The 288358-nt window shown below is 43.3% G+C and overlaps 3 protein-coding genes and 1 long non-coding RNA gene across 4 annotated transcripts; 2 read left to right on the top strand and 2 right to left on the bottom strand.

Moving 5' to 3' along the window:
- The first annotated feature begins 52734 nt into the window (after positions 1-52734).
- LOC137425387 (fish-egg lectin-like) lies at positions 52735-127613 on the top strand. The gene is made up of 5 exons (XM_078776616.1): positions 52735-52812; positions 67613-67688; positions 85823-85977; positions 113750-114074; positions 127048-127613. Exons 1-5 carry the CDS (start codon positions 52755-52757, stop codon positions 127178-127180), a joined length of 747 nt encoding a protein of 248 aa, XP_078632742.1. The 5' UTR covers positions 52735-52754; the 3' UTR covers positions 127181-127613.
- On the bottom strand, positions 127259-167503 carry LOC137425394 (uncharacterized). The gene is made up of 3 exons (XR_013623232.1): positions 167355-167503; positions 129251-129458; positions 127259-128528 (listed from the first exon to the last, which is right to left on the bottom strand). It is a non-coding gene; the product is annotated as an uncharacterized LOC137425394 (long non-coding RNA).
- On the top strand, positions 156576-269302 carry LOC144891835 (uncharacterized). Its single transcript, XM_078776613.1, has 2 exons — positions 156576-158688; positions 268284-269302. The coding sequence occupies exons 1-2, from the start codon at positions 156748-156750 to the stop codon at positions 268284-268286; spliced, it is 1944 nt and encodes a 647-aa protein (XP_078632739.1). The 5' UTR covers positions 156576-156747; the 3' UTR covers positions 268287-269302.
- LOC137425395 (uncharacterized) lies at positions 256336-258613 on the bottom strand. The gene is made up of 2 exons (XM_068113797.2): positions 258328-258613; positions 256336-257605 (listed from the first exon to the last, which is right to left on the bottom strand). Exons 1-2 carry the CDS (start codon positions 258611-258613, stop codon positions 256899-256901), a joined length of 993 nt encoding a protein of 330 aa, XP_067969898.2. The 3' UTR covers positions 256336-256898.
- Positions 269303-288358: the final 19056 nt, after the last annotated feature.

Here is a 288358-nt window from a genome sequence, read left to right as displayed (position 1 = left end):
ATGAACAGCACACAAGCTGGTTGAAGTCCAGTTCTTTCTTGGAGTTGTGGTACTGCTCCCATCGATATTCATCGAAAGTGGAACAGTCGGTCTTCTTTAACCCAGACACAAGGAACTTTTCAGCATTGCTTGTCATCTGTGGTGACAGTTCTTCTACATCAAACCCTTCCAGTAGGGAGAGATCCATGGATGCTTTCAGGCCAGACAGCTTTGGACCCACCTTGCTGGTACTGTCACAACCGCTGAGAGCATGAATGGCTGGGAGACACGACACCAAACCGTTGTCCAGTTGATCAACCAACAGGTGGACTGGTACAGTTTTCTTTGTTTTCCGGTTACCAAGCTTCACGTACAGCTTTTGTAGTTGCCAGGTTTTGTTGAAGTGGAAGATGAGGTTGATAAAGACATCTGTGTCAGGTGAGTCAACCAAGACTGATTGAACCCCGTGTTTCACAACACCCGAACCCCGAACTTAACCAATAATGCATAAACTGAAACAGCGTGTCAAAGTTCAGGAGCCATTCATCTGTGTTGGTGTTGCTGGTGTTTGGGAACATGTACTTCATGAACTGCATCCACTGTTGGGGGCGGTGTGATCTGTAGCGGTCCATTGAAAGTTTAACATCCTCACTTGTGCAGTACGTTGCATCCAGACCAAACTCGTAATTCTTGCATTCATGGAGTAGCTCCAGTGCACACTTCTGTGGGCCTGACTTCTCAGATGATCGCAGGGTCTCTATGACGTTACCCTGCAGGAGGGAGCTAGAATAAACCATCTGTGATTTTTGTCTGTCATCAGGATAAGTGAAGCAGATTGTGTCCCGGAAGTACTTGATCAGAAGAACCTTGGTCCGTCTGTTATCTATTTGCTGATCTGTCTCCAAGTTAGCATTGACGAGATCACGAATGTGGGTAACACTGTAGCTGCTAGTTTTGAAATCGAGACTATCAAACGCACGTTTGCCGTTTAAGTCAATTGTGGCTGCCTGGTTTGATCGCTCGATATTTTCAAACAATGCATCAACTTGTCTTTTATACTTCAGCAAGTACTGTCGCAAGCAGTTCCCATGATAGAAGATATCTGCAGCAAACACATCACCAGCTGTATCCAGAAAAACACATCTTGTCTTAACTTCATCCTTATAAAAGTTTAAAGCATCTACGAACAATGCTGCTCGGTCAGACTCCGAGATGCGATACAACACCCGATTCCCATCACCACTACTCTATCTTGCTCTGTCACAGATTACACACTTCCTTTCTAGGGCTTTGCTACTGGAACTAGTACTCTTCTTCCATCTTTTGGGGACCTCATATCTGTCACTGCTTTCTCCCTCTTCAACCTCCATTTGAACAAGTTCTGGCTCACTATTAGTTTTCATTGATCTCTTCGACTTCAGAATGTAAGTGGAATAACAGGCTTTTGGCTTTTGATGGTACTTGAATGTGTTGCGGCACATGTTTATTCTTGAGATGACGAAAGAATCATCCAATTGTTCTGCTGCCATCCGGATTTTGGCACGACCATCATCAGTTCCTGAAAAAAAGTTTCAGCATGAGTAAAATCTATATGGCCAACTGCTCTTGTAGCAGTTCATGTTATACATACAATTCACATAAAACTTGTAACTATATAATAAAAATGGAGATGATGGTAAAATTTACCTGTTAACGTTTTCCCTGATGCAGTGTTGCATATAACGCATGCAGTCCCATCATAAACTCCTTCGGCTGCTGACCTTGAGAACACTACAGTTTCCTGTAAAAAAGATTTTTTTGCATAATTTCTGATGATAAACACTACAGTTTCCTGTAAAAAAGATTTTTTTGCATAATTTCTGATGATAAACACTACAGTTTCCTGTAAAAAAGATTTTTTGCATAATTTCTGATGATAGAACAAATATTGTTTCAGATGGATTGTGAAGCAATGTGCATAATACAACTATTTCTTAAAAACTTACCATGTTTTAGTCACAGCAAGCAGGGATCGAAAGTAGAATTACTTGCCATCAGAGAACACTTTAACGGCTACTGAAACAAAAAATAAACATCTAAATTAGGGTTCATTGTAGTTTTTTATGCAGATTGTTGCTAGACTTTTCTATTCACGAATCAAGTAATTGAACAATAGGAACAGGAGCAATAGGAATAATTGTGGTGCGTAACATGCTGAAATCGGTTTTTGGTAATTATCTTAAAAACCATTGACTTTTGGATATGACAATGTATTACTGACCCCCGATAATGTGGCCATTCCACACATTTTGAGTGGTCAGGCAACCTCCTATGTCCAACGGTTCTGGAGATACAGTCGCGGCGGATGGTAGTACTTCGCGCAAAAAGGGCGTGGTCATTTCACCCATTTCGCCCGCAATGGGAAATGTGTTACCAACCAAATATTGTTCCTGGACCTTCAATTAGTGGATTCCTGAAGAGTTTAGCTCTGGACATACAATTGCATACAACACCACCATGAGCTACTAGAGGATAAGTAGTTAGGGATTAAAGATAACGCCCCTGTGAGTCCAACCTGGTCATCAAACCTTTGTCCATTATGGCACTGCAGACCACATAAACATTAGTTAGGACCTTTAGTACAACACTAAATGACGCCCTTCTCCCCTGACATGACTGAGGAAGAAATCAAGCTGGAACACCGCCACAATTGGCCGCCACCATTTACACCTCCGAGAGGCCGATCCGCCTCGCATAGCACGTGCTATGACCGAGGAGCAGGAGTGGGGAGAGTTGGAGTGACGCAGAGGGAGTGACCTGGACGAGCCGGCGAGTCATGGGAGGCTCTGATTGGCAGAGCAGTGTGCCAATGTGACGTCATCGGCCGGAGATATTAGCGAGGGTCGGTCGCCATTTTCGGGAGTTCAGATGAGATCAGAGCCCCGACCCGAGTTGGAGTCCCGGTGCGAGCGAGTCGAGTTCAGTACGAGTGCGGCGGCGAGGGCGTTGGCGAGGGCCTAGCGGGGCGTGCGAGGCGGACGGAGGATTCGTCCAGGCCGGGAAGAAGACGACGAGACAGATAAGCCCAAGCTCCGCGTACATTGTGAACAAAATACGTGTTTATTTTTGTATTCATATTCCCCCATTTTGTATTTGAGGTCTGGTGTGCGGGATCCCGATTAGGATATTTATTACCGGCGCGTGCTTTTCCTGTCTTGTTCTTCCCAATAAACCCTTATATTATTTTTCTTGCACATAATACCTGAACGCAGTTTCCTGTTTGGTTTTAATAGATAAGGCTGTGGGGCTCTTGCCGTTTCCCTCCATTCCGCGGGGTTAGATTTTGGAATCCGCTATTGAGCTTCCGCCTCGGGAGTTAAAGCCTCGTAATCGGCAATCCGCAACGCTGATGTTAATTGGAGTTGCGTGACAATATATTTCCCAAACATGAGCACGTGGTGCTCAGGGGGTGTCGTATATGCACTCCAGACATCAAATGTCATGCAGGGTTCGAATTCCGCTCCCGACACCAAATGTCATGTTCACTGTGGTTAACACTGACACCCGTGAATGGATTGGCCGAAACAGACTTTAACTCTGAGGCGTTCCGAATTATGGCGATATAAGCTTGCGCGCGCGCCTCAGGAGAATCATGGCGATCTTGTAGCTTTTATAAAACCAAACTGCTTTACAAACAAACAACAAGGGGAAATTAAATCAATTATCACTATCTATAATGAGGTGAACAAGGGTGAAATGAATCCGATTATTTAAAACTAAAGCGCCCTACACACTCAGTCACGAGCACAGACGGGGTGAGGGACACAAAAGCGGGTGACTTATCTCTGGTGTGGCAGCAGGGGAGCGGGAAGATGGGGCAAGGAGCTGGTGTTGACGAAATGGGCAGGACGATCTCAGGAAATCGGGGAGGATGAAGACAACCCCAGGGCCAAAGCAGGTAGGCAGGACGATCTCCTTAAATTCTGCCCAGAACTCCCTCAGTTCTCTTCAGGAACTCACATCCAGCACCACCATTTTTCTATCTTTCCTCTCATCTTCTCAGTCTCAGAGCTCCTCTGCACCGTTCCCGCTCGTCCTGGCTCCTCTCTTTCTCCTCAAGCTCTCTTCGAACATGCAAGCTCCAAGGCACCCTGTTCCCGCCTAATGCTCTTCATAGAACTCATTGCTCTTTGCTTCTCCCTCGTCTCCCTTGACAACGCTTGCCCCTCCTCCAGGCGTTGAGCTCCACCCCAGTCCAGGGGTGAGATTATAGCTCCACCCCCTCTCTCCTCCCCTTTTTCCTCACAGAATGCCATGGCTTTCTGCATCGAATTTTTGGGCTTATGTGAACATTGTTCAACAGAGATGTCACCCGGCATGCCGGGTGGATGTTTACATGAGGTTTTATACACGTTTCCTTAACTTTAATCCCTCTCTATCTTGTCACAAGCATGATCCTCGCATCGTGCACATTCAAACACAATCCCTAAGCTAACCTAACAAATCCCTACTTCCTTTACATCAAGATTGGCTTTCTAATTGCATGCGGTCCATGCTATTCCCACAAAGTCCTATCTCTTCTAAGGTAATCTCTATCCTCCCCCACAAACGTAACAATCTATATATATATTCTACTGAGGTGATTCTGTCTGTCTGTGAGTCTGACCGGGGGTGTGGCCTCCCCCGTTGAGGGAGTAGCTCCACCCATTCTGGAAGAGGCTTCAAAAACAAATCACCACCATTTTCTTTCCTCACATAGCTTTGAGGCCTCTTTTGTCAGGCCCGCGGTGGCTTGCTCTCTCTCACAGTTTTATTTCAACTCTAATTCGATATCTCATTTCATTTTTCACAGTCGCTAACATGGTTTTAGACTCGGTTGCAAAAAACGGGAATAAAATTTGTTTAAGGTTACTGTTTACAGAACGAAATGCATTTTCAAAGGCCTGTAACATAAAGGCCAATGAGACTTCCTCACGGTTTATCTCGACCCTAATTCACCATCACAGTCGCTGGGATGGTTCAAGTCTCAGTTTCAGCTAAAGTTGAGAAAATCGGCAACATATATTCCAACAGCCGTTTTGAATGTGTTGACTGGTTGGATGACATGTAGGCATGGGGAAAGAGAGATGAGAAGGAGAGAGGAGAAGGAGAGGAGAAGGAGAGAGTGGATGAGAGAGGGGAATGAGAGAGACGAAGGAGAGAGGGGAAGGAGAGGCGAGAACGTTCCCAGGACTTCGTTATTTATATTATTACTTCATAAAAGTACAGCAACTGAATACTGAAGTTCAGGATTGAACTGAAGTCTAATTATATTTTTACATATTCCTGGGGTGTATATACAGAGTTTGTTTAAAGCGAGTCAGCTCTTTTCCAGCCATGGAATTAAACAATACAGTACTTCAAAAATGAACATAATAATGGAAACTAACTATACAACAACAACAACAGGCATTTTAAAGGCCATTTTCCCTGCAAGAGCGGGGGTTAGCCCTGCGGTCCCCATGACAATCTTCTCCATTTGGCCCTATTTTCTGCATCTCCCCTTGTTAACCTTGCCCGCATTTCTTCTTCGACCATCTTTAGCCAAGTCTTTCTCGGTCTTCCCCGTCCTCTACTTCCTTCCACATTCATTTCCATCACTCTTCTCAACCAGTCACTTTCATCCTTCCTCAACACATGACCAAACCATCTCAAACTGTGTATGACCCACTCCCCAGTGCAGTGTACGTGATGTGGGATGGATGGGGGCGGGGAGGGAGAGTATTTGAGCTCTTGAAGTCACATTTTACATGAGATGAATGGAAACTAACTATGGAATACAATATTTATTAATAACGTTTGGTTTTAATCTATTTTTACTTTGTAAAGCGAAAAGTTTTCAGGACATTCAAGTTAAAAAATGCAGAAGAGTGATGGGCTCCATTGGCCTTCGATCGGCCTCTGATGTGCATTTTAAGACGGAATCAACATGTTTTCGATCATAAATTATTTTTTGAAGAAATAAAGGTACATTTTGATTTCAACCCAGGCAAAGGAAACCAGGTAATGCCTGTTTCATTCCAACAATGTGGGGAGAGGGGCGGAGCTTCGTTCACTTATTGCCACAGACAGGAAAATGCAGAGATATATGAAAGATTCGCAGCTGAATATATGAAAAATTTGCGTGAACTCTCCCCCGTGTGTGCATGACCCACTCCCCTGTGTGTTTCTGTGACCCACTCCCCCGTGTGTGTGTGTGTGTGACCCACTCCCCCGTGTGTGTGTGACCCACTCCCCCATGTGTGTGTATGACCCACTCCCCTGTGTGTGTGTGACCCACTCCCGTGTGTGTGTGTGTGTGTGTGACCCACTCCCCCGTGTGTGTGTGCGTGACCCACTCCCCCGTGAGTGTGTGTGACCCACTCCCCCGTGTGTGTGTGACCCACTCCCCCATGTGTGTGTGTGACCCACTCCCCCATGTGTGTGTGTGACCCACTCCCCCATGTGTGTGTGTGACCCACTCCCCCATTTGTGTGTGTGACCCACTCTCCCGTGTGTGTGTGTGACCCACTCCCCCGTGTGTGTGTGACCCACTCCCCCCATGTGTGTGTGATCCACTCCCCCGTGAGTGTGTGTGTGACCCACTCCCCCATGTGTGTGTATGTGTGACCCACTCCCATGTGTGTGTGTGTGACCCACTCCCATGTGTGTGTATGTGTGTGACCCACTCCCCCGTGTGTGTGTGTGTGTGTGACCCACTCCCCCGTGTGTGTGTGTGTGTGTGTGTGACCCTCTCCCCTGTGTGTGTGTGTGTGTGTATGTGACCCACTCCCCCGTGTGTGTGTGACCCACTCCCCCATGTGTGTGTGACCCACTCCCCCATGTGTGTGTGACCCACTCCCCCATGTGTGTGTGACCCACTCCCCCATGTGTGTGTGACCCACTCCCACATATGTGTGTGTGACCTACTCCCCCGTGTGTGTGTGTGTGACCCACTCCCCCATGTGTGTGTAACCCACTTCCCCGTGTGTGTGTGTGACCCACTCCCCCATGTGTGTATGACCCACTCCCCCCCCCCCGTGTGTGTGTGAACCACTCCCCCGTGTGTGTGTGTGACCCACTCCCCGGTGTGTGTGTGTGTGTGTGTGTGTGTGACCCACTCCCCGCGTGTGTGTGTGTGTGTGACCCACTCCCCCGTGTGTGTGTGACCCACTCCCACATGTGTGTGTGTGACCCACTCCCCCGTGTGTGTGTGTGTGTGACCCACTCCCCCGTGTGTGTGTGACCCACTTCCCCGTGTGTGTGTGACCCACTCCCCCATGTGTGTGTGACCCACACCCCCATGTGTGTGTGACCCACTCCCACATGTGTGTGTGTGACCCACTCCCCCGTGTGTGTGTGTGTGTGTGTGTGACCCACTCCCCCATGTGTGTGTGACCCACTCCCCCGTGTGTATGTGACCCACTCCCCCGTGTGTGTGTGACCCACTCCCCCATGTGTGTGTGACCCACTCCCCCGTGTGTGTATGACCCACTCCCCAGTGCAGTGTACGTGATGTGGGATGGATGGGGGCGGGGAGGGAGAGTATTTGAGCTCTTGAAGTCACATTTTACATGAGATGAAATTACACATTTCAAACTGTATTTCCCATGTGCACACACATGCAATCACATGTTATCAGAAGTAAATACATTGTGTACATGACATCATTTGTGGATCTGATAAATTGCCAGTAACCATTTTGTAAAACTGTGCAGCATCAAAATGAAGATGTCCAAATGTCACACACATCCATCCATGACAGTGGGATTCCCAAGGGCGACCCCACTAGTCTATATATATATATTCTCCATAGGTGATTCTGTGATTCTGTCTGTCTGTCCGGGGGAGTGGCTACACCCGGTCTGGAAGAGGCTTCAAAAACAAATCACCACCATTTTCTTTCCTCACATAGCTTTGAGGCCTCTTTTGTAAGGCCCGCGGTGGCTTGCTCTCTCTCACAGTTATATTTCAACTCTAATTCGATATCTCATTTCATTTTTCACAGTCGCTAACATGGTTTTAGACTCGGTTGAAAAAAAAGGAAGAAAAAAAAATTGATGAAAGTTACCGTTTTAGAACAAAATGCATTTTCAAAGGCCTGTAACATAAACACCATTGAGACTCTCTCACGGCTTTATCCCGACTCTAATTCACCATCTGATTTCATTTATATCGATGGTTTTAGACTCAGTTTCAGCAATAATTGAGAAAATCCACGCACACACAGGAAATTGCTGAGACATTTTAGAAATTCGCCGCTCGATATATCTCACACCGCCCAAATAACACAGACAGGAAATTGCCGAGATTTATGAAGAATTCACAGCGGACTTTTCCAATGTTACGATGAAATCTTTAACTTATACGTAATCACAATAAAAAGTCAACAATGTGGGGAAAGGGGCGATGCTTCATTCACATATCGCCACAGACGGCAAATTGCCAAGATATATTAAATAATCACAGCTTTTCGCGGCTCAATATATCTTACACCACCCAAATAACACAGACAGGAAATTGCCAAGAGATATTTCTTCATTCTTATTTGATAAGTTATGTGCACGTACACTTTAAATAAGTTTAATTGAAATCTTTAATTTAAAAAATGTCATTTACTTGCCATTTGATGATTATGTGGCGACACTTCCTCTTCCTTTTGGGGATCGTGAAAATTAATGCATTGTGTGGAAACTCCCATTTCCGAAATGAACGAGACGGTCGATGAATGGCTTGATGGACATCAACGCAGACTTGAACAGGATGCAGCAAGAAAAAGAATGCGACGGGAGAACGAGACCATCGAGGAACGTCAACACAGACTTGCACAGGATGCTGCTGCACAAACGATGAGGTGTGAGAACGAGACCGTTGATGAACATCAACACAGACTCGCACAGTATGCGGCAGCAGTAACAATAAGCCGGGAGAATGAGACCGTCGACGAACGTCAACACAGATTCGCACAGCATGCGGCAGCAGTAACAATGAGCTGGGAGAACGAGACCGTTGAGGAACGTCAAAACAGACTCGCACAGGATGCGGCTGCAACAACGATGAGGTGCGAGAATGAGACAGTCGACGAACGTCAACACAGACTCGCACAGGATGCTGCTGCAACAACGATGAGGTGCGAGAACAAGAACGTCGATGAACGTCAACACAGACTCGCACAGGATTCTGCTGCAACAATGATGAGGTGTGAGAAGCAGACTGTCGATGAACGTCAACACAGACTCGCACAGGATGCGGCTGCAACAACGATGAGGTGCGAGAACGAGACCGTCGATGAACGTCAACACAGACTTGCACGGCATGTTGAGCAACAAAGACGTTGGAGTGCTCAGCAAACATACATTAACATAATTTGTGGATCTGATAAATTGCCAGTAACCATTAGGTAAAACTGAATGTGCAGGTACAGCATCAAACTCAAGATGTCCAAATGTCACACACGTCCATGCCCGTGGGATTCCCACGGGTGACCCCACTAGTCTATATAATATTCTCCAAAGGTGATCACGTCTGTCTGTCTGTCTGTCTGTGATATGTCTGTCCAGGGAAGTGGCTACACCCGATCTGGGAGGGGCTTCAAAAACAAATATCCACCATTTTGTTTACTCGCATAGCTTTGAGACCTCTTTTGTTAGGCCTGCGGTGTCTTGATCTCTCTCACAGTTTTGTTTCAACTCCAATTCGATATCTCATTTTATTTTTCACAGTCGCTAACATGGCTTTAGACTCGGTTGAAAAAAACGGGAATAAAATTCGATGCAAGTTACTGTTTATAAAACAAAATGCATTTTCAAAGGCCTGTAACATAAAGGCCATTGAGACTCTCTCACGGCTTTATCTCGACTTTAATTCACCATCTGATTTCATTTTTATCGATGGTTTTAGACTCGGTTTCAGCAATAATTGAGAAAATTCATGCACACACGGAAATTTGCTGACATTTTAGAAATTTGCGGCATGATATATCATACACCACCTAAAATAACAGATGGGAAAATGCCGAAATATATTGAAAATTTACGGCAGACTTTTCCATTTGATGACAGTCGTCATGACAAAAAATTTAATCTAGATGTAGTCACAATAAAAAGTCAACAATGTGGGGAGAGGGCATAGCTTCGTTCACGTATCGCCACAGACGGGAAATTGCCGACAGATATTTCTACGTTCTAATTTCATTCATCATTATGATACGGAGGTAAAGGTAATCCTGTTTAAACACTCCATTCATTCCATCGATGTTTTTTTTTTGTTTTCACACGGGTTTTCAAGGCTGAATCGTGTTCACATCCAGGATTAAGAAACAAACTCCATTTTATGTGTGCATGGACAGGTAATTCACAAATAAATTCACAATAAAAAAATTAACACAGACAGGAAATTGCCGAGAGATCTTTTTTCATTTTAATTTATCAGCTATGTGCACGTACACTTTGAAGAAGTTTATTTGAAATCTTTAATTTAAAATTTTTTGTATGCTGTAACAAAAAGAGTAACTTTGGTTTTTGCGAGACAGAAAGGTGCAATGTAATATTCTTACACACCGCCCAAAAGACTTCCCAGGGACTTTTCCATTTGAGCTGTATTCTTTATATCGTCGGAATGTTTCATTCTTTCGACGTAGTCACAATAAAAAGTTGCAATTAGGTACTCTGCATGTGGGGAGAAGGGCAGAGCATCGTTTACGTGTCGCCACTCGCGTTTGTAAATGCTATCTCCAAAATGAATAAAATAATGAGGGAACAGAAGGAGACAGCCAATGAATGTTAACACAGACTTACACGGGATGCTGATCAACAAAGACATTGGAAGGTAATGTGTGCTCAGCAAACCTATACAAGAGCAGCTGTAAAGAATCCGGATGAAGTATCGGATAATATTGTTGAAGATCATCATTGCGGTGCGAGTCCGATGACGTCACCATGCGTGTACTGTTCTGCGAAACATTTCACGAATGAATGGCAGGACAAGGGGGTGGATTTACACTGTGTTGCTCCAAGAGAAAAGTCCAATTACCTCCAATATTTGCCGTACCTGCTCGATTGTACCAACTGCCGGAGTGAGGGGGGGAGAGAAGACTGAGGGAGGGGGAGAGGAGACTGTGGGAGGGGAGAGGAGACGGGGGATGGGGAGAGGAGACTGGGGGTGGGGCGGAGGAGACTGGGGGAGGGGGAGAGGCGACTGGGAGAGGGGGAGAGGAGACTGGGGATGGGGAGAGGAGACTGGGGGTGGGGCAGTGAAGACTGGGGGAGGGGGAGAGGAGACTGGGAGAGGGGGAGAGGAGACTGGGGGAGGGGGAGAGAAGACTGGTGGAGGGGGAAAGGAGTGAGGAGGAGTTGGAAAAGAATGATGGGAGAGGAGTAAAGTGACCCCCACTCTCCCCCGTGTGTGACCCACTCTCCCCCGTGTGTGACCCACTCTCCCCCGTGTGCGTGATGTGGGAGGGAGAGGATTTGAGCTCTTAAAGTCACATGTTAAATGAGATGTAATAACACATTTCAAACTGTATTTCCCATGTGCACGCACATACATTCACATGTTATCACATTGTGTAGATTACATTATTTGTGGATCTGATAAATTGGCAGTAACCATTTTGTGAAACTGAATGTGCAGGTGCAACATCTAACTCAATATGTCGAAATGTCACACACGTCCATGCCCGTGGGATTCCCACGGGTGACCCCACTAGTATTGATTATAATACACAGATGAGAACAAAGGCAAATAATGATTCTGAAAAGGATTTTTACAAGTTGATGGATAATGCTCTATTTGGGAAAATATGGAGAATGTGAGAAATAAACAAGATGTAAGATTGGCTACAACAAGAGAGAAAGCAGAGAAACTGATAAACAAACCTAGTTTTTAAAGAATTGAAATATTCACTGAAAACTTTTGTGCAGTTCATCGAGTTGTTTTTTTTTGTTGTTTGTTTTTTGTATACAAGATCGAGGCTCGTGAAAGAGCAAACATTAATCACACAAAAAGACAAACCGACACACAAAACACAAAAAACAAGGGGAGCGGCAGACAAGATGGGGAGAGAGGGGGGAGGACACAAAAGAGAGGGGGAAGAAGGGGAAGGACACAAACACAACATTTGAGAGCAGGGACATCGGGAGGACTTGGGGGGAGGTGGGAGAGGATTAAAACATATGAACACTGCAAGGACTCTGGGGTGAATTACCGGGGGTAGAAAAGATCAAGGTTTTCGATGGGGGAAGATAAGAGATGGTGGTGAACAGCTGTTTTAAAGACCTGGAGGGAGGAGTGGGATTGAAGGGAGTGGGGGAGTTTGTTCCAGAGGCGGGAGAAAAGGGGAATGAAAGAGTGAAGGTGAGCAGAGAGCCTAGACTTTGGCAGTTTAACCATAAGAGGGTTGCAGGCAGATCTTGTGCGACCTGAAGGAATATTGGGGGGACAGAGCACAGAGAGAGCTGGGGGAGCAAGGCCGGAGAGGAGTCGGTAGAAGACAGAAAGACCACCAACCTGCCTGCGGTGAGTGAGTGAAAGGCCCTCGGCGTTGACTACATCGCAGGAGATTCCAATGATTCTGAAAGCTTTGGCCTCAACAGCGTGAAGCCGAGCAAGCTGTGAGGCAGGAGCACCAGCCCAGAGGGGGGAACAGTATTCCATTGAGCTGCGGATGAAAGCCTTGTATGTGGTGAGGAGCTCAGGTGTGCCAAGGAAGGACTTTGCACGACGGAGGATGCCCAGTCGGCGACTGGCTTTGGAGGCCAGCTTGGAAATGTGGTTTTCCCAAGAAAGATCATGGCAGATAGTGAGACCCAAAAGCTTGAGCGACATAACTTCTTGGAGAGGATTGTTGAGAAAGTAGATGGGAGGGTTGTCCAGTCGGTCCTTTCGGAGAGACATTGTAAGAGTGTGAGATTTGTCAGGATTGAAAGACATGTTCCACTTGTTTGACCAGTCTGTGATTTTGTCCAGGTCTGCAGAGAGTGAGGAGGCTGCAGACTGCCGATCTGAGGGATGAGGAATGGAGCGACAGAGAGTAGAGTCGTCAGCAAAGAGATAGAGAGGATTTTCAAGAGAGTCAGAGAGATCATTGATGAAGACCAGAAAAAGCACAGGGCCCAGAACACTACCTTGGGGAACTCCAGCCTGAACAGGAAGAGGAGATGAGAGAAACCCATTCAGGGCCACACGTTGACTACGACCAGAGAGGAAGTCCGCCAGCCATGCGTGGAGATTTCCATGGATACCAAAGGAGGAGAGTTTGGAGAGCAGAGCAGGGTGCCAGACCGTATCGCAGGCACGTGAAATGTCAAGGGAGACAGCTCTAATTTCCTGTTTGGCGTTGAGGACCTCCATCCATTGTTGAGAAAGCAGAAGCAGCATGTCCAGAGTAGAGTGACCAGGTCTGAAACCAAATTGATGATCAGAGATCAAGCCATTGGAGAAGAGGAAAGATTTAATATCTGAAGCAATGATGGATTCCATGACTTTGCTGATAATTGGGAGAAGGCTGATTGGTCTGTAGTTGCTGGGATCTGTTTTTGCACCTTTTTTGTGCAAAGCGGTGATGTTGGCTGATTTCCAAGCAGATGGCAGATGACCTTGAGCAAAAGAGAGGGTGAAGAGAACAGAAAGAGGGAGTGAAAGAGCATAAGAACATGATTTTAGGACCCGTGGGCTGATGCCGTCAGGACCAGTTGCAGAATCAGAGTCGAGGGTTGACAGAAACTTTTCCACCTTGTCAGGAGGAAAGGACACAGAGTCCAGGAGCAGCTGGGTACGACTGGGTACGGTGGGTACAGAGAGGGATGGGTTTGGGACACAAGATTTAGAGGCAAACACAGAGTTGAGGCATTCAGCTTTTTCACGTGCGGAGTCAGCCGTTCAGCCGTTTGAGGTGAGGGATGGGATGGAGGGGGAACAAACACCAGAAACAGATTTGACCAGACGCCACCAGGATTTGGAAGAGGGAGACAGATAAGAGAGTTCGGTCTTGAGAATGGTGAGATATTGTTTCCTGGCTCTCCTGAGGGTGGACACACACTTGTTTCGGGCTTTGTGAAAGGAAATGAGATTTCCTTCCGTTGGATTTGCTTTCCAGGAGACGAAAGCAAGTTGTTTCAGGGCAACAGCCTCACCACAAGATTCCGTGTACCATGGACGGGAGGAAGGGTATGACAACTGAAGACGAGATGGTATAAATCTGTGCATGAGAGAGAGCAATTTACTTTGAAAGAATTCCCAGGATGAGTTGATGTCAGAGGCGGTAGAGATGGGAGACCAGTCCAGATGATTGATGGCTGCTTGAAGACCGTGCCAGTTGGCCTGAGTGAAATGCCAGACTCGTCGACGCTGAGGAGGCTCTCTGAGAATGGTCAGAGAGATGTCCACTTTGACAAGCACATGATCAGATGAGCCGATTGGAGCAGAAGAAGACAAGCAGACATTTTCAGGGAAGTTTGTCATAACCAAATCCAGAAGAGAAGATGCTCCGTTGACTGAGATCCGGGTCGGGAAATTGACAGATTGTGTCAGTCCCAGTGAGTCGCAGAAGTCCTTTGCTGAAGAGCCATGGCTGGTGAGAGAGGTACCCACACCCAGCCAACTGGCATGGTGACAATTGAAATCACCACATATGAGGAAGAGAGAGTTGGGATGGGTAGATAGAAGTTGGTCCATATTATCAGACAGTGAGATGTAGATGGAGTCATCGCTGATTGGTGGACGGTACAACACACATATGAACAAAAGGTGGGAGCGAAGGGGAAGCCGTAGCCAAAGGTATTCCTGGGGGTGAGGTGGAGAGAGGGCAGTGGAGGGCGAGTGAGGAAGAGAGTTTTTTATAAAGATAGCAACCCCACCTCCGGGACGAGGCTCAGGTCTATCATACCGGAGGAGGGAGTAACCTGGGAGAGATACCAAGGCATCAGAGACATCATGAAGGAGGAAAGTTTCTGTTAAGCAGATCACATCTGGTTTGTCAGAAGCAACCTGTATGGAGAGGTCAGTCAAGTTTGAGCGAAGGCCCACCGGATGTTTGAGGTCCATACCGTTAATGAAGAGGAAGGGGGAGCATCGGGTCCAGAACAGGGGGGGGGGGAGGGGTAGGGTAAGATGTGGAAGAGGAGGAAGAGGTAGGGAGAGCTGTTGAAGGTGTGTCAGAGATTTCAGAATAGCTTGGAGAAAGGGAAGAATGGGGCAGACAAAAGGTTTGATGGAGATTGGGTGAGGCACAGTGAGGTGTTATTTGAGGAGGGGGAAGAGCAAGGCAGGAGGTTTGGGGAGATGAAGGTGAAAGTTGGAAGGAGGAAGAAGCAGGGAGGATGCTTTGAGGAGGAGGGGTGAGAGGGGAGTCTAGGAGGGGAGGAGCGAGGGAGAGTCTCGGAGGGGAGGGGTGTGGGGGGAGTTTAGGAGGGAGGGGAGGGAAGGGGCAAGGGGGGAGATTTGAAAGGGATGGGTGATGGGGAGGATTTGGAGGGGAGGGGTGAGATTGGATTTTGAAAAGTGTACGATTCATGGGAAACGAACATTTTTTGCAAAATGAGTTTGAGACCTTCGAGTCAAAAATACGTTTGAGGACACTGGAGGAGGGATGGAGTTCTGGATAGTTTAGGGAATGTAGAAAGGAGGAACTGTAAGAGATGGTATTATATATATTTTTTGGAATGAATAGATTTGGTGAGCAAGACGAAAGCATCCTTTTGTAGGAAAAGAAGAAAAGGGTGTTATAATATATGAGAGAAAATAGTTGTTCAGGGGAGAGATTATACATTTCTAACCGCGTGATCGCGAACGAAGAACGAACGAACAAAAAGAACAACAAATAAACGAATAAGACCTGGGAAGGAAAAAAAATTTTTGGGTTTTTTTTTTTTTTGTGAGTACAGATATTAAACAAGGAGGTACGGGGTGAACGACTGGTACGAAACAGAGAACGAAAATAATTTCAGCGCATTCGACGAATCGCTGAGAGAAAAACAAACCACAAGGTCTGACAAGGTACGGTAGTCTAAGCCTACGAGTACTAGGCCGCAGAATACTCGATACCATTAACGGACGATTGTGTATACATGAACGAAAAATTAGCACCGAAAATTTTCCAAAAGATACGCTGTAGGTACATACACCGAAAGATAGATACAGTCTCGACAAAAACACAATTGAGAAATATCACTTAGCTTCGAAAGCGTGAGCGCATGGAGCAGCTTCGAAAAGACGTGACCTCGCTGTGATCTCGCGAGATCGAGATCGAGAGTTAAAGAGTGTATGCCAATGGATAAACCAATTTATGTTGGAACAACGGTATTGGATTTTTCAAAATATCTTATGTATGATTATCTGTATAATAATATAAAGAGAAGGTATGATGATGAAGCATGTTTGCTATATATGGACACTGACAGTTTTATACTGGAGATAAAAATTGATGGTATTTATAAAGATCTTAAAGAAGATATAGATTCCTATGACATGAGTAATTATAGTCCTAATAATGATTTATACTCATTAAAGAATAAGAAGGTTATTGGTAAATTTAAAGATGAGCTTGGAGGAAATATTATAAGTGAATTTGTTGGGGTTAGATAAAAAGCATATGCTTATAAATATTTGGATGGAGATAAATACAAGACTGATAAAAAAAACTAAAGGGTATTAAAAAGGGAATATTGAAGGAAATAATAAACTTTGATCATTACTACGATTGTACACATAAAGATGATGTAATCTTTGGAGAGATGAGCCTTATTAGAAGTTAAGGTCATGAGATTTTACAGACTGTCAATAAGAAAGCTCTTTCTTCATTTGATGATAAAAGGTATATAAAAGATGATAAAATAAATGCACTTCCATACGGGTTTAAATCTATATAAATGAATCAAACTAAAGAATTGAGGAATAATTCAGATTGGTATATTAATGGTAAACATTCTGAGTATGAAAAATACCAAGCTAATTTAATTGTAGGACAAACTGGGGTTAAGCTGTACAAAACAAATAAGAGAATAAACATTGACACAACTAAATTATGTTATATTTCTAAATGTTCCAACATCTTCAAATGGACTGACAATTTTGATTATTGTCAATACTTTAAGGGAAAAATTATGTATTATAATCTTAGGATGGTGTGTGGTTTGGGAGGAGTGCAAAATAGAACTCGAAGAGAAGTATATAATTTTATTAATCTTCAAAAGAAATATCTTGAACAAGGAGGAGATGAAAATGTTTTATTTATAAATATTTTTGATGGTGATTCCTGTGCTAAAAGGATGGATCTTATCAGGGAGATAAAACATGATCAAATCATTATAGGTTCTATGAGTGAGTTTTTAAAATTCAATAAACGACTTTAATACCATATAAATAAATAAAAAAATTTTTATCTACTCGAAAGAACGAAGCCAGCCCCACGCAGTGGAGTAGGGCCCAAAAGAAGGGACTGGACTGTGATTTTGGTATCGGAGACTAAAAATGAATAATACTGAAATGAGTTGAGCTATTATTCATTTTTAGGCTACTACCCAGCAACATCCCCACAACCCCGCGTCCCAAATATCGGCGCCAGCACCCCCGTAGCCAGTTGGAGGCTGTCCTGCTACTCTATTCATTTTTATCCCAGCCTCCAACCCTTTGGTCTAACACACGTCGATCAATAATGGTGCCACTGTGCAGTGTCCAGCATGGTCTCACAAAATTCACCCATAAATTTTCATATAACCCTCAGATTACCCATGTCAAATATTTTTCATAATTCGCTATCTTCACCAAAGAAGGGTGCTTCTCCATACACCTGCCAGCCGAGCATGGCCCCGTATGCTCGGCTCGTTACAATTTCCCGATTCAATCCCATGGCTCTCTTCCCAAGCCGAGAGTCCACAAATCACAACAGAATATCTGTGGAAGATCATGCTCTTACCATTATGTTCCACAGATGCCCCAATGGTTGTCAGGTGGGCTATAATCAATCTTGTCCATGCGGTTCGACCCACGTCCATAGACCAGTACAGCATGGCAGGTCATCACATGCTGGCTGTCCCAGGTCTCAGGAAGAGGCCGCCAGGCCGCATATCCGGGCGGTCACCACATCAGGCCCTGGTTGGCCGTCAGTGGTGCCACTACCAAAGCGCGACCTATAACACATCCCCTTAGTGGTCCTCATAATACGCCATCCCAGGTACCTGTGAGAAACCACCTCAGACCCCCGGAGGTCTTAACCCCCACCAGGGTCCGGTGACCCTGCCAAACCGAGACGCACGCTCTGGTGGCGCCTCGATGGACAAGGGACGTCACACTCCAACAGACCCACCGTGGAGCCCAGGCCGTCTTAGGCTCTATCTCCCAACTCTTCCATATTCGAATCCAGCTCGGAGCCAAAACACCCCCCCCCCCCCCCCCCCACCCTGCTGGGTATCCAGTTTCGGAGCCTCTTGTATCAAATTGTTGTTCGTAGTGAGGGTCCCCTCGGTCACCTTAATATGTGACGGACCGACTCACCTCATTCCCCAGTCTCTCTTGGACTCGATAAATCCCTTCCTCGAAGGTATTGTCACAGGTGTCCAGCCGCTGTGTCAAATCATTCACATTACCATCCCCAATCACTTCTGGCCCCAACAGGTCTACATCTATACACACCCAGTCCGGTTCCGTCACAGGGACCTTGAATATTCTTACCCCCTGTTGCTCTACACAACTGCAATGGTGCTGCACAAGTCCCAATTCCTCTACCTGTTGTCGCATTCTGGCATCCACACCAGTCCGATAACTGTCCAGGTCTTTTTCAGCCAAACATTCCCAATTTAAATTTGAGTTTCCCCCATTTACCTCGACACTCCCCATTTAGATTTCCCCTACTTACTTCCCGTTTTGAATCAAATTATGTTGCCCATGGCTTCTCCTGTGCCCCATGTGTATCAGCTTGGGTTGCACACTCTTCCATTCCCAATGTCCATACCTGGTCCTGTGCCCCATGTTCATTATTTTGTTCTTTCTTTATTTCATTCGTTTGTTCTCTTTGGGTTTTCGTTTTTCTTTTCAGCTTCTATTTCTTTATTTCGGGCATCCATTCGTTCATTACTTCCCCTTATTATCCTTATCATTTCTTCAGTATGGGCTTCCATATCACTTCTCTGATTATTTTCCATTCATTCCTCCATTCCCCTCAATAAATATAACATGGCCTGGAAAGACATCGGACCCGTTTCCTGGCTCGATCGCTCCGGAGTGGGAGAGGTTTCAATCCTATTCTCGAATAAATCTATCCCCGGCCCGCTTCCATATTCTTCGGGCTCCCCAACCCGCTCGGCCATCTCACACATGTCCGCCATTACGTGCTGACAAAGCGGTTTTCCCTCGCGCGTATTTTACCTCAGACAAAGAAAAAAAAAAGTAAAATTGTTCGAAAATGCGATGTTGCACTACGCTCACCAATTACAACAAAATTTGGACACCCCGGTACTACGATTAATTTTTATTCCGAATGCTGAGCGCAATTTGCCCTCAGCGTATGTCGAACTTGCAACCTTCAAACACCGAGTGTCCGAGGTTCGAATCCCAAACTCCTGACACCAAATGTCGCATTCCTGGTGATTAAAATCTTCCAAGGAAACGGAATTTCCAAACGAGCTTTACACTTGGAGGCATTCAATCAAAATATAATGGAGAATTTGCGTGGGGGGGGGGGGGGGGGGGGGGGGAGGAGGGAGACCGAAGACCGCTTACCTTCATGGATCCCACTGGCAGTCTTCACGCATGGATAAATTAACTCAAACAACACGAAAGTAAACTGTACAGAAATACCGGTTAAATTAAAGAAAATGTCGGTAACAGATTAAAACACTGCAAAATAAAACTATGATTCCTAAATGGAGCGCTCCCACACCGACCTGAATACAGACAAAGGGAAAAATAATTGGAAAATAAATATGTGTTCTTTGTGTGGCACTTAGCTCAAATCGGCTGGGGTGTCTCGTCAGGAATAGTCAGGATCATTTGAGGGAAAAGTCCGCCGCTTCAACTCTTTTGTGTGCACACTCTGACGTCATCAGTGCCTGCTTCACCAATCCCATAGTCCCTTCTTACCAATCAAATCCCTGTCAAATCACTGCTCTTTGGGCGTGTCTCCATGGAGCGTTTGTGCCTCTGCGCTCACCAAGTCGGTGTTTTCCACGGTAATGCTTCATGCCTGGTTTCCGGTTGGTTTTTACTTAGTGTGGTTAAAGGGCGAATTCTTATTAGGTGTCTGTAGTGCGGTGTCATAAGGAATATAGGAAAAGATTACAGAGGCAATTACATACAGGGGATTCTTGGAGAATTATTAACAATTACTGGTGTTATGTTACTAAAACTTCAAGAGACTCGGTTTAGCAAAATCAATGTTTTATTCACTTTTGAGAATTTGTTGTATACTTGAGAATTTGTTGTATACTAAGCCGAGATCTTTAATGAGTCTTTGTTCCAGTCTTTGTTGAAGCTTGTTTGGTAGGTCTTGGTTGAAGCTCGGTCTGTAGGTCTTTTGAAGCTCGTTCAGTTGCTGACCAGTCTCCAGTTGTTCCCCGTCCACTCTGCTCCCTTGCTCGCAACTTTCTCCTGGTTTTAAAGCCCCAAACTCCTTTGATGTTGCAGAGCATGCAGGGTGTCCCTTATCCAAAACCTTATTTGGCTCTCTCTTGGCCAGCTAGTACTTATTTCTGTTCAAGAGGTCAAATGCTCTGACCTGCTGAGGAAGAATTTGCAGCCTGTGTGCAGTGGACTGAACATAGGCTATTTTTGATAGACAGGTGGCGGTCCAAGAGCGTTACACATTTTGTCTGAAATTAACTCTCCTGACCACCTGTTAACTCTATGCACTTTACTCATTCGTAAAGTAAAACATATACTACTTTACACACGATCACATTGAGATATATATATTTTAGCAATACTGTCAATATGAATATTTATTCCCTGACAATCCCCAGTTTTTCATTTATGTTTATATTAACCATTAATCTAAACATTACCACATTAAATATTCAAACCACTAATCTGGTAATTCAATTTCCTAAGGCATACACCGTCATTCTGGAAGAATTTTGATCACAATACATTTCCTTGTTCTTTGACTCTTTCTATGTTGATAATTCAATTCAACTCATTTGCATAAAGATCACAAAACATTTCACCTTCACCAAAACGCAATAATTTCAGTTCATCATTAAAATAATAAAGCATCTGCAACATTTGGCAAAATATTTGCCTTTAATCAAATATTGACTTTCTTTGTTTGAAAAAAGGGGCGGATCACTTGTGTTTGGAATTTCAGCATAAAACATTTTTCTCCTGTTGTCTTCATCACACCTTCACTATTTGCATAGGATTTTCCGCTGTTGTGATAGCTGGGCAGAGTCAAAGACTGACCCTGCTCTCCATGCAGCATCCTTGCCACTCTTGCTGTGTGCCCTAGTAAATTTGAACAAGGCCTCCATCCAGTTGTAGTCGACTTGCCTCCTCACTCATCGTGAGCATGGAGCAAGTATTGATGTGATGTTGATTTGTCAACAAGATGTGGAGCAGGGATGCCGGATGCATCCGCAATTATGATGTTGGGACCATGGTACTCAGTTGTCCATGGTCCATACCAGGAGCACACAGCAGAATCGTGCACAGCTGTTGTGAAGGAAAAGACGCAGACGTTCGCTTGCAGCTCCATGCTGGCTCCCCGGAAGTTGGTGAAGTAATGACACACGTCACCGTATCCCGTAAACGTTGCAGGTAAAATGTCGTCGTCCTGCAATTGCTGATGTGATGAATGTTCGAGGTATTTGAACACAAGTAAGTGATCGCCCTTTTCCATATGTTGCAGTGTGACCCAGACAAATGGTCACATAATTTTCCCTTGGTGAAGGTAAACATCCATCTTCCAAAGGAGCATTTCTTCATCATTCTTTGAGAAAGAGGGTGTATGCCAAGATTAACTTCATTTTCACAAATTTTCCTTTTTCAAACTTCTTCCCAGATGTTGTTATCACTCCATTTGGGATGTGGTCTTGTCTTTCCTTTACTTAGCCACATTTATATCTGCTCTCCACACAGATTGAATCAGATGGGGTACATTGTAACATGAAATCACTATATTTTATAACAACTTCACACGAATAATATTCAACTCAGACATGTGTTTTACACTACTAAAACTAAGAATAGCATCCACAATTGCTTTCAGGTTCATATAATTCAAAAAATTAAACACATGCAGGTGTTGTAACTCAACTCAAAGAAAATAAATGCATTAATAAAATGATTATATATGATTTAAATCACAAACAGGAATATCTAATTCCCAACAATTCTTGCAAACAAGCAAACTATGCCTAATGTGTTATTAGCATAGTCCTCCCCGCTTTTTGTTTTTCTTTAACAGTGTTACTTGTGGTTATATGAGTTCATCGATCGTGTAAAACGGACATAGTGCACAACAAGTTGTTATGCCCTCATTTATGTCAATGACATTCAACATTATATACCAAACTAACAAACTTCTTAAAATGTGACTAAAGAAAAATCCCTTAATATGTAACATAAATCTGATTATTTGCCTTATTCTGATGCCCCTATCTCCCGGGATCCATATTTGTTTCTATTGTTATCAACTTCCTATGATCTGTGAATTCGTTCCAAAATACCACAACCATAGGTTTTAACAAAGCTCTACCATACTATTTCCAAGTTGAACTCAAAATACTAGTAAAACAATCAATTTCAAAGAATTAACTTCAAAGGGTCAGCAAATTCATTCTATAACCAGATCTAATTTGCCCATCCAATAGTGTGCCTTGACACATGTCATATTATAACATTTTAATAAACCTTCAGAAATGTTTCCCATCGCAACAACTTCCCTTTTACAAATAGCCATGTGTAAATTACGTATTGAACGACAATTTTCTCTCAATGTGTTTGGCCTAAATGGCCGCAAAAGTGGCTGCCAACATGCAGTACCATTTTTATCTACCAAGTAAGTGCTCGTCGACATAAGACGTCTACCAAATGTTGTTTGTAAAAACAAATCTGGGATTTCTAATTACATGGATGCACACTCTCAGGACATTGCAGGCTGCTGTTATCAATCCATTACGATAAAATAATTTCTTTACCCACAATCAAATAAGTAACACAAATTGAGGATATTATCCCTATCACATTCATTTATAGATTCATTTGGTTCTAATTCTCGCTTTTCCCACTGCTATAAGGAAGAACAGTAGCTCTTATAAGTCTTTGTAATATCTCATTAAATTTACCCAGCATTGAAGAATTTATTTACTATCCATTTCCCTTCTGTTTACCAGTAACTTTGTTTAAACTGCATAACTTAATTTGATAAATCCCATGTGTACAGCTACCACTTATTGAAACCCCTACTTTTGTAGAAAATAGCCAAATAAGTGGTTGTATACTCCCTTAAAAGTTGTTCCTCCATTTTCTATGCAACTTAGTGAATACTACTGACACCAGTATGCCAATATAGGTGTGGCAGATTAACAAAATATGTTGCAGGTACACGTAACATCGTGTTCTGAGTGTAAAAAACATAACAGCGCGTTCACGTCTGCCCCTTGGTTTTAAGATTCACAATGCATTTCGTTTTAAAACTCACAATAGTTCAATTCAACAAAATTGTCTTTACTATCTGCCCATATCATCTATGCCTAAGACACATCCATACATACAGCACAATTTATATGCTGATAAAGGTCAAGTTTATATATGTAAAAATCCATGAGCAGAGTACTCTGGAAAGTCAGTGTAAGACCACTTCCAAATTTGGCTAATTTTGTACTCATTTTGTTTATGAAGCTCCTATCCATAAATAGCTGTTATTCTCATATAAATTCTATCAAAAATGGAATCCCAAAATTACTCACAATTCTACTATTAATTAATGGCTGCTCATAACCTAGCACATCAAATCTGTATATTCCATCTCCCTTGACAAAAGAGATAATGTACATAATCAAATTATATTCCTATTTTATTTTACGAATTTTCTGGATATTCTTGTAAGATTGACACACAAAACAAAAACATTGACACACAAACATACACAAACCCAAGCATTATGTATATTTGTTTGCATTTGAACCATCATTAACAGATCAAGATGGGTGTCAATTTTCATTTCAATTTCGTAAAATTTATCCTTTAATGTTAGAAACGCTAATACACAAATAGACAAAAAGTTTTTTATTTTTATTTTTTAGAAAACCCCTATAATGTCACATTGAAATTACCCTTTTTGGTCCCACAATAATTTATCCAAATTGTACAAATTTACAAATTGTACAAATTTTACAACACCTCTATTTACATGTCAGTCGACCACTGACCTATGAGCATGCCAAAAAAAATAGTCCAAAATGCCCACCTGCTGATCATGTGATGCTCGTCACTTGGTTTCCAAAAAATTTTGCAAAGCAATGTTCCACACTTTGGTAATTGTTTTGTTGTAAAAAATTGTTTCGCCCAAAATACTCCCTAAAACGACATTTATAATTGGCAAATATGAGGCTTCCAGAATGAACTCTAATTCTGGATCTTTTAATTCATGTTCCAAAAAAAAAATCCAATTTTGGCATTTAATCAATTAATTATTAATTCGCTAATAAGCAAAAGTAAAATTCATTCTTGCTCCGAAAATTTTTGAGACAAGAAGCATCAACAGTTATTCATGTTGGTCTGATGATTTAATCTGTTGAGGCCTGTCGTCATTTGGGATCTGCAGCAATGAAAGCCTAATCGTTATCTGAGGTACCGGTAAGCACTGGTACCCTTGATCTTGGTTCGTCCTATGAACTCGTCTTCCTATTTGAATATGGACAACATCGTTTCCAGTGTCCAATATTTCCACAATTAAAACATCGATGTCTGTCATTGGCTGGTTTGTCCACCTGTTCACTTGTATCGCTGGGCTGCCTCTCCAGATCCCTGAGTTGCCACCCCACTCCCTGGTTATCTCCTACTGCATTGTTGCGTTGTTGCCCAGAAAACCTATTGCGTTGATTCGTAGTCATCAGGGCTTGAGTCTGTAGTTGCATCAATTTCTCGGCATTTACAGCACTATTTCTGGCTTGAATCCGCTGATGATGCAAGGCGTAATTCAATATTTCTTGCATTGGCTTGCCTTCCCAAGCAATACATTGTCTTTCCACTTCACTCTTCAATTTGGGCAATAGACCATTAATAAAAAGGGGTTTTAAGGCATTGTCAATTTGTGCCCGGTCTATGCCTGAATATAGTCGGAAAACTTCTCGCAATCTGTCCAAATAATCGCTAGCATCTTCGCCTGTTTTCTGCTTGCATGTAACCACTTTGTTCCAATCCATCACTGGTGGCAATTTTGTATGGCCTCTATCAATTTATTGATCTGTGCCGTTCTAGCCTCCGTGGGCATGTCTACCTGTCCATCTTCCGTATTTACCCAGTTGGCCTCACGCATTAAGTTCCTCAAAGTGGTGGTATTAGGAATTAACCACTTTAAAAGTATTTCCATGTCTCTTGCAGTGGGCAACTGAGTTTCCACAATTAACCGCAGTTCCTCCGCAAATTGAAGTGGATCTGTTTTGATTGATGGCATACTACTCTGCAATGCCTTCACTTGATGTACCTGCCATGGTCTATACATCAGATCTGGTTGTTGCTGATTTGCCCCTGGAAATTGCCGCTGAGGAAAATTCATAACACCACATTGCTCAAACCCTCCTTGTGAGAGAGTCAACTTTTGATCATTCATTAGCCAATCACATTGATCGTTAGATTGATTGGCATTCATCACACGACCCTTACTCCTTGTATGGTGAAATGGAGAGCATGATAAAGGTATAGCAGCTGGTTGCATCGTTTGCCCACTTTGAGTCGGTTCCTGTGCCCCAATTGCACCCTCTTGGGTAGTTACCTCAAATGGGTCACGTCTTTCACCTGTCCTCTGTTGACTAGAACCAATCGCTGCACTCTGTTCTGGTCTTTCGGCAGGTACAGGTACAGGCACTACCTGTGGCTGATATACAATATTTCTCCGATAAGGTGGAGGAGTTTCGTCTTCCAGTTCATTTGTCTCGTATGATCTGGCTTCTGGATACAATTTGGGTTGGGATTGCTCTCCATTGCTGACTCGAAGAGGCATCTGATTTGCTACCTTACACAACCTATGCTGTATCTGTTTCACCTCTTTCTTCAAGCCCCCCATCTTTGCTTTGGTCTCCCTGTCCCTAGATTCAGCGTCCCAGTAATAGAATGGTTGCCAATCCACTTTGAACTTCTGTCGCCCTCTTGCTTCCAATTCTTTTCTGAGTGTTGCCAATACGTTTCTATCAAAAGTGCCCTCCTGTGGGAATCCACTTTTTCGACCTTTCGTCCATTCATACCAGGATTCCACATCTTTAAGTGATCTGCCCCATATTTCTGATACATGGAGCTGATACAAACACCTCTTTGACTCAAATCCAATTGACCTTGTTTAATCTTGCAGAATCCACTTCCCATTTTGCCTGTGTGTGAGTACCTCTTTATACTCACTCAATATATCAAATAACTACAAGGACTACACATCGGACTACACCTGTATCCACTATCAAATGTGTGTACTGCAAAAATCGCAGAAGTTTGTTCCACTTTATACAAAGTAGCGTTGAATACGTTGTTGTCTAGCTTATTCCGATAAGCTCTACTCTGTGGTCTTCCAGGAAGTATCTCTCCACCTGTCCACTTGATGACTTCAGGTGATTTCCAGAGAGTCCCCCTGCCCTGTGGCTTTTCCCACACCCCAATCTCACTGATCAGTGTTGCAGATGAGTCTGGATCAGTAAGTCCTGTTAAGGGGGGGTCAAACAAAAATAACCACATAATATAACAAATAACCACTAGACTCACCACCTCGCTCATCGTCCCAGGTTGTCTGCACATTGATGTTTTGCAAATGTCTCAAAGCTTCTTTCTTGAGACCGCACTTTTTATTCATCCATCAATTGACTTGTTTAAATTAAATTTAAATAAAATCAGATCAGATTAAATTAATCAGATCAAAATCAATCAGATCAATCGGATCAGAATCAGAATCAATTCAATTATGCAATTTAAATCAATTTATCAATATTCATCAATAAAATTCTAATAATAATATATAATAAAATAATATAAATGATAATATCCAAATTCACATTTATCAGTCTGATACCGAATTGAAACCAATGTCTGATACTGAACTATGATATGGGATCAACATTACTCTATACCTAAACCTTTTCCCAATGTTGCCAAAACAGTTCCATCCACTGACGGGGAATATGAGCATCGGTCGTCACCGTTTGACCCATATCTGCCGTCAGTTGACAAATCACCGTTCTGCCCCGTGATCATATCTGACATATTTTTTTTTTTTTTTTTTTTTTTTTCAATCTTGTCTGGTCATTATATCACAAATTCAAATACATTACTGTCTTACATGGGAAAAATGAATTGATGGTGCACCTCATCAAATCATTCCCCATCAGAACATCATAAGGTTACATCATAAGGTTACATCATAAGGAACATCATAAGGAACATCATAAGGAACATCATAAGGAACATCATAAGGTTACATCATAAGGTTACAGTTTTTTGTGCTCTTAAGCAATTAAAATGGTGTAAGATTCCTGAAATGTGTACCAATGAATGGCAATTCATAATCATAGTCATACCATAATCATCCATTGCAGAAGACAAACATTTCCTGTATCAACACATCCACATGGTATAATCAACAATGAAACAGTTATCATTAACAAAATTTGAGAATGAACATCAATAATAATCAACAATATGACAATCATGATGACAATGATGAATCTCATCAACAATGAGAGAAAACAATGAGAACTATGAAAGGTGAAAACAGGTAAAAGACAGGTAAAAAAGGAGTAAAAAGAGGAGGAAAGAGGGGAGGAAAAAGGGTGGGGCAAGGGAGTAGGAGGAGTGGCAGGATGCACTGAAAGAGGAGAAAGCAAACAAGGGAGGAATGAGGCTGGGGGGGGGGGGGGTGGGGGGCTCCCTTAGGGGTATTAATACTATGCGAAATACGACACTCATTGTTCAGTTAACCTAAAGATAGCTGTGTATCATTGGCCGCACTCATGACTCCCTTACAAGGCTGTGAGAGATTATATGGTAAATACTGTCTCCCTCTCGAACTTCTGTGCGAGCCATTACACTCATCTGTGTATTATTTAACCATTCCAACTGTGTCGTATCATGGCACTCATCACTTTAACACTATGGGGCCATATTTTTTAGGGAGAGGGAGAAATTTAAAAAATGAGAATGAAAAACACATACCCACACACACAAAAACACATAAAGCCACATAATGAGGTGATATGCTAAATCAACATGGGATCCAATGGGATATGGGATCAACAATCCTATACATGCCTCATACAATCAGTAATATAACATGATTTGGAGGGGATGGATAATGGTAGAATGAAGTTAGGGTTAGGATTGGGTTGGGGTCAACAAATTCATGTACATGTAAATTCATTCATGTATAAACAGATCACAATATATTTCATCATTGGTTTCCCTCCATTTAATTGCCTTGCCAAATGTCATAGTATCTTATATCAATAAATTCCCTTTTTAAAATATTAAAAAGACAGATGAAATATAAAATGATCAAATGTACATTCCACGGTTCTATTTTTTTTGAGAGATTCCGGATCACAGTAGCATGGGATTGGCTCTCATTAAATTTCATCTTGATTGAAGGATTTTTAGCTGTGGTCCAAGATGGCCGCCGCCATAAAAAATCCTAAAAATATATATTTTTTTTCTAATCAGGATGTAAATATACAGGTAAAAAGTAAGTTTGGAGAGAAAAAAGGAAGGGGAAAGGGATGCAGAAGGGAAGAAAAATGGGGGGGGGTTGGATAATAGTTAGATGGGGTAAGGGTAAGGAGTTAGGAAGGAGGGGGGGGGAACGGAAGGAGGGAGGGGGAAAGGGCGGGGGAAGGTTGGGGGGTGTAGGGCAAGAAAAAGTGAAAGAGGTTACATTAAAAAAAATCGCTTCTGATCCCATATGTAAAAGTGGACGGGACCAAACCGCAACACCAAGCGTTGCCATGGGCAACCTGCCTGCACGCATTTTACAACGTGCCCGGCTGGACGTGGAAAAGAATGCCTATTTTTGGACTGTCTGTCGACTCGTGCAGACAAATTGGCCTGGCGCGCACGCTAACACGTGTCAGATGAATTTTTTATGACAATGCTTTTGTGACAATGCTCACAATGCTCACTGTTGTTACCACACTGGGAATGCATGTTTGAAAATCGAATCCAGCCGATTGTCCCTAGCAATGTATGCTGTATAAAATGCAGTTTTTTTACAAAAATCGCTAATTATTAAAAAATCCTCAAATAATCGTGTTTAAAAAATCGCTTTTTCGCTTTAAAATCGCTTTAAAATCGCTTTTAAAAATCGCTTTAATCGCTTTAAAAAAATTTTTTTTTTTAAATCGCTGTTCAACTTGTGCGAGAGCATATCGACTCGTCCCTCGTGACCACATCAAAGAAGAGGCTCACCACAGGAAAAATATTATATAAGTCTCAACCGTAGGAACCCAACAAATTTGAATCATCATACAAAAGGAATGGGGAGATATGTGACACAGACCATTGAACTGGAATCACGTATGAAATCAAATGAATACACAAAAAGCATATTCATACACACAAAATATTTTCATGACTGGACGAATGCAGCACCGTTTTCGCTAACGTCCCGGGATTCGTTAGTGGCTCTTTGCACTCGTAGAATGTACCGAAAAAAAATTCAAATTACAGAAAAAAACAAAAAAAACAATTTATTATTTTTATTTAAAAAAAATTTAATCGTCATGACTTCTGAAAATTTTTTTTTTTTTTTTAAATCGTACAATAATTATACAGTATATACCATATCAGTGGTCCTTCATGAAAGCACAGCACCTTTTCTAAAGACAAAAGGCTTTAGTGGATATTTGTGACGGTCCATGGCACCATCCCTGAAAAATGCGTATACATAAATTTTGGAAGAAAAAGAGAAAAGAAAAAATTGTCATGATTTCTGAAACCTGTTAAAGGCCTCGTGTTTTTTTTTTTCCTCCCACATATCAACAAACATACACAAAACTCAAACACTGAACTATTTTGCGCAGATTAACATCAGACTACACAGATAACAAACAAAAGCTTACCTTGTTCTGTGGAGTTGACTTCCTTACGGGCCACCACTTCTTGGAGAATTATTAACAATTACTGGTGTTATGTTACTAAAACTTCAAGAGACTCGGTTTAGCAAAATCAATGTTTTATTCACTTTTGAGAATTTGTTGTATACTTGAGAATTTGTTGTATACTAAGCCGAGATCTTTAATGAGTCTTTGTTCCAGTCTTTGTTGAAGCTTGTTTGGTAGGTCTTGGTTGAAGCTCGGTCTGTAGGTCTTTTGAAGCTCGTTCAGTTGCTGACCAGTCTCCAGTTGTTCCCCGTCCACTCTGCTCCCTTGCTCGCAACTTTCTCCTGGTTTTAAAGCCCCAAACTCCTTTGATGTTGCAGAGCATGCAGGGTGTCCCTTATCCAAAACCTTATTTGGCTCTCTCTTGGCCAGCTAGTACTTATTTCTGTTCAAGAGGTCAAATGCTCTGACCTGCTGAGGAAGAATTTGCAGCCTGTGTGCAGTGGACTGAACATAGGCTATTTTTGATAGACAGGTGGCGGTCCAAGAGCGTTACACATTTTGTCTGAAATTAACTCTCCTGACCACCTGTTAACTCTATGCACTTTACTCATTCGTAAAGTAAAACATATACTACTTTACACACGATCACATTGAGATATATATATTTTAGCAATACTGTCAATATGAATATTTATTCCCTGACAGGATTAAGGACCCATGATCCCTCACTAATTAACAAGCCCCACCCCTCTGATGGGGACAAAGATACAACCTCACCTGACATCTGGTTTGCACAAATTTCCCACTTATGATACATCGAGGTTTCTTCTTCTTCACGACAGTCTCAGCACACTAAACTATACACTCTACCTGAACGAAGGTATCCCTACCCCCATAAACGTAACAATATATATATATATATATTGTTACGGTCCGCGGATAAGGATGTTGTTTGCCGAGCGGAGGCACCGCGGCCGAACAGTTTCCCCGATTCACCCGATCCCCCGAACGTTGGCCAGATCGCGCCACAGATATTCAATATGGAAAACTCTAAAGCGACCGAATGTAAAGAGGAAGAAGAAGACGTACAGAAGAGTAACGGGATTTATTATTTACACACACAAGGAAAAGGAGCAGTCACAGTTATTTACAGGGAACGTGGAAAAAGCAGGTGACACAGTGAAAATTACTAGCTTATCTAAACAGGCTTAACTTATACCCTTGACAGAACAAACAGAGACGGACTCACACGAATGGGGAATGGAGGCAGGAACGATTGGCTGGACCGGGAGGAAGGTTCAGCTCGGACCACAAGCTGGAAGGCTTTGCAGGGCGCACAGCCAACCGGGCCTCGTCAGGCTGGGAGCGAGCAGGGTGACATCGTGCACTTCTCTCAAGGCTTCCCCGCGCTTCTCTCGCGCACTTGTGTTAAAGGCTTCCTTCTCGCTTCTCTTCCCTCCTTGCGCACTTCTCTCTGAAGCTTGTCTCTTTTCAGAACTCAGAACTCATTTCCTTGGGGAGCGTCCCGCGGCGGGTTATATAGGCCCCGCCCCTCAACCTTCGCGAACCTCCTCGATCGCTCTTCCTCCGCCCTCTCAAACCAAACCCCTCGTGCTTGGTTGGTTGTTCGTGGCTGGCTCACTCCTCCCCTCTATGACGAGGTGGAGACACGCCCTTCTTCTCCGAGCCTACCTCGTGACGAATGGAGTCGCGGAGGGAACAGTTGGCAATTGCGGTTTTTGGGAATGGGAATGAAAGGGGATCTATCTATTTCACTTGGTGCAATGGAGTGTCATTTTAATGGAAGACAAGGCCTTACCCTGATACACATAATAAGGAAAGAAACTACTGAACAAGGGTATTATAGTGTCCTTCAATGTATGCTTTATGGAATTAACTAGCGGAACGCCCTTTGACCTTTATACACACTGGAGCAAGGAGGGCTCAGAATCAAGCAATATTACACAACAATTTACCATACAATACAACACAATAAAAAAAACATAATCCTCATCCCCGCAACACTGCACCCTCCTCCTCTTAGGCACGTCCCAGGCCTATAACTTTAATTTAGTGTGACACGTAGGTGCAGTTCCCTCTACTTTTAACCTGACCCTGAGTGCGACAGTTTTAAAACATAAATAAATATGTCCCGCTGCTCCATTGCACCCTGCCTAACAGACTCACGCCCACAGCTAACCGAATTGCGGAATGGTCTTCAAACTATACACTGATGGTGGGGAGCATTATTTACAATGACGCTACTTTTATTTACAAAACGCAACCCAGGACCTGTGATTGTTCTTTCTGGGGGGGGGGGGGGGGGGGGGGAGACAGTCTGCTCTGCATCGACGCACCATGAAAGCACCCAAAATGCACCAACACACCCTCAAGCACCAATCGGTGCACAGTCATTACTGTTCATCAATGAAAATAAAAACAACAACCCCTAACCCTGCAGGTGGTCTCTTGCTCTTCGGCTCCCTCTGCTGGCTATTTGCTTTCTTCCAGATGTTGTCATTTTCTTTTGCTGGCGGCCTATTTGTATTAAAACTTGCACCCAACGTGTCCATTTCTTTTTATTTTATTTATGGCCCACAGGGGCCGACTATGTATGGTTCACCTGTGGGGCATCGGTGCCCTGTGGCCAAGGTCCGCCAGCAAGATTTCGGGCCCTCATGGCCGGTTCCAGCAGAGGGGCCATGCCCCAAACCATGGGGTCCATCAGTGGTGCCCGCCACAGACATGTGGTCCATAATGTGGTGCATCGATGCAGACAGCTGGTTCTGGGAGTTCCGGGCGCACAATGGCGGACTCACGCACGCTCCCCTCGGCGCCCAGTGGTGCTCAGGTCCTCATGTGGGAGACAAAGGGGGGAAGACAGATGAGCGAGGGGTAAGGTCACAAGGGTACACATCAACCAAGGCAATGCAAGGCAAAGTGCGTACGGAGAGCGAAGTGAGAAAACTCGTCCCTACCGTACGTCACCCCCCCTGTCACCTACTCTACCCTTGCCCTTACCCCATATTTACAAAATCTACACATTTACAAATCCGTCGCTACCGTCACATCTTCCCCCTATACCAAATTCGTCTTCACTCCCTCTAACCAAAATTTGCCATCACCCAATTCATCATCAATCCTCAAAAGGAGGGAGAGATGGAACAACAAGCACAATGTCACACCCACGTCATGATGCGTCTCACAATCCAAACATTTGCACAATAAAAATAATAAAACAACCTGGCATGGTGTGGAGTACCTGTCACCTCAGGTGAGTGGATGCAGATGGTGCAAGGAGATTTTCATCCTAACTACTTTCTAAATGACATTAACACACTTCACACTACCCGGGGTCTTTCCCTGCCAATCCATTGGCCAACTTACACTATGGGTTCTAAAAACCAATTCCCATTGACCAAACTGTGGTGCTTCTCAATTTGGGGTCTCACTCCCCCGATTCATCTCCCGGTGCCCTTGCACAATTTCCAGGCTGGGTCGTGTAGCTCTCCCAGCAGGTCTACCCACCTGCACACCTCCACCACTGCAGTTGCCACCCGAGCTTACCTAGCTCCTCACCCTAACCTATCTAACTGGGGAAGGCCCCTCCTGGCTCTGTCACCCCTCGGTGCCCTCTGGCACTGGGCTACCCGGGTCCGTCCTCCGGATCCTCGGGCCCCATCCCCAACAACTGTACCGGCTCCCAGAGCCCACCTGCGGCCTCACCTGGCCGACATCCTCACAGTGGTGGAGTGCCCAAACCAACTACACACACTAACAGGCTACACGCCCAGTCATTTCCACAACACTAATGCACCCATCCATGTACCATTCTTTCTCCCGCACCACAGATGCCAATATCCAACCACAATTTACCTATACCCTCTACCTAACACTTACACTACCCTCCCCGGGTATTCGTGATGGGGGTCCATCCTTCCCCCATTCACACCTTCGCACCATCCACTCCACTCCATAGTTTCCACCATACTCACTCCACGACCATCCATTCCAATACTCCTTATATTCCACACTCCATGTATTCCACACAACCATTCTCCATACACCTGTCGTTGCACACTTGTGCAATCTCACCTGGTGCCACCTGCACCCTCCTTCCTTCCTGGACCATTTGGTCAGCACAACTCACAATCACCTTCTCTCACTCATACACTGCTCCACACACCTGTTCAGTTGCACACCTGTGCAATCACACCTTTTAACCATACACACGGCATCATCTAATCTACCTGTTGCCCTGCTAACTTAGTGCTCCCCGTCTTCCCTTTAAACTAAGCACATACCACGTCATTATCATCCACTCTAATCTACCTGCGTTCCCACTACAGGTATCATTGTTACTAACTAATCTTAACGTTACCTATTGTCAATCTTTTCTAGATCCCCACACACGATATCCTAACCCACCCGGGCTAGTTTTCACTGCCATAAACCCCATAAATCTAGTGCTCCTTTGCCCCCTGTGTGAAGGATGACAGAGTTGCCATCCCACCACATCGGGCATCTCCCACTACCAATTTTGCACATCAAATTTCAGCCAATCAAAAATTTGCCAATCACTACCAATCCTCTGCCAATCATCACTCTGCCAATCCTTTGCCAATCATCAAATTTCGCTTTTTCTAATTTCGGGGCCAAAACACTATTACTATTATCATCATCACAGTCCGCTATATCCTAGCCTCGGTGCGTCATGACATCATTAAACTCGGCTTCGTAAAGCCGAGCAATGAATTCGGGTGGTTTGGTCGCCTGCAGGTTGAATCCGTCCGGCTTTCGGTTCAAGGGAGGTGGTTTGGTCGGGCCGAGATTCCACGCACCATCTCGGCGCGGTACCTTGCGGTCCCGGGCCCGATGACCGAGGCTCGCTCGTTTGGAACCCCGTCCCCGCGAGGGGGCACCGTTCCGCTTCCTCCCTCTCACCCTTGAACCGGACCGGACGCCTCGCCCGACAAGGCCCGGACTCGACCGTGCAGGGTGGGGCCAAGCCCGAATCGGCAACGACGCTTCGAAGAGAAGCGACGCCGCATCGATCCGCGCCGGGCCTCGCATCCAACAAAGCACACCGCGCCCCGAGTGCTCGCATCGGCTATCCGTCGCCCTAAACGCTAACCCGTCCAACGTCGATGCTTTACTCGCATGCCCACATGCACATGCGACCCTTTTGACACTCACCGAGCTCGGTGCTTCAACGCCGTCCGTACATTCCACCAATGCTCTCCCTGTTACACACCGCACCTCTCGCGCACACCCGCCGTTCGCACACTCCCTTAACACACCTCGCGCACCGTCTTGTGCACTCTCCCCCGGTACGTACTCCGTACCACTCACCATGGGCGTGCACCCTTGCATCCACCCACTAATGTGCTCAGGTGGGCTCTCTCGCACTCGCGCTACTACCAACTCAGGTGTGCTTCCTCGCACACGTTCCACCACCACCTTACTCTCTGTGTCACACTCACTCTCGCACGTACACTCCGTATTGCTCTCACTCGCTGTGTCACACTCCGTACACCCCGACGTGCATTCTCGCTCGCACTCGGTATCACACTCGCGCTTCGTAACACGCTCACCCCTTGACGCATACTTTTTTTTCACACGCGTGCCATTTCCACTCACACGGGACCCTTCACCAACGTCCGGGTGCCATATCGATCCCAATCGCGTGACAATTCTCTTCGCGCCAAACCCCCTCTTAAAAAATCTCCCGGCACCACATGCAGCCCGTCTCACCTTCGGGGTTCTTCTTCCTCCCTGCACCAAAACCTGCAAATCTTTATTGGTGTTATTAAGCACAGCATCATGATGTGAGCAGGGACTTTGCACATTTTCCATTTCTCCCTGCAATTCCCGGGCTACCTCCGTCATCTTTTCAATTTTAATTCCCAGCACTTCATTTTCTTTATTCACCTCAACGACCGCTGGCTTTAATAAAATTCCCTCTTCTACCTCAGCGGTCGCCGGCTTTTCCACACCCAGGGTCGCGATCTCTACACCCGTCATTTTACCCGCGCTTTCCTCCGCTTCGCTCAACCAGCGCTTCTCGACCCGCGTTACCTCGTCGTGCACCCCTGGGACCTTTTCGCCCAACCTGCGGTCTCTGTCCCTCTCCGCTTCCCTTACTTCATATGCGACTCTGTCCCTCGCCCGTCCCTCATTATCGGCCCTCATTTCGTTCGTTATTGCTTCAATTTGGTTTCCCAATCGCTCACCCCTAGCATCCATCTTATCATTTAGCTTCTCCAATCTCTTCATGATTTGCGCCATGAGGGCTTGCATGTCGAAGCCCGCCGGTACAGTGGGCTCGGCCGCCGCGGCTACGTGCGCGGCGCAATTTGGTGCTGCTACAACCACGTGCGCGAGGACGCCATTTTGCGCGCCTGAAACCTCCTCAACCACATTGCCATTTTTCTCCTCCTCCCTTTCCTCCACATACATTTCCCCGAGGTCCTGGGTCGATTCCACCCCGTCTATCTCTCCCACCGGCATCCCGTCGCCTTGACCAGCCATGGCGCGATTTCAAAATTCGGGTTTTTCTTTAAAACAACACAAATTTTGGCAGCTCGTAATTTTGAGCACGTTAAGCGCGCTTCGGGTCCGACCCCGCTCCTGACACCAATTGTTACGCCAATAGTACAATTGGTGTTCCAAAATTTGGGCTAAATAAATTTAGTCCCAGGTCCGAATCTGACATACCTGACACCAATTGTTACGGTCCGCGGATAAGGATGTTGTTTGCCGAGCGGAGGCACCGCGGCCGAACAGTTTCCCCGATTCACCCGATCCCCCGAACGTTGGCCAGATCGCGCCACAGATATTCAATATGGAAAACTCTAAAGCGACCGAATGTAAAGAGGAAGAAGAAGACGTACAGAAGAGTAACGGGATTTATTATTTACACACACAAGCAAAAGGAGCAGTCACAGTTATTTACAGGGAACGTGGAAAAAGCAGGTGACACAGTGAAAATTACTAGCTTATCTAAACAGGCTTAACTTATACCCTTGACAGAACAAACAGAGATGGACTCACGCGAATGGGGAATGGAGGCAGGAACGATTGGCTGGACTGGGAGGAAGGTTCAGCTCGGACCACAAGCTGGAAGGCTTTGCAGGGCGCACAGCCAACCGGGCCTCGTCAGGCTGGGAGCGAGCAGGGTGACGTCGTGCACTTCTCTCAAGGCTTCCCCGTGCTTCTCTCGCGCACTTGTGTTAAAGGCTTCCTTCTCGCTTCTCTTCCCTCCTTGCGCACTTCTCTCTGAAGCTCGTCTCTTTTCAGAACTCAGAACTCATCTCCTTGGGGAACGTCCCGCGGCGGGTTATATAGGCCCCGCCCCTCAACCTTCACGAACCTCCTCGATCGCTTTTCCTCCACCCTCTCAAACCAAACCCCTCGTGCTTGGTTGGTTGTTCAGGGCTGGCTCAATCCTCCCTTCTATGACGAGGTGGAGACACGCCCTTCTTCTCCGAGCCTACCCCGTGGCGAATGGAGTCGCGGAGGGAACAGTTGGCAATTGCGGTTTTTGGGAATGGGAATGAAAGGGGATCTATCTATTTCACTTGGTGCAATGGAGTGTCATTTTAATGGAAGACAAGGCCTTACCCTGATACTCATAATAAGGAAATAAACTACTGAACAAGGGTATTATAGTGTCCTTCAATGTATGCTTTATGGAATTAAATACCGGAACGCCCTTTGACCTTTATACACACTGGAGCAAGGAGGGCTCAGAATCAAGCAATATTACACAACAATTTACCATACAATACAACACAATAAAAAAAACATAATCCTCATATCCGCAACAATATATATATATATATATATATAATTATATATATATATATATATATATATATATATATATATATATATATATATACAGTCACGTGAAAAAGTAAGTACACCCCATGTAAAGTTTTGACTTTTTCAACATATTTCAACATACAGCTATTTGATCTTCATTTCAACAATATTGACAGATAAAGGTGATATAATAAAACAAATATCATGAGACATTTACATTTTGTAGTCCATTCTATAATTTAAATAAACATAAATGAAAATTCCGCATGTGGAAAAAGTAAGTACACCCCGACATTTATCACAACTTCAAATCCCTAAAATTATAATCAGGTGCACCAGCTCAGGTGCAAATGATTAGAACATTGTAAGAGAGGATCTTGGAGGAACCTGTTATTTAAACCTTAGACATTTAGTTTGGTTTGCTCTTTGTTGTTGAAGTGTGCGGCGTCACCATGCCGAGATCAAAAGAGCTCTCTGAGGCCTTCAGAAAGAAGGTTATAGATGCCTACGAGTCTGGGAAGGGATTTAAAAAGATCTCCAAACAATTTGAAATCAATCATTCGACTGTCCAGAAGATCATCTACAAGTGGAGAAGATTCCAAACAACTGCCAACGTGTTCAGGCCAGGCCACCCCAGCAAGTTCAGCCCAAGAGCAGACCGCAAGATGCTGAAAGAAGTCTCTAAGAACCACAGAATGTCATCATGGGACCTTCAGGTAGCTCTTGCCACTGTTGATGTCAAAGTGCACGAGTCTACCATTAGAAAGAGGCTGCACAAATTTGATCTACATGGGAGGTGTGCCAGGAGGAAACCTTTGCTGTCTAGAAAGAACATCAGGGCAAGACTAAAGTTTGCCAGTGAACACCGAGGCAAAGACCAGCACTTCTGGAACAATGTGCTCTGGACAGAGGAGTCAAAGGTAGAGCTATTTGGCCACAGTACCAGAAGACATGTTTGGCGAAAACCAAAGACAGCATTTGACCACAATAACCTGACACAAACTGTAAAGCATGGTGGTGGAAATATTATGGTTTGGGGCAGCTTTGCTGCATCAGAGCCTGGGCATCTCACCATCATAGAATCCACTATGAATTCTTCATTGTACCAGAGGGTGCTTGAGGATAATGTGAGGCCATCTGTCAGAAGGTTGAAGCTCAACCGAAGGTGGACCTTGCAACATGACAATGACCCTATACCAGTAAATCCACCAAGGAATGGCTGAAAAGAAAGAAATGGAGGGTTCTGGAATGGCCAAGTCAAAGCCCGGATATAAATCCCATCGAGATGTTGTGGGGGGATTTGAAACGAGCTGTGCATGCAATAAACCCCTCAAACGAACCCAACTGCTCCTGGACTCTGTGTCCTTCTCTCCTGACAAGGTGGAGAAGTTTTTATCAAACCTCGACTCTGATTCTGCAACTGGACCAGATGGCATCAGCCCTCGGGTCCTAAAATCCTGCTCTGCCGCTCTATCTCACCCTCTCTCTGTTCTTTTCACCCTCTCTTTTGCTCAAGGTCATCTGCCAGCATCTTGGATATCAGCAAACATTACTGCTTTACACAAAAGGTGCAAAAACAGATCCTTGCAACTACAGACCAATCTGCCTGCTCCCAATTATCAGCAAAGTCATGGAATCCATCATTGCTTCAGATATCAAATCCTTCCTCTTCTCCAATGGCTTGATTTCTGATCATCAATTTGGATTCAGACCAGGTCATTCTACTCTGGACATGTTGCTTCTGCTGTCTCAACAATGTATGGAGGTCCTCAATGCCAAACAGGAAATCAGAGCTGTCTCACTTGACATATCACGTGCCTTCGATACGGTCTGGCACCCAGCTCTGCTCACCAAACTCACCTCGTATGGTATTCAGGGAAATCTCCACTCATGGCTTGCAGATTTCCTCTCTGGTCGTAGGCAACGTGTGGCCCTGAATGGGTTTCTCTCATCTTCCCTTCCTGTTCTGGCTGGAGTTCCCCAAGGTAGTGTTCTGGGCCCTGTGCTATTTCTGGTCTTCATCAATGACCTCTCCGACTCTCTGGAAAATCCTCTCTCTCTCCTTGCTGATGACTCCACTATCTGCCGCTCCATTCCTCATCCCTCAGATCGGCAGTCTGCAGCCTCCTCACTCTCTGCAGACCTGGACAAAATCACAGACTGGTCAAACAAGTGGAACATGTCTTTCAATCCTGACAATTCTCACACTCTTACAATGTCTCTCCGAAAGGACCGACTGGACAACCCTCCCATCTACTTTCTCAACAATCCTCTCCAAGAAGTTCTGTCGCTCAAGCTTTTGGGTCTCCCTATCTGCCATGATCTTTCTTGGGAAAAACCACATTTCCAAGCTGGCCTCCAAAGCCAGTCGCCGACTGGGCATCCTCCGTCGTGCGAAGTCGTTCCTTGGCACACCTGAGCTCCTCACCACATACAAGGCTTTCATCCGCAGCTCAATGGAATACTGTTCCCCCCTCTGGGCCGGTGCTCCTGCCTCTCACCGAGCTTGGCTTCACGCTGTTGAAACCAAAGCTTTCAGAATCATTGGAATCTCCTGCAATGAAGCTAACTCCGAGGGCCTTTCACTCACTCACCGCAGGCAGGTTGGTGGTCTTCTTTCTTCTACCGACTCCTCTCCGGCCTTGCTCCCCCAGCTCTCTCTGTGTTCTGTCCCCCAAATATTCCGTAAGGTCGCACAAGATCTGCCTGCAACCCTCTTATGGTTAAACTGCCAAAGTCTAGGCTCTCTGATCACCTTCACTCTTTCATTCCCCTTTTCTCCCGCCTCTGGAACAAACTCCCCCACTCCCTTCAATCCCACTCCTCCCTCCAGGTCTTTAAAACAGCTGTTCACCACCATCTCTTATCTTCCCCCATCGAAAACCTTGATCTTTTCTACCCCCGGTAATTCACCCCAGAGTCCTTGCAGTGTTCATATGTTTTATTCCTCTCCCACCTCCCTCCAAGTCCTCCCGATGTCCCTGCTCTCAAATGTTGTGTTTGTGTCCTTCCCCCTCTCTCCCCATCTTGTCTGCCGCTCCCGATGTTTTTTGTGTTTTGTGTGTCGGTTTGTGTTTTTGTGTGATTAATGTTAGCTCTTTCACGAGCCTCGATCTTGTATACAAAAAAAACAAAACATCGCACAGCTGAAAGAATTCTGCATGGAGGAGTGGGCAAAAATTTCTCCCAGTCGATGTCAGAGACTGGTAGACAGTTATAAGAAACGCCTACTTGAGGTTGTTTCTGCCAAAGGGGGCAATACCACCTATTGGAGCCAAGGGTGTACTTACTTTTTGCACATGCGAAATTTGCATTTATGTTTATTTAAATTATACAATGGACTATAAAATGTAAATGTTTCATGATATTTGTTATATTATATCACCTTTATCTATCAATATTGTTGAAATGAAGATCAAATAGCTGTATGTTGAAATATGTTGAAAAAGCCAAAACTTTACATGAGGTGTACTTACTTTTTCACGTGACTGTACATCACTGATTAAATCCAAACCTGTTTTGTCAATTTTAACATTGCACTCCAAGCCAATCCAGGGGCAGTGTAATTGTGGGTGGGGTCTAATCCATAGGAATTTTTATTATGGCAGACGGTTCTAAAAGTCAGCCAATAGCAATACATCAGTTTAAGATACAAATCATGATACTCTCCTAGGCTCTTTGTTTTAAACTTTTTCCAAACATTTTGTGCTTTAGTATAATCTTTATCAGTTATATGACTTTTATTTAATTCGTTATAGAAATTTTATTTTGAGGGAAGTTGTGTTTCTTTAAATCTCTCAAATGAATCCATATAGTCATACGGATATATTCCCTTTTGTGATAAGAGTTCAATCTCTTCTTGGTTTATGAAATACTCTGAAAGACACGGAAAGATTTTAATATTTGATACCAAGTCAGATAATGGGCTTGCCAATAATTTAAATGTGTCAAGAAACCTGATGTGATTCACAGGCGATGTATGAATTGTTTTTGTGAATGAAATGTATAAATTTCTGATCTGTGTTCGGAATTGCTGAAATGTATCCAGATGTCTTTGAAAGTTCATTAATAAATAGATTCGTATCATCATGAGCATTGTTATGAAGAAAGACAGGAATGAAAGTGGGAAGTTTAAAATTAAGATTACAACTTTGATGAGCTGGACCTCTATATTTACCAGTGAGATGACAAGACCTTCACCAATTTTCTCCGTACAAATATGACATATATTATCTCGCCTAAACTTGTTTTTCTCTTTCTTGGTCAGATTCATCGGTTTATTGGTTTCTCTCATTTATATCTTGGTTAATCGAACACAGTCTCTTTCTGGTCGTTTCACAAACTCCTCTGGGGCATCTTCTCCTCTGTAAAGTTCTAACTTGTTGTAGTCATCACCAACGGATGATTTGACATATTAACAGAAACCACAAGGAGTATGTTTTTGATATTTACTCGTGTAAGACCCTTTAGGATCTGGTGAAGCAGGATCTATTTTTTCAAGGATACTTTCAAAATCAGCGTATAGTATCACAAATCGATGTTTTATAGTCTTGTTGAAATCTTTAAATGATATGTTTGACCCTACTTTTGGCATATTAATTACGGTTGATTTATGATCACTACAGTATTTTGAATGTTGGTTTAATCTTTCTTTAGTATGAAAGAAGTTAAGACAACGCTTACAGGGGTATGTTTTATTAGCTCTATTACACGTTTGAGAAGTAGTCAATCGAGACAAATTTTTGATGTAAGCATAATGTGAATTTTCTTCTAAACGAAAACAAATAAGGTCAATATGAGTTTCTTCATTTTTATAGTTATCAGAAATTTTTAAAATCTGAACTTTGTTTATTTTTGTTAGTCCATAAACATTAACAGATAGATTATTCATTTTCTCAAATTTTAGAATATCAATCAATGACATAGGAAACTTCAAACCGTTAACATTTAACGTATTCTCATATTTCTTATAATTTGATACTCTCTCAGGTTTTGAATGTGGGGGATGAAGGTGAGCGAGAACAGACCATAGGAAACATTTATTATCTTTGCTTTGAATATTAACAACCGATTTTTAAAGTTTTATTACCCTCGGTAAATCAATGTGAGAACAAACTTTAAGAGGGTCTGATTTCAGAATGTGTATATCTTGGAAAATTATGTTACTAATACTATATCCACTACCTACAATTGTATTATCTACATCCTGCTCCTGTTCTACAAGTTCACCATGAACACCTGATGATAAGAAATCTTGGAATGATGTGATAAAGTGAGAGTCTGTTCTCATATAGGGAGTTTCTTCAACGTCATCTTTTACCATACCCATTTTTACTCCCATATAAAACTTTAAAGTATTCATCTCAGTCAGTGTATCTTTTACAAGTGTTTCAATAACAGGTTTAACCATCTCAATTGCCTCAGCTATTGATTCTGGTCCAGGAGTTCCAAACTAAAAAACCCTTATCTCACCATGTCCCTTAAATACTCCATCAGAGTTTTTAATTTTAATAGAGTATACAACTGGCGCTTCATTCTTCTTGTGTTTTTGTGATTGAAGGTGTTTCTTATAACTCCCTTTCAAGACATATTTAGAACAGACATCACAGTGTATAACATTAGATGCCGGAGGAAGTTCTCCAGTATTTCGTCTATGCTTTTTTGTTGGAGGGTGTTTGTTATACCAGACCTTTCGGACATCCTTAGAGCGGACATCACAGTGTTTTTACATTAGACACAGGAGGTAGTTCTCCGCATTTCGTCTATGCCTTTTTGATTTTAGATGACGTGTCAAAACACGCTTATGATATTCACGATTACAAACGTTGCAATACATTGTATTCATCATATTTATATCGTAAAAAAACTTGATGAAAATCTCGTAATTTATAGATACTTTTTCACTCCAAATAAAATTTTCTTGATGAAAATCTCGTGATTTATAGATACCTTTTCACTTAAAATAAAATTTTCTTGATGAAAATCTCGTAATTTATATATACTTTTTCGCTTGAAATAAAATTTTCTTGATGAAAATATCGTGGTAATTTATAGATACTTTTTTGCATAAAATAAAATTTTCTTGATGAAAATCTCATTGTAATTTATAGATACTTTTTCGCTTAAAATAAAAATCAGTTCTTGGCACAGATCTTAGTATTGATCCTTGAGGGATATTGTTTAAGTATTAGAACCTTATTTTTCAAAAAAAAATCACATTTTTTGGAGGAGACTTTAATATTTTAGACCTTATTTTTCAATTTTTTATTATCTTTGTCTTTTTTAATTCCTGTGAATAAAATGATCCCAAGATTTCTTCTCCATTTAAATCATATAATTTGTAAATATCATAACAAAGGACATAAACTCTCAGGATCATAACTGTCTTCTGTTCCAACAGAGCAGGAGCTATCATAATCCTCAAAATCTTTACTTGAATAATGACTCATATTTAATTAGCAGAAAAAACATTACCATCTATATCCATATACTTTTTTTCATTAACAGATTCAACTACAATATTTCTAATATTAAAGGTAATTTTAAAATGGTTCTTAACTACTATTGAGCGAAATGACATTTCTCCTGTTCTATTAACATCTTTCATTTCATCAAGATTAACATCTTTAGGGTTATTAAAGATTATAGAAATTTCACCATGTTTACAACTAATAGTTTTATCCTCCTTTTCGGTAGCTTCAGTAAAAAGAGTTTTGTTTTTTGATACTTTAACATCTTTCATTACCTCCTCTAGTTTGCTATAGATCTCCATAAACATTGGTGAAACTCTTGTTATAATTACTTTAATGGACGACTTCCCAAAGACAGAGAATGCTCCTCCTTTAAAAGAGATTGAGTAGCTCATATTATCCTTCATAATAGGTTTAATCCAAAAGTTATTATAATCATCTTTGTTCAATTTTACATCAGTGCAATATATTTCAGTATTCATTTTAAATGAGGAGATTGATTGAAATTTGTCTTTTGTTTTGAAACATTGTATTTATTAGGTAAAAAAGTGGTTGTCAAATGATTGAGGGGAAAATAATCTATCTATATATATATAAAAGAAAGTTTTTGTTTGTTTGTTTGTTTGTTTGTTTGTTTGTCCGCACGCGCTAATCTCCTGAACGGTGAAAGATAGGAGAAAACCTCTGAAACAAAAAATGTCGGGACGGGCCCCGGGAAGGTTATAGGGTAGGTGGCGAGGCCGGTCGAGGCCGCCTCGGACGGGCAGGGCCCATTTCGCAATTAAAAGCTGAGCTGAATTATAGTAGTCAATCTTCTATGGCCACGAGTAAAAGCTGAATTATAGTAGTAAATTCATTCAAAAAGAACTAAAAGTGTCAGCACGGGCCCCGGAAAGGTTATAGGCTAGGTGGCGAGGCCAGTCGAGGCCACCTCGGCTGGGCTGGGCCCATTTCACAATTAAAAGCTGAGCTGAATTATATCAGTCAATCTTCTACGGCCGTGAGTAAAAGCTGAATTATAGTAGTAAATTCATTCAAAAAGAACGCGGGCAACGCCGGGTGCTTTCGGCAAGTTTACTATAATCTAAAAATTATATGTGGTTTGGGAGGGGATCAGATGAGATCATTTAGAGAGGTCTATCATTTCATCTTAGCTCAACAGCGATACCTAAACCGAGAGACAAATTCGAATGCAATATTTATCAATATTCTAGATGGTGATTGTTCTTTTAAGAGAATTAAATTATTACCTAAAAAAAAAAAACAAATATTCGTTGGGTCTCTGTATGAGTATCTATCTATAATTCCAGTAATCTCTGTATGTGTGTTTGTTTGTTTGTTTGTTTGTCTGTGACCGCTGTTTCTCGACAACCACGGGTCCGATATACTTTAAACTTGCCAGGTATATTGCTGGGGACCCGAGGATGTGCCTTTTCAAGGTTTCATATTAATCGGACAATTACTTACCGAGCTATGTCCAAAAAACGATTCAACCAATCAGAGAGCAGCGAGCTATCGCGTGTGCCGAACGTGGCGAACACACTCTGCCTCGGACGGCACATTTGAGAGCGTATTCATTTATTTCACGTTGGCAAACTATGTTGCCGCTATGTTGGCGTTAAACTATGTTTTAAAACTAATTAAAACCATTTCATGTAAATAGAGGGGGGGGGGGGATTGTCACTGTACTCGCAAGCCGTTCGCCGTTCGCTTTGGCGTTGCGAATGGACCAAAACATTTCATGGACCAAACCATTTCATGTAAAGCGTTCGCCGTTCGCTTTGGCGTTGCGAATGAACCAAAACATTTCATGAACCAAACCATTTCATGTAAATAGAGGGGGGGGGATATAATTTTAGATATATATATAGTACGGGCATGCCCTAGTAATGAAAAATTGGGAGAGTTAATGAGTCAAATGTAGGGAGAAAGGGGTGCAATTTTTTGCGAAAAATGGTGTAATTTTTTGAGAGAAAAATGGTGTAATTTTTTGAGAGAAAAATGGTGTAATTTTTGAGAGAAAAATAGTGTCATTTTTTGAGGGAAAAATGGTGTAATTTTTTGAGAGAAAAATTGTGTAGGGGAGAGGCAGGTTATTTGATACACTTTTCAGTTATGTTGGCCTATAATGAAGACTTATAATGAAGCTCGACAGGATTCATGAATTGTCCAAAAGAAATATCAGGGTCTTGTACATATCTGTGAAGCATGCCAGATCTGCTGCATTATCAAACTTGGAATGGTGGCTCACAAAAAAACTGTTTGTCAAACGTATCATCTGACCTGACCAAGTGGGTTAGTTGATACACCTTGGAAGGCGTGAATGGGTTAGATGATACATTGATTTCCATGGTATTTCTGCCAATGGTAACAAATTAGCATGCACATAATTACAGATACACATCAAACTAGGCTACATACCATCATTTATGTTTAATATTTGTACTAATGGTATTTTCAGAGTCAATGAGCACTGTTAATTGTACACCGCACCTTTCCTATGCCATCTCCAGGCGCTGCATAACGTCATTGCTAGGCACCGAAAAGGGCTCGGCAATGACGCACGCTGAAAGGGAGTACTCAGTTTTCACACTGGTTGTTTGGTTGTTTGTTTGTTTGTTTTTTCTTGTCCGGGCAATATCTCAGCCATCCTTTGAGCAAGGAAGCTGAAATTTCGGCACAATAGTGAGCAAGTACTTTGTCAAAAACAGTATTTTTTGTTTTTTGATTAATCAATTAATTGATGAGTTATTTAATTATTAGCGATTAATTAAGTACATATGCATTTCCTTTCTCTTCTGGCCATTATCTCAGGCACCTTTTGAGTTAGGAAGCTGATATTTGGACATGCCAATGACCAAGTGATTTGGCTTTAAAAGATATTTTTGATTTATTGATTAATCAATTAATTGATTAGTTATTTAATTATTAGCAATTAATTAAGTACTTATACATTTCCTTTCTCTTCTGGCCATTATCTCAGGCACCTTTTGAGTTAGGAAGCTGATATTTGGACATGCCAATGACCAAGTGATTTGGCTTTAAAAGATATTTTTGATTTATTGATTAATCAATTAATTGATTAGTTATTTAATTATTAGCAATTAATTAAGTACTTATACATTTCCTTTCTCTTCTGGCCATTATCTCAGGCACCTTTTGAGTTAGGAAGCTGATATTTGGACATGCCAATGACCAAGTGATTTGGCTGCAAAGGCTATTTTTGATTTATTGATTAATCAATTTATCAATTAATCGATTAATTATTTAATTATTTGATTAATGACAAAAAAGAAATTCAGTTACAGATTCTGATGAAATGGTGGTGGTTTATGTGTTATATGAGCGAATTGATTAAATATTTAATTTTTTATAATTATTATTTATTTATCTTCATTATTAATTATTTATTTATTTTATTTCTCATCTGGGCAATATCTCAGGCACCTTTTGACCTCAGAAGCTGATATTTGGACATGACAATGACCAAGCGATCTGGTTGTAAAGGTTATTTTTAATTTATTGATTAATTAATTAATCGATTACTTATTTAATTATTCAATGAATGACTTATTAATTAATTTTTTCAAAGTTACAGATTCGGATGAAATGGTGGTGGTTTATGTATTATATTAGCCAATTGATTAACTATTTAATTTTTTAAATGATTATTATTTATTTATTTTCATTATTAATCATTTATTTTTTTTCTTTCTCATCTGGGCAATATCTCAGGCACTTTTTGAACTGGGAAGCTAATATTTGGACATGACAGTGACCAGGTGATGTGGCCGGCCATGAAGGATATTTTTGATTCATTGATTTAACCATTAATCGATTAATTATTTATTGATTCTAAAGGATACATCTTCGGATGAAGAACGAGTGGTTTAGTTGTGGTATTAGCCAATTGATTACGAAAATATTTTATGATAATTTTTTATTGATTTTAATTATACAATTAATCAATCAATTATTGTACACCTCCCCCTCCCAATGGACTCTCTATGAGCTGCACTGCGGTATTGCCGGGCGCCCAAGGTGCCCCGGCAATGCCGCGCTGTAGGATATTTAATTATTTGGCATATGGGGGTTGTGTACTTTGAATGTATCTTTACTTGTTAAAGCTGTTTGTTTGTTATTTATTCAGTTGTATACCTGCTATGTATATTGTATACATAGGTAATGTAAAGTATATCTAACAATGGGGCTAAAGGTTAAGTTAGAGAGAAAAAAAAGAACTGCCAAGCAAATGAATCGGCAAGCATCAAATATCAGCAAAGGAACCAGATTCACAACTCAGATGGACACAACTCTTATATTCTAAAGATGTACAGTGTAGGCTATATAGGCCTACATATATTATGATGTATGAAGCCCAGTTACAAATGGCTACAGCATTGTCTTGTAAAAAAAAAAATGAATGGGTTAGTTGATACAGGTCGGTAGGGTTAGTTGACACGCGTATCAACTAACCTACTCAGACTGTATCATCTAACCCATCCATGGGTTTTTTGCAACACATGTTGCCCACATGCTTATGTGTAATATCCTGGCAATAAAAGCAGCGTAGGCTGAAAGCCACTTTCACAAGGTATAATCAACCAATGAGAACTCCTGTGAAATCTATGTAGTATTATCACAATAAATGATCTTACCTTTTGTTGGCGTTTTTACTCAGGATGACACAAATCAGGTTTTTTGGAGAATCACACCCTTTCTTTGTCTGTAACTTCTTGACCTACTTATCAATGATATGTGATGCAACTAGCTAACAACAGAAGGCAGCATTTACACAAGTTTCATTTCTGATGGCTAGGAGGAAGGTTGCATCAACTAACCTACTGTATCAACTAACCTGCCTCTCCCCTAATTTTTTGAGAGAAAAATGGTGTAATTTTTTGAGAGAAAAAGGGCGTAATTTTTTTTTGGGGTGCTTCAGAGTGAGTGGTCAATAAGTTTCCTTAATTTTCCCCATTGACTTCAATGTTAAATTTTAAGGTGAGCCAGAACCCAAGCCAAGTTAATGGGGAAGACTCAGTAAAGGTCATCTCCAGGTCATCCAGTTTAATCCAGTTTATTCAAGTTTAATGCAGTTTCGTCCAGGTCATCTCCAGGTCATCCAGTTTAATCCAGTTTAATTTTATGTGCCCCAGAACCAACATTTATCCCCTACTCATGTCCAATCATTTGAAGTGGTGACAGGTGGACTCGAATCAAGTTGCAAAGACATCTCAAGGATGATCAAAGGAAATGGGATGCGCTTGAGCTCAATTTGGAGTGTCATAGCAAAGGGATTGAATACTTATTATTGACTCGAGACATTTCAGCTTTTTATTACCCTCGCCAGAGGAGAGGCTATTGTATTTGGGACTGTTTGTCGGTCTGTCCGCACAGAACGAGTATGCTTTTCTCTGTAACTGTTGGTCCAATTGGCAAGAAATTCTCACCATAGGAGCCCCTCCTCCTGTAGGATTTTAAAATATTTATGACATCATAGGTAAAGTGAGTGGTATGGGCGCCATCTTGGAAAAACCGAAAAAAATTCACCTCTATATCTCCGAAACTGCTCCATGGGAAACAAGAAAGAGCAGAGATTGCAGACGCTCACCAGGACATGTTAGTGGTTTTTAAGAATTTTGTGTTAAAACAAATATGGTGGCTGAACCACGTGACCGATGCCATCATTTGTTTTTCTCCACGAATTTATCCCTAGATGATGCTCAAGAAATTTAATCTTGATCGGATGAAGTTTTGTACTCGTCGAATTATGATGTCATAATGGAGGCACCGATGGCATAATCATTAAAAACCACCTTTAGAGGCCATTTTTCCCCGCAAAGCAGGGGTTGGCCTTTTTCGGGAACCGTGGTTGTTGTTGTTTTTCGGTCCCCTTTTTGAAGCAATGTTTTACGGCCGGATGCCCTTCCTGACGCCAACCCTTTTTGCCACCTGTAACGACAAACAGGGAATTACCAGTGAACTGGTACTCAATTAGCCGACCTCGGAAGGTATGATCAGGCTGAGTCAACCCCCCCACCCCCACTCCGTTCCATAATTTGTTCCTTTAAGTCCCCCCTACCATGCCTCTTCCCCCCAAGTCCTCTCCCTCCCACAGATCTCCAGATGTCCCTGTTCTCTGCTGTTGTACTTGTGTGCTTCCAGCTCTCTCTCCCCATCTTGTCTCCCGCTCCCTTTATTGTACGTTTTGTGTGTCTGTTTGTTTTTTTGTGATTAATGTTAGCTCTTACACAATCCCTGATCTTGTATACAAAAAAAAAAAAAAAAATTAGACAAGTAGAACGCTTGAACCGATCAGTTTGAAATTTATTGTGCATGATCTCCACAAAAATTGTATGGCAGAATTAAATTAATGACGTCATGTCATCAATAAACTATACAAACACAGCAGCTAATAAACACCACACAAACTACAAACACATCCTGGCAAGGGTCTGCAATCTGATTGCTCTCTGATGTTTTAAATTGTTTTATAAAAATTTATGTTGAAAAATTTTCACTTAGACATTATGGGGTATTATGTGTGGATCAGTGCAAAAAAATGTCAATTCAATCCATTTTAAATTCAGGCTGTAACAACAAAATGTGAAAAAAGTTAAGGGGTGTGAATACTTTCTGAAGACACTATATGTGTATCATTTTGGCCCCATCTATCAATGGGGAAAATTACTTTAAACATTTTAAAATCCTCATATCCGGATTCATATCTTCACCAAAATCCAATAATTTCGTCATTCTCATATATCCAAACTGCCCACCAAATTTCGTCCGAATCCGTCCACAATGTTCTGAGATATCCTGTTCACAAACAGACAAACAGATGGACAGGCGTGAAAGAAAACCTCCATCCACTTTTGGTGGCGGAGTAATTATATCTGACATGAAGTTCACTTTCCCACGTTAATGTGAACCCCGAACCGCCATCACACAAACATACACAGGTATTATTTTGTTGGTGCAATATGGTGGAAAGTAGTGGAGACAATAGGTGTGAGATCATAGAAATAGGTATAATAGGCATTTCCCTGATGAGACCAAAGAAAAGGATATGTTGCTCTCCCTCGGGCAAGTAAGTGACGACTGTCTCTAATTTCCACCTCCATTCTGGTCTTGCTCCCTCTGCCCTCTGACCCTCCAGCAACTGCAAAACACAAGCTACGTTATCTTCCAATAATAAAATCACTCCAGATGAAACATTCAAAACCCGCACACCGACTGCACATCTCAACTTATTTGTTCCTCTTTTCCCGTGTTTGTGGAACCATCTTCCTGTTAAATCCCACTCTTCTTTCTCAGTTATTAAAAGCTAGCAGTGCACGGATATCTCATGCCATTGCCGATCCTTCAATACACATTTTTACCTCCGCCACCGAAGGTTTTCACCCCTGTCGATGTGTTTGTCTGTTCATGAACAAGATATCTCAAAAGGTTGTGGACGGATTCAGACGAAATTTGGTGGAGAGGTTGGATATGTGACAAGGATGAACTGATTAACTTTTGGTGAAGGTCCAAATCCAGATCCGGATTAGAATTTCTTTTTAAGTGACTTCACCATGGAGCGAGAGGGCAAAAACGAGATGAAGCACGATATCTGAAAAAAGATGTGGATGAGTTGGGTAGGTGCCAAGAACAAGCTGATGGGATTTTGGTTCAGATCCGAGTCCAGATCTGGACTATCAGTGGATACAAAACGCAAACAGTTCAACCTGGCAGATGTATGAGCTCCACCAAGTGCCGTTCTAGTTTTTTTTTACTTTTTTATCCCCACCCCATTGACCTTGCCTCGCTCAGCCATATTATTCCTTGGGGGTTGCTGTTGCTTCCCCTAATCTCTCTCCTACTTTCCTGTTTGTTTAGTTCCTTGCTCTGTGTCCAACCGTTCTCCCCACTACCCCAATGTCTGACCATACCCTCCAATATTTTCATGACAAATACTGCAGTGGGTGGTTGAAGTAGGGGGGGAGGACATATTATAATAAATAATTGCCCTTCTTAATTATATTGTTAATTTAAGTCCCTTTTGTCTTTCTCTTACATCAAAATGACACCGAACAAACAATGTGCAGAGATGAAAGAATATAACCGTGAGTAAACAAGTTGTCATCCCTTCATGCTCATTGTGATATGTTACTCATTATCGATGAAGGTCAAATTACAAATGTTAATACACAATAAAAACTTGTAGCCGCACACCTGTCAACATCATTCATCGAATTTCGTGACCTGGAGTGCAGCCAACATGTTGCTTCCCAAACTGGCTGCAATTTATTTGTCTCTGACTCTCTCCGGAGTGCGAGGTAAATGAGGGCATTTTGCTTTTTAAAGTTGAACCTGGGATGCATTGGCAAGTTATTGGCAAATTATTGAGTTGTTTGAATAGGTATGGTAATTGTGTTTTGGTTGTATTTGTAATATGGCATTATAAATATAAATACCTTGGTTCATTGTGATATGTTACATGATTCCAAATTGTTACATTACATCAAAATTGTGATATGTTCATATGTGATACTAGTACCCGACTGCAAAGCCGCAATGAGCCGGCGAAGCCAAAGCCTCTTGCCACTATTTTACCCATCACGATGGCATCAGTAGGTTGGGTAGTTGGTAGTAGGTAGGTGTAGTAGGTACCGTACCTAGTTCAAAATGACACCATTTGCATTCTGGATGAGATGAAAATTTATAAAATCTCCTTCTTGATTAATTTGGTGAATTCCGTCTCAACTTCGGATATTTCCGGCCGTGAAAAACTTTCCCCTACGGCCGCGAGATTTCTAAAAAATAATTCTTCGTCAATGTTAGAATATTTGACGCCGTTTTCACCCTCCGAAGTCCGAAACGCGGTAATAAGCTTTTTTGAAATATTTTTTCAAATTCTCGAATCTCATTGGTTCCGGTGTTTGGTGACGATTTTCGTTGAAGATAACCAGGGCCCGTGCGGGCCCGGGGAACGAGGTTGGTCTTAAAGTATTTTAATTACAAATTAGAGGTGCATAAGATTGTGAATCAAACAAAAGCGGGTGAAACAAACTCCTATTGAACTTTTTCGCAATTGTTTATGCATACTTCCGCATCCGCATGATGGCGGCCTCCATGGAGCGATTTGGTGCGTCAAAGCTTCGAAATTCTCAAAGGATTCAGCAAAATCTGGCTTCACAATACGTACGCGTTCATTCACAACACCGGCTTCGCCGGCTATTACCAAAGGAAAGGGGAAGTTGTGAAGTAGCTGGGGTAAAATGGAAGGAGGTTAGTGGAGTCAACTGTGAAAGAATACTGAGAAAATATAAGGTTAAAATCTATAAGACATTGATTAGACCGGTTATAATGTATTGTGCAGAAATATGGCTTTGGAAAAAATGGAAGAGGAGTTGCTGGAGAGGACAGAGATGTGAATGCTTCAGTGGATTCTTAGAATATCACTAAGATAATGGATCAGGAATAAGGAGACATGCAAGAGAGCAAGAGTTTGTAAGTATCGCAGAAAGGATTAGAGAGACTAGTTTGTGGTGGTTTGGACACGTGATTAAGAACAAGAATGACCGCACTGACTGCATTGATCACAACCTGCGACAAAATCTGGAAAAAAAAATCGCATTTAAAGCAATCTTAAAAGATGAACAGCAGGATTGTGAAACGCACATTTATTGAGCTATTGAATAATTAGCCCAACGTGATGCTCGATTACCGTGTGTTCTCATGTACCGTGTGTTCTGACCGGCTTGATTAAACCTTAATGTGACGGGAGAACTAAGTGAAGACACTGGATGATCAACCAACAAGAACACACCAATTGCGATGCCTTAGAAGTTCCTTCTCACAGGTTGTTGTGCATATGCCCCTGAGCAAAAGACAAACAATACAGTGGGTCAGTCATGACATTTTCAAGGTTACATGTATCAACCACACAATAATAATAATACATTTATTTTATATAGCGCTTTTAAAGAAGCCCAAAGGCGCTTTGACAGAATACAAAAAACAAGTGCAAAAAGACAAAAATCAATAGGTAAATAATCAAAGCAAAAGGAAGGAGAAGGAGAAGAGATAGTCAGGGGTTAAATGCTGTGGGTTAAATGTTGAATGCAGTGTTGAACAGGTGGGTCTTGAGTGATGTTTTGAATGTGGTGAGTGAGGAGGAGTCTCTGATGGTGTGAGGTAGTGAGTTCCAGAGGGTGGGAGCAGCGATGGAGAAGGCCCTGTCCCCCCAGGATCTGAATTTGGTCCGTATGGGGGGGGGGGGGGGTCAGGAGGTTGGTACCAGCAGAGCGGAGGTTGTGGGTGGGAGTGTGTCTGGAGAGGAGGTCAGTCAGGTAGGATGGGGCCAGGTTATGGAGGGCTTTGTATGTCAAGAGGAGGATTTTGTACTGGATTCTCTGGGGGATGGGGAGCCAGTGAAGCTTATAAAGGACGGGGGTGATGTGGTCACGGGTCCGGGAATGGGTGATTAGCCGGGCAGTGGAGTTCTGAATGTATTGGAGTTTATTGGTGATTATTCAGGGTGAACCATAGAGGAGGCTGTTGCAGTAGTCCAGACGGGAGGTGATGAAGGCGTGCATGAGGGTTTCTGCAGCCGTGGAGGAGAGGGATGGACGGAGACGGGCGATGTTTTTCAGGTGAAAGAAGGCTGTCTTTGTGATCTGTTTGGTGTATTTGTCGAAGGAGAGGGTTTGGTCAAAGATGATGCCAAGATTCCGGATGTGAGGGGAGGTGGATACTGGGAAACCGTCGATGTTGAGGGCAAAGTTATGGGTGGATTTGGTGAGCGTTTTTGGGCCAATGATGATTATTTCAGATTTATCATAGTTAAGTTTGAGGAAGTTGATTTGAAGCCAGGATTTTATTTCAGTGATGCAGTTTGTCAGGATAGAGTGGGTGGCGGTGGAGATGGACTTGGTGGAGATGAAAAGCTGGATGTCATCGGCGAAGCAGTGGAATTGGAGACCATGACGGTGGATTAAGTAACCAAGGGGGGACAGGTACAGGATGAAGAGAAGGGGGCCGAGAACTGAACCTTGGGGGACACCTTGGGGGAAGGGAGCAGTGGGGGATTTGCAGTTGTTGATGGAGATGAATTGGCGTCTGTCAGAGAGGTATGATTTGATCCAGGAGAGGGCAGTGCCGGTAATGTTAAAGGTGATGTCTTTGTTAAAGGTGATGTCAAGTCAGGTGAGGAGGATGGTGTGATTGATGGTGTCAAAGGCGGCGCTGAGGTCGAGGAGGATGAGAATGTTGAGGTTGCCGGCGTCAGAGGAGAGGAGATGGTCGTTGGTGATTTTGAGGAGAGCAGTTTCAGTACTGTGGTTGGAGCAGAATCCGGATTGGAATGTTTCATACAGGTTATTGGCAGAGAGGTAATGTTTGAGTTGAGTGGCTACAGCGCATTCCAAAACTTTTGACAGAAACGGTAGGTTGGAGATGGGTCTGAAGTTGTTTAGGGTGTCAGGGTTTAGTCCAGGTTTTTTCAGTATGGGGGTAACAGCAGCACTTTTGAGGGATGGTGTGACGATGCCTGTAGACAGGGAGGAGTTTATTGTTGCAGTGATAAGTGGAGAGAGAGCAGGAAGGGAGGCCTTGACAAAGCTGGAGGGGATGGGGTCAAGAGTGCAGGTGGCAGTTTTCATTCCTATGAGGAGTTCAGAGAGGTCAGTAGGGGAGACTGGGGAGAACTGAGACAGGGGTTGGCAGGATAATGGGGGGGGGGGGCAGGTGGTTTGAGGGGGAGCGGGTGCGGTGGTGGTTAAGCTGTGGCAGATGTTGTCAATTTTGCTTTGGAAGAATGAAAGGAAGGAGATGCAGTTTTCTACTGTGAATGACTGGGTGGTGGTGTTCAGGGGGCTGAGGAGTTTGTTTATTGTCGAGAAGAGTGCTTTTGGGTTTCCAGAGCCAGAGTGGTTAATTTGAGAGTAGTAGGCGGAGCGGGCGCGGGAGAGGGCATCTTTGTAGTGCTGTAGGTGGTCCTTGTAGGCTTGGGAGTGAATTGTGAGACCTGTTTTATTGCAATAAGACAATAAACATCATTTCTCAAGCGATTTACATCCATTACATTAAAGTAGTACAAGCGTTACGCCTAGGTCCCCCGTCGGTGAAGTGATGTGAGTTGACAAAGTGGAAGACGCAAGGCGGCCATCTTGGATTTTGACGTGGCGAACCAATTTTCAATAGCGTTCTTCCTTATGCGTAGATACACCCACACACCAGATTGGACGTTAGTAGTTCGTTTATTTCTCAGGCTATTTCGCTCACAGTGTTCAGACATATCTATGGTGGCGGCCATCTTGGATTTTGACGTGGCGACCCAATTTTCAATAGCGTTCTTCCTTATGCTGAGATACACCCACACACCGGATTAGAAGTTGGCAGTTCGTTTCTTTTTCAAGATATTCCGCTCACAAGGTTCAGACATGCATGGCGGCGGCCATCTTGGATTTTGACGTGGCGACTCAATTTTCAATAGCGTTCTTCCTTATGCGTAGATACACCCACACACCAGGTTAGAAGTTGGCAGTTCGTTTCTTTTTCAAGATATTTCGCTCACAATGTTCGGACATTTACTTTTCAAGATATCGTGCTCACAAGGTTTAGATATGGTGACAGCCATCTTGGATTTTGACGTGGCGACCTCATTTTCAATAGGGTTCTTCCATTTGCCTAGTTGCACCCACATATGCAAGTAAAAATTTGAGAATTTGTGCTTATATAAAATGTTGGAAGCATTTCGTGTTAAAAGTGGTTAAACAAGTTTTTTAGGATAATTCGAGGGTGCTGAATTCAAAAATGCTGTTTAACTGGTTCAATTTTGGAGTCTTAACCTTCAAATTGTAAAAAAAAAAATGCCCGCCATTTTCAGCATATTATTTGCCATAACTTGAATTTTAAGCAACATAGAAGGCTCAAAATAGTGGCAATACCCATGTTTGTGATACTGAGGATTCCAAATTTACTGTTACCTAAGTTGTAACTAGTTTGGTTTCGCCGCCATGTTGAATTCCAAGATGGCCGCCATATTGATCATCAAGATGGCCACAATGTTGGATTTAAATACAAAGAAACAAATTGAAATATAGTACGCCTGGAGTCTTTTGCAAAGTGTGCTTTGGATTATTTTGAAAAGCGAGTAAAATGAGACAATGAAGGAATTGTGGTCTTGTGGTTGAGTTACATACACCTTCTGTACTGCAGAATATTGCTGCCAAGGATTTGGCATCGGAGAGCATTCAACATTCTTTGCTTAATGCAGAAAAACTTGGACAGGTGCAGCTGGATGAGTTTGTTGATCAGCGCCTTCTTCAGCCTCCTGATGGCACATGTCATATCAATTTCAATGCCGCTTTACATAGGAACAAAGCACAGACTTTCTCGTCTCTGTATGCTGTAGACTGCAAAGAAAGCAAAGGCAAAGAAACGACCATCAAGGCAGATAGAAACATTCTACAGCGACTTGTGACAGCTCCCAAAGCAGGGCGTGTGATAAACCTGGACCTGATTCTGCAGCATGAGCTTATGCCTGTGCCAATTTCACTTGCTGCCATGAATGGGAGTCTACATACAGGCAGTAGCGGTAAATCTCGACTGGCAAATGAGTTGATTCAAGATGTCTCAACCCCAGAACAAGTGACATTAACTGGAAGTACTTGCTTAGTAATTGATGGTCAAGCACTGGTGATGGCTCTTGGAAAGCCCAGCGGAATAACCACATTTGGTGAATATGCAGATGCGTTTGTGAATTCAGTGTTTGCCATGGGGAAAAAATTTGAGAGAGTTGACGTAACTTTCGACCGATACCAGCAGGATTCCATCAAGACTGGAACCAGAATGAAACGTACCCGGGCCTCTCGACCAATACGTCGGGTAATAGAAAACCAAAACGTTCCTCTACCAGACAAATGGACCAACTTTCTCTCACTTGGAGAGAATAAGGCAAATCTAGCAGAGTTTCTTTCTCAGCAGCTCATGACAAATGCGGTGTCTATTGCACCCACAACACTTGTAGTGGCTGGAGGATTTGCACAGATCACAGACGTGAAATCTTCAGATCCAGAGATGGACACATCATCCCTACAGGCCAACCATGAGGAGGCGGACACACGACTTGTTCTTCATTGCGTCGACACAAATGCTGAAACAGTGGTGGTTTTAGTGCGTGACACTGACGTGCTGGTCTTGTTAGCTGCTCATTTTGATAAGATGCCATGCACTCAGCTGTGGATGAAGGCAGGAACTCTTAAGAAGCCAAAATACATTCCCATCCACAAACTCCAACAGAAACTGCCACCTTGCCAAGTGGAAGCGTTGCTGCCATTCCATGCAATTACTGGTTGTGACAGTGTGTCACAGCTTGCTGGCCACGGCAAAAAGACAGCCTGGAAGGTGTTTCAAACACACAGCCAATTGTTGACAGATCTAGGCACAGAAGATATCACTGAAGAAGTAATCAACGATGCAGAAAAATTCATATGCCGTCTTTACAAGGTACCCGATGATGTGGACAGATGCGACAAGGCACGTGTAATACTCTTCTCTAAGGGTTGTCCACAGGAGACTCTGCCACCAACATAAGATGCAGTGAGACTACACATAAGGCGCGCACATTACCAGGCTTTTATTTGGAAGCGCGCAACCATCGCTACTCCAGTACTCTCCCAAGTAACAGACATGGGATGGACATACATCGATGGGAACTTGGTGCCGAAGTTGATGACGCTATCTCCAATTCCTAAGGCGTGTCGCGAGATAGTAACATGCGGATGTACCAAAGGATGTATAAATGGCCGTTGCAGCTGCAGAAAAGCTGGGCTAACATGCACAGGAGGATGTGCATGTGCATACAACAGACAACTAGAATGCAGAAACAGAACAGACTAAGATAGACAGGTAAACATTTGAAAATGCCAATATTGAGCTATACGGTATTTATAAAGTATAATTACAAAAGGGCAGCCATTTTGGAACTTTACCCCTTTTTTAAATGCACTTTAGAAATGATTTAATATCATTTTTTTTGTTCTAAAGAAATTAAAAGCGCATTTGACCAGTGAAAGTGATGTACATAAAAAAATACACCCCAGAAATTACCAAAAATATGGCGGTCATCTTGGAATTCAACATGGCGGCGAAGCCAAACTAGTTACAACTTAGGTAACAGTAAATTTGGAATCCTCAGTATCACAAACATGGGTATTGCCACTATTTTGAGCCTTCTATGTTGCTTAAAATTCAAGTTATGGCAAAAAATATGCTGAAAATGGCGGGCATTTTTTTTTTTACAATTTGAAGGTTAAGACTCCAAAATTGAACCGGTTAAACAGCATTTTTGAATTCAGCACCCTCGAATTATCCTAAAAAACTTGTTTAATCACTTTTAACACAAAATGCCTACACTATTCGAAAATTCTCAAATTTTTACTTGTCTAACACACCAAATTAGAATTCGGTCCTTCGCTTACGCACGCACGTCCGCACGCACGCACACACGCTCGCACGGACGGACGGACGGACGCACACACGGACGGAGGGAAAATCCATCGTCCCCCTTTCGCTCCGCGGTGCGACGGAGGACAAAAACTTCCATCCCTCCAATACCAAATAAAAAGGGATTTTACGGTAGTGAGCCCGGAAGTAAGTTCACCTCATTCACAAGACAATGAATGCAGTTGGAATTTCTTATTCAAGTATGTATTTACCACATACTGTTCTGGTATTTACCATAGCTACAACAATTGTATCTTAATTAACGCAATAATTATGAGGACATTGCATTAGGCACAGCTTACTTTTAAGAAGTCACCTCTAACAGGAGGCTGGACAGCTCGAATCGGTGTTCTGAATTATTCAGCGAGTGTTACACCACAGGGTCGCATCTTAGAGTCAGAACTCAAGGTACGGAGCCGCAACAATGTCTGGATAACGAATAAGGGCCGACCCAGAAGAGCGGGTGGACACTCGAAGCCAGAATAACTGTTCCTTCAATCCAGCTCGACCATAACGACGAACGATCGAAATAAATCCTGAATACCAGCACGTCAGGACGTCAGTTACTCTCCATCACGTTCAAGTTTACGGTATAAGAGATACAGTACATTCAGAAAGTATTCAGACCCCTTCACTTTTTTCACATTTTGTTATGTTGCAGCCTTATGCTGAAATCGTTCAAATTCATTTTTTCCCTCATCAATCTACACTCAATACCCCATAATGAAAAAGAGAAAACAGGATTTTAGAAAGCTTTGCAAATTTATTAAAAAGAAAAAACGGAAATATCACATTGACATAAGTATTCATACCCTTTGCTATGACACTTGAAATTTAGCTCAGGTGCCTCCCATTTCTCTTGATCATCTTTGAGATGTTTCTTCACCTTGATTGGAGTCCACATGTGGTAAATTCAATTGATGGGACATGATTTGGAAAGGCACACACCTGTCTATATAAGGTCTCACAGCTGACAATGCATATCAGAGCAAAAACCAAGCCATGTGGTCGAAGGAACTGCCTGCAGAGCTCAGAGACAGGATTGTGTCGAAGCACAGATCTGGGGAAGCCTACAATGGCAGAGTTGGCCAGACGGAAGCCTCTCCTCAGTGAAAGACACATGAAAGCCCGCTTGGCGTTTGCAAAAAAGCACCTAAAGGACTCTCAGACTGTGATGAACAAGATTCTGTGGTCTGATGAAACCAAGATTGAACTGTTTGGCTTCTGTCTGGCCACTCTGCCATAAAGCCAGATCGGTGGAGTGTTGCAGTGATTGTTGTCCTTCTGGAAGTTTCTCCCATCTCCACACAGGATCTCTGGAGCTCAGCCAGAGTGACCATCGGGTTCTTGGTCACCTCTCTTACCAAGGCCCTTCTCCCCCGATTGCTCAGTTTGGCCGGGCGGCCAGCTCCAGGAAGAGTCCTGGTTGTTCCAAACTTCTTCCATTTAAGAATTATGGAGGCCACTGTGCTCTTGGGAACCTTCAATGCAGCAGAATTTTTTTTGTAGGCTTCCCCAGATCTGTTCCTCGACACAATCCTGTCTCTGAGCTCTGCAGGCAATTCCTTCGACCTCATGGCTTGGTTTTTGCTCTGATATGCATTGTCAGCTGTGACACCTTATATAGACAGGTGTGTGCCTTTCCAAATCATGTCCAATCAATTGAATTTACCACAGGTGGACTCCAATCAAGGTGTAGAAACATCTCAAAGATGATCAAGAGAAATGGGAGGCACCTGAGCTAAATTTCAAGTGTCACAGCAAAGGGTATGAATACTTATGTCAATGTGATATTTCAGTTTTTTCTTTTTAATAAATTTGCAAAACTTTCTAAAATCCTGTTTTCTCTTTGTCATTTTGGGGTATTGAGTGCAGATTGATGAGGGAAAAAATGAATTTAAACGATTTCAGCATAAGGCTGCAACATAACAAAATGTGAAAAAAGTGAAGGGGTCTGAATACTTTCTGAAAGCACTGTATAACGCGGAATTTTACCTTGAAGCTGTCTCAGTCTGACGGGAGCCTTGATCATTGGCAGGAAGGCGGTAATGGTGGCGACAACATCTAGCAGTGTATAATCAGCAGAGACTCACTGGCCTAATTTGTTAGGCCCACCAGAAAACCAACATGGCAGCCATATCATTTCATCTGGGCGCTACAGCGGGTGGAGTCGAGCAACAGATGTGGGTGTGGTCAGACAGCTGTCCAACCAATGGGTGCACATTAAAAAAAAAATCGACCCCCAAATATAACCTCAAAAACATCAATGCAAAGCTCTTGTAGACCTGCTACATGTCGCAGGTAAAGAATATAAATAACCAATAAAGAAAGCATATAATGAGCCAAATAGAGGGAAAAGGTCAAGAATACAACAGAGATTAACGTGGAGGGCGGTCGCGGAAAGAGACTTGAAGAGCGTGCGATTGAGCGAGGATGATGCGGAGGACAGAAAATAATTGAGAAGACATAATTGCAGTTGACACCGGAACTTGATTGCAGAGCTGCGCTCCTCACAATCATCTGGGATAGTGGACACAACTGGAAAACATTTAGATTCTGGAAATTTGAATCGTTTAGTTTAGTCGATTGCTTTATCACTTGCAAGATAAGTGGGTTGTGCACCCACCCTTCCCTTTCCTCTCTACGATCAATACCCCCATTGATAGTCTACTTTTATTTTATTTTTCTATACTCAGTCGAGGCTCGTGTAAGAGCTAACACATGGAACATACAATGAAGGGAGCGGGAGACAAGAGGGGGAGAGAAAGGGAAACAACAACAGTGGAGAACAAGGACACAGGGAGATTTGTGGAAGGGAGAGGGCTGTGGCAGGGTACACGGGATAAACAAGATGGATACGAGAACGACTTTCAGCAAAGAAATCAGAATTTGAAGGAGATGGATTAACGGGGGTATAAAATATCAAGGTTTTGGATGGGGAAAGACAAGAGATGGTGGTGAACAGCTGTTTTGAAGACCTGGAGGGAGGAGTGGGATCGAAGAGAGTGAGGGAGTTTGGTTCAGAGGCGGGAGAAAAGAGAATGAAAGAGTGAAGGTGAACAGAGAGTCTTTCTTTTGGCAGTTACACAAGAAGAAGATTGCTGGCAGATCTTGTGTCCTGCAGGAATATTTTGGGGACAGAGCACAGACAGAGCAGGGGGTGCAAGGCCGGAGAGGAGTCGGTAGGAGATAGAAAGACCACCAACCTGCCTGCGGTGAGTGAGTGAAAGGCCCTCGTAGTTAACTTCATCGCAGGAGATTCCAATGATTCTGAAAGCTTTGGCCTCAACAGCGTGAAGACGAGCTAGGTGTGAGGCAGGAGCACCAGCCCAGAGAGGGGAACAGTATTCCATTGAGCTGCGGATGAAAGCCTTGTATGTGATGAGGAGCTCAGGTGTGCCTAGGAAGGACTTCGCACGAGGGAGGATGCCCAGTCGGCGACTGGCTTTGGAGGCCAGATTGGAAATGTGGTTTTATACTCTTGTGTATAACATTATGTTGTTCTTCGGTTACAACACTGTTCCATGAGCCTCGATGAGGTAAAGCAAAAATCAAACAGACCTCATTCAAGTGTGTGGCGGAGTTGCGCACCATTACAATCGTGTACACCAATGCAATGATCTTTACCTTGCCTCTGAATAATACATACGAGGTACAATTTAGTGCAAGGACAACCAAAAGGATGATCATTAATAGGAAGAATGAAACAACAGCAATGACATTAAATGGTGAACTAGTGGAGAAACTGAGAATTCCCCTACTTTGGAGCAACGTTTCAAGACATGATGGATCATTTGCGTCCTGATCCGTTCAGTGTTCTAGCTTTTCCACGAGCCTTGACTCTGTATACAAAAAAATAATTAAATAAAAAGGAAAGGAAATCTGAATATTGGCAATTACTTGGACAAAAAAACTCATCAGGTTGTCTAATACCGTTTGATCCGTTCAGCGGAACACAAAAAGCATTGAAGATGAAATTGCAAATCACGAGAAAAAGTTTCCGTATGGATGTGAAAATGTGAACAATGATGAAGACCGATGACAGCAAGCCATCGTTTTGAAATGTGGTGCGAAAACGGAACTTGAGCATCTCATGGACTAACAACCAAGGCAATGACTGAAATTTGAGAATAAACACTGAGCTTTCACTGCACGAAATTGAAAATTGAGCCACACACCATTGGAAGTTACAAGCTACCCGAGGCCCCTATTACCATGTGAAGAATGTTTGGGTCATACACTCTCATGGGGTCTGTAGTTATTAGGTAAACGATTTGGTCCACAAAAATGAAGTGATGCTTTGTTTCCACCTGCAAGTTTTGATCTCGTTCAGGTTGCCTTTAAGGATCTGCACGCTATTTGCTAATTATTCTTTTTTGTTCTTCTTCAAGCAGACATTCATTGGACTCCAAGGCCTTCAGTGGCAGTTTCTGATCCAGGCATGCCCATGGCAGATCGAGTTTATACACCAAGACCTTTGTAGGGTGTGACCACTTCACAGTGCAGTACTTCATTGAAGATCGCGCTAAAGGAATGTGGTGATAGGCGTTGGGCAGGTCTGTTGTAATGATGGGTTCCCAATGGGCAATCTTGTGTAGTGTTGAGTCAACATCTGGCATAAGTGAAGGTTGAGGCTTACTGTCGCGCCCGACGTCGGCAAATGTCGCGCCCGACAAGCCGGAACCCCCCATTTGGTTTCTTCACGAGAAATGATGGGTTAACGTACTCCACAGTGACTCCCACATCTTCAAGTCGAACGAAGGCTCTCAATTGCGTTTGTTTCATTGAAATCTGAACATCCCAACCCACAGGAAGAGCTACAGTTGAGATGGTTAGACACAGGAAGAGCTGCAGTTGAGATGGATAGACACAGGAAGAGCTACAGTTGAGATGGTTAGACACAGGAAGAGCTGCAGTTGAGATGGATAGACACAGGAAGAGCTACAGTTGAGATGGTTAGACACAGGAAGAGCTGCAGTTGAGATGGATAGACACAGGAAGAGCTACAGTTGAGATGGTTAGACACAGGAAGAGCTGCAGTTGAGATGGTTAGACACAGGAAGAACTGCAGTTGAGATGGATGGACACAGGAAGAACTGCAGTTGAGATGGATGGACACAGGAAGAACTGCAGTTGAGATGGATGGACACAGAAAAAACTGCAATTGATATGGATCGACACAGGAAGAACTGCAGTTAAGATGGATAGACACAGAAAGAACTGCAATTGATATGGATAGACACAGGAGGAACTGAGGTTGATATGGATCGACACAGAAAGAACTGCAGTTGAGATGGATAGACACAGAAAGAACTGCAATTGATATGGATAGACACAGGAGGAACTGAGGTTGATATGGATCGACACAGGAAGAACTGCAGTTGAGATGGATAGACACAGGAGGAACTGAGGTTGATATGGATAGACACAGAAATAACTGCAGTTGAGATGGTGTTACGGATTCGGCACTTATTATTATTATTGTTATTGTGGGTTCTAATTATTATGGGTATTGTTGTTTAAGGGAAATGGTTATTGTGGTTAAAAGGTTAAAAGCGCTCATGGTAAAAATGAGACAGGAAATCGGATCGTGACCCGGAAGAAAAAGGCGTTGGAGAAGAAGAAGTCGTGAGGAGTGAAAGGCGTTCTGAAAAAGCTCCGTACCTAGCCTGGTCGAGCGTACATGGCGAGTGAACTTTGAGTCCTTGAAAGGAATCTCGGGCCATCGGTGTTATCGCTGGAGTTGTGGAAAAGCCTGCGAAGCCAGGTACAACGGTGAAATTCCAGAGAATCTTCGCCTCAAGGCCGCGGCTCGAGTGAGAGCCGTCCGCCATTTCGTCCAGTGCGCTACCTTCATCGGAAAAGGTTTTTGTCGTGTCGGTTGGGCTTATCCTCCGGTGGTTTGCCGGTGGAAGGCTGTGCAATACAGCGGCGTCTGAAGATTGACCCGCGGTTCGCTGATTGACCGGCAAATGTGTACGCGCGCGTCTTTGGAGATTTCCCTTTCTACCACGAGTGCTGGGTGTTGGACCACGTGACTTCTGTGTCGCTTCGACTGTCTACGCCTCGGTTGCTCTTGATCGGACATTGTTCCAACGATCGCCGGAGCGCATCAACTTCGCCTTGGAGGGTTATAGAGACATTGAGGAGGGCTCGGTTCCATTTCTTGGGAGTGCCGTGAGTTTGGGGTTACGTGACTAGATAAGATGGTACCATCTTAAGATTTGATTGTAGGGTTGATTGCCCCCATTGTTGTATGGTTCTTTTTGTGTGCTTTTAATATAATATTTGTTCATTGACAACCAAGGGTGTGGTTTCCTTATTGATTTGGATTGTTTCCTTTGATTGTTTCATGGATGGTGTCATTAGTGATTGATTGCGACACGGAATAACATATATATCTTTCTGCCGGGGTTCCTCTCGGGGTTCGGAGGTTACCGAGACCAGGAGATTGCAGAGGACCCCGTAACAGATGGACAGACACAGGAGGAACTGAGGTTGATATGGATAGACACAGAAATAACTGCAGTTGAGATGAATGGATACAGGAAGAACTGCAGTTGAGATGGATGGACACAGGAATAACTGCAGTTGATATGGATAGACACAGGAAGAACTGCAGTTGAGACGAAGCAGCACAGGAAGAACTGCATTTGAGAAGGATGGACACAAGAAGAACTGCAGTTGAGATGGATGGACACAGGAAGAACTGCAATTGATATGGATAGACACATGAAGAACTGCAATTGATATGGATAGACACAGGAGGAACTGCAATTGATATGGATAGACACAGGAGGAACTGAGGTTGATATGGATAGACACAGGAGGAACTGAGGTTGATATGGATAGACACAGGAAGAACTGCAATTGATATGGATAGACACAGGAAGAACTGCAATTATTATGGATAGACACAGGAGGAACTGAGGTTGATATGGATAGACACAGGAAGAACTGCAATTGATATGGATAGACACAGGAGGAACTGAGGTTGAGACGAAGCAGCACAGGATGAACTGCATTTGAGACGAAGCAGCACAGGAAGAACTGCATTTGAGATGGAGAGGTACAGGCAGGGCAACAACAGTGGAGTCGCTCATGAAAGTTAATGCATGAAATGGTATCCCTTAAAAGGTAGAGGCAGCAGAAACAATACCTCGGTTTAAATTGGCAGGACTGGTTCGATGCTTCGGTATGGATGGGTGATTGCATACGTGTGCCGTCATTGTGATGTCTGTGAGAGGGTCTTGCCATAAAGTGAAACTGCTGCTGAAGTGTATTTTCCTCACCCAACACTCCTCATCCACCCCCACCCCGAAGCCCCCTCTCCACCCCAACCTCCCCATAAAAATAAATTAGCATCGACTCTTCACAAAGGACACTGTTGGATTTTCAATGTTCACCAATTGATGCAAGCAGATTTGACACCAGGCTTAATGACATCTCATTTCTAAGGAATGGCACACAGTGTGGTGCAGTGTCTTGTCTGTGAAATACCAATTTGATCGTTTGTATAGTTGAGTCGGGAATTGAAACCAGACTGATGAAGAGAAATCTATCTCTACGTCATCAGACCATGATGGAAGAATGCTTGCAAACATACTTCCCCAATGCTGTGTGCAGCCCTGCAGTGTTCTCCAGAACATGGATCCGATTTCACATTTGTGGATGCAGGCGGTGGACAAGCCTTCGTCAAGAGGTAACGAATGGTGTTAAGAAAATGGCGATTTTTGTGCACAGTATACAGTTGGTTACATGGCGTGTATTGCTTGTGTTATAATAACCAGCATGTAAGACCTGTCGCTTCACTGACGGGAATACCAATCTTTGCGTAATTGCTAAAAAAAAAAATCGGTTGTTGTTAATGGGAAAAATAAAATGAGACTGTGTAGTGTGTATCGATACCGACCAAGCTACACACTCGCTTTGCTGATGGGAATATTAAGAGAGGGAAACAGGGGTTGGGGGGTAGAAAGGAGGGAGAGGGAGGGAGGCCCATTTTATTGATTATCTGATTTATCGAGGAATTCTTGGAGGAGCATGACGAGAGAAAAATTCAGTGAAGTGCCAGGGACAGTGAGAGTTGATTTGGAGAGAGCCGGCAGCTGAAGAGCATAGAGGAAGAGCTGCAGTTGAGATGGAGAGGTGAGGAAGAGCTGCAGTTGAGATGGAGAGGTACAGAAGAGCTGCAGTATAGATGGAGAGGTACAGAAGAGCTGCAGTTGAGATGGAGAGGTACAGGAAGAGCTGCAGTTGAGATGGAGAGGTACAGAAAGAGCTGCAGTTGAGATGGAGAGGTACAGGAAGAGCTGCAGTTGAGATGGAGAGGTACAGGAAGAGCTGCAGTTGAGATGGAGAGGTACAGTAGAGCTGCAGTTAAGATGGAGAGGTACAGGAAGAGCTGCAGTTGCGATGGAGATGTACAGGAAGAGCTGCAGTTGAGATGGAGAGGTACAGGAAGAGCTGCAGTTGAGATGGAGAGGTACAGAAGAGGTGCAATTGAGATGGAGAGGTACAGAAGAGCTGCAGTTGAGATTGAGAGGTACAGAAAGAGCTGCAATTGAGATGGAGAGGTGCAGAAAGAGCTACAGTTGAGATGGAGAGGTACAGGAATAGCTGCAGTTGAGATGGAGAGGTACAGGAAGAGCTGCAGTTGAGATGGAGAGGTACAGAAAGAGCTGCAGTTGAGATGGAGAGGTACAGGAAGAGCTGCAGTTGAGATGGAGAGGTACAGCAAGAGCTGCAGTTGAGATGGAGAGGTACAGAAGAGCTGCAGTTGAGATGGAGAGGTACAGGAAGAGCTGCACTTGAGATGGAGAGGTACAGGAAGAGCTGCAGTTGAGATGGAGAGGTACAGAAGAGCTGCAATTGAGATGGAGAGGTACAGAAGAGCTGCAGTTGAGACTGAGAGGTACAGAAGAGCTGCAATTGAGATGGAGAGGTGCAGAAAGAGCTACAGTTGAGATGGAGAGGTACAGGAACAGCTGCAGTTGAGATGGAGAGGTACAGGAAGAGCTGCAGTTGAGATGGAGAGGTACAGAAAGAGCTGCAGTTGAGATGGAGAGGTACAGGAAGAGCTGCAGTTGAGATGGAGAGGTACAGCAAGAGCTGCAGTTGAGATGGAGAGGTACAGAAGAGCTGCAGTTGAGATGGAGAGGTACAGGAAGAGCTGCAGTTGAGATGGAGAGGTACAGGAAGAGCTGCAGTTGAGATGGAGAGGTACAGGAAGAGCTGCAGTTGAGATGGAGAGGTACAGCAAGACCTGCAGTTGAGATGGAGAGGTACACCAAGACCTGCAGTTGAGATGGAGAGGTACAGAAGAGCTGCAGTTGAGATGGAGAGGTACAGGAAGAGCTGCAGTTGAGATGGGGGTACAGGAGGTGCTGCAGTGAGATATAGAGGTACAGGAAGAGCTGCAATTGAAATGGATAGACACAGGAAGAGCTGCAGTTGAAATGGAGAGGCACAGGAAGAGTTGCATTTGAGATGGAGAGGTACTGGAGGAGCTGCAGTGAGATATAGAGGTACAGGAAGAGCTGCAGTGAAATCAAGAGCTACAGGAAGAGCTGCAGTGAGATCGAGAGCTACAGGAAGAGGTGCAATGAAATAGAGGAGGTACAGGCAGGGCAGCAATTGAGATGGAGCGATAAAGGCAGAGCAGGGTTGAGATGGAAAGGTACAACAGAGTAGCAATTGAGATGGAGCGATAAAGATAGAGCAGGAGTAGAAACGGAGCGATATAGGTGGAGCAGTGGAATCTGTATTCTGGTGTAAGAAGGAACTGACTCGGCATGTGGGATCTTCACATTCAGGTGCATTGCATCTTGCAATGTCTGATGGGATATTTACAGTTCCAGCCAGTTGTCTGACAGAGGCATGGTGGCGACTGACTGTGGAAAAGAAGGTAGTGGCATGTGGACTGGCAGACAACTCTTCAATGCGTAGTTTCTCAGAGGCCTGTGCACAAGATTTTCTGTCTGTCAGTACACAAGGTTCCTGCCTGTGAGTACACAAGGTTTGCTGTCTGTGAGTACATAATGTTTGTCCGGTGAGTACACAAGGTTTACACTCTGTGAGTACACAAGGTTTTCTGGCCGTGAGTACACAAGGTTTTTCTGTCTGTGAGTACACAAGGTTTTCTGTCTGTGTAGTGAAATCGTATTCCTACTGAACCCGGGGTGATGCTCGCTGCTCGTTGACACCGCTAGGGGCGTGACTATAAGACCCGCTGCTGCGGACGGTGCTCCGAGACTTCTCCTGTGACACGTTACATCTGGTAGACTCGCTAACGGTACGCCTGCATAGAATATCCAGCTTGCTTGCATTGAATGTTATGAATGGTCCCATGTGATGTCACATCGTATGCTTATTGTATTGCCTGCTTTCCAGGATGATGTTATGATCTAAAATGGAATTAAACCACCCGTTGGACTAAAGTTGTGTGGACCTGATTGGTTTTCCACAACACTTAATTCCATTTTATATCTACCGACATGGCTGGCAACAAGACGCTGGCGGTTGCCGTATTCTGCGCCGACCCGCAAGCCCCGGATGGTGGCTTGCAACTGAAGCACTGGCTCAGAACATTGGAGAATCATTTTGACGAGCCTGAGACCGCGCCGACGGCTGCCGCGAAGCTAGCAACTCTTCATTCAAAAATCGACTACCGGGTGTACAACTCCATCGCGCAATGCGCAACGTATGACCTCTCGATAGCGGAGCTAAAATGGCTGTACATAAAGGGAAAAAGCCCGGTGTATGCACGATATTTGCTGCAAACGCGACGTCAGCAACCCAACGAGGCGATGGACCACTACGCCCAGGAGCTCCGGCAGCTCTTGCTGGACAGCACCAGGGAGCCACGGACTCCCGCGCAGGCTCAGGATGATCTTCTTTTAGATGCCTTCATTGCAGGGGTCTCCTCCCAGGAACTAAGGCTCAAGCTCTTAGAGAAGACCGACCTGACCTTCGCTACGGCACTCGAGCAAGGGAAAGTATACACCGAAGCGCGGATGCAATCGAACACCTATGATCGCACGCGCCTCTTGGCGGGCACTACACTACACGCCCGGCCGGAGAGTGCTACCGCCGAGGACGCGGACCCGCTCGCGGAACTCCGGGATGCTCCGGAGGAAGACCCAGTCCTGACGGCTGCCGTTACGACCAGACCCAAAGCCTTACGCGGGGCCGCATGCTTTTTCTGTGGGGGGCCACGCCATGCCCGGCCCGTGTGTCCGGCACGAGACGCTATATGCCATTTGTGCTCGCAAAAAGGACATTACGCGAGAGTGTGCAGGAAAACGGCACGCGGCTCGCGGCTCATTGAATCGCGCGGTCGCGGTCGCGCGGGCGCGGCGACCTTGAATGGGCTCATTGCGGAGCCCGCGAGCTGAGCCCGCAACCCGGCGCCTTACCCGACTTCGAAGGGGAGGGCCCCTCTCTGCGGGCCCCTGGGCGCTCAGACGTCCTTGGCGGGCGTCACCGGACAGCCACCACCGTCTCATCCTCCTTCGGGCACGAAGTACGTGTCCTTGACCAAACTCCGGGCCACGCAAGGGGCTTTGAAGCCTCGCCAAGCCCCAGCGGAACGTTCTCCTCGTGTCGTCCACGAGCTAACGGTGGCCCTCACCCCGGAAAAGGCGATTTCGAATACTACGGAGGCCTTTTTCTGCCAAAAGTGTCAAAAGGCGATTTCGAATACTACGGAGGCCTTTTTCTGCCAAAAGTGTCAAAAGGCGATTTCAAATACTACGGAGGCCTTTTCCCGTCAGAATTGTCAGATTTTGAATCGCGAAACACCGGAATGCTTGGGAAAGCCCTCTGATGGCGTTAATGGATTCCCCATGGTCAACGCAGACTCCGGCCACGACCGCAAAACTGCTGCTGGCATAGGATCCACCCGCGAGGCTTGTCCGACCCATTCGGGGGGCTCAGTCCCGCTCCCAGCAGCCTCGTCTGGCCTGGCTCAAGCCCTTATTCCCCTCATGGTCGAAGGCCATTGTGTTCGGGCCTTGGTGGATACAGGGTCTACGGATAGTTTTATCGACCAGCGACTTGTGCTCAGGCATGGATGGCGGATCTGGAGGTCTACGAGACGGATCTTCATGGCTTCCCAGGGGCTTCGACTCAGCACGAAGGGGGAATGCCGATTGAAACTCGTGCTAAAGGGACGGGTTTTCCCTGATGTACACCTTATGGTTTTACCCGCATTATGTGCTGATATTCTGTTAGGACATGATTTTCTTAAGCTGCATGGACGTCTGGTAATGGAGTTTGGTGGGCCTGACACGCTTGTTGTGGGGGCGGATGACGCGCTTGCGGTGTGCGCCCTAGCGCAAATGGACGTCCAGCCGCTTTCGCTGTTCCCCAATCTAACCTCCGACTGCACCCCTGTCGCGGTGAAATCACGGCGCTACTCTCGCGCAGACATGCAATTCATTGCGGACGAAACGGCTCAGCTCTTGAAAGACGGCATCATAGAACCTAGTAGGTCGCCGTGGCGCGCCCAGGTCTTGGTGGTGCGCAGCGAGGCCCATCGCAGATGCATGGTAATCGACTATTCCCAAACGATTAACCGCTTTACACAGCTGGATGCCTACCCCCTTCCGGGGATGGACGCGCTGGTGCAACAGGTGTCCCAGTATTCGGTCTATAGCACTCTCGATCTCCGTAGTGCGTACCACCAGATCCCTATCTCTAGGGCGGATCGTATCTATACCGCATTTGAGTCGGGGCAGCGGTTGTACCAATTTACGCGATTGCCTTTTGGGGTAACGAACGGGGTCACTTGTTTCCAGAGGGCCATGGATGACCTTGTTGCGCGGGAGCACTTAACCGATGTTTTCGTCTACCTCGATAATCTTACGGTTTGTGGATATGACCAAGGGCACCATGATGCTAATCTGAAGCGCTTCCTTGAGGTCGCGCAGAGGTATCACTTAACTATGAACGAGGATAAGTGCCAATACTCCCTACGCACGATAGATCTTCTGGGGTACACCGTGACCCATGGCTCTGTCGCTCCGGATAAGGAGCGTCTGCGACCTTTGCTCGACATGGCCCCTCCCTGTGATCGGGCGTCCCTGAAGCGCGCCCTTGGGCTGTTCGCCCATTACTCCAAATGGGTGCAAAGTTTCTCCGCAAAACTTCGCCCCCTCGTGGCCTGCGACACCTTCCCCCTGAGTCCGGCCGCATTGGCGGCCTTTGAAGGCCTTAAGGCCGACATCGCCCGAGCCGCCGTGGCGACAATCGACGAGAGCGGCTCTTTCGTCCTCGAAAGTGACGCCTCGGATCAGGCCATCGCGGCGACCCTCTCCCAAGGGGGGCGTCCCGTGGCTTTCTTTTCACGGACTCTTACCACCGCTGAGCGGCGACACTCGTCCGTTGAAAAGGAAGCGTATGCGATCGTCGAGTCTATTCGGCGATGGCGCCCGTACTTACTCGGGCGGAGCTTCCAAATCATCACGGACCAGCAAAGCGTTGCGTTCATGTACGACACCTTACACGCCCAGCGCATTAAGAATGAGAAAATCACTCGCTGGCGTATCGAACTCGCCGACTTCTGTTACACTATCAAATATCGCCCGGGGAAGGATAACCGGGCCGCCGATGCCTTATCACGACCGGCTACATGCGCGGGTATCACCCCTTTGGAGGGCCTACGGGTGCTGCATGCCACTGCGGGCCATCCCGGCGTAACGCGTTTCGGTCATTTTGTGCGGTGTGGCAATCTCCCATACTCGATTGACGATATCCGCCGTATCTGTCGTGACTGCGCTATCTGCGCGGAAATCAAACCGCGTTTCTATAACCCTCCCATGGGGACTCTGGTTAAGGCTACGCGCACGTGGGAACGTTTGGCGATGGATTTCAAGGGCCCATTGCCGGTGTCGAGCGGCTCTCGCTATCTGCTCACTATCGTCGATGAGTACTCGCGATTCCCCTTTGCTTATACGTGCGCGGACATGACTGCTGCCACAGTGATGCGATGCTTACAGAACTTGTTCTCAATGTTCGGTTACCCGGCCTATGTCCATACCGACCAGGGTGCGGTCTTCTTGTCTCAGGAGGTGCGCGGCTATCTGCTCCAAAATAACATTGCTTCTAGTTACACCACGCCGTACAGACCCCAGGCTAATGGGCAGATCGAACGCTTCAACAGGATTATCTGGAGGGCCGTCATGCTCAACCTACGGACCCTCGGCCGGGGCCTCGATAAATGGGCTTGGTCGCTACCTGCGGCGTTGAACTCGATCAGGGCTTTCCTGTGTACGGCAACCAACCAAACTCCCCACGAGCGACTTTTCCACCACCCCAGGAGCACGGGGTGTATACGGTCTTTGCCCAGTTGGCTCGCTGGGCCCGGGCCGGCCTACCTTAAACGGGCGGTTCGCGCGAGCAAGTACGACCCCCTAGTGGACAAAGTGCAGATTCTCCAGGCTAATCCTGAGCATGCTCGTGTGATGACGACTGATGGCCGTGAGACTACTGTCTCCGTCCGTCACCTTGCCCCTTGCGGGGTCGCCGACCTGAGTAGGGAATCGGACGAACCGATCGAACCCATCTATGAGACTATGGCCTCTCCCGACGCTCCCATCGCCGAAAGTCTACCGACCCTTCCCTCACCGCGTCTACCTGGGCCCGACGACTTGGTTCGTCACCCGACCCTGATGGCGCCTCCGACGCCGGGGACACAGGGATACGTGATGCCGTACCCGGGGAATTTCGGACGCGTGCTGGCAGAGAAATTCGCCGCCCGGCCCGATACGGTTGGGTCGACTGATGTTCCGCACCCTGTTCATGCTGACGCTCACTCGCTTTTAGCCGCACTGCCGTATAATTCTGACGGGGGGGAGAATGTAGTGAAATCGTATTCGTACTGAACCCGGGGTGATGCTCGCTGCTCGTTGACACCGCTAGGGGCGTGACTATAAGACCCGCTGCTGCGGACGGTGCTCCGAGACTTCTCCTGTGACACGTTACATCTGGTAGACTTGCTAACGGTACGCCTGCATAGAATATCCAGCTTGCTTGCATTGAATGTTATGAATGGTCCCATGTGATGTCACATCGTATGCTTATTGTATTGCCTGCTTTACAGGATGATGTTATGATCTAAAATGGAATTAAACCACCCGTTGGACTAAAGTTGTGTGGACCTGATTGGTTTTCCACAACAGTCTGAGTACACAATAATGATCTGTGAGACTGAACAATATATGGGCTGAAGTGCTTGATAGAAGCCACGATGGAGAGAGCTTCAATTTCACAGGGCAACCATGTGATTTGGCGACCACGCAGTGTGGCAATGAAAAAACCCAGCAAGTTTTAGTTTGTTGCTACGGGTCACATGCAGGGTGGAGGTGATGCCATGCTTCTTAACAGCACTGTCTGTGACAACCCAGAGTTGATTGTCTGGTAGTGAGAGGGTAATGATTTCAGTGGTTGCAAGAGCAGATTGCTCCATTTGGAAGCTAGTGTTGAGGTCATCTGTCCACTTGATCCTTTCACTGGACTCACACCCAGCAGTGACAGCGTCCAAGGGGGTTGTGTACAAAGCGCATTGTGGAAGGACTCTCGTAAGCATCTTGTAGGCTCTGATGAATGATTTCATGCCTGAAACCTTTTCTGGTGGAAAGCAGGTAAAGAGAGTGGTGGTCATACGTGTGGGCTAGCTTGAAAGGTGCCCTGAGACCAAATTCATCCCAGAATAGTTGTCTTTGGACAGATGAATCTTTAGGGCAGATATGTGTGGGAAAAGGCATGTAGTACACGTTTCCAGTTGTGAAGGGGCTCTTCAGGACTGTTACCACTGCAGTAGAAATCATCTGCAAGCTTGACGACTACATCGTGACAGGGCATGTACTACACGTTGCCAGTTGTGAAGGAGTTCTTCAGGACTATTACCACTGCAGTTGTTTTTTTAACATATGCGTTTCCTGTTTTCATGTAAATTTTCATTTACGGACACTTTCCAATGGTTCAGTGATCTTCCCCGGTGTACCGGCTTCAAGGTCCGTCAGCATGCCAAATTTCAGCTGTCGGCACCTGGAAGGGACCGAACATTAATATTGATAAGTTTTTGGGGTAGGGATGAAATAAAATATCTTAGTCGAGATGGGATCATGTATGTTTAGAATGTTCCGAGTGTCACAAAGAAGAAGAACTCACCTCAATGTAGGTAGGGCTTAAGGGATGGAGCGACGCTAATTAGGTAGGGCTTAAGGATAAACCCCAGTGTGTAATTGCCATGTGATTTTTTTTCCCTTCGTTGTTGTTGCATCACAAAGGGCCGCCTTTGCACTGTAAATGGACTCATTAGCTCACAATGCCGCCGGGACTAACCAACACCCAGCACATTTGCCGATCGGCACGCAAGCCCTGACTCACGGCCTTCAACGTCATCCGAACATCCCCTAACGGAGATTAGACTACGACCCTCCGCCCCCCCCCCCCCCCCCACCACTTGTGACAGGAAGGCCATGCCTCTACCTTCGTCATTGGGCGTCGTGAGGCCTCGCCCTGAAGATGATGATTGGTCGTGGCCATGGACTGAAGTGGTGGGGCTTGGGGATTGGTTGGAGTGTGACGTCATCGTCGAAGATTCGAGTGTAGGAAAAAGATGCAGTTATGCCATCGAGCTCATCTTCTGATCCTGGATTTGATAGTGGAAGGTCGCGTTTTATATCGCTCTCCCTGCGCCTTCGGCGAAGGCCACTGCACTTTGAGCGGTGCGCACTGGCAAGGCGAGTGTTTGGAGCCCGGTGGATCGTGACGATCGGAGGAGGAAGAATTTTGGCCACCGCTCCACGGGTCGGTGGATGCTGCGGGCGCGACTGCACTCCATCTTGTGCGCTTCCTGTGCGATGACTCCCGTTCGACGACCACCAGGCCTTTGAGGGCCGTTTGGGGACACCAGGCTGAGTACCGGCCAACGCACCACACAAACACATTTTCTTTTATTTGTCTTCACTTGTCGTGTCTATGTGTCCGTGTGGAGGGTCCCTCAATTAGAATTTAGTTTTACCTCACCATTTACACTGCATGACCAAAAGTATGTGGACACCCAAACATCGAACATCTCATTCCAAAATCATGGGCATTAATATAGATAGTCAGGTTCACTATGTCAATAAATTATATTTCGTTCAAAATCATGGTAGATTAGCAAACCTATACATTTTTGGAAAGGTTATAACATAAGGAAACTAAAAATCAATGTTTACATTTGGAGAGATACCTGTATGGCGGCCATTTTGGATTTTCAAAATGGCCACTGTAAAATACATATTTTGTTCTATTTCTGCCTCTAATTACCCTAACAACTTTAAAAATATATACTAAACCTATATTTTCAGGGACAAGGAATCCAATGAAAGTATCAAATTAGTGCTATGGGGAATGGTAAGACACGAATCAAAGGTTTTGAATTGCAAAATACTGTCTATATTCGCGATAAGTTGCATAATCAAATACATGTTATCATTTTGTACAGGCAGTTAATAACATTGTTAATACAGTTAATACATAACAGTTAATAACAGTGTCACAATAATTCATATCACCAAACATACACAGGCAGTCAGCAAAATCATATATACACATGCAGTCAGTATAACTTCACATCTACACAGGCAGTCAATGACAAAATATACACAGGCAGTCAATGGCATCAAACATACACGATTACAGAATATGCTATTTAGAGTTCGTCATAACTGTCCTGTGTGTCGTATCCGACAATATAGTCCGCATCGTTTTCACAGTCCGTTCCACACAAGCAAAGGTCGGTCAAATTGATTGGCAAATCGAATTGGTCGAATGGTCGATCGAATCGAATTCGATGAATCGAATCGAATTGGTCGAATGGTCGATCGAAGCGATTGGTCAAATGGTCGAATTGGTCGAATGGAATTGGTCGATTGGTCGAATTGGTCAAATTGAATTGGTCGGAATTGGCAAATGTAAACATTGATTTTCAGATTTTCCATGTAATAACGTTTCCAAAAATGTATAGGTTTGCTAATCTACCATGATTTTGAACGAAAAAACATAGTGAACCTGACTAAGAGTTGGTCCCCCCCTTTACTGCCAGAACAGCCTCCACTATTCTGGGAAGGCTTTCCACTAGATGTTGGAACATTGCTGCAAGGATTTGCTTCCATTCAGCCAAAAGAGCTTCAGTGCGATCGGGCACTGATGCTGGGCGATTAGGCCTGGCTAACAGTTGGCGTTCCAATTCATCCCAAAGGTGTTCGATGGGGTTGAGGTCAGGGCTCTGTGCAGCCCAGTCAAGTTCTTCCACACCGATCTCGACAAACCATTTCTGTATGTCATGAAATTTCTGTATGCATTGTCAGGCTGAAACAGGAAAGGGCCTTCCCCAAACTGTTGCCACAAAGTTGGAAGCAGACAATCGTCTAGAATGTCATTGTATGCTGGAGCATTAAGGTTTCCCTTCACTGGAACTAAGGGGCCTAGCCTGAACCATGAAAAACAGCACCAGACCATTATTCCTCCTCCACCAAACTTTACAGTTGGCACTATGCATTTGGGCAGGTAATGTTCTCCTGGCATCCGCCAAACCCAGCTTAGTCCTTTGGACTTCTAGATAGGGAAGCGTGATTCATTACTCAAGAGAACGTGTTTCCACTGCTCCAGAGTCCAATGGTGGTGAGCTTTATACCACTCCAGCCGACGCTTGGCATTGCGCATGGTGATCATCGGCTTGTGTGCGGCTGCTCAGCCATGGAAACCCATTTCATGAAGCTTCCAATGAACAGTTGTTGTGCTGACATTGCTTCCAGAGGCAGTTTGGAACTCAGTAGTGAGTGTTGCAACCAAGGACAGATGAGTTTTACGCACCACATGCTTCAGCACTCGGCGGTCACGTTCTGTGAGCTTGTGCGGCCTACCACTTTGCGGCTGAGCTGTTGTTGCTCCTAGACGATTCCACTTCACAATAAAAACACTTACAGTTGACCGGGGCAGCTCTAGCAGGGCAGAAATTTGACAAACTGACTTGTTGGAAAGGTGGCATCCGATGACAGTGCCACGTTGAAAGTCACCGAGCTCTTCAGTATGGCCCGGCCCATTCCACTGCCAATGTTTGTCTATGGAGATTGCATGGCTGTGTGCTTGATTATATATACGTACCTGTCAGCAATGGGTGTGGCTGAAACAGCCGAATCCACCAATTAGAAGAGGCGTCCGCATACTTTTGGTCATGTAGTGTATTTCGTTTGTATTACTCTTGCATTTGTTTTCATTAAATCATTATTTGTCGAATCTTACTTTTCTGGTATTATGGATTTCGCTGTCCCATCTCTACGTCTGAATCGAATAACACCTGCGTCCGTAGGAGTGATGACAGTGCCACGTTGAAAGTCACCGAGCTCTTCAGTATGGCCTGGCCCATTCCACTGCCAATGTTTGTCTATGGAGATTGCATGGCTGTGTGCTTGATTATATATACGTACCTGTCAGCAATGGGTGTGGCTGAAACAGCCGAATCCACCAATTAGAAGAGGCGTCCGCATACTTTTGGTCATGTAGTGTATTTCGTTTGTATTACTCTTGCATTTGTTTTCATTAAATCATTATTTGTCGAATCTTACTTTTCTGGTATAATGCATTTTGCTGTCCCATCTCTACGTCTGAATCGAATAACACCTGCGTGTGTTCCCGATCAGCTAAGGCCTCAAACCTTCCCATGTCCTTTGCTACCGCCAAGTTGGATATACGCCTCGGAGTTAAAGCTCGTTTTAGTCATTCGTCCTCTTGGTGTCTTAACCCGGGGACACGACAATATATCAGTCGGTCAGTCAGTGGTCAGAAAGAGCGTTATATCTATATAAATAAAGGAGGAGTGTCTGTGTGTGTGTGTGTGTCTGTCTGGATGTCCGCTTATAACTCAAGAACTACATATCGGAGAAAAGTTTTAGACACAGATTCGGAATCAGCATAAAATTCTGGTGGTTATAGGCTACTTTTTATTTTAATATCAATGGTTTAAAAAACCGGGCCAGCTGCAATTCCATGGTGTAGTTTGTGGCGGCGCTATTGCCCCTTTCCGATCCCATGACGCATTGCGGTTCCGATTCGCGATAAGGTCTATGCGCTATCACCGACACTTTTCCACCTTTTCCATACCTTTTAATCGGATTTCCCTTATCGTCCATCGTAACCACATTACGCTTGGAAACACTAGCAGTATCCTTTTTCGGACCCATGGCTAACACAGACACAGTAAAGGAATACTGTACGTCGCCTCTGTTTTGAATGAGAATCAGCAGTTGCGCGTACGTACAGTATACTGTACGTACATATTTATATATTTTTAATGTGCTTTTTATTGTATTTTAAATTGTTTTTTAGCTTCTTTTATTGTTAATTTATGTACTATTTTATTTATTTTAAATATATTTTTAAGGAAAACAAATGTTTTCACGTCCGTAGGAGTGACGTAATGTCGCACATAATGACGTTCGCTGCCCGGTCATGAAAGAAATTATGATTCTCTTGACAAAGTGACATGAAGATCAGGCAGTAAACCTCCCAACTGAGTTTCTCAGCAGTCGTCAGCCTCAAGGACTCCCAACACACAGGTTGATTCTCAAGGTGGGAGCACCAATCATGCTTCTAAGGAATCTTGATCCACCAAAGCTGTGTAATGGAACACGATTGACAATCCAGCAAATGATGCCGCATGTCCTAGAGGCAACCATCCTCTCAGGACAATACAGAGGAGAGAAAGTATTCATTCCAAGGATACCACTTATTCCACCTGACCTTCCATTCTCCTTCAAGAGGATTCGGTTCCCCATCCGGCTATGTTTTGCTATTTCCATCAACAGGGCGCAGGGGCAATCAATGAAGGTTGTAGGCCTGAACTTCACAGAACAAGTGTTTGCCCATGGCCAGCTGTACGTGGGCTGCTCGAGGGTTGGAAAAACCAAGCAATCTTTATGTCTTGGCACCAAGTAAGAAAACCAGAAATGTTGTATACCCAGAGGTTTTGAGAAATTGAAAATTGAAAAAACGTCATGTAGGAAATATACTGTGATATTGCTCTAAAATATACATGTTCTTTTCATCATATATTTGTATTATTCTTATTCAACCCGGGCGAAGCCGGGTACCTCAGCTAGTATTAGATATGGGTGCATATAATCATGTGTATAATCATGATTAATGTGCATGTGTAATCATGACCGTGCATGAGTGTGAATGTATAACAACGGTGTGTGCATGTACTGTGTGTATAATATGTAGAATCACGTACAACACAATCTCGCATAATTACGCGTGCAATCACGTACAATATACATGCATACGTGTGCTTGCACAATCATAACGTGTGCGTGCGTGCATGCGTGTGTGTGTGTGTGTGTGTGTTTAATATTTATTTGTTCAAATTCATACATGGACGCAATCGACATACAACACACACTGTCATTGCAAATGGATGCAGGGATGGATACTGGATAGGGAACTACCGTGATTCAAAGAAAGATATAGGAATGGTTTCACATAATCATTTATTGTGACCAACCCTACCTTGTTTACATACTTTTTGATATATCATCCTCACATCCTTTTACATTAAAAAATGTTTTGATTACCTGTTAAAATATACAGTCACGTGAAAAAGTAAGTACACCCCATGTAAACTTTTGACTTTTTCAACATATTTCAACATACAGCTATTTGATCTTCATTTCAACAATATTGATAGATAAAGGTGATATAATATAACAAATATCATGAAACATTTACATTTTGTAGTCCATTGTATAATTTAAATAAACATAAATGCAAATTTCGCATGTGGAAAAAGTAAGTACACCCTTGGCTCTAATAGGTGGTATTGCCCCCTTTGGCAGAAACAACCTCAAGTCGGCGTTTCTTATAACTGTCTACCAGTCTCTGACATCGACTGGGAGAAATTTTTGCCCACTCCTCCATGCAGAATTCTTTCAGCTGTGCGATGTTTGAGGGGTTTCTTGCATGCACAGCTTGTTTTAAATCCCCCCACAACATCTCGATGTGATTTAGATCCGGGCTTTGACTTGGCCCTTCCAGAACCCTCCATTTCTTTATTTTCAGCCATTCCTTGGTGGATTTACTGGTATGTTTTGGGTCATTGTCATGTTGCAAGGTCCACCTTCGGTTGAGCTTCAATTTTCCGAAAGATGGCCTCACATTATCCTCAAGCACCCTCTGGTACAATGAAGAATTCATAGTGGATTCTATGATGGTAAGCTGCCCAGGCTCTGATGCAGCAAAGCTGCCCCAAACCATAATATTTCCACCACCATGCTTTACAGTTGGTATCAGGTTAAAAATATATATAACCACCTTTAGAGGCCATTTTTCCCCGCAAGGCGGGGGTTGGCCTTTTTCGGGAACCATGGTTGTTGTTGTTTTTTGGTCCACTTTTTGAAGCAATGTTTTACGGCCGGATGCCCTTCCTGACGCCAACCCTTTTCGCCGCCTTTAACGACAAACAGGGAATTACCAGTGAACTGGTACTCAATTAGCGGACCTCGGAAGGATGACAGGCTGAGTCAACCCCCCTGGCGTTAATTCAGCGATCGACCGGGATTCGAACCCAGGATCCTAGGATCATAAGCCGGCACCCTAGCCGCTAGCCCAACACCAGGGTCCCATTGTTACGGAACCGGAGAGGGCTTCCCTCGTTGCCCTGCGGAGATTAACCCGCCGTTCCTTCTACTAACCACTCTCCGTTCCTGGTCGTCCCAACGCTCCCTCCCGCCCGCAGCGCCGCCAGGGTATTCGGGCCAGAAAGTCGGAATGGCCTTCCCGGGACCTGAGTGCAATGCTCGGTCGTGAGACAGGGAAGAGACGGCCGTTCGAGCTACGGTTTTAGGTTACCGAGCGGGTTTAGTAACCCGTAGTTCGAACCATTAACAAACTACACCCGATTCTAACGTTGGCCAAATCGCACTATGCTAAATCAACGATGGAAAGGACACGACGACTGGGAAAGATGAAACGATGCAAGGGGGTACAGTTCTCAAGACCTCCGGAGGAGGGTGTAATTACAGTGGTGGAGAAAAGGGGTAGATTACAAGGCAGAGTGAGGTAAAGACACAGAAAAGATGGGCACTCAAATACAGGCTTATTTAAGCCCAGACAGACCACGGACAAACGGACAAGGTAGACTCACACAGGGATTGATGGCAGGAATGGACAGGTAGGTCGATGGCACAAGGTGCACCTTGGCTCGGGGACAGGATAAGGCACGGTCCAAAGATGCAGGGAGGTCTCACAGCGCTCGGAGGGTACGTCTTGCTTGCTCCAAGCTCAGCGCGCATCTTGTGGTCAGGTTCTTTTTTTTTTTTCTTTTTTTTTTGTATACAAGATCGAGGCTCGTGAAAGAGCGGTCAAATGTGGTCAAATATCAGGTTCTTGTGGTCAAATGCTGTCTTTGGTTTTCGCCAAACATGTCTTCTGGTACTGTTGCCAAATCGCTCTACCTTTGAATCACCTGTCCAGAGCACATTGTTCCAAAAGTGCTGGTCTTTGCCTAGGTGTTCATTGGCAAACTTTAGTCTTGCCCTGATGTTCTTTCTGGACAGCAAAGGTTTCCCCCTGGCACACCTCCCATGTAGATCAAATTTGTGCAGCCTCTTTCTAATGGTAGACTCGTGCACTTTGACATCAACAGTGGCAAGAGCTACCTGTAGGTCCCGTGATGACATTCTGGGGTTCTTAGAGACTTCTTTCAGCATCTTGCGGTCTGCTCTCGGGCTGAACTTGCTGGGTCGGCCTGGCCTGAACAAGTTGACAGTTGTTTGGAATCTTCTCCACTTGTACATAATTTTCCGGACAGTCGAATGATTGATTTCAAATTGTTTACGATCTTTTCAAATCCCTTCCCAGACTCGTAGGCATCTATAACCTTCTTTCTGAAGGCCTCAGAGAGCTCTTTTGATCTCGGCATGGTGACGCCGCACACTTCAACAACAAAGAGCAAACCAAACTAAATGTCTGAGGTTCAAATAAGACAGGTTCCTCCAAGATCCTCTCCAAGGATGTTCTAATCATTTGCACCTGAGCTGGTGCACCTGATTCTAATTTTAGGTATTTGAAGTAGTGATAAATGTAGGGGTGTACTTACTTTTTCCACATGCGAAATTTGCATTTATGTTTATTTAAATTATACAATGGACTACAAAATGTAAATGTTTCATGATATTTGTTATATTGTATCACCTTTATCAATCAATATTGTTGAAATGAAGATCAAATAGCTGTATGTTGAAATATGTTGAAAAAGTCAAAACTTTACATGGGGTGTACTTACTTTTTCACGACACTGTACATCTTTCCACATTTCACCCTAAAGTCTTTCCATTAAGCTCATGGGTTAGTTTGCATGGGCAGCTAACCTCCCTTATTGAGCAGTGTCTTGGCATGTTCAAAGAGAGACTCAAAGACATCGAAGGTCTTCATGATCACTTCAATGTCTCACCTTTTTATCAAGATCTTTATTGTAAGGTCAGTCTTATCTGCCACTGGTAACATGTAACCCAATGCTATGTACCTGCCGCATGGTCTGGTTGTCTGCGACTAAACCGACACCCCTTACTGTCTTTGCTAGTGGGGAGGATGACTATGACACCCTTCCAGGACCAAAAACAACACCTGGCAATGAGCAGATGAGTTTCTGTGCAGAGCCAACGGCCATCCAGTCAGGAGATGGTGTTGAAGGAACTGCGCTCCAACGCGAGTCGAAAGAATTGACGCGACCAAAGACGGAATTCGTCCGAGTTGCTTTATTGAAACAAAACAGCTCAGGTATTCTGACAAGCCCGTTTATCGGGCAGCAATATATATACACATTTATGTCGGGAAGTTTGCCCGGCAAAAGCTATACCGGGCATGCCCGGGTGTCAAGGGCGAGCCTTGGAAAGGCGAGTCTGGACCTGCCCGGGCGTGTTTGGCTGCGGCCTGGCAAGTCGAAGCTGGGCGTGCCCGGGCGCTCTGGACGAGCACTGGAAAAGCGAGAGCGGGCATGCCCGGACGCTCTGGGCGAGCCCTGGAAAGGCGATAGCGGGCATGCCCGGACGCTCTGGGCGAGCCCTGGAAAGGCGATAGCGGGCATGCCCGGACGCTCTGGGCGAGCCCTGGAAAGGCGAGAGCGGGCATGCCCGGGAAAGACGAGACCGGGCGTGCCCGGGAGGTTCGGGCGTGCCCGGGAACAGTGAGTCCGGGCATGCCCGGGAGAGGCGCGTCTGGCCGTGTTCTGGCCGGTGCAAGGCGATTGTGTGCATCCAGCGGTAACCGCTACAGTGTCTCCTAAAAAACACCCATCTGGTTTGGACCGGTTCACATCATACCAAAGACTTTAAAATGGGACATGCCGCTTCTTTGCTTGACGTTCTGCATTTAAAAGGATAGAGCACGGACAATCCCCATCAGTTCGCATCCATGGGGAGGAGGGCAAAACCCTCCTGAGAAAAAAACAAACATTCCTGAGTGGGTGCGAAAAGCGGCGCCACTGTTATGACGTCACTGGTACCCAGAGTATCCAAGGAAGTGACGGCACTTCCCCCAAGCTCAGTGGCTGTGTTTAGCGTTTGTCTCGGCATATATGTCCATGTGTGTCTGTCAGCTCCATTATGAGCCTTTGACCATGTATTAAAAAAAAAAGATCCTAGAGAAATATGTAATACCGTTTGTGGCTGCTTGGTAAGATCAATGCAGTTTGGTTTGTTTGTTGATGGTAAAACAGGTCTGTACATTCATAGCATGACATGGTGATGCTGCAGCAAATACATCACGTGATGTTCTTTTGCCGTGTAGGACTGGGGACTTGGTGTATCGCTGGTGTAACTACAGGTGGATTCCAGTGATGGGAGCTCTGAAGCAAATCAGTGTGAATGGATCTACTGTGTATGGTGTTGACAACACAGGGAACGTTTACCGCTATATCCACGGGAGCTGGTTCATGACTACCGGTAATATTACTAATAGTAGCGTGTTTTATACATACCCCGCCCTCATTGTTACCTATTTATTATAACTAGAAGCACCCGCTCCCTGTGGTAGCCGCCAGGGGGATCATGTTATTATCTTTATGATTATTAATACTATACAGAGTACCCCCAATACGGGCAATTTTTGTCCAACCATGCAACACGTTCTTCTGACACGTCCCTTTATTTGGGCAGTGTATAGGCAACAGACTGCTGCCTCGATCGCTCCCAATAATGAAAATTAACCCTGGTTATATATGAAGCGAAAACATGCGACTGCTTACGTGCATAAATAATACATTGTGGTTATTTTGCTCAGATAATTCAAATTGCACCCACCCTCCCCCCAAAGGAAGAAAATGCCGAGAATGAAGAAAAATAACAAGTCGGGAGACGACGATGGTTCACGAACGAACGGTATTCAATGACAAAGGACAGACTATAACCGAAACAGGCCCGGACAGGCCAGGCCCGGAAATGTCAAAACAAAGGTTACTAACCTTGAAATGAGATAGAAAATAATGTATAATCAGTTGTGAGGTTAGTTTTTTTTTTTGTTTTTTTTTTGTACACAGAATCGAGGCTCGTGAAAGAGCTTACATTTATCACAAAAAAAAAATCAAACAGACAAACAAAATATATAAAAAGAGGGAGCGGTAGACAAGATGGGAAGAGAAGGGGAAGCACACAAACACAACATTTGAGAGCAGGGACATCGGGAGATGTGTGGGAGGGAGAGGGCTTGGGGGGGAGGAGGCGTGGGAAGGGGGTGGGGGGGGGGGGGTGGGAGAAGTATAAAACACAAGGACACCAAGGATTTCCAGGAAAGAAGTTGGTATTTCAAAAAAGTGGATTTGGGATGAAATTAGCGGGGGTAGAAAAGATCAAGGTTTTGGATGGGGGAAGATCAGAGATAGTGTTGAACAGCTGTTTTAAAGACCTGGAGGGAGGAGTGGGATTGAAGAGAGTGAGGGAGTTTGTTCCAGAGGCGGGAGAAAAGAGGAATGAAGGAGTGAAGGTGAGCAGAGAGTCTTGATTTTGGCAGTTTAACCGTAAGAGGATTGCAGGCAGATCTTGTGCGACCTGTAGGAATATTTGGGGGACAGAGCCCAGAGAGAGCTGGGGGGGGCAAGGCCGGAGAGGAGTCGGGAGAAGACGGAAAGACCACCAACCTGCCTGCGGTGAGTGAGTGAAAGCCCCTCGGAGTTAGCTTCATCGCGGGAGATTCCAATGATTCTGAACGCTTTGGTTTCAACAGCGTGAAGACGAGCTAGGTGGGAGGCAGGAGCACCAGCCCAGAGCGGAGAGCAGTATTCCATTGAGCTGCGGATGAAAGCCTTGTATGTGGTGAGGAGCTCAGGTGTGCCAAGGAAGGACTTCGCACGACGGAGGATGCCCAGTCGGCGACTGGCTTTGGAGGCCAGATTTGAAATGTGGTTTTCCCAGGAAAGATCATGGCAGATAGTGAGAGCCAAAAGCTTGAGTGACAGAACTTCTTGGAGAGGATTATTCAGAAAGTGGATGGGAGGGTTGTCCAGTCGGTCTTTTCGGAGAGACATCGTAAGAGTGTGAGATTTGTCAGGATTGAAAGACATGTTCCACTTGTTTGCCCAGTCTGTGATTTTGTCCAGGTCTGCAGAGAGTGAGGAGGCTGCAGACTGCCGATCTGAGGGATGAGGAATGGAGCGACAGAGAGTAGAGTCATCAGCAAAGAGATAGAGAGGATTTTCAAAAGAGTCAGAGAAATCATTGATGAAGACCAGAAAAAGCACAGGGCCCAGAACACTGCCTTGGGGAACTCCAGCCTGAACAGGAAGAAGAGATGAGAGAAACCCATTCAGGGCTACACGTTGACTACGACTAGAGAGGAAGTCCGCCAGCCATGCGTGGAGATTTCCATGGATACCAAAGGAGGAGAGTTTGGTGAGCAGAGCAGGGTGCCAGACCGTATCAAAGGCACGTGATATGTCAAGGGAGACAGCTCTAATTTCCTGTTTGGCATTGAGGACCTCCATCCATTGTTGAGAAAGCAGAAGCAGCATGTCCAGAGTTGAGTGACCTGGTCTGAAACCAAATTGATGATCAGAGATCAAGCCATTGGAGAAGAGGAAAGATTTCATATCCGAAGCAATGATGGATTCCATGACTTTGCTGATAATTGGGAGAAGGCTGATTGGTCTCTACTTGCTAGGATCTGTTTTTGCACCTTTTTTGTGCAAAGCGGTGATGTTGGCTGATTTCCAAGCAGATGGCAGATGACCTTGAGCAAAAGAGAGGGTGAAGAGAACAGAGAGAGGGAGTGAAAGAGCGGACGAACAGGATTTTAGGACACGTGGGCTGATGCCGTCAGGTCCAGTTGCAGAATCAGAGTCGAGGGTTGACAGAAACTTTTCCACCTTGTCAGGAGGAAAGGACACAGAGTCCAGGCGCAGCTGGGTACGACTGGGTACGACTGGGTACGGTGGGTACAGAGAGGGATGGGTTTGGGACACAAGATTTAGAGGAAAACACAGAGTTGAGGCATTCAGCTTTTTCACGTGCGAAGTCAGCTGTGTCGCCGTTTGAGGTGAGGGAGGGGATGGAGGGGGAACAAACACCAGAAACAGATTTGACCAGACGCCACCAGGATTTGAAAGAGGGAGACAGATAAGACAGTTCGGTCTTGAGAACGGAGAGATATCGTTTCCTGGCTCTCCTGAGGGTGGACACACACTTGTTTCTGGCTTTGTGAAAGGAAATGAGATTTCCTTCCGTTGGATTTGCTTTCCAGGAGACGAAGGCAAGTTGTTTCTGGGCAACAGCCTCACCACAAGATTCCGTGTACCATGGACGGGAGGAAGGGTATGACAACTGAAGACGAGATGGGATAAATCTGTGCATGAGAGAGAGCAATTTACTTTGGAAGAATTCCCAGGATGAGTTGATGTCAGAGGCGGTAGAGATGGGAGACCAGTCCAGATGATTGTTGGCTGCTTGAAGACCGTGCCAGTTGGCCTGAGTGAAATGCCAGACTCGTCGACGCTGAGGAGGCTCTCTGAGGATGGTCAGAGAGATGTCCACTTTAACAAGCACATGATCAGATGAGCCGATTGGAGCAGAAGAAGAGCAGCAGACATTTTCAGGGAAGTTAGTCATAACCAAGTCCAGAAAAGAAGATGCTCCGTTGACTGAGATCTGGGTCGGGAAATTGACAGATTGTGTCAGTCCCAGTGAGTCGCAGAAGTCCTTTGTTGAGGACCCATGGCTGGTGAGAGAGGTACCCACACCCAGCCAACTGGCATGGTGACAATTGAAATAACCACATATGAGGAAGAGAGAGTTGGGATGGGTCGATAGAAGTTGGTCCATATTATCAGACAGCGAGATGTCGATGGAGTCATCACTGTTTGGTGGGCGGTACAACACACATATGAACAAGAGGTGGGAGCGAAGGGGAAGCCGTAGCCAGAGGCATTCCTGGGGGTGAGGTGGAGAGAGGGCAGTGCAGGGCGAGTGAGGAAGAGAGTTTTTTTAATAAAGATAGCAACCCCACCTCCAGGACGAGGCTCAGGTCTATCATACCGGAGGAGGCAGTAACCTGGGAGAGATACCAAGGAATCAGAGACATCATGAAGGAGGAAAGTTTCTGTTAAGCAGATCGCGTCTGGTTTGTCAGAAGCAACCTGTATGGAGAGATCAGTCAAGTTTGAGCGAAGGCCCCGGATGGTTGAGGTCCATACCGTTAATGAAGAGGAAGGGGGAGCATCGGATACAGAACAGGGGGGGGGGGGGAGGGCAGGGTAAGATGTGGAAGAGGAGGAAGAGGTAGGGAGAGCTGTTGAAGGTGTGTCAGAGATTTCAGAATAGCTCGGAGAAAGGGAAGGATGGGGCGGACAAAAGGTTTGATGGTGATTGGGTGAGGCACAGTGAGGTGTTATTTGGGGAGCGGGAAGAGCGAGGCAGAAGCTTGGGGGAGATGAAGGTGAAAGTTGGAAGGGGGAAGAAGCGGGGAGGACGCTTTGAGGAGGGGTGAGAGGGGAGTCTAGGAGGGTTGGGGCGAGGGAGAGTCTCGGAGGGGAGGGGTGTGGGGGGAGTTTAGGAGAGAAGGGGCAAGGGGGGAGATTTGAAAGGGATGGGTGATGGGAAGGATTTGGAGGGTAGGGGCAAGGGGGAAGATTTGAAAGGGATGGGTGATGGGGAAGATTTGGAGGGGAGGGGCAAGGGGGAAGGTTTGAAAGAGATGGGTGATGGGGAAGATTTGGAGGGGAGGGGCAAATGGGTAGATTTGGAGGGGAGGGGTGATGGGGGAGATTTGGAGGGGAGGGGTGAGATTGGATTTTAGAAAGTGTACGATTAATGGAAAACGAAAATTTCTTGCAAAATAAGTTTCTTGTGACCTTCGAGTCAAAAATACGTTTGAGGACGCTGGAGGAGGGGTGGAGTCTAGGAGAGTTTCGGGAATGTCGAAAAGAGGAACTGTAAGAGATGGATTTTTTTTTTGGAATGAATAGATTTGGTTTGCAAGTCGAAAGCATCCTTTTATAGAAGAAGAACAAAAAGGTGTTATAATATATGACAGAATACAGTACTTCAGGTGAAAGTTTAAACATTTTAAAATTGAGCAGTGAAAACTATCTGGGGAAATGGAAAATGGAAATGGGGGTGAAACACGAGATCGAAGAACGAACGAACAAATGAGAAAAACGAATAAACGAATGAAACAGAGAAGGGAAAAAAATTTTGGGTTTTGTTTTTTGTTTGAGTTGAGATCTTAAACAAAGAAGTATGGGGTGAAAGACTGGGACAAAAACAGAGAACGAAAGTAATTGCAGCACAATCGACAGACCGCTGAGAGAAAAACAAAGCCTCAAGGTCAGACACGGTAGCCCACTAAGCCTCAAAATACGCGACACGAATTAACTGACGATTTTGTATAAAGGTATGAAAAATTAACACCGAGAATCTTACTAAGGACACACTGTAGGTACACACACCGAACGATAAATACAGTTTCGACAAAAACACAATTGTGAAAAAATTACTTAACTTCGAAAGCGTGAGCGCATGGACAGCTTCGAAAAGACGTGACCTCGCCGACAAAGATCTCGCGAGATCTCCAAGTTAGCTACACAATACCGAAAATTAGGTGAAAATGAAATGAAAAAAAAATAAAATGAAAAAAAAATGAAACATCAGGGCTTGCTTGACACATGTCATTGGCCTAACCAAATATCGAAACCCCTGTCAGATTCCACCAAACCCCTCGGAGAAGATGTAGCTTGAACTTGATTACCCCCTAAAAAGACATTTTTCGGGCATGGCTCCGCCCACAATGGCCGCAATACGCGCACTTTAGGCAGGACACAACTAGATCATGATATCAACCTCCCACCCAAGTTTCATCAAGATCGGATGATATCATCGGGTAGTTATGCTGCGGACAGACAGACACACACACAGACAGACAGACGCACACACATGACGAATATAGTGGTCACTTGATAACTCGTGAACCAATAATTCAAAACTTGATGGAATCAAATGAAACGTGCACATGCACAACTTTAGGATTCCCTCACTAATCCCTGACAGTTTCAGCTTCCTACGTCAAATCCCCTCGGAGAGGTAGATGATATATACATACATGCATACATATTCTCCATTACCGGTAAATATATATATATATAGATATACATATATAACAAGGAAAGGTACACGGCGTTGCAGGGTAACACTGAGCCACTTCATGTGTATGAGAAGAGGGGGGGGGGGGGGGGGGAGGAGGGAGTGACAGGGGGGAAGGACCCCGAAGTAGAGGTCAGAGGGAGATGGGAATGGAAGGATAAGGAGAGGAGAGAGGGAAGGGGCGGGGGGGAAGGGGAAGAGAGAGGAGGGAAGGTGAAGGGGAGAGAGAAAGGAGGGAGGAGAGAAGAAGGAAGAGTGGAGGGGGAGAGTGGAAGGAAGGGCAAGGAGGAGTGGGGAAGCAAGGAGGGGGAGGAGTGGGGAAGCAAGGAGGGGGAGGAGCAGGGAGGAGAAAGAGAAGGGCAAGGGGGTGGTGCGGGCGTTTGAGGGGGGTAGAGTGATGCCTCACCACATGTCGCTATGCTGTAAACTCCAGTAGGGAGGAGTGAGGAGAAGGGTGGGAGCGAGAGGTGTGTGGAAGGAATGCGCGGCACTTTATTAGAAGGGAAGAACGAAGAGGAGACAGAGGGAGAGAGTGGGGTGGGTAGAAAAGGTGACGGCGAGAGGGGGAGTTAGCAAAGAGAATGATATGCAATGAGACTGATAGGTTATGATGGCCGGAGACTCTTAACCTGATAGTCAGGGCCCTTAGGGATATTTTGGGGCCGTTTGGTTCAAATTCTTCCAAAAGCACCAAATTTGGCCCAGATGTTGCCCATGCCATACTCTTTCGATTTTTGACGGGCGCCAAGACGGGCGTCCTCCCCCCGGGGGGCCCCATATTGGCGAAATACTAAATGGCCGCCACCCGGATTAGAGGAAAATCAGTTAAATAACCAAAAGGGTTGGAATCATGTATGATACCACTTTTCAGGGGTTTTCGAGGTCGAGGAATCCAATTATGATGTTATTTTGATGATTCGAGGTCAAGGTCAATCCTCAAGGTCATCTTAAAGGTCATTTTTGAGCCAAACATGTCGGTTTTTGAGTTTTTTGTCAAGATTTACACGAGGTTCACCATTTTATGTTTCTGGGTTGGGTAATCGAACTCTGACCTTATTTTTGACAATTAGAGGAAATATTTACATGTCTATTTCCTAATTTTCAGGCATATGCAGTTCATCAGTCTAATTACAAAGGTACGGATTTTGATGTTTTATGAACTGTATGCCATATCCTTGTGTTTAATTTTTGTGCGATCATGATCCGGGTTCATGTATACATGATTGTATACATGTCATAAATATGACGTCATAGGTCATGTGACCTGGCGGCCATATTGGATTTTATGAAAACCTTAAAAATGGATCCCTGCCTTCATTTTTCGATCGATTCATTTTGAACTTTGACCACTTATAGTACGCCATGTGATTGGATGCATATCCTAATTATGACGTCATAGGTCAGGTGACATGGCGGGATGGACCGGTATGGTCCCCGGATCATACCGCCCTTGGCGCCCGTCAAAAATCGAAAGAGTATGGCATGGGCAACATCTGCGCCAAATTTGATGCTTTTGGAAGAATTTGAACCAAAATATCCCTAAGGGCCCTGACTATGAGCCAGATTTAAAATTTTAAGCTGCGGAATTGAACTTAGCAGCAGTTCTGACTGCTAAAAAGTGTTAATTTGTTCTCCGGGTGTCTACGGGCGTCTCCAGGTGGACAGCTCAGATGGAGTACACCAAACACAAAAACGGAAACCACAAATATTTACTTTTAAATAGTTTTCTCCAAATGGGAAAATCAAGCAGCAAATCAGCAAAATGTGAAAACCACTGAGAGCAGACAAAATGTCGACTTTGCACTTGCAATGATACAGTTCGACATGGTGGACGTTTGATTTGAGTTCCAAACACGTTTGATTTGTTGTTGTTTTCATAAGTATATTTTAGAGGTATATTAATATAACTATGAATTAATACAATGAAATATATCGCACAAAAATGTCAGTCAATAAAAAAATGGGTACATAAAAACAAAAAGGGACATCTGTCTTCTGTAACGCCATTGCTTGCAAAAGCAGCCTGAATCTTCAAAAAATGTGAAATCAAGCAGGAAATCAGAGAAATGTGCAAATCACAGCGAGCAAACAAAATGTTAGAATTTCACTTGCAAAGCTAGAGTTGAACACGGTGGAGTTCCAAACACGATGTTTTTTTTTTAAAATAAGTGTATTTTTATAGTAGATATTTAAATAGAACTATATACAACTATATTAACCTATAATGGAATTAAATCGCTCAAAAATGTGAATGGATGCAATCTGGTATAAAAAAAACTGAGGGCGTAAAAACCATAAACAAATCTTTGGGAGACCACCTCTTTAATACTATACAAGTAAAAATTTGAGAATTTGTGCTTATATAAAATGTTGGAAGCATTTCGTGTTAAAAGTGGTTAAACAAGTTTTTTAGGATAATTCGAGGGTGCTGAATTCAAAAATGCTGTTTAACCGGTTCAATTTTGGAGTCTTAAAGTTCAAATTGTAAAAAACAAAATGCCCGCCATTTTCAGCATATTTTTTGCCATAACTTGAATTTTAAGCAACGTAGAAGGCTCAAAATATCGCTGTCGATCGATCGGTCGATCGCTGAATTAACGCCAGGGGGGTTGACTCAGCCTGTCATCCTTCCGAGGTCGGCTAATTGAGTACCAGTTCACTGGTAATTCCCTGCTTGTCGTTAAAGGCGGCAAAAAGGGTTGGCGTCAGGAAGGGCATCCGGCCGTAAAACATTGCTTCAAAAAGGGGACCGAAAAACAACAACTACCACGGTTCCCGAAAAAGGCCAACCCCCGCTTGCGGGGAAAAATGGCCTCTAAAGGTGGTTTTATAGAAGGCTCAAAATAGTGGCAATACCCATGTTTGTGATACTGAGGATTCCAAATTTACTGTTACCTAAGTTGTAACTAGTTTGGTTTCGCCGCCATGTTGAATTCCAAGATGGCATTTGGCATCGGAGAGCATTCAACATTCTTTGCTTAATGCAGAAAAACCTGGACAGGTGCAGCTGGATGAGTTTGTTGATCAGCGCCTTCTTCAGCCTCCTGATGGCACATGTCATATCAATTTCAATGCCGCTTTACATAGGAACAAAGCACAGACTTTCTCGTCTCTGTATGCTGTAGACTGCAAAGAAAGCAAAGGCAAAGAAACGACCATCAAGGCAGATAGAAACATTCTACAGCGACTTGTGACAGCTTCCAAAGCAGGGCGTGTGATAAACCTGGACCTGATTCTGCAGCATGAGCTTATGCCTGTGCCAATTTCACTTGCTGCCATGAATGGGAGTCTACATACAGGCAGTAGCGGTAAATCTCGACTGGCAAATGAGTTGATTCAAGATGTCTCAACCCCAGAACAAGTGACATTAACTGGAAGTACTTGCTTAGTAATTGATGGTCAAGCACTGGTGATGGCTCTTGGAAAGCCAAGCGGAATAACCACATTTGGTGAATATGCAGATGCGTTTGTGAATTCAGTGTTTGCCATGGGGAAAAAATTTGACAGAGTTGACGTAACTTTCGACCGATACCAGCAGGATTCCATCAAGACTGGAACCAGAATGAAACGTACCCGGGCCTCTCGACCAATACGTCGGGTAATAGAAAACCAAAACGTTCCTCTACCAGACAAATGGACCAACTTTCTCTCACTTGGAGAGAATAAGGCAAATCTAGCAGAGTTTCTTTCTCAGCAGCTCATGACAAATGCGGTGTCTATTGCACCCACAACACTTGTAATGGCTGGAGGATTTGCACAGATCACAGACGTGAAATCTTCAGATCCAGAGATGGACACATCATCCCTACAGGCCAACCATGAGGAGGCGGACACACGACTTGTTCTTCATTGCGTCGACACAAATGCTGAAACAGTGGTGGTTTTAGTGCGTGACACTGATGTGCTGGTCTTGTTAGCTGCTCATTTTGATAAGATGCCATGCACTCAGCTGTGGATGAAGGCAGGAACTCTTAAGAAGCCAAAATACATTCCCATCCACAAACTCCACCAGAAACTGCCACCTTGCCAAGTGGAAGCGTTGCTGCCATTCCATGCAATTACTGGTTGTGACAGTGTGTCACAGCTTGCTGGCCACGGCAAAAAGACAGCCTGGAAGGTGTTTCAAACACACAGCCAATTGTTGACAGATCTAGGCACAGAAGATATCACTGAAGAAGTAATCAACGATGCAGAAAAGTTCATATGCCGTCTTTACAAGGTACCCGATGATGTGGACAGATGCGACAAGGCACGTGTAATACTCTTTTCTAAGGGTTGTCCACAGGAGACTCTGCCACCAACATAAGATGCAGTGAGACTACACATAAGGCGCGCACATTACCAGGCTTTTATTTGGAAGCGCGCAACCATCGCTACTCCAGTACTCTCCCAAGTAACAGACATGGGATGGACATACATCGATGGGAACTTGGTGCCGAAGTTGATGACGCTATCTCCAATTCCTAAGGCGTGTCGCGAGATAGTAACATGCGGATGTACCAAAGGATGTATAAATGGCCGTTGCAGCTGCAGAAAAGCTGGGCTAACATGCACAGGAGGATGTGCATGTGCATACAACAGACAACTAGAATGCAGGAACAGAACAGACTAAGATAGACAGGTAAACATTTGAGAATGCCAATATTGAGCTATACAGTATTTATAAAGTACTAGGACGTGCCCGTACGTGGGTGCCCGTTCCTTGCCCAAAAAAAATAAAAAAATTTTTTTCCAAATTTAAATCAAGTTTACCTCCCTGTCTTTGCTAGCCATGACATTCGATGCCATTGACCATTGCCACTCCTTCGCCACGGTGAGGCGACAGGGTAGGATTTGTAGGAGACCTGAAAGTGCAGTGTCAGTATGTATTCCATGTTCGAATTGTTTTAGTTTTAAAATAGTTTAAAAAAAAAAAGGTTTGCAAAGCATATCACCAAATTGAAACAGAATTGAAACAGAGCAGAATTCGTTATTATTATTATATTACTACAAATTATTACAAATTATTACATTACAAATTTTATTCGTTAATGTTAATTCCCTGCCATCACCCTCTGCCATCACCCTCTGCCATCACCCTCCCATCACCCTCCCATCACCCTGCCATCACCCTCCCATCACCCTGCCCCATCACCCTGCCCCATCACCCTGCCCCATCACCCTCCCATCTCCTCCCCATCACCCTCCCATCACCCTCCCATCACCCTGCCATCTCCCTCCCACCACCCTCTGCCATCACCCTCTGCCATCACCCTCTGCCATCACCCTGCCATCACCCTGCCATCACCCTCTGCCATCACCCTCTGCCATCACCCTCTGCCATCACCCTCTGCCATCACCCTCCCATCACCCTGCCATCACCCTCCCATCACCCTGCCATCACCCTCCCATCACCCTGCCCCATCACCCTGCCCCATCACCCTGCCCCATCACCCTGCCCCATCACCCTCCCATCTCCCTCCCAAACAAAGAATAATAAAAATTGTCTACATGTACATTGTACACACCTTTATGTCGTTAGCACCTCTTCATAAACAACATTGCAGAGGAAACGGCGCTTCTTCTTTGTTTCCTCGTCCTGGGCAAGAATGCGGAGGCTGCTGGATCTGCCAACCCTACAGGCCGCCACGTAGAACTGACAATGGCTGAAGAAGTCTCTTGGGCAGAAGATCCCAACATGGTGTAGCGACTGCCAAAAGAAGTTGTGCACTTATTTTGATGAATTCTTTTCGTAACAATTTTTCTTCAATCAATAAATAAATAATAAGAATTGTCCACATGTACACACCTGTATGTCGTTAGCAGCTCTTCATAAACAACATTGCTGAGGAAACGGCACTTCTCCAGGAGATCCTAACATGGTGTACGACTGCCAAAAGAAGTTGTGCACTTTTTTTGATGAATTCGTTTCGAAACAATTTTTCTTCAATAAATAAATAATAATAAAAATTGTCTACATGTACATTGTACACACCTTTATCTCGTTAGCACCTCTTCATAAACAGCATTGCAGAGGAAACGGCGCTTCTTCTTTGTTTCCTCGTCCTGGGCAAGAATGCGGAGGCTGCTGGATCTGCCAACCCTACAGGCCGCCACGTAGAACTGACAATGGCTGAAGAAGTCTCTTGGGCAGAAGATCCCAACATGGTGTAGCGACTGCCAAAAGAAGTTGTGCACTTATTTTGATGAATTCTTTTCGTAACAATTTTTCTTCAATCAATAAATAAATAATAAGAATTGTCCACATGTACACACCTGTATGTCGTTAGCAGCTCTTCATAAACAACATTGCTGAGGAAACGGCACTTCTCCAGGAGATCCTAACATGGTGTACGACTGCCAAAAGAAGTTGTGCACTTTTTTTGATGAATTCGTTTCGAAACAATTTTTCTTCAATAAATAAATAATAATAAAAATTGTCTACATGTACATTGTACACACCTTTATCTCGTTAGCACCTCTTCATAAACAGCATTGCAGAGGAAACGGCGCTTCTTCTTTGTTTCCTCGTCCTGGGCAAGAATGCGGAGGCTGCTGGATCTGCCAACCCTACAGGCCGCCACGTAGAACTGACAATGGCTGAAGAAGTCTCTTGGGCAGAAGATCCCAACATGGTGTAGCGACTGCCAAAAGAAGTTGTGCACTTATTTTGATGAATTCTTTTCGAAACAATGTTTCTTCAATCAATAAATAAATAATAAGAATTGTCCACATGTACACACCTGTATGTCGTTAGCAGCTCTTCAGAAACAACATTGCTGAGGAAACGGCACTTCTCCAGGAGATCCTAACATGGTGTACGACTGCCAAAAAAAGTTGTGCATTTTTTTTGATGAATTCTTTTCGAAACAATTGTTCTTCAATAAATAAATAATAATAAAAATTGTCTACATGTACATTGTACACACCTTTATCTCGTTAGCACCTCTTCATAAACAACGTTGCTGAGGAAACGGCGCTTCTTCTTTGTTTCCTCGTCCAGGGCAAGAATGCGGAGGCTGCTGGATCTGCCAACCCTACTGGCCGCCACGTAGAACTGACCATGGCTGAAGAAGTCTCGTGTGCAGAAGATCCCAACATGGTGTAGCGACTGTCCTTGGGATTTATTCACAGTCATGGCAAAGCAGGGTCGTACCGGAAACTGCCGACGCCGCAGAGTGAACGGGAACATGTTGTCAGATGGACTCAAGGTTATGCGTGGAATGAGCAATGTGCGTCCAGAATTGACACCCATCACAGATTGTGCAACCAACAGATTTGGAAGGATCTGAAGTATGATGTACCTTGAGCCATTGCAGTGCCCGCTTTGCTGGTCGAAGTTTCGCAGCAGCATGATTACCATACCCACCTTGAGAGAGATTCGATGTGGCGGCATACCAGATGGACAGATGGTGTTCAGGAACTCAGGCGGATACAAATGATCACCCTCAGATTCCGCTGTATCGACGCTACAGCAAACATGTTCCTCCCCTGGAAATATGGTCGTCATGTAGGCATTTACCTGATCGACTTCGGAATTGGTCGGACATAGTATAACACGCTCGCATAGCCACTTGGGGTTGCTAATGTTGTTATGCAAGTCTTCGTACACCCAAGTGACAATATCCAGAAGTTTTTCACCTGGAAGAATGAGCGGTTCCCTGAGCTCAATAGCAAATTCACCCTCTTCTGGATTGACAGGAATCTTCCCTTCACCCAGATCCAGCAGGAATTTTGCAAAATCAGATTCGTCCTGTTGTTCTCCAGCACCCTGCATGATCCTCATGTTTACTCTGAGACGAAGTATCTGCACTTTTCTCCACAGGTATGAGCTCTTGAAGCACCTTCCAACTATGTCAATACGGCTACCGTGTGGCACAACAGTAAGGATCTGCCTCCAGTCACCACTGAAAACCATTGCGATGCCGCCAAATGGTTCCTCTGAGCCCCGAAGCCACTGGAATGTTCGATCTGCTGCCTCCAATGCGCGACGATCCATCATTGAAACCTCATCCACCACCATTAGATTAGTCATGCGTATGAGTGCTGCAGTGGTGTCATTTTCACTGATGTTGCAAGTGGACTCATCAGTGAGAATGAGAGGACACTTGGTCCTACTATGGAAGGTGGCCCCTTTAGGCAGCAGCGTAGCTGCAATACCACTTGCAGCAGTTGCAAGAGCCACTTTGCCCATTGCTCGCACTTTGTTGAGTATATGAGACAATGTGAATGTTTTCCCAGTCCCACCACTTGCATCAACTGCAAGCATGCAGCCATGTCCGTGTTCCACACTCCGCAACACTTTATCGACAACAACGCGCTGCTCGTCATTAAGAAGGCACTCTGTTTGAGCGATGTGAGCCTCAAGTTCTCCTATATTGTGCACTGTTTCGTGCTCGATGACGCGCGGAATGCGAGACTGGAAATGAACTGGTTCAGGCTCAGGAAGGCCAAAGGTCTTACTGAGCGAAAAGCCGTGGCACTCAACTTTGTTCCTCAGCTCTAGTAGCACTGCACTCACAATGCGTCCATTTGGTTCATTCACACCTGCTGCACGCATGAAGTCCTCGCACAGCACATACTTGTGCCTTTCCCAGAACTGCACGTGGTTGCCTCTGAGAACGAATATGAGCATGTTGGCAAATACTTCGCGGACTGCAGGGCCAAATGCAATATTTGCAGCCTCTTCCATAACAGAATCCACCTCCTGGTCATTGTCAACGATGCCATATGCAATGCAGGCTGCCAGATAGGTCCCCATGACCCTACCACCAACACGACGGAGATCCTGAAAGCATGTGGGGCCAGGCACGCGGTACAGTAGCATGCGGAGATAGTACAACTCGGCAGTATGTGAGTTGACGGGAATAATGGGGAGCCGCCCAACTGTATCAGCCTTACGGTTATCCTGGAAACTCAGCCTTCTCTTCCGCAATTGAAACCTTTTCCTCAAGTAGGTGAAGTGTTGGAATACATCTGGATATAGAACATGACGCATGTGTGGATGGAGATTCATGGCTTCGAAAAAGGCGGTGAGGATTGTTGCAGGGGGTCCTGACTCTGCCACGTTCTGTACGGCACCTTCGTCATTGAATGTGATCACCTGCTCATCCTGTAGATGGAGTGCCAGCATCTCGACTGGTGGGTACTTGCGTTGAATGGGGAAATCGTATATGCGCCAGTATCCCTCAGATGCGGTGATGTAACGCCCTAGTTCGTAGCGTGCCACTTCATCATGTCGTAATGCCTCTCGCATCCTCTCATGAGGCTCTAGTCTGACCAGGCACTGGTCCGGGCCCTTTTCAAGGTATTTGTACAGGTACTTGACACAGGTGACAGCACAGACGATCTCAAGGTTGATGTGAGCATCGTACCTGAGGACAATATATGGATTGTAAGGCACAACCCATGCATTGTTAACTAATACGTTAGCACCGCCTCGTATTGTCTTCATGATGGGATCACCAGGTGCTGCTTCTGCCCGTCTTCTGTACAGGGGATAGGAGTCATCAGAGAAGCTTGTCGTTTGGCGTAGGGCTTTGGGATAGTCCTTTGTGCACTTCCGGTCTGCCATGCAAGGGCTCAAGATGTTCCATTCCCCACATGGGCCGTGAATCATGTGTGATGTCACGATACGGTGTAGTTCCGGATTTGTGAGTCTGTCAGGAATCTCAGCAGAGACCACGCGATCGACATCTGCTGGTGTTCTGGGCTTGTCGCGAGGTACCACGGTCAGGAGCATGTGTATATGGGGAAGGTGACGCTTTTGCGTTTCCTTCACCATCACGTAAGCGTCCACATGCCCCAAGATGTCATGCTTGAGGATGTCTGCGAGGAGTGCTTCCACCTTCATATGAAACACCCGGGCGATGATATCAGGTCTTGCATTGGGTGGCTGACCCTCAAAAACCGATTCTTTAATTTCTGGCCACTTTGGGTTGCAGGTGAATGTTAGGAAAAAGTCTGGTTTTCCCTTGACTCGGACTAAAGCCATTGCATCCTGAAACTCTTTGGCATACCAACGTGGCGACCCATAAATTGACGGTGGCAGAATGGTGAGGCGTCCAGGTAGCACCTCAGCATCACTGTTCAACGCATCATCGATGATCTTATACTTTTCTGCCTTAATTGACTTCTGGTTGCAGCGAATCCAATTGAGACGGTGTGACTCAATTTTTGCCATCATGTCGCATACGTACTGCTGTGTCAACCTTCCACCACGAAGCAGTAGATTGAAGTGATGAGTAGGATCACGTACTTGTAGATGGTAGCGGTAGAAAGTTGTTGGCGTTGTCCCTGCCAACTCAGTGTGGTACCCCTGAGAGCCGCAGGGTAGCAGAAGTATGTATGATAGTGGGTCATACGCTGGATGCATGGCGTCTATTGTCTGTAAACCTCCTCCTCTGAGGTGAACAGCGACTGCCAGCCTTCCAAACTGCTCTGTTGTCATTGCCCCTGGAGCAATGACAGCCACATCGCTGTCTGGTGAGGGAAGGTTGACGGTACCATGATGAAGGTCTCGGCGCCGCGTGCGACCTGTTAACACAATATTCAGTTCATTGGCGCTATCATTATGAACCACATACTCAATGGCTGATTTGAATTGCTGGACGTATGGGTTGCACTCATGAATGGCCTGTTGTGCTCTTAGCAAAAACTGCTCATTCAGGCCACTGTTCGAGGTGTGGGCACGACGATAATCCAGCTCATGGGCTGGATCGTGAAAGTAGATCTGAGCAAAGCGTGGGGTACAACCCAGATCGGCAAGAGGAGCACCAATGTAATGGTAAACCTTACCTTGTATGCGCACTCCAGGATTGAAGCCAGGCATACGTATCTCTCGGACACCGATACTTGCCATTGCCAGCGCGTTGTTGTACTGTTTCGCGTGCTTCACAAAGTCCTGGTTAAGGAAAAGGTTTTTAATAGCATCTGGAGGTTGTGATGGAATTGAACCGGGTTTTGGATTCGTAGGATCATGCATAAGATCGACCTTGCCGTGGTTGCAGCAAAATCCTCTTCTCTCCTCATTCCACACCAAAGCAGCACAATGCGAGCATTTAGTGCATTGAAATATTGAGGTCCTGCTCAACGCGTGCCTGTACTCACCATGAAGTACCTCTCGGAAGAAATCGGTATCATCGTATCGAGCAAGGTTGCGATTGTCATGGTGAGCCTGCTCTAGTCTCACACGGTGTACATCCTGATGGCGCAGGGCATCCCTTACTTGCCGGTCTTCTCGCTGGTGAGGGATTTCTTCTGCACGCCGCCTTGCCTCGCGTTCAGTGTTGTCTGCCAAGCGAGCAGTCCGTTCTTCATCCGTTTCTTCTGCACGACGCCTTGTCATGCGTCCAGTGTTGTCTGCCAAGCGAGCAGTCCGTTCGTCATCCGTTTCTTCTGCACGACGCCTTGCCTCGCGTTCAGTGTTGTCTGCCAAGCGAGCAGTCCGTTCTTCATCCGTTTCTTCTGCACGACGCCTTGCCTCACGTTCAGTGTTGTCTGCCAAGCGAGCAGTCCGTTCTTCATCCGTTTCTTCTGCACGACGCCTTGCCTCGCGTTCAGTGTTGTCTGCCAAGCGAGCAGTCCGTTCTTCATCCGTTTCTTCTGCACGACGCCTTGCCTCGCGTTCAGTGTTGTCTGCCAAGCGAGCAGTCCGTTCTTCATCCGTTTATTCTGCACGACACCTTGTCATGCGTCCAGTGTTGTCTGCCAAGCGAGCAGTCCGTTCCTCATCCGTTTCTTCTGCACGACGCCTTGTCATGCGTCCAGTGTTGTCTGCCAAGCGAGCAGTCCGTTCGTCATCCGTTTCTTCTGCACGCCGCCTTGTCACGCGTCCAGTGTTGTCTGCCAAGCGAGCAGTCCGTTCCTCATCCGTTTCTTCTGCACGACGACTTGTCACGCGCGTAACGTCGCGTGTCAAGCGAGCAGCGCGTTCTTCATCCGTTTCTTCTGCACGACGCCTTGTCATGCGTCCAGTGTTGTCTGCCAAGCGAGCAGTCCGTTCGTCATCCGTTTCAGCTGCACGACGACTTGTCACGCGTCCAGTGTTGTCTGCCAAACGAGCAGTCCGTTCTTCATCCCTTTCAGCTGCACGACGCCTTGTCACGCGCGTAACGTCGCGTGCCAGGCGAGCAGCTCGTTCTTCGTCAGATTCCATTGCGCGTGCACTACGTGCAGCTTCGTTCCTTCGTTCTCGTAAACGACGACTCGATTGGGGCATTGTCTTTATCTACAATCTATCTATAAGATAGACAGTAAGTATATAGACGGTAAGTATAGATAAGATAGAATAGATAGATCTAACAATAAGACAGTGGGAAGATACAATCGAGACAGTAAGTCGGCACTTTCGTAAGGCCGGAAGTGAAGTCTTCACTGTCCGGAAGTTCGCAAATCGCAGTTACGATTATTCGCCATTTAGTGTTAATATTCAATTAGCGCCAACGCATTTTGGCTTTTTGCAATTTAATCGCAAGGAAAAGTAGAAAGAGAAGAGGAAAAAAAATGAAAAGGAAAAACATTCCAAACTGCGAGGGAAAACAACACGGCACGTCGACACAACAACGTGTCCTGTGATTGGCCGTACGTGGCTGCCAGTAGCTGCCCCCCAAAAAAAACTTTCACCGTCCGGCGACTGAATTTTAGGGGAAAAATAAAACGCTCTTCGCTTAAAACAACGCCCTTCGCTCTGACTGAATTGGGACAATGTTTTTATGTTTTTAATTGAATTACTATCCGTAATGGCGCACGCTCTCACAGGAGCTCCGGAAGGTCGCATATCGCAGTTACGATGAATCGCAAATTAGTTTTAATTAGTTTTAAAACATAGTTTAACGCCAACATAGTTTGCCAACGTGAAATAAATGAATACGCTCTCAAATGTGCCGTCCGAGGCAGAGTCTGTTCGCCATGTTCGGCACACGTGATAGCTCGCTGCTCTCTGATTGGTTGAATCGTTTTTTGGACATAGCTCGGTAACTACTTGTCCGATTAATATGAAACCTTGAAAAGGCACATCCTCAGGTCCCCAGCAATATACCTGGCAAGTTTCAAGTATATCGGACCCGTGGTCGTCGAGAAACAGCGGTCACAGACAAACACACAGACATACACACATACACACACACACACACACACACACACACACACACACACACACACACACACACACACAGAGATTACTGGAATTATAGATAGATAATTACTAAAAGGCAGCCATTTTGGAACTTTACCCCTTTTTAAAATGCACTTTAGAAATGATTTAATATCATTTTTTTTGTTCTAAAGAAATTAAAAGCGCATTTGACCAGTGAAAGTGATGTACATAAAAAAATACACCCCAGAAATTACCAAAAATATGGCGGCCATCTTGGAATTCAACATGGCGGCGAAACCAAACTAGTTACAACTTAGGTAACAGTAAATTTGGAATCCTCAGTATCACAAACATGGGTATTGCCACTATTTTGAGCCTTCTATGTTGCTTAAAATTCAAGTTATGGCAAAAAATATGCTGAAAATGGCGGGCATTTTGTTTTTTACAATTTGAAGGTTAAGACTCCAAAATTGAACCGGTTAAACAGCATTTTTTAATTCAGCACCCTCGAATTATCCTAAAAAACTTGTTTAATCACTTTTAACACAAAATGCCTACACTATTCGAAAATTCTCAAATTTTTACTTGTCTATACTTTAAAATATACGCAATCTGGGTCCATCGTCTAGAGGGAATTTTAAAAACAGATCGTAGGTACAGTGGAGTGACACCCTATCCCATGGAAGTATGAATTAAGTTAGAAATTTTTATTAAGTTTAATTTAAAAAAAAAAAAAAACCCCCCAGAAGGCGAATGACAGCCTCGCTTAAATAAATGCATATATAAACTTCGTTTTAAGAATCGTTACATATGGTAAATATTGTCAGATTTCACTCCAGATTTGGACATTTATTTAGTCTACAGGATCTAATCCTCATATCCGAATCCGGATTTTTATGATATGCTTCAATTATGTAATGATAATAATCGATCGTGTTTCCAAGGCAAGGCACGTTTGAGTAGGCCGAAACAAAATGGGGGCTTAAGAACCCAGTGAGTGGCAGTGGGCTGACCAATATGGCCGGCCGCCATATTGGTAAGGCTTTTTCAGGGTTTTTTGTTATGAGCACCTCGTTAATCATCTTCAAAAAGGGTGTTATAACACACCCAAACACCCAGTTTTCATCATCGCAATCTGTTGGAGACCCAGGTCCAGGAATGCATGCAACGTTTGGGACCTCAAGGTCTCATGGTTTTGGAGTTATGGAGGAGACAGACGGACAGACGGACGGACGGACGGACACTGCCTTTTATTATTATAGACTAGCCGAAAGCACCCGGCGTTGCCAGGGTTCTTTTTGAATGAATTTACTACTATAATTCAGCTTTTACTCGTGGCCGTAGAAGATTGACTACTATAATTCAGTTCAGCTTTTAATTGTGAAATGGGCCCAGCTCGGACGAAGCGGCCTCGGCCGGCCTCACCACCGAGCCTATAACCTTCCCGGGGCCCGTCCCGACATTTCTGGTTCTTTTTGAATGAATTTACTACCATAATTCAGCTTTTACTCGCAGCTGTAGAAGATTGACTACTGTAATTCAGCTCAGCTTTTAATTGCGAAATGGGCCTAGCCCGGGTGAGGTGGGCCTCGACCGGTCTCGCCACCTAGCCTATAACCTTCCTGGGGGCCCATCCCGACATTTTTTGTATTGGAGGTTTACTCCTATCTTTCACCGTTCAGGAGATTAGCTTGCGCAGACAAACAAACAAACAAACAAAAACTTTCTTTTATATATACAGTCACGTGAAAAAGTAAGTACACCCCATGTAAAGTTTTGACTTTTTCAACATATTTTAACATACAGCTATTTGATCTTCATTTCAACAATATTGATAGATAAAGGTGATATAATATAACAAATATCATGAAACATTTACATTTTGTAGTCCATTGTATAATTTAAATAAACATAAATGCAAATTTCGCATGTGGAAAAAGTAAGTACACTCCTACATTTATCACTACTTCAAATACCTAAAATTAGAATCAGGTGCACCAGCTCAGGTGCAAATGATTAGAACATCGTTAGAGAGGATCTTGGAGGAACCTGTCTTATTTAAACCTCAGACTTTTAGTTTGATTTGCTCTTTGTTGTTGAAGTGTGCGGCATCATCATGCCTAGATCAAAAGAGCTCTCTGAGGCCTTCAGAAAGAAGGTTATAGATGCCTACGAGTCTGGGAAGGGATTTAAAAAGATCTCCAAACAATTTGAAATCAATCATTCGACTGTCCGGAAGATCATCTACAAGTGGAGAAGATTCCAAACAACTGCCAACTTGTTCAGGCCGGGCCGCCCCAGCAGGTTCAGCCCGAGAGCAGACCGCAAGATGCTGAAAGAAGTCTCTAAGATCCCCAGAATGTCATCACGGGACCTACAGGTAGCTCTTGCCACTGTTGATGTCAAAGTGCACGAGTCTACCATTAGAAAGAGGCTGCACAAATTTGATCGACATGGGAGGTGTGCCAGGAGGAAACCATTGCTGTCCAGAAAGAACATCAGGGCAAGACTAAAGTTTGCCAATGAACACCTAGGCAAAGACCAGCACTTCTGGAACAATGTGCTCTGGACAGATGAGTCAAAGGTAGAGCTATTTGGCCACAGTACCAGAAGACATATTTGGCGAAAACCAAAGACAGCATTTGACCACAAGAACCTGATACCAACTGTAAAGCATGGTGGTGGAAATATTATGGTTTGGGGCAGCTCTGCTGCATCAGGGCCTGGGCAGCTCACCATCATAGAATCCACTATGAATTTTTCATTGTACCAGAGGGTGCTTGAGGATAATGTGAGGCCATCTGTCGGAAAGTTGAAGCTCAACCGAGGGTGGACCTTGCAACATGACAATGACCCTAAACATACCAGTAAATCCACCAAGGAATGGCTGAAAAGAAAGAATGGAGGGTTCTGGAATGGCCAAGTCAAAGCCCAGATATAAATCCCATCGAGATGTTGTGGGGGGATTTGAAACGAGCTGTGCATGCAAGAAACCCCTCAAACATCGCACAGCTGAAATAATTCTGCATGGAGGAGTGGGCAAAAATTTCTCCCAGTCGATGTCAGAGACTAGCATACAGTTATAAGAAATGCCTACTTGAGGTTGTTTCTGCCAAAGGGGGGCAATACCACCTATTAGAGCCAAGGGTGTACTTACTTTTTCCGCATGTGAAATTTGCATTTATGCTTATTTAAATTATACAATGGACTACAAAATGTAAATGTTTCATGATATTTGTTATATAATATCACCTTTATCTATCAATATTGTTGAAATGAAGATCAAATAGCTGTATGTTGAAATATGTTGAAAAACTCAAAACTTTACATGGAATGGGTGTACTGTTACGGATTCGTCACTTCCGTTGTTGTGGTTTTCATCCACTGTAAACATTTTTGATTCCATGTACTATTATTGTTGTCGTTTGAGGGAAATAGATATTGCTATTTTCAAAAGGTAAAAAAGTTAATGTTTTAAATGAAACCGGAACCGGACGACGAAGAAGAAAAGGAAGAGAGGAAAAAGAAGGCGGAGCGAGTGAGTCGGAGAAGAAGCATAGTTGCTTTGTGGTCTGGAGAAAACGTTGGCGAGCAAGAGTCACAAGTGAACTTTGGGTTTCCCAGGAAAGTGATTCCTGCGACAGAGTTGTTATCGCTGTGACAGATCAACCTGCGTGTCAGGTTTGGCGGTGGATTCCGAGGAGAATCATCGTCGTGCCGTTACGCCTCGAGAACGGGCCGTCGGCCATTTTGACTCGCGCGCTTTGCACATCGCGCAAGGTCTTTGCTTCGCTTCAACCGTTTTCACCGCATTCAGACGTTTATCTGGTGTGGGTGTGTATAACGTGGACTTTGAAGGTAAATCGGCGGTTCGCCGATTTGGAGCCGTGAAACGTCCATACACGTGGGTGTGATTTCCCAGTCGCCTGGAGGGCACCTTTGGATTTCCCAGTCGCCTTGAGGGCGCCTTTGCGCAGCTTTGGCGGGCGTGACTGTAACAGTAAACCCAACGGGATTCTGGTCTCGATTAGATATCGTTCTGACGATCGCTGGAGCGGATCGACTTTGGCTTGAAGCCAGGATCGACTTTGGCTTGAAACCAGAATCAACTTTGGTTTGAAGCTGGGAAAGAGACATTGGGAATGTTCTTGTTTCACTCACTTGGAGCACAGTGAGTTATATATTACGAAACTGATGGTACCATCATAGGATATATATTGATTGTACTTTTGATTAATATTATTGTTGTACTGTTATTCTTGTGTGATCTTGATACAATATTTGTTTGTTGGTAACAATTGGTGTGGCTTCACCATTGATCTTTGACATACAGAATAACACATTTTTCTGCCGTGACTCCTCTCTGGGCTCGGAGGTACACCGTGACCAGGGGTTTGGGGAGGAGCACGTAACAGTACTTACTTTTTCACGTGACTGTATATAGAAGAAGATATAGATTAGCAGAAGCTCGTGGTACGTCATACATCAAATGTTTGACGTCATACATAAAATTGCACGTGATACGTGGAGGGGTGAGATTCCAAAAATATCGAAATGATCCAAGGAAGGAGGAATGCACCAACAGGAATCTTGCACCTTGAAATGACATGGCTAAAGGTCAGAACGTTTCACTTCATCCCCACCCCACCCTGAACAAAGGAATGTGCTTCTCGGTTAAATTTATGACAGCAATCGAGCCAAATTCATTTTTACCCTGCGCTCGCAAAGCGAAAATCAGGGTTAGGCATTCAGTTGCGTATGCGCGTACATGTGGCATATGTGCGTGTCTGAATTTTTAAAATCTATTTTCTCGGCAACCGTTGATCCGATTGACACAAAATTTTAACATCGGAGCGCCTCCGCCTGTAGAATTTTTAATGATAATTCTGACGTCATAAGTCACGTGGTGCAGGCGCCATCTTGGAAAAACTTTGCACCTCTACATCACTGAAACCGCACGATGGAAAAAATTGAAACATGGTGCGTTGTCAAGTACTCCCCATTGGGAATAAGACATGTTAATGATGATGTCATCGGTGCCTTTGTTAGGACGTCATAATTCGACAAGTATAACTCTTCATCCGATCAGTATGATTTTTTTTTTCTTTGCAATTGTTGGTCTGATGGAGACAAAATTTTCACCATAGGGGCGCATTCTCCTGTAGAATATTTTAATTATTATGATGTCATAGGTCACGTGGTACAAGCGCCACCTGAGAAAAACCGAAAAACATTGCACCTCTATATCTCCAAAACCGCTCATGGAAAAAATTGAAGCGTGGCTCTTTGTAAAGAACTCAATATGAGGAATGTGTTGTTAATGACGTCATTGGTGCCTTAATTATGACGTCATAATTCGACAGGGACAACGCTTAGTCTGATCAGTTTGAAATTTATTGAACGTGATCTATGAAACAATTATTTTAGAGAATATAAATTTATTATGTAATCCCTCACGAGGTCTGGCAGCCACATTGGATCAAAGAGAAAAACCCTTCCAAAACAGAAGAGTTGGCTCGCACCTTGGTGACTGCGCAGGGTAGGTATTCTACAAGTACCATCTAGTTTTCACAAGGAGCAAAGCTCATGGAGAAGCAAAACCACAAAAGGCAGCAAGCTTATATTAGACGACCAAAGGGTATGTAGGGAAGAGGGCGACAGAGGGTGAGAAATGGGGGGTGGGTATATATACAAAGAGGAAAGGAAGAACAACACAAAAACGAGTGTCAATAACCTAGAAAGGAACAGAATGCAAAAAGTAACGAGAAAGCATCTGAAAATGCAAAGCTCGCCCGCGTCCATTTGTATTCATACGTCTTCTTCGTCTTCCATATGCTTAAAATAACGAAAAGTAAAAAAAAAAAAAAACTAGAAGGGCACTCGGTCGAGAGCATCCCTCCGCCAGGCTGAACAGTTTATGTTTTTTATCCCACTGATAGGCCAGATCTGGATTCGGACCTGAACCAAAATCTAACAAGCTTGTTCTTGTCACCTAACCAACTCGTCCACCAAGTTTAGCCATAACTCGTCCATAACCTTTTTAAATATCATGTTATATGTCGGTTTTAGCCCGATCTCTCAATAGTGAAGAATCACTTTCAGATTAAATATTTCTCGTATCCGAATCCATATTCAGATCTTCACCAAAATTGAATCGATTCTTCCTTGTCACACAAACAACCTGTCCATCAAGTTTCGTCCAAATCCGTCCACAACTTTTTGAGATATCCTGCTATGTATCGATTTTGGCCCAATCTCCCAATGGTGAAGAATCACTTTAAAAATTCTAGTAGCCGGATCCGAATCTGGATCTTCACCAAAATCTAATCATTTCGTCCTTGTCACATGCACTACCTCTCCGCCAAATTTCGTCCGAATCCATCCACAACCTTTTGAGATATCTTGTTCACAGATAGACAGACAGACAAACAGACAGGGGTGAAAACATAACCTCCATCCACCTTTGGTGGCGGAGGTAAAAATACAAAACAAAAATTGATAATGTTATGCAGCCTTGACCTTTGAGCTTTAGGTCTAAAAAAAAAAAATCAGCTTCTACTTTCTGATTGGTGAACCAATTCAGTGTCCCAATATGCAAATTCTTTAATTTCAGGTCAATTGGATGAAAATTGACGATTTTATGCAACCTTGACCTTTTGATGTAAAAAAAAAAAAAAAAAATCAATTGACTCCTACCTTTTAAATAGTGAACCAACTCGGTGATCCAAAACGCCAATTGTTTAAATTTCAGGTCAATCGGGTGAAATTGGCAATTTTACGCAACCATGACCTTTTGATCTAAAAAAATAAACAATCAGCTTCTAGTTTTTGATTGGTAAACCAATTCAGTGACCCAATATGCAAATTCTTCAAATTTCAGGTGAATCGGATGAAAATTGATGATTTTGTGCAATGCTGACCTTTTGACCAAATTATAAATTTGCCTTCTCCATATTCTCATCATAAAGCTTTATGGAAAATCTGATGACAAAACGTTACACCTCTCTATCTCTGAAACCACACAATGGAAAAAATTGAAACATGGGGCATTGTCAAGAACTCCCCATGGGGAATAAGATATGTTGATGGTGATGTCATCAGTACCTTCATTATGACATCATAATTGGCCAAGTACAATGCTTGATCCGATCAGTATGATTTTTTTTTTTCACAGAAAAAAAAAAAATCAACCCCCCACAGGCTAGGCGGTTGGTCTGTCTTGGCCAATCCAGCGACCTGGAAAGTTTTCATTCAGGACGGCTTGAATGACTAAGGTCCAATGAGGGGAAGCGCCATCCTGTTGGAAAATGATATCGGGTTGCAGGTCTTCAATTTGTGGGAAGGCGAATCCATCCAACATGTTCATGTAAATTGTTGAGGTCACTGTATCTTCCACAAAGAAAAACGGACCCACCAATCGGTCATGGAGAAGGCCACACCACACATTGACCTTTGGACTGTCGCAAATTTGTTCAAGTTTCAGAGCCCCAGATCCTCACATTGTGCTGGTTGATCTTCCACGATACATGAAAGCAAGCTTCATCTGTGAACATGACCTTTTCCAGGAAATCTTCATCATCCTATATGAAACTGAGCATTTCCACAGCAAGCACCATTCATTTGGGTCCATCACTTGGTTTGAGTTTCTGCAGAATCTGCACATAAAGCTTCAGTCATTTATACAAAATCCTGTGAACAGTGGTGGTTGGTAGTCCAAGTTCTCTGGACGCGTGGCGGATTGATTTTTTTGAGACTTTCGTGAAATTATTCATGCACTCGTCCAACGTCCGCTGCACTTGTGCTTGGTCGACTGGTACTTTTCTGTTTATGACATCTTCCAGTCTCCTCAAACCTCTTGTACCACTCTCCGATACTAGTCCGTGATGGCGGATTCCTTCCATACCTCGTACAGAGATTACGTTGAGCTTGCATGTCGGATCTCGTCTCAATGAACCATTCGACGCACTAAGCTTTTTCCTGTGTTTTGACAATTTTTCAGAGTTATGCCTTTTTTGGACTTGTAACATATCACATCATTAGGGGTCATGTATTGCACAACAATTCTCGCTCTTGTTTTAAATCATTGTCATTGTCGATTTCGTTTAAAAATGTAATGTTTTTTTAATTAAAGTTTTTTTCTTACCCTCGCCAAAGGAGAGGGTATTTATTGCATTTGGGTCAGTTTGTTTGGTTGGTTGTGTTTGTCATCATGGAAGGCATCAAATGCCAACATAGAAACACAAAGAAAAAGTAGAAATTAAATTGAAAAGTTTGTTGTTTGACAATGGAATGAGAAGGAAGACATGAATACGAGGACTGCATGGTGAGCAAGTATTGACAGTGTGCAATGACCCTCAACTGACATACTTGAAGGAAAACACTTGCAATCCTCACACCTTTGAACGATAACACAATCGATAACGATTCGACACATCGAATAATATTCGACACACAACGATACCACGAGATGTTGAGAAAATGCGATCATTTGGATCAAGCCATTGTGTCTTTGTGGTCTGTGGGGCGAAATCAGGCCTTTCATCCTTCATTGTCTTAATGACCTGTGATTTCTAGTCGTGTGGGTCTAGCATCGCTGAAGACCATTTCACCACCTTGGCTGTGTCAGCTAATTCGATTCTTTTTCTTCACTGAATCTCAGTGCCAGTAACCAATAGTGTGCAGTTCCCCAAATATGTCACATTAAAGATCCCATTGATATTTGTAATCCTGTCACTGACCAGTGGAGGTAAGTATGGTGCTCAATAAATGAAAGGTTAAGAAAAGGAAAGTTAAGATTAAGGTTTTGTTCTTGTGACACCGTTTTCTTTAAGAAACCTTTTAATAAACCACTTATAGAGAGAAAATCGTTGCCTTTTCCATACATTTTACGATTTGCTGGAATAAGTGATTGCTGCTGAATTCAAACAAAATACTTTTTGTGATCAAATCAACATTTCTTGTAAGAAGAATGCAGTGCCATTGTTTTGTAAACTTTATCATTATCTTTTCCCTTAGGACAAGCCCGTCAAGTAATTGCCAAACGTAAAGATATGAGCTACGTCCTTGGGTGGGGCTGGGACATTTACTGTATTCCGCTGGATAAAAACAATCCCCTGTACACTCCCTGGAAACCATCGTACATTTATATGTCTGTGATGGCTTGTGGCCTGCACGACTGCTGGGGCATCGATTCAAATGGAAACCTCAGATACCTAATAACACCAAGTACATGTGCCGTCCAATTGTCCTCCGTCTCAATCTCTGGAAACTTTGTGACACTGGACGTGAGCGACAATGGCGTTGTTTATGCAATTGACTCAAATTGGAAGCTTCATCAAAGGTTTGTATCCATTTGATAAAAGTTCAGTTTCACTTGCTGCACTTCACCTCCTTCCTTATCCTGGTTTAAATGCCCACGAACCTCACTCACCCTCTTACGATGCAAGTTGCTCTTTCTTCTTCTTCTCCCTCCTGTCTTTGTTCATTCATTCCATTGCTGTTGTATCCCAATGCCAGTGCATTTTTTGTATATACAGTCACGTGAAAAAGTAAGTGCACCCCATGTAAAGTTTTGACTTTTTCAACATATTTCAACATACAGCTATTTGATCTTCATCTCAACAATATTGATAGATAAAGGTGGTATAATATAACAAATATCATGAAACATTTACATTTTGTAGTCCATTGTATAATTTAAATAAACATAAATGCAAATTTCGCATGTGGAAAAAGTAAGTACACCCTTGGCTCGAATAGGTGGTATTGCCCCCTTTGGCAGAAACAACCTCAAGTAGGCGTTTCTTATAACTGTCTACCAGTCTCTGACATCGACTGGGAGAAATTTTTGCCCACTCCTCCATGCAGAATTATTTCAGCTGTGCAATGTTTGAGGGGTTTCTTGCATGCACAGCTCGTTTCAAATCCCCCCACAACACCTCGATGGGATTTAGATCCGGGCTTTGACTTGGCCATTCCAGAACCCTCCATTTCTTTCTTTTCAGCCATTCCTTGGTGGATTTACTGGTATGTTTAGGGTCATTGTCATGTTTCAAGGTCCACCTTCGGTTGAGCTTCAACTTTCCGACAGATGGCCTCACATTATCCTCAAACACCCTCTGGTACAATGAAGAATTCATAGTGGATTATATGATGGTGAACTGCCCAGACCATGATGCAGCAAAGCTGCCCCAAACCATAATATTTCCACCACTATGCTTTACAGTTGGTATCAGGTTCTTGTGGCCAAATTCTGTCTTTGGTTTTCGCCAAACATGTCTTCTGGTACTGTGGCCAAACAGCTCTACCTTTGACTCATCTGTCCAGAGCACATTGTTCCAGAAGTGCTGGTCTTTGCCGGGGTGTTCATTGGCAAACTTTAGTCTTGCCCTGATGTTCTTTCTTGACAGCAAAGGTTTCCTCCTGGCACACCTCCCATGTAGATCAAATCTGTGCAGCCTCTTTCTAATGGTAGACTCGTGCACTTTGACATCAAAGTGGCAAGAGCTACCTGTAGGTCCCGTGATGACATTCTCGGGTTCTTAGAGACTTCTTTCAGCATCTTGCGGTCTGCACTCGGGCTGAACTTGCTGAGGCGGCCTGGACTGAACAAGTTGGCAGTTGTTTGGAATCTTCTCCACTTGTAGATGATCTTCCGGACAGTCGAATGATTGATTTCAAATTGTTTGTAGATCTTTTTAAAATCCCTTCCCAGACGAGTAGGCATCTATAACCTTCTTTCTGAAGGCCTCAGAGAGCTCTTTTGATCTAGGCATGGGGATGCCGCACACTTCAACAACAAAGAGCAAACCAAACTAAATGTCTGAGGTTTAAATAAGACAGGTTCCTCCAAGATCCTCTCTGACGATGTTCTAATCATTTGCACCTCAGCTGGTGCACCTGATTCTAATTTTAGGTATTTGAAGTAGTGATAAATGTAGGGGTGTACTTACTTTTTCCACATGTGAAATTTGCATTTATGTTTATTTGAATTATACAATGGACTACAAAATGTAAATGTTTCATGATATCTATATTATAATAGCCGTAGATGATTCTGTCTGTCTGTCTGTCTATCTGTTGGGTGTCTGTCCGGGGTGTGGCTTACTCGGTTTGCAGAGTAGCTCCACCCATAGCTCCACCCATTCTGGGAGTGGCTATAAACAAATATCCACCATTTTATTAACTCGCATAGCTTTGAGTCCTGTTTTGTAGGCCCGTGGTGTCTTGCTCTCTCTCCCAGTTTTATTTCAAATCAAATTCGATAAATCATTTCATTTTTCACAGTCGCTAACATAGTTTTAGACTCGGTTGAAAAAAAACGGGAAGAAAATCCGATGAAAGTTGCCGTTTATAGAACGAAATGAATTCTCAAACGCCTGTAACTTCAAGGCCATTGAGTCTCTCTCACGCCTTTATCTCCAATCTAACTCACCATATGATTTCATTTTTATCGATGGTTTTACTTTTAGACTCGGTGTCAGCAATAATTGAGAACAATCCACACACGCGGGAAAATGCAGAGATATATTTTTTAAAATCGCGTCATGGTGTATCATACACCGCCCAACATGACACCGCCGGCAATGTGTCGATATATATTAAAAATTCGCTTTTGCTTTTCCGTTATGATATATTACTATTTCGTTTGATGATAGTCGTCACAAAAACGTCAACAATGATGCCGACATATATTTCTTCGTTTTTATTTCATTCAACATATTAGCCGGAAGTAAAATATGTTTCAGGAAATTACCGAGAGATATTTCTTCGTTTTTTTTATTAGTTATGTGCGCATACACTTTAAATAGGTTTATTTGAAATCTTTAATTTTCCACAATATAATTTACTTGCCATTTATCATTTGATGATTACGAGACAAATTCCTCTTGAGGATCGTGACAATTCATGCGTTGCATGGAAACTTCCATTTCCAAAATGAATGAGACGATCGATGAAGAACGACTCGGTGTCACCAACGCGGGAAAATGCAGAGATATATTTTTTAAAATACACCATATCACCGCACAACACCGCCCAACAGCCAACAAGTATCATACACCGCCCAACAGCCAACGAGTATCATACACCGCCCAACATGACACAGACAGCAACATGTCGACATTATCGCTTTTTCTTTAAACCGAGTGAACCGAGCCGAACCGAATACACCGCGTGAATTCACCGAGCGAATTTCAGCCAATTCCACCTATTTCTTCGTTTTTATTTTATTCGTTACCAGCAGAAGTACCCAGCGTTGCCGGGCGGGGGAGGGGGGAAGGGCACGTACACTTTAAACATGTATATACATGTGGGACATGTGTACGTGTGTGTACGTGTGTGTGTGTGTGTGTGTGTGTGTGTGTGTGCGCGTGAATATGTGTGTGTGTGTATATATGTGTGTGTATGTAGGCTAACCCCCGCTCTAGCAGGGAAAATGGCCTTAAAATGCATGTTGTTGTTGTATGTGTATATACATGTCTGTGTGTGTGTGTTTGTGTGTATATGTGTCTGTACGTGTGTGTGTGTGTGTCTGTTTTTGTGTGTGTGTGTGTGTGTGTGTGTGTGTGTGTGTGTGTGTGTGTGTGTGTGTGTGTGTGTGGAGATGTATATATGTGTATATATGTGTATATGTGGATACATATGTGTATACATATTTGCATATGTGCATATGTGTGTGTGTGTGTGTGTGTGTGTGTGTGTGTGTGTGTGTGTGTGTGTGTGTGTGTGTGTGTGTGTGCATGTGTGTCGATGTACGTGTGTGTGTATGTGTATATGTGTGTGGGTGTATATGTGTGTGTGTGTGTGTATATGTAAACATGGGCCGGTGTGTGTGTAAAGTGTGAGGAGGTATTGGAGAGGAAAATGCAGAGATATATTTTTTTAAATCGCGCCATGATGATAAACGAAAATACACCGCCTAAAATAACAGTCGACATATATTTAAAATTCGCCATACACATCCATGCGGGAATCCCACGGGCATGGATGTGTGACATTTCGACATATTGAGTTACATGCTGCGCCTGCACATTCAGTTATATAAGATGGTTACTGGCAATTGATCACATCCACAAATGATGTAATCCACACAATTTATGTACTTTACATAACGTTAATAGGAATACATGCCCGTGTAGATGGGAATGACATATAATTCACCGAAAACGTTGAAGCAACCGCATAATATTGCGGTGATGTTTAACTCTGAGAATAGTTCTAAATTTAAAAAACTTTCTTCTGATATTTGTGATTTATTTCAAACAAACTGTATTTCCCAGCTACACGGGCATGTATTCCTATTAACGTTATGTAAAGTACATACATTGTGTGGATTACATCATTTGTGGATGTGATCAATTGCCAGTAACCATTTTATATAACTGAATGTGCAGGTGCAGCATCTAACTCAATATGTCGAAATGTCACACACGTCCATGCCCGTGGGATTCCCACGGGTGACCCCGCTAGTTTGTTATATTATATCACCTTTATCTATCAATATTGTTGAAATGAAGATCAAATAGCTGCATATTGAAATATGTTGAAAAAGTCAAAACTTTACATGGGGTGTACTTACTTTTTCACGTGACTGTAGAGTCGAGGCACGTGGATGAGCTCGAACACAGAACAGACCAGGACGTAAAAGAATGAATATAAGTGGAAAAAAGGGGTGGGGAACACACCAACAGCAGGGTAGAGGGGCAAGATAGGAGACCTGGAGGAAGAAACAACACAGGAAGTAACGAGTGCGAAGCCAGGAGTACACAAGAAGTGAACAAGCTGGATACAGGTGCAAACTCTCAATCAAATAAGTGGAAGGAAAACTGGAGAAGAAGCAGAAATGGAAAATAAGAAATAAAAAAAGAGGGTGAGCGAGCAGAGTGAAACTTGGTAATCTGGAAACAGGTGAGCAATTTGGAGAAAAGATCATTGGCACAGATGGGGGACGGTGGTGGACAGCTGTCTTGAAACATTGTCTTCATGTACTGTCACCTCACTCTTCCATGAGGCTAGGTTTTGTATCATGAAGTCGCTGGACTTCCTCTGTTGGGATGGTACGGACATTCCAGATGTTTAATAAAATACACATCCTCTAAAAACCGGTTGAAGGCTGTGTCCTGCTAACCTGTCAATTTCATCACAGCCTCCAACACTTTGGTCTAACACACCTGGATCTACCAATAACACACCTGGATCAAACACAAAATCTACCAATATACAAACTAATAAACCTACATTAAACTTTTGGACAGCATCGCTGAACTATAAAACTGGCCGACTCAAAATAGCCAAAGTGTAATTAGGATTGGTATCCTTCATATTAAATTTGCTTATATCCACATTGAATTTAAGCTAAAACCTTTTAAAATCCACTGTCAAACCGCTAAACCAATCAATGCAAAATGTTAAGTACATCAGAGTAGTGCTGTTAGCTAGATTCAAAATCCCGTCTCGGAACCGTCTCGATAAATTTTCAATTTTCATAACGGGATCTCGGGTCGGCTCGGTTCCTGACAAAGTAAAAAAAATAAAATAAAAAATAATAATAATAATAATAATAATAAATAATAAGGCTTCAAAAATAATGGAATTTCATTACAATATATAAACAACAATGAAAAAAATTCATTTCTGATGTTGAGTACTTAAATTCCGACTTAGCTTCCATTTACCGGGATGAAATAAAATACACCGCCTACATGCAGATGATCGGCCACCGACGGGACCGGGTTATCTCATTACAGTTTGTATTGTCGTGTAATTTCTTGCTCGGAATGTCAGAGAGAGGGAGAAAATGTTTCTGCCCAGGCATATTCGAGTCCCGGTTGGAGTTTCATTATCATTTTGTGAGTTGTGATCGCCAAGGGGCTCGCTCCACCCCCCCCCCCCGTTCCCCTCCCCTCCCCCGCCCGGCAATGCCGGGTACTTCTGCTAGTATTCTAGTAAATTATAAAGCAAGCGGTGTAGTGATCACCCCACCCCCTCCTTATTTTGACTCTGTGACTAAAGTAAACGTAATCAACTTATCAGGCCTAAAGTGGAGATAAGATAACCAAAATACTTTCACATTCAAACCGTCACACCAAACCCCGAGGGATTCTTACAATTTATAGATTTAGCGTTGCAATTAAACATAAACGTTCATCAAAAACTCATTTCATAAAACTACATAATGTATTGTACTTGTATTAATACATTGTGTGTAGAATAATCCGTTATAAACGTGTTTTTAATCTAAATAAACATCGTCCCTCCAATCACGGGGCTCGAGCGAGTCCCTCGATATTAATGTGCAAAAGACCATAGCAACCACATTCCGTAACTCGTCTCCAAGGACGGACACGTGACCGCAGCGGGGCGAGGCGGAGTGATACAGCGGAAGGATTCAACGGTTTAAATGAAGCCGCGATGCGGGGTTTTCATTGTGACCTTCATCCTGATGTCGTTACCTCCGCCACCAAAGGTCGATGCAGGTTATGTTTTCACTCCTGTCTGTTTGTCCGTTTGTTTGTGAACACAATATCTCAAAAAGTTGTGGACGGATTCGGACGAAATTTTGTGGAGATGCAGCGTGTGTGACAAGGACGACATGATTAGATGTTGGTGAAGATCCGGATTCGTTTGCAGTGCATTGTTTGTTGACGAGGGGAAAATCCTGGAACAGTGAGTTTACTTTATCTATCATCGTTTGTGTCAGTTCAGCTGCACTTGCGAAAAATGATGCTTGTGCAGAAGCAGAGTAATGAAAGCAAGGCTCAATAAATGCCTCTATTATGGAAAATATCTGCAAGAAGTTGGAATTTTAACCGGGATTTTTTTACCGAGAAATTGCGTTAATCAATTTATCTCGGGACCGTCTCGAAAGCCGAAACCGCCGGGATTTCGTCCCGGTCTCGGATCGGTTGACAGCCCTACATCAGAGAGTATCCATGGCGATAAAAGTTTAACATCTAAAACATGCAATACGCCCAATACGACAACCAAATCGTTCTATCGGCACGATTCGGATCCTCGCTTGTGGGGGTATTACTCCATTGCCACCCCAGCTGTTGAAGAGCTCCTTCAACATTCTGTGTCGCTCTGTCCAAGTTAAGCTGTCCTCGAACGAGGACGATCTCGTCTTGTCGAATATCCTCCTCCAGCCCCCTTCGGTCGTCGGCCTATCGCGTCTTGTGGAATCCCTCTAGTGTCGTGAACATACCATCCTCCTCCCTTTTCGTTTTTAACTCCCTGTACGCTAAGTCATTCGGAATGGTGCATTACTACCGTCTGGAATCCGCTAAACTACCGGTCTGGAATTGCAAATGCAAATTATTTGATACTTTGTTTGCACAGCACCTCTAGTTTTCTGCACTAGCGGATTGTCGGAACATCAACCAGGTGTCGCTATCGGGGTGCCTTGGGTCCTAAACCGTGGTCCCACCCATCGCGGATATTCGTCTGCGACTATCAGCCTTGTGCCATGTCGACCTGCATGCGACCTTGCCGAGCAGCCAAAGTCCTGCATTCAGTGAAACCACACAATCAATCAAACTCAAGCTCTTTATCTTTTTCACTCACAATTGTTATCTTTTCAAATTCTCTACTCTCTTGATGGCGTGCACATCTGGCGTGGATGGTGTGCCTCGTGTCTATATTTCACTTTCCTTTTTCCAATTCTTTTCAAATTTCTGAATTCTGTCACAACCTATGTGTTTCTCCTACTCGTTCGCGCTGCACATCTCAAATTAGGCACTCATCAGTGTGAACCTTTACTCACGTGCTACATTTCATTTGACACTAATAATCTATTTTAAGGTAAATCTTATTCTGATGCATTGGAGCAGTGTTTCCCAACCTGTGGTACACGTACCACTAGTGGTACGCGAGGGCCTTCCAGGTGGTTCGCGACAACCTTTTTAAAAAATGATTTGGCCTGATAATTTTTTTATTTCTGATTTCTGATATATTTCATGATTTCCGATGTGCTGTGAGCAAAGTTATGCCCCGCATCGACCAGCTGGTGGAGAAGAAACAGATGCAGCCCTCACATTAAATTGAAATAAGCCTGATATCTTATCGAATTGAGTTTTTCTGGAACCAGGTGGTACGCGGATTGAGTTTTTCTGAAACCAGGTGGTACGCGGCGACGGTACGGGACCTCCAAGTGGTACTCGATCAGAAAACGGTTGGGAAACACTGCATTGGAGGAACAAAACAAAAAATAGGAGCAGTACCCCCTGGGCACTAACCTGGGAGATAAAAGCAGTATACTCCACCGACGAAAGGTATTTTAAACTATCACGGTATTTTAAACCAATTTCAATGGTTACTCCAAGACAGGGCAGCATCTAGAATCATAATACGTAATAATAAGACTTAAACAAACAAACAAAAAATCATATTTTGGGGGATCGACCAAGACCCACTTTGACCCCTGGTAGGCCGCCTTAGACCCTGATTTTTTTTAATGCCGTGAACACAACATACTGTCCTGTGGTTGGCTCAATTAAAACCGAGCGTCCACCATGGATGGAATCTAGCTTTAATGGAGGCGTTTATTCAATCCAATTGATGGCGGATCATATGCGAGACGGAATGAACAGTGCCGACTTACCTTCACGGCCTGATGTCTTCGACCTGAAAACAATTGAACTCACACGAACACGGGATTTTGGATAGAACAGAAAATAATAAAAGGGTTTATTTAAAATAACTATTGGGACAGGGAAACGCGATGATAAAACTAAAACCTAGGTTGGGATCCAGCACACCTCACCTCACATACAAGACAAGACAAGGGAAATAATTAAATAAAAGAATCGTCGTGTTTGGGGTTTGTGTGGTGCTTCTTAACTGTCTGCTGTCATCCAGGCCCAAACTCGTGACCGGACGCGGCTCCGTGCCTGGCGGAAAGTAGGCCTCAGTCCGCCTCGTCTGCGCACTCCGCTAGTCACGCCGCCCGGCAAGCCCCGCTCGCACGATCGTCGCTCCACCGTCTCTCCAACGTCCAGAGGCAAGAACATGTCCAATCAGGAATGAAAGGCGAACAGGGAGGAGGTCCAAATGGAGACGAAAATCACGGGCAGAAGGGAGGTCCAGGCAGGAAGAATCCAGGAACAAGAAGGCCAAGGGAAGAGAGCAAAATGCCGGCGAGCAACCGGTTTTACTGGCGGTCTTCTGACGTCAGCTCGCTTCCCCTCCAACCAGTGCGTCGCTCACTTGTCGCCTTTCGCGCCCTTTTTCGTCACCGGCGCTTGCCCCCCAACCAGTGCGTAGCTTGCTGGTTGTTTGTTCGCGCCTTCCGCACTGATTGGCCGTGGTCTCATTGGTTGGTGGCCAATCAGTGTGTCGCTCCTTTACCTTTCTCACCCTCAATCACAGAGAAGCTCTCTGCCCTTCCTTTGACCAATCGTACGTCCTCCCCTACTCTGCCAATCTGTGTGGTGTTTGTTGCTCGCCCCACCCCCTGGCCAATCAAGAGCCCCTCTGGGCGTGGCTATTGCCCGCCTACACAATGTTTGTCTTCCATGGCTCTTGATTGGCTCTTCCATGTCTAAACCGCATTTTCCCATCCCTGTACTATCCTTCCCTCTCCTGATCCCCAGGAGTACCTTTGGCTGCATTTCCCCTCTGTAATTCAACCATGTGTTTCTCTATTTGCTGTACTGTCCTAACAGAGATAACCGACTATTTACATCTCCGTCTCTGCCAACATGGATGATCTTATAATCAACCATCCCAACTCTATTCCTCGTTGGCGGTGACTTCAACTGTCACGATGCCGTTCGGCTGGGTGTTGGAACCTCTTCAACCAGTCATGGCATTGCAGAAGAGGACTCCTGTGACTAAATGGGCCTTACCCAATCAGTGAACTTTCCAACCTTACCCAATCAGTCCCGGCCCCTCTCCTCACCGCCTGTGTGTCCCGGCCCCTCCCCTCACCGCCTGTGTGTCCAAGCACCTCTCCTCACCGCCTGTGTGTCCCGCCCCTCCCCTCACTGCCTGTCTGTCCCAGCCCCTCTCCTCACCTGCTGCGTCCCGGCACCTCACCGCCGTTTGTACGCGGCCGCCTCCTGCCTGTCTCTTCCGGTCAGTTTTTATGGTCAGTCATTGTAAGGGGGGGATTTAATTAATGTGGTGCACTAATGGACCTATCTATTGTCTACAAGAGTGCATTGCCATAAGGGACACAGGTATGATCACCAGGTCTGACGCACAGGGGAATTATCTTAGTCCCTAGAACTATTTATCACACGATCATCCTTGTATGATCACAGGCACATGCCTGATCCGACAAACCGGGCTAAACACAGAAATTACAGGTGAGGTTTCCTATCACGACAGCCGGACACCTACCTATGCAGATCCACCTAAATCTAGATATTCCCCTACCCCAAAATTCATAACAATACCATATATCATTTTAGCCAAGTTTGGTCACAATCCCATCAGCAGTTTCAGAGAGAAAGTTGTAAGTGTTTACGGACTGATGATGCGGCATCCATAAGCTCCCTGGAACTACATTCCCATTGAGCGAAAAAAAAAAAGCATGACAGTAATATAATCTTCCTTTTGGGCACAGAGAAAGGAAGCTTGATGAAAAAACTAACACATTACACTTCAGCACAATGGGCGGAGGCACTCGATGGAAACACAATGGCTTAAAATTAAGTTGTCATTATTCCTCAAATATAGCGACTCTACTCCTGGCTCTGCCACCCCCACCTATGCTCAGAATCCCCCGAGCACATGTCCATTCACCCCGTGCCCTTCCCCCTTCTTACTTCCTCGATGCCCTACCCACTCCTTGCTTCCTTCACACCCTAACCCCTCTTTGCTTTCCCCACACCCATTCTCTCTCCTTCCCCAGTGTCCCGGCCCCTCTCCTCACTACCTGTGTCCCGCCCCTCCCCTCACTGCCTATGTGTCCGGGCCCCTCACCCCACCACCTGTGTCCGGGCCCCTCTCCTCACCACCTGTGTCCCGGCCCCTCTCCTCACCGCCTGTATGTCCCGGCCCCTCCCCTCACCGCCTGTATGTCCCGGCCCCTCCCCTCACCGCCTGTATGTCCCAGCCCCTCCCCTCACCGCCTGTGTGTCTCAGCCCCTCTCCTCACCCGCTGCATCCCAGCACCTCTCTTCACCCCCTGCTTCCCCACTCCCATCTTTTCCCCATGCGTGCCGCCCCCTCTCTGCTTCCACAACGTCCCGCCCCCTCTCCGCTTCCACAACGTCCCGCCCCTTACCGCTTCCACTACGTCCCACCCCCTCTCCGCTTCCTCAACGTCCCGCCCCCTCTCCACTTCCACAACGTCCCGCCCCCTCTCCACTTCCACAACGTCCCGCCCCCTCTCCGCTTCCACAACGTCCCGCCCCCTCTCCGCTTCCACAACGTCCCGCCCCTCTCCGCTTCCATAATGTCCCGCCCCTCACCGCTTCCACAATGTCCCGCCCCTCTCCGCTTCCACAAAGTCCCACCCCCTCTCCGCTTCCTCAACGTCCCGCCCCTCTCCGCTTCCACAACATCCCACCCCCTCTCTGCTTCTTATCCTCTCTATGCTCACTCCACGTTCCATTCCACATACTCCCGCCTCCCCTCTCTTTCCCACTCCCTACCAACATCACCTTCTTCCCCAACCATAAACTCTGTGAACCTACAACATGCAAGATCTTCACTCCAATTTGACAGATCTCTCAATGAAAGCTGCAACTGGTAAACCCGGCATTATCTGCGTAACAGAATCCTTCTTCCCACAGGATGTCTGTGATTCCTCAGTGTCTCCTCCAGCGTTTCATCTTTTCTGTCTCGATAGGCCTAAACCCCGTTTCGGTGGCGGAGTTGCAGTTTATGTCTAAACCCCATTTTCCCATCCCTGTACTATCCTTCCCTGTCCTGATCCCCAGGAGTACCTTTGGCTGCATTTCCCCTCCGTAATTCAACCACGTGTTTCTCATTTTTGCTGTACTGTCCTAACAGGGATAACTGACTCTATTTACATCTCCATCTCTGCCAACATGGATGATCTTATAATCAACCATCCCAACTCTATTCCTCATTGGCAGTGACTTCAACTGTCACTATGCCAATCGGCTGGGTGTTGGAACCTCTTCAACCAGCCATGGCATTGCAGAAGAGGACTTCTGTGACTAAATGGACCTTACCCAATCAGTGAATTTTTCAACCTGTATTGCTCCCAATGGCAAATCCTCCCTTCCAGCCTTGGAAATGACAAATTTTCCAACTCGTGTCTCCTGTTCCAATAGGTTAATTTGATCATGTGCTGGTGAGAGTCAATATCTCTCTGCGGCACTGAGGCAGCTCTCCGGCACTAGCCAGAGTCTGGCAATTGAATCGAGCTGACTGGCAGGGACTACAAGCTGTCCTCTCATGTCAAGACTGGTCCTTCATTTCCACCTCTCCTCCTATTAATACTGCCTGGGAATCCTTCCACACAAGCTTGCTTTCGCTTATGTATGGATTTATACCATGTCATCTGCAGTTATCATTCCTGTCCTCTCAACCCTGGTACACACAATCCTGTGGTGAGGCAGTTGCTTTCAAATAACTTGCCTTCTCTTCCGCGAAGGCAAATCTGACTGAAGGCAACCTCAGATCAATTGACAAAGCCTAAAACAAGTGTGTCCACCTGTGATCTTGACAATTTAGATATTGACCTCAAAACAATAGGTTGCAAAGCTTGTGACTACCTCTATTAGGTGGTTAAGTTTTGTGAAGATAGGAGTACATTAGTAGGCGGTGATTAACATACATACAGACAGACAGACAAATCGGATAACAGACCAGACCAACCAATATACTTGTGAATCTTCGATTTCGCAACAAACAGGAGTGGAAACATAATCCCCGTCCAATTTCGGTGGTGGAGGTAACCATAACTCCTCCAGCTGCAGTGCTTCAGAAAGTATTCACACCCCGAGACGTTTTTCACATTTTGTTGTGTTACAGCCTGAATTTTAAATGGATTAAATTGACTTTTTTTGGCCACTTAATCAACAGATAATACCCCATAATGTCAAAGTGGAATTTTTGGTTTTAGAATTTTTTTTTCTTTCAGCTCCAGATTGAAAATGGTTTCCCCAGCATGTTTTTTCTTTGATTAAGCACTGGGGATGTTTCTTTTTAACCCCACAATTTCCAACTCGATTATTTACCAAAATTAGAACATTACATTTTCTGATGTAATACATGTCTTCCCATTAAAAGGATAATTAAATCACGTGACATTAATATGACTATGAGAGATAGATAATTATATGTGAAACTTCCACCACCTCCCTTTACTTGTTGCATTTTTTTCTTCCTCTCAGCATTGGAGTAAGGACGAGCATCCCAACATTGGAACCTCTTCTCCCGGAAAAGAAAATCACATCAGTGTCGGTGGATGGCGATCTTCTGTGGCTCGTAACTGTCGAAGGCACAATTATGCTCTGCAATGTCTAGCATCATGTTGTTTCTTGTCTAATTACCCTTCTCAACAATGTTTAACAGACACTTGCAATGATCTTATAATCAATAGCATGCTTTATGAACTCGGTTTTATTTGTTTTGAAAAGCTCAGAAGATTGACTTGTTTGATTATTTTTAACACATTTGCATTATACATCTTTCTCCATTTCTAAAGAATGTTTTCAATACTCCTTATCTATGAGCCAATTCTTGATGACAATCACCAAAGGTGAAATACTCTTTGGCAATGAGAACATGTCAGAAGAGTTCGCAAAAATGAAATGCTGGATTCTCAAAAGAATTGTGTTTGAGGAAAAGAAAAAAATGTACAAGTTATGTTCTCCAAAACAGGAAGCATTGCAAAAAACTCTGAAGACTGAGTTCCTGAGACGGATATCTCAGATTAATAAATTAATGCATAATCTTTGCTCAAAATGTCGAAATTGTATCTGGAACAATGTACATCTTCATCTGAGTTGTGTTGAGCCAGACCGGTCCAACAAGGCAACCATGGCTCAAAACACCATTCATTTAGGCCATCCAAAAATGATCTTTGTCTTGGCTATGCTAAAGAAACTACAGCAGTGATCCCATTCTATCACTTTCACCACATCAATTCAATGGCAGTGTACAGGTTACTCTCTTCTACTTACCTTTTCCTTCTCTCTGACCCAAATATGGGTTTTCTCCACCTCTCGATGCTTTTCCCTTGTGACATCTCTTCCAACATCTCTCTGATAATGTTCATCACTATATCTGAACATTTTCAACGCCTGCTCCGTGCCTTGATCCCTGTTCCAAACTCTCTTCTCGTCTCTTTCGACATGTGTACGCCTCTCCCTACTTCTGCTAAACTCTCTCTCTCACAAATCCTCCATTCTTCTTGTAAATTTCTCTTTCACCCTCTCTTTTGACCTGTAACTCTCCCAAACTTCCTCTCGGATACCCCCCTTTCCTCTTGAATTCTCACCTCTACTGTTCTCCCGCCCTTTTCTACCCTCCGTATCACGAGCCCTCTCCGTAAAATCCTTTCTACATATTGCCCGACTGTTCTTTCCACTTCCTCTGTCCATCTCCATTTTTATCCTCTCTTCTTCCTGGAATCTCCTCTCCTCCCCCTCTCGTCCTAGCTCTTTACGTCCCAGATGCTGACTGTGATCCGGATCGACTTTTTCATTTTTCATCTCAACAGGTTGCCAAACTGTACAACGTTCTTCTACATTCATAGATATCTGACCGCTTCGTTTATTCATTCTGTCGGTTTCCTCCTCCTCTTTCATTTTCTTATTTTTCTTTTCTTTTTTCTCTTTTTTGTGCTTTTCCTTCTTCAGTTTTTTCTTCTCTGCAAAAGAATAACAATAAAAAGCTCATGTTGCAAAATGAATGAGGTATTGGGCTTGGTATATGATTCATTGGATCAGAGAGGAAGTTAATAAGATAGTAAAACCTCACTTAGCCTGACTTCAGATCTCACATATTTGTAGCAAGTTGAAAAGCGTCCAATAAAAGTGTGCTGGAAAAGTTTGGAAGAATACACACGAGTGTGGAATAACAAAGTGGTTTGCATGTAATAGTCCAGTACACTGTGTTTCTTTGGTCGCCCTATTTGCCATAGTATTGCTCTTATTGTGTTTAGCGTAATACTTGCAGGATTCAGTGTGCACTGTTATGTCGTAACTATCAGATTGCTGGATGTGACTCATCTTTTCCCTGCTGTGCTCCTGTTTTGACTCAAAATGCCCCCCTCATTGCATTTCTTAAGCTGCAACTCAAAGCATTGCATGAGGAGTGAAAGGAGGTTCAGTTTGTGAAAATGATGAATCAGCACATCTCCGATATTTTCACGCTCAAATCCCACCCCAGCCAACCACAGCCTTCCTCATTGGGTGAACTGCAGCAGTACACATCAAATTTCGGACTTAAGGCATGTCGGCGTTATTTCTGCAGCAAGCCGGCAATGTGTACATCAGGAATAGGTCAATTGCCATATAATCTAGCTGAGTGAGGTTTTACTGTACAATGCAAAGAAAAGAAAGGCTAAAATGTAAATAACAAAGAAGAAACCTTTCTTGCTTTCCTTGGAAGTGGACGCCAATGAATCTGAGCTTTGTGGATTCTGGAGGATGTTGTGAACAGACGACCTAGAAGCTTGAATAACTGGGGGTCCACAACCCAACTCGTGAAGAGCATTTGTGACAGCATCTGTAGCTTCTGTGTCCTTCAGTGGCCGGTAGTTCGAAACGTGATCGACTCGCAGGGTACGACCTTTTATCTGAAGTGCAAGGAAAATTGGAAGAAGCCAAAAGTTAAAAGTACATTCAGGAAAAAGACGACACTGAAAGGAATCCATGTTCGGGGCAGGGGTGAGAGGGGCGGGGGTGGCGGGGGTGGAGAGTGGAGGAAAGAAAGGGAATATAAATGGGGAAAGCAAAGGAAAATGGCAAACAACATAACACAGCAAAGGTTTCTATAATCCACAAGCTGGGTGGTCATGTGATTAACATCATTGGGATTATGGAATAAGAATTGGAGAATGCATACAATGGTCCATTATATATAAACAAATCTCTGTTGATTGAATGATATGTCAGCTGTTTGTCCAAAGGAAATGAACGAATTAACAACAGGAAAAAAGGGTTACCTTTCTGTTGGTTTTGCCTGTGTTGGAGCTGATGGTTGCTTTATCAAACCTTTTCTCATTAGTCTGCTGAGGATGCATATGTCATGCTCTGTGATCTTTTTGTATCTTGCATTTGTTGTTCTGACCACAAAGCTGGTCTGTGTTTCTCTCTGCTTATCTGAAGATTTTAAAACACATTGTGGGGTTTTCAGGAGAACAGGCCATTCCGTGTTGGAATCTGGCCTTCAAGATTGTATGCATGGAAATATGGGTGCGTGGCGTACTCTTGGAGGAAAAACACTTACAATATTGTTCTTGCCTGCTCATAAATCAAGCTCACTGGAAAATATATTTTGAGAAAGGACGGCCAGTTTCGTGCCCTCCCATCTCCCGCACGTGTGTAACGGCTCCGTAATAAAAACGGCTCATATTCTCAAGGCGTTTGTCCTACGTTCTTATTGAACAGCGGACAACGAATCCCGACATTTTGGTGCCGTGACTCGGATTCGACCATGGCTGTGGACAAGGGGACAGATGACATCTTGAGGTGGCAGCAATTGTCTCAAGGGTACCGTACCCACGACTTAGCAAAAGGTGAGAGACCTTTTAATTTCTCTCAGGAACAACGTGCTGTCATTTCCAGGCAAACACGAACCCTTTCCATTGTTTTGCGCGGATCTGAACTGGGATTGAGCCGTTTTATGCGGAGCAGGACAAATTTTAAAAAACTAAGATGGGATCTTAGGTATGAAGGTGCAAAAGGAAATCAAGGTTTGTACGTTGAAGGAAAGAGAAACCTGTGACTAAGGACTACAGTGAATAAGGGAGGTGCGACCTCAGGTGTAAAAAAAAAGAAATCAAGGTGGGACCTTGAAGGAAAGAGAAAACTTGTGACTAAGGACTACAGTAAATATTCTGTAGTGACCTCACAAAAAGGAAAATAAGGTTTATTTTCTGTAGCGACGTCACTAAAAGGGAAATAAGGTTTAAAAAAAAAAGGGAAACCAGAATGGGCAACCCAGGATACCCGGTCGTTCATCTTCAGGTACTCCGGTGGGATATATGTTGGAGACTTTTGCGGAAGTTTGTGTACAATACGTACATGAGTGGGTCAGACTGACCGTGGGACAAAGGGCCGCGTTTCCCACTGAAGGGACATTCCAAAGATCACAGTTGACTAATCTAAGGAAAGCAGTAGTGTAATAATGTTGCTTCTGGGACACCTCCGTTTAACATGGGAAATCCCTATCTAATGTCATTTACCCCCTTGTCTTTTTCAAAAATCATAAACACCTCTATTTCTCCCACCCTCATCTTTATGAACCTTTTGTCTGTAGTACCTATCCTTAATGTTGTTCATTAGACCACTCAAACACTACAAATATTTGTTTTCTCTTATAGACCTATCATCCTTCTTCTACATATCATCTGGCAGATTAATCTTTGACCCACTCAAACATTGACCCATTCACTTCCATATTAATTCTTTCCCTCCCTCATTGCCCCTAAAGACCTCTATTTCTCTCACCCTGTTCTTTACGAACCTTCTAACCTTTTGACATGCTATCCTTATTCATTAGACCACTTAAACACCTGTGATCCTTCTGACCTTATGAACCTTTTAACCTTTTACTCTTAATATCATCTGGTGAATATAACCCACTCAAACAACGACCCTACAAATATTTGTTTATGCGTGGGAAATAATTTAATTCTCTTGCCACTCTCTTCACCATCTAATATATTAACAAAAAATATGTTTGAGTTTGGTTCTTTATTAAGATATTTTAACTGAGCTAAGATAAAATGGTAAACCTCCCTCAATGTTCTTGTTTGAGCACCTCCAGTGCCACATACCATTTTAAAATTAAAGTATATATTTTCCTGACAACCATCAAAGTTTTCCGTCCACTCAAAAATATTTCCATCTTTTTTACCCAATTCACCGGTATTTAAATTAATTCTCTTATTTGTTTTGTGAATTTTTTTACCAGTTGCCTTTTCAATTATACCTATTTGATATTTTTCACATTCATTATGTTTTCCATTTATATACCAAGGTTGATTACACCTCCACTCTTTAGTCTGGTTGATACTTGGTTCTATCATTTATATAATAGTAAAAAAGGCGGCGGTAGCCCGTTAAAATCCCCAACCCCCCCCCCCCCCCTTTTTAACTTATCACTTATATATATCTTATCACTTATATATATCTTATCACTTATGTTTCTCTTATCACTTATATATATCTTATCACTTATATATATATCTTATCACTTATATACTTATATAACCATAAGGGAGACTATCAATTCCATTTTCTAAAATAAACCTCTTATCATCAAAAGCCCCCAATGCTTTCTTATTTATCTCTTCTGAATATAATTGATGTTTATAACTTCTTATTCCATTAATCTTTCTAAACTCTTCTTTCTTTGTTGTTAAACAGTTATAATAATCCTTAAAGTTTATTGTTTCTTTAATAACATTTTTCTTTACACCTTTTAACTTCTTATCAGTCTTTTCAACGTTATTCACAATGTATTTATAAGCATAAGCCTTTGACCTCAATCCCACAAATTCACTCATAACATTTCCTCCTAATTCATCCTTGAACTTTCCAATCACCTTTTTATTTTTAGAAGAGAACAACTCACTCTCTGGACTGTAATTACTCGTGTCATAGATATTAATGTCTCTTTTCATGTCTGAATAAACATCGTTGGTATTAATTTTCAAAATAAAACTATCTGTATCCATATAAAGTAGATTAACATCATTTTGATATTTCTTCCTCAAGTTATTATAAAAGTAATCATACATTAATGACTTTGATAAATCAAGAATTGTTGTTCCAATATAAATAGGTTTGTTCATTTCAATACTCTCTTTAATCAAATGGATCGCACAAAAGTTCTCAGTAAAGACCTCAGCTCGAGTAAAACTCGGTCTATTAATTAATTTTGATGCTTGTTCCCAAGATGTTGATAGTCTGATATTTTGTCTTTTCCTCACATTCTCCATAGTCTTACCAAAGACCGCATTATTCATCAATTTATAAAAGTCTTTCTCAAAATCTGTTTTTGACTCTGTTCTTCTTTGTGTATTAAAATCAATGTACCCCTTTAACCAATGACTTTGATTGAACTTTAGAACCCTATGGATCTTCTCTACTCTTAGACCTTTTGATAAATATTGTCGCAAATTTCTTTGGTGTAGAACATAATTTTTCTTGTTATATAATGTAGTAAGTAATTTTTCTGTTGATTCACCTATATCAAACGATCGTTGATAATCACTCAACCATTCTTTCTTTGGACTTTCTTTCTCACAAGCAAATGGGAGATCTTTGTGTAGGTTATGGAGTTCCTCTGGATATTTTAAATCAATTTCAAAATAATAACCAACTTTTTCTTCATCCAATTCTTTTTGTGTAGAGATACATACATCTTGTAAAACGTTTTTGTAGTCTTTTTCCTTTACCCATCTAAGTTTTCCATAAGGAAGAGCCTGAGACATTGCCCAGCCATACAGGTTGTTCGCGTCATAGTACATCAAGTAAGAACTCTCTTTCGTTGGATCATAATTTGGAAGATATTTGTTATTTGCTTTTGCGTATCTACTCGAGCAGACTTGTGAAATTCCACCTCTTTTTGCCTTTTCAATCATCAAAAGCATATCAACATCGGTTATCAAATCCAAATCTTGTTTTGTCATTTTCAACATCGCACTCCAGGCCAATCCAGGTGCTGTGTAGTAGTGAGCAGGATCCAATCCATATCCAGTGCGACAAACAGATCTAAAGGCTTCAAATACATCGGCCAATAAAAGCACATCAGTTTTGAGATACAAATCGTGATACTCGCCAAGATTCTTGATGTTATATTTTTCCCAAACATTTTGTGCGTGTACATAATCTTTATCAGATATATGACTATTATTTAATTTGTTATAGAAATTTTCTTTTGAAGGAAGTTGTGTTTCATTGAATCTCTCAAATGAGTCCATATAGTCATAGGGGTAAATTCCCTTTTGTGTTAGAAAATCTTTATCTAAAAAATACTCTGAAAGACATGGAAACTCTTTTAGATTTTGAACCAAGTTAACCAATGGACTTGCCATGAATTTAAATGTATCAAGAAATCTGATATGAGTAATAGGAGATGTGTGAATTGTTTTTGTGAATGAAATGTATTTCTGATCCGTGTTTGGAATTGCTGAGATACTTCCAGAAGTCTTTGAGAGTTCCTTGATAAATAGATGTGTATCATAATGAGCGTTGTTATGAAGAAAGACAGGAATGAAAGAGGGGAGTTGATAATTAATATTACAACTTTGATGAGCCGGACCTCTATATTTACCAGTGAGATGACAATGGTCTCTAACCTTTAGACCTTTACCAATTTTCTCCTCACAAATATGACAGACATTGTTTTTTATAAATTCCCTTTTTTCTTTACTTGTTAAGGACATTGGTTTATTGGTTTCTCTCATTATCTTGGTTAATCGAACACAGTCTTTTTCTAGTCGTTTCACAAACTCCTCTGGGGTATTTGAGCCTCTATACATCTCTAACTTGTTATATTTATCACCAACGGATGATTTGATATAATAACAAAAACCACAAGGAGTATGTTTTTGATATTTATTTGTGTATGATTCTTTTGGATCTTGAGAAGCAGTATCAATTTTTTCTAAAATACTTTCAAAATCAGCATATATAACAAATGGATGTTTGATCTTTTTATTTTCATCTTTGAATGTGATCTTTGAGCCTTCTTTAGGCATATTGATTACCGTTGATTTATGTTCGCCACAATAATTTGAATGTTTATCTAATCTTTCTTGTGAATTGAAGAAGTTAAGACAACGCAAACAAATATATATTTTATTTGTTCTCTTACAGACTTGTGGTTTTATTAATTTAGCAATATCTTTGATGTATGTATAATGTGAATTTTCGTCTGAATTAAAATATAGAAGATTAATATGAGTTTGTTTACAATTGTCAGAAAGCTTTAAAACCTGAATGTTGTTTGTTTCTGTTAGACCATAAACATTAACTGATAAATTATTCATCTTTTCAAATTTAGGAATATCATTTAAAGTCATCGGAAACTTTAGATCTTTCGTATTTAATGTATTCTCATATTTTTTATAATGAGATACTCTTTCATCATGAAAATGTGGAGGATGTAAGTGTGCTAAAATAGACCAGAGAAAACATTTATTGTCTTTATTTTTGATATTGATAACTGCTTTTCTATTTTTGATAACACTGGGTAAATCAATGTAAGAAGAAGCTTTTAGAGGATCTGATTTAAGAATATGAATGTCTATGTAAATAATTTTTCCTATATTGAATCCACTTCCTACGATTGAATTATCCACATCTTGCTCTTGTTTAATAAGTTCATCATAGACTCCTGATGTTTTAAAATCTTGATATGAAGATATAAAGTGTGGCTCAGTTCTCATGTATGGTGCATCTATAACTCCTTCATCCTTTGTCATTTCTAATTTTACTCCCATATAAAATTTAAGTGGTTTCATTTCCTTTAGTGTTTTTTCAATCAACGTTTGAACAGCAGGTTTAACTATTTCTACAGCATCAACTATAGACTCTGGTTCAGGAGGTTTGAAGTTAAAGACTCTTATTTTAATATGTCCTTTGAATGCTCCATCAGAGTTTTTAGTTGTGATAAAATTTGATAAATGTAGATTTGTTTTAAGATGTATTTTGAAGCCTTTCTTGAGGATATTTTTATTACATGTAGAACAGTGTTTTGTTTCAGGTGGAAGAGGGGAAAGTTTGTTTAAAATGTTGTATGTATGTTTTGCGGTGAGAATATGTTGTTTATAATATTTTACTTCCTTCTCGCAAGTATCACAATAAACCATATTTATAGCGTGAGAAAACGTGGTGTTTTATATATATCACTGTGCTTAAAATAAAACACTTTTGAGCTTTACAGCTCCGTTTTATATATATCACTGTGCTTAAACTAAAACACTTTTTCACTCAGAATCATCTAAGTCATAACTATCACATGAATACTCAGAATCATACTCAGAGTCATCAATAAAGCTACTCTCATAACTATCATTTGAGCACAAACTATTAGTATCATAACTATCATCTGTGTTCAATGAAATACTATCATCACCATCAGCCAAGTTCAATGAAATACTATCATCACTATCGTCCGAGTTCAATGAAATAGTAAAATCTTCACTGCTGTATTGACTCATATTTAATTAGCAAGAAAAATATTCCCATCAATATCTATATACTTTCTTTCATTAACAGATTCAATCTCTACAATTTTTATATCAAAAGTTATCTTTAAATAATCTCTAACTATCATAGAACGAAATGACATTTCACCAGAAATATTAACATCATTCATTTTACTTAGATCTACACCCTTTGGATTATTAAAGAAAATACAAATGTCTCCTCTAGAATTATTAATGGTCTTATCATTCTTTTTCAAAGTATCGTGGTCAATCACTTTTTCAAGCTTTGAATAAATTGCCAGGAGTAGAGGAGAAACTTTTGTTAGATTTACTTTAATGGATGTCTTTCCAGGTATAGTTAGAGCTCTTCCTTTAAATGAAATAGAGGGGCTCATGTTATTTTCCATAACTGGTTTTACCCAAAAATTTCCATATTTATCTTTGTTCAATTTAACATCTTTGACATATTTTTCTATATCTTCCACCGAAGTAGAGATTGATTGAAATTTGTCTTTTGTGCTTTGAAACATTGTATTTATTAATGAATAAACTTGCGTTTAGTTTAAGTAAAAATTTACCACATAAATATGATAAGTTCTGAAGGATATTTAGAATTTCCAGACTCTCCATATGATAAATTAGAGAATTGTCCGGCTTGTGATAGAGTGGGGCTTAATGATGAGGATTCATATAAACAATGTTTATTCTGTGATTATATTCTAATTAATGATAATAAGAAATATAAAAAAACATATAACTCTTTTAAATTAGAACCAAAAATGAATTACTTTACAAGATTAATAAGAGAGATGAATGTTAAGCATTATGGTGATAATACACCATTTCTTACAAGGAAAGAGACTCTTTGTATTGAGGAAATGTATAAGGGTTTAATGATATTTATTATTCAAAATAATTTTAATGGAAATGTTAATACAAGATACTACATAAATAAAATAATGAATTATTGTGAAATTAAACCAGAACTCAGGATAAAATATAGAGTTTCTAAAATAGCTCAAAAAAAGTTGGATGACTTGTTTTCCAAATATATAAATGAATGATTTTTTACCCGTTTGGGAAAATAAGATAAAATTTAATAACCATAAAAACATTCCAAATTCATTGAGATGTCTAATAGTTGGTTCAAGCGGATGTGGGAAAACCTGTTTACTTTTAAAGATGCTCCTTGGTCCTAATTTTTTAGATTATGATAATTTAATAATTTTTACAAAGTCAAGTTTTCAACCCGAGTATCAACTACTCTCACAGGGTTTTAATGCAGGTCTTAAAAAGGAAGACATTATCGGTTTATTTAAACTTCAAAACAAACTGAATGATTATAATATTGAAGATATAATACAATTATTTTGTGATACACAGAAATCAAAATCGAAACCCATAACTTGTATTCTCAGTGATAATACGGATGATATACCTTCACCTCAAGATTTAGATAAATCAAAAAAGAACCTCGTCATCTTTGATGATTGTGTTAATGAGAGAAACCAAACAGTAATGGATAGCTACTATACAAGAGGGAGACATTCTTCTTGTAATTGTATATATCTTAGTCAATCATATTTTCAACTCCCTCGACGCTCAATAAGAAACAATGCCAATACTTTTATTTTATTTAAGTTAAATTCAATAGATGTAAATAATTTTTGGAGAGATAATTGCTCTACGTTATGTAGTAAAAAAGAATTTGAAAATTATATGAAACACACGATTGGAAAATATAAATATATTGTTGTGAAACAAGATGAGATACTAAATGATATTTTTCAATAAATAAATACAGAAAATGAATACTGAAGAAAGAGAAAGAAAGTTTAAGGAACATCAACAATTAGTTTCAAAAGTTGTTAAACAACAGGAAGAGATAAAGAAGAAACGGAGACAGAAACTAACTGGTGAAGAAGCCTTTGAAAGAAAACAAGAGAAATTCTTTAAACCACTTTTGAAAACTCAACACTCACCTACAGTACCCACGGTAGAATTTACTCCGAAAAAACTTCAAATGCTCAAAGATTTTAGTCAGATAACAAAACAAGAACTTGGTGAATTAGAATATGATGACGAGGGATTATTTCGGAAACTTGAGGAGGTAAATCAACCCCCTAATTATGTTGTGGAAGCTCTTCAAAACAATGAATATTCGGCGGGTTCAAAAACCAGAGCAGGTCTCATTCCAACAGAAGAACCAGCAGTGTTTCATCTTGTGGAAGAAAAGGTATTGATATTTAATGATGAATTGATGTTCTTGAGTTCTACTCAACCAAATGTTAAATTAACTCCAAGATTAATGTTTCTTCTAACAAACCCCGGATTCAGCGGTTCAAAATATTTTGAGGAACCACTTGATATGGAAAGAGAGGAAGATAGGGTATATATTGAGTTGCTAAATGCACTTGATTATGGAGTTTCTGTTGCTGGTAAAAGTAAGAAGAATGAGAAGGAGAAACATATTATTGATGCTTTAAGTAAGCTTGGTTCGGGTGTTAGTTTTCTTCCAAATGACCCATCACAATTAGTTAATAGGCTATTATTGTTGTTAGGTAGTAAGAAGGCTGGAAACAACAATTGTTTTAATGAATCCTCAGCCATTTTAGATCAGTTGATGAACATGAAAATAATTAATAAATGTCAATACAAAGATATTTTATTAGATATTAAATAAGATGAGAAGCACAATTCTTAGTTTTAATTTCACAACGAGCGATTACACAGCTTCATTCCCTTACCCACTACAACTTGACCCCCTTACCTCATATGAGGCATCTTTGTTGTCAATGGAAACTTACAATACCCTTTTTAATATCACAGAGAAAAACAACAAGTTTAGTTATAATCCAGGAAGTGGATATAAAACTATAACCGTTTCACCTGGAGCTTACGAGATTTCTCAAATATCTTCAGAAGTCTCTCGCCTTATGAAAGAAAAAGGTGATGAACCAAAAAATATTGTAATAGATATTCAAAAACACACTTCAAAATCAACTATTAAACTTAAAAATAATTATAAAGTTGATTTCACGATTGAAAATTCGTTTAGAGAGCTATTGGGTTTCTCTTCAAAAAAGATTGAAAATAACGGGACGTTTTACAGTGATAATGTTATCCAAATATCCTCCGGTATAAATTCAGTATTAATTCATTGTGATTTGATTGATGGTGCTTATAACGATGGAATAAGAACAAATACAATATTTTCATTCAGTGCATACTCAACCCCGATTGGTTATAAATTTAATATGGAACCAAAAAATCTTGTCTATTTACCTGTGTCAGGAAAAACCATATACAGAGTAAATTTTAGGATAACCGACCAAGATAATCGTATGATATCCTTTAATGATGAAATTATATCCATCAGAATTCACCTACGTGAAGTTTTTCAATAAATAAATAATGGTTATTGTGAGAAAACACGAGTTGGGAAAATATAAAATAATTACAGGGGAGGGCATGTTCCTTTCACCAGACTATACAAGGTATGTGGGTAGAGGATACTATAAACCTAAGAGACAACGAGGTGTAGGTCATCAATTTCGAAATAAAGGAGATGGGATAATTGATACTCTAATGGGTATTGGTTCAACCATCCTTAAACATAAAGACCTAATTGGTTCAACTGCTTCTGCCGTGGGCTCCGTTGCGGGTGCTATAAAGAGTATAAAAGATGCTCAAAAGGAGTCTCATAAATTACAAGCAATCAAAGAAATAAAAAAAGGTAAAACTCAACTATCTTCACAAGAACGACAAAAAATCATTAAAATACTTGGGTCAGGGTTTCAACAATTTTAATGCTATATAAATACAAGTATGGAAGCGATTGATAGTATCTATGATTTGGATGATACGATTATCATTTCAAACTCCACTAAAAAGGAAGACTATTTTAAGGTAAATGCTATAACAGGAACAGACTGGAATTCAAACGGAACAAAAAGTTTTGAAATAAATAATCAACAAACTTACTTGAATATAGCTGATAGTTTCTTGCTGTGTAAATTTAAATTCACTAAGGCTGCGAATAATACTAATGCTACACTCGTAAATGATTTCTTCTGGAAAATGTTTGACAGTGTCCGCCTGTATATTGGAACACAAGAGGTTGAAGCGGTTGATTATGTCTCTGCTACATCTGAAATGATGAAATTTACACTATATTCGTTTAGTGATAGAATGGGTAAGGGAGCTGTTGAGGGTTTTATTCCTGATATGTCAACGGGTACAAACGCAGACCCTGGTTATAGTCAAAGGAAGTCAATGTATAATGATGACGCAAAAGCTGAGAATAGTTTTACCGTAGCAGTACCTCTGAAAGGTATATTTGGATTTTGTGATTATGATAAAGTTTTGTATGGGCTTAAAATTAGATTTCAACTACAAAGGAATGATAATGTAAATAGATTGCTTTTTGGGGATGAAAATGCTTTTGGAGAAAATAATAAATTTGTTATTAATGATTTGTGTTGGTATATCAGTGAATATACTCCTAATCTTAAAACGGAAGAGATGTTAAATAGAAGACTTAACTCAAAGAAACCGCTAAATGTATCATACCTTAAAAGAAGATGTCAACACGTTAAACTGGAACACACTACCTACACTTGGAATTTAGGTGTTCTTCAAGGAAAGCCACGATACCTCTGGCTCATTTTTAAAAAACCAGATGGAGAGGACGGTACTAATAAGAATAATGCCCTGAGTGATAATGCAAAGGTGAAACAACTTCGGGTTTCTCTTGATGGCACATTTTATCCGCGAGATAGATTGGAAATTGATTGGGAAAAAAATGATTATGCGGAAGCCTACAAGTCCTACCAAAAGGTGTGTGAAAGTAATGGTAATAATGATCCTATTTTGGATATGGTTGCGTTTCAAAAACTTTATACAATCTACGCAATTGACCTGAGTTCTCAAAAGGAAACTATAAAGTCTAATCGAGTGGATACTTCTCTATACATTGAAAGAGGGGAGAGTGAAGAGGTTAATGCATATTGTTTGCTTTTGGAGGAAACAGAATTACAGATTAATACAGATAATGGTGTTATGATTAATATCACATAGGTTTTTTCTCATAAATAAATGGTTGGGGTATATGTTAATCAAATCAATCTTAATAAATTAACATCTTGTATTCAAAATCAAAAGCCTTGTATTATTAATGTTAATACAATTCAAAGAAAAGGAGCTGTAAGAATTGATGTTTTACTCACACACACACAAGTAAAAACACTAAATGATGTTGGATCACTTAAAATTAAAATGACGAAACCTATGTTAAAGAAATATTCAATAGACGAGTCAAGAGGAGGATTTCTCCCGTTTCTAATTCCTTTATTTGCTGGTTTAAGTGCGGCGGGAGCATTGACTGGTGGTATTTCAGCAGCGGTAAAAACTGCTAACGAAAGGAAGGCACAACTAAAAGCTCAAAAAGAATTGGAAAGACATAACAAGGAGTTGGAGAAACAAATTAGTGGAAGTGGTGTAATTGTAGATTTTGCTCAAAAACTTGAAAGTCTACCTGATAAAGCTAGATTGTTGGTTGGAGATATGCTTTCCTCTATCGCTCAAGCGGGTGTTAAACTAACTAAACGGGGTAATGGATTGTATCTTTCTCATAAATAAATGGATAAATGGTTTAAACAATTTGGAAAGAATACAACGTCAAATATAGAACTAGCTAAGTATTGTAAAACACTAAAAATTGATAATGTGGTTATTTGTATGAGAGATGAATTAACACATATAAATAAGAATACAAAGAATATTATTATGAATTTAGACACACAGAATGGTTCTCATTGGGTTTGTATTCATAATAGTCAGGATAAATATTATTTTGATAGTTATGGTATGCCACCACCTGTTGAAGTAATACAATTCTTACAGAATGGTGTTTATCAAACATTCCAAGTTCAAGAAATTAATTCTAAATGTTGTGGCCAATTATGTTTATATGTATTATTTCAACTCAACAATAATGAAAATTTTTATGATATCATTTTTTATCTAATATAAATGACCTATGTTGGAAAAGATGGTTCTATCTTTGGAAAATCCTCTCAGGATATTGATTTATCAAATTATTATACAAAGGCACAGGCTGAACGACAAAAATATAGTGTAAGTAAAAATATTAATATGAAGAATACTTATAAATTAATCAATTATCCAAACCCTACAGATGCGAATGACTTGATTAGATTCAGTGATTTATCACAATATATATCTTTAAAGAAAACAGCACGTTTTGTGAAACAAGTAAAATTTACAACCACAACACCTGGTTATACTGACCATACACCTTTCCTCATTGAATTTAACTACCTGCTTACAATTAAATTTTATAAAGAAGGACATTTAGTTAATATGCGAATTAATAAATGGGGGTATGATATGCCTGATTTAGGGTATAATTGGTCTTTTTCAATAAACATAGAAGACCTACATGATTTAAATCAGTCTCGTAAAGAAGAATATTATCCACTTGGTGAAGATAAGGATTTATGTGGAAGTACAATTAGTAAACAACAAATACGTGATTTTAAGAAAATAAAAATATATGATAGTATAGCGATGGTTCGCATGACAAAGAAGGAAGGTAATGAGATAAGGATAGAAAGCCGAGGAATACAAACCGATTTGGTAGTGGGAAGATGGGGTGGTATTACCTGTCATAATATTAATCTCACATATATTTCTGATACATAAATGGCAGGAAGAAGACTACAAGAGAATTATAATTTTTGTATTCAAGGATACCTACAAGAAAAGGGTGCTCGGTATTACATACCTTATGATTTGGAGCATATACATGGGAATTTTGTCATAAAAAACTGGCCTTATACTGATATTGTTAAACCCACAAATAGAGACTTGTTTAAAATATTAAATAAAAATGAACTTCTCAAAGTTATGAAATATAAAACTCTTTTAGAAATCGTCAACAAATCTTATTGGTATCCTATTATGAGAAAAATAATTATAGATACAAGAATATCTCAAAATCCAGATGAGTATATGTATAATATTCTTTGGGGTTCAAACTCAAGGGTAGCAAGGGATGAGGAAGGAGTTGAAGAAGAGAAGGAGGAAAGAGAGAAAAAGGAGAAGGAGGAAAGGGAGAGGGAGGAGAAGGAGGAGAGGGAGAAAAAGGAGGAGAAGGAGGAGAGGGAGAAAAAGGAGGAGAAGGAGGAGAGGGAGAAAAAGGAGAAGGAGGAAAGGGAGAAAAGGGAGAAGGAGGAAAGGGAGAAAAGGGAGAAAAAGGAGAAGGAGGAGAGGGAGAAAATGGAGGAGGAGGAGAGGGAGCAAAGAGAGAGGGAGGAAAAATATAAAAAGATGGAAATCACTGAGATTCATAAAAGATTGAGTGTATTAAAGCAAATAAATCAATCTCAACGCACCGAAGAGGAAATTAAAGAATTAACAACTCTTATGAAGATAATGGTTTCAAAAATAAGAACGTCAATGTCTTCAATTTCAGGGAGGAGATTTAAACGAGAAAGTGGTGAAGAAGAAGAAGAAGAAGAAGAAGGAAAAGATTATGTGATTGATGATGTTGGTGTCATTGACTTTAGTTAGTTTTTATTTGTAAATAAATGGAGGAGAGAGTGAAGGCATTCCTTAGGATTCTTTATGTTTTAAAAATAAAGATTGAAATGTATATGTTGAAAACCAAAAAGGTTTTGATACTCTGTCGGAATTTTTCTGATAAATAAATATGAGTTATTGTCTCAAATGTAAAAAGAAAACTAAATCTAAAAATATCTCTTATGTTAAAGCTAAAAATAATAGAGTTTATCAAAAAGGAATATGTCAAGTATGTGGCTCTAAAAAGTGCCAATTCATCTCTCCTAAAAGAGGAGGAGACATACAAAAGTTTCTGTCAGGAAGTAAATTTACAACAACTGGAATTCCAGGGGAATTACACCTTCCAGGGTATTCTTTCTGTGGTCCAGGAACAAACTTGGATAAAAGATTAGATGAGGCTGACAATCCTAAACCTTGGTCTAAACCTACAAATAGGGTTGACGAAGTGTGTATGAAGCATGATATTGCTTATGGGAAAACCACTACGTTGACTGAAAAACATAAAGCCGACAGCGAAATGTTGTATAATTTGTCTTTGATACAAAATCCAACGTTGAGAGAGAAAGTTGATAGGTTTATTGTGAGAAATTTGATAAATGCTAAATTGAAACTTGGTCTTGGTTATTCCTCAAAAAACTATTAGGCTCTAATGATGTCATCAAGACTGAGGAGCTTTTGGCTGAAGAATTACACAAACCTATAATCACAAAGTTTAAAAGAAGGAAGGTTTATTCTAAATACACCGACCACATATGGTCCGCTGATTTAATTGAATTGAATAATGACAGGGGATACAGGTATGCTTTAACCGTTATTGATTTGAGGAGTAGATTTGCCTGGGTTGTCCCTTTAAAAAATAAAAGGGGTGATACTTTAATGTTAGCCTTTAAGCTAATATTTGATCGGGATAAAAGGAAACCAAAGAAGTTATGGACTGATGAGGGAACAGAGTTCTATAACAAAATATTCATGAAATTTCTTAAGGGGAAGGGTATTAAATTATACAGCACCTTTAATGAAGGAAAAGCAGTTGTTATTGAGCGTTTTAATCGTACTTTGAAAGAGAGACTATATAAAAAATTCACACAACTCGGTTCTCAAAAATGGGTGTATTTAATTCAGGATATTGTAGATGATTACAACAATGCAGTTCATTCATCAACAAAATCAAAACCATCAGAAACATTTACAAAATTAGAATATGAAAAGGAGATTAATTTGAGAAAGCCCAAGTTCAAAGTTGGTGATATGGTAAGGATATACAAATGGAAAAGCCATTTTGAGAAAGGTTATACACAAAAATGGACTCGTGAATTATTTAAAATCATTGATGTAATGGATACAGTCCCTTGGACCTACAAATTATATGATTTAAATGAAGAAGAAATCTTGGGTTCATTTTACTCACAAGAATTACAAAAAACACAAGTAAGCAGATAATACCCTTGAAAATAATAAATAAATAAATAAAATGTAATGGGGATACGTTTTTATATCTGTGAACCCCAAACACAGAATCCCACAACTTTTTAGTTGGGGCTTAACTTTTGTGTGTGTATAATGGGGATACGTTTTTAAATCTGTGAACCCCAAACACAGAATCCCACAACTTTTTAGTTGGGGCTTAACTTTTGTGTGTGTATAATGGGGATACGTTTTTAAATCTGTGAACCCCAAACACAGAATCCCACAACTTTTTAGTTGGGGCTTAACTTTTGTGTGTGTATAATGGGGATACGTTTTTAAATCTGTGAACCCCAAACACAGAATCCCACAACTTTTTAGTTGGGGCTTAACTTTTGTGTGTGTATAATGAGGATACGTTTTTAAATCTGTGAACCCCAAACACAGAATCCCACAACTTTTTAGTTGGGGCTTAACTTTTGTGTGTGTGTGTATGTGTGAGTGAGTCATAATAATATACAAACCCTAACCCAACCCCAACCCTAACCCAACCCCATCCCTAACCCAAACCCATCCCTAACCCAACCCCATCCCTAACCCAACCCCATCCCTAACCCAACCCCATCCCTAACCCAACCCCATCCCTAACCCAACCCCATCCCTAACCCAACCCCATCCCTAACCCAACCCCATCCCTAACCCAACCCCAACCCTAACCCTAACCCTCACATTCAAAATCCCAACCCTAACCCAACCCCATCCCTAACCCAACCCCATCCCTAACCCAACCCCATCCCTAACCCAACCCCATCCCTAACCCAACCCCATCCCTAACCCAACCCCAACCCTAACCCTCACATTCAAAATCCCAACCCTAACCCAACCCCATCCCTAACCCAACCCCATCCCTAACCCAACCCCATCCCTAACCCAACCCATCCCTAACCCTCACATTCAAAATCCCAACCCTAACCCAATCCCATCCCTAACCCAACCCCAACCCTAACCCTCACATTCAAAATCCCACCCAAACCCTAACATAATCTTTTTTTTATTCTTTTTTTAAAATATGTATTTCATTTTTTTTTTTTCCTCTTCTTCCAATTCTGTCTTTCAAGGCTTTCAAGTTTGAAGAAGTAGAAATGGGAAGAAAGAATTTTCCAGCATTTTCTTCCTCGAACTTTCTTGATATTGCTTAAATCAAGCGTCATTAAACAAAGAACATTGTTCATTGCTTTAGAATCCAAAGAGTCTCCAAGATGGACCCCACAGGTAGAGTCTCCAAAACAAAACCAACTTTCCAAGTTCCCAAGGTATAACCACATTCCTGTTGAGCCTCCAAGATAGGTATCACATTCCGAGTCATCAAAACAAAACCCCCATTCCGAGTCTCCAAAAATATAACCATCTTTCCAAGTCCCCAAGGTAGAACCACAATTTTCAGAAATATTGGGGGTTTCCGTGATAAGTCTCACATAGTATAACTGCGGACCATCAGGGAAAACTTCCCTTTCCCAATTTTTTAGGGTTTCTATGATGTGTCTCACATAGTATAACTGCGGACCATCAGGGAGAACTCTCCTTGCCCAATTTTTTAGGGTTTCTATGATGTGTCTCACATAGTATAACTGCGGACCATCAGGGAGAACTCTCCTTGCCCAATTTTTTAGGGTTTCTATGATGTGTCTCACATAGTATAACTGCGGACCATCAGGGAGAACTCTCCTTGCCCAATTTTTTAGGGTTTCTATGATGTGTCTCACATAGTATAACTGCGGACCATCAGGGAGAACTCCCCTTTCCCAATTTTCAGAAATTTGTGGGTCTCCAATGTATGACTTGTATTCTGGCTCATCAAGGTAGAACTTGTTCAGTGGGTTTTGTTTTGATAACTCACAACAAGTATCATCATGGTAAAACTCTTTTTCAGGATTTTGTGGATCTCCAAGGTATAACTCTTTGGCTGGGTCATCAAGGTAGAACTCGTTCTGGGGGTCTTGGTTGTTCAAAATGTCTTCAAACAAAAAAATAACTTCATCCCAAGTTGTGTTAAAAGCAGAATTTTCATTTCGTATCTCAGATACAATTTCCTGTGAAAGAAAATAACAATGTATTAATTTAATACAATATTTTTATTTGTATAAATCAAGCTCTATGAATATTAAAATAAACTTTGTTAACTCTTACATGAGTCTCATCTAAAAAAAAAAAAAAAAAAAAAAAATTAAATAAATAAATAAATAAATAAACAAACTTACCTCCATTGATAAGAGGTTCGAGTCCAGTTCATCAATCTGAAGGTTGAGTTCTACACAGGTAGTAGGACTCCAAGGAATAGCAAAGTTATCCCATTCCATTTCGGCATAGGAGTCCATTCTCAAGTGAAGCAGAAAGCGTGTTTGAAAAAGCCTGTGTGGTCGGTGCCTTTTATAAGAAGGGCTGGGTGTGTGTCATTTCCTGTGGAAATTCCCTGGGCGTGTCTTAACTGGAAATGATGTGATGGAAATTCCCTGAAAATGATGTAATGTTTTACCTGGAAATGATACAATGCTGAAGAGTTTATAAAGTGGGTGGGACTTAGCAAAAGTGGGCGGAGCTTAGCAAAGGGGGCGGGACATAGCAAAAAGTGGGCGTGGCTTAACAAAAAGTGGGCGGGCCTATTAAAAAGTGGGCGTGTCTTAACAAAAAGTGGGCGGGGCTTAGTAGAAAGGTGGGCGTGGCTTAACAAAAAGTGGGCGTGGATTACCAAAAAGTGGACGGAGCTTAACAAAAAGTGGGCAGAGCCTACCAAAAAGTGTGTGGCACTGGAGGCGCTCAAACAAGAACATTGAGGGAGGTTTACCATTTTATCTTAGCTCAGTTAAAATATCTTAATAAAGAACCAAACTCAAACATATTTTTTGTTAATATATTAGATGGTGAAGAGAGTGGCAAGAGAATTAAATTATTTCCCACGCATAAACAAATATTTGTAGGGTCGTTGTTTGAGTGGGTTATATTCACCAGATGATATTAAGAGTAAAAGGTTAAAAGGTTCATAAGGTCAGAAGGATCACAGGTGTTTAAGTGGTCTAATGAATAAGGATAGCATGTCAAAAGGTTAGAAGGTTCGTAAAGAACAGGGTGAGAGAAATAGAGGTCTTTAGGGGCAATGAGGGAGGGAAAGAATTAATATGGAAGTGAATGGGTCAATGTTTGAGTGGGTCAAAGATTAATCTGCCAGATGATATGTAGAAGAAGGATGATAGGTCTATAAGAGAAAACAAATATTTGTAGTGTTTGAGTGGTCTAATGAACAACATTAAGGATAGGTACTACAGACAAAAGGTTCATAAAGATGAGGGTGGGAGAAATAGAGGTGTTTATGATTTTTGAAAAAGACAAGGGGGTAAATGACATTAGATAGGGATTTCCCATGTTAAACGGAGGTGTCCCAGAAGCAACATTATTACACTACTGAAAGCTCTAAAAAAGAGAGACGAAGGGAAAAAGCATAATGGGAATGACTGGGAGGCTTTCAGCCAATAGCTGGAAGAATGTGCCAAACGAGAGATGGACTCAAAATGCACAGGTTTTAAAGGCAAACTCGAGATGACTAAAAAACAGATATCTGTGTTACAGAAACAAATGATAGTGACGCAGGAAAACAATAAGGCGACAGGGCCTGGGGAAGAGAGCGGGGCCCCCTCTCAACATCAGGCTGTGTACAGACCAGATCCCTAAGTGGGATTGTATGCTCAATTGATAGGGACAAGACCGAACACAGATCATAGGCCACAAACTATAGCCCCGATGATCATGACGGACGCAGGCCGTGCAGCAACGGCACAACGAGGAGAGCTACCTCCCAGATACGTACACCGGGCATGGAACGAAGTAGACTTACAGTCCATGTCAGCCATTCTTCGGGGATGCCTCGGTGACCCAGATAGGTTAAGACAACACCTGTATGAATTCGTGCTCACTCATCAACCGACACATTTGGATGTGGGCATTATGATGGACCGTGTCCTCCCAGAAAGGATATGGAGAAAGGTAAAGGCAACTGTAGGATGGCAGATGGCGCCACCAAGTAACGAGACAGAAGGAGACTACTCAGCTCGCTTGGGTCGGCTGATAGACGCTGTCCATGAAGTCCGACCGAATTATGTAGACTGGGGAAAAATCACGCATTGTGAACAAAAGGCTGGAGAAGATCCAGAGGAATTTTTGACTCGACTTAAAACAATAATGAGCACATATGGGGGGCCCCAGGAATCGAGGGCCCACCAGATCAATTACTCAATAACTTCTTTTGTAGGACTTCGCCCAGGAATTAAGAAACGATTGAAAGCTGCTATTTTGGGATGGGCGGGGCAAACCACGGCACAGAATCTGGCTTCGGCCATGCAATGCCACCAATCGTGCACTGCGGATGCAGATGCTGCTAAAGAGATTAAACAAGAGGCTTATCAAATGTTAGTTCGGGGAGCAATCCATCGGCATCAAGAAGTCGAGTTTCCTGTATATTGGAAAGAGGCCAGTGCCCCAGTACGCGAGTTCGAACCTAACCAGGGTTGGGCAAGGCCCCCACCCTGTGTGGAGAATCAGCGCTCCTCTGGTGGATGGGAGGATGAAAAAGATGCGGACAACGGCCGCCCAGGTAAGGCTGTTAATGGATGTTTTCATTGCGGGGAAGAAGGACATTGGAAAAGAGATTGTCCATATCTAAAAGGACGTAGGAGCGAGGGCCGAAGGGGTGGTCAACGACCTTCGAATGAGGACCGGCGCAACCTGGGCCGATTCGATAAACAAGACAACCCCAGAACCCAATATTGACATGATGCAAGCGAGAAGCCCCTCGACCCCTCCCTAACCAATGACCCCATTTCAGATCCCTCCATGTCATTGGTAATAGATGGAAAATGCTGTAAGTTTCCCGTCGACACAGGGGCGGCTCGCTCGACACTTAAGGGGTCAGACTCGGGAGGGATCCCCATTTCAACAGAAAGGGTCTCGGTGGTGGGGGTGTCAGGGAGGGTGGAAAAAATACCCCCGAGTCAGGAATTGGCAGTGCAATGCGGACCTCTATCTATGAGACATGCCTTTTTACTAGCGGAGAACTCCCCACGTAACCTTTTGGGGAGAGATTTGTTTTGTCAGATGGGATGCACTGTACGATGTACTCCGGGAGGGGTGTTTTTGGACATACCACACTCCCAGCGAGATCTAGTTCTACTGCTATTAATGCAAAAAAATCCGGTAGTGTACTGGTGGAGATGCACGGACAATCAAGTGTTAGTCACCACTCGAACGCACTGGGACACGCTTGAGGTTTCAGTCGAATTGAAGACCTGGGTAATGGCCCATGGATGGAATGTACACGGATGGAAAGAGACCCTTCACTGTACTTGCTATTATGACAAACTTGGCAACGACGAACAATTTGAAAATCAGGTGCATTCTCGCCTTGGAGAAATCACCCATATAGTGGTCACAGACCTTTGGATAGGAAGAGAGGGGGTAGGGTTGGAAGTACAGATGACGCAAGACCAAAGGGACCTCGCTAAATTGCCAAATGACGTCACTCCTCATCTAACACTCTGAGTAAGTCAGGGATTCGAGGCAAAGGACATTGGACCCATGATAACTCGGTTGAAAAACATTCCAAGGGATTACCAAGGGGTCATGTTGGAATGTAACTGGCACCATGTGCGCAATCAACAGGGCTTCATGTGGGAACAGCCACACATCGATGTACCCACAATATTTGAGAGAGTGGAAATTGAGTGTAAGGACACGCGGTGGAGAGAAGGCGGCCGACTCCACGACCAGGCTTTGCACCAGGTGCCAGCTAACCTGTGGACCAGACATCCCAATGACGTGGGAAAATGACAAGCGCAGACCCGGTTACCGTCACATTGCAGCCAGGAGCGGCTCTCCCTAGAGTGAACCAATACCCAATTCGTGAGGAGGCTCGGAAAGGTATATTACCTGTGTTGAATTCATTGCTTGAACAGGGAATTTTAATCCCGAACGTTAGTTCATGTAACACTCCCATGTTACCGGTCCGCAAACCGGGAAAATCGAGCTGGCGCTGTGTTCAGGATTTGCGAGCATTAAATAAGTGTATTGTCAGAATTGCCCCCGTAGTACCTAATCCAGCCACTATCATGGCATCCATTCCGCCAGATGCTGAGTTTTTCACGGTAATTGATCTATGTTTAGCATTTTCCTCCATCCCTCTAAGCCAGGAATCACAACACCTGTTCGCTTTTACCTATGAAGCACAACAATACACATGGACCCGTCTGCCCCAAGGATTTGCCGACAGCCCTACACTGTTCTCGCGGGCCCTACACAAAGACTTGATGGACGTAGTCCTCGCAGAAGGGTCGACACTGGTACAGTATGTGGACGACTTATTACTGTGTAATAAACAAGAGCAAAAATGTCTGACTGATTCAGTGACCCTCCTCTGTGCGCTGGCCGACAGAGGCCACAAGGTGAATTACGACAAATTACAGCTGTGTAAAACCAGGGTGGAGTACCTTGGACATTCTATTGAGAAGGGTAAACAGACGCTGACAACAAAACGCGTGAAAACTATTTCCGCAATTCTGAGACCAACAACAAAAAGGGCCCCCGAAGATTCTTGGGCATCACTGGGTACTGTCGGACATGGATCCCAGATTATGCAGTACTGGCCCGCCCGTTATATGATGCTTCAAAAGACAGCGCGCCATTGCAAGTCGAATGGTCAGCAGCAATGGAAAATGCATTCGCTGGACTGAAAGGTTCGCTGTCCACAGCACCCGCCTTAGGCTTGCCCGACCATGACAAAACCTTCTACCTATACGTGCACGAATGGGAAGGTTTTGCACAAGCGGTATTGGCGCAAAAACATGGCGACAAAATGTATCCCATAGCGTATTACAGTAGCCAACTCGACCCGGTATGCAGAGGACAGCCATCATGCCTCCGTGCAGTAGCAGCGGCGGTATACGCAGTTACTCATTCGTCCGACCTTGTTTTGGGGAGCCCCCCTGGTAGTCAGAGTAGCCCATAACGTTAGTGCGCTCATAATACAAGCGAAGACGCAACATCTCACCGCAGCGAGGTCCGTCATCAGTGAACTAACACTCTTGTCAGCCACTAACATAACTGTTGAAAGATGTAACACACTGAACCCGGCGTCTCTCCTTCCCCTACCAGGTGAGGGGACTCCACACGACTGTCTGCAGCTCGTGGATTCGGTTTCCGTGTCGAGACCAGACTTGAAGGACGAAGCGCTTCCGAACGCAGAATTGACATATTACGTCGGCGGCTCTTCAAGCCATCCCCAGGATGATTGCTTGCTTTCATGGTATGCTGTGTGCGACCATTGGGAAACAATCGAGGCCCATGCACTTCCACCATGGCATTCTGCCCAGCAAGCCGAACTAATAACGCTTATGCACGCATGTAAAATGGCTGCGAGACGCTCCGCCACAATTTACACAGACTCTGCCTATGCCTGGGGCGTCGCACACAACTCAGGAAAAATATGGGAAATGAGAGGGTTTCTCACCTCAGCGGGTTCACCTGTAAAACACGGTAACCTGATCGCAGCCTTACTTCAAGCAATACAGGAACCTAGTGCACTCGCAGTTGTAAAATGCAAGGCACACTCACGCCAACAGGGGTCACTAATCTCCCAAGGTAATGACCGTGCACACCGAGCGGTCAAGAGAGCCACGTACGAACAAAATCCCAGGGTTCGCCTGCCACACCTCGTCCCGCTCATAACAAAAACAGTAACCCCCTTCTGTGCAGGACATTGTCAATCTACAAGCGGCAGTGGAAAATAGGGAAATGCTGGGATGGCTGCAACAAGGGTGCACGCAGCAAGACAATGATGTATGGATCGATCGCCAGGGCCGCACCGTAGCACCAAAAGCATTGCTTCCATGGATCGCACACGTGGCGCATAATAATGGCCACGTGTGCAAAGAGGGGGTAGTAAAGGAGATCTTACACTCATGGTATGCTCCAGGTATCACAACAGTAGCCGCGGAAATATGCCGAAAGTGTGCAATTTGTCAACATCACAATGTGGGACCCTCACCGAGACGTTTTCAAAATGCCGCACATCCTATGCCATGGGCACCGTTTGTCCATTTGCAAATTGACTACGTGCAGATGCAGCCACTAAAATACAAATATATACTCTTGATTGTTGTTATGTTTTCCAAGTGGACAGAAGCTTAAGCTACTCATAGGTGATGCCACCGCGGTGGTAAAACATCTCGTGCGTGACTTTATTTGCAGATTCGGCATCCCGTGCATAATATCAAGCGACCGCCGACCAGGGAACACATTTCACAGCAGAGATAGTCAAAGAGCTATGCAAAGCCCTACGGATACAACAAGTATTCCACTGCGCTTACCATCCACAATCGGCGGGCGCCGTGGAACGTCAGAATGCTATCTTGAAGTCTAGACTGACAAAAATATGTGAGGACACAGGACTTAAATGGCTGCAGGCATTGCCTCTTGCTCTCATGGCCATGCGCTCAACAGCAAATAGACACATGGGCCTGAGTCCACATGAAATTATGATGGGATGTCCTATGCGGCTGGCAGTAACGGTGCCAGCTATGACCGATTTACAAAATATTCATCACCTGGATGATAATGTGCTGACCTTTTGCACAGAACGAATGAGAACTGTCAACAGTTTCCATTCACAGGTGAAAGAAGCTCTGCCGGAACCAGTGGCCCGGCCGTGCCATCCCTTCGAGTCAGGCAACCTTGTGATAATAAAGAATTTCAGAAGGAAGCACAGCCTCCAGGAAAGGCGGACTGGCCTGTACCAGGTGCTGTTGGTCACATACACTGCTGTGAAGTGTCGAGAAAAGACCTCCTGGATACACGCATCTCACTGCCAAAGGTGAGTATCACCAGAGACGCACCCCCAGGAAGCCACTTCTCTAGACGTACCCGCACTCAACCAGGGCCCTACACAACCCCAACACAATGGGACCGAGGGGGATGCAGACGTTGCTGCTAGTTCTGATGGGGACACCAAGAGTACTCAGTGAAGCCTTAAATGGACATGGGAGTAGAGGACCCCAGACATCACACCAACCTGCAAGACTAAAAAGAGGGTTAAATGACCCCAAGTATTTTAGTAACGGAGTAGACCCCCTAAAAAGGAAAGCGGGAGCATTAGTTCCCATGGTGCCCCCCTCTATAATGATTGACAATGGGCAGAAAATAGAAATCCCATGCATTAGTGACAGAAACATAAGGAGTGGAATTTTGACTGTCTCTCCAATCTCCAATCATTAGCTTCCGGTCCCTCGAGCGACGGGGCTTGCTTTGATCTCTCCACGGCATCAAAGTTTGAGTGTTTTCCCGTTCGTTTCTTTGTCAAATTTCCGCTGCGTATTTTGTTGTGTATGTGTTATTGTGTGTTTCTATTTGGTTTTGGTTTTGTAGTTGTTGCAAATTTGTGTGTAATTAGTCGTTTCTTTGTCCACGCCTCGTGCGGCCTGGTGTCTCGTGCGGCCTCCTTGTCTCGACTTGTGCCCCGCCCCCTATATTCTCGTTTGTTCTTTCACCTCTGCTCCTGCTTTCTCAAATCCACGTTCTCACTTAGAGACTTTTCCCAGATTGTTTTCATGGTTTTGTTTAAATATTTATTTAAATATGTTTAAACCGCAGCGGTGATCCCCCCCCCCCCCCCCTCCAGGATTTCCATGTTTTAAACGTTTCCCAGTGTGTACCCTGGATAAGAATAGGTACGCCGTATCCCTGCGTGTCGTAAGAGGCGACTAAGAGGGTTGGCGTCAGGAAGGGCATCCGGCCATAAAAACATTGCCTCAAAAAGAGAACCATGACAATTACAACTACATATGGGCAGGGTACAGCCTGAAGTGGAGATCGGTTTCTGAGGTTTGGGACATGGAATGTAGGGACAATGACAGGGAGATCAGGAGAAGTGGTGGAAGTATTGGTCAGAAGAAGAGTGGACATATGTTGTGTGCAAGAGACGAGATGGAAGGGAAGTGGTGTGAGAATGGTGAAGGGTAGGCAGGGACAGAAATACAAGTTTGTGTGGCAAGGGTGCCTGGAGGGCGTGAATGGTGTTGGTGTCCTGTTTTCTGAGGAGTTTGTAGACAGTGTGGTGAGTGTGACTAGAGTGAGTGATAGGTTGATGATGGTGAAAATGATGATTGGAAAGCTCTTGGTGAACGTCATCTCGGGATATGCTCCGCAGGTTGGTCGGAGCGATGAAGAGAAGGACAAGTTCTGGTGTGCGATAGAGAAGCTGATGGAAAACGTGAAAGATGAGGAAGTTGTTGTGGTAGGAGGAGACCTAAATTAGTCTAGTAGGAAGACTAGGTCCCCCTGCACCCCCCGGAGATATACTTCTAATCAGTGTTTCTAGATTGGAAAAAATGTGTAGAAAATGACTAGCTATGGCCCCAAGCTGTAAAAATGTCCCACATACCATTTTTATGCAAATTACTGCTGCCATTATCAAAAAAACGATTTTTGACATATCTCAGCCAATATTGCAGATAATTGAAAAATGAAGGTGTCTAGACCCATGTTTTGAAGGGCATAGATCATGATAGAACTATTCATAACATGATTACATGTGTCTATGGTATACTAGTATGCATATTAATGCTGTAATTACAAAATAATCAGTTTTACAAATGATAAGGATACGTTAATACTGCAGATAACTTAACATGGTACATAAGGGGTCTAAACCCAGGTATTTTCAAGGTTAAATGTCAACAAGATGCTCCTGAGTCTTGCATAGGGGCGGGACATTGGCAGTAACATTGGTACCACTCAACTTTTCTTCCCACCATTGACTTTGTATTGCGAGAGATTTTCACTTGCTTATTTAAAGGTTTCTCACCCAGCCCACGTAAAATCTACCAACTCCTGCTGTTAACTCCCAAACATATTTTTTTATGTTATCCAATCACAGTGCAGAAATGACAGACTAGAGATCCAAATTAGTGCTGCTATAGCTGCCATTTTACATTTCCATCCATGTAACATGCGCGCTCGCGCGCTCGTATCAATTGGTAATGTCGCGCGCTCGTATCAATTGGTAACGTTGATGTTATTGAATACCTCAGTTGAAAGTTCAGTCTTCCATTCCATCTGTGTGTTGTTCTTGGTATTCATCCTCCAATCTAGCCAGGTAAGATGCTAACTATAATGTTACTCACACTCTTGACTTCAGTTTCTGCATGAAATCATAAACAGGCAGAATAACAGCTGAGCCAGCTAGCACCATGTTAGCTAACGTTAAAGCTAGCCTCATCTATGTACAGTATGTTCCTAATGTCGGTGTAACTTAAACTTTTGTTAATGCCAAACATGAGACATATCTGTTGACTTCTGTATATGAATTGAACCAGAAAGAGGCACGACAGCTGAGCTAGCTACAGTAACTTAGCACAATGTTTCATTGGCCTAGATAGCTAACGTTAGTGTGGAAGAATTTAGATGTTTTAGCTATTAGCACTTTTGATGCCACTAAACATGGTTTAGTCAGCTAAAAAGTACCCTAGTGTAGAACATGACTCAGAACCTCTGTTACCTCACTGAAAACTCAGAGCCTCCTTTCACAGGCACTTTTAACATCATTCGTGATTTCTTATTTGTCATTTAACAGTGATGGTAGACATCGACAGCAAGCATGCCCAAAAGAAAACGGAGTGTAGAACCTGCAGCCCAAAGCTCTCCTCCTACATGCATCCTTCATGTACCATCCATGTCTGATCATGGGGATTTCACGCCCCTCCGTAAAATTAAAGGATCTGCTTCAGAAAAACTGCAACTGCTTCAAAAGATCCGGGATAGACGTCTCAACCAACCGCATGACTCCCCATGTCGTATGCAATCAGTATGTGATCAGATCCCGGCAACTCTTCCTGATGACCTAGAAAGAGTAGGATATCACAGCAAGTGTTATAAGCACTTTGTCCGCCACTTTCATCGTCTGGGAGATGATACAGAACCAGGGCCATCAACCTCATCATGGCATCACTCTCCTCGTAAACCAGGAGGTTCTGCTGAACCCATCTTCCCGCCAGAGTGTATATTTTGTGAGAAAGTTGAGACCAAAGATGCTCATCGCAATACTGAGAGGCCTACAACCTTCCCATCCTTTAAAAACAAAGAAAATGCATGGGAGCAAATCGAAACACGGGCTGAGAAAATGGGTCTCTATCGACTCCATCGAAAGGTGAAAAACAAAGACCTCTTTGCATGTGAGGCCAAACACCATCCGTCATGTTTTAAAGCTTTCCGCACAGCATTCTACAACTATGAGCGTGCGATTCACAGAGCCGAAGCACCAAAGGAGCAGGCTTGCATGTCAGCCGCCCATGAAAAGGCATTCAACTCAGTACTGGAACACATTCAAACCCAGGTCATCCAGCAGAATAAAGTTCTACAGCTTTCTTCCTTGCGCTTGCTCTATGTCGAGGAACTGAAACTGAATGGATATGAGAACTCAAATTATCGGTCAGAGAAACTACTGAAACGCCTACAGAATGACCCAATCAAGGAGCATATCCACTTCACGAAGGTTGATCATGACAAATGTGATGTCATTTCTTTCTGGCTTGTGCACAGCTCAAACATAACAGTTTCCAATGCTCTCGCACGAGCATTCACACTCGGAAGCACAAACAAGAACCAAAATGTTGCCCTCCAACTTCGCCAGGGTATTCTACAGGCTTTCAGAGAGTGTAAAGACCAACCATGGCCACCAACAGCTGAAGACATGGAGCTCAATCCTGAAGACATCCTACCTCCAGACCTTGTCCGCTTTCTCAGCGTGCTAATGACTGGCAAGGAGGGCATCGAGACAGAAAAGGTGAAGCGTCTGGTCTTCTCCATTGGACAAGATCTGTGCCGTGCAGTGTCAGATGGAAAATGGAAGTTACCAAAGCACATTCTCCTCTGTGTGACTGTAAGGCACCTGTTCCGAAGCAAACAGCTCACCACAATACTACACAGGCTTGGACACTCTGAGAGCTACGATTTCGCCTTGGAGTTGGAAACTGCTCTCGCCAAGGTCCTGGATGAAGTCTCAACTTATCGTACACCACAAATTGTGACAGGAGAGGGCAACCTTGTATTCCACTGTGAGTGGGACAACTTGAATAAAACCACTACCAGTGTGCACGGCAGCAACATTGTAAACAGTGCTGGAGGAATCATGGTGCAGGAGGTCAAGCCCGGGTTCGAGAGCAGCAAGGACCGAATGCTACCTACCATCAATAGGTCACAACAGCGTAGCCTGAAGGTCGACACACCAAAAACTCTCCCACCCTTGCACTTTACTCGCGTTGGCCCGAAGTTCCCTGAAGGCTCATCATTCACACCGCCAGCAGAGAATGACACAGTCTATGCCACTACGATGCAAGAGTACTACATCTGGCTCTTCATCAGATACATCGGAAGCTGTGGCCTGCAGCCTGTGCCTGGGCTAGGGGGTTTCACCTCTGCAACTGGTTCTCCCCCACCCAGCAAATCAACAGTCGACTACTGCACGCCTATCCACCAACCGATCACAGACAACGCAGTTGTTCGTGAGCTACTGAAGCGTTCCGAGGCAGCAACTGCTGAGGTGGGTCAGAGATGGGTCCTGAATACATTTGATCTGGGTGTCTGCATGAAAGCCCTTCCCATCATCTGGCGCTGGCCAAATGAATTTGCTCTTTGCATGTGAGGACTTTGTAGTGAGACTTCAGATGTAGTACTCTTGCATCGTAGTGGCATAGACTGTGTCATTCTCTGCTGGCGGTGTGAATGATGAGCCTTCAGGGAACTTCGGGCCAACGCGAGTAAAGTGCAAGGGTGGGAGAGTTTTTGGTGTGTCGACCTTCAGGCTACGCTGTTGTGACCTATTGATGGTAGGTAGCATTCGGTCCTTGCTGCTCTCGAACCCGGGCTTGACCTCCTGCACCATGATTCCTCCAGCACTGTTTACAATGTTGCTGCCGTGCACACTGGTAGTGGTTTTATTCAAGTTGTCCCACTCACAGTGGAATACAAGGTTGCCCTCTCCTGTCACAATTTATGGTGTACGATAAGTTGAGACTTCATCCAGGACCTTGGCGAGAGCAGTTTCCAACTCCAAGGCGAAATCGTAGCTCTCAGAGTGTCCAAGCCTGTGTAGTATTGTGGTGAGCTGTTTGCTTCGGAACAGGTGCCTTACAGTCACACAGAGGAGAATGTGCTTTGGTAACTTCCATTTTCCATCTGACACTGCACGGCACAGATCTTGTCCAATGGAGAAGACCAGACGCTTCACCTTTTCTGTCTCGATGCCCTCCTTGCCAGTCATTAGCACGCTGAGAAAGCGGACAAGGTCTGGAGGTAGGATGTCTTCAGAAGCCGCACATCCAGCGTGTGAACCACCGCGTAGCATTGTACAAAAGAGCCGATCAACCTATCATCGAAAAGCCAAAACCTTATGAGGAGCAAGGATGGATAAGGACTGATGAAGGACTGTTGAAACCAATGTGGTCCAGTGGTCCCATCCTACCAACCTCACTGGTGGATCTTCTGAACACAGGAGAGCACGAAGAGGAGGAGGAAGAGGAAGGAGAAGAAGAGTTTGACTCTGACGATTTCGATGAAAATGATGATGACTGACTCAGTGTAGAATCACTAATGCTAATGATGTTTATCTAAAACAAGCAAGAGAAGAGTGGTCACATTGAGTGCTAGGACTATTTTGACAGTTGTAATATTTAGAAAAATAAAACTTTGTGTTAACGTCTGTGTAGACGGACCTTAATATGAGTCTATTATTTCGTAAAACTGTGATTATTTTGTAAATAAAGCACTAATTAGCATACTAGTATACCATAGACACATGTAATCATGTTATGAATAGTTCTATCATGATCTATGCCCTTCAAAACATGGGTCTAGACACCTTCATTTTTCAATTATCTGCAATATTGGCTGAGATATGTCAAAAATCGTTTTTTTTGATAATGGCAGCAGTAATTTGCATAAAAATGGTATGTGGGACATTGTTTCAGCTTGGGGCCATAGCTAGTCATTTTCTACACATTTTTTCCAATCTAGAAACACTGATTAGAAGTATATCTCCGGGGGGTGCAGGGGGACCTAGTCTTCCTACTAGACTAAATGGACATGTGGGAAGGAGTATGGATGGTTTTGACGGAGTTCATGGGGGTTACGGATATGGTGTGAGAAATGGAGAAGGTGAAAGGATTTTGGAGTTTGCTGATGGAGCTGATTTGTTGATTTGTAATACTCAGTTCCAGAAAGAGGATAATAAGCTTGTTACATACACGTCAGGTGGGTCGACGACAACCGTTGACTACCTGATGGTGCGTAGGCGAGATAGGGGGCACCTCCGAGACACAAAGGTGATCCCGGGGGAGGAGGCTGTTTCACAGCACCACTTGGTTGTCTGCGACGTAAGGGTGAAAGGTGCGAGGAGAGCTCGGCGGGTGAAGTACCAACCGAGAATGAAGGTGTGGAGGTTGAAAGAGGTGACAGTAAGGGAGGCATTAAAAGAGAGGCTGAGTAGGGTCGAGGATGATGTGGTTGAGCTTGAAAGTGGTTGGATGTCAATGAAAGCTAGTCTGTTGGGAGCCGTTGGTGAGGTATGTGGATGGACAAAAGGACCACCGAGGCACTCGGAAACATGGTGGTGGGATGATGAAGTTGGAAAGAGGATTGACGAGAAGAGGAAGAAGTTCAAGGAGTGGCAGAAGGCGAAGGGTACGGGAGCAGAAACAGCAGAGCATGAAAGTTATAAGGCAGCCAGGAAGGCTGCAAAGAAAGAGGTAGCAAAGGCGCAGGAGGCATGTAGGAAAATGTTCGGAGAACGCTTGGATTCGGAAGAGGGTCAGAAAGCAGTATTCAGGATTGCAAAGCAGATAGCGAAAGAGAGGTGTGATGTGATGGGGGTGAGCTGCTTGAAGGATGAAGTGAGACAAATCGTTGTCGACCCAGATGTAATTAAAGGAAGATGGAAAAGATATATGGAAATGCTGTTGAATACAGAGAATGAATGGGATGGCAACATAGAGAGTAACCCAGTTTTAGGACCGGCAGAGAAGATAACTGAGAAGGAAGTTGAGGAAGCGATAAAAGCAATGAAGGGTAGAAAAGCGGGAGGGCCGACGGGAGTTGTGGGAGATATGTTGAAGGCAGCAGGAAGTTGGGGTGTGAAGAGAATGACAGAGATCTGTAATCTGGTGGTGAAAGAAGGCCGCATTCCAGTGGGTTGGGAACTGAGTACCCTCGTCCCTCTATACAAGGGGAAAGGTGACCCTCTGGAGTGTGGCTCGTACCGAGCGATAAAGTTATTGGAGCATGGAATGAAGGTATTGGAAAGGGTGTTGGAGAGGAGGATAAGGAAGAAAGTGAAGATCGACGAAATGCAGTTTGGATTTATGCCAGGAAGAGGAACGACAGACGCGCTTTTCATTGTGAGGCAGTTGCAGGAGAAGTACATGGAGAAGAGGAAGAAGTTGTTTCTTGGGTTTGTTGATCTGGAGAAAGCATTCGATCGGGTTCCACGCAAAGTATTGACATGGGCATTGAGGAAGTTAGGAGTGGAGGAATGGTTGATCAGAGTAGTGATGGCAATGTACAAAAGAGCGCGCACAGCTGTAAGGACGAAGGACGGGAACAGTGGTGAGTTTGAGGTGAAGGTGGGAGTGCATCAGGGGTCGGTACTAAGTCCACTACTATTTGTAGCTGTGATGGAGGTGCTGCCTCAGAACGTAAAGGAGGGTTTACCGTGGGAGTTGTTGTATGCAGATGATCTGGTGTTGATTGCGGAAAGTATGGATGGACTGAAGGAAAAGATGAACACGTGGATGGAATGTATGGAGACAAAAGGTCTGAAGGTGAATATCGGAAAGACGAAGGTGATGGCAAGTGGTAAAGCATGTGGTGAGGTGGAAAGAACTGGGAAGTGGCCCTGTGCTGTGTGTAGGAAGGGTGTCGGAGTGAACTCCATTCAGTGTACAATGTGTGCTGAGTGGGTTCATCAAAAATGTAGTGGTCTGAGAGGGTCATTAACCAGGGTGGCAGCTACATTCAAATGTAAGGTGTGCACAAAGGGAGCTGCAGATGGAGGAAATGTTGAGTTGGATCTTGGAGACGGCGTGAAGCTGGAAGGTGTGAAAACATTTTGCTACCTCGGAGACATGCTGAATGGAGAAGGTGGATCAGACTCGGCAACGGTTGCTCGAGTGAGATGTGCATGGAAGAAGTTTCGGGAAGTGAGTGGCGTGCTGATGATGAGGGGAGTGTCGTTGAAGCTGAAGGGAAAGGTGTATGCTGCATGTGCGAGAAGTGTTATGATTTATGGGAGCGAGACATGGGTAATGAACGTAGAGCAGCAACGAAGGTTGGAAAGGGTGGAAATGCGAATGGTTCGACGGATGTGCGGAGTATCGTTGAGAGAGAGGAAGACAAATGATGAATTGCGAAAGATGATGGGAATCGAGCCTGTGATTGATGCTGTGAAGAGGAACAGGTTGAGATGGTTTGGTCATGTGTTGAGGAAGGATGAAAGTGACTGGTTGAGAAGAGTGATGGAAATGAATGTAGAAGGAAGTAGAAGACGGGGAAGACCGAGAAAGACTTGGCTAAAGATGGTGGAAGAAGAAATGCGGGCAAGGGGGTTAACAAGGAGAGATGCAGAAAATAGGGCAAAATGGAGAAGATTGTCATGGGGACCGCAAGGCTAACCCCCGCTCTAGCAGGGAAAATGGTCTTTAAAATGCATGTTGTTGTTGTTTGTCTCCAATCCCTGTCCGCATAGTACAATGGTCTCGGAAAATAAAAGGCAAATGGGAAGTGGTACTGAAGTATTTTTCTATCAGTCGGTGGAAAAAAAGAAAAACTAAGAAAACAGGATATAAACGGGGAACTAAAAATTACGCTTTAATAACCTCGATTTATGACCAAGCTAAACAAGCACAGAATTTGAGGTGCCTGGTTAAACATAAAACTTGCAGAGAAACGTGTGTGGGACAAACCTACCAGGTAAAAATAACCATCAAGGGGTATCAGCCAGTGGATCATAGCGAAGTGATAAGGGGAGAACCTGGAGAATCAAATACCGACTGGGGAGTGGCTAGGGAAGTAGTGGCGGCACAGACTCGCACAAATTGCTGGTCTTGTATGCCAATGCCAGAGAGCACCTCCACGGGTAGGGTATCAAGATGAAAGTTATCCCATTGTCACTTAATGATTTATGCTCGGCTCCATTGGGAAACACCTGTATTAGAACCACTGTAAAAAGGACAGGGATAAGGAATGATGCCGAATGCACTCGTAAATTTGGATATGTCCCGATGATTCAGGACAGGGTAACTCGTCCTAAACCAGATTGGGTAGAAAAACGAACAGGTGTGGTTTGCATCCAAGGGAGGGGAAAAACTGAGATGGGAGTTTCTGAATGCAACATTGTCTTACCTGGGAGAAAACCAAGGTCTTCAAAGGGAGCAATGACTGTTCAGGTGGGGTTGCAAGATAATACAACTACCCTACCAGCTGTTATTTTTTCTACTGTTCCCAAGAAGGGGGATTCAGAGGGTATGAAATGCCTTTCAAACCACATGGTTTCTCCACATGGGACGATGTTTGTTTGTGGAGATAAAGCATACCCGTATCTGCCTGATGACTGGAAGGGGACATGCTATCTAGGTTCAGTAATTCCTGAAATCCTCCTTTTAGATAGCCTCGACATCTCTCCGGGAAGGGTCCGGGAGGGCAATGTGGGACCGAGACAAAAAGACTACTCTTTTTGGACATGGATGGGAGAAAGCATTGGGATTCTTCCTCGCGGGAACAGGAGTCGTTATGAATAGCTATAGGATAGACAAAATTGCTTTAGCCCTAGAAAGAGTTGCCAATGATACCCTACAGGCCCATAAGGAATTGTTAGATACTGTGGTAGAAATGTGGACCATGGTGATGCAGAACCAGGTAGCGCTCGACATCCTCTTGGCGGAACGTGGAGGGGTATGTGGGGTGATCAAGGGAAAATGTTGCACTTGGATCCCGAATCCGTTAGGAGTAAACAAGGCCATTAACCGACTGAGGGAGACGAGCAGGAGACTACAGGTGGATAGAATTTCCCAGGAGGATCTGGGTATAACAAATTGGCTTTCTGGATGGTTTGGTAGCCTTGGGTACACCATATTGTCTTGGATTTTATGGGGACTTACGATAATCGTAAGCCTTGTCTTTGCTGTGTTTATAATGATATATTTTCTTCGCCTGTGTCTTGAGAGATTTTTTTCCTAGTTCTAAGTCTCTGTTGGCTCAACTACAAGTGAACGAGAAAGAGGACAAAAACGACGACGAGGAACCGCAATATCCACCTGTTACTCCGGATCCCTCTGAGCGCACGTCCATGGATGACTTTGACACAAAGGAAGTCTCTGTCTTTTTCTTAAATTGCCATGCTCTGTACTCTAAACAGGAGCAGATGATACAGGAGATTGATGACATTATGTATTCCCCAGAACAACAACATGTGCGGGCTCTCATGAGCATGGACCTATATTAACCTCGAATATCTGCAAGGACCACGTTTGTGCAAGATGGAGGGAGCCAGTTCCGCAGGGGAGTTGGTCACCCTCTAGTGGAGCACATCTACATCGGACCAGACGTCTTCGTTGCAGATCTGAAATGTTAATGGGATTCCATGTTCTATAATATTTTTAAAATGTTTTATTATTTAATATCTGAACAGGAGAAAGGAATGTGGGAGCTGATGGTTGCTTCATCAAACCTTTTCTCATTAGTCTGCTGAGGATGCACATGTCATGCACTGTGATCTTTTTTTAATCTTGCATTTGTTGTTCTGACCACAAAGCTGGTCTGTGTTTCTCTCTGCTTGTCTGAAGATTTTAAAACACATTGTGGGTTTTTCAGGAGAACAGGTCATTCCGTGTTGGAATCTGACCTTCAAGATTGTATGCGTGGCACTATGGGTGCGTGGCATACTCTTGGAGGAAAAACACTTACAATATTGTTCTTGCCTGCTTATAAATGAAGCTCACTGGGAAATATATTTCGAGAAAGGACGGCCAGTTTCGTGCCCTCCTATCTCCCGCACATGTGTAACGGCTCCATAATAAAAACGGCTCATATTCTCAAGGCGTTTGTCCTACGTTCTTATTGAACAGCGGACGTAGAAACCGTGACACCTGCATGAAATTTCTAATGTGTATGCTGCATACGTATCACTTGTAGGTACAAATGAAAACTTCAATTGTCATGGAATTCTGAGTAAATATTTGCAATATGCAACATAGGAGCATGGGAATGAATAAACAGGAAGAGAGATTTTGAGTTTTTCCACATGCTGATGGAATCTGCAGCTCCAGTTTCCATCTTACTAAAGCTAATTTTTCCAAACTGGATTTGTCGTGTTTTTAGGTTACATCTTCGCCCAGGTGTTACTGTTATATCCTGTCCAATATTTCATGTTAAAAGGTGTCAAAAAACTGTCAAAAAAGAAAGCTTGGTCTAGGCAAAAAAAATAACATAGAACGGATCATATAACGGAAGGAACACAGCAAAAGGGCCAGTAAAAAGAAAGAGAGAGGGGTCACACCAACAGCAGGGATGAGGGACTAATTAGATGCCTACTTGGAGTAACAAGGGATGTTGGGAATAAAGAAGGTGATGGTAGGTGGACAAGATGGATACAGAAGCAAACTCTCAGGAAGGAAAAACTGTAAACTTGGAAAAAGGTGGGCTGGCGGAGGGTTAATGGGGCTACAAAAGATCGTGGTTTTGGATTGGGGATTATCTGAAATGGTGGTCAGTAGCTGTCTTGACCTGGAGGAAAGAATGCGATTGAAGAATGTGGAAGTTGATGCCACATGTGCGGAAAAAGAGGAACGAATGAGTGGAGGTGAGCAAGCATTGATTCTGGATTTTGGGAGTTTCACAAGGATGTTGTTGGCAGATCTTGTAAGTCCTGCAGAAACCTGTGGCCGGAGAGAGGGGGGCTGAATTGGGGACAGAGCACAGAAAGAGCAGAGGTGCAAGACCAGAAAGGAGGCGGTGGAAGACAGAGACCAGCATTGCTGAGGAACAAGAGACAACCATTTTCCTGTTGTTACGGATCAAGCTGGATGGTTGCCTAATTATTGGGTAAGCCACAATTAGCATTTTAACATTACTAGACAAATGTGCTAAAACAACCAAAACCTGCTGACAACCAATTTCACCCTGGCCGTTTGCAATGAGTAAACAAGAAAGAGCAATCAGAGATTGCAGAGCCTCGCCAGGATGTGTTTTTAGTGGTTTTAGTGGTTTTTAAGGCTTTTGTGTTAAAACAAATATGGCGACCGAACCATGTGACCGATGACGTCATTATTTTTTTTCTCCACCAATTTATGCCGAGATGACACTCAAAAAATTTCATCTTCATCGGATGAAGTTTTGTACTTGTCAAATTATGACATCATAATGGAGGCACCTATGACGTCATCATTAGAACCACCTTTAGAGGCCATTTTTCCCCGCAGAGCAGGGGTTGGCCTTTTTCGGGCACCATGGTCCCCTTTTTGAAGCAATATTTTACGGCCGGATGCCCTTCCTGCCGCCAACCGTTAGTTGCCTCTTGCCACACACAAGGAATTACCAGTGAACTGGTACTCAATTTGCCGAACTCGGAAGGATGACAGGCTGAGTCAACCCCCCTGGCGTTAATTCAGCAATCAACCGGGATTCAAACCCAGGATCCTAGGATCCCAAGCTGGCACCCTAATCGCTAAGCCAACACCAGGCCTCAATGACATAATCATTAACATATGTTATTCCCCATGGAGTGTTCTTTACAATGAGCCATGTCTCGTTTTTTTAATATGCAGCGCTTTTGGAGATATAGAGGTGCAATCATTTTCGGTTTTTCCAATATGGCACCCATACCACGTGACCTATGACGTCATAATTATCATTTAAAAAATTCTACAGGAGGACTGCACCCATGGTGAAAATTTCCTGTCAATCGGACCAGCGGTTGCAGAGAAAATCATATTTATTCTGTGCGGACAAACAAACAGACAGACAAACAAACAGACAAACTGACTCAAATTCAATACACTCTTATCTGGCGAGGGTAATAACTGCCATCTAGTTCAAAGATAAGCATGAAAATTTAAATGAAGACCAAAACTTGAGCACGGATGTACAAGACGCCATAAAGTTAATGGGGCTCGTGTTTCCTGCTGACACATTCATGAGAATAAGGAACGGCAGAGATACCTTGATGCCATTCAAGTTATCCACAGCCAAGATGGTGCTTCTCTGATCTTCATAGCAGATGAATACGAATCCCTTCTGCTTCCCAGTTTTTTTGTCACGAACCAAATTCACGTTTACGATCTCGCCGTATCTGAAACACATTAATAAAACAAGTACGGCACTCGGTAGAACACATACCTCCGCCAGGCGGAACAGTTTACATTGTGTATCCGACAGTTAGGTCAGATCTGTACGAGGACCTGAACCAAAATTGAATCAGCTTGTTCTTCTCATCTATCAAACTCATCCACTAAGTTTTGACATAACTCGTCCACAACGTTTTTAAATATCGTTATTGGCCTTATCTCTCAATTGTAAAGAATCACTTTAAAAATCCTTGTATCCGGATACGCATCTTCACCAAAATCGAATCAATTCGCCCTTGTCACACACCCAACCTGTCCACCAAGTTTCGTCCGAATCCGTCCATAACTTTTGAGATATCCTGCTCACAGTCAGACACAGACAGACAGACAAACAGGGATGAAAACTGTCCACCTTCAGATGTAAAAAAATTATATTCTCACAAACGGCGTTCATACAAATTCATTCCTCTTCTTCTTGCACGTACAGCACAAGGCTGCAGGATAGCATCATTGGCTGAGGGCACGGCAGTGCCGCTGATGCGGTGCCCTCCATAGGTGAGGGTAGGAATTTGTATTTTGGCCATGGTGCCCGCAATAGCTCAGCTACTCTTTACAAAGGACACCAAGAGAGCATCTTGGTGCCAGTAGTGGTCACTGCTACATACCATTTCACCCCGCTCATATCATGTTATGAGGCAATACGGACAGATGTAGTTATTCTTAAGATGTGACGAGTTGCTATTATTCTTATGATGGTTGGTCTGGGTAATAAAAAGCTCTTCCGGCTGTAGCCTTCATGGTGCTCACTACAGCATGCAGAAATGGAAATCAATACACAATGGGTCCTCGGTCTCCGTGGGACTACTCTGAGTTGAATTCATGGTCGCAAGATCCTGTACAACCTTTAACATGGAAATGAGGCCATTTGGCCCATCATTGTCATGTTGCACTCCTGATTAACTTTTCTCTTACATCTGTAAACAACAATCTTGTAAATGTTTTACGAACATTTAAATAACCTGATCTTGATCGAATGACCCAAACTTGTAACTACAGACATGGGAATCCCATTCACGTGGCAACACGTAATCAAATGTAAATATTAAAGTTGGACTGTGTGCAGACACATTCACACTCAGTCTACCATCTACTCTACAGCCTGCCGTCTGCTGTCCACCATCGACCGTCTCTTTGGGAATGGGCGAGACTAATAATTACGCTCAAACTACGCAAATGATGTAGTTTGTTCAGCCTAATATATGAGCGCCGGCCGTTCGAGCAGCCTGCTGTTCATAACGGACACCTTCTCCGGGCGCCGTTACCTGTGCGACACGGGAGCGCAGGTGAGTGTCGTTCCCGCCGGCACGTCAGACAAGCACGCAGCGGGTGGGGGCCCCGCGCTGCTTGCCGCGAACGGGACGCCCATCCGTACGTACGGAAAACGCTGCCTCTCTCTGCGGTTCGGAGGGCAGGTTTTCCGATGGACGTTCGTCACCGCTGACGTGCCCATGGCACTGCTTGGCGCGGACTTCCTGTGCACTAATGGGCTCCTGGTCGACGTCAAGCGCAGACGTCTTGTCCAGGCCGAGACGTTCAGCTCGCTCGCTTGTGCGTTGCCCAGCTCAACGAGCGGCTTGCCAAGCGGCTTGCCGAACGGTTCCGTTCCGGCCACGTTGGTCTGTACGCTTCCGGCAGCGGACGCATTCACCCGCCTCCTCGCCGGCTTCCCGGCCCTCACGCGGCCCACCTTCTCGGCGGGGGCCGTCAAGCACGGGGTGGCCCATCACATCCCCACCGTCGGGCCACCGGTCTACGCCCGGGCACGCCGCCTCGAGCCGACGAAGCTGGCGGTGGCAAAAGCGGGGTTCGCTACCCTGGAGTGACTCGGCATCGTTCGGCGCTCAGAGAGCGCTTGGGCGTCGCCGCTGCACATCGTGCCGAAGCCCGGCGGGGGATGGCGACCGTGCGGGGACTATCGCCGTCTCAATGACGCCACGACTCCCGACCGCTACCCCGTCCCCCACATTCAGGACTTTTCCGCCAGTTTGGCGGGCATGTCCTTCTTCTCGAAGGTAGACCTCATACGCGGCTACCATCAGGTCCCCATCAGGCCGGAGGACGTCCCGAAGACGGCGGTCATCACGCCATTCGGACTCTTCGAGTTCCTGCGCATGCCCTTCGGTCTGAAGAATGCGGCTCAGGCGTTCCAGCGACTGATGGACAGCATCCTGCGTGACTTGCATTTTGTCTACGTCTACCTGGATGATATCCTCGTCGCCAGCGCGTCCCGCGAAGAGCACCTACGCCACCTTCGCACGCTCTTCGAACGCCTGGGCCAGCATGGCCTGATTGTGAACCCCGCAAAGTGCCGGTTCGGCGCCACCATAATCGATTTTCTGGGGCACCGTGTCACCAGGCACGGAGCCGTCCCCCTGCCGGCCAAGGTGGAGGCGGTGAAGGGGTTTCCGCGCCCCCGCACAATCAGAGGGCTGCAGGAGTTCCTGGGCATGGTGAACTTTTACCATCGGTTCCTGCCCCGTATCGCCCAGCTCCTGCGCCCCCTGCACGAAGCTCTCCGAGGTAAGCCGGGCAAAGGCGACGTTACCTGGACCGAGCAGATGGACACGGCGTTCACGGGCGCGAAGCTCGCCTTGGCTAACGCCACCATGCTCGCGCACCCGGCGCCCGATGCACCGATCGCCCTCACCACCGATGCCTCGGACTACGCGGTGGGCGCGGTGCACGAGCAATGGGTGCGTGGAGCTTGGCAACCGCTGGCGTTCTTTAGCCGGCAGCTTCGCCCGCCCGAACGCCGTTACAGTACCTTCGACCGCGAGTTGCTCAGGCTTCACTTGGCGGTCAGGCACTTCCGCCATCTGCTCGAGGGCCGTGCGTTCACTGCCTTCGTCGACCACAAGCCGCTGATCTTCGCGATGGGCAAGGTCACCGAGCCGTGGTCGGCCCGGCAGCAGCGTCACCTCTCGGCCGTGTCCGAGTACACGACGGACATCCAGCACGTCGCGGGGAAGGACAACCCGGTGGCGGATTGCCTTTCCCGGGCCGTCGCCCACGCAGTCCACCTCGGCATCGACTATGCCCGGATGGCAGCGGACCAGGCCGCTGACCCCGACGTCCAGGCCTTGCGGACCACCGTCACGGGCCTCCGCGTCACCGAGGTGGCGTTCGACGGCGCGGGCGCGGCCCTCTTGTGCGACGTCTCCCTCGGGCATCCTCGCCCCATCGTGCCCGCGGGCTGGCAGCGCCAGGTGTTTGACGCCATCCACGGCCTGTCCCACCCGGGCGCGAGGGCCTCCCAAAGGCTGATCGCCGACAAGTTCGTCTGGCATGGCCTCCGGAAGGCCGTCCGCGGCTGGGCCAGGACGTGCCTCGCGTGCCAGCGCGCCAAGGTGCACCGGCACACCCAGGCCCCGTTGGCCCCGTTCACGGTGCCGGAACGCCGGTTTGACCACGTCCACGTGGACCTGGTGGGACCTCTGCCCCCCTCGCGGGGTTTCACCTACGTCCTCACCATGGTGGACCGCACCACCCGGTGGCCGGAAGCCGTGCCCTTGGCGTCGACAATGGCGGCCGATGTCGCGCAGGCTTTCATCGCCACCTGGGTCGCCCGGTTCGGTGCCCCCTCAGACATCTCGTCCGACCGCGGCCCCCAGTTCACCTTGGAGCTCTGGGGGGCGGTCGCGCAGGGGCTCGGGGTCCGGCTGCACCGAACCACGGCCTACCACCCCCAGGCTAACGGCCTGTGTGAGCGATTTCACCGCTCATTGAAGGCCGCGCTCCGGGCCACCCTCCGCGACGGCGGCTGGGTCGACAGGCTCCCCTGGGTCCTGCTGGGCCTCCGGACGGCGCCCAAGGAGGACCTGCGCGCATCCGCGGCGGAGTTGGTCTTCGGGCAACCGCTGCGGGTGCCGGGCGAGTTCCTCCCCGACTCCACGGCACCATGGTCCGCGGCACAGCAGCGCTCCGCTCTGCAAGAGACCGCCCAGAGGTTCGCCCCGGTGCCAACGGCATGCCACGGGCACCCACCGATGCACGTCACCCCGGAGCTTCGCACGGCGGAGTACGTCTTCGTCCGCCACGATGCCCACCGGACACCACTGCGGCCCCCGTACGACGGGCCTTTCCGCGTGCTGGAGACCGGGGCGAAGCTCTTCACCCTGGACATCGGCGGTACTCCTGACCTCGTTTCGGTAGACCGCCTCAAGCCGGCCCACCTCGACGTGGACCATCCACCGCCAGTGGCCCGACCCCCACGTCGGGGCCGCCCCCCTGCGGGCGGACCCCCAGCACCGCCCAGCCCCGCCGCCACGCCGCCCCCCGGTCCTGCACCCATCCCAGGGGCAGCCAGGGGCATCCCACCTGGCATCCCTGCACCCCGGACGCCGCCGATCGCCAGGGGGCGCTTCGGCCGGGTCATTCGTCTGCCCCGCAAACTGGCCCTCCAGGTGCGCGGGAATTCTGGGGGGGCGCGTGTGGCGGACACAAAAGCCCACTGGCGTGGTGACATCATTCCGCGCACCAAGTGGGCGGTGGCCACGCCCGAGGGGTAGGCGTGGCCTCATGATATACACCGGGCGCGCAGCCCGGAGCACGCCAGTGTTACAGTGAGCTCCTGAAATAAAGACGCTTATAAGTTACCGCTTGTCCGCTTCCTCCTTGCTCGCAAGCAGCGCGCGTAACGCCGCGCTTTAATACTCTCCTAGGCTCTTTGTTTTAAACTTTTTCCAAACATTTTGTGCTTTAGTATAATCTTTATCAGTTATATGACTTTTATTTAATTCGTTATAGAAATTTTATTTTGAGGGAAGTTGTGTTTCTTTAAATCTCTCAAATGAATCCATATAGTCATACGGATATATTCCCTTTTGTGATAAGAGTTCAATCTCTTCTTGGTTTATGAAATACTCTGAAAGACACGGAAAGATTTTAATATTTGATACCAAGTCAGATAATGGGCTTGCCAATAATTTAAATGTGTCAAGAAACCTGATGTGATTCACAGGCGATGTATGAATTGTTTTTGTGAATGAAATGTATAAATTTCTGATCTGTGTTCGGAATTGCTGAAATGTATCCAGATGTCTTTGAAAGTTCATTAATAAATAGATTCGTATCATCATGAGCATTGTTATGAAGAAAGACAGGAATGAAAGTGGGAAGTTTAAAATTAAGATTACAACTTTGATGAGCTGGACCTCTATATTTACCAGTGAGATGACAATGATCTATAACCTTTAGACCTTCACCAATTTTCTCCGTACAAATATGACATATATTATCCTGCCTAAACTTGTTTTTCTCTTCCTTGGTCAGATTCATCGGTTTATTGGTTTCTCTCATTATCTTGGTTAATCGAACACAGTCTATTTCTGGTCGTTTCACAAACTCCTCTGGGGCATCTTCTCCTCTGTAAAGTTCTAACTTGTTGTAGTCATCACCAACGGATGATTTGATATATTAACAGAAACCACAAGGAGTATGTTTTTGATATTTACTCGTGTAAGACCCTTTAGGATCTGGTGAAGCAGGATCTATTTTTTCAAGGATACTTTCAAAATCAGCGTATAGTATCACAAATCGATGTTTTATAGTCTTGTTGAAATCTTTAAATGATATGTTTGACCCTACTTTTGGCATATTAATTACGGTTGATTTATGATCACTACAGTATTTTGAATGTTGGTTTAATCTTTCTTTAGTATGAAAGAAGTTAAGACAACGCTTACAGGGGTATGTTTTATTAGCTCTATTACACGTTTGAGAAGTAGTCAATCGAGACAAATTTTTGATGTAAGCATAATGTGAATTTTCTTCCAAACGAAAACAAATAAGGTCAATATGAGTTTCTTCATTTTTATAGTTATCAGAAATTTTTAAAATCTGAACTTTGTTTGTTTTTGTTAGTCCATAAACATTAACAGATAGATTATTCATTTTCTCAAATTTCAGAATATCAATCAATGACATAGGAAACTTCAAACCGTTAACATTTAACGTATTCTCATATTTCTTATAATTTGATACTCTCTCAGGTTTTGAATGTGGGGGATGAAGGTGAGCGAGAACAGACCATAGGAAACATTTATTATCTTTGCTTTGAATATTAACAACCGATTTTTAAAGTTTTATTACCCTCGGTAAATCAATGTGAGAACAAGCTTTAAGAGGGTCTGATTTCAGAATGTGTATATCTTGGAAAATTATGTTACTAATACTATATCCACTACCTACAATTGTATTATCTACATCCTGCTCCTGTTTTACAAGTTCACCATGAACACCTGATGATAAGAAATCTTGGAATGATGTGATAAAGTGAGAGTCTGTTCTCATATAGGGAGTTTCTTCAACACCATGTTTTACCATACCCATTTTTACTCCCATATAAAACTTTAAAGTATTCATCTCAGTCAGTGTATCTTTTACAAGTGTTTCAATAACAGGTTTAACCATCTCAATTGCCTCAGCTATTGATTCTGATCCAGGAGTTCCAAACTAAAAAACCCTTATCTCAACATGTCCCTTAAATACTCCATCAGAGTTTTTAATTTTAATAGAGTATACAACTGGCGCTTCATTCTTCTTGTGTTTTTGTGATTGAAGGTGTTTCTTATAACTCCCTTTCAAGACATATTTAGAACAGACATCACAGTGTATAACATTAGATGCCGGAGGAAGTTCTCCAGTATTTCGTCTATGCTTTTTTGTTGGAGGGTGTTCGTTATACCAGACCTTTCGGACATCCTTAGAGCGGACATCACAGTGTTTTTACATTAGACACAGGAGGTAGTTCTCCCGCATTTCGTCTATGCCTTTTTGATTTTAGATGACGTGTCAAAACACGCTTATGATATTCACGATTACAAACGTTGCAATACGTTGTATTCATCATATTTATATCGTAAAAAAACTTGATGAAAATCTCGTAATTTATAGATACTTTTTCACTCCAAATAAAATTTTCTTGATGAAAATCTCGTGATTTATAGATACCTTTTCACTTAAAATAAAATTTTCTTGATGAAAATCTCGTAATTTATATATACTTTTTCGCTTGAAATAAAATTTTCTTGATGAAAATATCGTGGTAATTTATAGATACTTTTTTGCATAAAATAAAATTTTCTTGATGAAAATCTCATTGTAATTTATAGATACTTTTTCGCTTAAAATAAAAATCAGTTCTTGGCACAGATCTTAGTATTGATCCTTGAGGGATATTGTTTAAGTATTAGAACCTTATTTTTCAAAAAAAAATCACCTTTTTTGGAGGAGACTGTTTAATATTTTAGACCTTATTTTTCAATTTTTTATTATCTTTGTCTTTTTTAATTCCTGTGAATAAAATGATCCCAAGATTTCTTCTCCATTTAAATCATATAATTTGTAAATATCATAACAAAGGACATAAACTCTCAGGATCATAACTGTCTTCTGTTCCAACAGAGCAGGAGCTATCATAATCCTCAAAATCTTCACTTGAATAATGACTCATATTTAATTAGCAGAAAAAACATTACCATCTATATCCATATACTTTTTTTCATTAACAGATTCAACTACAATATTTCTAATATTAAAGGTAATTTTAAAATGGTTCTTAACTACTATTGAGCGAAATGACATTTCTCCTGTTCTATTAACATCTTTCATTTCATCAAGATTAACATCTTTAGGGTTATTAAAGATTATAGAAATTTCACCATGTTTACAACTAATAGTTTTATCCTCCTTTTCGGTAGCTTCAGTAAAAAGAGTTTTGTTTTTTGATACTTTAACATCTTTCATTACCTCCTCTAGTTTGCTATAGATCTCCATAAACATTGGTGAAACTCTTGTTATAATTACTTTAATTGACGACTTCCCAAAGACAGAGAATGCTCCTCCTTTAAAAGAGATTGAGTAGCTTATATTATCCTTCATAATAGGTTTAATCCAAAAGTTATTATAATCATCTTTGTTCAATTTTACATCAGTGCAATATATTTCAGTATTCATTTTAAATGAGGAGATTGATTGAAATTTGTCTTTTGTTTTGAAACATTGTATTTATTAGGTAAAAAAGTGGTTGTCAAATGATTGAGGGGAAAATAATCTATCTATATATATATATAAAAGAAAGTTTTTGTTTGTTTGTTTGTTTGTTTGTTTGTCCGCACGCGCTAATCTCCTGAACGGTGAAAGATAGGAGAAAACCTCTGAAACAAAAAATGTCGGGACGGGCCCCGGGAAGGTTATAGGGTAGGTGGCGAGGCCGGTCGAGGCCGCCTCGGCCGGGCAGGGCCCATTTCGCAATTAAAAGCTGAGCTGAATTATAGTAGTCAATCTTCTATGGCCACGAGTAAAAGCTGAATTATAGTAGTAAATTCATTCAAAAAGAACTAAAAGTGTCAGCACGGGCCCCGGAAAGGTTATAGGCTAGGTGGTGAGGCCAGTCGAGGCCACCTCGGCTGGGCTGGGCCCATTTCGCAATTAAAAGCTGAGCTGAATTATATCAGTCAATCTTCTACGGCCGTGAGTAAAAGCTGAATTATAGTAGTAAATTCATTCAAAAAGAACCCGGGCAATGCCGGGTGCTTTCGGCAAGTTTACTATAATCTAAAAATTATATGTGGTTTGGGAGGGGATCAGATGAGATCATTTAGAGAGGTCTATCATTTCATCTTAGCTCAACAGCGATACCTAAACCGAGAGACAAATTCGAATGTAATATTTATCAATATTCTAGATGGTGATTGTTCTTTTAAGAGAATTAAATTATTACCTAAAAAAGAAAAACAAATATTCGTTGGGTCTCTGTATGAGTATAATGAAAAATTGGGAGAGTTAATGAGTCAAATGTAGGGAGAAAGGGGTGAAATTTTTTGCGAAAAATGGTGTAATTTTTTGAGAGAAAAATGGTGTAATTTTTTGAGAGAAAAATGGTGTAATTTTTGAGAGAAAAATAGTGTCATTTTTTGAGGGAAAAATTGTGTATTTTTTTTAGAGAAAAATGGTGTAGGGGAGAGGCAGGTTATTTGATACACTTTTCAGTTATGTTGGCCTATAATGAAGACTTATAATGAAGCTCGACAGGATTCATGAATTGTCCAAAAGAAATATCAGGGTCTTGTACATATCTGTGAAGCATGCCAGATCTACTGCATTATCAAACTTGGAATGGTGGCTCACAAAAAAACTGTTTGTCAAACGTATCATCTGACCTGACCAAGTGGGTTAGTTGATACACCTTGGAAGGCGTGAATGGGTTAGATGATACATTGATTTCCATGGTATTTCTGCCAATGGTAACAAATTAGCATGCACATAATTACAGATACACATCAAACTAGGCTACATACCATCATTTATGTTTAATATTTGTACTAATGGTATTTTCAGAGTCAATGAGCATTGTTAATTGTACACCGCACCTTTCCTATGCCATCTCCAGGCGCTGCATAACGTCATTGCTAGGCACCGAAAAGGGCTCGGCAATGACGCACGCTGAAAGGGAGTACTCAGTTTTCACACTGGTTGTTTGGTTGTTTGTTTGTTTTTTCTTGTCCGGGCAATATCTCAGCCATCCTTTGAGCAAGGAAGCTGAAATTTCGGCACAATAGTGAGCAAGTACTTTGTCAAAAACAGTATTTTTTGTTTTTTGATTAATCAATTAATTGATGAGTTATTTAATTATTAGCGATTAATTAAGTACGTATGGTGTTCGGCCCCTGGTGTTGGGCTAGCGGCTAGGGTGCCGGCTTAGGATCCTAGGATCCTGGGTTCGAATCTCGGTCGATCGCCGAATTAATGCCAGGGGGGTTGACTCAGCCTGTCATCCTTCCGAGGTCGGCTAATTGAGTACCAGTTCACTGGTAATTCCCTGTTTGGCGTTGAAGGCGGCAAAAAGGGTTGGCGTCAGGAAGGGCATCCGGCCGTAAAACATTGCTTCAAAAAGGGGACCAAAAAACAACAACTACCACGGTCCCCGAAAAGGCCAACCCCCGCTTTGCGGGGAAAAATGGCCTCTAAACGGTGGTTTTAAGTACGTATGCATTTCCTTTCTCTTCTGGCCATTATCTCAGGCACCTTTTGAGTTAGGAAGCTGATATTTGGACATGCCAATGACCAAGTGATTTGGCTTTAAAAGATATTTTTGATTTATTGATTAATCAATTAATTGATTAGTTATTTAATTATTAGCAATTAATTAAGTACTTATACATTTCCTTTCTCTTCTGGCCATTATCTCAGGCACCTTTTGAGTTAGGAAGCTGATATTTGGACATGCCAATGACCAAGTGATTTGGCTGCAAAGGCTATTTTTGATTTATTGATTAATCAATTTATCAATTAATCGATTAATTATTTAATTATTTGATTAATGACAAAAAAAAAATTCAGTTACAGATTCTGATGAAATGGTGGTGGTTTATGTGTTATATGAGCGAATTGATTAATTATTTAATTTTTTATAATTATTTTTTATTTATCTTCATTATTAATTATTTATTTATTTTATTTCTCATCTGGGCAATATCTCAGGCACCTTTTGACCTCAGAAGCTGATATTTGGACATGACAATGACCAAGCGATCTGGTTGTAAAGGTTATTTTTGATTTATTGATTAATTAATTTATCGATTACTTATTTAATTATTCAATGAATGACTTATTAATTAATTTTTTCAAAGTTACAGATTCGGATGAAATGGTGGTGGTTTATGTATTATATTAGCCAATTGATTAACTATTTAATTTTTTTAATGATTATTATTTATTTATTTTCATTATTAATCATTTATTTATTTTCTTTCTCATCTGGGCAATATCTCAGGCACTTTTTGAACTGGGAAGCTAATATTTGGACATGACAGTGACCAGGTGATGTGGCCGGCCATGAAGGATATTTTTGATTCATTGATTTAACCATTAATCGATTAATTATTTATTGATTCTAAAGGATACATCTTCGGATGAAGAACGAGTGGTTTAGTTGTGGTATTAGCCAATTGATTACGAAAATATTTTATGATAATTTTTTATTGATTTTAATTATACAATTAATCAATCAATTATTGTACACCTCCCCCTCCCAATGGACTCTCTATGAGCTGCACTGCGGTATTGCCGGGCGCCCAAGGTGCCCCGACAATGCCGCGCTGTAGGATATTTAATTATTTGGCATATGGGGGTTGTGTACTTTGAATGTATCTTTACTTGTTAAAGCTGTTTGTTTGTTATTTATTCAGTTGTATACCTGCTATGTATATTGTATACATAGGTAATGTAAAGTATATCTAACAATGGGGCTAAAGGTTAAGTTAGAGAGAAAAAAAGAACTGCCAAGCAAATGAATCGGCAAGCATCAAATATCAGCAAAGGAACCAGATTCACAACTCAGATGGACACAACTCTTATATTCTAAAGATGTACAGTGTAGGCTATATAGGCCTACATATATTATGATGTATGAAGCCCAGTTACAAATGGCTACAGCATTGTCTTGTAAAAAAAAAAAATGAATGGGTTAGTTGATACAGGTCGGTAGGGTTAGTTGACACGCGTATCAACTAACCTACTCAGACTGTATCATCTAACCCATCCATGGGTTTTTTGCAACACATGTTGCCCACATGCTTATGTGTAATATCCTGGCAATAAAAGCAGCGTAGGCTGAAAGCCACTTTCACAAGGTATAATCAACCAATGAGAACTCCTGTGAAATCTATGTAGTATTATCACAATAAATGATCTTACCTTTTGTTGGCGTTTTTACTCAGGATGACACAAATCAGGTTTTTTGGAGAATCACACCCTTTCTTTGTCTGTAACTTCTTGACCTACTTATCAACGATATGTGATGCAACTAGCTAACAACAGAAGGCAGCATTTACACAAGTTTCATTTCTGATGGCTAGGAGGAAGGTTGCATCAACTAACTTACTGTATCAACTAACCTGCCTCTCCCCTAATTTTTTGAGAGAAAAATGGTGTAATTTTTTGAGAGAAAAAGGGCGTAATTTTTTTTTGGGGTGCTTCAGAGTGAGTGGTCAATAAGTTTCCTTAATTTTCCCCATTGACTTCAATGTTCAATTTTAAGGTGAGCCAGAACCCAAGCCAAGTTAATGGGGAAGACTCAGTAAAGGTCATCTCCAGGTCATCCAGTTTAATCCAGTTTATTCAAGTTTAATGCAGTTTCGTCCAGGTCATCTCCAGGTCATCCAGTTTAATCCAGTTTAATTTTATGTGCCCCAGAACCAACATTTATCCCCTACTCATGTCCAATCATTTGAAGTGGTGACAGGTGGACTCGAATCAAGTTGCAAAGACATCTCAAGGATGATCAAAGGAAATGGGATGCGCTTGAGCTCAATTTGGAGTGTCATAGCAAAGGGATTGAATACTTATTATTGACTCGAGACATTTCAGCTTTTTATTACCCTCGCCAGAGGAGAGGCTATTGTATTTGGGACTGTTTGTCGGTCTGTCCGCACAGAACGAGTATGCTTTTCTCTGTAACTGTTGGTCCAATTGGCAAGAAATTCTCACCATAGGAGCCCCTCCTCCTGTAGGATTTTAAAATATTTATGACATCATAGGTAAAGTGAGTGGTATGGGCGCCATCTTGGAAAAACCGAAAAAAATTCACCTCTATATCTCCGAAACTGCTCCATGGGAAACAAGAAAGAGCAGAGATTGCAGACGCTCACCAGGACATGTTAGTGGTTTTTAAGAATTTTGTGTTAAAACAAATATGGTGGCTGAACCACGTGACCGATGCCATCATTTTTTTTTCTCCACGAATTTATCCCTAGATGATGCTCAAGAAATTTAATCTTGATCGGATGAAGTTTTGTACTCGTCGAATTATGATGTCATAATGGAGGCACCGATGGCATAATCATTAAAAACCACCTTTAGAGGCCATTTTTCCCCGCAAAGCAGGGGTTGGCCTTTTTCGGGAACCGTGGTTGTTGTTGTTTTTCGGTCCCCTTTTTGAAGCAATGTTTTACGGCCGGATGCCCTTCCTGACGCCAACCCTTTTTGCCACCTGTAACGACAAACAGGGAATTACCAGTGAACTGGTACTCAATTAGCCGACCTCGGAAGGTATGATCAGGCTGAGTCAACCCCCCTAGCGTTCATTCAGCGATCTACTGGGATGCGAACCCAGGATCCTAGGTTATCCTAAGCCGGCACCCTAGCCGCTAGCCCAACACCAGGATAATCATTAACATATCATATTCCCCATGGAGAGTTCTTTACAATGAGCCATGTCTCGATTTTTTTGGTTTGTAGCGCTTTCGGAGACGTAGAGATTCAAAGTTTTTCGGTTTTTCCAAGATGGCACCCATACCACGTGACCTATGACGTCATAATTATCACAAAAACTCCAGGAGAAAGTGCACCAATGGTGAAAATTTCCTGTCAATCGGACCAACGGTTGCAGAGAAAATCATATTTATTCTGTGCGGACAAACAATTCAAATGCAATACCCCCTCCTCTGGCGAGGGTAAAAATGAAACAGGGCTCATTGTCAAGTACTCCTCATAGGGAACAACATATATGCATGAAGATTTCATCAGTGTATTCGTTATGACGTCATAATTTGTTCCTCCCCCCCCCCCCCCCCACCCCCACTCCGTTCCATAATTTGTTCCTTTAAGTCCCCCCTACCATGCCTCTTCCCCCCAAGTCCTCTCCCTCCCACAGATCTCCAGATGTCCCTGTTCTCTGCTGTTGTACTTGTGTGCTTCCAGCTCTCTCTCCCCATCTTGTCTCCCGCTCCCTTTATTGTACGTTTTGTGTGTCTGTTTGTTTTTTTGTGATTAATGTTAGCTCTTACACAATCCCCGATCTTGTATACAAAAAAAAAAAAAAACACAAGTAGAACGCTTGAACCGATCAGTTTGAAATTTATTGTGCATGATCTCCACAAAAATTGTATGGCAGAATTAAATTAATGACGTCATGTCATCAATAAACTATACAAACACAGCAGCTAATAAACACCACACAAACTACAAACACATCCTGGCAAGGGTCTGCAATCTGATTGCTCTCTGATGTTTTAAATTGTTTTATAAAAATTTATGTTGAAAATTTTTCACTTAGACATTATGGGGTATTATGTGTGGATCAGTGCAAAAAAATCTCAATTCAATCCATTTTAAATTCAGGCTGTAACAACAAAATGTGAAAAAGTTAAGGGGTGTGAATACTTTCTGAAGACACTGTATATGTGTATCATTTTGGCCCCATCTATCAATGGGGAAAATTACTTTAAACATTTTAAAATCCTCATATCCGGATTCATATCTTCACCAAAATCCAATAATTTCGTCATTCTCATATATCCAAACTGCCCACCAAATTTCGTCCGAATCCGTCCACAATGTTCTGAGACATCCTGTTCACAAACAGACAAACAGATGGACAGGCGTGAAAGAAAACCTCCATCCACTTTTGGTGGCGGAGTAATTATATCTGACATGAAGTTCACTTTCCCACGTTAATGTGAACCCCGAACCGCCAACACACAAACATACACAGGTATTATTTTGTTGGTGCAATATGGTGGAAAGTAGTGGAGACAATAGGTGTGAGATCATAGAAATAGGTATAATAGGCATTTCCCTGATGAGACCAAAGAAAAGGATATGTTGCTCTCCCTCGGGCAAGTAAGTGACGACTGTCTCTAATTTCCACCTCCATTCTGGTCTTGCTCCCTCTGCCCTCTGACCCTCCAGCAACTGCAAAACACAAGCTTCGTTATCTTCCAATAATAAAATCACTCCAGATGAAACATTCAAAACCCGCACACCGACTGCACATCTCAACTTATTTGTTCCTCTTTTCCCGTGTTTGTGGAACCATCTTCCTGTTAAATCCCACTCTTCTTTCTCAGTTATTAAAAGCTAGCAGTGCACGGATATCTCATGCCATTGCCGATCCTTCAATACACATTTTTACCTCCGCCACCGAAGGTTTTCACCCCTGTCGATGTGTTTGTCTGTTCATGAACAAGATATCTCAAAAGGTTGTGGACGGATTCAGACGAAATTTGGTGGAGAGGTTGGATATGTGACAAGGATGAACTGATTAACTTTTGGTGAAGGTCCAAATCCAGATCCGGATTAGAATTTCTTTTTAAGTGACTTCACCATGGAGCGAGAGGGCAAAAACGAGATGAAGCACGATATCTGAAAAAAAGATGTGGATGAGTTGGGTAGGTGCCAAGAACAAGCTGATGGGATTTTGGTTCAGATCCGAGTCCAGATCTGGACTATCAGTGGATACAAAACGCAAACGGTTCAACCTGGCAGATGTATGAGCTCCACCAAGTGCCGTTCTAGTTTTTTTAAACTTTTTTATCCCCACCCCAATGACCTTGCCTCGCTCAGCCATATTATTCCTTGGGGGTTGCTGTTGCTTCCCCTAATCTCTCTCCTACTTTCCTGTTTGTTTAGTTCCTTGCTCTGTGTCCAACCGTTCTCCCCACTACCCCAATGTCTGACCATACCCTCCAATATTTTCATGACAAATACTGCAGTGGGTGGTTGAAGTAGGGGGGGAGGACATATTATAATAAATAATTGCCCTTCTTAATTATATTGTTAATTTAAGTCCCTTTTGTCTTTCTCTTACATCAAAATGACACCGAACAAACAATGTGCAGAGATGAAAGAATATAACCGTGAGTAAGCAAGTTGTCATCCCTTCATGCTCATTGTGATATGTTACTCATTATCGATGAAGGTCAAATTACAAATGTTAATACACAATAAAAACTTGTAGCCGCACACCTGTCAACATCATTCATCGAATTTCGTGACCTTGAGTGCAGCCAACATGTTGCTTCCCAAACTGGCTGCAATTTATTTGTCTCTGACTCTCTCCGGAGTGCGAGGTAAATGAGGGCATTTTGCTTTTTAAAGTTGAACCTGGGATGCATTGGCAAGTTATTGGCAAATTATTGAGTTGTTTGAATAGGTATGGTAATTGTGTTTTGGTTGTATTTGTAATATGGCATTATAAATATAAATACCTTGGTTCATTGTGATATGTTACATGATTCCAAATTGTTACATTACATCAAAATTGTGATATGTTCATATGTGATACTAGTACCCGACTGCAAAGCCGCAATGAGCCGGCGAAGCCAAAGCCTCTTGCCACTATTTTACCCATCACGATGGCATCAGTAGGTTGGGTAGTTGGTAGTAGGTAGGTGTAGTAGGTACCGTACCTAGTTCAAAATGACACCATTTGCATTCTGGATGAGATTAAAATTTATAAAATCTCCTTCTTGATTAATTTGGTGAATTCCGTCTCAACTTCGGATATTTCCGGCCGTGAAAAACTTTCCCCTACGGCCGCGAGATTTCTAAAAAATAATTCTTCGTCAATGTTAGAATATTTGACGCCGTTTTCACCCTCCGAAGTCCGAAACGCGGTAATAAGCTTTTTTGAAATATTTTTTCAAATTCTCGAATCTCATTGGTTCCGGTGTTTGGTGACGATTTTCGTTGAAGATAACCAGGGCCCGTGCGGGCCCGGGGAACGAGGTTGGTCTTAAAGTATTTTAATTACAAATTAGAGGTGCATAAGATTGTGAATCAAACAAAAGCGGGTGAAACAAACTCCTATTGAACTTTTTCGCAATTGTTTATGCATACTTCCGCATCCGCATGATGGCGGCCTCCATGGAGCGATTTGGTGCGTCAAAGCTTCGAAATTCTCAAAGGATTCAGCAAAATCTGGCTTCACAATACGTATGCGTTCATTCACAACACCGGCTTCGCCGGCTATTACCAAAGGAAAGGGGAAGTTGTGAAGTAGCTGGGGTAAAATGGAAGGAGGTTAGTGGAGTCAACTGTGAAAGAATACTGAGAAAATATAAGGTTAAAATCTATAAGACATTGATTAGACCGGTTATAATGTATTGTGCAGAAATATGGCTTTGGAAAAAATGGAAGAGGAGTTGCTGGAGAGGGCAGAGATGAGAATGCTTCAGTGGATTCTTAGAATATCACTAAGATAATGGATCAGGAATAAGGAGACATGCAAGAGAGCAAGAGTTTGTAAGTATCGCAGAAAGGATTAGAGAGACTAGTTTGTGGTGGTTTGGACACGTGATTAAGAACAAGAATGACCGCACTGACTGCATTGATCACAACCTGCGACAAAATCTGGAAAAAAAAATCGCATTTAAAGCAATCTTAAAAGATGAACAGCAGGATTGTGAAACGCACATTTATTGAGCTATTGAATAATTAGCCCAACGTGATGCTCGATTACCGTGTGTTCTCATGTACCGTGTGTTCTGACCGGCTTGATTAAACCTTAATGTGACGGGAGAACTAAGTGAAGACACTGGATGATCAACCAACAAGAACACACCAATTGCGATGCCTTAGAAGTTCCTTCTCACAGGTTGTTGTGCATGTGCCCCTGAGCAAAAGACAAACAATACAGTGGGTCAGTCATGACATTTTCAAGGTTACATGTATCAACCACACAATAATAATAATACATTTATTTTATATAGCGCTTTTAAAGAAGCCCAAAGGCGCTTTGACAGAGTACAAAAAACAAGTGCAAAAAGACAAAAATCAATAGGTAAATAATCAAAGCAAAAGGAAGGAGAAGGAGAAGAGATAGTCAGGGGTTAAATGCTGTGGGTTAAATGTTGAATGCAGTGTTGAACAGGTGGGTCTTGAGTGATGTTTTGAATGTGGTGAGTGAGGAGGAGTCTCTGATGGTGTGAGGTAGTGAGTTCCAGAGGGTGGGAGCAGCGATGGAGAAGGCCCTGTCCCCCCAGGATCTGAATTTGGTCCGGATGGGGGCGGGGGGGGTCAGGAGGTTGGTACCAGCAGAGCGGAGGTTGCGGGTGGGAGTGTGTCTGGAGAGGAGGTCAGTCAGGTAGGATGGGGCCAGGTTATGGAGGGCTTTGTATGTCAAGAGGAGGATTTTGTACTGGATTCTCTGGGGGATGGGCTGCCAGTCAAGCTTATAAAGGACGGGGGTGATGTGGTCACGGGTCCGGGAATGGGTGATTAGCCGGGCAGCGGAGTTCTGAATGTATTGGAGTTTATTGGTGATTATTCAGGGTGAACCATAGAGGAGGCTGTTGCAGTAGTCCAGACGGGAGGTGATGAAGGCGTGCATGAGGGTTTCTGCAGCCGTGGAGGAGAGGGATGGACGGAGACGGACGATGTTTTTCAGGTGAAAGAAGGCTGTCTTTGTGATCTGTTTAGTGTATTTGTCGAAGGAGAGGGTTTGGTCAAAGATGATGCCAAGATTCCGGATGTGAGGGGAGGTGGATACTGGGAAACCGTCGATGTTGAGGGCAAAGTTATGGGTGGATTTGGTGAGCGTTTTTGGGCCAATGATGATTATTTCAGATTTATCATAGTTAAGTTTGAGGAAGTTGATTTGAAGCCAGGATTTTATTTCAGTGATGCAGTTTGTCAGGATAGAGTGGGTGGCGGTGGAGATGGACTTGGTGGAGATGAAAAGCTGGATGTCATCGGCGAAGCAGTGGAATTGGAGACCATGACGGTGGATTAAGTAACCAAGGGGGGACAGGTACAGGATGAAGAGAAGGGGGCCGAGAACTGAACCTTGGGGGACACCTTGGGGGAAGGGAGCAGTGGGGGATTTGCAGTTGTTGATGGAGATGAATTGGCGTCTGTCAGAGAGGTATGATTTGATCCAGGAGACGGCAGTGCCGGTAATGTTAAAGGTGATGTCTTTGTTAAAGGTGATGTCAAGTCGGGTGAGGAGGATGGTGTGATTGATGGTGTCAAAGGCGGCGCTGAGGTCGAGGAGGATGAGAATGTTGAGGTTGCCGGCGTCAGAGGAGAGGAGATGGTCGTTGGTGATTTTGAGGAGAGCAGTTTCAGTACTGTGGTTGGAGCAGAATCCGGATTGGAATGTTTCATACAGGTTATTGGCAGAGAGGTAATGTTTGAGTTGAGTGGCTACAGCGCATTCCAAAACTTTTGACAGAAAGGGTAGGTTGGAGATGGGTCTGAAGTTGTTTAGGGTGTCAGGGTTTAGTCCAGGTTTTTTCAGTATGGGGGTAACAGCAGCACTTTTGAGGGATGGTGGGATGATGCCTGTAGACAGGGAGGAGTTTATTGTTGCAGTGATAAGTGGAGAGAGAGCAGGAAGGGAGGCCTTGACAAAGCTGGAGGGGATGGGGTCAAGAGTGCAGGTGGCAGTTTTCATTCCTATGAGGAGTTCAGAGAGGTCAGTAGGGGAGACTGGGGAGAACTGAGACAGGGGTTGGCAGGATAATGGGGGGGGGGGGCAGGTGGTTTGAGGGGGAGCGGGTGCGGTGGTGGTTAAGCTGTGGCAGATGTTGTCAATTTTGCTTTGGAAGAATGAAAGGAAGGAGATGCAGTTTTCTACTGTGAATGACTGGGTGGTGGTGTTCAGGGGGCTGAGGAGTTTGTTTATTGTCGAGAAGAGTGCTTTTGGGTTTCCAGAGCCAGAGTGGTTAATTTGAGAGTAGTAGGCGGAGCGGGCGCGGGAGAGGGCATCTTTGTAGTGCTGTAGGTGGTCCTTGTAGGCTTGGGAGTGAATTGTGAGACCTGTTTTATTGCAATAAGACAATAAACATCATTTCTCAAGCGATTTACATCCATTACATTAAAGTAGTACAAGCGTTACGCCTAGGTCCCCCGTCGGTGAAGTGATGTGAGTTGACAAAGTGGAAGACGCAAGGCGGCCATCTTGGATTTTGACGTGGCGAACCAATTTTCAATAGCGTTCTTCCTTATGCGTAGATACACCCACACACCAGATTGGACGTTAGTAGTTCGTTTATTTCTCAGGCTATTTCGCTCACAGTGTTCAGACATATCTATGGTGGCGGCCATCTTGGATTTTGACGTGGCGACCCAATTTTCAATAGCGTTCTTCCTTATGCTGAGATACACCCACACACCGGATTAGAAGTTGGCAGTTCGTTTCTTTTTCAAGATATTCCGCTCACAAGGTTCAGACATGCATGGCGGCGGCCATCTTGGATTTTGACGTGGCGACTCAATTTTCAATAGCGTTCTTCCTTATGCGTAGATACACCCACACACCAGGTTAGAAGTTGGCAGTTCGTTTCTTTTTCAAGATATTTCGCTCACAAGGTTCGGACATTTACTTTTCAAGATATCGTGCTCACAAGGTTTAGATATGGTGACAGCCATCTTGGATTTTGACGTGGCGACCTCATTTTCAATAGGGTTCTTCCATTTGCCTAGTTGCACCCACATATACAAGTAAAAATTTGAGAATTTGTGCTTATATAAAATGTTGGAAGCATTTCGTGTTAAAAGTGGTTAAACAAGTTTTTTAGGATAATTCGAGGGTGCTGAATTCAAAAATGCTGTTTAACCGGTTCAATTTTGGAGTCTTAACCTTCAAATTGTAAAAAACAAAATGCCCGCCATTTTCAGCATATTTTTTGCCATAACTTGAATTTTAAGCAACGTAGAAGGCTCAAAATAGTGGCAATACCCATGTTTGTGATACTGAGGATTCCAAATTTACTGTTACCTAAGTTGTAACTAGTTTGGTTTCGCCGCCATGTTGAATTCCAAGATGGCCGCCATATTGATCATCAAGATGGCCACAATGTTGGATTTAAATACAAAGAAACAAATTGAAATATAGTACGCCTGGAGTCTTTTGCAAAGTGTGCTTTGGATTATTTTGAAAAGCGAGTAAAATGAGACAATGAAGGAATTGTGGTCTTGTGGTTGAGTTACATACACCTTCTGTACTGCAGAATATTGCTGCCAAGGATTTGGCATCGGAGAGCATTCAACATTCTTTGCTTAATGCAGAAAAACTTGGACAGGTGCAGCTGGATGAGTTTGTTGATCAGCGCCTTCTTCAGCCTCCTGATGGCACATGTCATATCAATTTCAATGCCGCTTTACATAGGAACAAAGCACAGACTTTCTCGTCTCTGTATGCTGTAGACTGCAAAGAAAGCAAAGGCAAAGAAACGACCATCAAGGCAGATAGAAACATTCTACAGCGACTTGTGACAGCTTCCAAAGCAGGGCGTGTGATAAACCTGGACCTGATTCTGCAGCATGAGCTTATGCCTGTGCCAATTTCACTTGCTGCCATGAATGGGAGTCTACATACAGGCAGTAGCGGTAAATCTCGACTGGCAAATGAGTTGATTCAAGATGTCTCAACCCCAGAACAAGTGACATTAACTGGAAGTACTTGCTTAGTAATTGATGGTCAAGCACTGGTGATGGCTCTTGGAAAGCCCAGCGGAATAACCACATTTGGTGAATATGCAGATGCGTTTGTGAATTCAGTGTTTGCCATGGGGAAAAAATTTGAGAGAGTTGACGTAACTTTCGACCGATACCAGCAGGATTCCATCAAGACTGGAACCAGAATGAAACGTACCCGGGCCTCTCGACCAATACGTCGGGTAATAGAAAACCAAAACGTTCCTCTACCAGACAAATGGACCAACTTTCTCTCACTTGGAGAGAATAAGGCAAATCTAGCGGAGTTTCTTTCTCAGCAGCTCATGACAAATGCGGTGTCTATTGCACCCACAACACTTGTAGTGGCTGGAGGATTTGCACAGATCACAGACGTGAAATCTTCAGATCCAGAGATGGACACATCATCCCTACAGGCCAACCATGAGGAGGCGGACACACGACTTGTTCTTCATTGCGTCGACACAAATGCTGAAACAGTGGTGGTTTTAGTGCGTGACACTGACGTGCTGGTCTTGTTAGCTGCTCATTTTGATAAGATGCCATGCACTCAGCTGTGGATGAAGGCAGGAACTCTTAAGAAGCCAAAATACATTCCCATCCACAAACTCCAACAGAAACTGCCACCTTGCCAAGTGGAAGCGTTGCTGCCATTCCATGCAATTACTGGTTGTGACAGTGTGTCACAGCTTGCTGGCCACGGCAAAAAGACAGCCTGGAAGGTGTTTCAAACACACAGCCAATTGTTGACAGATCTAGGCACAGAAGATATCACTGAAGAAGTAATCAACGATGCAGAAAAGTTCATATGCCGTCTTTACAAGGTACCCGATGATGTGGACAGATGCGACAAGGCACGTGTAATACTCTTCTCTAAGGGTTGTCCACAGGAGACTCTGCCACCAACATAAGATGCAGTGAGACTACACATAAGGCGCGCACATTACCAGGCTTTTATTTGGAAGCGCGCAACCATCGCTACTCCAGTACTCTCCCAAGTAACAGACATGGGATGGACATACATCGATGGGAACTTGGTGCCGAAGTTGATGACGCTAACTCCAATTCCTAAGGCGTGTCGCGAGATAGTAACATGCGGATGTACCAAAGGATGTATAAATGGCCGTTGCAGCTGCAGAAAAGCTGGGCTAACATGCACAGGAGGATGTGCATGTGCATACAACAGACAACTAGAATGCAGAAACAGAACAGACTAAGATAGACAGGTAAACATTTGAAAATGCCAATATTGAGCTATACGGTATTTATAAAGTATAATTACTAAAGGGCAGCCATTTTGGAACTTTACCCCTTTTTTAAATGCACTTTAGAAATGATTTAATATCATTTTTTTTGTTCTAAAGAAATTAAAAGCGCATTTGACCAGTGAAAGTGATGTACATAAAAAAATACACCCCAGAAATTACCAAAAATATGGCGGTCATCTTGGAATTCAACATGGCGGCGAAGCCAAACTAGTTACAACTTAGGTAACAGTAAATTTGGAATCCTCAGTATCACAAACATGGGTATTGCCACTATTTTGAGCCTTCTATGTTGCTTAAAATGCAAGTTATGGCAAAAAATATGCTGAAAATGGCGGGCATTTTGTTTTTTTTACAATTTGAAGGTTAAGATTCCAAAATTGAACCGGTTAAACAGCATTTTTGAATTCAGCACCCTCGAATTATCCAAAAAAACTTGTTTAATCACTTTTAACACAAAATGCCTACACTATTCGAAAATTCTCAAATTTTTACTTGTCTAACACACCAAATTAGAATTCGGTCCTTCGCTTACGCACGCACGTCCGCACGCACGCACACACGCACGGACGGACTGACGGACGCACACACGGACGGAGGGGAAATCCATCGTCCCCCTTTCGCTCCGCGGTGCGACGGAGGACAAAAACTTCCATCCCTCCAATACCAAATAAAAAGGGATTTTACGGTAGTGAGCCCGGAAGTAAGTTCACCTCATTCACAAGACAATGAATGCAGTTGGAATTTCTTATTCAAGTATGTATTTACCACATACTGTTCTGGTATTTACCATAGCTACAACAATTGTATCTTAATTAACGCAATAATTATGAGGACATTGCATTAGGCACAGCTTACTTTTAAGAAGTCACCTCTAACAGGAGGCTGGACAGCTCGAATCGGTGTTCTGAACTATTCAGCGAGTGTTACACCACAGGGTCGCATCTTAGAGTCAGAACTCAAGGTGAGGAGCCGCAACAATGTCTGGATAACGAATAAGGGCCGACCCAGAAGAGCGGGTGGACACTCGAAGCCAGAATAACTGTTCCTTCAATCCAGCTCGACCATAACGACGAACGATCGAAATAAATCCTGAATACCAGCACGTCAGGACGTCAGTTACTCTCCATCACGTTCAAGTTTACGGTATAAGAGATACAGTACATTCAGAAAGTATTCAGACCCCTTCACTTTTTTCACATTTTGTTATGTTGCAGCCTTATGCTGAAATCGTTCAAATTCATTTTTTCCCTCATCAATCTACACTCAATACCCCATAATGAAAAAGAGAAAACAGGATTTTAGAAAGCTTTGCAAATTTATTAAAAAGAAAAAACGGAAATATCACATTGACATAAGTATTCATACCCTTTGCTATGACACTTGAAATTTAGCTCAGGTGCCTCCCATTTCTCTTGATCATCTTTGAGATGTTTCTACACCTTGATTGGAGTCCACATGTGGTAAATTCAATTGATTGGACATGATTTGGAAAGGCACACACCTGTCTATATAAGGTCTCACAGCTGACAATGCATATCAGAGCAAAAACCAAGCCATGTGGTCGAAGGAACTGCCTGCAGAGCTCAGACAGGATTGTGTCGAAGCACAGATCTGGGGAAGCCTACAATGGCAGAGTTGGCCAGACGGAAGCCTCTCCTCAGTGAAAGACACATGAAAGCCCGCTTGGCGTTTGCAAAAAAGCACCTAAAGGACTCTCAGACTGTGATGAACAAGATTCTGTGGTCTGATGAAACCAAGATTGAACTGTTTGGCTTCTGTCTGGCCACTCTGCCATAAAGCCCAGATCGGTGGAGTGTTGCAGTGATTGTTGTCCTTCTGGAAGTTTCTCCCATCTCCACACAGGATCTCTGGAGCTCAGCCAGAGTGACCATCGGGTTCTTGGTCACCTCTCTTACCAAGGCCCTTCTCCCCCGATTGCTCAGTTTGGCCGGGCGGCCAGTTCCAGGAAGAGTCCTGGTTGTTCCAAACTTCTTCCATTTAAGAATTATGGAGGCCACTGTGCTCTTGGGAATCTTCAATGCAGCAGAGATTGTTTTTGTAGGCTTCCCCAGATCTGTTCCTCGACACAATCCTGTCTCTGAGCTCTGCAGGCAATTCCTTCGACCTCATGGCTTGGTTTTTGCTCTGATATGCATTGTCAGCTGTGACACCTTATATAGACAGGTGTGTGCCTTTCCAAATCATGTCCAATCAATTGAATTTACCACAGGTGGACTCCAATCAAGGTGTAGAAACATCTCAAAGATGATCAAGAGAAATGGGAGGCACCTGAGCTAAATTTCAAGTGTCACAGCAAAGGGTATGAATACTTATGTCAATGTGATATTTCAGTTTTTTCTTTTTAATAAATTTGCAAAACTTTCTAAAATCCTGTTTTCTCTTTGTCATTTTGGGGTATTGAGTGCAGATTGATGAGGGAAAAAATGAATTTAAACGATTTCAGCATAAGGCTGCAACATAACAAAATGTGAAAAAAGTGAAGGGGTCTGAATACTTTCTGAAAGCACTGTATAACGCGGAATTTTACCTTGAAGCTGTCTCAGTCTGACGGGAGCCTTGATCATTGGCAGGAAGGCGGTAATGGTGGCGACAACATCTGGCAGTGTGTAATCAGCAGAGACTCACTGGCCTAATTTGTTCGGCCCACCAGAAAACCAACATGGCAGCCATATCATTTCATCTGGTCGCTACAGCGGGTGGAGTCGAGCAACAGATGTGGGTGTGGTCAGACAGCTGTCCAACCAATGGGTGCACATTAAAAAAAAAAATCGACCCCCAAATATAACCTCAAAAACATCAATGCAAAGCTCTTGTAGACCTGCTACATGTCGCAGGTAAAGAATATAAATAACCAATAAAGAAAGCATATAATGAGCCAAATAGAGGGAAAAGGTCAAGAATACAACAGAGATTAACGTGGAGGGCGGTCGCGGAAAGAGACTTGAAGAGCGTGCGATTGAGCGAGGATGATGCGGAGGACAGAAAATAATTGAGGAGACATAATTGCAGTTGACACCGGAACTTGATTGCAGAGCTGCGCTCCTCACAATCATCTGGGATAGTGGACACAACTGGAAAACATTTAGATTCTGGAAATTTGAATCGTTTAGTTTAGTCGATTGCTTTATCACTTGCAAGATAAGTGGGTTGTGCACCCACCCTCCCCTTTCCTCTCTACGATAAATACCCCATTGATAGTCTACTTTTATTTTATTTTTCTATACTCAGTCGAGGCTCGTGTAAGAGCTAACACATGGAACATACAATGAAGGGAGCGGGAGACAAGAGGGGGAGAGAAAGGGAAACAACAACAGTGGAGAACAAGGACACAGGGAGATTTGTGGAAGGGAGAAGGCTGTGGCAGGGTACACGGGATAAACAAGATGGATACGAGAACGACTTTCAGCAAAGATATCAGAATTTGAAGGAGATGGATTAACGGGGGTATAAAATATCAAGGTTTTGGATGGGGAAAGACAAGAGATGGTGGTGAACAGCTGTTTTGAAGACCTGGAGGGAGGAGTGGGATCGAAGAGAGTGAGGGAGTTTGGTTCAGAGGCGGGAGAAAAGAGGAATGAAAGAGTGAAGGTGAACAGAGAGTCTTTCTTTTGGCAGTTTCACAAGAAGAAGGTTGCTGGCAGATCTTGTGTCCTGCAGGAATATTTTGGGGACAGAGCACAGACAGAGCAGGGGGTGCAAGGCCGGAGAGGAGTCGGTAGGAGATAGAAAGACCACCAACCTGCCTGCGGTGAGTGAGTGAAAGGCCCTCGGAGTTAACTTCATCGCAGGAGATTCCAATGATTCTGAAAGCTTTGGCCTCAACAGCGTGAAGCCGAGCTAGGTGTGAGGCAGGAGCACCGGCCCAGAGGGGGGAACAGTATTCCATTGAGCTGCGGATGAAAGCCTTGTATGTGATGAGGAGCTCAGGTGTGCCTAGGAAGGACTTCGCACGAGGGAGGATGCCCAGTCGGCGACTGGCTTTGGAGGCCAGATTGGAAATGTGGTTTTATACTCTTGTGTATAACATTATGTTGTTCTTCGGTTACAACACTGTTCCATGAGCCTCGATGAGGTAAAGCAAAAATCAAACAGACCTCATTCAAGTGTGTGGCGGAGTTGCGCACCATTACAATCGTGTACACCAATGCAATGATCTTTACCTTGCCTCTGAATAATACATACGAGGTACAATTTAGTGCAAGGACAACCAAAAGGATGATCATTAATAGGAAGAATGAAACAACAGCAATGACATTAAATGGTGAACTAGTGGAGAAACTGAGAATTCCCCTACTTTGGAGCAACGTTTCAAGACATGATGGATCATTTGCGTCCTGATCCGTTCAGTGTTCTAGCTTTTCCACGAGCCTTGACTCTGTATACAAAAAAAATAATTAAATAAAAAGGAAAGGAAATCTGAATATTGGCAATTACTTGGACAAAAAAACTCATCAGGTTGTCTAATACCGTTTGATCCGTTCAGCGGAACACAAAAAGCATTGAAGATGAAATTGCAAATCACGAGAAAAAGTTTCCGTATGGATGTGAAAATGTGAACAATGATGAAGACCGATGACAGCAAGCCATCGTTTTGAAATGTGGTGCGAAAACGGAACTTGAGCATCTCATGGACTAACAACCAAGGCAATGACTGAAATTTGAGAATAAACACTGAGCTTTCACTGCACGAAATTGAAAATTGAGCCACACACCATTGGAAGTTACAAGCTACCCGAGGCCCCTATTACCATGTGAAGAATGTTTGGGTCATACACTCTCATGGGGTCTGTAGTTATTAGGTAAACGATTTGGTCCACAAAAATGAAGTGATGCTTTGTTTCCACCTGCAAGTTTTGATCTCGTTCAGGTTGCCTTTAAGGATCTGCACGCTATTTGCTAATTATTCTTTTTTGTTCTTCTTCAAGCAGACATTCATTGGACTCCAAGGCCTTCAGTGGCAGTTTCTGATCCAGGCATGCCCATGGCAGATCGAGTTTATACACCAAGACCTTTGTAGGGTGTGACCACTTCACAGTGCAGTACTTCATTGAAGATCGCGCTAAAGGAATGTGGTGATAGGCGTTGGGCAGGTCTGTTGTAATGATGGGTTCCCAATGGGCAATATTGTGTAGTGTTGAGTCAACATCTGGCATAAGTGAAGGTTGAGGCTTATTGTCGCGCCCGACGTCGGAAAATGTCGCGCCCGACAAGCCGGAACCCCCCATTTGGTTTCTTCACGAGAAATGATGGGTTAACGTACTCCACAGTGACTCCCACATCTTCAAGTCGAACGAAGGCTCTCAATTGCGTTTGTTTCATTGAAATCTGAACATCCCAACCCACAGGAAGAGCTACAGTTGAGATGGTTAGACACAGGAAGAGCTGCAGTTGAGATGGATAGACACAGGAAGAGCTGCAGTTGAGATGGATAGACACAGGAAGAGCTACAGTTGAGATGGTTAGACACAGGAAGAGCTGCAGTTGAGATGGATAGACACAGGAAGAGCTACAGTTGAGATGGTTAGACACAGGAAGAGCTGCAGTTGAGATGGTTAGACACAGGAAGAACTGCAATTGATATGGATAGACACAGGAGGAACTGAGGTTGAGACGAAGCAGCACAGGATGAACTGCATTTGAGACGAAGCAGCACAGGAAGAACTGCATTTGAGATGGAGAGGTACAGGCAGGGCAACAACAGTGGAGTCGCTCATGAAAGTTAATGCATGAAATGGTATCCCTTAAAAGGTAGAGGCAGCAGAAACAATACCTCGGTTTAAATTGGCAGGACTGGTTCGATGCTTCGGTATGGATGGGTGATTGCATACGTGTGCCGTCATTGTGATGTCTGTGAGAGGGTCTTGCCATAAAGTGAAACTGCTGCTGAAGTGTATTTTCCTCACCAAACACTCCTCATCCACCCCCACCCTGAAGCCCCCTCTCCACCCCAACCTCCCCATAAAAATAAATTAGCATCGACTCTTCACAAAGGACACTGTTGGATTTTCAATGTTCACCAATTGATGCAAGCAGATTTGACACCAGGCTTAATGACATCTCATTTCTAAGGAATGGCACACAGTGTGGTGCAGTGTCTTGTCTGTGAAATACCAATTTGATCGTTTGTATAGCTGAGTCGGGAATTGAAACCAGACTGATGAAGAGAAATCTATCTCTACGTCATCAGACCATGATGGAAAAATGCTTGCAAACATACTTCCCCAATGCTGTGTGCAGCCCTGCAGTGTTCTCCAGAACATGGATCCGATTTCACATTTGTGGATGCAGGCGGTGGACAAGCCTTCGTCAAGAGGTAACGAATGGTGTTAAGAAAATGGCGATTTTTGTGCACAGTATACAGTTGGTTACATGGCGTGTATTGCTTGTGTTATAATAACCAGCATGTAAGACCTGTCGCTTCACTGACGGGAATACCAATCTTTGCGTAATTGCTAAAAAAAAAAAATCGGTTGTTGTTAATGGGAAAAATAAAATGAGACTGTGTAGTGTGAATAGATACCGACCAAGCTACACACTCGCTTTGCTGATGGGAATATTAAGAGAGGGAAACAGGGGTTGGGGGGTAGAAAGGAGGGAGAGGGAGGGAGGCCCATTTTATTGATTATCTGATTTATCGAGGAATTCTTGGAGGAGCATGACGAGAGAAAAATTCAGTGAAGTGCCAGGGACAGTGAGAGTTGATTTGGAGAGAGCCGGCAGCTGAAGAGCATAGAGGAAGAGCTGCAGTTGAGATGGAGAGGTGAGGAAGAGCTGCAGTTCAGATGGAGAGGTACAGAAGACCTGCAGTTGAGATGGAGAGGTACAGAAGAGCTGCAGTTGAGATGGAGAGGTACAGAAAGAGCTACAGTTGAGATGGAGAGGTACAGAAGAGCTGCAGTTGAGATGGAGAGGTACAGGAAGAGCTGCAGGTGAGATGGAGAGGTACAGAAGAGCTGCAGTTGAGATGGGGGTACAGAAGAGCTGCAATTGAGATGGAGAGGTACAGAAAGAGCTACAGTTGAGATGGAGAGGTACAGGAAGAGCTGCATTTGAGATGGAGAGGTACAGGAAGAGCTGCAGTTGAGATGGAGAGGTACAGAAAGACCTGCAGATGAGATGGAGAGGTACAGAAGAGCTGCAGTTGAGACGGAGAGGTACAGGAAGAGCTGCACGTGAGATGGAGAGGTACAGAAGAGCTGCAGTTGAGATGGAGAGGTACAGGAAGAGCTGCAGTTGAGATGGAGAGGTACAGGAAGAGCTGCAGTTGAGATGGAGAGGTACAGGAAGAGCTGCAGTTGAGATGGAGAGGTATAGCAAGACCTGCAGTTGAGATGGAGAGGTACACCAAGAGCTGCAGGTGAGATGGAGAGGTACAGAAGAGCTGCAGTTGAGATGGAGAGGTACAGGAAGAGCTGCAGTTGAGATGGGGGTACAGGAGGCGCTGCAGTGAGATATAGAGGTACAGGAAGAGCTGCAATTGAAATGGATAGACACAGGAAGAGCTGCAGTTGAAATGGAGAGGCACAGGAAGAGTTGCATTTGAGATGGAGAGGTACTGGAGGAGCTGCAGTGAGATATAGAGGTACAGGAAGAGCTGCAGTGAAATCAAGAGCTACAGGAAGAGCTGCAGTGAGATCGAGAGCTACAGGAAGAGGTGCAATGAAATAGAGGAGGTACAGGCAGGGCAGCAATTGAGATGGAGCGATAAAGGCAGAGCAGGGTTGAGATGGAAAGGTACAACAGAGTAGCAATTGAGATGGAGCGATAAAGATAGAGCAGGAGTAGAAACGGTGCGATATAGGTGGAGCAGTGGAATCTGTATTCTGGTGTAAGAAGGAACTGACTCGGCATGTGGGATCTTCACATTCAGGCGCATTGCGTCTTGCAATGTCTGATGGGATATTTACAGTTCCAGCCAGTTGTCTGACAGAGGCATGGTGGCGACTGACTGTGGAATAGAAGGTAGTGGCATGTGGACTGGCAGACAACTCTTCAATGCATAGTTTCTCAGAGGCCTGTGCACAAGATTTTCTGTCTGTCAGTACACAAGGTTCCTGCCTGTGAGTACACAAGGTTTGCTGTCTGTGAGTACATAATGTTTGTCCGGTGAGTACACAAGGTTTACACTCGGTGAGTACACAAGGTTTTCTGGCCGTGAGTACACAAGGTTTTTCTGTCTGTGAGTACACAAGGTTTTCTGTCTGAGTACACAATAATGATCTGTGAGACTGAACAATATATGGGCTGAAGTGCTTGATAGAAGCCACGATGTAGAGAGCTTCAATTTCACAGGGCAACCATGTGATTTGGCGACCACGCAGTGTGGCAATGAAAAAACCCAGCAAGTTTTAGTTTGTTGCTACGGGTCACATGCAGGGTGGAGGTGATGCCATGCTTCTTAACAGCACTGTCTGTGACAACCCAGAGTTGATTGTCTGGTAGTGAGAGGGTAATGATTTCAGTGGTTGCAAGAGCAGATTGCTCCATTTGGAAGCTAGTGTTGAGGTCATCTGTCCACTTGATCCTTTCACTGGACTCACACCCAGCAGTGACAGCGTCCAAGGGGGTTGTGTACAAAGCGCATTGTGGAAGGACTCTCGTAAGCATCTTGTAGGCTCTGATGAATGATTTCATGCCTGAAACCTTTTCTGGTGGAAAGCAGGTAAATAGAGTGGTGGTCATACGTGTGGGCTAGCTTGAAAGGTGCCCTGAGACCAAATTCATCCCAGAATAGTTGTCTTTGGACAGATGAATCTTTAGGGCAGATATGTGTGGGAAAAGGCATGTAGTACACGTTTCCAGTTGTGAAGGGGCTCTTCAGGACTGTTACCACTGCAGTAGAAATCATCTGCAAGCTTGACGACTACATCGTGACAGGGCATGTACTACACGTTGCCAGTTGTGAAGGAGTTCTTCAGGACTATTAGTATTACCACTGCAGTTTTTTTTAAACATATGCGTTTCCTGTTTTCATGTAAATTTTCATTTACGGACGCTTTCCAATGGTTCAGTGATCTTCCCCGGTGTACCGGCTTCAAGGTCCGTCAGCATGCCAAATTTCAGCTTTCGGCACCTGGAAGGGACCGAACATTAATATTGATAAGTTTTTGGGGTAGGGATGAAATAAAATATCTTAGTCGAGATGGGATCATGTATGTTTAGAATGTTCCGAGTGTCACAAAGAAGAAGAACTCACCTCAATGTAGGTAGGGCTTAAGGGATGGAGCTATGCTAATAACAATGAGGGATGGAGCGAGGCTAATTAGGTAGGGCTTAAGGATAAACCCCAGTGTGTAATTGCCATGTGATTTTTTTCCCCTTCGTTGTTGTTGCATCACAAAGGGCCGCCTTTGCACTGTAAATGGACTCATTAGCTCACAATGCCGCCGGGACTAACCAACACCCAGCACATTTGCCGATCGGCACGCAAGCCCTGACTCACGGCCTTCAACGTCATCCGAACATCCCCTAACGGAGATTAGACTACGACCCTCCTCCCCCCCCACCACTTGTGACAGGAAGGCCACGCCTCTACCTTCGTCATTGGGCGTCGTGAGGCCTCGCCCTGAAGATGATGATTGGTCGTGGCCATGGACTGAAGTGGTGGGGCGCGGGGATTGGTTGGAGTGTGACGTCATCGTCGAAGATTCGAGTGTAGGAAAAAGATGCAGTTATGCCATCGAGCTCATCTTCTGATCCTGGATTTGATAGTGGAAGGTCGCGTTTTATATCGCTCTCCCTGCGCCTTCGGCGAAGGCCACTGCACTTTGAGCGGTGCGCACTGGCAAGGCGAGTGTTTGGAGCCCGGTGGATCGTGACGATCGGAGGAGGAAGAATTTTGGCCACCGCTCCACGGGTCGGTGGATGCTACGGGCGCGACTACACGCCATCTTGTGCGCTTCCTGTGCGATGACTCCCGTTCGACGACTACCAGGCCTTCGAGGGCCATTTGGGGACACCAGGCTGAGTACCGGCCAACGCACCACACAAACACATTTTCTTTTATTTGTCTTCACTTGTCGTGTCTATGTGTCCGTGTGGAGGGTCCCTCAATTAGAATTTAGTTTTACCTCACCATTTACACTGCATGACCAAAAGTATGTGGACACCCAAACATCGAACATCTCATTCCAAAATCATGGGCATTAATATAGATAGTCAGGTTCACTATGTCAATAAATTATATTTCGTTCAAAATCATGGTAGATTAGCAAACCTATACATTTTTGGAAAGGTTATAACATAAGGAAACTAAAAATCAATGTTTACATTTGGAGAGATACCTGTATGGCGGCCATTTTGGATTTTCAAAATGGCCACTGTAAAATACATATTTTGTTCTATTTCTGCCTCTAATTACCCTAAAAACTTTTTAAAATATACTAAACCTATATTTTCAGGGACAAGGAATCCAATGAAAGTATCAAATTAGTGCTATGGGGAATGGTAAGACACGAATCAAAGGTTTTGAATTGCAAAATACTGTCTTTATATTCGCGATAAGTTGCATAATCAAATACATGTTATCATTTTGTACAGGCAGTTAATAACATTGTTAATACAGTTAATACATAACAGTTAATAACAGTGTCACAATAATTCATATCACCAAACATACACAGGCAGTCAGCAAAATCATATATACACATGCAGTCAGTATAACTTCACATCTACACAGGCAGTCAATGACAAAATATACACAGGCAGTCAATGGCATCAAACATACACGATTACAGAATATGCTATTTAGAGTTCGTCATCACTGTCCTGTGTGTCGTATCCGACAATATAGTCCGCATCGTTTTCACAGTCCGTTCCACACAAGCAAAGGTCGGTCAAATTGATTGGCAAATCGAATTGGTCGAATGGTCGATCGAATCGAATTCGATGAATCGAATCGAATTGGTCGAATGGTCGATCGAAGCGATTGGTCAAATGGTCGAATTGGTCGAATGGAATTGGTCGATTGGTCGAATTGGTCGGAATTGGCAAATGTAAACATTGATTTTCAGATTTTCCATGTAATAACGTTTCCAAAAATGTATAGGTTTGCTAATCTACCATGATTTTGAACGAAAAAACATAGTGAACCTGACTAAGAGTTGGTCCCCCCCCTTTACTGCCAGAACAGCCTCCACTATTCTGGGAAGGCTTTCCACTAGATGTTGGAACATTGCTGCAAGGATTTGCTTCCATTCAGCCAAAAGAGTTTCAGTGCGGTCGGGCACTGATGCTGGGCGAATAGGCCTGGCTAACAGTCGGCGTTCCAATTCATCCCAAAGGTGTTCGATGGGGTTGAGGTCAGGGCTCTGTGCAGCCCAGTCAAGTTCTTCCACACCGATCTCGACAAACCATTTCTGTATGTCATGAAATTTCTGTATGCATTGTCAGGCTGAAACAGGAAAGGGCCTTCCCCAAACTGTTGCCACAAAGTTGGAAGCAGACAATCGTCTAGAATGTCATTGTATGCTGGAGCATTAAGGTTTCCCTTCACTGGAACTAAGGGGCCTAGCCTGAACCATGAAAAACAGCACCAGACCATTATTCCTCCTCCACCAAACTTTACAGTTGGCACTATGCATTTGGGCAGGTAATGTTCTCCTGGCATCCGCCAAACCCAGCTTAGTCCTTTGGACTTCCAGATAGTGAAGCGTGATTCATTACTCAAGAGAACGTGTTTCCACTGCTCCAGAGTCCAATGGTGGTGAGCTTTACACCACTCCAGCCGACGCTTGGCATTGCGCATGGTGATCATCGGCTTGTGTGCGGCTGCTCAGCCATGGAAACCCATTTCATGAAGCTTCCAATGAACAGTTGTTGTGCTGACATTGCTTCCAGAGGCAGTTTGGAACTCAGTAGTGAGTGTTGCAACCAAGGACAGCTGAGTTTTACGCACCACATGCTTCAGCACTCGGCGGTCACGTTCTGTGAGCTTGTGCGGCCTACCACTTTGCGGCTGAGCTGTTGTTGCTCCTAGACGATTCCACTTCACAATAAAAACACTTACAGTTGACCGGGGCAGCTCTAGCAGGGCAGAAATTTGACAAACTGACTTGTTGGAAAGGTGGCATCCGATGACAGTGCCACGTTGAAAGTCACCGAGCTCTTCAGTATGGCCCGGCCCATTCCACTGCCAATGTTTGTCTATGGAGATTGCATGGCTGTGTGCTTGATTATATATACGTACCTGTCAGCAATGGGTGTGGCTGAAACAGCCGAATCCACCAATTAGAAGAGGCGTCCGCATACTTTTGGTCATGTAGTGTATTTCGTTTGTATTACTCTTGCATTTGTTTTCATTAAATCATTATTTGTCGAATCTTACTTTTCTGGTATTATGGATTTCGCTGTCCCATCTCTACGTCTGAATCGAATAACACCTGCGTGTGTTCCCGATCAGCTAAGGCCTCAAACCTTCCCGTGTCCTTTGCTACCGCCAAGTTGGATATACGCCTCGGAGTTAAAGCTCGTTTTAGTCATTCGTCCTCTTGGTGTCTTAACCCGGGGACACGACAATATATCAGTCGGTCAGTCAGTGGTCAGAAAGAGCGTTATATCTATATAAATAAAGGAGGAGTGTCTGTGTGTGTGTGTGTGTCTGTCTGGATGTCAGCTTATAACTCAAGAACTACATATCGGAGAAAAGTTTTAGACACAGATTCGGAATCAGCATAAAATTCCGGTGGTTATAGGCTACTTTTTATTTTAATATCAATGGTTTAAAAAACCAGGCCAGCTGCAATTCCATGGTGTAGTTTGTGGCGGCGCTATTGCCCCTTTCCGATCCCATGACGCATTGCGGTTCCGATTCGCGATAAGGTCTATGCGCTATCACCGACACTTTTCCACCTTTTCCATACCTTTTAATCGGATTTCCCTTATCGTCCATCGTAACTACATTACGCTTGGAAACACTAGCAGTATCCTTCTTCGGACCCATGGCTAACACAGACACAGTAAAGGAATACTGTACATCGCCTCTGTTTTGAATGAGAATCAGCAGTTGCGCGTACATACAGTATACTGTACGTACATATTTATATATTTTTAATGTGCTTTTTATTGTATTTTAAATTGTTTTTTAGCTTCTTTTATTGTTAATTTATGTACTATTTTATTTATTTTAAATATATTTTTAAGGAAAACAAATGTTTTCACGTCCGTAGGAGTGACGTAATGTCGCACATAATGACGTTCGCTGCCCGGTCATGAAAGAAATTATGATTCTCTTGACAAAGTGACATGAAGATCAGGCAGTAAACCTCCCAACTGAGTTTCTCAGCAGTCGTCAGCCTCAAGGACTCCCAACACACAGGTTGATTCTCAAGGTGGGAGCACCAATCATGCTTCTAAGGAATCTTGATCCACCAAAGCTGTGTAATGGAACACGATTGACAATCCAGCAAATTATGCCGCATGTCCTAGAGGCAACCATCCTCTCAGGACAATACAGAGGAGAGAAAGTATTCATTCCAAGGATACCACTTATTCCACCTGACCTTCCATTCTCCTTCAAGAGGATTCGGTTCCCCATCCGGCTATGTTTTGCTATTTCCATCAACAGGGCGCAGGGGCAATCAATGAAGGTTGTAGGCCTGAACTTCACAGAACAAGTGTTTGCCCATGGCCAGCTGTACGTGGGCTGCTCGAGGGTTGGAAAAACCAAGCAATCTTTATGTCTTGGCACCAAGTAAGAAAACCAGAAATGTTGTATACCCAGAGGTTTTGAGAAATTGAAAATTGAAAAAACGTCATGTAGGAAATATACTGTGATATTGCTCTAAAATATACATGTTCTTTTCATCATATATTTGTATTATTCTTATTCAACCCGGGCGAAGCCGGGTACCTCAGCTAGTATTAGATATGGGTGCATATAATCATGTGTATAATCATGATTAATGTGCATGTGTAATCATGACCGTGCATGAGTGTGAATGTATAACAACGGTGTGTGCATGTACTGTGTGTATAATATGTAGAATCACGTACAACACAATCTCGCATAATTACGCGTGCAATCACATACAATATACATGCATACGTGTGCTTGCACAATCATAACGTGTGCGTGCGTGCGTGCGTGCGTGCGTGTGTGTGTGTGTGTGTGTATGTGTTTAATATTTATTTGTTCAAATTCATACATGGACGCAATCGACATACAACACACACTGTCATTGCAAATGGATGCAGGGATGGATACTGGATAGGGAACTACCGTGATTCAAAGAAAGATATAGGAATGGTTTCACATAATCATTTATTGTGACCAACCCTACCTTGTTTACATACTTTTTGATATATCATCCTCACATCCTTTTACATTAAAAAATGTTTTGATTACCTGTTAAAATATACAGTCACGTGAAAAAGTAAGTACACCCCATGTAAACTTTTGACTTTTTCAACATATTTCAACATACAGCTATTTGATCTTCATTTCAACAATATTGATAGATAAAGGTTATATAATATAACAAATATCATGACACATTTACATTTTGTAGTCCATTGTATAATTTAAATAAACATAAATGCAAATTTCGCATGTGGAAAAAGTAAGTACACCCTTGGCTCTAATAGGTGGTATTGCCCCCTTTGGCAGAAACAACCTCAAGTCGGCGTTTCTTATAACTGTCTACCAGTCTCTGACATCGACTGGGAGAAATTTTTGCCCACTCCTCCATGCAGAATTCTTTCAGCTGTGCGATGTTTGAGGGGTTTCTTGCATGCACAGCTTGTTTCAAATCCCCCCACAACATCTCGATGGGATTTAGATCCGGGCTTTGACTTGGCCCTTCCAGAACCCTCCATTTCTTTCTTTTCAGCCATTCCTTGGTGGATTTACTGGTATGTTTTGGGTCATTGTCATGTTGCAAGGTCCACCTTCGGTTGAGCTTCAATTTTCCGAAAGATGGCCTCACATTATCCTCAAGCACCCTCTGGTACAATGAAGAATTCATAGTGGATTCTATGATGGTAAGCTGCCCAGGCTCTGATGCAGCAAAGCTGCCCCAAACCATAATATTTCCACCACCATGCTTTACAGTTGGTATCAGGTTAAAAATATATATAACCACCTTTAGAGGCCATTTTTCCCCGCAAGGCGTCGGTTGGCCTTTTTCGGGAACCGTGGTTGTTGTTGTTTTTTGGTCCACTTTTTGAAGCAATGTTTTACGGCCGGATGCCATTCCTGACGCCAACCCTTTTCGCCGCCTTTAACGACAAACAGGGAATTATCAGTGAACTGGTACTCAATTAGCGGACCTCGGAAGGATGACAGGCTGAGTCAACCCCCCTGGCGTTAATTCAGCGATCGACCGGGATTCGAACCCAGGATCCTAGGATCATAAGCCGGCACCCTAGCCGCTAGCCCAACACCAGGGTCCAATTGTTACGGAACCGGAGAGGGCTTCCCTCGTTGCCCTGCGGAGATTAACCCGCCGTTCCTTCTACTAACCACTCTCCGTTCCTGGTCATCCCAACGCTCCCTCCCGCCCGCAGCACCGCCAGGGTATTCGGGCCAGAAAGTCGGAATGGCCTTCCCGGGACCTGAGTGCAACGCTCGGTCGTGAGACAGGGAAGAGACGGCCGTTCGAGCTACGGTTTTAGGTTACCGAGCGGGTTTAGTAACCCGTAGTTCGAACCATTAACAAACTACACCCGATTCTAACGTTGGCCAAATCGCACTTTGCTAAATCAATGATGGAAAGGACACGACGACTGGGAAAGATGAAACGACGCAAGGGGGTACAGTTCTCAAGACCTCCGGAGGAGGGTGTAATTACAGTGGTGGAGAAAAGGGGTAGATTACAAGGCAGAGTGAGGTAAAGACACAGAAAAGATGGGCACTCAAATACAGGCTTATTTAAGCCCAGACAGACCACGGACAAACGGACAAGGTAGACTCACACAGCGATTGATGGCAGGAATGGACAGGTAGGTCGATGGCACAAGGTGCACCTTGGCTCGGGGACAGGATAAGGCACGGTCGAAAGATGCAGGGAGGTCTCACAGCGCTCGGAGGGTACGTCTTGCTTGCTCCAAGCTCAGCGCGCATCTTGTGGTCAGGTTCTTGTGGTCAAATGTGGTCAAATATCAGGTTATTGTGGTCAAATGCTGTCTTTGGTTTTCGCCAAACATGTCTTCTGGTACTGTGGCCAAATCGCTCTACCTTTGAATCACCTGTCCAGAGCACATTGTTCCAGAAGTGCTGGTCTTTGCCTAGGTGTTCATTGGCAAACTTTAGTCTTGCCCTGATGTTCTTTCTGGACAGCAAAGGTTTCCCCCTGGCACACCTCCCATGTAGATCAAATTTGTGCAGCCTCTTTCTAATGGTAGACTCGTGCACTTTGACATCAACAGTGGCAAGAGCTACCTGTAGGTCCCGTGATGACATTCTGGGGTTCTTAGAGACTTCTTTCAGCATCTTGCGGTCTGCTCTCGGGCTGAACTTGCTGGGTCGGCCTGGCCTGAACAAGTTGACAGTTGTTTGGAATCTTCTCCACTTGTAGATAATTTTCCGGACAGTCGAATGATTGATTTCAAATTGTTTACGATCTTTTCAAATCCCTTCCCAGACTCGTAGGCATCTATAACCTTCTTTCTGAAGGCCTCAGAGAGCTCTTTTGATCTCGGCATGGTGACGCTGCACACTTCAACAACAAAGAGCAAACCAAACTAAATGTCTGAGGTTCAAATAAGACAGGTTCCTCCAAGATCCTCTCCAAGGATGTTCTAATCATTTGCACCTGAGCTGGTGCACCTGATTCTAATTTTAGGTATTTGAAGTAGTGATAAATGTAGGGGTGTACTTACTTTTTCCACATGCGAAATTTGCATTTATGTTTATTTAAATTATACAATGGACTACAAAATGTAAATGTTTCATGATATTTGTTATATTATATCACCTTTATCAATCAATATTGTTGAAATGAAGATCAAATAGCTGTATGTTGAAATATGTTGAAAAAGTCAAAACTTTACATGGGGTGTACTTACTTTTTCACGACACTGTACATCTTTCCACATTTCACCCTAAAGTCTTTCCATTAAGCTCATGGGTTAGTTTGCAAGGGCAGCTAACCTCCCTTATTGAGCAGTGTCTTGGCATGTTCAAAGAGAGACTCAAAGACATCGAAGGTCTTCATGATCACTTCAATGTCTCACCTTTTTATCAAGATCTTTATTGTAAGGTCAGTCTTATCTGCCACTGGTAACATGTAACCCAATGCTACGTACCTGCCGCATGGTCCGGTTGTCTGCGACTAAACCAACACCCCTTACTGTCTTTGCTAGTGGGGAGGATGACTATGACACCCTTCCAGGACCAAAAACAACACCTGGCAATGAGCAGATGAGTTTCTGTGCAGAGCCAACGACCATCCAGTCAGGAGATGGTGTCTCCTAAAAAACACCCATCTGGTTTGGACCGGTTCACATCATACCAAAGACTTAAAAATGGGACATGCCGCTTCTTTGCTTGACGTTCTGCATTTAAAAGGATAGAGCACGGACAATCCCCATCAGTTCGCATCCATGGGGAGGAGGGCAAAACCCTCCTGAGAAAAAAAAAAACATTCCTGAGTGGGTGCGAAAAGCGGCGCCACTGTTATGACGTCACTGGTACCCAGAGTATCCAAGGAAGTGACGGCACTTCCCCCAAGCTCAGTGGCTGTGTTTAGCGTTTGTCTCGGCATATATGTCCATGTGTGTCTGTCAGCTCCATTATGAGCCTTTGACCATGTATTTAAAAAAAAAGATCCTAGAGAAATATGTAATACCGTTTGTGGCTGCTTGGTAAGATCAATGCAGTTTGGTTTGTTTGTTGATGGTAAAACAGGTCTGTACATTCATAGCATGACATGGTGATGCTGCAGCAAATACATCACGTGATGTTCTTTTGCCGTGTAGGACTGGGGACTTGGTGTATCGCTGGTGTAACTACAGGTGGATTCCAGTGATGGGAGCTCTGAAGCAAATCAGTGTGAATGGATCTACTGTGTATGGTGTTGACAACCTAAGGAACATTTACCGCTATATCCACGGGAGCTGGTTCATGACTACCGGTAATATTACTAATAGTAGCGTGTTTTATACATACCCCGCCCTCATTGTTACCTATTTATTATAACTAGAAGCACCCGCTCCCTGTGGTAGCCGCCAGGGGGATCATGTTATTATCTTTATGATTATTAATACTATACAGAGTACCCCCAATACGGGCAATTTTTGTCCAACCATGCAACACGTTCTTCTGACACGTCCCTTTATTTGGGCAGTGTATAGGCAACAGACTGCTGCCTCGATCGCTCCCAATAATGAAAATTAACCCTGGTTATATATGAAGCGAAAACATGCGACTGCTTACGTGCATAAATAATACATTGTGGTTATTTTGCTCAGATAATTCAAATTGCACCCACCCTCCCCCCAAAGGAAGAAAATGCCGAGAATGAAGAAAAATAACAAGTCAGGAGACGACGATGGTTCACGAACGAACGGTATTCAATGACAAAGGACAGACTATAACCGAAACAGGCCCGGACAGGCCAGGCCCGGAAATGTCAAAACAAAGGTTACTAACCTTGAAATGAGATAGAAAATAATGTATAATCAGTTGTGAGGTTAGTTTTTTTTTTTGTTTTTTTTTTGTACACAGAATCGACGCTCGTGAAAGAGCTTACATTTATCACAAAAAAAAATCAAACAGACAAACAAAATATATAAAAAGAGGGAGCGGTAGACAAGATGGGAAGAGAAGGGGAAGCACACAAACACAACATTTGAGAGCAGGGACATCGGGAGATGTGTGGGAGCGAGAGGGCTTGGGGGGGAGGAGGCGTGGGAAGGGGGTGGGGGGGGGGGGGTGGGAGAAGTATAAAACACAAGGACACCAAGGATTTCCAGGAAAGAAGTTGGTATTTCAAAAAAGTGGATTTGGGATGAAATTAGCGGGGGTAGAAAAGATCAAGGTTTTGGATGGGGGAAGATCAGAGATAGTGGTGAACAGCTGTTTTAAAGACCTGGAGGGAGGAGTGGGATTGAAGAGAGTGAGGGAGTTTGTTCCAGAGGCGGGAGAAAAGAGGAATGAAGGAGTGAAGGTGAGCAGAGAGTCTTGATTTTGGCAGTTTAACCGTAAGAGGATTGCAGGCAGATCTTGTGCGACCTGTAGGAATATTTGGGGGACAGAGCCCAGAGAGAGCTGGGGGGGGCAAGGCCGGAGAGGAGTCGGGAGAAGACGGAAAGACCACCAACCTGCCTGCGGTGAGTGAGTGAAAGGCCCTCGGAGTTAGCTTCATCGCGGGAGATTCCAATGATTCTGAACGCTTTGGTTTCAACAGCGTGAAGACGAGCTAGGTGGGAGGCAGGAGCACCAGCCCAGAGCGGAGAGCAGTATTCCATTGAGCTGTGGATGAAAGCCTTGTATGTGGTGAGGAGCTCAGGTGTGCCAAGGAAGGACTTCGCACGACGGAGGATGCCCAGTCGGCGACTGGCTTTGGAGGCCAGATTTGAAATGTGGTTTTCCCAGGAAAGATCATGGCAGATAGTGAGAGCCAAAAGCTTGAGTGACAGAACTTCTTGGAGAGGATTATTCAGAAAGTGGATGGGAGGGTTGTCCAGTCGGTCTTTTCGGAGAGACATCGTAAGAGTGTGAGATTTGTCAGGATTGAAAGACATGTTCCACTTGTTTGCCCAGTCTGTGATTTTGTCCAGGTCCGCAGAGAGTGAGGAGGCTGCAGACTGCCGATCTGAGGGATGAGGAATGGAGCGACAGAGAGTAGAGTCATCAGCAAAGAGATAGAGAGGATTTTCAAAAGAGTCAGAGAAATCATTGATGAAGACCAGAAAAAGCACAGGGCCCAGAACACTGCCTTGGGGAACTCCAGCCTGAACAGGAAGAAGAGATGAGAGAAACCCATTCAGGGCTACACGTTTACTACGACTAGAGAGGAAGTCCGCCAGCCATGCCTGGAGATTTCCATGGATACCAAAGGAGGAGAGTTTGGTGAGCAGAGCAGGGTGCCAGACCGTATCAAAGGCACGTGATATGTCAAGGGAGACAGCTCTAATTTCCTGTTTGGCATTGAGGACCTCCATCCATTGTTGAGAAAGCAGAAGCAGCATGTCCAGAGTTGAGTGACCTGGTCTGAAACCAAATTGATGATCAGAGATCAAGCCATTGGAGAAGAGGAAAGATTTCATATCCGAAGCAATGATGGATTCCATGACTTTGCTGATAATTGGGAGAAGGCTGATTGGTCTCTACTTGCTAGGATCTGTTTTTGCACCTTTTTTGTGCAAAGCGGTGATGTTGGCTGATTTCCAAGCAGATGGCAGATGACCTTGAGCAAAAGAGAGGGTGAAGAGAACAGAGAGAGGGAGTGAAAGAGCGGAAGAACAGGATTTTAGGACACGTGGGCTGATGCCGTCAGGTCCAGTTGCAGAATCAGAGTCGAGGGTTGACAGAAACTTTTCCACCTTGTCAGGAGGAAAGGACACAGAGTCCAGGTGCAGCTGGGTACGACTGGGTACGACTGGGTACGGTGGGTACAGAGAGGGGTGGGTTTGGGACACAAGATTTAGAGGAAAACACAGAGTTGAGGCATTCAGCTTTTTCACGTGCGGAGTCAGCTGTGTCGCCGTTTGAGGTGAGGGAGGGGATGGAGGGGGAACAAACACCAGAAACAGATTTGACCAGACGCCACCAGGATTTGGAAGAGGGAGACAGATAAGACAGTTCGGTCTTGAGAATGGAGAGATATCGTTTCCTGGCTCTCCTGAGGGTGGACACACACTTGTTTCTGGCTTTGTGAAAGGAAATGAGATTTTCTTCCGTTGGATTTGCTTTCCAGGAGACGAAGGCAAGTTGTTTCTGGGCAACAGCCTCACCACAAGATTCCGTGTACCATGGACGGGAGGAAGGGTATGACAACTGAAGACGAGATGGGATAAATCTGTGCATGAGAGAGAGCAATTTACTTTGGAAGAATTCCCAGGATGAGTTGATGTCAGAGGCGGTAGAGATGGGAGACCAGTCCAGATGATTGTTGGCTGCTTGAAGACCGTGCCAGTTGGCCTGAGTGAAATGCCAGACTCGTCGACGCTGAGGAGGCTCTCTGAGAATGGTCAGAGAGATGTCCACTTTAACAAGCACATGATCAGATGAGCCGATTGGAGCAGAAGAAGAGCAGCAGACATTTTCAGGGAAGTTAGTCATAACCAAGTCCAGAAAAGAAGATGCTCCGTTGACTGAGATCTGGGTCGGGAAATTGACAGATTGTGTCAGTCCCAGTGAGTCGCAGAAGTCATTTGTTGAGGAGCCATGGCTGGTGAGAGAGGTACCCACACCCAGCCAACTGGCATGGTGACAATTGAAATAACCACATATGAGGAAGAGAGAGTTGGGATGGGTCGATAGAAGTTGGTCCATATTATCAGACAGCGAGATGTCGATGGAGTCATCACTGTTTGGTGGGCGGTACAACACACATATGAACAAGAGGTGGGAGCGAAGGGGAAGCCGTAGCCAGAGGCATTCCTGGGGGTGAGGTGGAGAGAGGGCAGTGCAGGGCGAGTGAGGAAGAGAGTTTTTTTAATAAAGATAGCAACCCCACCTCCAGGACGAGGCTCAGGTCTATCATACCGGAGGAGGCAGTAACCTGGGAGAGATACCAAGGAATCAGAGACATCATGAAGGAGGAAAGTTTCTGTTAAGCAGATCACGTCTGGTTTGTCAGAAGCAACCTGTATGGAGAGATCAGTCAAGTTTGAGCGAAGGCCCCGGATGGTTGAGGTCCATACCGTTAATGAAGAGGAAGGGGGAGCATCGGATACAGAACAGGGGGGGGGGGGGGGAGGGTAGGGTAAGATGCGGAAGAGGAGGAAGAGGTAGGGAGAGCTGTTGAAGGTGTGTCAGAGATTTCAGAATAGCTTGGAGAAAGGGAAGGATGGGGCGGACAAAAGGTTTGATGGTGATTGGGTGAGGCACAGTGAGGTGTTATTTGGGGAGCGGGAAGAGCGAGGCAGAAGCTTGGGGGAGATGAAGGTGAAAGTTGGAAGGGGGAAGAAGCGGGGAGGACGCTTTGAGGAGGGGTGAGAGGGGAGTCTAGGAGGGTTGGGGTGAGGGAGAGTCTCGGAGGGGAGGGGTGTGGGGGGAGTTTAGGAGGGAAGGGGCAAGGGGGGAGATTTGAAAGGGATGGGTGATGGGAAGGATTTGGAGGGGAGGGGCAAGGAGGAAGATTTGAAAGGGATGGGTGATGGGGAAGATTTGGAGGGGAGGGGCAAGGGGGAAGGTTTGAAAGAGATGGGTGATGGGGAAGATTTGGAGGGGAGGGGTGATGGGGGAGATTTGGAGGGGAGGGGTGAGATTGGATTTTAGAAAGTGTACGATTAATGGAAAACGAACATTTCTTGCAAAATAAGTTTCTTGTGACCTTCGAGTCAAAAATACGTTTGAGGACGCTGGAGGAGGGGTGGAGTCTAGGAGAGTTTCGGGAATGTCGAAAAGAGGAACTGTAAGAGATGGATTTTTTTTTTGGAATGAATAGATTTGGTTTGCAAGTCGAAAGCATCCTTTTATAGAAGAAGAACAAAAAGGTGTTATAATATATGACAGAATACAGTACTTCAGGTGAAAGTTTAAACATTTTAAAATTGAGCAGTGAAAACTATCTGGGGAAATGGAAAATGGAAATGGGGGTGAAACACGAGATCGAAGAACGAACGAACAAATGAAAAAAACGAATAAACGAATGAAACAGAGAAGGAAAAAAAATTTTGGGTTTTTTTTTTGTTTGAGTTGAGATCTTAAACAAAGAAGTATGGGGTGAAAGACTGGGACAAAAACAGAGAACGAAAGTAATTGCAGCACAATCGACAGACCGCTGAGAGAAAAACAAAGCCTCAAGGTCAGACACGGTAGCCCACTAAGCCTCAAAATACGCGACACGAATTAACCGACGATTTTGTATAAAGGTATGAAAAATTAACACCGAGAATCTTACTGAGGACACACTGTAGGTACACACACCGAAAGATAAATACAGTTTCGACAAAAACACAATTGTGAAGAAATTACTTAACTTCGAAAGCGTGAGCGCATGGACAGCTTCGAAAAGACGTGACCTCGCCGACAAAGATCTCGCGAGATCTCCAAGTTAGCTACACAATACCGAAAATTAGGTGAAAATGAAATGAAAAAAAAATAAAATGAAAAAAAAAATGAAAAATCGGGGCTTGACACATGACATTGGCCTAACCAAATATCGAAACCCCTGTCAGATTCCACCAAACCCCTCGGAGAAGATGTAGCTTGAACTTGATTACCCCCTAAAAGGACATTTTTCGGGCATGGCTCCGCCCACAATGCCCGCAATACGCCCACTTTAGGCAGGACACAACTAGATCATGATATCAACCTCCCACCCAAGTTTCATCAAGATCGGATGATATCATCGGGTAGTTATGCTGCGGACAGACAGACACACACACAGACAGACAGACGCACACACATGACGAATATAGTGGTCACTTGATAACTCGTGAACCAATAATTCAAAACTTGATGGAATCAAATGAAACGTGCACATGCACAACTTTAGGATTCCCTCACTAATCCCTGACAGTTTCAGCTTCCTACGTCAAATCCCCTCGGAGAGGTAGATGATATATACATACATGCATACATATTCTCCATTACCGGTAAATATATATATATAGATATACATATATAACAAGGAAAGGTACACGGCGTTGCAGGGTAACACTGAGCCACTTCATGTGTATGAGAAGAGGGGGGGGGGGGGGGGGGGAGAGGAGGGAGTGACAGGGGGGAAGGACCCCGAAGTAGAGGTCAGAGGGAGATGGGAATGGAAGGATAAGGAGAGGAGAGAGGGAAGGGGCGGGGGGGAAGGGGAAGAGAGAGGAGGGAAGGTGGAGGGGAGAGAGAAAGGAGGGAGGAGAGAAGAAGGAAGAGTGGAGGGGGAGAGAGGAAGGAAGGGCAAGGAGGAGTGGGGAAGCAAGGAGGGGGAGGAGCAGGGAGGAGAAAGAGAAGGGCAGGGGGGTGGTGCGGGCATTTGAGGGGGGGTAGAGTGATGCCTCACCACATGTCGCTATGCTGTAAACTCCAGTAGGGAGGAGTGAGGAGAAGGGTGGGAGCGAGAGGTGTGTGGAAGGAATGCGCGGCACTTTATTAGAAGGGAAGAACGAAGAGGAGACAGAGGGAGAGAGTGGGGTGGGTAGAAAAGGTGACGGCGAGAGGGGGAGTTAGCAAAGAGAATGATATGCAATGAGACTGATAGGTTATGATGGCCGGAGACTCTTAACCTGATAGTCAGGGCCCTTAGGGATATTTTGGGGCCGTTTGGTTCAAATTCTTCCAAAAGCACCAAATTTGGCCCAGATGTTGCCCATGCCATACTCTTTCGATTTTTGACGGGCGCCAAGACGGGCGCCCCCCCCCCCCGGGGGGCCCCATATTGGCGAAATACTAAATGGCCGCCACCAATTAGAGGAAAATCAGTTAAATAACCAAAAGGGTTGGAATCATGTATGATACCACTTTTCAGGGGTTTTCGAGGTCGAGGAATCCAATTATGATGTTATTTTGATGATTCGAGGTCAAGGTCAATCCTCAAGGTCATCTTAAAGGTCATTTTTTAGTCAAACATGTCGGTTTTTGAGTTTTTTGTCAAGATTTACACGAGGTTCACCATTTTATGTTTCTGGGTTGGGTAATCGAACTCTGACCTTATTTTTGACAATTAGAGGAAATATTTACATGTCTATTTCCTAATTTTCAGGCATATGCAGTTCATCAGTCTAATTACAAAGGTACGGATTTTGATGTTTTATGAACTGTATGCCATATCCTTGTGTTTAATTTTTGTGCGATCATGATCCGGGTTCATGTATACATGATTGTATACATGTCATAAATATGACGTCATAGGTCATGTGACCTGGCGGCCATATTGGATTTTATGAAAACCTTAAAAATGGATCCCTGCCTTCATTTTTCGATCGATTCATTTTGAACTTTGACCACTTATAGTACGCCATGTGATTGGATGCATATCCTAATTATGACGTCATAGGTCAGGTGACATGGCGGGATGGACCGGTATGGTCCCCGGATCATACCGCCCTTGGCGCCCGTCAAAAATCGAAAGAGTATGGCATGGGCAACATCTGCGCCAAATTTGATGCTTTTGGAAGAATTTGAACCAAAATATCCCTAAGGGCCCTGACTATGAGCCAGATTTAAAATTTTAAGCTGCGGAATTGAACTTAGCAGCAGTTCTGACTGCTAAAAAGTGTTAATTTGTTCTCCGGGTGTCTACGGGCATCTCCAGGTGGACAGCTCAGATGGAGTACACCAAACACAAAAACGGAAACCACAAATATTTACTTTTAAATAGTTTTCTCCAAATGGGAAAATCAAGCAGCAAATCAGCAAAATGTGAAAACCACTGAGAGCAGACAAAATGTCGACTTTGCACTTGCAATGATACAGTTCGACATGGTGGACGTTTGATTTGAGTTCCAAACACGTTTGATTTGTTGTTGTTTTCATAAGTATATTTTAGAGGTATATTAATATAACTATGAATTAATACAATGAAATATATCGCACAAAAATGTCAGTCAATAAAAAAATGGGTACATAAAAACAAAAAGGGACATCTGTCTTCTGTAACGCCATTGCTTGCAAAAGCAGCCTGAATCTTCAAAAAATGTGAAATCAAGCAGGAAATCAGAGAAATGTGCAAATCACAGCGAGCAAACAAAATGTTAGAATTTCACTTGCAAAGCTAGAGTTGAACACGGTGGAGTTCCAAACACGATGTTTTTTTTTTAAAATAAGTGTATTTTTATAGTAGATATTTAAATAGAACTATATACAACTATATTAACCTATAATGGAATTAAATCGCTCAAAAATGTGAATGGATGCAATCTGGTATAAAAAAAACTGAGGGCGTAAAAACCATAAACAAATCTTTGGGAGACCACCTCTTTAATACTATACAAGTAAAAATTTGAGAATTTGTGCTTATATAAAATGTTGGAAGCATTTCGTGTTAAAAGTGGTTAAACAAGTTTTTTAGGATAATTCGAGGGTGCTGAATTCAAAAATGCTGTTTCACCGGTTCAATTTTGGAGTCTTAACCTTCAAATTGTAAAAAACAAAATGCCCGCCATTTTCAGCATATTTTTTGCCATAACTTGAATTTTAAGCAACATAGAAGGCTCAAAATATCGCTGTCGATCGATCGGTCGATCGCTGAATTAACGCCAGGGGGGTTGACTCAGCCTGTCATCCTTCCGAGGTCGGCTAATTGAGTACCAGTTCACTGGTAATTCCCTGCTTGTCGTTAAAGGCGGCAAAAAGGGTTGGCGTCAGGAAGGGCATCCGGCCGTAAAACATTGCTTCAAAAAGGGGACCGAAAAACAACAACTACCACGGTTCCCGAAAAAGGCCAACCCCCGCTTGCGGGGAAAAATGGCCTCTAAAGGTGGTTTTATAGAAGGCTCAAAATAGTGGCAATACCCATGTTTGTGATACTGAGGATTCCAAATTTACTGTTACCTAAGTTGTAACTAGTTTGGTTTCGCCGCCATGTTGAATTCCAAGATGGCATTTGGCATCGGAGAGCATTCAACATTCTTTGCTTAATGCAGAAAAACTTGGACAGGTGCAGCTGGATGAGTTTGTTGATCAGCGCCTTCTTCAGCCTCCTGATGGCACATGTCATATCAATTTCAATGCCGCTTTACATAGGAACAAAGCACAGACTTTCTCGTCTCTGTATGCTGTAGACTGCAAAGAAAGCAAAGGCAAAGAAACGACCATCAAGGCAGATAGAAACATTCTACAGCGACTTGTGACAGCTTCCAAAGCAGGGCGTGTGATAAACCTGGACCTGATTCTGCAGCATGAGCTCATGCCTGTGCCAATTTCACTTGCTGCCATGAATGGGAGTCTTCATACAGGCAGTAGCGGTAAATCTCGACTGGCAAATGCGTTGATTCAAGATGTCTCAACCCCAGAACAAGTGACATTAACTGGAAGTACTTGCTTAGTAATTGATGGTCAAGCACTGGTGATGGCTCTTGGAAAGCCAAGCAGAATAACCACATTTGGTGAATATGCAGATGCGTTTGTGAATTCAGTGTTTGCCATGGGGAAAAAATTTGAGAGAGTTGACGTAACTTTCGACCGATACCAGCAGGATTCCATCAAGACTGGAACCAGAATGAAACGTACCCGGGCCTCTCGACCAATACGTCGGGTAATAGAAAACCAAAACGTTCCTCTACCAGACAAATGGACCAACTTTCTCTCACTTGGAGAGAATAAGGCAAATCTAGCAGAGTTTCTTTCTCAGCAGCTCATGACAAATGCGGTGTCTATTGCACCCACAACACTTGTAATGGCTGGAGGATTTGCACAGATCACAGACGTGAAATCTTCAGATCCAGAGATGGACACATCATCCCTACAGGCCAACCATGAGGAGGCGGACACACGACTTGTTCTTCATTGCGTCGACACAAATGCTGAAACAGTGGTGGTTTTAGTGCGTGACACTGACGTGCTGGTCTTGTTAGCTGCTCATTTTGATAAGATGCCATGCACTCAGCTGTGGATGAAGGCAGGAACTCTTAAGAAGCCAAAATACATTCCCATCCACAAACTCCACCAGAAACTGCCACCTTGCCAAGTGGAAGCGTTGCTGCCATTCCATGCAATTACTGGTTGTGACAGTGTGTCACAGCTTGCTGGCCACGGCAAAAAGACAGCCTGGAAGGTGTTTCAAACACACATCCAATTGTTGACAGATCTAGGCACAGAAGATATCACTGAAGAAGTAATCAACGATGCAGAAAAGTTCATATGCCGTCTTTACAAGGTACCCGATGATGTGGACAGATGCGACAAGGCACGTGTAATACTCTTTTCTAAGGGTTGTCCACAGGAGACTCTGCCACCAACATAAGATGCAGTGAGACTACACATAAGGCGCGCACATTACCAGGCTTTTATTTGGAAGCGCGCAACCATCGCTACTCCAGTACTCTCCCAAGTAACAGACATGGGATGGACATACATCGATGGGAACTTGGTGTCGAAGTTGATGACGCTATCTCCAATTCCTAAGGCGTGTCGCGAGATAGTAACATGCGGATGTACCAAAGGATGTATAAATGGCCGTTGCAGCTGCAGAAAAGCTGGGCTAACATGCACAGGAGGATGTGCATGTGCATACAACAGACAACTAGAATGCAGAAACAGAACAGACTAAGATAGACAGGTAAACATTTGAGAATGCCAATATTGAGCTATACAGTATTTATAAAGTATAATTACTAAAAGGCAGCCATTTTGGAACTTTACCCCTTTTTTAAATGCACTTTAGAAATGATTAAAATCATTTTTTTTGTTCTAAAGAAATTAAAAGCGCATTTGACCAGTGAAAGTGATGTACATAAAAAAAATACACCCCAGAAATTACCAAAAATATGGCGGCCATCTTGGAATTCAACATGGCGGCGAAACCAAACTAGTTACAACTTAGGTAACAGTAAATTTGGAATCCTCAGTATCACAAACATGGGTATTGCCACTATTTTGAGCCTTCTATGTTGCTTAAAATGCAAGTTATGGCAAAAAATATGCTGAAAATGGCGGGCATTTTGTTTTTTACAATTTGAAGGTTAAGACTCCAAAATTGAACCGGTTAAACAGCATTTTTGAATTCAGCACCCTCGAATTATCCTAAAAAACTTGTTTAATCACTTTTAACACAAAATGCCTACACTATTCGAAAATTCTCAAATTTTTACTTGTCTATACTTTAAAATATACGCAATCTGGGTCCATCGTCTAGAGGGAATTTTAAAAACAGATCGTAGGTACAGTGGAGTGACACCCTATCCCATGGAAGTATGAATTAAGTTAGAAATTTTTATTAAGTTTAATTTAAAAAAAAAAAAAAACCCCCAGAAGGAGAATGACAGCCTCGCTTAAATAAATGCATATATAAACTTCGTTTTAAGAATCGTTACATATGGTAAATATTGTCAGATTTCACTCCAGATTTGGACATTTATTTAGTCTACAGGATCTAATCATCATATCCGAATCCAGATTTTTATGATATGCTTCAATTATGTAATGATAATAATCGATCGTGTTTCCAAGGCAAGGCACGTTTGAGTAGGCCGAAACAAAATGGGGGCTTAAGAAACCAGTGAGTGGCAGTGGGCTGACCAATATGGCCGGCCGCCATATTGGTAAGAGTAGTGTAATAATGTTGCTTCTGGGACACCTCCGTTTAACATGGGAAATCCCTATCTAATGTCATTTACCCCCTTGTCTTTTTCAAAAATCATAAACACCTCTATTTCTCCCACCCTCATCTTTATGAACCTTTTGTCTGTAGTACCTATCCTTAATGTTGTTCATTAGACCACTCAAACACTACAAATATTTGTTTTCTCTTATAGACCTATCATCCTTCTTCTACATATCATCTGGCAGATTAATCTTTGACCCACTCAAACATTGACCCATTCACTTCCATATTAATTCTTTCCCTCCCTCATTGCCCCTAAAGACCTCTATTTCTCTCACCCTGTTCTTTACGAACCTTCTAACCTTTTGACATGTTATCCTTATTCATTAGACCACTTAAACACCTGTGATCCTTCTGACCTTATGAACCTTTTAACCTTTTACTCTTAATATCATCTGGTGAATATAACCCACTCAAACAACGACCCTACAAATATTTGTTTATGTGTGGGAAATAATTTAATTCTCCTACAACTCTCCTCACCGTCTAATACATTAACAAAAAATATGTTTGAGTTTGGTTCTTTATTAAGATATTTTAACTGAGCTAAGATAAAATGGTAAACCTCCCTCAATGTTCTTATTTGAGCGCCTCCAGTGCCACACACTTTTTGGTAGGCTCTGCCCACCTTTTGTTAAGCTCCGTCCACTTTTTGAAAAACCCCGCCCACTTTTTGGTAAGCCACGCCCACCTTTTACTAAGCCCCGCCCACTTTTTGTTAAGCCACGCCCACTTTTTGCTATGTCCCGCCCCCTTTGCTAAGCTCCGCCCACTTTTGCTAAGTCCCACCCACTTTATAAACTCTTCAGCATTGTATCATTTCCAGGTAAAACATTACATCATTTTCAGGGAATTTCCATCACATCATTTCCAGTTAAGACACGCCCAGGGAATTTCCACAGGAAATGACACACACCCAGCCCTTCTTATAAAAGGCACCGACCACACAGGCTTTTTCAAACACGCTTTCTGCTTCACTTGAGAATGGACTCCTATGCCGAAATGGAATGGGATAACTTTGCTATTCCTTGGAGTCCTACTACCTGTGTAGAACTCAACCTTCAGATTGATGAACTGGACTCGAACCTCTTATCAATGGAGGTAAGTTTGTTTATTTATTTATTTATTTATTTAATTTTTTTTTTTTTTTTTTTTTTTAGATGAGACTCATGTAAGAGTTAACAAAGTTTATTTTAATATTCATAGAGCTTGATTTATACAAATAAAAATATTGTATTAAATTAATACATTGTTATTTTCTTTCACAGGAAATTGTATCTGAGATACGAAATGAAAATTCTGCTTTTAACACAACTTGGGATGAAGTTATTTTTTTGTTTGAAGACATTTTGAACAACCAAGACCCCCAGAACGAGTTCTACCTTGATGACCCAGCCAAAGAGTTATACCTTGGAGATCCACAAAATCCTGAAAAAGAGTTTTACCATGATGATACTTGTTGTGAGTTATCAAAACAAAACCCACTGAACAAGTTCTACCTTGATGAGCCAGAATACAAGTCATACATTGGAGACCCACAAATTTCTGAAAATTGGGAAAGGGGAGTTCTCCCTGATGGTCCGCAGTTATACTATGTGAGACACATCATAGAAACCCTAAAAAATTGTGAAATGGGAATTCTCCCTGATGGTCCGCAGTTATACTATGTGAGACACATCATAGAAACCCTAAAAAATTGGGCAAGGAGAGTTCTCCCTGATGGTCCGCAGTTATACTATGTGAGACACATCATAGAAACCCTAAAAAATTGGGAAACGGGAATTCTCCCTGATGGTCCGCAGTTATACTATGTGAGACACATCATAGAAACCCTAAAAAATTGGGCAAGGAGAGTTCTCCCTGATGGTCCGCAGTTATACTATGTGAGACACATCATAGAAACCCAAAAAAATTGGGAAAGGGAAGTTTTCCCTGATGGTCCGCAGTTATACTATGTGAGACTTATCACGGAAACCCCAAATATTTCTGAAAATTGTGGTTCTACCTTGGGGACTTGGAAAGATGGTTATATTTTTGGAGACTCGGAATGGGGGTTTTGTTTTGATGACTCGGAATGTGATACCTATCTTGGAGGCTCAACAGGAATGTGGTTATACCTTGGGAACTTGGAAAGTTGGTTTTATTTTGGAGACTCTACCTGTGGGGTCCATCTTGGAGACTCTTTGGATTCTAAAGCAATGAACAATGTTCTTTGTTTAATGACGCTTGATTTAAGCAATATCAAGAAAGTTCGAGGAAGAAAATGCTGGAAAATTCTTTCTTCCCATTTCTACTTCTTCAAACTTGAAAGCCTTGAAAGACAGAATTGGAAGAAGAGGAAAAAAAAAAAAAATGAAATACATATTTTTAAAAAAGAAGAAAAAAAAGATTATGTTAGGGTTTGGGTGGGATTTTGAATGTGAGGGTTAGGGATGGGGTTGGGTTAGGGATGGGGTTGGGTTAGGGTTGGGATTTTGAATGTGAGGGTTAGGGTTGGGGTTGGGTTAGGGATGGGGTTGGGTTCGGGTTGGGATTTTGAATGTGAGGGTTGGGGTTGGGTTAGGGATGGGATTGGGTTAGGGTTGGGATTTTGAATGTGAGGGTTAGGGATGGGTTGGGGTTGGGTTAGGGATGGGGTTGGGTTAGGGTTGGGATTTTGAATGTGAGGGTTAGGGATGGGGTTGGGTTAGGGATGGGGTTGGGTTAGGGATGGGGTTGGGTTAGGGATGGGGTTGGGTTAGGGATTGGGTTGGGTTAGGGATGGGGTTGGGTTAGGAATGGGTTGGGTTAGGGATGGGGTTGGGTTAGGGATGGGTTTGGGTTAGGGATGGGTTTGGGTTAGGGATGGGTTTGGGTTAGGGATGGGGTTGGGTTAGGGTTTGTATATTATTATGACTCACTCACACATACACAAAAGTTAAGCCCCAACTGGAAAGTTGAGGGATTCTGTGTTTGGGGTTCACAGATTTAAAAACGTATCCCCATTATACACACACAAAAGTTAAGCCCCAACTGAAAAGTTGTGGGATTCTGTGTTTGGGGTTCACAGATTTAAAAACGTATCCCCATTATACACACACAAAAGTTAAGCCCCAACTAAAAAGTTGTGGGATTCTGTGTTTGGGGTTCACAGATTTAAAAACGTATCCCCATTATACACACACAAAAGTTAAGCCCCAACTAAAAAGTTGTGGGATTCTGTGTTTGGGGTTCACAGATTTAAAAACGTATCCCCATTATACACACACAAAAGTTAAGCCCCAACTGAAAAGTTGTGGGATTCTGTGTTTGGGGTTCACAGATTTAAAAACGTATCCCCATTATGCACACACAAAAGTTAAGCCCCAACTAAAAAGTTGTGTGATTCTGTGTTTGGGGTTCACAGATTTAAAAACGTATCCCCATTACATTTTATTTATTTATTTATTATTTTCAAGGGTATTATCTGCTTACTTGTGTTTTTTGTAATTCTTGCGAGTAAAATGAACCCAAGATTTCTTCTCCATTTAAATCATATAATTTGTAGGTCCAAGGGACTGTATCCATTACATCAATGATTTTAAATAATTCACGAGTCCATTTTTGTGTATAACCTTTCTCAAAATGACTTTTCCATTTGTATATTCTTACAATATCACCAACTTTAAACTTGGGCTTTCTCAAATTAATCTCCTTTTCATATTCTAATTTTGTAAATGTTTCTGATGGTTTTGATTTTGTTGATGAATGAACTGTATTATTGTAATTATCTACAATATCCTGAATTAAATACACCCATTTTTGAGAACCGAGTTGTGTGAATTTTTTATATAATTTCTCTTTTAAAGTACGATTAAAACGCTCAATAACAACTGCCTTTCCTTCATTAAAGGTGCTGTATAATTTAATACCCTTCCCCTTAAGAAATTTCATGAATATTTTGTTATAGAACTCTGTTCCCTCATCAGTCCATAACTTCTTTGGTTTCCTTTTATCCCGATCAAATATTAGCTTAAAGGCTAACATTAAAGTATCACCCCTTTTATTTTTTAAAGGGACAACCCAGGCAAATCTACTCCTCAAATCAATAACGGTTAAAGCATACCTGTATCCCCTGTCATTATTCAATTCAATTAAATCAGCGGACCATATGTGGTCGGTGTATTTAGAATAAACCTTCCTTCTTTTAAACTTTGTGATTATAGGTTTGTGTAATTCTTCAGCCAAAAGCTCCTCAGTCTTGATGACATCATTAGAGCCTAATAGTTTTTTGAGGAATAACCAAGACCAAGTTTCAATTTAGCATTTATCAAATTTCTCACAATAAACCTATCAACTTTCTCTCTCAACGTTGGATTTTGTATCAAAGACAAATTATACAACATTTCGCTGTCGGCTTTATGTTTTTCAGTCAACGTAGTGGTTTTCCCATAAGCAATATCATGCTTCATACACACTTCGTCAACCCTATTTGTAGGTTTAGACCAAGGTTTAGGATTGTCAGCCTCATCTAATCTTTTATCCAAGTTTGTTCCTGGACCACAGAAAGAATACCCTGGAAGGTGTAATTCCCCTGGAATTCCAGTTGTTGTAAATTTACTTCCTGACAGAAACTTTTGTATGTCTCCTCCTCTTTTAGGAGAGATGAATTGGCACTTTTTAGAGCCACATACTTGACATATTCCTTTTTGATAAACTCTATTATTTTTAGCTTTAACATAAGAGATATTTTTAGATTTAGTTTTCTTTTTACATTTGAGACAATAACTCATATTTATTTATCAGAAAAATTCCGACAGAGTATCAAAACCTTTTTGGTTTTCAACATATACATTTCAATCTTTATTTTTAAAACATAAAGAATCCTAAGGAATGCCTTCACTCTCTCCTCCATTTATTTACAAATAAAAACTAACTAAAGTCAATGACACCAACATCATCAATCACATAATCTTTTCCTTCTTCTTCTTCTTCTTCTTCACCACTTTCTCGTTTAAATCTCCTCCCTGAAATTGAAGACATTGACGTTGTTATTTTTGAAACCATTATCTTCATAAGAGTTGTTAATTCTTTAATTTCCTCTTCGGTGCGTTGAGATTGATTTATTTGCTGTAATACACTCAATCTTTTACGAATCTCACTGATTTCCATCTTTTTATATTTTTCCTCCCTCTCTCTTTGCTCCCTTTCCTCCCTCTCCTCCTTCTCCTTTTTCTCCCTCTCCTCCTTCTTCTTTTTCTCTCTTTCCTCCTTCTCCCTTTTCTCTCCTTCCTCCTTCTCCTTTTTCTCCCTCTCCTCCTCCTTTTTCTCCCTCTCCTCCTTCTCCTCCCTCTCCCTTTCCTCCTTCTCCTTTTTCTCTCTTTCCTCCTTCTCTTCTTCAACTCCTTCCTCATCCCTTGCTACCCTTGAGTTTGAACCCCAAAGAATATTATACATATACTCATCTGGATTTTGAGATATTCTTGTATCTATAATTATTTTTCTCATAATAGGATACCAATAAGATTTGTTGACGATTTCTAAAAGAGTTTTATATTTCATAACTTTGAGAAGTTCATTTTTATTTAATATTTTAAACAAGTCTCTATTTGTGGGTTTAACAATATCAGTATAAGGCCAGTTTTTAATGACAAAATTCCCATGTATATGCTCCAAATCATAAGGTATGTAATACCGAGCACCCTTTTCTTGTAGGTATCCTTGAATACAAAAATTATAATTCTCTTGTAGTCTTCTTCCTGCCATTTATGTATCAGAAATATATGTGAGATTAATATTATGACAGGTAATACCACCCCATCTTCCCACTACCAAATCGGTTTGTATTCCTCGGCTTTCTATCCTTATCTCATTACCTTCCTTCTTTGTCATGCGAACCATCGCTATACTATCATATATTTTTCTTTTCTTAAAATCACGTATTTGTTGTTTACTAATTGTACTTCCACAGAAATCCTTATCCTCACCAAGTGGATAATATTCTTCTTTACGAGACTGATTTAAATCATGTAGGTCTTCTATGTTTATTGAAAAAGACCAATTATACCCTAAATCAGGCATATCATACCCCCATTTATTAATTCGCATATTAACTAAATGTCCTTCTTTATAAAATTCAATTGTAAGCAGGTAGTTAAATTCAATGAGGAAAGGTGTATGGTCAGTATAACCAGGTGTTGTGGTTGTAAATTTTACTTGTTTCACAAAACGTGCTGTTTTCTTTAAAAATATATATTGTGATAAATCACTTAATCTAATTAAGTCATTCGCATCTGTAGGGTTTGGATAATTGATTAATTTATAAGTATTCTTCATATTAATATTTTTACTTACACTATATTTTTGTCGTTCAGCCTGTGCCTTTGTATAATAATTTGATAAATCAATATCCTGAGAGGATTTTCCAAAGATAGAACCATCTTTTCCAACATAAGTCATTTATATTAGATTAAAAATGATATCATAAAAATTTTCATTATTGTTGAGTTGAAATAATACATATAAACATAATTGACCACAACATTTAGAATTAATTTCTTGAACTTGAAATGTTTGATAAACACCATTCTGTAAGAATTGTATTACTTCAACAGGTGGTGGCATACCATAACTATCAAAATAATATTTATCCTGACTATTATGAATACAAACCCAATGAGAACCATTCTGTGTGTCTAAATTCATAATAATATTCTTTGTATTCTTATTTATATGTATTAATTCATCTCTCATACAAATAACCACATTATCAATTTTTAGTGTTTTACAATACTTAGCTAGTTCTATATTTGACGTTGTATTCTTTCCAAATTGTTTAAACCATTTATCCATTTATTTATGAGAAAGATACAATCCATTACCCCGTTTAGTTAGTTTAACACCCGCTTGAGCGATAGAGGAAAGCATATCTCCAACCAACAATCTAGCTTTATCAGGTAGACTTTCAAGTTTTTGAGCAAAATCTACAATTACACCACTTCCACTAATTTGTTTCTCCAACTCCTTGTTATGTCTTTCCAATTCTTTTTGAGCTTTTAGTTGTGCCTTCCTTTCGTTAGCAGTTTTTACCGCTGCTGAAATACCACCAGTCAATGCTCCCGCCGCACTTAAACCAGCAAATAAAGGAATTAGAAACGGGAGAAATCCTCCTCTTGACTCGTCTATTGAATATTTCTTTAACATAGGTTTCGTCATTTTAATTTTAAGTGATCCAACATCATTTAGTGTTTTTACTTGTGTGTGTGTGAGTAAAACATCAATTCTTACAGCTCCTTTTCTTTGAATTGTATTAACATTAATAATACAAGGCTTTTGATTTTGAATACAAGATGTTAATTTATTAAGATTGATTTGATTAACATATACCCCAACCATTTATTTATGAGAAAAAACCTATGTGATATTAATCATAACACCATTATCTGTATTAATCTGTAATTCTGTTTCCTCCAAAAGCAAACAATATGCATTAACCTCTTCACTCTCCCCTCTTTCAATGTATAGAGAAGTATCCACTCGATTAGACTTTATAGTTTCCTTTTGAGAACTCAGGTCAATTGCGTAGATTGTATAAAGTTTTTGAAACGCAACCATATCCAAAATAGGATCATTATTACCATTACTTTCACACACCTTTTGGTAGGACTTGTAGGCTTCCGCATAATCATTTTTTTCCCAATCAATTTCCAATCTATCTCGCGGATAAAATGTGCCATCAAGAGAAACCCGAAGTTGTTTCACCTTAGCATTATCACTCAGCGCATTATTCTTATTAGTACCGTCCTCTCCATCTGGTTTTTTAAAAATGAGCCAGAGGTATCGTGGCTTTCCTTGAAGAACACCCAAATTCCAAGTGTAGGTAGTGTGTTCCAGTTTAACATGTTGACATCTTCTTTTAAGGTATGATACATTTAGCGGTTTCTTTGAGTTAAGTCTTCTATTTAACATCTCTTCCGTTTTAAGATTAGGAGTATATTCACTGATATACCAACACAAATCATTAATAACAAATTTATTGTTGTCTCCAAAAGCATTTTCATCCCCAAAAAGCAACCTATTTACATTATCATTCCTTTGTAGTTGAAATCTAATTTTAAGACCATACAAAACTTTATCATAATCGCAAAATCCAAATATACCTTTAAGAGGTACTGCTACGGTAAAACTATTCACTGCTTTTGTTTCATCATTATACATTGACTTCCTTTGACTATAACCAGGGTCTGCGTTTGTACCCGTTGACATATCAGGAATAAAACCTTCAACAGCTCCCTTACCCATTCTATCACTAAACGAATATAGTGTAAATTTCATCATTTCAGATGTAGCAGAGACATAATCAACCGCTTCAACCTCTTGTGTTCCAATATACAGGCAGACACTGTCAAACATTTTCCAGAAGAAATCATTTACGAGTGTAGCATTAGTATTATTCGCAGCCTTAGTGAATTTAAATTTACACAGCAAGAAACTATCAGCTATATTCAAGTAAGTTTGTTGATTATTTATTTCAAAACTTTTTGTTCCGTTTGAATTCCAGTCTGTTCCTGTTATAGCATTTACCTTAAAATAGTCTTCCTTTTTAGTGGAGTTTGAAATGATAATCGTATCATCCAAATCATAGATACTATCAATCGCTTCCATACTTGTATTTATATAGCATTAAAATTGTTGAAACCCTGACCCAAGTATTTTAATGATTTTTTGTCGTTCTTGTGAAGATAGTTGAGTTTTACCTTTTTTTATTTCTTTGATTGCTTGTAATTTATGAGACTCCTTTTGAGCATCTTTTATACTCTTTATAGCACCCGCAACGGAGCCCACGGCAGAAGCAGTTGAATCAATTCGGTCTTTATGTTTAAGGATGGTTGAACCAATACCCATTAGAGTATCAATTATCCCATCTCCTTTATTTCGAAATTGATGACCTACACCTCGTTGTCTCTTAGGTTTATAGTATCCTCTACCCACATACCTTGTATAGTCTGGTGAAAGGAACATGCCCTCCCCTGTAATTATTTTATATTTTCCCAACTCGTGTTTTCTCACAATAACCATTATTTATTTATTGAAAAACTTCACGTAGGTGAATTCTGATGGATATAATTTCATCATTAAAGGATATCATACGATTATCTTGGTCGGTTATCCTAAAACTTACTCTGTATATGGTTTTTCCTGACACAGGTAAATAGACAAGATTTTTTGGTTCCATATTATATTTATAACCAATCGGGGTTGAGTATGCACTGAATGAAAATATTGTATTTGTTCTTATTCCATCGTTATAAGCACCATCAATCAAATCACAATGAATTAATACTGAATTTATACCGGAGGATATTTGGATAACATTATCACTGTAAAACGTCCCATTATTTTCAATCTTTTTTGAAGAGAAACCCAATAGCTCTCTAAACGAATTTTCAATCGTGAAATCAACTTTATAATTATTTTTAAGTTTAATAGTTGATTTTGAAGTGTGTTTTTGAATATCTATTACAATATTTTTTGGTTCATCACCTTTTTCTTTCATAAGGCGAGAGACTTCTGAAGATATTTGAGAAATCTCGTAAGCTCCAGGTGAAACGGTTATAGTTTTATATCCACTTCCTGGATTATAACTAAACTTGTTGTTTTTCTCTGTGATATTAAAAAGGGTATTGTAAGTTTCCATTGACAACAAAGATGCCTCATATGAGGTAAGGGGGTCAAGTTGTAGTGGGTAAGGGAATGAAGCTGTGTAATCGCTCGTTGTGAAATTAAAACTAAGAATTGTGCTTCTCATCTTATTTAATATCTAATAAAATATCTTTGTATTGACATTTATTAATTATTTTCATGTTCATCAACTGATCTAAAATGGCTGAGGATTCATCTATCTATAATTCCAGTAATCTCTGTTTGTACGTTTGTCTGTGACCGCTGTTTCTCGACAACCACGGGTCCGATATACTTTTAACTTGCCAGGTATATTGCTGGGGACCCGAGGATGTGCCTTTTCAAGGTTTCATATTAATCGGACAATTACTTACCGAGCTATGTCCAAAAAACGATTCAACCAATCAGAGAGCAGCGAACTATCGCGTGTGCCGAACGTGGCGGACACACTCTGCCTCGGATGGCACATTTGAGAGCGTATTCATTTATTTCACGTTTGCAAACTATGTTGGCGTTAAACTATGTTTTAAAACTAATAAAAACCCCGGGGGGATTGTCACTGTACTCGCAAGCCGTTCGCCGTTCGCTTTGGCGTTGCGAATGAACCAAAACATTTCATGCACCAAACCATTTCATGTAAAGCGTTCGCCGTTCGCTTTGGCGTTGCGAATGGACCAAAACATTTCATGGACCAAACCATTTCATGTAAATAGAGGGGGGGATATAATTTTAGATATAGATATAGTACGGGCATGCCCTAGTTAAAACAATTGTTGTTTCCAGCCTTCTTACTACCTAACAACAATAATAGCCTATTAACTAATTGTGATGGGTCATTTGGAAGAAAACTAACACCCGAACCAAGCTTACTTAAAGCATCAATAATATGTTTCTCCTTCTCATTCTTCTTACTTTTACCAGCAACAGAAACTCCATAATCAAGTGCATTTAGCAACTCAATATATACCCTATCTTCCTCTCTTTCCATATCAAGTGGTTCCTCAAAATATTTTGAACCGCTGAATCCGGGGTTTGTTAGAAGAAACATTAATCTTGGAGTTAATTTAACATTTGGTTGAGTAGAACTCAAGAACATCAATTCATCATTAAATATCAATACCTTTTCTTCCACAAGATGAAACACTGCTGGTTCTTCTGTTGGAATGAGACCTGCTCTGGTTTTTGAACCCGCCGAATATTCATTGTTTTGAAGAGCTTCCACAACATAATTAGGGGGTTGATTTACCTCCTCAAGTTTCCGAAATAATCCCTCGTCATCATATTCTAATTCACCAAGTTCTTGTTTTGTTATCTGACTAAAATCTTTGAGCATTTGAAGTTTTTTCGGAGTAAATTCTACCGTGGGAACTGTAGGTGAGTGTTGAGTTTTCAAAAGTGGTTTAAAGAATTTCTCTTGTTTTCTTTCAAAGGCTTCTTCACCAGTTAGTTTCTGTCTCCGTTTCTTCTTTATCTCTTCCTGTTGTTTAACAACTTTTGAAACTAATTGTTGATGTTCCTTAAACTTTCTTTCTCTTTCTTCGGTATTCATTTTCTGTATTTATTTATTGAAAAATATCATTTAGTATCTCATCTTGTTTCACAACAATATATTTATATTTTCCAATCGTGTGTTTCATATAATTTTCAAATTCTTTTTTACTACATAACGTAGAGCAATTATCTCTCCAAAAATTATTTACATCTATTGAATTTAACTTAAATAAAATAAAAGTATTGGCATTGTTTCTTATTGAGCGTCGAGGGAGTTGAAAATATGATTGACTAAGATATATACAATTACAAGAAGAATGTCTCCCTCTTGTATAGTAGCTATCCATTACTGTTTGGTTTCTCTCATTAACACAATCATCAAAGATGACGAGGTTCTTTTTTGATTTATCTAAATCTTGAGGTGAAGGTATATCATCCGTATTATCACTGAGAATACAAGTTATGGGTTTCGATTTTGATTTCTGTGTATCACAAAATAATTGTATTATATCTTCAATATTATAATCATTCAGTTTGTTTTGAAGTTTAAATAAACCGATAATGTCTTCCTTTTTAAGACCTGCATTAAAACCCTGTGAGAGTAGTTGATACTCGGGTTGAAAACTTGACTTTGTAAAAATTATTAAATTATCATAATCTAAAAAATTAGGACCAAGGAGCATCTTTAAAAGTAAACAGGTTTTCCCACATCCGCTTGAACCAACTATTAGACATCTCAATGAATTTGGAATGTTTTTATGGTTATTAAATTTTATCTTATTTTCCCAAACGGGTAAAAAATCATTCATTTATATATTTGGAAAACAAGTCATCCAACTTTTTTTGAGCTATTTTAGAAACTCTATATTTTATCCTGAGTTCGGGTTTAATTTCAAAATAATTCATTATTTTATTTATGTAGTATCTTGTATTAACATTTCCATTAAAATTATTTTGAATAATAAATATCATTAAACCCTTATACATTTCCTCAATACAAAGAGTCTCTTTCCTTGTAAGAAATGGTGTATTATCACCATAATGCTTAACATTCATCTCTCTTATTAATCTTGTAAAGTAATTCATTTTTGGTTCTAATTTAAAAGAGTTATATGTTTTTTTATATTTCTTATTATCATTAATTAGAATATAATCACAGAATAAACATTGTTTATATGAATCCTCATCATTAAGCCCCACTCTATCACAAGCCGGACAATTCTCTAATTTATCATATGGAGAGTCTGGAAATTCTAAATATCCTTCAGAACTTATCATATTTATGTGGTAAATTTTTACTTAAACTAAACGCAAGTTTATTCATTAATAAATACAATGTTTCAAAGCACAAAAGACAAATTTCAATCAATCTCTACTTCGGTGGAAGATATAGAAAAATATGTCAAAGATGTTAAATTGAACAAAGATAAATATGGAAATTTTTGGGTAAAACCAGTTATGGAAAATAACATGAGCCCCTCTATTTCATTTAAAGGAAGAGCTCTAACTATACCTGGAAAGACATCCATTAAAGTAAATCTAACAAAAGTTTCTCCTCTACTCCTGGCAATTTATTCAAAGCTTGAAAAAGTGATTGACCACGATACTTTGAAAAAGAATGATAAGACCATTAATAATTCTAGAGGAGACATTTGTATTTTCTTTAATAATCCAAAGGGTGTAGATCTAAGTAAAATGAATGATGTTAATATTTCTGGTGAAATGTCATTTCGTTCTATGATAGTTAGAGATTATTTAAAGATAACTTTTGATATAAAAATTGTAGAGATTGAATCTGTTAATGAAAGAAAGTATATAGATATTGATGGGAATATTTTTCTTGCTAATTAAATATGAGTCAATACAGCAGTGAAGATTTTACTATTTCATTGAACTCGGACGATAGTGATGATAGTATTTCATTGAGCTTGGACGATGGTGATGATAGTATTTCATTGAACACAGATGATAGTTATGATACTAATAGTTTGTGCTCAAATGATAGTTATGAGAGTAGCTTTATTGATGACTCTGAGTATGATTCTGAGTATTCATGTGATAGTTATGACTTAGATGATTCTGAGTGAAAAAGTGTTTTAGTTTAAGCACAGCGATATATATAAAACGGAGCTGTAAAGCTCAAAAGTGTTTTATTTTAAGCACAGTGATATATATAAAACACCACGTTTTCTCACGCTATAAATATGGTTTATTGTGATACTTGCGAGAAGGAAGTAAAATATTATAAACAACATATTCTCACCGCAAAACATACATACAACATTTTAAACAAACTTTCCCCTCTTCCACCTGAAACAAAACACTGTTCTACATGTAATAAAAATATCCTCAAGAAAGGCTTCAAAATACATCTTAAAACAAATCTACATTTATCAAATTTTATCACAACTAAAAACTCTGATGGAGCATTCAAAGGACATATTAAAATAAGAGTCTTTAACTTCAAACCTCCTGAACCAGAGTCTATAGTTGATGCTGTAGAAATAGTTAAACCTGCTGTTCAAACGTTGATTGAAAAAACACTAAAGGAAATGAAACCACTTAAATTTTATATGGGAGTAAAATTAGAAATGACAAAGGATGAAGGAGTTATAGATGCACCATACATGAGAACTGAGCCACACTTTATATCTTCATATCAAGATTTTAAAACATCAGGAGTCTATGATGAACTTATTAAACAAGAGCAAGATGTGGATAATTCAATCGTAGGAAGTGGATTCAATATAGGAAAAATTATTTACATAGACATTCATATTCTTAAATCAGATCCTCTAAAAGCTTCTTCTTACATTGATTTACCCAGTGTTATCAAAAATAGAAAAGCAGTTATCAATATCAAAAATAAAGACAATAAATGTTTTCTCTGGTCTATTTTAGCACACTTACATCCTCCACATTTTCATGATGAAAGAGTATCTCATTATAAAAAATATGAGAATACATTAAATACGAAAGATCTAAAGTTTCCGATGACTTTAAATGATATTCCTAAATTTGAAAAGATGAATAATTTATCAGTTAATGTTTATGGTCTAACAGAAACAAACAACATTCAGGTTTTAAAGCTTTCTGACAATTGTAAACAAACTCATATTAATCTTCTATATTTTAATTCAGACGAAAATTCACATTATACATACATCAAAGATATTGCTAAATTAATAAAACCACAAGTCTGTAAGAGAACAAATAAAATATATATTTGTTTGCGTTGTCTTAACTTCTTCAATTCACAAGAAAGATTAGATAAACATTCAAATTATTGTGGCGAACATAAATCAACGGTAATCAATATGCCTAAAGAAGGCTCAAAGATCACATTCAAAGATGAAAATAAAAAGATCAAACATCCATTTGTTATATATGCTGATTTTGAAAGTATTTTAGAAAAAATTGATACTGCTTCTCAAGATCCAAAAGAATCATACACAAATAAATATCAAAAACATACTCCTTGTGGTTTTTGTTATTATATCAAATCATCCGTTGGTGATAAATATAACAAGTTAGAGATGTATAGAGGCTCAAATACCCCAGAGGAGTTTGTGAAACGACTAGAAAAAGACTGTGTTCGATTAACCAAGATAATGAGAGAAACCAATAAACCAATGTCCTTAACAAGTAAAGAAAAAAGGGAATTTATAAAAAACAATGTCTGTCATATTTGTGAGGAGAAAATTGGTAAAGGTCTAAAGGTTAGAGACCATTGTCATCTCACTGGTAAATATAGAGGTCCGGCTCATCAAAGTTGTAATATTAATTATCAACTCCCCTCTTTCATTCCTGTCTTTCTTCATAACAACGCTCATTATGATACACATCTATTTATCAAGGAACTCTCAAAGACTTCTGGAAGTATCTCAGCAATTCCAAACACGGATCAGAAATACATTTCATTCACAAAAACAATTCACACATCTCCTATTACTCATATCAGATTTCTTGATACATTTAAATTCATGGCAAGTCCATTGGTTAACTTGGTTCAAAATCTAAAAGAGTTTCCATGTCTTTCAGAGTATTTTTTAGATAAAGATTTTCTAACACAAAAGGGAATTTACCCCTATGACTATATGGACTCATTTGAGAGATTCAATGAAACACAACTTCCTTCAAAAGAAAATTTCTATAACAAATTAAATAATAGTCATATATCTGATAAAGATTATGTACACGCACAAAATGTTTGGGAAAAATATAACATCAAGAATCTTGGCGAGTATCACGATTTGTATCTCAAAACTGATGTGCTTTTATTGGCCGATGTATTTGAAGCCTTTAGATCTGTTTGTCGCACTGGATATGGATTGGATCCTGCTCACTACTACACAGCACCTGGATTGGCCTGGAGTGCGATGTTGAAAATGACAAAACAAGATTTGGATTTGATAATCGATGTTGATATGCTTTTGATGATTGAAAAGGCAAAAAGAGGTGGAATTTCACAAGTCTGCTCGAGTAGATACGCAAAAGCAAATAACAAATATCTTCCAAATTATGATCCAACGAAAGAGAGTTCTTACTTGATGTACTATGACGCGAACAACCTGTATGGCTGGGCAATGTCTCAGGCTCTTCCTTATGGAAAACTTAGATGGGTAAAGGAAAAAGACTACAAAAACGTTTTACAAGATGTATGTATCTCTACACAAAAAGAATTGGATGAAGAAAAAGTTGGTTATTATTTTGAAATTGATTTAAAATATCCAGAGGAACTCCATAACCTACACAAAGATCTCCCATTTGCTTGTGAGAAAGAAAGTCCAAAGAAAGAATGGTTGAGTGATTATCAACGATCGTTTGATATAGGTGAATCAACAGAAAAATTACTTACTACATTATATAACAAGAAAAATTATGTTCTACACCAAAGAAATTTGCGACAATATTTATCAAAAGGTCTAAGAGTAGAGAAGATCCATAGGGTTCTAAAGTTCAATCAAAGTCATTGGTTAAAGGGGTACATTGATTTTAATACACAAAGAAGAACAGAGTCAAAAACAGATTTTGAGAAAGACTTTTATAAATTAATGAATAATGCGGTCTTTGGTAAGACTATGGAGAATGTGAGGAAAAGACAAAATATCAGACTATCAACATCTTGGGAACAAGCATCAAAATTAATTAATAGACCGAGTTTTACTCGAGCTGAGGTCTTTACTGAGAACTTTTGTGCGATCCATTTGATTAAAGAGAGTATTGAAATGAACAAACCTATTTATATTGGAACAACAATTCTTGATTTATCAAAGTCATTAATGTATGATTACTTTTATAATAACTTGAGGAAGAAATATCAAAATGATGTTAATCTACTTTATATGGATACAGATAGTTTTATTTTGAAAATTAATACCAACGATGTTTATTCAGACATGAAAAGAGACATTAATATCTATGACACGAGTAATTACAGTCCAGAGAGTGAGTTGTTCTCTTCTAAAAATAAAAAGGTGATTGGAAAGTTCAAGGATGAATTAGGAGGAAATGTTATGAGTGAATTTGTGGGATTGAGGTCAAAGGCTTATGCTTATAAATACATTGTGAATAACGTTGAAAAGACTGATAAGAAGTTAAAAGGTGTAAAGAAAAATGTTATTAAAGAAACAATAAACTTTAAGGATTATTATAACTGTTTAACAACAAAGAAAGAAGAGTTTAGAAAGATTAATGGAATAAGAAGTTATAAACATCAATTATATTCAGAAGAGATAAATAAGAAAGCATTGGGGGCTTTTGATGATAAGAGGTTTATTTTAGAAAATGGAATTGATAGTCTCCCTTATGGTTATATAAGTATATAAGTGATAAGATATATATAAGTGATAAGATATATATAAGTGATAAGATATACATAAGTGATAAGATATATATAAGTGATAAGATATATATAAGTGATAAGTTAAAAAGGGGGGGGGGGGGGGTTGGGGATTTTAACGGGCTACCGCCGCCTTTTTTACTATTATATAAATGATAGAACCAAGTATCAACCAGACTAAAGAGTGGAGGTGTAATCAACCTTGGTATATAAATGGAAAACATAATGAATGTGAAAAATATCAAATAGGTATAATTGAAAAGGCAACTGGTAAAAAAGTTCACAAAACAAATAAGAGAATTAATTTAAATACCGGTGAATTGGGTAAAAAAGATGGAAATATTTTTGAGTGGACGGAAAACTTTGATGGTTGTCAGGAAAATATATACTTTAATTTAAAAATGGTATGTGGCACTGGAGGCGCTCAAATAAGAACATTGAGGGAGGTTTACCATTTTATCTTAGCTCAGTTAAAATATCTTAATAAAGAACCAAACTCAAACATATTTTTTGTTAATGTATTAGACGGTGAGGAGAGTTGTAGGAGAATTAAATTATTTCCCACACATAAACAAATATTTGTAGGGTCGTTGTTTGAGTGGGTTATATTCACCAGATGATATTAAGAGTAAAAGGTTAAAAGGTTCATAAGGTCAGAAGGATCACAGGTGTTTAAGTGGTCTAATGAATAAGGATAACATGTCAAAAGGTTAGAAGGTTCGTAAAGAACAGGGTGAGAGAAATAGAGGTCTTTAGGGGCAATGAGGGAGGGAAAGAATTAATATGGAAGTGAATGGGTCAATGTTTGAGTGGGTCAAAGATTAATCTGCCAGATGATATGTAGAAGAAGGATGATAGGTCTATAAGAGAAAACAAATATTTGTAGTGTTTGAGTGGTCTAATGAACAACATTAAGGATAGGTACTACAGACAAAAGGTTCATAAAGATGAGGGTGGGAGAAATAGAGGTGTTTATGATTTTTGAAAAAGACAAGGGGGTAAATGACATTAGATAGGGATTTCCCATGTTAAACGGAGGTGTCCCAGAAGCAACATTATTACACTACTGGTAAGGCTTTTTCAGGGTTTTTTGTTATGAGCACCTCGTTAATCATCTTCAAAAAGGGTGTTATAACACACCCAAACACCCAGTTTTCATCATCGCAATCTGTTGGAGACCCAGGTCCAGGAATGCATGCAACGTTTGGGGCCTCAAGGTCTCATGGTTTTGGAGTTATGGAGGAGACAGACGGACGGACGGACGGACACTGCCTTTTATTATTATAGACTAGCCGAAAGCACCCGGCGTTGCCAGTCCCGACAATTCTGGTTCTTTTTGAATGAATTTACTACCATAATTCAGCTTTTACTCGCAGCTGTAGAAGATTGACTACTGTAATTCAGCTCAGCTTTTAATTGCGAAATGGGCCTGGCCCGGCTGAGGTGGGCCTCGACCGGTCTCGCCACCTAGCCTATAACCTTCCTGGGGGCCCATCCCGACATTTTTTGTATTGGAGGTTTACTCCTATCTTTCACCGTTCAGGAGATTAGCTTGCGCAGACAAACAAACAAACAAACAAAAACTTTCTTTTATATATACAGTCACGTGAAAAAGTAAGTACACCCCATGTAAAGTTTTGACTTTTTCAACATATTTTAACATACAGCTATTTGATCTTCATTTCAACAATATTGATAGATAAAGGTGATATAATATAACAAATATCATGAAACATTTACATTTTGTAGACCATTGTATAATTTAAATAAACATAAATGCAAATTTCGCATGTGGAAAAAGTAAGTACACTCCTACATTTATCACTACTTCAAATACCTAAAATTATTAGAATCAGGTGCACCAGCTCAGGTGCAAATGATTAGAACATCGTTAGAGAGGATCTTGGAGGAACCTGTCTTATTTAAACCTCAGACTTTTAGTTTGATTTGCTCTTTGTTGTTGAAGTGTGCGGCATCATCATGCCTAGATCAAAAGAGCTCTCTGAGGCCTTCAGAAAGAAGGTTATAGATGCCTACGAGTCTGGGAAGGGATTTAAAAAGATCTCCAAACAATTTGAAATCAATCATTCGACTGTCCGGAAGATCATCTACAAGTGGAGAAGATTCCAAACAACTGCCAACTTGTTCAGGCCGGGCCGCCCCAGCAGGTTCAGCCCGAGAGCAGACCGCAAGATGCTGAAAGAAGTCTCTAAGATCCCCAGAATGTCATCACGGGACCTACAGGTAGCTCTTGCCACTGTTGATGTCAAAGTGCACGAGTCTACCATTAGAAAGAGGCTGCACAAATTTGATCGACATGGGAGGTGTGCCAGGAGGAAACCATTGCTGTCCAGAAAGAACATCAGGGCAAGACTAAAGTTTGCCAATGAACACCTAGGCAAAGACCAGCACTTCTGGAACAATGTGCTCTGGACAGATGAGTCAAAGGTGGAGCTATTTGGCCACAGTACCAGAAGACATATTTGGCGAAAACCAAAGACAGCATTTGACCACAAGAACCTGATACCAACTGTAAAGCATGGTGGTGGAAATATTATGGTTTGGGGCAGCTCTGCTGCATCAGGGCCTGGGCAGCTCACCATCATAGAATCCACTATGAATTCTTCATTGTACCAGAGGGTGCTTGAGGATAATGTGAGGCCATCTGTCGGAAAGTTGAAGCTCAACCGAGGGTGGACCTTGCAACATGACAATGACCCTAAACATACCAGTAAATCCACCAAGGAATGGCTGAAAAGAAAGAAATGGAGGGTTCTGGAATGGCCAAGTCAAAGCCCGGATATAAATCCCATCGAGATGTTGTGGGGGGATTTGAAACGAGCTGTGCATGCAAGAAACCCCTCAAACATCGCACAGCTGAAATAATTCTGCATGGAGGAGTGGGCAAAAATTTCTCCCAGTCGATGTCAGAGACTAGCATACAGTTATAAGAAATGCCTACTTGAGGTTGTTTCTGCCAAAGGGGGGCAATACCACCTATTAGAGCCAAGGGTGTACTTACTTTTTCCGCATGCGAAATTTGCATTTATGCTTATTTAAATTATACAATGGACTACAAAATGTAAATGTTTCATGATATTTGTTATTTAATATCACCTTTATCTATCAATATTGTTGAAATGAAGATCAAATAGCTGTATGTTGAAATATGTTGAAAAACTCAAAACTTTACATGGAATGGGTGTGCTGTTACGGATTCGTCACTTCCGTTGTTGTGGTTTTCATCCACTGTAAACATTTTTGATTCCATGTACTATTATTGTTGTCGTTTGAGGGAAATAGATATTGCTATTTTCAAAAGGTAAAAAAGTTAATGTTTTAAATGAAACCGGAACCGGACGACGAAGAAGAAAAGGAAGAGAGGAAAAAGAAGGCGGAGCGAGTGAGTCGGAGAAGAAGCATAGTTGCTTTGTGGTCTGGAGCAAACGTTGGCGAGCAAGAGTCACGAGTGAACTTTGGGTTTCCCAGGAAAGTGATTCCTGCGACAGAGTTGTTATCGCTGTGACAGATCAACCTACGTGTCAGGTTTGGTGGTGGATTCCGAGGAGAATCATCGTCGTGCCGTTACGCCTCGAGAACGGGCCGTCGGCCATTTTGACTCGCGCGCTTTGCGCATCGCGCAAGGTCTTTGCTTCGCTTCAACCGTTTTCACCGCATTCAGACGTTTATCTGGTGTGGGTGTGTATAACGTGGACTTTGAAGGTAAATCGGCGGTTCGCCGATTTGGAGCCGTGAAACGTCCATACACGTGGGTGTGATTTCCCAGTCGCCTGGAGGGCACCTTTGGATTTCCCAGTCGCCTTGAGGGCGCCTTTGCGCAGCTTTGGCGGGCGTGACTGTAACGGTAAACCCAACGGGATTCTGGTCTCGATTAGATATCGTTCTGACGATCGCTGGAGCGGATCGACTTTGGCTTGAAGCCAGGATCGACTTTGGCTTGAAACCGGAATCAACTTTGGTTTGAAGCTGGGAAAGAGACATTGGGAATGTTCTTGTTTCACTCACTTGGAGCACAGTGAGTTATATATTACGAAACTGATGGTACCATCATAGGATATATATTGATTGTACTTTTGATTAATATTATTGTTGTACTGTTATTCTTGTGTGATCTTGATACAATATTTGTTTGTTGGTAACAATTGGTGTGGCTTCACCATTGATCTTTGACATACAGAATAACACATTTTTCTGCCGTGACTCCTCTCTGGGCTCGGAGGTACACCGTGACCAGGGGTTTGGGGAGGAGCACGTAACAGTACTTACTTTTTCACGTGACTGTATATAGAAGAAGATATAGATTAGCAGAAGCTCGTGGTACGTCATACATCAAATGTTTGACGTCATACATAAAATTGCACGTGATACGTGGAGGGGTGAGATTCCAAAAATATCGAAATGATCCAAGGAAGGAGGAATGCACCAACAGGAATCTTGCACCTTGAAATGACATGGCTAAAGGTCAGAACGTTTCACTTCATCCCCACCCCACCCTGAACAAAGGAATGTGCTTCTCGGTTAAATTTATGACAGCAATCGAGCCAAATTCATTTTTACCCTGCGCTCGCAAAGCGAAAATCAGGGTTAGGCATTCAGTTGCGTATGCGCGTACATGTGGCATATGTGCGTGTCTGAATTTTTTTAATCTATTTTCTCGGCAACCGTTGATCCGATTGACACAAAATTTTAACATCGGAGCGCCTCCGCCTGTAGAATTTTGAATGATAATTCTGACGTCATAAGTCACGTGGTGCAGGCGCCATCTTGGAAAAACTTTGCACCTCTACATCACTGAAACCGCACGATGGAAAAAATTGAACCATGGTGCGTTGTCAAGTACTCCCCATTGGGAATAAGACATGTTAATGATGATGTCATCGGTGCCTTTGTTAGGACGTCATAATTCGACAAGTATAACTCTTCATCCGATCAGTATGATTTTTTTTTTCTTTGCAATTGTTGGTCTGATGGAGACAAAATTTTCACCATAGGGGCGCATTCTCCTGTAGAATATTTTAATTATTATGATGTCATAGGTCACGTGGTACAAGCGCCACCTGAGAAAAACCGAAAAACATTGCACCTCTATATCTCCAAAACCGCTCATGGAAAAAATTGAAGCGTGGCTCTTTGTAAAGAACTCAATATGAGGAATGTGTTGTTAATGACGTCATTGGTGCCTTAATTATGACGTCATAATTCGACAGGGACAACGCTTAGTCTGATCAGTTTGAAATTTATTGAACGTGATCTATGAAACAATTATTTTAGAGAATATAAATTTATTATGTAATCCCTCACGAGGTCTGGCAGCCACATTGGATCAAAGAGAAAAACCCTTCCAAAACAGAAGAGTTGGCTCGCACCTTGGTGACTGCGCAGGGTAGGTATTCTACAAGTACCATCTAGTTTTCACAAGGAGCAAAGCTCATGGAGAAGCAAAACCACAAATGGCAGCAAGCTTATATTAGACGACCAAAGGGTATGTAGGGAAGAGGGCGACAGAGGGTGAGAAATGGGGGGTGGGTATATATACAAAGAGGAAAGGAAGAACAACACAAAAACGAGTGTCAATAACCTAGAAAGGAACAGAATGCAAAAAGTAACGAGAAAGCATCTGAAAATGCAAAGCTCGCCCGCGTCCATTTGTATTCATACGTCTTCTTCGTCTTCCATATGCTTAAAATAACGAAAAGTAAAAAAAACAAAAAACTAGAAGGGCACTCGGTCGAGAGCATCCCTCCGCCAGGCTGAACAGTTTATGTTTTTTATCCCACTGATAGGCCAGATCTGGATTCGGACCTGAACCAAAATCTAACAAGCTTGTTCTTGTCACCTAACCAACTCGTCCACCAAGTTTAGCCATAACTCGTCCATAACCTTTTTAAATATCATGTTATATGTCGGTTTTAGCCCGATCTCTCAATGGTGAAGAATCACTTTCAGATTAAATATTTCTCGTATCCGAATCCATATTCAGATCTTCACCAAAATTGAATCGATTCTTCCTTGTCACACAAACAACCTGTCCATCAAGTTTCGTCCAAATCCGTCCACAACTTTTTGAGATATCCTGCTATGTATCGATTTTGGCCCAATCTCCCAATGGTGAAGAATCACTTTAAAAATTCTAGTAGCCGGATCCGAATCTGGATCTTCACCAAAATCTAATCATTTCGTCCTTGTCACATGCACTACCTCTCCGCCAAATTTCGTCCGAATCCATCCACAACCTTTTGAGATATCTTGTTCACAGATAGACAGACAGACAAACAGACAGGGGTGAAAACATAACCTCCATCCACCTTTGGTGGCGGAGGTAAAAATACAAAACAAAAATTGATAATGTTATGCAGCCTTGACCTTTGAGCTTTAGGTCTAAAAAAAAAAAAATCAGCTTCTACTTTCTGATTGGTGAACCAATTCAGTGTCCCAATATGCAAATTCTTAAATTTCAGGTCAATTGGATGAAAATTGACGATTTTATGCAACCTTGACCTTTTGATGTAAAAAAAAAAAAAAAAATCAATTGACTCCTACCTTTTAAATAGTGAACCAACTAGGTGATCCAAAACGCCAATTGTTTAAATTTCAGGTCAATCGGGTGAAATTGGCAATTTTACGCAACCATGACCTTTTGATCTAAAAAAATAAACAATCAGCTTCTAGTTTTTGATTGGTAAACCAATTCAGTGACCCAATATGCAAATTCTTCAAATTTCAGGTGAATCGGATGAAAATTGATGATTTTGTGCAATGCTGACCTTTTGACCAAATTATAAATTTGCCTTCTCCATATTCTCATCATAAAGCTTTATGGAAAATCTGATGACAAAACGTTACACCTCTCTATCTCTGAAACCACACAATGGAAAAAATTGAAACATGGGGCATTGTCAAGTACTCCCCATGGGGAATAAGATATGTTGATGGTGATGTCATCAGTACCTTCATTATGACATCATAATTGGCCAAGTACAATGCTTGATCCGATCAGTATGATTTTTTTTTTTCACAGAAAAAAAAAAAATCAACCCCCCACAGGCTAAGCGGTTGGTCTGTCTTGGCCAATCCAGCGACCTGGAAAGTTTTCATTCAGGACGGCTTGAATGACTAAGGTCCAATGAGGGGAAGCGCCATCCTGTTGAAAAATGATATCGGGTTGCAGGTCTTCAATTTGTGGGAAGGCGAATCCATCCAACATGTTCATGTAAATTGTTGAGGTCACTGTATCTTCCACAAAGAAAAACGGACCCACCAATCGGTCATGGAGAAGGCCACACCACACATTGACCTTTGGACTGTCGCAAATTTGTTCAAGTTTCAGAGCCCCAGATCCTCACATTGTGCTGGTTGATCTTCCACGATACATGAAAGCAAGCTTCGTCTGTGAACATGACCTTTTCCAGGAAATCTTCATCATCCTATATGAAACTGAGCATTTCCACAGCAAGCACCATTCATTTGGGTCCATCACTTGGTTTGAGTTTCTGCAGAATCTGCACCTTATAGACATAAAGCTTCAGTCATTTATACAAAATCCTGTGAACAGTGGTGGTTGGTAGTCCAAGTTCTCTGGACGCGTGGCGGATTGATTTTTTTGGGACTTTCGTGAAATTATTCATGCACTCGTCCAACGTCCGCTGCACTTGTGCTTGGTCGACTGGTACTTTTCTGTTTATGACATCTTCCAGTCTCCTCAAACCTCTTGTACCACTCTCCGATACTAGTCCGTGATGGCGGATTCCTTCCATACCTCGTACAGAGATTACGTTGAGCTTGCATGTCGGATCTCGTCTCAATGAACCATTCGACGCACTAAGCTTTTTCCTGTGTTTTGACAATTTTTCAGAGTTATGCCTTTTTTGGACTTGTAACATATCACATCATTAGGGGTCATGTATTGCACAACAATTCTCGCTCTTGTTTTAAATCATTGTCATTGTCGATTTCGTTTAAAAATGTAATGTTTTTTTAATTAAAGTTTTTTTCTTACCCTCGCCAAATGAGAGGGTATTTATTGCATTTGGGTCAGTTTGTTTGGTTGGTTGTGTTTGTCATCATGGAAGGCATCAAATGCCAACATAGAAACACAAAGAAAAAGTAGAAATTAAATTGAAAAGTTTGTTGTTTGACAATGGAATGAGAAAGAAGACATGAATACGAGGACTGCATGGCGAGCAAGTATTGACAGTGTGCAATGACCCTCAACTGACATACTTGAAGGAAAACACTTGCAATCCTCACACCTTTGAACGATAACACAATCGATAACGATTCGACACATCGAATAATATTCGACACACAACGATACCACGAGATGTTGAGAAAATGCGATCATTTGGATCAAGCCATTGTGTCTTTGTGGTCGGTGGGGCGAAATCAGGCCTTTCATCCTTCATTGTCTTAATGACCTGTGATTTCTAGTCGTGTGGGTCTAGCATCGCTGAAGACCATTTCACCACCTTGGCTGTGTCAGCTAATTCGATTCTTTTTCTTCACTGAATCTCAGTGCCAGTAACCAATAGTGTGCAGTTCCCCAAATATGTCACTAAGAAGGACATTAAAGATCCCATTGATATTTGTAATCCTGTCACTGACCAGTGGAGGTAAGTATGGTGCTCAATAAATGAAAGGTTAAGAAAAGGAAAGTTAAGATTAAGGTTTTGTTCTTGTGACACCGTTTTCTTTAAGAAACCTTTTAATAAACCACTTATAGAGAGAAAATCGTTGCCTTTTCCATACATTTTACGATTTGCTGGAATAAGTGATTGCTGCTGAATTCAAACAAAATACTTTTTGTGATCAAATCAACATTTCTTGTAAGAAGAATGCAGTGCCATTGTTTTGTAAACTTTATCATTATCTTTTCCCTTAGGACAAGCCCATCAAGTAATTGCCAAACGTAAAGATATGAGCTACGTCCTTGGGTTGGGCTGGGACATTTACTGTATTCCGCTGGATAAAAACAATCCCCTGTACACTCCCTGGAAAATCTCGTCCATTAAAATGTCTGTGATGGCTTGTGGCCTGCACGACTGCTGGGGCATCGATTCAAATGGAAACCTCAGATACCTAATAACACCAAGTACATGTGCCGTCCAATTGTCCTCCGTCTCAATCTCTGGAAACTTTGTGACACTGGACGTGAGCGACAATGGCGTTGTTTATGCAATCGACTCAAATTGGAAGCTTCATCAAAGGTTTGTATCCATTTGATAAAAGTTCAGTTTCACTTGCTGCACTTCACCTCCTTCCTTATCCTGGTTTAAATGCCCACGAACCTCACTCACCCTCTTACGATGCAAGTTGCTCTTTCTTCTTCTTCTCCCTCCTGTCTTTGTTCATTCATTCCATTGCTGTTGTATCCCAATGCCAGTGCATTTTTTGTATATACAGTCACGTGAAAAAGTAAGTGCACCCCATGTAAAGTTTTGACTTTTTCAACATATTTCAACATACAGCTATTTGATCTTCATCTCAACAATATTGATAGATAAAGGTGGTATAATATAACAAATATCATGAAACATTTACATTTTGTAGTCCATTGTATAATTTAAATAAACATAAATGCAAATTTCGCATGTGGAAAAAGTAAGTACACCCTTGGCTCGAATAGGTGGTATTGCCCCCTTTGGCAGAAACAACCTCAAGTAGGCGTTTCTTATAAGTGTCTACCAGTCTCTGACATCGACTGGGAGAAATTTTTGCCCACTCCTCCATGCAGAATTATTTCAGCTGTGCAATGTTTGAGGGGTTTCTTGCATGCACAGCTCGTTTCAAATCCCCCCACAACACCTCGATGGGATTTAGATCCGGGCTTTGACTTGGCCATTCCAGAACCCTCCATTTCTTTCTTTTCAGCCATTCCTTGGTGGATTTACTGGTATGTTTAGGGTCATTGTCATGTTTCAAGGTCCACCTTCGGTTGAGCTTCAACTTTCCGACAGATGGCCTCACATTATCCTCAAACACCCTCTGGTACAATGAAGAATTCATAGTGGATTATAATATGATGGTGAACTGCCCAGACCATGATGCAGCAAAGCTGCCCCAAACCATAATATTTCCACCACCATGCTTTACAGTTGGTATCAGGTTCTTGTGGCCAAATTCTGTCTTTGGTTTTCGCCAAACATGTCTTCTGGTACTGTGGCCAAACAGCTCTACCTTTGACTCATCTGTCCAGAGCACATTGTTCCAGAAGTGCTGGTCTTTGCTGGGGTGTTCATTGGCAAACTTTAGTCTTGCCCTGATGTTCTTTCTTGACAGCAAAGGTTTCCTCCTGGCACACCTCCCATGTAGATCAAATCTGTGCAGCCTCTTTCTAATGGTAGACTCGTGCACTTTGACATCAAAGTGGCAAGAGCTACCTGTAGGTCCCGTGATGACATTCTCGGGTTCTTAGAGACTTCTTTCAGCATCTTGCGGTCTGCACTCGGGCTGAACTTGCTGGGGCGGCCTGGACTGAACAAGTTGGCAGTTGTTTGGAATCTTCTCCACTTGTAGATGATCTTCCGGACAGTCGAATGATTGATTTCAAATTGTTTGTAGATCTTTTTAAAATCCCTTCCCAGACGAGTAGGTATCTATAACCTTCTTTCTGAAGGCCTCAGAGAGCTCTTTTGATCTAGGCATGGGGATGCCGCACACTTCAACAACAAAGAGCAAACCAAACTAAATGTCTGAGGTTTAAATAAGACAGGTTCCTCCAAGATCCTCTCTGACGATGTTCTAATCATTTGCACCTGAGCTGGTGCACCTGATTCTAATTTTAGGTATTTGAAGTAGTGATAAATGTAGGGGTGTACTTACTTTTTCCACATGTGAAATTTGCATTTATGTTTATTTGAATTATACAATGGACTACAAAATGTAAATGTTTCATGATATTTGTTATATTATATCACCTTTATCTATCAATATTGTTGAAATGAAGATCAAATAGCTGCATATTGAAATATGTTGAAAAAGTCAAAACTTTACATGGGGTGTACTTACTTTTTCACGTGACTGTAGAGTCGAGGCACGTGGATGAGCTCGAACACAGAACAGACCAGGACGTAAAAGAATGAATATAAGTGGAAAAAAGGGGTGGGGAACACACCAACAGCAGGGTAGAGGGGCAAGATAGGAGACCTGGAGGAAGAAACAACACAGGAAGTAACGAGTGCGAAGCCAGGAGTACACAAGAAGTGAACAAGCTGGATACAGGTGCAAACTCTCAATCAAATAAGTGGAAGGAAAACTGGAGAAGAAGCAGAAATGGAAAATAAGAAATAAAAAAAGAGGGTGAGCGAGCAGAGTGAAACTTGGTAATCTGGAAACAGGTGAGCAATTTGGAGAAAAGATCATTGGCACAGATGGGGGACGGTGGTGGACAGCTGTCTTGAAACATTGTCTTCATGTACTGTCACCTCACTCTTCCATGAGGCTAGGTTTTGTATCATGAAGTCGCTGGACTTCCTCTGTTGGGATGGTACGGACATTCCAGATGTTTAATAAAATACACATCCTCTAAAAACTGGTTGAAGGCTGTGTCCTGCTAACCTGTCAATTTCATCACAGCCTCCAACACTTTGGTCTAACACACCTGGATCTACCAATAACACACCTGGATCAAACACAAAATCTACCAATATACAAACTAATAAACCTACATTAAACTTTTGGACAGCATCGCTGAACTATAAAACTGGCCGACTCAAAATAGCCAAAGTGTAATTAGGATTGGTATCCTTCATATTAAATTTGCTTATATCCACATTGAATTTAAGCTAAAACCTTTTAAAATCCACTGTCAAACCGCTAAACCAATCAATGCAAAATGTTAAGTACATCAGAGTAGTGCTGTTAGCTAGATTCAAAATCCCGTCTCGGAACCGTCTCGATAAATTTTCAATTTTCATAACGGGATCTCGGGTCGGCTCGGTTCCTGACAAAGTAAAAAAAATAAAATAAAAAATAAAAATAATAATAATAATAATAAATAATAAGGCTTCAAAAATAATGGAATTTCATTACAATATATAAACAACAATGAAAAAAATTCATTTCTGATGTTGAGTACTTAAATTCCGACTTAGCTTCCATTTACCGGGATGAAATAAAATACACCGCCTACATGCAGATGATCGGCCACCGACGGGACCGGGTTATCTCATTACAGTTTGTATTGTCGTGTAATTTCTTGCTCGGAATGTCAGAGAGAGGGAGAAAATGTTTCTGCCCAGGCATATTCGAGTCCAGGTTGGAGTTTCATTCTCATTTTGTGAGTTGTGATCGCCAAGGGGCTCGCTCCCCCCCCCCCCCCCCCGTTCCCCTCCCCTCCCCCGCCCGGCAATGCCGGGTACTTCTGCTAGTAAATTATAAAGCAGGCGGTGTAGTGATCACCCCACCCCCTCCTTATTTTGACTCTGTGACTAAAGTAAACGTAATCAACTTATCAGGCCTAAAGTGGAGATAAGATAACCAAAATACTTTCACATTCAAACCGTCACACCAAACCCCGAGGGATTCTTACAATTTATAGATTTAGCGTTGCAATTAAACATAAACGTTCATCAAAAACTCATTTCATAAAACTACATAATGTATTGTACTTGTATTAATACATTGTGTGTAGAATAATCCGTTATAAACGTGTTTTTAATCTAAATAAACATCGTCCCTCCAATCACGGGGCTCGAGCGAGTCCCTCGATATTAATGTGCAAAAGACCATAGCAACCACATTCCGTAACTCGTCTCCAAGGACGGACACGTGACCGCAGCGGGGCGAGGCGGAGTGATACAGCGGAAGGATTCAACGGTTTAAATGAAGCCGCGATGCGGGGTTTTCATTGTGATTTGTGACCTTCATCCTGATGTCGTTACCTCCGCCACCAAAGGTCGATGCAGGTTATGTTTTCACTCCTGTCTGTTTGTCCGTTTGTTTGTGAACACAATATCTCAAAAAGTTGTGGACGGATTCGGACGAAATTTTGTGGAGATGCAGCGTGTGTGACAAGGACGACATGATTAGATGTTGGTGAAGATCCGGATTCGTTTGCAGTGCATTGTTTGTTGACGAGGGGAAAATCCTGGAACAGTGAGTTTACTTTATCTATCATCGTTTGTGTCAGTTCAGCTGCACTTGCGAAAAATGATGCTTGTGCAGAAGCAGAGTAATGAAAGCAAGGCTCAATAAATGCCTCTATTATGGAAAATATCTGCAAGAAGTTGGAATTTTAACCGGGATTTTTTTACCGAGAAATTGCGTTAATCAATTTATCTCGGGACCGTCTCGAAAGCCGAAACCGCCGGGATTTCGTCCCGGTCTCGGATCGGTTGACAGCCCTACATCAGAGAGTATCCATGGCGATAAAAGTTTAACATCTAAAACATGCAATACGCCCAATACGACAACCAAATCGTTCTATCGGCACGATTCGGATCCTCGCTTGTGGGGGTATTACTCCATTGCCACCCCAGCTGTTGAAGAGCTCCTTCAACATTCTGTGTCGCTCTGTCCAAGTTAAGCTGTCCTCGAACGAGGACGATCTCGTCTTGTCGAATATCCTCCTCCAGCCCCCTTCGGTCGTCGGCCTATCGCGTCTTGTGGAATCCCTCTAGTGTCGTGAACATACCATCCTCCTCCCTTTTCGTTTTTAACTCCCTGTACGCTAAGTCATTCGGAATGGTGCATTACTAGCGTCTGGAATCCGCTAAACTACCGGTCTGGAATTGCAAATGCAAATTATTTGATACTTTGTTTGCACAGCACCTCTAGTTTTCTGCACTAGCGGAGTGTCGGAACATCAACCAGGTGTCGCTATCGGGGTGCCTTGGGTCCTAAACCGTGGTCCCACCCATCGCGGATATTCGTCTGCGACTATCAGCCTTGTGCCATGTCGACCTGCATGCGACCTTGCCGAGCAGCCAAAGTCCTGCATTCAGTGAAACCACACAATCAATCAAACTCAAGCTCTTTATCTTTTTCACTCACAATTGTTATCTTTTCAAATTCTCTACTCTCTTGATGGCGTGCACATCTGGCGTGGATGGTGTGCCTCGTGTCTATATTTCACTTTCCTTTTTCCAATTCTTTTCAAATTTCTGAATTCTGTCACAACCTATGTGTTTCTCCTACTCGTTCGCGCTGCACATCTCAAATTAGGCACTCATCAGTGTGAACCTTTACTCACGTGCTACATTTCATTTGACACTAATAATCTATTTTAAGGTAAATCTTATTCTGATGCATTGGAGCAGTGTTTCCCAACCTGTGGTACACGTACCACTAGTGGTACGCGAGGGCCTTCCAGGTGGTTCGCGACAACCTTTTTAAAAAATGATTTGGCCTGATAATTTTTTTATTTCTGATTTCTGATATATTTCATGATTTCCGATGTGCTGTGAGCAAAGTTATGCCCCGCATCGACCAGCTGGTGGAGAAGAAACAGATGCAGCCCTCACATTAAATTGAAATAAGCCTGATATCTTATCGAATTGAGTTTTTCTGGAACCAGGTGGTACGCGGATTGAGTTTTTCTGAAACCAGGTGGTACGCGGCGACGGTACGGGACCTCCAAGTGGTACTCGATCAGAAAACGGTTGGGAAACACTGCATTGGAGGAACAAAACAAAAAATAGGAGCAGTACCCCCTGGGCACTAACCTGGGAGATAAAAGCAGTATACTCCACCGACGAAAGGTATTTTAAACTATCACGGTATTTTAAACCAATTTCAATGGTTACTCCAAGACAGGGCAGCATCTAGAATCATAATACGTAATAATAAGACTTAAACAAACAAACAAAAAATCATATTTTGGGGGATCGACCAAGACCCACTTTGACCCCTGGTAGGCCGCCTTAGACCCTGATTTTTTTTAATGCCGTGAACACAACATACTGTCCTGTGGTTGGCTCAATTAAAACCGAGCGTCCACCATGGATGGAATCTAGCTTTAATGGAGGCGTTTATTCAATCCAATTGATGGCGGATCATATGCGAGACGGAATGAACAGTGCCGACTTACCTTCACGGCCTGATGTCTTCGACCTGAAAACAATTGAACTCACACGAACACGGGATTTTGGATAGAACAGAAAATAATAAAAGGGTTTATTTAAAATAACTATCGGGACAGGGAAACGCGATGATAAAACTAAAACCTAGGTTGGGATCCAGCACACCTCACCTCACATACAAGACAAGACAAGGGAAATAATTAAATAAAAGAATCGTCGTGTTTGGGGTTTGTGTGGTGCTTCTTAACTGTCTGCTGTCATCCAGGCCCAAACTCGTGACCGGACGCGGCTCCGTGCCTGGCGGAAAGTAGGCCTCAGTCCGCCTCGTCTGCGCACTCCGCTAGTCACGCCGCCCGGCAAGCCCCGCTCGCACGATCGTCGCTCCACCGTCTCTCCAACGTCCAGAGGCAAGAACATGTCCAATCAGGAATGAAAGGCGAACAGGGAGGAGGTCCAAATGGAGACGAAAATCACGGGCAGAAGGGAGGTCCAGGCAGGAAGAATCCAGGAACAAGAAGGCCAAGGGAAGAGAGCAAAATGCCGGCGAGCAACCGGTTTTACTGGCGGTCTTCTGACGTCAGCTCGCTTCCCCTCCAACCAGTGCGTCGCTCACTTGTCGCCTTTCGCGCCCTTTTTCATCACCGGCGCTTGCCCCCCAACCAGTGCATAGCTTGTTGGTTGTTTGTTCGCGCCTTCCGCACTGATTGGCCGTGGTCTCATCGGTTGGTGGCCAATCAGTGTGTCGCTCCTTTACCTTTCTCACCCTCAATCACAGAGAAGCTCTCTGCCCTTCCTTTGACCAATCGTACGTCCTCCCCTACTCTGCCAATCTGTGTGGTGTTTGTTGCTCGCCCCTCCCCCTGGCCAATCAAGAGCCCCTCTGGGCGTGGCTATTGCCCGCCTACACAATGTTTGTCTTCCATGGCTCTTGATTGGCTCTTCCATGTCTAAACCGCATTTTCCCATCCCTGTACTATCCTTCCCTCTCCTGATCCCCAGGAGTACCTTTGGCTGCATTTCCCCTCTGTAATTCAACCATGTGTTTCTCTATTTGCTGTACTGTCCTAACAGGGATAACTGACTATTTACATCTCCGTCTCTGCCAACATGGATGATCTTATAATCAACCATCCCAACTCTATTCCTCGTTGGCGGTGACTTCAACTGTCACGATGCCGTTCGGCTGGGTGTTAGAACCTCTTCAACCAGTCATGGCATTGCAGAAGAGGACTCCTGTGACTAAATGGGCCTTACCCAATCAGTGAACTTTCCAACCTTACCCAATCAGTCCCGGCCCCTCTCCTCACCGCCTGTGTGTCCCGGCCCCTCCCCTCACCGCCTGTGTGTCCAAGCACCTCTCCTCACCGCCTGTGTGTCCCGCCCCTCCCCTCACTGCCTGTCTGTCCCAGCCCCTCTCCTCACCTGCTGCGTCCCGGCACCTCACCGCCGTTGTACGCGGCCGCCTCCTGCCTGTCTCTTCCGGTCAGTTTTTATGGTCAGTCATTGTAAGGGGGGGATTTAATTAATGTGGTGCACTAATGGGCCTATCTATTGTCTACAAGAGTGCATTGCCATAAGGGACACAGGTATGATCACCAGGTCTGACGCACAGGGGAATTATCTTAGTCCCTAGAACTATTTATCACACGATCATCCTTGTATGATCACAGGCACATGCCTGATCCGACAAACCGGGCTAAACACAGAAATTACAGGTGAGGTTTCCTATCACGACAGCCGGACACCTACCTATGCAGATCCACCTAAATCTAGATATTCCCCTACCCCAAAATTCATAACAATACCATATATCATTTTAGCCAAGTTTGGTCACAATCCCATCAGCAGTTTCAGAGAGAAAGTTGTAAGTGTTTACGGACTGATGATGCGGCATCCATAAGTTCCCTGGAACTACATTCCCATTGAGCGAAAAAAAAAAGCATGACAGTAATATAATCTTCCTTTTGGGCACAGAGAAAGGAAGCTTGATGAAAAAACTAACACATTACACTTCAGCACAATGGGCGGAGGCACTCGATGGAAACACAATGGCTTAAAATTAAGTTGTCGTTATTCCTCAAATATAGCGACTCTACTCCTGGCTCTGCCACCCCCACCTATGCTCAGAATCCCCCGATCACATGTCCATTCACCCCGTGCCCTTCCCCCTTCTTACTTCCTCGATGCCCTACCCACTCCTTGCTTCCTTCACACCCTAACCCCTCTTTGCTTTCCCCACACCCATTCTCTCTCCTTCCCCAGTGTCCCAGCCCCTCTCCTCACTACCTGTGTCCCGCCCCTCCCCCCACTGCCTAAGTGTCCGGGCCCCTCACCCCACCACCTGTGTCCGGGCCCCTCTCCTCACCACCTGTGTCCCGGCCCCTCTCCTCACCGCCTGTATGTCCCGGCCCCTCCCCTCACCGCCTGTATGTCCCGGCCCCTCCCCTCACCGCCTGTATGTCCCAGCCCCTCCCCTCACCGCCTGTGTGTCTCAGCCCCTCTCCTCACCCGCTGCATCCCAGCACCTCTCTTCACCCCCTGCTTCCCCACTCCCATCTTTTCCCCATGCGTGCCGCCCCCTCTCTGCTTCCACAACGTCCCGCCCCTCTCCGCTTCCACAACGTCCCGCCCCTTACCGCTTCCACTACGTCCCATCCCCTCTCCGCTTCCTCAACGTCCCACCCCCTCTCCACTTCCACAACGTCCCGCCCCCTCTCCACTTCCACAACGTCCCGCCCCCTCTCCGCTTCCACAACGTCCCGCCCCCTCTCCGCTTCCACAACGTCCCGCCCCTCTCCGCTTCCATAATGTCCCGCCCCTCTCCGCTTCCACAACGTCCCGCCCCTCTCCGCTTCCACAAAGTCCCACCCCCTCTCCGCTTCCTCAACGTCCCGCCCCTCTCCGCTTCCACAACATCCCACCCCCTCTCTGCTTCTTATCCTCTCTATGCTCACTCCACGTTCCATTCCACATACTCCCGCCTCCCCTCTCTTTCCCACTCCCTACCAACATCACCTTCTTCCCCAACCATAAACTCTGTGAACCTACAACATGCAAGATCTTCACTCCAATTTGACAGATCTCTCAATGAAAGCTGCAACTGGTAAACCCGGCATTATCTGCGTAACAGAATCCTTCTTCCCACAGGATGTCTGTGATTCCTCAGTGTCTCCTCCAGCGTTTCATCTTTTCTGTCTCGATAGGCCTAAACCCCGTTTCGGTGGCGGAGTTGCAGTTTATGTCTAAACCCCATTTTCCCATCCCTGTACTATCCTTCCCTGTCCTGATCCCCAGGAGTACCTTTGGCTGCATTTCCCCTCCGTAATTCAACCACGTGTTTCTCATTTTTGCTGTACTGTCCTAACAGGGATAACTGACTCTATTTACATCTCCATCTCTGCCAACATGGATGATCTTATAATCAACCATCCCAACTCTATTCCTCATTGGCAGTGACTTCAACTGTCACTATGCCAATCGGCTGGGTGTTGGAACCTCTTCAACCAGCCATGGCATTGCAGAAGAGGACTTCTGTGACTAAATGGACCTTACCCAATCAGTGAATTTTTCAACCTGTATTGCTCCCAATGGCAAATCCTCCCTTCCAGCCTTGGAAATGACAAATTTTCCAACTCGTGTCTCCTGTTCCAATAGGTTAATTTGATCATGTGCTGGTGAGAGTCAATATCTCTCTGCGGCACTGAGGCAGCTCTCCGGCACTAGCCAGAGTCTGGCAATTGAATCGAGCTGACTGGCAGGGACTACAAGCTGTCCTCTCATGTCAAGACTGGTCCTTCATTTCCACCTCTCCTCCTATTAATACTGCCTGGGAATCCTTCCACACAAGCTTGCTTTCGCTTATGTATGGATTTATACCATGTCATCTGCAGTTATCATTCCTGTCCTCTCAACCCTGGTACACACAATCCTGTGGTGAGGCAGTTGCTTTCAAATAACTTGCCTTCTCTTCCGGGAAGGCAAATCTGACTGAAGGCAACCTCAGATCAATTGACAAAGCCTAAAACAAGTGTGTCCACCTGTGATCTTGACAATTTAGATATTGACCTCAAAACAATAGGTTGCAAAGCTTGTGACTACCTCTATTAGGTGGTTAAGTTTTGTGAAGATAGGAGTACATTAGTAGGCGGTGATTAACATACATACAGACAGACAGACAAATCGGATAACAGACCAGACCAACCAATATACTTGTGAATCTTCGATTTCGCAACAAACAGGAGTGGAAACATAATCCCCGTCCAATTTCGGTGGTGGAGGTAACCATAACTCCTCCAGCTGCAGTGCTTCAGAAAGTATTCACACCCCGAGACGTTTTTCACATTTTGTTGTGTTACAGCCTGAATTTTAAATGGATTAAATTGACTTTTTTTGGCCACTTAATCAACAGATAATACCCCATAATGTCAAAGTGGAATTTTTGGTTTTAGAAATTTTTTTTCTTTCAGCTCCAGATTGAAAATGGTTTCCCCAGCATGTTTTTTCTTTGATTAAGCACTGGGGATGTTTCTTTTTAACCCCACAATTTCCAACTCGATTATTTACCAAAATTAGAACATTACATTTTCTGATGTAATACATGTCTTCCCATTAAAAGGATAATTAAATCACGTGACATTAATATGACTATGAGAGATAGATAATTATATGTGAAACTTCCACCACCTCCCTTTACTTGTTGCATTTTTTTCTTCCTCTCAGCATTGGAGTAAGGACGAGCATCCCAACATTGGAACCTCTTCTCCCGGAAAAGAAAATCACATCAGTGTCGGTGGATGGCGATCTTCTGTGGCTCGTAACTGTCGAAGGCACAATTATGCTCTGCAATGTCTAGCATCATGTTGTTTCTTGTCTAATTACCCTTCTCAACAATGTTTAACAGACACTTGCAATGATCTTATAATCAATAGCATGCTTTATGAACTCGGTTTTATTTGTTTTGAAAAGCTCAGAAGATTGACTTGTTTGATTATTTTTAACACATTTGCATTATACATCTTTCTCCATTTCTAAAGAATGTTTTCAATACTCCTTATCTATGAGCCAATTCTTGATGACAATCACCAAAGGTGAAATACTCTTTGGCAATGAGAACATGTCAGAAGAGTTCGCAAAAATGAAATGCTGGATTCTCAAAAGAATTGTGTTTGAGGAAAAGAAAAAAATGTACAAGTTATGTTCTCCAAAACAGGAAGCATTGCAAAAAACTCTGAAGACTGAGTTCCTGAGACGGATATCTCAGATTAATAAATTAATGCATAATCTTTGCTCAAAATGTCGAAATTGTATCTGGAACAATGTACATCTTCATCTGAGTTGTGTTGAGCCAGACCGGTCCAACAAGGCAACCATGGCTCAAAACACCATTCATTTAGGCCATCCAAAAATGATCTTTGTCTTGGCTATGCTAAAGAAACTACAGCAGTGATCCCATTCTATCACTTTCACCACATCAATTCAATGGCAGTGTACAGGTTACTCTCTTCTACTTACCTTTTCCTTCTCTCTGACCCAAATATGGGTTTTCTCCACCTCTCGATGCTTTTCCCTTGTGACATCTCTTCCAACATCTCTCTGATAATGTTCATCACTATATCTGAACATTTTCAACGCCTGCTCCGTGCCTTGATCCCTGTTCCAAACTCTCTTCTCGTCTCTTTCGACATGTGTACGCCTCTCCCTACTTCTGCTAAACTCTCTCTCTCGCAAATCCTCCATTCTTCTTGTAAATTTCTCTTTCACCCTCTCTTTTGACCTGTAACTCTCCCAAACTTCCTCTCGGATACCCCCCTTTCCTCTTGAATTCTCACCTCTACTGTTCTCCCGCCCTTTTCTACCCTCCGTATCACGAGCCCTCTCCGTAAAATCCTTTCTACATATTGCCCGACTGTTCTTTCCACTTCCTCTGTCCATCTCCATTTTTATCCTCTCTTCTTCCTGGAATCTCCTCTCCTCCCCCTCTCGTCCTAGCTCTTTACGTCCCAGATGCTGACTGTGATCCGGATCGACTTTTTCATTTTTCATCTCAACAGGTTGCCAAACTGTACAACGTTCTTCTACATTCATAGATATCTGACCGCTTCGTTTATTCATTCTGTCGGTTTCCTCCTCCTCTTTCATTTTCTTATTTTTCTTTTCTTTTTTCTCTTTTTTGTGCTTTTCCTTCTTCAGTTTTTTCTTCTCTGCAAAAGAATAACAATAAAAAGCTCATGTTGCAAAATGAATGAGGTATTGGGCTTGGTATATGATTCATTGGATCAGAGAGGAAGTTAATAAGATAGTAAAACCTCACTTAGCCTGACTTCAGATCTCACATATTTGTAGCAAGTTGAAAAGCGTCCAATAAAAGTGTGCTGGAAAAGTTTGGAAGAATACACACGAGTGTGGAATAACAAAGTGGTTTGCATGTAATAGTCCAGTACACTGTGTTTCTTTGGTCGCCCTATTTGCCATAGTATTGCTCTTATTGTGTTTAGCGTAATACTTGCAGGATTCAGTGTGCACTGTTATGTCGTAACTATCAGATTGCTGGATGTGACTCCTCTTTTCCCTGCTGTGCTCCTGTTTTGACTCAAAATGCCCCCCTCATTGCATTTCTTAAGCTGCAACTCAAAGCATTGCATGAGGAGTGAAAGGAGGTTCAGTTTGTGAAAATGATGAATCAGCACATCTCCGATATTTTCACGCTCAAATCCCACCCCAGCCAACCACAGCCTTCCTCATTGGGTGAACTGCAGCATTACACATCAAATTTCGGACTTAAGGCATGTCGGCGTTATTTCTGCAGCAAGCCGGCAATGTGTACATCAGGAATAGGTCAATTGCCATATAATCTAGCTGAGTGAGGTTTTACTGTACAATGCAAAGAAAAGAAAGGCTAAAATGTAAATAACAAAGAAGAAACCTTTCTTGCTTTCCTTGGAAGTGGACGCCAATGAATCTGAGCTTTGTGGATTCTGGAGGATGTTGTGAACAGACGACCTAGAAGCTTGAATAACTGGGGGTCCACAACCCAACTCGTGAAGAGCATTTGTGACAGCATCTGTAGCTTCTGTGTCCTTCAGTGGCCGGTAGTTCGAAACGTGATCGACTCGCAGGGTACGACCTTTTATCTGAAGTGCAAGGAAAATTGGAAGAAGCCAAAAGTTAAAAGTACATTCAGGAAAAAGACGACACTGAAAGGAATCCATGTTCGGGGCAGGGGTGAGAGGGGCGGGGGTGGCGGGGGTGGAGAGTGGAGGAAAGAAAGGGAATATAAATGGGGAAAGCAAAGGAAAATGGCAAACAACATAACACAGCAAAGGTTTCTATAATCCACAAGCTGGGTGGTCATGTGATTAACATCATTGGGATTATGGAATAAGAATTGGAGAATGCATACAATGGTCCATTATATATAAACAAATCTCTGTTGATTGAATGATATGTCAGCTGTTTGTCCAAAGGAAATGAACGAATTAACAACAGGAAAAAAGGGTTACCTTTCTGTTGGTTTTGCCTGTGTTGGAGCTGATGGTTGCTTTATCAAACCTTTTCTCATTAGTCTGCTGAGGATGCATATGTCATGCTCTGTGATCTTTTTTTATCTTGCATTTGTTGTTCTGACCACAAAGCTGGTCTGTGTTTCTCTCTGCTTATCTGAAGATTTTAAAACACATTGTGGGTTTTTCAGGAGAACAGGCCATTCCGTGTTGGAATCTGGCCTTCAAGATTGTATGCATGGAAATATGGGTGCGTGGCATACTCTTGGAGGAAAAACACTTACAATATTGTTCTTGCCTGCTCATAAATCAAGCTCACTGGAAAATATATTTTGAGAAAGGACGGCCAGTTTCGTGCCCTCCCATCTCCCGCACGTGTGTAACGGCTCCGTAATAAAAACGGCTCATATTCTCAAGGCGTTTGTCCTACGTTCTTATTGAACAGCGGACAACGAATCCCGACATTTTGGTGCCGTGACTCGGATTCGACCATGGCTGTGGACAAGGGGACAGATGACATCTTGAGGTGGCAGCAATTGTCTCAAGGGTACCGTACCCACGACTTAGCAAAAGGTGAGAGACCTTTTAATTTCTCTCAGGAACAACGTGCTGTCATTTCCAGGCAAACACGAACCCTTTCCATTGTTTTGCACGGATCTGAACTGGGATTGAGCCGTTTTATGCGGAGCAGGACAAATTTTAAAAAACTAAGATGGGATCTTAGGTATGAAGGTGCAAAAGGAAATCAAGGTTTGTACGTTGAAGGAAAGAGAAACCTGTGACTAAGGACTACAGTGAATAAGGGAGGTGCGACCTCAGGTGTAAAAAAAAAGAAATCAAGGTGGGACCTTGAAGGAAAGAGAAAACTTGTGACTAAGGACTACAGTAAATATTCTGTAGTGACCTCACAAAAAGGAAAATAAGGTTTATTTTCTGTAGCGACGTCACTAAAAGGGAAATAAGGTTTAAAAAAAAAAGGGAAACCAGAATGGGCAACCCAGGATACCCGGTCGTTCATCTTCAGGTACTCCGGTGGGATATATGTTGGAGACTTTTGCGGAAGTTTGTGTACAATACGTACATGAGTGGGTCAGACTGACCGTGGGACAAAGGGCCGCGTTTCCCACTGAAGCGACATTCCAAAGATCACAGTTGACTAATCTAAGGAAAGCTCTAAAAAAGAGAGATGAAGGGAAAAAGCATAATGGGAATGACTGGGAGGCTTTCAGCCAATAGCTGGAAGAATGTGCCAAACGAGAGATGGACTCAAAATGCACAGGTTTTAAAGGCAAACTCGAGATGACTAAAAAACAGATATCTGTGTTACAGAAACAAATGATAGTGACGCAGGAAAACAATAAGGCGACAGGGCCTGGGGAAGAGAGCGGGGCCCCCTCTCAACATCAGGCTGTGTACAGACCAGATCCCTAAGTGGGATTGTATGCTCAATTGATAGGGACAAGACCGAACACAGATCATAGGCCACAAACTATAGCCCCGATGATCATGACGGACGCAGGCCGTGCAGCAACGGCACAACGAGGAGAGCTACCTCCCAGATACGTACACCGGGCATGGAACGAAGTAGACTTACAGTCCATGTCAGCCATTCTTCGGGGATGCCTCGATGACCCAGATAGGTTAAGACAACACCTGTATGAATTCGTGCTCACTCATCAACCGACACATTTGGATGTGGGCATTATGATGGACCGTGTCCTCCCAGAAAGGATATGGAGAAAGGTAAAGGCAACTGTAGGATGGCAGATGGCGCCACCAAGTAACGAGACAGAAGGAGACTACTCAGCTCGCTTGGGTCGGCTGATAGACGCTGTCCATGAAGTCCGACCGAATTATGTAGACTGGGGAAAAATCACGCATTGTGAACAAAAGGCTGGAGAAGATCCAGAGGAATTTTTGACTCGACTTAAAACAATAATGAGCACATATGGGGGGCCCCAGGAATCGAGGGCCCACCAGATCAATTACTCAATAACTTCTTTTGTAGGACTTCGCCCAGGAATTAAGAAACGATTGAAAGCTGCTATTTTGGGATGGGCGGGGCAAACCACGGCACAGAATCTGGCTTCGGCCATGCAATGCCACCAATCGTGCACTGCGGATGCAGACGCTGCTAAAGAGATTAAACAGGAGGCTTATCAAATGTTAGTTCGGGGAGCAATCCATCGGCATCAAGAAGTCGAGTTTCCTGTATATTGGAAAGAGGCCAGTGCCCCAGTACGCGAGTTCGAACCTAACCAGGGTTGGGCAAGGCCCCCACCCTGTGTGGAGAATCAGCGCTCCTCTGGTGGATGGGAGGATGAAAAAGATGCGGACAACGGCCGCCCAGGTAAGGCTGTTAATGGATGTTTTCATTGCGGGGAAGAAGGACATTGGAAAAGAGATTGTCCATATCTAAAAGGACGTAGGAGCGAGGGCCGAAGGGGTGGTCAACGACCTTCGAATGAGGACCGGCGCAACCTGGGCCGATTCGATAAACAAGACAACCCCAGAACCCAATATTGACATGATGCAAGCGAGAAGCCCCTCGACCCCTCCCTAACCAATGACCCCATTTCAGATCCCTCCATGTCATTGGTAATAGATGGAAAATGCTGTAAGTTTCCCGTCGACACAGGGGCGGCTCGCTCGACACTTAAGGGGTCAGACTCGGGAGGGATCCCCATTTCAACAGAAAGGGTCTCGGTGGTGGGGGTGTCAGGGAGGGTGGAAAAAATACCCCCGAGTCAGGAATTGGCAGTGCAATGCGGACCTCTATCTATGAGACATGCCTTTTTACTAGCGGAGAACTCCCCACGTAACCTTTTGGGGAGAGATTTGTTTTGTCAGATGGGATGCACTGTACGATGTACTCCGGGAGGGGTGTTTTTGGACATACGACACTCCCAGCGAGATCTAGTTCTACTGCTATTAATGCAAAAAAATCCGGTAGTGTACTGGTGGAGATGCACGGACAATCAAGTGTTAGTCACCACTCGAACGCACTGGGACACGCTTGAGGTTTCAGTCGAATTGAAGACCTGGGTAATGGCCCATGGATGGAATGTACACGGATGGAAAGAGACCCTTCACTGTACTTGCTATTATGACAAACTTGGCAACGACGAACAATTTGAAAATCAGGTGCATTCTCGCCTTGGAGAAATCACCCATATAGTGGTCACAGACCTTTGGATAGGAAGAGAGGGGGTAGGGTTGGAAGTACAGATGACGCAAGACCAAAGGGACCTCGCTAAATTGCCAAATGACGTCACTCCTCATCTAACACTCTGAGTAAGTCAGGGATTCGAGGCAAAGGACATTGGACCCATGATAACTCGGTTGAAAAACATTCCAAGGGATTACCAAGGGGTCATGTTGGAATGTAACTGGCACCATGTGCGCAATCAACAGGGCTTCATGTGGGAACAGCCGCACATCGATGTACCCACAATATTTGAGAGAGTGGAAATTGAGTGTAAGGACACGCGGTGGAGAGAAGGCGGCCGACTCCACGACCAGGCTTTGCACCAGGTGCCAGCTAACCTGTGGACCAGACATCCCAATGACGTGGGAAAAATGACAAGCGCAGACCCGGTTACCGTCACATTGCAGCCAGGAGCGGCTCTCCCTAGAGTGAACCAATACCCAATTCGTGAGGAGGCTCGGAAAGGTATATTACCTGTGTTGAATTCATTGCTTGAACAGGGAATTTTAATCCCGAACGTTAGTTCATGTAACACTCCCATGTTACCGGTCCGCAAACCGGGAAAATCGAGCTGGCGCTGTGTTCAGGATTTGCGAGCATTAAATAAGTGTATTGTCAGAATTGCCCCCGTAGTACCTAATCCAGCCACTATCATGGCATCCATCCCGCCAGATGCTGAGTTTTTCACGGTAATTGATCTATGTTCAGCATTTTCCTCCATCCCTCTAAGCCAGGAATCACAACACCTGTTCACTTTTACCTATGAAGCACAACAATACACATGGACCCGTCTGCCCCAAGGATTTGCCGACAGCCCTACACTGTTCTCGCGGGCCCTACACAAAGACTTGATGGATGTAGTCCTCGCAGAAGGGTCGACACTGGTACAGTATGTGGACGACTTATTACTGTGTAATAAACAAGAGCAAAAATGTCTGACTGATTCAGTGACCCTCCTCTGTGCGCTGGCCGACAGAGGCCACAAGGTGAATTACGACAAATTACAGCTGTGTAAAACCAGGGTGGAGTACCTTGGACATTCTATTGAGAAGGGTAAACAGACGCTGACAACAAAACGCGTGAAAACTATTTCCGCAATTCTGAGACCAACAACAAAAAGGGCCCCCGAAGATTCTTGGGCATCACTGGGTACTGTCGGACATGGATCCCAGATTATGCAGTACTGGCCCGCCCGTTATATGATGCTTCAAAAGACAGCGCGCCATTGCAAGTCGAATGGTCAGCAGCAATGGAAAATGCATTCGCTGGACTGAAAGGTTCGCTGTCCACAGCACCCGCCTTAGGCTTGCCCGACCATGACAAAACCTTCTACCTATACGTGCACGAATGGGAAGGTTTTGCACAAGCGGTATTGGCGCAAAAACATGGCGACAAAATGTATCCCATAGCGTATTACAGTAGCCAACTCGACCCGGTATGCAGAGGACAGCCATCATGCCTCCGTGCAGTAGCAGCGGCGGTATACGCAGTTACTCATTCGTCCGACCTTGTTTTGGGGAGCCCCCCTGGTAGTCAGAGTAGCCCATAACGTTAGTGCGCTCATAATACAAGCGAAGACGCAACATCTCACCGCAGCGAGGTCCGTCATCAGTGAACTAACACTCTTGTCAGCCACTAACATAACTGTTGAAAGATGTAACACACTGAACCCGGCGTCTCTCCTTCCCCTACCAGGTGAGGGGACTCTACACGACTGTCTGCAGCTCGTGGATTCGGTTTCCGTGTCGAGACCAGACTTGAAGGACGAAGCGCTTCCGAACGCAGAATTGACATATTACGTCGGCGGCTCTTCAAGCCATCCCCAGGATGATTGCTTGCTTTCATGGTATGCTGTGTGCGACCATTGGGAAACAATCGAGGCCCATGCACTTCCACCATGGCATTCTGCCCAGCAAGCCGAACTAATAACGCTTATGCACGCATGTAAAATGGCTGCGAGACGCTCCGCCACAATTTACACAGACTCTGCCTATGCCTGGGGCGTCGCACACAACTCAGGAAAAATATGGGAAATGAGAGGGTTTCTCACCTCAGCGGGTTCACCTGTAAAACACGGTAACCTGATCGCAGCCTTACTTCAAGCAATACAGGAACCTAGTGCACTCGCAGTTGTAAAATGCAAGGCACACTCACGCCAACAGGGGTCACTAATCTCCCAAGGTAATGACCGTGCACACCGAGCGGTCAAGAGAGCCACGTACGAACAAAATCCCAGGGTTCGCCTGCCACACCTCGTCCCGCTCATAACAAAAACAGTAACCCCCTTCTGTGCAGGACATTGTCAATCTACAAGCGGCAGTGGAAAATAGGGAAATGCTGGGATGGCTGCAACAAGGGTGCACGCAGCAAGACAATGATGTATGGATCGATCGCCAGGGCCGCACCGTAGCACCAAAAGCATTGCTTCCATGGATCGCACGCGTGGCGCATAATAATGGCCACGTGTGCAAAGAGGGGGTAGTAAAGGAGATCTTACACTCATGGTATGCTCCAGGTATCACAACAGTAGCCGCGGAAATATGCCGAAAGTGTGCAATTTGTCAACATCACAATGTGGGACCCTCACCGAGACGTTTTCAAAATGCCGCACATCCTATGCCATGGGCACCGTTTGTCCATTTGCAAATTGACTACGTGCAGATGCAGCCACTAAAATACAAATATATACTCTTGATTGTTGTTATGTTTTCCAAGTGGACAGAAGCTTAAGCTACTCATAGGTGATGCCACCGCGGTGGTAAAACATCTCGTGCGTGACTTTATTTGCAGATTCGGCATCCCGTGCATAATATCAAGCGACCGCCGACCAGGGAACACATTTCACAGCAGAGATAGTCAAAGAGCTATGCAAAGCCCTACGGATACAACAAGTATTCCACTGCGCTTACCATCCACAATCGGCGGGCGCCGTGGAACGTCAGAATGCTATCTTGAAGTCTAGACTGACAAAAATATGTGAGGACACAGGACTTAAATGGCTGCAGGCATTGCCTCTTGCTCTCATGGCCATGCGCTCAACAGCAAATAGACACATGGGCCTGAGTCCACATGAAATTATGATGGGATGTCCTATGCGGCTGGCAGTAACGGTGCCAGCTATGACCGATTTACAAAATATTCATCACCTGGATGATAATGTGCTGACCTTTTGCACAGAACGAATGAGAACTGTCAACAGTTTCCATTCACAGGTGAAAGAAGCTCTGCCGGAACCAGTGGCCCGGCCGTGCCATCCCTTCGAGTCAGGCAACCTTGTGATAATAAAGAATTTCAGAAGGAAGCACAGCCTCCAGGAAAGGCGGACTGGCCTGTACCAGGTGCTGTTGGTCACATACACTGCTGTGAAGTGTCGAGAAAAGACCTCCTGGATACACGCATCTCACTGCCAAAGGTGAGTATCACCAGAGACGCACCCCCAGGAAGCCACTTCTCTAGACGTACCCGCACTCAACCAGGGCCCTACACAACCCCAACACAATGGGACCGAGGGGGATGCAGACGTTGCTGCTAGTTCTGATGGGGACACCAAGAGTACTCAGTGAAGCCTTAAATGGACATGGGAGTAGAGGACCCCAGACATCACACCAACCTGCAAGACTAAAAAGAGGGTTAAATGACCCCAAGTATTTTAGTAACGGAGTAGACCCCCTAAAAAGGAAAGCGGGAGCATTAGTTCCCATGGTGCCCCCCTCTATAATGATTGACAATGGGCAGAAAATAGAAATCCCATGCATTAGTGACAGAAACATAAGGAGTGGAATTTTGACTGTCTCTCCAATCTCCAATCATTAGCTTCCGGTCCCTCGAGCGACGGGGCTTGCTTTGATCTCTCCACGGCATCAAAGTTTGAGTGTTTTCCCGTTCGTTTCTTTGTCAAATTTCCGCTGCGTATTTTGTTGTGTATGTGTTATTGTGTGTTTCTATTTGGTTTTGGTTTTGTAGTTGTTGCAAATTTGTGTGTAATTAGTCGTTTCTTTGTCCACGCCTCGTGCGGCCTGGTGTCTCGTGCGGCCTCCTTGTCTCGACTTGTGCCCCGCCCCCTATATTCTCGTTTGTTCTTTCACCTCTGCTCCTGCTTTCTCAAATCCACGTTCTCACTTAGAGACTTTTCCCAGATTGTTTTCATGGTTTTGTTTAAATATTTATTTAAATATGTTTAAACCGCAGCGGTGATCCCCCCCCCCCCCCCCCCTCCAGGATTTCCATGTTTTAAACGTTTCCCAGTGTGTACCCTGGATAAGAATAGGTACGCCGTATCCCTGCGTGTCGTAAGAGGCGACTAAGAGGGTTGGCGTCAGGAAGGGCATCCGGCCATAAAAACATTGCCTCAAAAAGAGAACCATGACAATTACAACTACATATGGGCAGGGTACAGCCTGAAGTGGAGATCGGTTTCTGAGGTTTGGGACATGGAATGTAGGGACAATGACAGGGAGATCAGGAGAAGTGGTGGAAGTATTGGTCAGAAGAAGAGTGGACATATGTTGTGTGCAAGAGACGAGATGGAAGGGAAGTGGTGTGAGAATGGTGAAGGGTAGGCAGGGACAGAAATACAAGTTTGTGTGGCAAGGGTGCCTGGAGGGCGTGAATGGTGTTGGTGTCCTGTTTTCTGAGGAGTTTGTAGACAGTGTGGTGAGTGTGACTAGAGTGAGTGATAGGTTGATGATGGTGAAAATGATGATTGGAAAGCTCTTGGTGAACGTCATCTCGGGATATGCTCCGCAGGTTGGTCGGAGCGATGAAGAGAAGGACAAGTTCTGGTGTGCGATAGAGAAGCTGATGGAAAACGTGAAAGATGAGGAAGTTGTTGTGGTAGGAGGAGACCTAAATTAGTCTAGTAGGAAGACTAGGTCCCCCTGCACCCCCCGGAGATATACTTCTAATCAGTGTTTCTAGATTGGAAAAAATGTGTAGAAAATGACTAGCTATGGCCCCAAGCTGAAAAAATGTCCCACATACCATTTTTATGCAAATTACTGCTGCCATTATCAAAAAAACGATTTTTGACATATCTCAGCCAATATTGCAGATAATTGAAAAATGAAGGTGTCTAGACCCATGTTTTGAAGGGCATAGATCATGATAGAACTATTCATAACATGATTACATGTGTCTATGGTATACTAGTATGCATATTAATGCTGTAATTACAAAATAATCAGTTTTACAAATGATAAGGATACGTTAATACTGCAGATAACTTAACATGGTACATAAGGGGTCTAAACCCAGGTATTTTCAAGGTTAAATGTCAACAAGATGCTCCTGAGTCTTGCATAGGGGCGGGACATTGGCAGTAACATTGGTACCACTCAACTTTTCTTCCCACCATTGACTTTGTATTGCGAGAGATTTTCACTTGCTTATTTAAAGGTTTCTCACCCAGCCCACGTAAAATCTACCAACTCCTGCTGTTAACTCCCAAACATATTTTTTTATGTTATCCAATCACAGTGCAGAAATGACAGACTAGAGATCCAAATTAGTGCTGCTATAGCTGCCATTTTACATTTCCATCCATGTAACATGCGCGCTCGCGCGCTCGTATCAATTGGTAATGTCGCGCGCTCGTATCAATTGGTAACGTTGATGTTATTGAATACCTCAGTTGAAAGTTCAGTCTTCCATTCCATCTGTGTGTTGTTCTTGGTATTCATCCTCCAATCTAGCCAGGTAAGATGCTAACTATAATGTTACTCACACTCTTGACTTCAGTTTCTGCATGAAATCATAAACAGGCAGAATAACAGCTGAGCCAGCTAGCACCATGTTAGCTAACGTTAAAGCTAGCCTCATCTATGTACAGTATGTTCCTAATGTCGGTGTAACTTAAACTTTTGTTAATGCCAAACATGAGACATATCTGTTGACTTCTGTATATGAATTGAACCAGAAAGAGGCACGACAGCTGAGCTAGCTACAGTAACTTAGCACAATGTTTCATTGGCCTAGATAGCTAACGTTAGTGTGGAAGAATTTAGATGTTTTAGCTATTAGCACTTTTGATGCCACTAAACATGGTTTAGTCAGCTAAAAAGTACCCTAGTGTAGAACATGACTCAGAACCTCTGTTACCTCACTGAAAACTCAGAGCCTCCTTTCACAGGCACTTTTAACATCATTCGTGATTTCTTATTTGTCATTTAACAGTGATGGTAGACATCGACAGCAAGCATGCCCAAAAGAAAACGGAGTGTAGAACCTGCAGCCCAAAGCTCTCCTCCTACATGCATCCTTCATGTACCATCCATGTCTGATCATGGGGATTTCACGCCCCTCCGTAAAATTAAAGGATCTGCTTCAGAAAAACTGCAACTGCTTCAAAAGATCCGGGATAGACGTCTCAACCAACCGCATGACTCCCCATGTCGTATGCAATCAGTATGTGATCAGATCCCGGCAACTCTTCCTGATGACCTAGAAAGAGTAGGATATCACAGCAAGTGTTATAAGCACTTTGTCCGCCACTTTCATCGTCTGGGAGATGATACAGAACCAGGGCCATCAACCTCATCATGGCATCACTCTCCTCGTAAACCAGGAGGTTCTGCTGAACCCATCTTCCCGCCAGAGTGTATATTTTGTGAGAAAGTTGAGACCAAAGATGCTCATCGCAATACTGAGAGGCCTACAACCTTCCCATCCTTTAAAAACAAAGAAAATGCATGGGAGCAAATCGAAACACGGGCTGAGAAAATGGGTCTCTATCGACTCCATCGAAAGGTGAAAAACAAAGACCTCTTTGCATGTGAGGCCAAACACCATCCGTCATGTTTTAAAGCTTTCCGCACAGCATTCTACAACTATGAGCGTGCGATTCACAGAGCCGAAGCACCAAAGGAGCAGGCTTGCATGTCAGCCGCCCATGAAAAGGCATTCAACTCAGTACTGGAACACATTCAAACCCAGGTCATCCAGCAGAATAAAGTTCTACAGCTTTCTTCCTTGCGCTTGCTCTATGTCGAGGAACTGAAACTGAATGGATATGAGAACTCAAATTATCGGTCAGAGAAACTACTGAAACGCCTACAGAATGACCCAATCAAGGAGCATATCCACTTCACGAAGGTTGATCATGACAAATGTGATGTCATTTCTTTCTGGCTTGTGCACAGCTCAAACATAACAGTTTCCAATGCTCTCGCACGAGCATTCACACTCGGAAGCACAAACAAGAACCAAAATGTTGCCCTCCAACTTCGCCAGGGTATTCTACAGGCTTTCAGAGAGTGTAAAGACCAACCATGGCCACCAACAGCTGAAGACATGGAGCTCAATCCTGAAGACATCCTACCTCCAGACCTTGTCCGCTTTCTCAGCGTGCTAATGACTGGCAAGGAGGGCATCGAGACAGAAAAGGTGAAGCGTCTGGTCTTCTCCATTGGACAAGATCTGTGCCGTGCAGTGTCAGATGGAAAATGGAAGTTACCAAAGCACATTCTCCTCTGTGTGACTGTAAGGCACCTGTTCCGAAGCAAACAGCTCACCACAATACTACACAGGCTTGGACACTCTGAGAGCTACGATTTCGCCTTGGAGTTGGAAACTGCTCTCGCCAAGGTCCTGGATGAAGTCTCAACTTATCGTACACCACAAATTGTGACAGGAGAGGGCAACCTTGTATTCCACTGTGAGTGGGACAACTTGAATAAAACCACTACCAGTGTGCACGGCAGCAACATTGTAAACAGTGCTGGAGGAATCATGGTGCAGGAGGTCAAGCCCGGGTTCGAGAGCAGCAAGGACCGAATGCTACCTACCATCAATAGGTCACAACAGCGTAGCCTGAAGGTCGACACACCAAAAACTCTCCCACCCTTGCACTTTACTCGCGTTGGCCCGAAGTTCCCTGAAGGCTCATCATTCACACCGCCAGCAGAGAATGACACAGTCTATGCCACTACGATGCAAGAGTACTACATCTGGCTCTTCATCAGATACATCGGAAGCTGTGGCCTGCAGCCTGTGCCTGGGCTAGGGGGTTTCACCTCTGCAACTGGTTCTCCCCCACCCAGCAAATCAACAGTCGACTACTGCACGCCTATCCACCAACCGATCACAGACAACGCAGTTGTTCGTGAGCTACTGAAGCGTTCCGAGGCAGCAACTGCTGAGGTGGGTCAGAGATGGGTCCTGAATACATTTGATCTGGGTGTCTGCATGAAAGCCCTTCCCATCATCTGGCGCTGGCCAAATGAATTTGCTCTTTGCATGTGAGGACTTTGTAGTGAGACTTCAGATGTAGTACTCTTGCATCGTAGTGGCATAGACTGTGTCATTCTCTGCTGGCGGTGTGAATGATGAGCCTTCAGGGAACTTCGGGCCAACGCGAGTAAAGTGCAAGGGTGGGAGAGTTTTTGGTGTGTCGACCTTCAGGCTACGCTGTTGTGACCTATTGATGGTAGGTAGCATTCGGTCCTTGCTGCTCTCGAACCCGGGCTTGACCTCCTGCACCATGATTCCTCCAGCACTGTTTACAATGTTGCTGCCGTGCACACTGGTAGTGGTTTTATTCAAGTTGTCCCACTCACAGTGGAATACAAGGTTGCCCTCTCCTGTCACAATTTATGGTGTACGATAAGTTGAGACTTCATCCAGGACCTTGGCGAGAGCAGTTTCCAACTCCAAGGCGAAATCGTAGCTCTCAGAGTGTCCAAGCCTGTGTAGTATTGTGGTGAGCTGTTTGCTTCGGAACAGGTGCCTTACAGTCACACAGAGGAGAATGTGCTTTGGTAACTTCCATTTTCCATCTGACACTGCACGGCACAGATCTTGTCCAATGGAGAAGACCAGACGCTTCACCTTTTCTGTCTCGATGCCCTCCTTGCCAGTCATTAGCACGCTGAGAAAGCGGACAAGGTCTGGAGGTAGGATGTCTTCAGAAGCCGCACATCCAGCGTGTGAACCACCGCGTAGCATTGTACAAAAGAGCCGATCAACCTATCATCGAAAAGCCAAAACCTTATGAGGAGCAAGGATGGATAAGGACTGATGAAGGACTGTTGAAACCAATGTGGTCCAGTGGTCCCATCCTACCAACCTCACTGGTGGATCTTCTGAACACAGGAGAGCACGAAGAGGAGGAGGAAGAGGAAGGAGAAGAAGAGTTTGACTCTGACGATTTCGATGAAAATGATGATGACTGACTCAGTGTAGAATCACTAATGCTAATGATGTTTATCTAAAACAAGCAAGAGAAGAGTGGTCACATTGAGTGCTAGGACTATTTTGACAGTTGTAATATTTAGAAAAATAAAACTTTGTGTTAACGTCTGTGTAGACGGACCTTAATATGAGTCTATTATTTCGTAAAACTGTGATTATTTTGTAAATAAAGCACTAATTAGCATACTAGTATACCATAGACACATGTAATCATGTTATGAATAGTTCTATCATGATCTATGCCCTTCAAAACATGGGTCTAGACACCTTCATTTTTCAATTATCTGCAATATTGGCTGAGATATGTCAAAAATCGTTTTTTTGATAATGGCAGCAGTAATTTGCATAAAAATGGTATGTGGGACATTGTTTCAGCTTGGGGCCATAGCTAGTCATTTTCTACACATTTTTTCCAATCTAGAAACACTGATTAGAAGTATATCTCCGGGGGGTGCAGGGGGACCTAGTCTTCCTACTAGACTAAATGGACATGTGGGAAGGAGTATGGATGGTTTTGACGGAGTTCATGGGGGTTACGGATATGGTGTGAGAAATGGAGAAGGTGAAAGGATTTTGGAGTTTGCTGATGGAGCTGATTTGTTGATTTGTAATACTCAGTTCCAGAAAGAGGATAATAAGCTTGTTACATACACGTCAGGTGGGTCGACGACAACCGTTGACTACCTGATGGTGCGTAGGCGAGATAGGGGGCACCTCCGAGACACAAAGGTGATCCCGGGGGAGGAGGCTGTTTCACAGCACCACTTGGTTGTCTGCGACGTAAGGGTGAAAGGTGCGAGGAGAGCTCGGCGGGTGAAGTACCAACCGAGAATGAAGGTGTGGAGGTTGAAAGAGGTGACAGTAAGGGAGGCATTAAAAGAGAGGCTGAGTAGGGTCGAGGATGATGTGGTTGAGCTTGAAAGTGGTTGGATGTCAATGAAAGCTAGTCTGTTGGGAGCCGTTGGTGAGGTATGTGGATGGACAAAAGGACCACCGAGGCACTCGGAAACATGGTGGTGGGATGATGAAGTTGGAAAGAGGATTGACGAGAAGAGGAAGAAGTTCAAGGAGTGGCAGAAGGCGAAGGGTACGGGAGCAGAAACAGCAGAGCATGAAAGTTATAAGGCAGCCAGGAAGGCTGCAAAGAAAGAGGTAGCAAAGGCGCAGGAGGCATGTAGGAAAATGTTCGGAGAACGCTTGGATTCGGAAGAGGGTCAGAAAGCAGTATTCAGGATTGCAAAGCAGATAGCGAAAGAGAGGTGTGATGTGATGGGGGTGAGCTGCTTGAAGGATGAAGTGAGACAAATCGTTGTCGACCCAGATGTAATTAAAGGAAGATGGAAAAGATATATGGAAATGCTGTTGAATACAGAGAATGAATGGGATGGCAACATAGAGAGTAACCCAGTTTTAGGACCGGCAGAGAAGATAACTGAGAAGGAAGTTGAGGAAGCGATAAAAGCAATGAAGGGTAGAAAAGCGGGAGGGCCGACGGGAGTTGTGGGAGATATGTTGAAGGCAGCAGGAAGTTGGGGTGTGAAGAGAATGACAGAGATCTGTAATCTGGTGGTGAAAGAAGGCCGCATTCCAGTGGGTTGGGAACTGAGTACCCTCGTCCCTCTATACAAGGGGAAAGGTGACCCTCTGGAGTGTGGCTCGTACCGAGCGATAAAGTTATTGGAGCATGGAATGAAGGTATTGGAAAGGGTGTTGGAGAGGAGGATAAGGAAGAAAGTGAAGATCGACGAAATGCAGTTTGGATTTATGCCAGGAAGAGGAACGACAGACGCGCTTTTCATTGTGAGGCAGTTGCAGGAGAAGTACATGGAGAAGAGGAAGAAGTTGTTTCTTGGGTTTGTTGATCTGGAGAAAGCATTCGATCGGGTTCCACGCAAAGTATTGACATGGGCATTGAGGAAGTTAGGAGTGGAGGAATGGTTGATCAGAGTAGTGATGGCAATGTACAAAAGAGCGCGCACAGCTGTAAGGACGAAGGACGGGAACAGTGGTGAGTTTGAGGTGAAGGTGGGAGTGCATCAGGGGTCGGTACTAAGTCCACTACTATTTGTAGCTGTGATGGAGGTGCTGCCTCAGAACGTAAAGGAGGGTTTACCGTGGGAGTTGTTGTATGCAGATGATCTGGTGTTGATTGCGGAAAGTATGGATGGACTGAAGGAAAAGATGAACACGTGGATGGAATGTATGGAGACAAAAGGTCTGAAGGTGAATATCGGAAAGACGAAGGTGATGGCAAGTGGTAAAGCATGTGGTGAGGTGGAAAGAACTGGGAAGTGGCCCTGTGCTGTGTGTAGGAAGGGTGTCGGAGTGAACTCCATTCAGTGTACAATGTGTGCTGAGTGGGTTCATCAAAAATGTAGTGGTCTGAGAGGGTCATTAACCAGGGTGGCAGCTACATTCAAATGTAAGGTGTGCACAAAGGGAGCTGCAGATGGAGGAAATGTTGAGTTGGATCTTGGAGACGGCGTGAAGCTGGAAGGTGTGAAAACATTTTGCTACCTCGGAGACATGCTGAATGGAGAAGGTGGATCAGACTCGGCAACGGTTGCTCGAGTGAGATGTGCATGGAAGAAGTTTCGGGAAGTGAGTGGCGTGCTGATGATGAGGGGAGTGTCGTTGAAGCTGAAGGGAAAGGTGTATGCTGCATGTGTGAGAAGTGTTATGATTTATGGGAGCGAGACATGGGTAATGAACGTAGAGCAGCAACGAAGGTTGGAAAGGGTGGAAATGCGAATGGTTCGACGGATGTGCGGAGTATCGTTGAGAGAGAGGAAGACAAATGATGAATTGCGAAAGATGATGGGAATCGAGCCTGTGATTGATGCTGTGAAGAGGAACAGGTTGAGATGGTTTGGTCATGTGTTGAGGAAGGATGAAAGTGACTGGTTGAGAAGAGTGATGGAAATGAATGTAGAAGGAAGTAGAAGACGGGGAAGACCGAGAAAGACTTGGCTAAAGATGGTGGAAGAAGAAATGCGGGCAAGGGGGTTAACAAGGAGAGATGCAGAAAATAGGGCAAAATGGAGAAGATTGTCATGGGGACCGCAAGGCTAACCCCCGCTCTAGCAGGGAAAATGGTCTTTAAAATGCATGTTGTTGTTGTTTGTCTCCAATCCCTGTCCGCATAGTACAATGGTCTCGGAAAATAAAAGGCAAATGGGAAGTGGTACTGAAGTATTTTTCTATCAGTCGGTGGAAAAAAAGAAAAACTAAGAAAACAGGATATAAACGGGGAACTAAAAATTACGCTTTAATAACCTCGATTTATGACCAAGCTAAACAAGCACAGAATTTGAGGTGCCTGGTTAAACATAAAACTTGCAGAGAAACGTGTGTGGGACAAACCTACCAGGTAAAAATAACCATCAAGGGGTATCAGCCAGTGGATCATAGCGAAGTGATAAGGGGAGAACCTGGAGAATCAAATACCGACTGGGGAGTGGCTAGGGAAGTAGTGGCGGCACAGACTCGCACAAATTGCTGGTCTTGTATGCCAATGCCAGAGAGCACCTCCACGGGTAGGGTATCAAGATGAAAGTTATCCCATTGTCACTTAATGATTTATGCTCGGCTCCATTGGGAAACACCTGTATTAGAACCACTGTAAAAAGGACAGGGATAAGGAATGATGCCGAATGCACTCGTAAATTTGGATATGTCCCGATGATTCAGGACAGGGTAACTCGTCCTAAACCAGATTGGGTAGAAAAACGAACAGGTGTGGTTTGCATCCAAGGGAGGGGAAAAACTGAGATGGGAGTTTCTGAATGCAACATTGTCTTACCTGGGAGAAAACCAAGGTCTTCAAAGGGAGCAATGACTGTTCAGGTGGGGTTGCAAGATAATACAACTACCCTACCAGCTGTTATTTTTTCTACTGTTCCCAAGAAGGGGGATTCAGAGGGTATGAAATGCCTTTCAAACCACATGGTTTCTCCACATGGGACGATGTTTGTTTGTGGAGATAAAGCATACCCGTATCTGCCTGATGACTGGAAGGGGACATGCTATCTAGGTTCAGTAATTCCTGAAATCCTCCTTTTAGATAGCCTCGACATCTCTCCGGGAAGGGTCCGGGAGGGCAATGTGGGACCGAGACAAAAAGACTACTCTTTTTGGACATGGATGGGAGAAAGCATTGGGATTCTTCCTCGCGGGAACAGGAGTCGTTATGAATAGCTATAGGATAGACAAAATTGCTTTAGCCCTAGAAAGAGTTGCCAATGATACCCTACAGGCCCATAAGGAATTGTTAGATACTGTGGTAGAAATGTGGACCATGGTGATGCAGAACCAGGTAGCGCTCGACATCCTCTTGGCGGAACGTGGAGGGGTATGTGGGGTGATCAAGGGAAAATGTTGCACTTGGATCCCGAATCCGTTAGGAGTAAACAAGGCCATTAACCGACTGAGGGAGACGAGCAGGAGACTACAGGTGGATAGAATTTCCCAGGAGGATCTGGGTATAACAAATTGGCTTTCTGGATGGTTTGGTAGCCTTGGGTACACCATATTGTCTTGGATTTTATGGGGACTTACGATAATCGTAAGCCTTGTCTTTGCTGTGTTTATAATGATATATTTTCTTCGCCTGTGTCTTGAGAGATTTTTTTCCTAGTTCTAAGTCTCTGTTGGCTCAACTACAAGTGAACGAGAAAGAGGACAAAAACGACGACGAGGAACCGCAATATCCACCTGTTACTCCGGATCCCTCTGAGCGCACGTCCATGGATGACTTTGACACAAAGGAAGTCTCTGTCTTTTTCTTAAATTGCCATGCTCTGTACTCTAAACAGGAGCAGATGATACAGGAGATTGATGACATTATGTATTCCCCAGAACAACAACATGTGCGGGCTCTCATGAGCATGGACCTATATTAACCTCGAATATCTGCAAGGACCACGTTTGTGCAAGATGGAGGGAGCCAGTTCCGCAGGGGAGTTGGTCACCCTCTAGTGGAGCACATCTACATCGGACCAGACGTCTTCGTTGCAGATCTGAAATGTTAATGGGATTCCATGTTCTATAATATTTTTAAAATGTTTTATTATTTAATATCTGAACAGGAGAAAGGAATGTGGGAGCTGATGGTTGCTTCATCAAACCTTTTCTCATTAGTCTGCTGAGGATGCACATGTCATGCACTGTGATCTTTTTTTTATCTTGCATTTGTTGTTCTGACCACAAAGCTGGTCTGTGTTTCTCTCTGCTTGTCTGAAGATTTTAAAACACATTGTGGGTTTTTCAGGAGAACAGGTCATTCCGTGTTGGAATCTGACCTTCAAGATTGTATGCGTGGCACTATGGGTGCGTGGCATACTCTTGGAGGAAAAACACTTACAATATTGTTCTTGCCTGCTTATAAATGAAGCTCACTGGGAAATATATTTCGAGAAAGGACGGCCAGTTTCGTGCCCTCCTATCTCCCGCACATGTGTAACGGCTCCATAATAAAAACGGCTCATATTCTCAAGGCGTTTGTCCTACGTTCTTATTGAACAGCGGACGTAGAAACCGTGACACCTGCATGAAATTTCTAATGTGTATGCTGCATACGTATCACTTGTAGGTACAAATGAAAACTTCAATTGTCATGGAATTCTGAGTAAATATTTGCAATATGCAACATAGGAGCATGGGAATGAATAAACAGGAAGAGAGATTTTGAGTTTTTCCACATGCTGATGGAATCTGCAGCTCCAGTTTCCATCTTACTAAAGCTAATTTTTCCAAACTGGATTTGTCGTGTTTTTAGGTTACATCTTCGCCCAGGTGTTACTGTTATATCCTGTCCAATATTTCATGTTAAAAGGTGTCAAAAAACTGTCAAAAAAGAAAGCTTGGTCTAGGCAAAAAAAATAACATAGAACGGATCATATAACGGAAGGAACACAGCAAAAGGGCCAGTAAAAAGAAAGAGAGAGGGGTCACACCAACAGCAGGGATGAGGGACTAATTAGATGCCTACTTGGAGTAACAAGGGATGTTGGGAATAAAGAAGGTGATGGTAGGTGGACAAGATGGATACAGAAGCAAACTCTCAGGAAGGAAAAACTGTAAACTTGGAAAAAGGTGGGCTGGCGGAGGGTTAATGGGGCTACAAAAGATCGTGGTTTTGGATTGGGGATTATCTGAAATGGTGGTCAGTAGCTGTCTTGACCTGGAGGAAAGAATGCGATTGAAGAATGTGGAAGTTGATGCCACATGTGCGGAAAAAGAGGAACGAATGAGTGGAGGTGAGCAAGCATTGATTCTGGATTTTGGGAGTTTCACAAGGATGTTGTTGGCAGATCTTGTAAGTCCTGCAGAAACCTGTGGCCGGAGAGAGGGGGGCTGAATTGGGGACAGAGCACAGAAAGAGCAGAGGTGCAAGACCAGAAAGGAGGCGGTGGAAGACAGAGACCAGCATTGCTGAGGAACAAGAGACAACCATTTTCCTGTTGTTACGGATCAAGCTGGATGGTTGCCTAATTATTGGGTAAGCCACAATTAGCATTTTAACATTACTAGACAAATGTGCTAAAACAACCAAAACCTGCTGACAACCAATTTCACCCTGGCCGTTTGCAATGAGTAAACAAGAAAGAGCAATCAGAGATTGCAGAGCCTCGCCAGGATGTGTTTTTAGTGGTTTTAGTGGTTTTTAAGGCTTTTGTGTTAAAACAAATATGGCGACCGAACCATGTGACCGATGACGTCATTATTTTTTTTCTCCACCAATTTATGCCGAGATGACACTCAAAAAATTTCATCTTCATCGGATGAAGTTTTGTACTTGTCAAATTATGACATCATAGTGGAGGCACCTATGACGTCATCATTAGAACCACCTTTAGAGGCCATTTTTCCCCGCAGAGCAGAGGTTGGCCTTTTTCGGGCACCATGGTCCCCTTTTTGAAGCAATATTTTACGGCCGGATGCCCTTCCTGCCGCCAACCGTTAGTTGCCTCTTGCCACACACAAGGAATTACCAGTGAACTGGTACTCAATTTGCCGAACTCGGAAGGATGACAGGCTGAGTCAACCCCCCTGGCGTTAATTCAGCAATCAACCGGGATTCAAACCCAGGATCCTAGGATCCCAAGCTGGCACCCTAATCGCTAAGCCAACACCAGGCCTCAATGACATAATCATTAACATATGTTATTCCCCATGGAGTGTTCTTTACAATGAGCCATGTCTCGTTTTTTTAATATGCAGCGCTTTTGGAGATATAGAGGTGCAATCATTTTCGGTTTTTCCAATATGGCACCCATACCACGTGACCTATGACGTCATAATTATCATTAAAAAAATTCTACAGGAGGACTGCACCCATGGTGAAAATTTCCTGTCAATCGGACCAGCGGTTGCAGAGAAAATCATATTTATTCTGTGCGGACAAACAAACAGACAGACAAACAAACAGACAAACTGACTCAAATTCAATACACTCTTATCTGGCGAGGGTAATAACTGCCATCTAGTTCAAAGATAAGCATGAAAATTTAAATGAAGACCAAAACTTGAGCACGGATGTACAAGACGCCATAAAGTTAATGGGGCTCGTGTTTCCTGCTGACACATTCATGAGAATAAGGAACGGCAGAGATACCTTGATGCCATTCAAGTTATCCACAGCCAAGATGGTGCTTCTCTGATCTTCATAGCAGATGAATACGAATCCCTTCTGCTTCCCAGTTTTTTTGTCACGAACCAAATTCACGTTTACGATCTCGCCGTATCTGAAACACATTAATAAAACAAGTACGGCACTCGGTAGAACACATACCTCCGCCAGGCGGAACAGTTTACATTGTGTATCCGACAGTTAGGTCAGATCTGTACGAGGACCTGAACCAAAATTGAATCAGCTTGTTCTTCTCATCTATCAAACTCATCCACTAAGTTTTGACATAACTCGTCCACAACGTTTTTAAATATCGTTATTGGCCTTATCTCTCAATTGTAAAGAATCACTTTAAAAATCCTTGTATCCGGATACGCATCTTCACCAAAATCGAATCAATTCGCCCTTGTCACACACCCAACCTGTCCACCAAGTTTCGTCCGAATCCGTCCATAACTTTTGAGATATCCTGCTCACAGTCAGACACAGACAGACAGACAAACAGGGATGAAAACTGTCCACCTTCAGATGTAAAAAAATTATATTCTCACAAACGGCGTTCATACAAATTCATTCCTCTTCTTCTTACACGTACAGCACAAGGCTGCAGGATAGCATCATTGGCTGAGGGCACGGCTGTGCCGCTGATGCGGTGCCCTCCATAGGTGAGGGTAGGAATTTGTATTTTGGCCATGGTGCCCGCAATAGCTCAGCTACTCTTTACAAAGGACACCAAGAGAGCATCTTGGTGCCAGTAGTGGTCACTGCTACATACCATTTCACCCCGCTCATATCATGTTATGAGGCAATACGGACAGATGTAGTTATTCTTAAGATGTGACGAGTTGCTATTATTCTTACTAGGGCATGCCCGTACTATATCTATATCTAAAATTATATCCCCCCCCCTCTATTTACATGAAATGGTTTGGTCCAAAGCGAACGGCTTGCGAGTACGGTGACAATCCCCCCCCCCCCCCCCTCTATTTACATGAAATGGTTTGGTCCAAAGCGAACGGCTTGCGAGTACGGTGACAATCCCCCCCCTCTATTTACATGTAATGGTTTGGTCCAAAGCGAACAGCTTGCAGAGTTTGGTAAAGAAATCGCCATAGCGTGCACAAAGCGCAGGAAAGCGAAAGAATCGCAAATTAGTTTTAAAACATAGTTTAACGCCAACATAGCGGCAACATAGTTTGCCAACGTGAAATAAATGAATACGCTCTCAAATGTGCCGTCCGAGGCAGAGTCTGTTCGCCACGTTCGGCACACGTGATAACTCGCTTCTCTCTGATTGGTTGAATCGTTTTTTGGACATAGCTCGGTAACTACTTGTCCGATTAATATGAAACCTTGAAAAGGCACATCCTCGGGTCCCCAGCAATATACCTGGCAAGTTTCAAGTATATCGGACCCGTGGTTGTCGAGAAACAGCGGTCACAGACAAACAAACAAACATACACACAGAGATTAGTGGAATTATAGATAGACTAGGGCATGCCCGTACTATATCTATATCTAAAATTATATCCCCCCCCCTCTATTTACATGAAATGGTTTGGTCCAAAGCAAACGGCTTGCGAGTACGGTGACAATCCCCCCCCCTCTATTTACATGAAATGGTTTGGTCCAAAGCGAACGGCTTCGGAGTTTGGTAAAGAAATCGCCATAGCGTGCCCAAACGCGCAGGAAAGCGAAAGAATCGCAAATTTAAGGAAATGCCCGTACTTCCGTAAGGAAGAGAAAAGAAATGAAAAGGAAAAACATTCCAAACCGCGAGGGAAAACAACACGGCACGTCGACACAACAACGTGTCCTGTGATTGGCCGTACGTCGCTGCCAGTAGCTGCCCCCAAAAAAAAGCTTTCACCGTCCGGCGACTGAATTTAAGGGGAAAAATAAAACGCTCTTCGCTTAAAACAACGCCCTTCGCTCTGACTGAATTGGGACAATGTTTTTATGTTTTTAATTGAATTACTATCCGTAATGGCGCACGCTCTCACGGGAGCTCCGGACGGTCGTATATCGCAGTTACGATGAATCGCAAATTAGTTTTTATTAGTTTTAAAACATAGTTTAACGCCAACATAGCGCCAACATAGTTTGCAAACGTGAAATAAATGAATACGCTCTCAAATGTGCCGTCCGAGGCAGAGTCTGTTCGCCACGTTCGGCACACGTGATAGCTCGCTGCTCTCTGATTGGTTGAATCGTTTTTTGGACATAGCTCGGTAACTGCTTGTCCGATTAATTTCAAACCTTGAAAAGGCACATCCTCGGGTCCCCAGCAATATACCTGGCAAGTTTCAAGTATATCGGACCGGTAGTTGTCGAGAAACAGTGGTCACAGACAAACATACATACAAACATACAAACATACAAACATACAAACATACAAACATACACACAGAGATTGCTGGAATTATAGATAGATGATGGTTGGTCTGGGTAATAAAAAGCTCTTCCGGCTGTAGCCTTCATGGTGCTCACTACAGCATGCAGAAATGGAAATCAATACACAATGGGTCCTCGGTCTCCGTGGGACTACTCTGAGTTGAATTCATGGTCGCAAGATCCTGTACAACCTTTAACATGGAAATGAGGCCATTTGGCCCATCATTGTCATGTTGCACTCCTGATTAACTTTTCTCCTACATCTGTAAACAACAATCTTGTAAATGTTTTACGAACATTTAAATAACCTGATCTTGATCGAATGACCCAAACTTGTAACTACAGACATGGGAATCCCATTCACGTGGCAACACGTAATCAAATGTAAATATTAAAGTTGGACTGTGTGCAGACACATTCACACTCAGTCTACCATCTACTCTACAGCCTGCCGTCTGCTGTCCACCATCGACCGTCTCTTTGGGAATGGGCGAGACTAATAATTACGCTCAAACTACGCAAATGATGTAGTTTGTTCAGCCTAATATATGAGCGCCGGCCGTTCGAGCAGCCTGCTGTTCATAACGGACACCTTCTCTGGGCGCCGTTACCTGTGCGACACGGGAGCGCAGGTGAGTGTCGTTCCCGCCGGCACGTCAGACAAGCACGCCGCGGGTGGGGGCCCCGCGCTGCTTGCCGCGAACGGGACGCCCATCCGTACGTACGGAAAACGCTGCCTCTCTCTGCGGTTCGGAGGGCAGGTTTTCCGATGGACGTTCGTCACCGCTGACGTGCCCATGGCACTGCTTGGCGCGGACTTCCTGTGCACTAATGGGCTCCTGGTCGACGTCAAGCGCAGACGTCTTGTCCAGGCCGAGATGTTCAGCTCGCTCGCTTGTGCGTTGCCCAGCTCAACGAGCGGCTTGCCAAGCGGCTTGCCGAACGGTTCCGTTCCGGCCACGTTGGTCTGTACGCTTCCGGCAGCGGACGCATTCACCCGCCTCCTCGCCGGCTTCCCGGCCCTCACGTGGCCCACCTTCTCGGCGGGGGCCGTCAAGCACGGGGTGGCCCATCACATCCCCACCGTCGGGCCACCGGTCTACGCCCGGGCACGCCGCCTCGAGCCGACGAAGCTGGCGGTGGCAAAAGCGGGGTTCGCTACCCTGGAGCGACTCGGCATCGTTCGGCGCTCAGAGAGCGCTTGGGCGTCGCCGCTGCACATCGTGCCGAAGCCCGGCGGGGGATGGCGACCGTGCGGGGACTATCGCCGTCTCAATGACGCCACGACTCCCGACCGCTACCCCGTCCCCCACATTCAGGACTTTTCCGCCAGTTTGGCGGGCATGTCCTTCTTCTCGAAGGTGGACCTCATACGCGGCTACCATCAGGTCCCCATCAGGCCGGAGGACGTCCCGAAAACGGCGGTCATCACGCCATTCGGACTCTTCGAGTTCCTGCGCATGCCCTTCGGTCTGAAGAATGTGGCTCAGGCGTTCCAGCGACTGATGGACAGCGTCCTGCGTGACTTGCATTTTGTCTACGTCTACCTGGATGATATCCTCGTCGCCAGCGCGTCCCGCGAAGAGCACCTACGCCACCTTCGCACGCTCTTCGAACGCCTGGGCCAGCATGGCCTGATTGTGAACCCCGCAAAGTGCCGGTTCGGCGCCACCATAATCGATTTTCTGGGGCACCGTGTCACCAGGCACGGAGCCGTCCCCCTGCCGGCCAAGGTGGAGGCGGTGAAGGGGTTTCCGCGCCCCCGCACGATCAGAGGGCTGCAGGAGTTCCTGGGCATGGTGAACTTTTACCATCGGTTCCTGCCCCGTATCGCCCAGCTCCTGCGCCCCCTGCACGAAGCTCTCCGAGGTAAGCCGGGCAAAGGCGACGTTACCTGGACCGAGCAGATGGACACGGCGTTCACGGGCGCGAAGCTCGCCTTGGCTAACGCCACCATGCTCACGCACCCGGCGCCCGATGCACCGATCGCCCTCACCACCGATGCCTCGGACTACGCGGTGGGCGCGGTGCACGAGCAATGGGTGCGTGGAGCTTGGCAACCGCTGGCGTTCTTTAGCCGGCAGCTTCGCCCGCCCGAACGCCGTTACAGTACCTTCGACCGCGAGTTGCTCAGGCTTCACTTGGCGGTCAGGCACTTCCGCCATCTGCTCGAGGGCCGTGCGTTCACTGCCTTCGTCGACCACAAGCCGCTGATCTTCGCGATGGGCAAGGTCACCGAGCCGTGGTCGGCCCGGCAGCAGCGTCACCTCTCGGCCGTGTCCGAGTACACGACGGACATCCAGCACGTCGCGGGGAAGGACAACCCGGTGGCGGATTGCCTTTCCCGGGCCGTCGCCCACGCAGTCCACCTCGGCATCGACTATGCCCGGATGGCAGCGGACCAGGCCGCTGACCCCGACGTCCAGGCCTTGCGGACCGCCGTCACGGGCCTCCGCGTCACCGAGGTGGCGTTCGACGGCGCGGGCGCGGCCCTCTTGTGCGACGTCTCCCTCGGGCGTCCTCGCCCCATCGTGCCCGCGGGCTGGCAGTGCCAGGTGTTTGACGCCATCCACGGCCTGTCCCACCCGGGCGCGAGGGCCTCCCAAAGGCTGATCGCCGACAAGTTCGTCTGGCATGGCCTCCGGAAGGCCGTCCGCGGCTGGGCCAGGACGTGCCTCGCGTGCCAGCGCGCCAAGGTGCACCGGCACACCCAGGCCCCGTTGGCCCCGTTCACGGTGCCGGAACGCCGGTTTGACCACGTCCACGTGGACCTGGTGGGACCTCTGCCCCCCTCGCGGGGTTTCACCTACGTCCTCACCATGGTGGACCGCACCACCCGGTGGCCGGAAGCCGTGCCCTTGGCGTCGACAATGGCGGCCGATGTCGCGCAGGCTTTCATCGCCACCTGGGTCGCCCGGTTCGGCGCCCCCTCAGACATCTCGTCCGACCGCGGCCCCCAGTTCACCTTGGAGCTCTGGGGGGCGGTCGCGCAGGGGCTCGGGGTCCGGCTGCACCGAACCACGGCCTACCACCCCCAGGCTAACGGCCTGTGTGAGCGATTTCACCGCTCATTGAAGGCCGCGCTCCGGGCCACCCTCCGCGACGGCGGCTGGGTCGACAGGCTCCCCTGGGTCCTGCTGGGCCTCCGGACGGCGCCCAAGGAGGACCTGCGCATATCCGTGGCGGAGTTGGTCTTCGGGCAACCGCTGCGGGTGCCGGGCGAGTTCCTCCCCGACTCCACGGCACCATGGTCCGCGGCACAGCAGCGCTCAGCTCTGCAAGAGACCGCCCAGAGGTTCGCCCCGGTGCCAACGGCATGCCACGGGCACCCACCGATGCACGTCACCCCGGAGCTTCGCACGGCGGAGTACGTCTTCGTCCGCCACGATGCCCACCGGACACCACTGCGGCCCCCGTACGACGGGCCTTTCCGCGTGCTGGAGACCGGGGCGAAGCTCTTCACCCTGGACATCGGCGGTACTCCTGACCGCGTTTCGGTAGACCGCCTCAAGCCGGCCCACCTCGACGTGGACCATCCACCGCCAGTGGCCCGACCCCCACGTCGGGGCCGCCCCCCTGCGGGCGGACCCCAGCACCGCCCAGCCCCGCCGCCACGCCGCCCCCCGGTCCTGCACCCATCCCAGGGGCAGCCAGGGGCATCCCACCTGGCATCCCTGCACCCCGGACGCCGCCGATCGCCAGGGGGCGCTTCGGCCGGGTCATTCGTCTGCCCCGCAAACTGGCCCTCCAGGTGCGCGGGAATTCTGGGGGGGCGCGTGTGGCGGACACAAAAGCCCACTGGCGTGGTGACATCATTCCGCGCACCAAGTGGGCGGTGGCCACGCCCGAGGGGTAGGCGTGGCCTCATGATATACACCGGGCGCGCAGCCCGGAGCGCGCCAGTGTTACAGTGAGCTCCTGAAATAAAGACGCTTATAAGTTACCGCTTGTCCGCTTCCTCCTTGCTCGCAAGCAGCGCGCGTAACGCCGCGCTTTAATACTCTCCTAGGCTCTTTGTTTTAAACTTTTTCCAAACATTTTGTGCTTTAGTATAATCTTTATCAGTTATATGACTTTTATTTAATTCGTTATAGAAATTTTATTTTGAGGGAAGTTGTGTTTCTTTAAATCTCTCAAATGAATCCATATAGTCATACGGATATATTCCCTTTTGTGATAAGAGTTCAATCTCTTCTTGGTTTATGAAATACTCTGAAAGACACGGAAAGATTTTAATATTTGATACCAAGTCAGATAATGGGCTTGCCAATAATTTTAATGTGTCAAGAAACCTGATGTGATTCACAGGCGATGTATGAATTGTTTTTGTGAATGAAATGTATAAATTTCTGATCTGTGTTCGGAATTGCTGAAATGTATCCAGATGTCTTTGAAAGTTCATTAATAAATAGATTCGTATCATCATGAGCATTGTTATGAAGAAAGACAGGAATGAAAGTGGGAAGTTTAAAATTAAGATTACAACTTTGATGAGCTGGACCTCTATATTTACCAGTGAGATGACAATGATCTATAACCTTTAGACCTTCACCAATTTTCTCCGTACAAATATGACATATATTATCCTGCCTAAACTTGTTTTTCTCTTCCTTGGTCAGATTCATCGGTTTATTGGTTTCTCTCATTATCTTGGTTAATCGAACACAGTCTATTTCTGGTCGTTTCACAAACTCCTCTGGGGCATCTTCTCCTCTGTAAAGTTCTAACTTGTTGTAGTCATCACCAACGGATGATTTGATATATTAACAGAAACCACAAGGAGTATGTTTTTGATATTTACTCGTGTAAGACCCTTTAGGATCTGGTGAAGCAGGATCTATTTTTTCAAGGATACTTTCAAAATCAGTGTATAGTATCACAAATCGATGTTTTATAGTCTTGTTGAAATCTTTAAATGATATGTTTGACCCTACTTTTGGCATATTAATTACGGTTGATTTATGATCACTACAGTATTTTGAATGTTGGTTTAATCTTTCTTTAGTATGAAAGAAGTTAAGACAACGCTTACAGGGGTATGTTTTATTAGCTCTATTACACGTTTGAGAAGTAGTCAATCGAGACAAATTTTTGATGTAAGCATAATGTGAATTTTCTTCCAAACGAAAACAAATAAGGTCAATATGAGTTTCTTCATTTTTATAGTTATCAGAAATTTTTAAAATCTGAACTTTGTTTGTTTTTGTTAGTCCATAAACATTAACAGATAGATTATTCATTTTCTCAAATTTCAGAATATCAATCAATGACATAGGAAACTTCAAACCGTTAACATTTTACGTATTCTCATATTTCTTATAATTTGATACTCTCTCAGGTTTTGAATGTGGGGGATGAAGGTGAGCGAGAACAGACCATAGGAAACATTTATTATCTTTGCTTTGAATATTAACAACCGATTTTTAAAGTTTTATTACCCTCGGTAAATCAATGTGAGAACAAGCTTTAAGAGGGTCTGATTTCAGAATGTGTATATCTTGGAAAATTATGTTACTAATACTATATCCACTACCTACAATTGTATTATCTACATCCTGCTCCTGTTTTACAAGTTCACCATGAACACCTGATGATAAGAAATCTTGGAATGATGTGATAAAGTGAGAGTCTGTTCTCATATAGGGAGTTTCTTCAACACCATGTTTTACCATACCCATTTTTACTCCCATATAAAACTTTAAAGTATTCATCTCAGTCAGTGTATCTTTTACAAGTGTTTCAATAACAGGTTTAACCATCTCAATTGCCTCAGCTATTGATTCTGGTCCAGGATTTCCAAACTAAAAAACCCTTATCTCAACATGTCCCTTAAATACTCCATCAGAGTTTTTAATTTTAATAGAGTATACAACTGGCGCTTCATTCTTCTTGTGTTTTTGTGATTGAAGGTGTTTCTTATAACTCCCTTTCAAGACATATTTAGAACAGACATCACAGTGTATAACATTAGATGCCGGAGGAAGTTCTCCAGTATTTCGTCTATGCTTTTTTGTTGGAGGGTGTTCGTTATACCAGACCTTTCGGACATCCTTAGAGCGGACATCACAGTGTTTTTACATTAGACACAGGAGGTAGTTCTCCCGCATTTCGTCTATGCCTTTTTGATTTTAGATGACGTGTCAAAACACACTTATGATATTCACGATTACAAACGTTGCAATACGTTGTATTCATCATATTTATATCGTAAAAAAACTTGATGAAAATCTCGTAATTTATAGATACTTTTTCACTCCAAATAAAATTTTCTTGATGAAAATCTCGTGATTTATAGATACCTTTTCACTTAAAATAAAATTTTCTTGATGAAAATCTCGTAATTTATATATACTTTTTCGCTTGAAATAAAATTTTCTTGATGAAAATATCGTGGTAATTTATAGATACTTTTTTGCATAAAATAAAATTTTCTTGATGAAATCGCTTAAAATAAAAATCAGTTCTTGGCACAGATCTTAGTATTGATCCTTGAGGGATATTGTTTAAGTATTAGAACCTTATTTTTCAAAAAAAAATCACATTTTTTGGAGGAGACTGTTTAATATTTTAGACCTTATTTTTCAATTTTTTATTATCTTTGTCTTTTTTAATTCCTGTGAATAAAATGATCCCAAGATTTCTTCTCCATTTAAATCATATAATTTGTAAATATCATAACAAAGGACATAAACTCTCAGGATCATAACTGTCTTCTGTTCCAACAGAGCAGGAGCTATCATAATCCTCAAAATCTTCACTTGAATAATGACTCATATTTAATTAGCAGAAAAAACATTACCATCTATATCTATATACTTTTTTTCATTAACAGATTCAACTACAATATTTCTAATATTAAAGGTAATTTTAAAATGGTTCTTAACTACTATTGAGCGAAATGACATTTCTCCTGTTCTATTAACATCTTTCATTTCATCAAGATTAACATCTTTAGGGTTATTAAAGATTATAGAAATTTCACCATGTTTACAACTAATAGTTTTATCCTCCTTTTCGGTAGCTTCAGTAAAAAGAG

The sequence above is a fragment of the Myxine glutinosa genome, chromosome 4 (assembly GCF_964187855.1).
Source record: "Myxine glutinosa chromosome 4, kmMyxGlut1.1, whole genome shotgun sequence".
NCBI classification, from domain to species: Eukaryota; Metazoa; Chordata; class Myxini; order Myxiniformes; family Myxinidae; genus Myxine; species Myxine glutinosa.
This window is presented reverse-complemented; position numbering and strand designations above follow the sequence as displayed.

What these genes read in the sequence shown, in the direction of transcription:
- LOC137425395 (XM_068113797.2), bottom strand. Translation starts at nt 258,613, where the DNA reads ATGGATTCCTTTCAGTGTCGTCTTTTTCCTGAATGTACTTTTAACTTT. An exon ending in TTCCAAGGAAAGCAAGAAAG is followed by an intron (nt 257,606 to 258,327) that starts GTTTCTTCTTTG and finishes ATTCTTTTGCAG; the next exon opens with AGAAGAAAAAACTGAAGAAG.
- LOC137425387 (XM_078776616.1), top strand. Translation starts at nt 52,755, where the DNA reads ATGTTGCTTCCCAAACTGGCTGCAATTTATTTGTCTCTGACTCTCTCC. An exon ending in GAGCTGGTTCATGACTACCG is followed by an intron (nt 85,978 to 113,749) that starts GTAATATTACTA and finishes CTTTTCCCTTAG; the next exon opens with GACAAGCCCGTCAAGTAATT. An exon ending in AATTGGAAGCTTCATCAAAG is followed by an intron (nt 114,075 to 127,047) that starts GTTTGTATCCAT and finishes TCTTCCTCTCAG; the next exon opens with CATTGGAGTAAGGACGAGCA.
- LOC144891835 (XM_078776613.1), top strand. Translation starts at nt 156,748, where the DNA reads ATGCCCAAAAGAAAACGGAGTGTAGAACCTGCAGCCCAAAGCTCTCCT.